Here is a 288358-nt window from a genome sequence, read left to right on the forward strand (position 1 = left end):
GATTTAAATCGTTAAGATTATTGTTTCTGCATTTAAGCAGGGAAATTTCTGCACCTGTATCTATTAAAAGAGTTACCCATGAATTGGTACTCATATTCTTCAATCGTATAAAAATGCTTAAATTGAGATTAATTTTGTATAATTTTATTGTAGATTGTCGCTCAAGGGGGTATGTTCGTTTTCCGATTGTATGTTTCGGACATTGTGGGCATGACTTGTTTTATAGTTATGGTTTTGGTTACCTCTTGAGTAACCTCCACCTCTATTATAATTTTGGTTACCACCTCGTCCTCTGTTTCCACCATGGTAACCACCTCTGCCTCTATAGTTGTTATTGTAGGAGTTATAATTTCCTCGGCCATTACCTCTGTTTTGGTAATTTCCTCGGTAATTATTACCTCGATAGTGTCCTCTATTATTATAGAATAATACACTATTTGAATTGCCGGTCATTTCTGTACTGCAGTGTATGTATTTTTCAATCACGCTATTCATCGTGTTGAAATTTCCAGCTTCCAATATGGTTTTGAGCTTATCGTGCCCACAGTTCTTGGTCATTGCAGATATGGCTTCCTTTGTAGCGAATTTGTCTGCATTGTTGGAATCTAAACCATCATCTATATAGGCTGCTTCGAGCAACCCACGTAGGTTTTCTATCTCCGTGGTATATTGCGCTGCAGTTTTGCCGCGCTGTTGTGTACTAAGCATTTTTGCTTTGATGACATCGGGCGATTCGCCTTTAACTGATGCTTTTAATAGATTTATTATACCGATAATGGTCTTTTCATTTTCAACTTTGTGTGATAATGGACCAAGTATCTTTGTCTTGATTACCTCAACCGCTAGCATCTCCTGATCTCCTTTTGTCAGATCTATTAGCCGGAGAGCCGTGAGGAATCTATTCAAGTTTAACTTTTTGCCGTCAAACTCAGGTATTGTGGACGAAATTTGTCGCACATATTCCCTTGCTGTTGCGGCGGAGTCTGTCATTTTGTCCGTTTCCTGTATTCTTATTCCTGTATTTGAATCTGAAAGTTCTTCTTCAAGTAATTCGGGTAATGTTATTACCGCTGGAATTGCAAGATCGTGGAGATCCTCTTCTTTTATTTCTATTTCTGATTCTCCTACACTTTCGATATCCTCACCGATCTCAGCCACTATAGGTGTGCTTAAAATCGTTGGGATTGTAATATTTAAGTTGTGTCTGTACTTGACGTTTAACAAGTTCTCACGGAACCTGTTTAGAAATTTTACTGCTTGTGATAAATGATTTTTTGTTAATCTTTTCCTTTCTCTGTAAATTAATTGGCGTGCTCCATTAAAGCATCTTACCAATATCTGCGCATGCTTGTTGAGAGTGTCTTGTTGCACTTCTCTATTTGGTGTCATGCATTTATAAGACTTGTCAAAAGTTGTTTTAATTTCTTTAAGCTCGTTTTGTATTTCTTGCCAGTCCATTTAAAGAATACTATGGATTTATCTATGCAATCGAACTTTATAAATTTTGGCCTCTCTCAAATAGGTTTCTTCAATAATCTTTTTTTTTTTTTTTTCATTCTAGTTTTCTGATATTAAAAATAAAAATTTTAGATCATCTTAATTCAAAATACATTTTGGATGTTTTTTTTTTTTTTTTTTTTTTTTTTTAAATTTTATCCAAACTATTCTCTGCTTTGCCTATATAACGCCTCTTTATTATCTTGTTATGCTTAACATATAGCGTTAATATAAACTGAGCGACTGTTACGATCGTCATGATCAAAAGGAGTAACCACAGTGACTGAATGTCATCTGTATGGTCGACTATTTTTAAGTTATTGACCACATTGGCCGTATTATCTTTTGTCTGACTATCGTCAGATCCAAACCAACCCATTTTTGTATATTTTTATTATTTTTTTTTTTTGTTTTATTTTTGGGTTTTGGTTTATTTTACTTTAAAAATATGTTGTTTTGATTTTTTTTTTTTTTTTTTTTGTTCAATATAGTTACATTTTCCTACCTAGTTGGTGTATGGCTTTACGGGCCATTCTTCTCATCGGGCAGAAAAAGTTCCGCTCAATGTTACAATATTTTGTGTAATATTAATATGCAGCGCAGTGCATCGAGGGTGGTGTGCCACGCAGGGCAACAAAAAAAAAAAAATATTTTATTTTTCAGCTCCTATTTGCTTCACTCTGACCCCCCTTGCGTCAGCTGGACGTCGCCGGGGTTGGCACGCTGACACTCCCTCGCTGACGTAATGAGCGGGCTGCTCACCACGTTGATGATGATTTCCTCATTTAGGGGTTATGTGGTGGAGCTGCAATGTCTGCACGTATGTTCACAATGCGGTGTGAACAGTGGTCCCTCGCAGTCGTTCGGGCATCTTTTCTTGAAAACAGGCAGGCTTTTCGGATTGGGAGTTGGAGTTTTGTTAATTGTTAACGATTTTATTTGATTTTCTGAGTGAGCGCGTGTGGTGGGGATTTTTTTCTTGAGATATTCGACACAGTGGTCTAGCTCAGCTTGTAGTTTTTGAGCTTTCGACCATTGGGGTGGTGGAGTGTTCGTATATAATAGCCACTTTATGTGCGCTATTCTCTTTTTTATATTATGTCGAACTCCGCCCCTGTTTTTTCCCATCACACTGACACTCTACTCACTCAGATCGCTTTTTTCTTCATCATTGCCGCCGTCTTGGTGGATGAGCATCGAAGTTGAAAATTATCACAAGCGGTTTCCTTTAGCTTCTGCTACAACTTATAACGATCCTTTGTCACGGTCGCCATGTAGTTAATTAGAATTCCAGTACTTCTGATGTAGTTAATAAAGTCTCAAAACGCAGTTGGTCATTTTATCTTTATTTGGTTTTTATTAAGCGAGTGTACATTCCAGATCTCTTCCTGATTATAACTGATCTTAGTGTGGTCTACAGGCAGATCTCTTGTGACAGCCAAGTGCTGACACTAGCAAATTCTGCAATATGTATGTATGAAGTTCATACTCGATAACCAATGGGAGTCGAGTGCGACCCCTAAAGGCGTACATGCTGAATTCGCATATTTAGTATTAGGGTGTATCTAAAGATCTACTAGGGTGACCCTAAGGAATTAGGGTGGTCCTAAGTTTACTTATTAGTTGACTTATTATTATGATTCATATTATAATTATTATTAATATTATTATTATTATTGTTATTATTATTGTTATTATGTTCGTATATACTACATTATAACAATGCAATTCACTCAACCACAAAATTAACTCCTCATGAAGTTTTTACTGGACCCCACATTTTTGAACAATCTTACAAAGCAAATAGTCAACAAGACTACTTAAGGGAGTTAGACGATTTCAGAAGCAAACTGTATACAGAAGTAAAGGAGGAATTGGAGAGAAGAAAAATATGCAAGATTAAGAAGTTGAATGAAAACAGAACCCAACCGATAGCGGTACAAGAGGGAGATACAGTGTTCAGAAAAGAAAACAGAAGAAACAAGCTGACACCCAGATTCACTAAGCACAAATTAACAAATGATAACGGGGTATTTTTCAGAACCAATAAGCGACAAAAAATACACAAATCTAAAATTAAGTAGGCCACTAGACGAAAAGTAACTAAAAGATTTCTTTGATAATGTCATTACAGATTTTATAAGATAGCAGCTCAACTGCTTCATGTTCAACATGTTAAGGAAAATACCACCATAGCAGAAATTGACTTAGGAGAAGCTAGGACCATTGAGACGTATAGTTCAGTGGCCCAAGTTGTAGAACTGACGAAATTAACAACTAACCTAGACGAAATAGAATCGAGTCCACGAGACTTACAAGATGAAGACTCGACGACCTAATTATACCCATAAGGAGAAAAGTGGAACAGGCAAGAGAAAGGATCCACTCTTTGACATCAAACCTAAGAAATTAAAGGGGGTTAATAGACGGCCTAGGTACCGTCATTAAGAAGGTCACCGGAAAGATGCAACTATGGTCGAATCCAAATTGAGGCAAATAGTTAAAAATGAAAAGAAGATTAACGAAAATCTTTGAAATTGAAGAATATATTAATAACTTCAAAAACAGTATTTCTAAGAAATTAGTAGTAGAAGATAAGAGAATTAAAATTCTACAAATATCAAATATAATAAACTATAACATAGATATTCTACAAAACCACATATTCAATATAGCTGAGATCATATTCAATGTGGTTCCAAGTTTCATTTTCCAATAGAAGATCTGAGGCAGATTGCACAGGTGTTCGAATACGAAAATTTTTCAATTAGTTCAGAGGAGCACATTTTTACAGACTACTGAACGTGGAAATAGAATCCGAACAAACACAAATCATTTTTCACATAAAAATACCAATATTCAATAAGTACACTTACAAATTCTCACACTTAATTAAATTACCAATCAATGGCACAAACTTTCTCACTCTACCCAAATACATACTATACGATGATATGCTAAATAATATATTAAGCTTTCAAGAAAAATGCCCGAAAATTCATGGCATTTACATCTTTGACCACAGAAGCGCAGAAAACAACATGGAGAACAAGGAATGCGTTCAACAAATTAAACAAGGAATGAACCCCTTTTGCGAGGCCAAAATTATCGACACAGACGGGACTATAGTTGAACCGGAACAGCAGTGGATTATCATCATCAGTAGAAACCAGAGACAGCTGAGTCGAGTTCCTACGAACCATTCATCATTGAAGGAACAACAATATTTAACTGCACAATAATTATAGATGGAACAAAATATGACGACGCAGAATTGTTCTTTAAGGAAAAGATCAAATTATCATTACCCAAAATACAGAATATATCAATAAATACAATACAACGATGGGAGATCTGAGTCTGAGCAAAATGGTACAACACCTTCAGGAAAATAAGGCCAAAATTCTCCGAGTCAAGGAATCCACGAAAAATCTCCAATTCCTGACCTACACATCGTACGTCATCCTGGCAATCGTCATTCTGTACGCCCTATTCGTAAAACGAAATACTACATACCTACCCAACCCTGCTACCCTGATCAGCTACGTTCCGTCCATCCCTCAAACCTCCCCTCAAACCTCCACGGTTGAGCTGTTCGTTCGTCGCCCTCTCATGATGCAAAATAGTGCAACATTGTGGGCGGAAACAGCTCAGCAAAATGTAAACAAAGACAGTCGCCAAATCTGCCAGATTCACAGAAAATAAAACACTTCTCACTGTGTTAGTTTTTTAGATCTAAGCGAACTGACAAACTGTACAGACAGATTTTTAATCAAATAAAGAGCATTCTCGAAATAAACCCTTGTTAATTAATTCATTGAGGATATTGGAGGTAAAAATTGACAAGGAGTCATCCGAATCACCTAAGGCCGAATCTAAGAAAATCTCCAACTTATAACCCAGGCGGTATAATCGCATCTACATATCTATTGCGCAGGGGCCCGTTTACACGCAGGCAGCACCGTCGCAACTAGCACTGCTGGAAAACTACGAAAATGCCTAGAATACTCGCAGACGGGAATATTACAGCTACACTGGTGGCTAAATTAACGCGCACGGGCCCAGTTGCACTCCCCGTTTCCAGTGTTCTCCTTGCTCTTCTTTGTCTTTATGACCACGTAAACTCCAGTTTTGTTGTCAAGTTTCGATGCTGCTTGTCTTCGCACTTATCGATCACCTTCTTATTCACCTGCGTTTGCTCGCTTGCTCTTCGGCTTTTCAGAAATCCCTTTATTCTAGTTTTGTAGCTATTTTCTTGCAGTCTGAGCCTTGGGTGCTCTTTTTCAATAAATTCTAGGTAGCCACTTAGGGCTGGTTAATTTGAATATATGAATATGAATACTTAGGGTTAACTTTAATCTATTGTATTTACTTAAATTACTACCAAACATATATGTACCAGGGTTCTCCATGAATAACAAGAAAAAATGAATGTAATATTATAGAATAATAACAAAAGAGAATGTTATAGTCGAGTTTCCTGACTATCAGATACCCTTTACTCAGCTAGTGTGAATGCGAACGTGAAATTTTATAATCTCCTGGGTTATTTTTAAATATTGGGGAATAAAATGAGAAAAAATTTAAAAATTGTGCAAAAGTGTGGGAGTAACCGGTTTGGCCACTTTAGGGCGTTTAAAAGGGCGTGGCAAAACATTTTCATAAAAATTGATAATAATTTAAGGGACTATAAAAATTATAAAAAAATCTCCAAAACTTTTTCAAAAATGTGGGCGTCGCAGTTTTGGGCGGATTTAGAGTGGGGGTGGCAAAAAGTTTTTATTGCAAATTGAAAGAAATTTACAAGACTTAAAACTGTGAAAAAATATTAACACGTTTTTTAAATGTGGACGTTAGAGTGGGTGTGGAAATTTGGGTCAACAAGCTTGCGCTGCGCCTTGCCTTAGAATCTGTATACTGAATCTTAACCTTCTAACTTTTATAGTTCCTGAGATCTCTATGTTCATATGGACATGTCTAGATCGACTCGGGTATTCATCCTGATCAAGAATATATATACTGTATATAGTGGGAAACGCTTTTTTCCGCCTGTTACATACTTTTCAACGAATCTAGTATACCCTTTTACTCTACAGGGACTGCTTGCAGTCTGCAATCAATACCGGCAGTTATTTTACGACGAAAATCTTAATTTCTCGAATGCTGTTAAGCATTCTATCCCAACGACAGACAATATACCAGTCCATGCGAAAACCTTAAGATACCCGTACATCCATAAAGAGGTCTTCTTGGCCTTCTTCACCACTGAAGAAATTTTTGAAATAATACAAGAAGCTTATTCCAAATATTTCGCGGGAACGAATCTTTTCAAAATACTCAGGTGCGTGTCATTCTTTAAAGAACCCTCAAGTAACTGCGAATTAGAATCGCTCATTTAGACAAAACACAAAAGTAATAATCACCGAGGGCTAGACGAGATGTATGCCCACTTAAAAAGGGAAGTCTACGTGCCCCATTACACAGGTCAAAAAAAAACCCACCTTACAAACTACCCGAAATCCGAAATAAGACATCTTGCTCACGGATATCTACACGGTCAATATAAATTACAACCTGGCAATCACAGACCAATTCCCCAGATTCGCGCAGGCATATTCACTGCCTAATAGAAATTCAGTAAATGTAACTAAAGAATTTGAAAAATGCTTTTAAAATTTTGGGTAACCAAAAAGATAATCCTCCACCAAGGAGTCGATTTCACCGTTTTCACGGACTTCCTAGAGAAAAATCCTTTCAACAGTCAAGTATTGTAGTAATTGGACAGTTGAAAGGCTTCACTCGACAATAACGGAAATCTACCGAATAGTCCTCACAAAGAGAAATGAGATGAAACTAAACCTTGATCACGAATAACTTCAGTCGGAAACAATGATAATGTATAATAACGAGATACACTCGAGGGGACCTCCCGAATCAATAAAAAAAATTGAGTTTATTAAACAAAGGTTAGCCTCACTGCTACCCAACACAAGCAGCAGTAGAGCTAAGAGAGGATTCATTAATGGAACTGATTTTCTATGTCTGCTCGCTACGGATTGCAACGGCTAGCTCAGAGAGTTTGTGCGTTCGTCCCACCAAAATTATGATTTGTGTGATTGCCCGACCAAGAAAAAAGATCTTTTTATAGTCGTTTTATTCTACAATCTTATGGATGACTCCTCCGGCGATCTCGCTGTTCCTGCGGCGTTTCTCCTGCAACGCCTTGCCTCCGTTGTCCTGTTTGCTCCTTGACAGCGGACGACGAGTCCGCCCGGCCGGGATTAGGATGCTGACCACTGACTCCACTGACCCTTTCGAACACGCCAGGACCTTGTCTTCCCTTCCGACGGTCCTTCTGCTGGCTAGAACGGGTTCATGATGTTATGGTGCAGGGTGTAATGTCCACGGACGAGGCAACACTCGGTCTGGGACCACCTTTGCTGACCCTTTCAGACGCGCCAGGTCCTTCTCCTCCACTCCCAGGATCACTCTTCACTTTTCGTGATTGTCCTTCCGTGTCGATCTGTGCTGGCGCCGACCCTTTATAGGCCGTAGAGATCCCGTTATTTCCCTTTTTGCGCACGACCCGCTCGGGTAGAAGGTCCACCTATTGTACCGTTAATTCACGGTGCGTCCTCTTTGTGCACGCACCGTTACCGTTCGACCTCTTCGCCCTTGGCCAGCTGTACAGTTAGTTCACGATGCGTCTTCTTTGTTCATGCACCCATACCGTTCGACCTCTTCGCCTTTGGCCAGCTGGAGTCCGAGGCCCAGTGCGGTACCGTTAATTCGCGGTCTCTCCGCTTTGCCCTAGCCCCCCTGTATCGAGGCTGTTTCTACAGCTCCCCTACTGCCTACTCCCCTACTCCCCTACACGAGATTTGTGGGGAGTTTAAAGACTCCTCACAGTACAATAGCAAAGGCAGTCCGTGGCAATATGGACACCACTGACGAAGACAGGATAAATTCACAAATACACAACTAAATAGCAATACAGAAAGAATAAATACATTTTGGAACGAGACTATAGTCAGCAAACATAAATAGAGACCAGGAGTTAATAAATTCATTAACTCAAACCAAAATAGAACTTTTAATGAATTAAACACAGGGCACAAAGACATAGAACTGGGTCGCATTATACACATAATAGATATTAAAGACGTAGGTTGCACAAGTCGCAAATCTACAGCTCGCTGAAAGAAATTTTACTCATCAACAACGCAGTAAGTCCGAACTGCAAGGTAAGACAACTGTTCTATCCTGTCAAACGGAACGAGATATGCCGACACTACGACGACAATAATCGACAAGCTACAAATGAGCATAATCAAAGCCGAGGAGGTAAATATCCGTAGAAGAACCACGATAACCATTATAACCTACGGAGATTACACCTAAATACACTTTAAAACCGAATGGGACGTCGCAATGAAACACAACGACGCCACCACACCTGACAATTATCTATATCCTGCCGGCAACCTCGCATTGGCATTCGCCCGGGTGCTGAAGAGAAATAAAGTACCTACCGTAACTCCAGTCATACCGTCCTTATGGCCTTTATTCCTCTTTAAGGGGGAGGGGAAGTTATCGGTGACGACACAAGTATGCCTTCACACAAAATTCGTGGTCCTATTCGAGGTGTTGTTACTTCGGCTAAACTTCTCAGTTCCAAGTAGATTACGTACAGCTAATTTTAAATCACTTTATTATGTATTATGAGTTACATGAACTCAATAGAGTATTATGCTCTGGCTGTAATAGACATTATTATATTATCTTAAATTCGGACTATGCCGCTCTTAAAGCGATTATTTCTTTTTTTAACACAAATTAGAACATACTTATTATAGCCGTTACTCGTAGAGTAAAAGGTTCGTTGAAAAGTATGTCCAGAAAGAAATCGTTTCGACCATACAAAGTATATATACTTACGTATTTTACTTTTCGAGTCGAACAAATGATCCGTCGTTTGACTAAGATCAACGCCTTTAAAGAAGTTTCGGATTTGAAAGAATCAACACGAGGTATTTTTACTTTAGATCTTTATTTCTTCGTTGTCGGCTTAAGACTAAACGTACAGAGGTTTTTGATCGGCTCTTATTGAGTCGCGAGAAACGGAAATGTTTTTGTCAGCATTTTTTATTTTATTTGTTTTTAAGTGCATACAAAAAGAATGAAGAAGTTATACAATGATCATGTGTTTTACTTTGTTGCAGGTTTCAAGTTTCGTTACGTTATGTTCTGTGCATGCAAGATAGTATACTTAGCGACTAATGCAATGTAAGCATAATATGAGAAGCATATTATGTTATGTAAGTGCGAGACTGTATGTTTGGCAATTAGTGTAAGTATGTAAACGTAATATGAGAAGCATATTATGTTACTTCCCTCCCTTTAAAAGGGAAGCTTATGCTTCCACTCCTTCTATTGGTGTTGATGCCCGCAATCTTGGTGATGCAGTTGGATTTGCATCTTGTGATTCAATGATTATTTTGTTTTTTAGTTTTAAGTAAATACAAGCAATACAAGATGTGAGGCTTATGATTGATACTATTATACAAACTGTGATATTATTATTTGATATTAATTGTACAATGTCCTTATGTTCTATTGGTTTTATTTTTATTAGGCTTAAGGGTGTGTACAATGGGGTAAGGTTTATCTCGGGGTTTAGCTTGTTTTCGTTAAGTATTATGTTTCCTATTTTGATTTTACATTGTTTTATTGTTATTATTTTGTTGCCGTTAACCGTTACATTTTTATTTATTTCTTGGCAATTTTGTTCTATGATAGTGTTGTTTAGATTCCAAGTGATGATACTATTTGGTTCTACATACTTAATTATTTGTTCGACTGTTATAGGGACAAAGTTACATATTGGATTTGTTCTTTTAATAATATTTTTGATACATTCGTTGTTAATTTCTTGATAGTTCTGGTTATAAATTTTATCTTGTTCTTCGAAATAAGTGTCTTTGTCTATATGATCAAGTTGATAGCCATTATTATCTGGATAGGGTATTATGTTAATAGTATGAATGGTTTTTTGTTTAGTAGGGATATGAGCTATGATAAGTAGTTGGTTAGTGTTGATCCAGGTTGAGGTTTTAGTCTGTAGTATGTTGCTACTGTCAACGTTTTCTAATTTGTCATAGTTAAGTAATTTTGGGTTAAACAGTCCTAGTCGTGAGAGTTGCATTCCCATTGCGATGTCTTCAATGTATTCGGTAAATTGTATTAGTTCGTATAGCATTTGTTCTCTGTTATTATGTTCGTCTTCAAATTCTTTGATCTTTTGCATGTTACTATTGATAAGTTGAATTATGTCGCTCATTTCGTGTATGTTAATTGAGTTTTTTGTCGCGGACTCTAATTGGTTATGAATTTGTATCCGGTCGTTATTGTCTAGTGTCCCGAAAAGGTATTTAAATGCAGATCCCATTATGTTGATTAGTCCGCGTTTCTGTCTATTTGTCTGGTGTAACGTTATAGCGTTAAGTTCCCTTAACATTTTATTGTGTAGAAGTTTAATTTGGGGGATATGTGTATAGTTGGTTACTTTAGTGTTAAAATAGTGAGTTAGGTTGTCTATATCCAAGAGGTTTATGCGGAGACAGTGGTGTTCGTATTCTGAAGGGATTTGAATAGGTTTGTCAGAGAATAGGAGATATCCGTGGTCGGTGTCGATGTTGTTTATTTGGAGTTGCTGGGCTTGGCATAGTTTTGTAAGAGTAAGAAAAAGTATTATGGTGAACAAGGGGCCTGTAAAATGGGAAGTTGATTAGTTTTCTTCTGTTTTTTAAATTGGGTCTTATAGTAATGTGTCTCTCTGTTTCTGTTAGTAATTTTGTAATGGTCTTCGTCGGTTTGTTCGACGTTCTTTGTTAATTTGAAAGGGGCTTCTAATTTTCCTTTTTGTAATGGTCCTTTTCTGTATCTGGAGTCGACATTATATTCAGTTCTATTCTTATTTATTTCGTTAATTTTCTTTTCTTTATTGTTTTGTGTATCTAAGTTAGGTTGTCCGGCGTAAATGAATATGTGAGCAGGGGTTTGTCCGGTAGTATCGTGTTTGGTCTTGTGGTTGTAAATGTAAAGGATTGTTTCTATTTTACTTAATTTGGTCTCGTTGTCGTCAGAGTTTTTTATGATGCGGATTTTTTCGTTTATAGTTTTGTGGAGTCTCTCTATGTCAGCGACACCTGTTTTTGTAGTATTAAGTTGTAACTCTACTTCTTCGGTTTCGAGCCAACGTTTGAGGGCTAGGCTGGAGAATGCACCATCTCGATCTGCTTTGAGAAGTTTAGGTTTCCCTAATTGATTAAATATGCACATTAAGGCATTTTTGCATTCTACCCAGTCTTTTGTCTTAATCTGTTCAAGGGTGGCGAATTTAGAGTAAATATCGATACAGCTCAGATAATGGTTTCCTTCGGAAGAATAGATGTCTATTACGAACTTATCACGACAATGTTCGGGTTTAGGGGTAATTTTCATTGGCATTTCCGTGTTACGGTGTTCTGTTTTGGCTAGGTTGCAGACTTGACATTCGTTGATTATATTCTGGATAAGGAGTTGGCTATTGGGGAAGTAATAATTCTCACTAAAGAGTTTTACAGTTTTTTGAATTCCGGGGTGTTCCTTAAAACTTGCATAAGTAGGGATGTTTTTTAATAAAACGAGGCTTCGGAAAATTTTTGTACATTTCGGATTCATTGTTGTTGTATATGCATTTTGGATCATTTCGAAGTCTGCATCGCTTTCGATGTAAAGAGCGCTATTCTTTGAGCAAAAGTGATTGAGTAGATATTGTTTGGCTGCTTCTAGGGTCATTTCTTTGTAGGAAATGTGTATGATTTGTTTTTTGAAATAAGTTTCGTGTTCTATACTACTATTGGGACCTTTTGAGAAAATAATTTGTCTTTTATGGTAATTAATGGCTTTTTCGGACAACCCTATTAAGTCGCTATTATCTTCTTCTGCGCTATGTTGCGTAGATTCTCCGAAAAATGCTTGTTCTATTTTGATTCTAGACAGTGCGTCTGCGACATGGTTTTCCTTTCCTTTGATATATTTTATATCGAAGTCGTACTCGGATAATCTAATCTTCCACCTAGTCAGCTTTGAGTTAGGTTCTTTTAATTTGTGTAGCCAACACAATGGTTGATGGTCAGAAGCTATTTCGAAATGTCGTCCTAACAGGTAGTGTCTAAAGGTCTTTGTGGCCCAAACTATTGCTAGTAGTTCTTTTTCTATAGCACTGTAATTAACTTCATGTTCGTTTAGGGTCCTGCTAATGTAGCTAATGGGATGTCCATCTTGAGATAGAACAGCACCTAATGCTACATTGCTTGCGTCAGTTGTTAATACAAATTTTCTTTCAAAATTAGGTATTTTTAATATGGGGTCTTCGGAAATAAGTAATTTTAATTTTTGAAATGCTTCTATATATTCTTTATGTTTTGTATCTATTTTTACTCCCTTTTTGAGACATTTAGTCAGTGGTTTCGCTATGTCAGAGAAGTTGGGTATGAATTTCCTGTAGTATCCTGTGATTCCAAGGAATGCTTTAATTTCTTTAGGTTTAGATGGAAGTGGGTAATCTTGTATAGCTTTGATTTTTTGGGATTTGGTTTAATTCCGTCTTTAGTGATAACGTGTCCTAGAAAGGTAGTTTCTTGTCTTAGGAATTCACATTTATCTAGCTGTAGTTTAAGGTTGGCTTGAGATAATTTCTCGAAGACTGCTTCAAGGGATTGAAGGTGTTCCTCTAGAGAGGTAGAAAAGACAATGATATCGTCTAGATATACTAAACAATTTTTATTTAAAAGTGGACGAAGTAGGTTATTCATGCAGCGTTGGAAGGTAGCTGGGGCGTTTTTAAGCCCAAATGGCATTCTAGTATATTCGTAATGTCCGTATTTAGTAGAGAAAGCCGTTTTGGCTATTGATTCTGAATCCATCTCTATTTGATGGAAGCCTTTTGCCAGGTCTATGGTGGTAAAGTAATTAGACCTCCCTAACTTTCCTAATATTTCGTCTATATTTGGCATAGGGTATCGGTCATTTATTGTTATTTCATTCAACTTCCTGTAGTCTATGACTATTCGAAGTTTCTGCTGTCCGGAAGCATCTAATTTTTTTGGTACTACCCAGATGGGGCTGCAGTACGGTGAGTTGCTTTCTCGAATGATGCCTTGTTCTAACATTTCTTGAATTTGTCTTTCTACTTCTTGTTCGTATGATTGTTGGAAGCTATACATTTTAGAGTAAACTGGAATATTATGTGTGGTATTAATTGTATGTTTTTCTTGGTTTGTGAAGCTAAGTTTGTCGCCCTCGTGAAACTGAATGTCTTTGAATCTTGTCAGTAAGTTTGTTAATTTGTATTTTTCTTCTGCATTTAAATGGTTTAGTCGGAACAGATTCTCCTGAAGTGTGGAGGTTTCTAAAAAGGTAGGGTCTTGTGGGAACGAAGAGTCTACTTGAGCATGATTTTGGTCTGTAAGTTTTTCAGTGTCTTTTATTTTATAGACTTTGTTGAAGAGGGTGGCAGTTTTCTTTTGATAATCTATTATGGCTTTAGCTTTAGACAACAATTTGCGTCCAATCAGCATATCATAATGATCTGAGAATTTGTGAATTAGAAACTCCTGAGCAATAGGAAAGTAGTTATTGGGTGGTATAGTGGTGGTCTCGTTAATAGTTAACAAGCCATTACTTGTATGAATTAGGTGGTTGGTTTGTTGTATAGGTGTTTCGAAAATGTTCCAAGTAAGCATGTTTATGGTGGATCCAGTGTCAATTAGGCACTTTAAGTCTATGTCATTATGTTTAATAATTACATATTGGTTTGATCCGGGGCAACTAGCCGAAAATTTTCTGCTTCTTTGGTATTGTCTGATTCGTCATCGTTTGGTGCTGTCTGTTCTTGTTGTGTTTTGTCCGAAGTGTCATGATCTTGTTCGAGAGGGATTTAAGTTGGGTCTGGGATATAACCCATTTGATAAGGATATGGTTGTGGTTGGAAGTTATCTGGGTAGTATGGATAGTAATAATGGTAAGGGTATTCGGGTTGGTTTGATACCATTTCTTGGTATCTTAGTTCTTCTATGCTCATTTTAGTCTGTCCGCTGTCTGATGGTCGTTGTCTTTTTACCGGGTTGTTGGTTTGTGTGTTCCCAGTTGGAGGGAAGTTATTCGGTGTGTAAGTTTGATTAGGTCCGAAACGATTTTGGTCGAAGATATTCTGTCGATTAAAGACAGGATTCGGTCTGGGTATGTTAGGTTGTGGGTAGGTTGGTCTTGGTTGATATTGGGGAAAAGGGGTTTGATTGGACCTGGGTGTATGGATTGGTGCGTATGGGTATGGTGGATAATAGGGTTGAAAGACGTTGTTATGGTACGGTTGAAAAGGTGTTATAGGTTTATTTTGGCCATTAACTTGTCTATTTGGTAAGTTACTTGGCGTCCTATTAGAATTAGGAGCTGGCTTAAAGTTATCTTTGTTTAATGTTTGAGGTTCATATAGACCCTTTTCTTGTAAGATATTAATAAGGGATCTTAAATCGGGAATTTGGCAGTTAACTATTCTTAGATGAATATGGTTAGGGAGTTTTAGGATCAAGTTTTCTATGCTATCTTGAATAAGTCTGGTAAATAAGGCGGTTTCAGCTGAGTTATTTTCTAGTTCTAACTTACTCATTAAAACTTGTCGTCTTTTCTCGGCTTCCTCCAGAAACTGCCTGATGTTGCCTTTGTATTGAATGTTCCGAAAATCCTCCAAAAGTTGATGACTCGGTGCCTGGGGTTTGTAATATAGGATCAATCTGGTCCTTAGTTCAATCCAGCTGGTGAAGTTGTTGGTCCCGAGAGTACGGATGACGTCGCCGCTGATATTGCGTTCAATGTGTCCATAAATTATCAACTTCTGCCTTTCGTCAGTAGTTTGGTATAAGGCCAGAATGAAGTCGATGCGAGTTATAAAGGTATGTAGAGTATTCGGGTCTCCATTGAAGATTTCGACAGCATTTATCTGTCTCTCGACCTGACTCATATTTGAGTCGGATAGTATTATAGGGCTTGCTGTTGCCATTGTTGTTGTTGTATTTATTGTTATTTAATGTTTTAGGTAAGGTTCACGTTCTGGGTAAGGCTTGCAGTTTCGGATAGGTTTCGTTTTTCGATAAGGTTCAAGTTTTTACTGTAGGTTTTTGTCTCTGGTCGAACTTTAGGTTTATGTTTTGGATAGGGTTTTGGTTTTCACTATGGGTTCTTGATTTCCACTATTGGTTTGTATTCCAGGTCTGAGCTTTGTGTTTGTGTTTGTTGTTTGTTCACTTATTAATTTAATTCACTTATAATGTTTGTTATTCACTTAGTTATAGTTCTTTAGCTTAGGTTTTGTTGAATTTTCGCACTTATTTGTTCGTAATATTTCTGTTATTCACTTATTTGTAAGTTTTTAATTTAAGTTTGTTGTGTTGCGCTCTTAGCTGTTTCGCTTTGGTTTGAGTAACCTTTTGTGGATTTACTACTCAGCGAATTCAAAGGCGTCTTCTTAAAATTTTTTTGTAATTTTAAGTTATTTCACTTCGTGGTCACTTTATGGGATTGAGTACCATTGGTTAACACTTTTCCGCGGTGAACAGGTTAACTGACACGATCCGCGTTTGTTATAAGGTTAGTTATACCGTTGGTTAGCACTTTCCACTTAGCACGACGCGACTGCGTTAGTTCTTTTGTGGATAATAATTGAAGAATTGAATAGGGTTACTATCGCATCAACAATGTATTATCCTACCGACTGCGCCACTTACGTATTTTACTTTTCGAGTCGAACAAATGATCTGTCGTTTGACTAAGATCAACGCCTTTAAAGAAGTTTCGGATTTGAAAGAATCAACACGAGGTATTTTTACTTTAGATCTTTATTTCTTCGTTGTCGGCTTAAGACTAAACGTACAGAGGTTTTTGATCGGCTCTTATTGAGTCGCGAGAAACGGAAATGTTTTTGTCAGCATTTTTTATTTTATTTGTTTTTAAGTGCATACAAAAAGAATGAAGAAGTTATACAATGATCATGTGTTTTACTTTGTTGCAGGTTTCAAGTTTCGTTACGTTATGTTCTGTGCATGCAAGATAGTATACTTAGCGACTAATGCAATGTAAGCATAATATGAGAAGCATATTATGTTATGTAAGTGCGAGACTGTATGTTTGGCAATTAGTGTAAGTATGTAAACGTAATATGAGAAGCATATTATGTTACTATATATTCTTGATCAGAGAACAGAGAAATATAAGGTAACAAATAAATCCGAGGGCGAACAAACACTTTGTCACACGACTGTGACCAGATCTATAGCCTGACACAAGGAACCGATCGCCCTAGAGAACATGAACGACCAACCGACCACATCCAGATGAAACAGTTAAACTCAGTAGAAAACAAGAGAGAATGCTATAGTCAAGATCCCCACTATCAGATACCCGTTACTGAGCTAGTATGAATGCAAAACCGAAATTTCATAATTTTTCTGGGATATCAATAGATAATGGGGAAATAAAATGAGAAAAAAATTAAAAATTGTTTTTCACGCATGTGGGCGTGGCAGTTTTGAGCGTTTTCGAAGCGTTAAAGTGGGCGTGATAAAAATCGATAAGATATCACCATTCAACACATTTTTCTAAAGTGTGGGCGTGGCAGTTTTGGGAGGTCTGTGGGCGTTAGAGTGGGCGTTAGAGTGGGCGTGGCAGCATGGGTCCACAACCTTGTGCTGCGTCTATGTCTATGTCTGACGTTCATACGGACGTGGCCAGACGACTAAGTTTTTGATCCTGTTCAAGAATATGGTCGAAAACGATTCCTTCTGCATGTTACATACTTTTACTTTAGTACCGGGTATAAAAAACGAGATTTAGTTAATCCGATCGACTCCTAAGCAAAGAAACCAGTATTTAGTGATAGTGAAAAGAAATAAGCAAAATATATCGAATTCGAACTGATTGAATAAGTGAACGCTGTCACTTGTCAATTCAAATGTGAGCAGAACAAGAAACTTGTAAGATACAATGCAAAGTGCAATCTTAAATCTCCTGATCAACAGCCTCAGTGATCAATGCCATTACGTTCGTACTGGTTACTAAACCAAAGCTGCGGTGTGTTACCGATTTTTTTGGTTATACCCCAATACCATTGCTAGAATATCAGTGATGATTTTTGTGGCGAATTCCGGACGATGCTCTGGATTCCTAACGACTCAACCTAGGGTAATACCTGATCACTATACCGAAAGATTTAACGCTGGTGCAGGAAAAAGAGGTTCATGAAGAAGTTATTGTTTTTTTTTGTCTAATCTTACCTTATCTTAGCCTGGAAACCAGCTTTCTAAAATGGGTTAGTACGTATGATCACGTCAGTGTGTCATCAGCAAAACCAACATTGAACATTAATCTAATAATAAAGTAATTTATTAAACGTTTCAATTGGTTTAATTATACACTTTAATTATTATTATAAAAGTCTGCGGGCCAATTTTTTTTTGTATTTAAGAAAAACCATATAAGCTCGAAGTTTGATCTTCAAGGAGTTCCACATTTATTTTTATAAGATGTACCTCTACATTTTACATATTATAAATCTTTAAGCTTATAAACTGAAAATAATTAAATATTAATTAGACCCGTTAGAAGTTTTCGTTGAGCAGTTCCCACCAAAAATATACATAGATTTGTTGACATCCCTTTCACTGCCATATATTTTTCCAGCTTTTTTAGCCATTGACCCCAAGAGGTCTTGAGAAATTTTGTGTGCCGATCTTAGGGAAGATGACCATTCTTTTAATCCTATTTCATCCTGAAATAAAAAATTGTTTCTGTTTAAATGGTAAGAACGAAAATAAGTTATTTAGCTTACTGAGTTTGTCAAAATGATTCTGCCATCACGGGTTCCATCATTAATGCGAATTTGAATGCAATTCTCGTTTTTGTGCAGAATGAAATCCGATGATATATCTTCTACTTGGTCCATAAAAATTAGTTCTGGTTTATTATTTCCACTTTCCGAATGTAGCTCCAGCCTAAATAAAAAATAATTTACTTAAAAAGGGTTTATAAAATAAGGTGTTTTATGTCAAATAATGCACTAAACTAGTTTTATAATGACTGTCAAAGTTACAAATTTTAGAGATTTGATGTATTAACGCTTTACCATATACCTCAGAAAAATATTTATGTAACTGTTTACGTATCAATTACCAACAGTAACAGACAACGTTAAGTATGCACAAAATATTTAATTATTCTATTATATATATCGGGAACCGAATCTCTGAAATAAGGACCTAACAAAGAATGTTCAGTCAAAGACACTAGAATAACAAGATGCGTAACGCAATACGATTTTTTGGCACACGATTTTTTCGCCGTGGCTCTAGATATGGCTCCAGGCTCTCTCGAATTTTGTTCGAGAGCGAAACAGCGCATACACTGATTGCAGACAACTGTATGTGTGCAAACGTATGCTCATGCATTGTAAATTTGACAAAATATGCCCTTCACCTTAGAAGTTCTTAGACTTTAAATCTATTTCATTTTTGATCAATTGGCACCATGCATTGCCTTAACGTTATTATTATTTAAATAACGCTTAGAAATGGTAATAGCCGAATCATAATATCACAAAATAAATTTCAAAAATGACTTCATATTAGAATATTTGTCATTAGAGTATTCAGCTTGTGACGTTTAATTAATAAGGCAATGATTGTTGAGTGCTTGTGTCCGCACTTCGTGTCTCAAGATATGAGAAAAATATTTGTCATTAGAGTATTCAGCTTGCGACGTGTGAAAAATTAATAAGGCAATGATTGTTAATTGCTTCTGTCCGCACTATGACTTTTGCAATAAACTGCTTTCATATTTTTATTTATTTTATAAATTTTTCTTTTCTACTACATATTATTTTTATGAAATACATATTGATGTATGTAAATGATCCATTTTTATTATTTAAAATGCACATTAGATTCAGTTGTTCAGTTTAATATATATATTTTTTTTGTTATATTCCAATTTGATATTTTTAAATAGCGCGCAATTTCATCATATTGCTACGAAATTGGCCAAAACTCCCCAAATATGTAAATTCGTTTCTCCGATCAGAATTGATTTCGGCCCGAAAATCGTCTTCTAGCACAACACGCACACATCTTGTTTTTACTTAAAAGAGAAAGAGAGCAATTTTGGCCGTCACCAAAAAAGTGGCTGCATAGTGCCAAGCCAATGCATGGCCATTATGTTGTTATTCTAGTGTCTTTGGTCCAGTGGAGGTACATACCTAGCTTGGCCAATCCATTTTTGTGCTTCTTTAAACCATCCACTTTTATGCAGTCATCTGCAACTTTACCAACTTAACCTCAAATCAAGGACATTTATGCGGACAGTTATCGACAGTTGTTCTTTGATAATTAACAAAATCCGCTTGGAATACTGTATTGTAAAGTCTATAGATTTACCTCGTGAACAGCTGCTTCCACAAAAACACACACAAATGTGCGGGAAAGCGCGAATCAGAGGTAAGGGTCTTAGTCTTATTATTCGGTCGTCTTTATTAATTGGCACCATGTAAAAGTTGTTACTTTGCAGTGCCTTAACGTTATAATTACTTGAATATAGCATAGAAATAGTAATAGCCGAATCAAGTGTACATAATATCACATATTCCATTTCAAAATATACTTTGTATTAAAACAGTTGTCATTAGAGGATTCAGCTTGCGACCTGTGAAAAATTAGAGAAGACAACGATTCTTAGGTGCGTCATACGTACGTCTTGCCTCAAGACACCAATTTGACAATAACGGCTCGCATATTTTTATTTATTTTATAAATATTTACTTTGAACTATACATGTTTAAATTATATTTATTAAATATATTTTTTACAATGAATTTCCTATTTGTGAAAAATGTATGTTTTAAAATACAAAAGTAATAATAGCAATTCCAATTGGCGATAAGCCGATCCGATCGATAGGATCGGCCAAAATACAGGAACTATCGGCACAATATTAGGGGTCACACTTCAAAAATACTAAATTCATCGAGTGGCAACGCCGCACTTACGTAACATACCGTAAGGTGCGAACTATTAATCGAAAGAAGTTTATGTGACCAGACGAAGTAAGAATAGAAACGAAGAAGAAAAGAAGAGGAAAATGAAAGCGAGTGAAATTTGAACCAAAAAAGGGGTTAACAAAAGCCTTCTTAAACTGCCTGTAGCCAGTTACGGTAGTGCAAAGCGGGAGCTTGGAGTAAGAAAGTTTGTGGAGACAGAGTCTGTAGAAAGAGAGTATGGAAGAACAGAGCGTGAAGAAAGGTAGTGTAAAGAGCGAGAGTAAGACAGCATGAATTAAAGCAGTAGAACCGAGTGTGTCGGCGTGTCGATTTAAAGAAAGCAGCGGTACCTAGGCTAACGGTAAAAACGTTAAAAGACATCAAGGAATAATGGTTAGGGGTGACCCAAATAATCAGGCTGAGCGCTGGGAAGAAGAACGCAGTCCAGGCGAAAGTGAATACGATTGATCAACTCGAAGGCAACGAGTACCTAGATTTCTACGTAGAGATTTTAATACACAGGTAGCCAATAAGACAAATTGAGTTCTGGAATGTCATTTGAAATGTCTTTTATGTATGCCCGTTGGGCTATTACTTTATTTACCATTGTGTCGAGTTTTATTTCCTGAATGGTAGTGCTTGAATCTGAATCTGTTAATTCTTGATCTGGTGATATATCTTGAATTGAAACAGCGGGTATGGTTATTTAAATCCTTTTCCTCTATTAAGGAATTTTCAGTATCAGTTTTCAATACCACATCAAATTATGTGGTATTTAGAACAGTCGGGACTGTTAAATCTAAATTGTATTTATATCCGTTACTCGTAGGGTAAAAGGGTATACTAGATTCGTTGAAAAATGTGTCACAGGGAGAAAGAAGCGTTTCCGACTATATAAATATAGAGGACAGGATCAATATCCGAGTGAATCTAGCCATGTTCGTAAGAACGTCGAGATCTTTGGAACTATGAAAGCTAGAAGGTTGAGATTCACCATACAGGTTCTAGAGTTATAGACGCAGCGCAAGTTTGATCCATGTTGCCACGTCCCCTCTAACGCCCACAAACCGCACAAAACTGTCACGCCCACTTTTGAAAAATGTTTTGATTTTTTTTTCATATTTTTATGATTTGCCAAACAACTTTCTACATTAAACGAAACTTGGTGGCGTTGGCAGCGCAATGTGGTTCAGTTTCAATGGTTCCTGAACTGTCGGAAAGGACTGAACTGTCTAAAAGGAATCGGCTCAACGGAAGCTGCAATGCAGGACGCTGGAAAATATGGAGTTAGCGTTGGCAAGCTATGCAGGATTTAAAGACGCGAAAGTCTCACTCTTCGCATTAATTGCCGTAAGACTAGTAACAACGAAAGGAGTGCAACTCCGTCTATTTCCGCACATGCGGATCTGAGTACCACACTCTTCTTGATCTAGGAAATGTGTACTCGCCGTCATAATAAGAACGATTACAGCTTAGAGAAACGATTGCCTCTGACTCACATTATGCCGTAAGTAAAGGTGTTGTGCTTTTAGCCACCGCAACGGTACTAGTATAAAATCGTTCAGGAACCTTTGGTCCTTGCCGAAGCCTTCTCGACTCGAGTTCTCAACACCTTAGCTTAAATTTAAGAAGAGGAAATCATAAGCTTGTAAACTAATACTGTAGCAGTGCTGGTAAACCACTGTGATTAATCGTTCATTGGCTTCTATCGATAACATGGATAAATCTGGACGCACACGTACAACGGAGCAAGAAGCACAAGATGTAGCAGAGCAAATTGGTGGTTATTATAAGTATAAATATATACTTAAAGATCTACAAATAAAGCCTACAAATTACAATTTAGCAGTTCAGAAGTGGGAACGCTTGAAGTTCAAATAATATGAGAGAAGAGACGGGCTATGTGACAACGAATTTCACGTGGCGGACGAATTCTTAACGGACAGATCATCGGGGAGCAAGTTGTGGTGAAAATTGCAAGCACACGGGCACATTCTAAGTTCTGCAATGACTGCTAGAACTTCAAATTCGTATCAATGATATTTTTATATCCATAGTGGGTGTGCGAACGAGAAATCCATAAACTTTTGGCAAGACAAATAATATAAAGAAAAAAATATTAGTGAGTGTGTTAGTGTGAGTATGGTTGTTTTGTGCGGTTTGTGGTAATTAAAGTGAGCATGGCAAAATCTTTTTAACATATTGTCAAGACGGTCAATAAAAATACATCCACATTTGTTGAGTTATATTTCAAAACGGATTTTATTTTCCTAAGTTCTAGCTTACGTAGCTAACAAGAGAATTTTAATACTACCGCTCTATCGCATATGGCCAACGCAGGGTAGTATCTGCTCGTCTGTGTGAAGATATCTCTAAGTGAGGTAAGTGAAATTATTCCACAAGTGGAATCAGGATTGACAGGATCAATACCGAGCCGATAGTCGATCTATCCATGTCCGTATGTCCGTATGCACGTCGAGATCTAATGAACTATAAAAGCTAGAAGGTTGAGATGAAGCATACAGATTTGGTGACCCATATCGCCACGCCCACAAACCGCACAAAACTGCCACGCACTTTTAATAAATGTGTTTGCAATGCAAGTTTGTTGACCCATGTTTCTACACCCAATCTAACGCCCACAAACCGCATAAAACTGCCACTCCCACATTTTTGAACCATTTTTCAATATATTTTCATAATTTTATGAGTCTTGTAAGTTTCTACCGATTCGCCAAAAAAACGAACACCCTAAAAACATACAAAACTGCCACGTCCACACTTTTTTTGACATTCTTTCACAGTTTTATTATTATTGTAAACCTTTTCTCATTTTATTCCCAAATATCAATTGATATTCCATAAAAATGATTAAATTTCGCGTTCGCATTCGCACTCTTTCCTCTGTCCATATGAACGTCCAAATCTCAGGAACTATTAAATCTAGAAGGTTGAGATTCAGCATACAGATTTGTTGACCCACCTTGCCACGCCCACTCATACGCCCAAAAACAAAACAAAACTACCACGCCCACACTTTTGATAAATGCGAGTGAATATATTTTGATTTGTGCATAAGCTTGAACAAATTAACTAAATCTTTTCGTTTTTGTCTATGTGCGTTGCCTAATGAGAGAATGCAATAGTAGAGATCCCCGTCTATCAGATACACGTTACTCAGCTAGTGTGAATGCGAACGCGAAATTTTATAATTTTTTTGGGATATCGATAGATATTCGGGAAAAAATTTAAAAATTGTTTTAAAGTTCACGGATAGACGGACGTGACAAGGTCGACTCGGCTATTGATCCTGTTCAAGAATATATATGACCTAGCTAAGGGACAAAATTTTAAATACTGTTGTGATGCTTGCCTAATGTTTCCGACCGAAATGAAATCGTTTATGAGCTTAACTTAAGGTTGCTTAAAAGGACTGATCAGTAGTTTTGGCGTAACTGGAGATAGTTTTCGACGATCTGATGATCTCCTTTCCGCGCTTTATTCACAGTTTAATAGCCTTAAGCTATAAGCTATGTAATAAGCAGGACTCAACAGCTGATCAGCTATTAATCGCAGCAAAGCAATGAAAATACGAGGTTGGTATAGCGATTTCGAACGATATATGTTGTCAAACGAGCGAAGTTCTCCATCGATTTGATATGTATAATTTACGAAAGCGTAAATTGCAGAGCGAACAACAGAACGCTAAGCCAAAGGTGCGAGAGAAATACAGAGATCGAGAGAGACGGGAGCTTAGACAAAGCAGATATTGCTGGATAGCTGAGGGACTGCAGAGTTTAACTGTCTCCAAAATGGGCATATTTAAAAAGTATAAATTCCGATTTGCCTGCATTGGTTTCTCAACCAGTGATTCCACCTGTCCCGATTAGCTTACCACCACAAGTGATAATTGATTCCGGACTACCGCCACAAGTTGGCTATACTTTATACAAAATTTAAAAATACCGGTTCTCAGTATGTCGGGTCACTCAGCCGCCAGCAATTTATAAGTTTATCATCAGCGGTAACGTTTCCACAATTAGTTAAAGTTAAAGCTTTAAACAGCTTTGCAAGATTTGCACTATATATTGTTTAAGCTAATAAGCTTTTTTATTAGCTATTTTAAAGCAATGAAAAGACGAAGTTTATATAGCTATTTTAAAGGGTAGCAGACGCAGCTCGCTTTGTCGTTCCATCTGCTGTATGATCCTTTGGTACAATGATTGTTTTCCATCGAAGACATCTTCAGCTGATCACATACTCGACAAAGACCATCTTGGTCTTTGAGGGTGAAAGCGAGGCACGTGAGCTGGATTGCTGTACGAATCCTTTAGTGAGATTTGTAGGTGGCCAAGCAGATATGAAGTCCTAGATAAAGGCAGTGATATCGGCTGATAAGTTAGACGTTCGAGATCCCATTGACTTATTTTCTGTGCCATGGAAGATGCTGATGACGACAGCATCAGCAGTTACAACCGCAGCCGACGTTATAAAGAGATTAAGTCGCATTGCTGTGCTGAGAACACCAACGGCGTCTGCTTCCCCTTAGCAACGGGGGGAGTATTTCGGGTCCCGTAGCCGCCAACAAGTCCTAAATTCATTTGTAAACATGCCAACTTTGAAAATTCGCACAGCCTTCGAGAATAGAAAATATTGCAGCGCAAAATTCCTCTTCCTGGTTGTATATCAAAGGTTTCATGCATAAGCTTAAACAAGAGAGAATGCTATAGTCGAGTTCCACGACTTCTTATTCGTGGTGATGTTGACAGTCCCGAATTGGTAGTCAGCTAAACTCCTCTGTTCTTAAAACAATTAATTCTAATTTTTTAACTCATAAAAGATCTTTCTAATATTTATATTTATTATATTTTTTCCATCGTTTCTGTTCTCTTTTCTATATCGCGTCTATCCTCTTGCGAATCCGAGTCGTACGGCAGCGCCCCTCGGTCGTTTGGGTGGGAGATGTTACCGTAGGACTTGTCTGCACGTCATTATGAACGCCGGGATAGATCACGCCGGGATCTGTGCTTGACAGTCTACTTTACGTATTTTATATATTAGGAAACCTCAAGGTTTCCAAATTTCAGTGATTTTATTGCTTATAGTCTAAAGCTCCCTTACCAACGTTATCTTTATCTCCAAACAAATTAAACAAACATAAAAAACATAAAACATAGCCAAACAACACCTTTTACCAAATTGATGACTGGGGCGACCACCGAACACCAAAAACATCCACCCATTAAATGCTAAGCTTTACAACAAACCATAAATACAAGTGGAACTCACACATAGCCTAAATAAATACCGCTCTCTCAAAGACGCTAGGTAAGGAGTGCATCTCCTCGCATAAGTATACCCGTTACTCGTAGAAGGAAGCGTTTTCGATATATAAAGCATGTATCACACAAGTGGAAAATGTGTTAATATTTTTTCACATTTTTATTAATCTTGTAAATTTTTATCGATTTGCTAAAAATGTATATAAATAGTGCGATGTATAAGTAAAATTGTGATGAGTGCTTTGAGGCACCGTTGGGATTTCATGCTAATCTTTACTAGATGCGCTTTTTCACAACTGCAAGCAAATGGAAAGGTAAGCGCAATGGTAACGTATGAGAGGGAAATTGTGACTAAGGAGTTCTCTCTATACTTGAACTTACTTGAGCGACGTAATCGTTACCTAAATTATTTTTTAGCGCTGTTAGATCTCGAATGGATGTTAGATGGACGGACAGTCATCAATAGCTAGATCGCCTGAGTGCTTCGATAAAGAATATTCCAGCATTTTTAGTCAAATATCACTGATAGTCAAGCAGCCATAAATAATTATTCGATCGCCGACGTGTGAAGACGTTTTTATCGTGCTCCGCACAAAATCGGTTGTTTTGAGTGAAGTGAACGCCAAATAAAATAAACTAAATAAAAAATCTGAAAGCGAAAGAGACGCTCTATGCGATGCAAGATCGCTTAAATACATAGTGAATTGTTATCTTAAATAATAAAACTATGAGTCAGAATGACACTCGCGCCCAGCGTCAGCGCGAGCATGACGAACGCCGACTCTCAATTCAGCGCAACAACGCGTACTTCTCCTACGTCTCACCGACAATCCCAAACGCAGACATCGAGCGGTCAATAACCCATAGCCCAGGAAACCTTCTTCTACCAACAAATCAAGAAAGAGCGCGCTCCTGCTCTCCCGCTCTATTGGCTCCGACAGAAGCCCCGCTACCTCCAACAACAACAGCTGGAGAGGGACCGGCAGCCCGCTCTGCCTCGTCATCGGCTGCACCCGCTCACGGTCTGACTAAGTCAGCGAAAGCAAAACCGCTAGCAATAAACGGTACTGCTGCACTGCCAGCAAAACAAAACGAAAACGTAAACAAAAAAGCTGGGTCGACCTGGCAGACTGGAATGGACCGCTACATTACAATAAAGCGAAAGCTCAGCCCGGAAAATTCAGATTTGGGAAACAAGCCGAAAAATACACGCGATAACTCTACCTTGATCAAAAATGTAGCCCCTGCAAATACCAACAGATTTGCCTTGCTGGTAGATACCGCTGAGGACGTGCCGCTGGGATCCGTTGATATCGAACCGAAGAAAACAAAGCCTCCGCCAATATACATCCGCGAGAAGAGCACAAGCCGTCTTGTAAATACTTTGATTGGCCTTATTGGGAAAGATAGCTTTCATATAACTCCCCTCGTAAGAGGTACTATCAACGAAATCAAACTTCAGACGAAAACGGAGGACGACTACAGAAAAGTCACAAACTATTTTACCGCACAAAAAATAGGCTTCTACACCTACCAGCTTAAAAGCAGCAAGGGCCTGCAAGTAGTCCTGAAGGGCATTGAGTCTGATGTTACGCCCGAAGAGATAACTGAGGCGCTAAAGGAAAAGGGATTTTACGCCAAAAACGTGTTCAATATCAAAAACAGAAACAGGCAGCCCCAACCACTCTTCAAGATTGAGCTTGAACCAGAAAACAAGCCTCCTAGAAAAAACGAGGTTCACCCAATTTACAAACTCCAGCTCCTTTTGCACCGTAGGATCACGGTAGAAGAGCCGCACAAACGCAACGCTCCTGTACAATGTACAAACTGCCAAGAGTATGGCCACACGAGGTCATATTGTACACTTCGCCCGGTGTGCGTAGTCTGTGGAGATCTCCACGACTCCAAACAGTGTCAAATTAACAAAGAAAATGCATGCGAGAAAAAATGTAATAACTGCGGGGGCAATCACACAGCAAACTACAGAGGCTGTCCAATCTACAAAGAGCTGAAAATCCGTCTTCACAAAAGAATGAACACGGCGCGGGCACACCAAGGATCAGCTACCCTGATACCATCAGAGACAAATCCTGAAGTAATTTTCTCGAAAGCAGCTAGTTTCGCTCCCTGGCCTACATTCAACACTAACAAGACAACATTTGCTAACGTTTTAAAATCAGGTATGACGCCTCCAACCCAAAACTCCCGAACTCCACATGAAGTGCACACAAAATTAGACACACAACAAAACTATCACCCAGCTGCGCAGCAGGAAACAAAAACTGAAGCTATGATGCAAGCCTTACAACAGAGCATGATGGAATTTATGACATTTATGAAGACCACCATTCAAGACATGATGCGTAATCAAAACCTTTTGATACAAATGCTTGTAGCCCAACAATCAAATAAATAATGGCTACCTTACGCATAGCTACGTGGAACGCCAATGGCGTCTCACAGCGCAAACTTGAGCTAGCTCAATTCCTACATGAGAAGCATATCGACGTAATGCTTCTTTCGGAAACTCATCTCACAAGCAAATACAATTTTCAAATAAGAGACTACCATTTCTACGGTACAAATCATCCCGACGGAAAAGCACACGGTGGCACCGCCATACTCATAAGGAACCGTATGAAGCACCACTTTTACAAAGAATTTGCGGAAAATCATCTTCAGGCCACATCTATCAACATTCAGCTGGATGACAACACTCTCCTTACACTAGCGGCCGTATACTGCCCCCCCCGTTTCACAGTATTAGAAGCTCAATTCCTGGATTTCTTCCAAGCACTAGGGCCACACTTCATTGCAGCAGGCGACTACAACGCTAAACATACTCACTGGGGATCGCGACTTGTGAACCCAAAAGGAAAACAGCTTTATAAGACGATAATAAAAGCCACTAATAAACTTGACCATGTTTCCCCCGGGAGTCCTACATACTGGCCATCAGACCTCAATAAGCTGCCAGACCTGATCGACTTCGCAGTTACGAAAAATATTTCCCGCAGTTTGGTTAAAGCTGAATGTCTGCCGGATCTCTCATCTGATCACTCGCCTGTACTAATTCACCTCCGCCGATACGCAGAAAACGTGAAACCACCAACCAGATTGACCTCTAGCAAAACAAACTGGCTCAGGTATAAAAAATATATAAGTTCACATATTGAGCTAAGCCCAAAACTCAATACTGAATCTGATATAGAGAGCTGCACGTGTGCATTGCAATCCATCCTTACTGCAGCAGCTCTTACTGCAACACCCAAAATAACAAATAATACAATTAATTCAAAAAAGACCAACGTACAAATCGAGCAACTCGTCCACGTAAAACGTCGCTTACGCAGAGAATGGCAATCTTCCAGATCCCCAACTGCAAAACAAAAGCTAAAAGTAGCCACACGGAAACTGGCCAACGCTCTGAAACAAGAAGAGGACGACGATCAGCGCCGATACATAGAGCAACTCACACCAACAGGCACAAAACAAAAGTCACTGTGGCGAGCCCACTCAACTCTTCGCCCACCGACTGAAACCGTTTTGCCGATAAGGAATTCATCAGGTGGCTGGGCCCGTAGTGATGAAGACAGAGCCAACACATTTGCCGCTCACCTACAAAATGTGTTCACGCCAAACCAGGCTACTAGCACATTCGCGCTACCGTCCTATCCCGTAAACCGCCATCAGCAACACACCCCAATTGTGTTTCGTCCTAAAGAAATAACTAAAATAATCAAAGACAATCTCAGCCCGAAAAAATCCCCCGGCTACGACCTTATAACACCGGAAATGATCATCCAGCTGCCACATTCTGCAGTTCGCTACATAACCAAGCTCTTTAATGCCATCACCAAACTTGGTTACTTTCCACAACGATGGAAGATGATGAAGATCATAATGATTCCAAAGCCTGGTAAGAACCACACAGTCGCTTCATCTTACAGACCAATAAGTCTACTCTCATGCATTTCGAAACTATTCGAAAAATGCCTGCTGATCCGACTTAATCAACATCTGATATGCCACAATATAATCCCAGCCCACCAATTTGGATTTCGCGAAAGCCACGGAACCATTGAACAGGTGAATCGTATTACAACGGAAATAAGAACTGCATTTGAATATCGCGAATACTGTACAGCAGTATTTTTAGACGTATCCCAAGCATTCGACAAAGTCTGGCTCGACGGCCTAATGTTTAAAATTAAAACATCCCTACCCGAAAGCACACACAAACTTCTAAAGTCTTACCTCTATGACAGAAAGTTTGCAGTGCGGTGCAACACTGCCACTTCCACTGTTCATACAATTGAGGCTGGAGTCCCCCAAGGCAGCGTTCTTGGGCCAACCTTATACCTCATCTATACAGCCGACATCCCTACAAATAGTCGCTTAACGGTATCCACATTTGCCGACGATACAGCTATCCTTAGCCGTTCAAGGTCCCCTATCCAAGCTACAGCACAGTTGGCACTGTACCTCATCGACATTGAGAAGTGGCTCTCTGACTGGCGAATAAAAGTAAACGAGCAAAAATGCAAGCACGTGACGTTTACGCTAAACAGACAAGACTGTCCTCCGCTCTTGTTGAACAGCATACCACTCCCGAAAGCAGACGAGGTAACGTACCTAGGAGTACACCTAGACAGAAGACTCACATGGCGCAGGCACATTGAAGCCAAAAAAACCCAACTTAAACTCAAAGCCAACAACTTACACTGGCTCATCAACTCTGGTTCTCCGCTCAGCCTAGATCACAAGGTCTTGCTCTACAATTCTATATTGAAACCAATCTGGACCTATGGCTCACAGTTATGGGGCAATGCCAGCAACAGCAATATTGACATCATTCAGCGAGCACAATCAAAGATTCTGAGAACCATCACTGGGGCACCGTGGTACGTTCGGAGTGAAAACATCCAAAGAGACTTAAATATCCCATCAGTTACCAACGCAATCACGGAACTTAAGGAAAAATACCATAGCAAGCTTCACACGCACCCCAACCACCTAGCGCGAGGTCTAATCCAGCTCAGCAGCCGTTCCCGTCTCCGGCGAAAGGACCTACCAACCCAGCGAATAAATTATTAGGGCCGTTTAAACATAGAACAGTTGGAAAAATAATACAACTGTTCAAAAAATACTTGTTATAGTTAAGATTTTTAAACTTATTGTTAGTTCTTATACAAGAAGATTCAATAAATAAAAGCAAAGTAAAATAAAAAAAAAAAAAATAAAGGCGCTCAGCAAAGCTTAGATAACATCTAAGTAAATGAAGTGAGGACAGCCCTAGACAAACTAGGAGCTGTCCACAAGCTCACAATAAGGTGGGTCCTGGGACACAAAAACATCCCGGGAAATGAGCTAGCGGACAACCTAGCCAGGAAAGGGGCAGAGTACCCTCTAATTGGGCCCGAACAATTCTGTGGTGTTGGTCTCCACAGAGTACGGGGCTTACTAAAGTCACTAGAGGAAAAAAAACGTCTGTCCTTCTGGGAACACCTACCAGGACTTAGGCAGTCTAAGATTCTCCTCCGTGAATGTAACCATAATAGGTTCAAGACCATTATGACATACGGGAAAAACACCGTGCGCATTTTGACTGGCCTTCTTACGGGGCATTGCCGGCTTCACAGCCATTTGCACCAAATTGGCATTGCAGACAGTGAACTCTGTCGCTTCTGCTGCATGAAGAAGGAGAGCTCTGCACATATTATATGTGACTGCATGGCGCTTTCCATCAGGAGGAACAGACTCCTAGGCATGTATGTAGTCCCACGGGAAACAATTGCAGCCCTGAACCCAATAAAATTTTGGCATTTATACAGTGCATTAAACTTCAGGGGGATCCTTGAGTCATGAAGGGGTAGTACAATAGATCCGACTGGGTCGCAGTACACATACAAACACACTTAATAATAATAATAACAAGAATCTGCACGCTAAATACTAAAGTTTGTTTTGGTATTTGCAGAGATTTTGACGCATAACTTAAGAATAAGAGCTATATGGTTGGTTCTGGTTAAGATACAATTTTATCAATGTATGTGTATATGTATTCTGTATTTTGCTTTACGCTTTTGACTACGGTATTTTTCTTGAATTCATACATACCTATTTGGATATAGCTTGGCATATTTTGTTTGCCATAAAGATGCAAAAGAGCCCCCAAGCTTTTTTATGTAGCCATGTAATATACAATCGGATTCCTTTTCATCTGCATCGAAGTGCTGCTTTTGCTTCAATTTTCTTTTTTGTTCTAGTTTATCTGTCTCAGTGTTGACTGTATCAAATACTGTTTCAGAAACTTCCTGTTGCCACCTACAAACAAATAAAGAGAACCAGAAATAAAATCAATCCTTTTGGAAATTTTTGTACTAAGGGTAATAATTTATGGATAAAATATTATTAAATTGTGATTTAAGGTAAAAATATCAATCAATGTATAAAATAAGATGTAATTAGTTAATAACTGCATCTATGCATTTATATCTTAAATAAGCACTATGTTTGTGGGAAAAGCCAAGTGAGGCACGTGAGATGCAATAGATGGCTTTACGACTCCTTTAGTTCGGTTTTTAGTAAGATTTTCCCAGAAAGGTTCTTCGACGAAATTTCAGTACTGGCTTCTCCGTTAATGTTGAAGGTGGCCAATAAATTATGGAGTGTGTGTAATGGGAGCGACTGCAGCATGATGATGCCAGATGTTGATATCACTGTGGGAAGCCCCATGCATCTAACTTTAAAGGTTGCATTAAATACCTTAAAGAAGCTTCTACTCGTAAGCATCATTTGAAGACCAATGAACCCACTGCTGCTGGTCTTATTAACCGTCTTTTACGTCCGTTGTCAGGCAATCAACCTGCTTTTTAGCCAATTTATTCGCCTGCCGCTACTGCTACTAATGTAACTACCAACTTGGACTCCAAACTGGAACAGCTTTTTTCTAGGCTTGACAGAATGATGTCGTTAGTGGAAACGTTGATGGAACTACTTCTCCAGACCTTCGCCCTCTGCATTTAAAAATGGGTCCTCTTAAGATAGCAGCATGAAATTCAAATAAGGCCTCCTCGAAGACCAATGAGATCCTCGCTTTTATTGAGCTTCACGACATAGACATCCTCCTGTTGTCAGAAACCCACTTCTTCTCCCGGTCCAACTTCGACTCTATGCCTTTACCCTGCATACTACCAACCATCCGGATGACAGACAACACGGTGGAGCGGCGATCCTTGTTAGATCAAATATCTCTTATCAACCATTCGCCACTGCATCGTAAAATCATATTCAGGCAGTAACTATTCAGCTAATTGCAAGCAGAGGAAACTAGCTCTTTAAGCTAGATGAGGACGCCCAATTATTTAGAAGTGTTACAAAAATGCACATTCGGATATTCAAAGAACACATCGAGGCTACTGTAAAACTCAACATTCCCATTGACACTTGCAGTAGGCTGGAAGCATACGTCGACTATTTCACATCTGCAATCATTGAAGCTGCAAGCTACACCACCGCCTCACCAAGTTGGTCTCACGGCCATAAGGAGGTCTCCCATTTTAAGCATAGAGGCTAAGGACTTGCTCAGGCACAAAAGATGCCTCAGAAGACAATACATCGCGACAGGAGATCCTAGCATTTATCAGCAATATTCAAGTGCTACTAATAGACTGCGCCGTCTGCTAGCCAATAACCGTAAAGCAAACCTGGATACCTTATTGGAGAGTACTGGTCCAGATAGTAATAGTGTATTCTCAATATGGAAACTCACGAGAGGCATGAGAAGCAAGAGACAGCTTTCAATCACCAATTCAGGATCGACGTGGCATCTGGCTTAAGACGGATTATGAGAAAGCAAGTGTTTTTGCTTCGCACCTGTCCTCCACCTTCATGCCCTTCAATTTAACGGACGACACCAATCGTGAAACCATCGCAAATTGTTTGGAAACTCCGACTGCTCAGACACGTCCTATAAGACATACCTCACCGCAGGAAGTTATGATGAAACTGAAGGAAGGCTTTGCAACCTAAAAACACCCCTGGTTACGATGGCATAGATAACCGAACTGCGAAATTTCTACCACGCAAGGAAGTGCTTGCTCTTGGGAAAATATTTAATGCCATGCTTAGTTTAGGTATTTCCCCAGGCAACGGAAGCGTGCGCGGATTGTAATGATCCCCAAAGCTGGAAAGTCACCAACACAGATCGACTCATACCGCCCGATAAGCCTGCTACCAACTTTCTCCAAAGTTTTTGAGAGAATTTTGCTTACCCGCTTGATGGAACTGCCGGAGGCAACAGAACACATCCCATAACACCAATTCGGTTTCAGGAAGTCTCATGGTTGCCCCCAACAAATCCATCGCCTTGTAAAGCACATCACGTATGGCTTTGAGCACAAGGTTTACACAGTCGGCGTATTTTTGGACGTGAAACAAGCGTTTGATAAGGTGTGGCATGAAGGTCTGCTATATAAAATGAAAGATCTCCTCCCAGCAGCCCATTATGCCATCCTCAGCTCCTTCATCGCTGATCGGACCTTCGATGTTGCAATACGAGACTCTCGGTCAAGCATGGAACACATTCATGCAGGGGTTCCACAGGGAAGTGTGCTTGGACCCTTCCTGTATACCCTGTATACTGCTGACATGCTAACAACCGTCAAAAACACCGATGAAGCGCCCCCCTACGCTGCCTAGGTCTTCTCTTCGACGGAAATACCATTGACTACGTCTCATTCAACTGCTACCTCGGCGTTCACCTTGATCGGACGCTGCGTTGGAAAGCCCATATCACGGCAGTTAGAGCCAAATGCTCTTGGAAACTGAAAAAGCTGGACTGGCTTTTCCACTCAAGCAAACTCCATATAGCAACTAAGGCTCTTTTAATAAAAGCCATATTAGGTCCAACACTGACCTACGCCCTCCAAGTGTGGGGAACAGCCTCTAAGACACAGCTCAATAGGTTTAGAGAAATACAATCGCGAGCAGCACGAAGTCCATATGGGCTACCCTGGTATGTGAGCAACAGAGTTATTGAAAGGGATTTAAAAGTTGTCCCATTGGGAGACCAAATAAACTTCCACAGCAGCCGATGAACCATGAACTCCTTACACGTAAATAGTATAATCTCTCCACGGAACATATGTGGACACTATAATTTAGGAACAGAATCCATAATATCTGTTAAGCTACATTTTAGGTTAAGTTCAGAAGGAATAATAATAAATGATTTAAACTCTAAAAAAAAAAGCTTAATTAAGTGAAGTTTCATTCGAGCTCTCAAGGGAGGAGAGCTTAGATGCTCCCGCAGCTGATCTGCACAGATACTGGCATTTTTTGATGCTGCTAGCGGCTTCGAGACCCGACATACCCCCTGTCGGAAGCGTGGTTCTTAACAGCACCCTTAAGGTGTGCTTATTCACTGCTCGATTCGTCAGTACTATGAAGCAACTCGGACGACTTAATCGCTTTCAATTAGCTCCTCAACGACAATCAGTAAAGGCCACTTAATGGTATTTATATAAAAATATTTGTCATTAGAGTATTCAGCTTGCGACGTGTGAAAAATTAATAAGGCAATGATTGTTAATTGCTTCTGTCCGCACTATGACTTTTGCAATAAACTGCTTTCATATTTTTATTTATTTTATAAATTTTTATTTTCTACAACGTAATATTTTTATGAAATATTTTTTTCTCAATATAATGAATTCTTTTTGGAAAATTTTTGTTTAAAATTACAGTAGTTATAATAATTTCCTTTGTATTTTGTCGTTTTGTTGCAATAGTAAAGTACGGCGCAAATAGTAAATGCCATAAGTAGTGAAAAATAAACTAGAAGGTGATATAATAAATATAGGACCTCATTACAATTGTAATGGCCTCATCGTAACGCGAAGCTAAAGCGCTGGAAGGGGATCACGGCGCTAAATTGTTCCACAAGCCAGGAAAAGAAAATCTTGTTTCGGACGCATTGTCTTGCCAGAACATAAATATTCTAGAAGACGAACAAGAATCGGATGTAGCAACCATACACAGCGAACAGTCACTAACATACACCATTGACACAACAGACAACCCGGTAAACTGTTTAAGGAATCAAATAATAATTGAAGTAGGAAACAGTTTCTCGGTGGACATATTCATCTTGTTTAAAAGCAAGGTGAAACACATTACACATTATAAAAATTCCTGACCGTGAAAATCTGCTTAGTGCTTTACAAGATGTAGTCAATGCCGAGGTAGTTAACGCAATACATTGCTCCCTACCGATCTTAGCGTTTATCCAACACTGACTAGTCGAATTATTTCCGAGCACATCTTTCAAACATTCGAAAAGCTTCATACAGGACATTACAGATGCAACTGAACAAAGGAATATTGTTATAACAGAGTACAACAGGGCTCACCGGGCTGCACAAGAAAACGTAAAACAAATCTTGAAGCACTATTTTTTCCCCAAAAATGCTCCGGTTAGCAACAGAGGCAACTTTAAATTGTAAGACCTGTGCAATGGCTAAATATAAACGATATAAAGCAAGCAGTAGCGGAAACACCGATACCTTCCTTTGTGGGGGAAATCCTCCACATTGACATTTTTTTTTTTTTTTTCAACGGATGGAACCCTTTTTCTGACGTGCATTGACAAATTCTCGAAGTTTGCCACGGTGCAGGTTATCGCATCGAGGGCTATCGTGGACATAAAATCTCCTTTATTACACATAGTAAATTTTTTTCCAAAAATAAAAACAATTTATTGCGATAACGAAAGATCATTTAATTCCGAAACCATTAAGAAAATTTTGCTAAATCACTTCAATATTACCATTTCCAACGCCCCGCCTTTACACAGTACCTCAAACGGTCAAGTAGAGAGGTGTCATAGTACTCTGACAGAAATAGCCAGATGCTTGAAACTAGAAACCAATTTAAACGACACTACCGAATTAATTCTTTTAGCAACTAACAAGTACAACAACTCAATCCACTCAGTAACGAATGAAAAACCAATAGAAATCGTCCACTTAATACACTCGGAATTTGAAAGAGGAATTAGCAGAAAAATTAAACAGGCCCAAGAGAAAACCCTTGATACCGTAAACAAAAATAGGACCTATAAAGACTACCAAGTTGGCGAAAAAGTTTTCTTAAAAACCAACAAACGACTAGGAAACAAGCTTTCCCCATTATGCTCAGAAGAAACCATCGAAGCAGACCTGGGGACCACGGTTCTAATAAAAGGGAGGGTGGTCCACAAGGACAACCTACGCTAACCATCTTGCGAGATTCCTGACCCCTTTCAATCTTTTTATATTATTTTAGGTTACGAAATTACATCTAAGTTTTTATACGTATGACTGTTAGGACGGACGCGACAGTGAAACTTAACGACTACACGAACGCAGACTACATCCCAATAGAAGATAACGAAATTGTCATCTGAAACAATGACAAAAACATTTACGGACGATCACAGGACACCATGTTTAATGACGGACCTTACGCATATTCGCAAATTGGTAGCCACCTTAAAGTTTCACAATAGGGCTGCTAGGAGTATTAACTTAATTCGGACAGCACTAAAGGTTATTACCGGTGTGGCGACCGGCGTTGCCAACAACCAAGCATCGGGAGAGCAGCGACGGGAGAGACGCTACCGATCGCCTAGTGTGTGAGTGAGAGAATGTATTACTCCGGAGCGTACTGCCAAGCAGCGTGGATGTGCGAATACCATAGATCTGAATAAACGAACTGAATATATATATATCTATAAATCATAACGCGTATTACTCTTAGTAAGCGGGTCATTACAACCGGTACTCCCGACTTCAACGATTGGGAGCAAATAAAATTCAATCAAGAACAGTTGGTAAGAACAGAAGAAGGACAAACAGAATTAAATATTAAATTTCAGAAACGCTTAAACGAACTCGAAAACACAATAAATCAAATCCAAAATTCCGAAACAAACAAAGAAACACACCTTTTAGAAATTATTTTGGCAAAAAATAGAATTGTAATTACAGAGCTAGAAAACGTTTTAATGGGCTCAACCCTAGCAATATTAAATATTGTAAGTCCAGCGATTTTGGACAACTCCGATATTGGCGAATTCAGGGACAGACAGCCTATTGACGTTAGTTTGATAGAATTATTAGAAGTATCTAGCATAAGCGTTTTTCAAAATTCTGTAATCCTACATATTCTAATTTATTTCCCTAGTCCTAAGGTTGTATGTAAGAAGATAACGGTCTACCCAGTCAAGCACCAGAACAAGATCCTGAACTTTGAGGACGGAAATCTAGTGGCCGACTGTCAAACGCGAAACCTCAACTGCAAGACGACAGTCGGCGCCAGCTTCTGTAAAGAGCTCCAAAATGGCACCTGCGCTCAGGAAATAGTTTCTGGGGCTACCGCGCACTGTTCCACACTTCCAGGTCATCAGGATCCAGTGGATCCATCGTGGATCATGGCACCCTCATCGTAAATGACGCCAACGTGACCATCACTGACGAAAGTATCCGGGACCTACCTGCTAACTTACTCTGGCAAGGTAGCCCTCAACGGAACTTGGTTCGTTAATCAGTTAGGAAGATCCATTGGGAAACCTGCTGTCTTGGCCACCGCCACCATCAACATCACGGCCCATCAGGACCGACTGAGCCTACCACTCCTTCATAAGCTGACTCTGAGGATCCTCCACCACATTGGGACCCTTAGAGAAAAGCTTACCTTAAGGTTCCTCCTCAACAACTCATTCATCATACTTGCTGCCTTCCTGCTGTGCTGTACCATTTGGCTCGGCTGCCATTACCTAAAGGCCAGAAGTGACGCCAAACTTGGAAGTACCACCAATATGGAGCAAGTGCGTCCGTTAAAGGAGAGGGGAGTTAACCCAAGCAGTTCTCACTGAGTAAAAGTGAAGAATTGCAAGCCATATCCCGTGGCCTGCACGCGCGGTCAGGAAAATGCTGGTTGTGCACTCCAGGGGCAACGGCCAGGAGCAGCAGCGGAGCGAGTGATCGGACCGGACGAAGAACTGCTGACCTGGCTCTTTGGCGGCAGCACTACAGTGGGCCGGAGCCCTCAAGCTGCAGCTAGATCATACTTTAGTTTAGTAATGATTTGTACTCCAGAGCGTAAGCTCTGAAATAACATATTCCAGAAATTACCCTCACCCTAACGGGTGTGCGGAAATAAAGGATCAATAATAAATTACCCTCCAACCAACTGACTTTTATAACTTGTACTAGGTGATCATTAACGACTTGTCTGGCTAAAAAACATACAAGAACTTAATATGAAACAAGAGAGAATGCTATAGTCGAATTTCCCAACTATCAGATAGGCGTTACTCTGCTAGTGTGAATGCGAACGCGAAATTTCATAATTTTTCTGGGATATACATATTTATTGGGGAATAAAATGAGAAAAAAATTAAAAATTGTTCCAAAGAGTGTGCGTGACTGGTTTGGCGTCTTTAGGGCGTTAGAGTGGGCGTGGAAAAAATTGTTTGGCAAATCGATAGATTTTTTGCGTGGCAACAAGACTGAAAAAAATACGCTGCGTCTTTGTCTTTAGAATTTGTATGCTGAATACCAACCTTCTAGCTTGTATAGTTCCTGAGATCTCGACGATCATACGGACAAACAGGCATGGCCAGATCGACTCTGCTGTTGATCCTGATCAAAAATATATGTAATTTATATAATCAGAAAAGCTTCCTTCTGCCTTTTACATACTTTTCAATCTAGTTTTTTTTTTTAGTTTTTTGCAAATCGATAGAAATTTACAAGACTAATATAAATGTGAAAAAATACCAACACATTTTTAAAAAGTGTGTGAGAGACAGTCTTGTGCGGTTTGTGGGTTTTAGATTGGGCGTGGCAACATGGGTCAACGCTGTGTCTTTGTCTTTAGAATCTGGAATCTCAACCTTGAAGATTTCATAGTTCTTGAGATCTCGACGTTCATACGAGCAGACGGACATGATCAAGAATATATAAACTTATATGGTCGGAAACTTTTAAACCAATATATAATACCCTATTACTCTAGGAGTAACGGGTATAAAAATGTTTAGAAACGTCAAAACCATTTATCTGGGCCCTAAGAAGACCCTCCTAGTCGGAGAAAGAAAAATTACAAAAATTGCTAGATGAATATGTAAAATAGGGAATTATTCAACCTAGCGAACCAGAATATGCTTCACCAAGCGTTTTAGTCAAAATATATAAATATAGCGCTTAATAAAAAAATTTCAAACTGCAATCTAATCAGCCTTTCACTTTTCCAACCCTTTCAATTATCCATGGAGTAAATATAGCACTCTGCCCCAGTTGATAAACAAATTTCAAACTTTAATCTCAGCAGCATTTCCTTTGCCCTTGTTTTTGTCGCCAACACTTAGCCACCCGATAAACAACCAAACTTAAAGTAAACACAACTTCCATTTGGAGATCAAGCCATGATCAACTTATTGCGCTTTAATCAAACTGCATCAGTCAGAAATGTAGCATATTGTAGAAATCTACTCTACCAATACAATAAATGATTGGGTATAACTTAGCGTCAATACATAGTGACACTTTGTCATAATAAATATAAATATACAAATACCCAAAAGACCGCCAACAAATACATAAGCATTCCAGCGTCCAAGTAATACGATCTGACATAAGCCGATCGCGGAGCGTGGGAATGCTGAGCATGCACTGTGCAGCTCAAGTGGTCAAGCTACACAAAACATATGCATGCCCTCTGCATGCATCAGAATACATAGATATAAGCAATATATGTGCGGCTTAGTTGAACCCAACATCAGCACACATTGGGCATTCAACTAAAGAACCTCAAACAGAGCAGAAGCGTTTCTCTCCTTTTTATTAACAAATAAATACTTTAATCTACCACATTACATGGCAACCGTGACAATGTCCACAAAGTTCAAAGGGTTGTGCCAATAATTACAGTCGACTGAACTTAGTTCGACTATAAACTAATAAATACATAAATATGACAATATAAAACATAATAATTGATGGCAGAAGAACAACAATTCTTGACGGCTGTGCCCACCAAACAGAGGGACTTGCCGACGCTGGAAGAGGCCTTAAAAAAATTCAGCAGATGGACCCCGCCCACTCACAATAGCTGAGTAACGGGCAAGACAGGAGAAAAACGCACCCAAAAAGCAGAAAAGGAGTGGACAACGGATAAAACTACTACAGCAACGACGGCTGTTCAAGAAGATGACAGAAAGCCTGGCACGTTAGTCAATTGGTGAGATTCGATCCGGACCAGTTCAAAGGACTAGACGAATCTATTCAATCATGCGACGCGACAGACAGTGGCAGAATTTATCAAGCTAGCCACATCTCTGATACCAGAGTTTGATGGTAGGCACGAAAATTTGCAAAGTTTTTTAGATCGTCTAGGTCTATTAGACACCCTAAAATGCACGCATGAGACGACAGCGATAAGCCCTATAAAAACTAAACTTAAAGGCCATGCAAGGAATCTTATAAGTAATGAGCAGACAATTGCTGCACTCATTACCCAACTGTCAAATGCAGTAAAAGGGGAATCGGGATAAGTTATATCTGCCAAGCTTCTTAATCTACAACAAACAAATAAAACGGCTAACCAATACACCCAAGAGGTGGAGAAACTGACAAAGGCCCTTGAAAGCGCCTATATCAGTGAAGGTCTCAGCCAGTCCTTAGCAAATAAATACAGCACTACAACAGCTGTAAAAGCAATGACACAGAATTGCTCCATTGATAAGGTAAAACTTATCATGCAAGCAGGCACTTTCACAAATATGAATGATGCCATTTCGAAATTTGTAAACAGTTGCAGACGAGGTAACTCCAACCAGGGCAACAATAACAACTATGTGAGAATGGCGTCGAAGAAATACGTCGGAAAACTCACAGATCCCCTTAGGAAACAATCAATAAATGCAAAAGTTTATTCCATCAATTATAGTCTTAATATATTTGTAACATTCTATAATCATTCAACTGAAAATAAATTAACATTCCTCATAGATATTGGTGCAGATATCTCACTTTTAAAATTAATTCCGATGACTTTAAAACTCAGGATGAAAAAATAATAAACATCCAAGGCATAGGCCAAGGTGTAATCAAGTCTCAAGGAACAACCTCAATAGAACTTTAATCAACAAAATATATTATTCCACATGAATTTCATTTGGTAGACTCAAATTTTTCAATATCATGTGATGGAATGAATAATAGGCATTGATTTCATAAAAAAAATTCAATTGTCAACTAGATATCACACCAAGTGAAGACTGGTTCATAATTAGACCCCAAAATTTGAATTATCCAATGTATGTTCCGATAACATATAGCGCTGGCAACAATACAGTTCTTCTGCCAGCCAGATAACAAGTTATTCGGAAAATAGACGTTAATACCGTAAATGATGACATATTTGTTCCTAATCAGGAAATACATAATGCAATTTATGTTGCAAATACAATAGCAGAAATCCAGAAAATGGAAGCGAACAAGTACTTTTAAAACTAAAGAAACATTTTTCAGAGCAATTTGAAAGTCAATTAACTGAATGATGCACAAAGTATAGGGATGTGTTCGGACTGGAAACCGAACCAATATCAACCCACAAATTTTATAAACAAACATTAAGACTTAAAGATGATGAACCCATTTATATAAAAAACTATAGAAGCCCTCATAGCCATATTGAAGAAATTTAAAAATAAGTACGGAAATTAACGACAAAATCGTAGAACCGTCTGTATCTGAGTACAACAGCCCAGTCTTGTTAGTTCCGAAAAAATCATTACCGAATTCAAAACAAAAGAAATGGATATTAGTAATTGACTATCGTCAAATCAATAAAAAACTACATTCTGATAAATTTCCACTCCCAAGAATTGATGACATTTTGGATCAACTTGGTCGAGCTAAATTCTTTTCATGCATTGACTTGATGTCAGGTTTCCATCCAATAGAACTTGAAGAAAACTCAAGAAATATAACATCTTTTTAAACGAGCAATGGCTCATATCGCTTCACGCGATTGCCATTTGGTCTTAAAATAGCACCACTTCGATAATGGACACCGTTGGTTCACTACCGAAATCAGAATATGGCAATGAATACATCGTCTCACTAATATGTGATTTAACAAAATATCTAGTAGCCATACCAGTCGCAAACAAGAGCGCAAATACTGTCGCGAAAGCTATATTCGAAAATTGTATACCAAAGTACGGTCCAATGAAAACGTTCATTTCGGACTTGGGTACCGAGTATAAAAACAAGGTAATTTTAGATATGTGTAAATATATGAAGACTGAAAATCTTACATCCACCGCATATCACCACCAGACTTTAGGGACAATAGAACGAAGGCATAAAACATTCAATGAGTACATCCGTTCGTACATTTTTGTAGACAAGGCTGATTGGGACGTTTGGATACAAAATTTTACCTATTTTTTCAACACAATACCATCATGCATGAATACTGTCCATCTCAACTAGTCTTTGATAGATTACCAAGACAGTGCGTAGATTTTAACAAAATAAATAGAGTAGAAGCACTATATAATGTAGAAGATTACTATGAGGAAATAAAATTTGGATTAGAAATAGCATATAACAGAGCCAGACTAATGTCCTATAGGAAACAAAATTACGATAAGAAAACTTCAGATATCAAATTAAAAATAGGCTATAAAGTTACACTAAGAAATGAAGCGGGTCTTAAGTTAAATTCAGAATATTTAGGTCCTTATACGGTAGAAACCATAGAAGACAGAGATAACATTATAATTAGAGATAAAAAGCAGCTTTCACTATTAGCTTTCAAAGCGAACGGATGTGTTTTTTTTTGCGCTCCGATTTTTATTTTATGTTTGTCAAACCAGCCGTGGTTTTGAATTATCTTCTTCAATTATCTTATATTGTAAACATAATTATTAAATAGTGATTCTTTGTGATTTGTGTTTTTTTCGTTTCATTTTTCGTCTTTTTGTTTTGTTCACTCTCCCTTTTGAGCGTTGTTCGCAATGCTGTTTGGTGCTGTTTTAGGCATGCACATCAGCTACACTTTTAGCTCTAACTCTTTCGCTCTCCCACATAAAATCTTAATTTCTCAGCGTGCAGACTGCTCTCGTGCGGTTCTTTTAACAGCTCGCTTGAAAGTTTTGATCTAGATGAATCTCCAAAAAAGCAAAAAAGCCGCTGGTGGTAGGCTGCCCAAGGCCCCGCAACCACGAGCAAATGATAAACAGGACTCCATAACTGATCAGCTGTCAATCGCAGCAAATCCGCATATGTTGCTAAGATCGGCAGCTAAATAAGATTCGGAGCAATCCGATCAATCCGCTGTGGAGGGACCCCACCCTGTGATTGCTCAAGATTCCGAATTGTCTGCACTGGTTTCTGTGTGGAAGCCTTGTGCACCCGTCTACTGAAACTGTTTACCTTATCTCTGGAATCTTCACAATTCCCTCATATATGGAAGGAGTCCTTTGTGATTCCTCTTCATAAAAAAGGTAGCAAACTGGATGCAAGCAATTACAGAGTAATCTCAAAATTGTCGGCTATCCCAAAACTTTTTGAAAATTTTATCACTCCTCATTTGCAGCACCTTTGTAGATCAATCATATCACCGTGTCTACACGGTTTATGAAACGCAGATCAACAACCACTAACCTCTTGGAGCTAACTTCTTTCTTAATACAGGGTTTCAAAAATAATCTTCAAACAGATGTCATCTACACTGACTTTAGTAAAGCATTTGACTCTGTTAATCATTACCTTGTAGTAAGGCTTCCGTGTTGATCTTCTTAATTGGATTTCAAGCTATCTGAATCGCAGGACGCAACAAGTCCTCTTTAAAAATTGTTTATCTTCTATTCTCCGAGTCACATCCGGTGTCCCACAAGGGAGCCATCTTGGTCCGCTTCTTTTTACCTTATTCATTACCGACCACCCCTTAGTAATAAAACATTTGCGTGTACTTATGTACGCAGACGATGTTAAATTATGCCTCCATCACAAGGACATTTCCCGTCATTTGGACTTACAATCCGATCTATCCTTCCCTAGCTAACTGTAGAACTATGCTTGGAACAGTCTTTATTTGTAAGCTTATTTGCAGTTAAGAGTCCTGACTTGGTTAGTCGGCTTAACTTCTCTGTTCCAAGTAGATTCACTAGAAACTATATACCCCTTAACTTAAATCATTGTAGATCTAACTATGAGTTGCATGACCTTTACAGAGTATTGTGTACTGACTATTATAAACTTTATCCTATTATCTGTAATCTTGACTCTCTGCCGCTTTTAAAGCAATCAATTTTAACTTTGTTAGTACATAATTAGATCCTACTAACACTGATATTTAAAAGTGTTATTTTACATTATATTCATTTCCTCGTTTCTGTTCTCTTTTCTATATCGCGTCTATCTTTTCGCGAATTGAGCCTTGCGGTACACGGTAGCGCCCCTCGGTCGGTTGGGCGGGAGGTGTGGACGTGGGACCCGTGCGAAAAAAAAAAAATAACAAGGTGTTGGTTCTGTACATTTAATTTCTTACATTTCAAAATGACGAGTCTAATATCCTGGTATTGAGTTTGACCTGACAATAGCCATATATAGTGAATTATATTTCCACAATAATGCATGTTCAACTTAAATGTAACAATTTTACATGCAAGCTAGACTCCCTCCTCAACGGATTGATCAAATTGCTTCGAATCTTTTGTAGCTGGCGATCTAAGCAACATTTGAGGAATTGCTCCGATTAACAGTTGACGGCATTTATTTTGAAAGCAAACAATATTAGTACCCATATTTTTTGGATTCAAACAACTGTACAAAAACACTAAAATAAAAACTTGCAAGCGAGCTGTCAAATGTACAAGTAAGTGTGCAGTCTACGCGCTGAGGACTTTAGATTTTGTGTGGTCGAGCGAGAGGGCGGGTGCAGAGTGCAGTTTATGTGTATACACGAATCAGCACTGCAGACAACGCTCAAAAGAGAGAGTACACCAAACAGAAAGACAAATACATAAGAGGAGAATTATTAAAGAATGTATTAAAAACCGTCGCTGGTTTTGACAAACGCAAAAATAAATTGGAACACACTTCGCTTTAAAGTCTAAAAGAAAAGAAATATATTTGATATGCATTTGACTATTTTTCCTTGAACTCTATACGTGTTTATCAATCAAGTCAATCCGATCACTGAAATTGGGTAATCGATTAAAAATCTTACCTTTCAGATATTGTCAACGAAAACATTTTATATAGATCTTGATCGGCGTCGTTTAGTTTTATGCCCTTGGTATCTTCCTCATCAAATGATCCAATATCGAAGGCATCTGCGGCATTTACTTCCCCTCTAGGGGGTACTAAAGGTGGAGTATATTTTTGTATGTAAACCTGGTGCCAATCAATTCCACAGAAAAAATTGTGCATTTTTACTTCATCCGCGCTGAAAACAAAAAATTAGCGGTGACAAAAAGAATATATATTAGTGCTCTGCGTTGGAAAATGGAACTTTACAATACGCATATTACGAAAACGGTCACAAAAATGTTCCTTATGTAAAAACTCGGAACAAAAGGACTTCAAAATTTAAAGAATTTTGTTTTGCAAAACAATGAGCGAGCATATGCAGTACTAATTGAATCATTTTTTGAACATTTTTGTCTGATTTCTAGTACTAATTGCTTGAACAACAGTTTACGTGCCTTTATTCGTAATTTGCGCATCGTTATCAACCATGCTTTGGTTTTCATCAATGTAATTTACCAATAATCTTGGTACACACTTTATTCTTACCCATTTCCCATGCACCCAAGCCTTTTAGAGACGTCCCTTTGAAGTAACATTTCCAACAAATTCTTTAGTTCCAAAGAAAACGATTCTGGAAGTTCTACGTTCTGCAACAAATGAGGAATTTTGTATTAGGATTTACGTAATATCAGAACAACTTTTTAATAAAGTTAATTTAAAACAACAGAGAATACTATAGTTGGGAAACTCGACTATAACGGGTATCGACATACCCGTTACTCAGCTAGTGTGAATGCGAACGCGATGACTCCTGACCCCTAAAGGGGCCGGCCAAGAAAAGCGACAAATAATGTTATTTGCAAGGCATCAGGGAGGCAAGAGGCAAAGTGAGGACGGAGTGTATAAAACCCCACTTTGTTTATAAGCTAATATTCGATAAGCATCGCGTAAGACATGTTGTAGATCGTCCCTTTAAAGTTAGATCGCCCTGTTAACGCGATCTCTCCCACATCCCACATTAGCGGGATCGCTTATTTCGAAATTATCATGTAGCTTGCTCTACATCTCGCTCTTTCTCTTTCTACTTTCTTCTCTTTCTTTATTGAAAAATTAATCAATCAACTTAATGGCTATAATATGTTGAGTAAAAGAATATCATCGGGCCTCGTTGTGTCCGCCCGAGTTACTATTGATCTGTTCTCTGACAGAGGAAATGTGGTTATATGCTTGGGCGTCGATTAAAATGATGCTCATCGCCTGGTTCTTAACTTTTTGCACTTTTATGACATTCGAGTCTAAAGTCGGCCCCCATATTTCAATGCAGTAGGTTATTAAGACCAAAATCGAAATGTATTTGTTGCGTTAGAACAGCCGGCTAATATCATTGGTTACAGATTTCCATAAATTAAAAAATGTGTACACTTGAAAACAGCTTATTTTAGATATAAGTGCTATTCATAAAACTCGCACGCGGGGGTCACCAAAGTTTTCTCTCTTTATGACAATCGATAGAAATTAACAAATTAATAAATGAAAAAAATTATGAAATTATGTGGGCGTGGGTATTTTGTGCGGTTTCTGGGCGTGGCAACATGTATCAACAAACTAGTAAAGTAAATGATAGTGCCCAATACAAAATGGACACAGGTTACGAATATTTTATTCAACCAGCCTCGGAATCCGAAAGCAAGTCAGAGGAGGTGGGAACCCCTTCTTAAAAATCACAATAAATAATATTACCCTAGACACTGGTTTAATTTCCCAGTCAAACCATCTAAAATAAAAGGCCACACTATAAATGGCACTATAACATTAAACCAGCGCGTTTCATTTCATCCAAGCAAACTTAGTCCCATTAAACAAACATTCTATATTCACAACATTTCAGAGAAGTGTGACTTACTATTATGTAGATACTATCTAGAACCAACCGATTCTCAAATTAACTATTTAACACAGTCACTATAAATGGCTATACATTGAAAATTTGGTACGACCACATCTAAACAGATGAGTCCAAGGCTACCAATGAGTGCCCCAGGTCATCTAGCCCAGAGGAAACCCCTATACATATACAGAAAAAGGAGAAAAACCTCCAGAAAATTAAGTGGAACCCTCAGTTAAAATCAGATGAATCAAAGGTTACTGATGAGTGCCCAAAATCATCTAAGTCAGAGAAAAACCCTCTTATCACCTTATACATAGAAGAAGCCCTTCTAGTGACATACTCTAACTACGCCTTAGATGACGAGTTCAGAGAATCTAACGTATTTAGATTATAACATCTAAATACAGAAGAAAGGGAGCAACTTTCTAACGTTTAGCTTGCATACCGTGATATTCAGTACAAAGAAGGTGAAACTTTGACCTTCACAAGTACAATTAAACACTCTATTCATACAAAACACGAATACCCTGTCTACAAAAAACAATATAAATACAACCAAGCGTTTGATCAAGAAGTTAACAAGAAATTAACGAAATGATAGAACAAAAAATAATTAGGAAATCTAAATCCCCCTATTGTTCTCCGATTTGGATTGTACCAAAGAAAATTGATGCTTCTGGTAAACCAAAATTTCGATTTGTCATTGACTATCGTAGTCTCAATGAAATAACCATTGACGACAAATTCCCTATTCCAGTAATGGACGAAATATTAGGCAAGCTTGGACGCTGTCGATACTTCACAACCATTGATCTAGCTGAAGGTTTTCATAAAACCTTCTGGTCCATTTAAATGGACCAGAAATCAATACCCAAAACAGCATTTTCAACAAAACATGGACATTACGAATATACTCGTATACCTTTTGGTCTGAAAAATGCACGAGCAACATTTCTACGCTGCATGAACAATCTTCTAGAAGACTTAATTTATAAAGATTGTTTAGTTTATTTAGATGATATTATCATTTATTCCACTTCATTGGAAGAACACATAATGTCACTAAAAAGGTATTTGATAAGCTACGATCAGCTAATCTGAAATTGCAACTTGATAAATGCGAATTTCTGAAGAAAGAAATTTCGGAATTTTTCGGTCACATTATCACGACAGACGGTATAAAACCAAACCCTAACAAAATAAATGCAATTATTAAATTTCATATACCTAAAACCACAAAAGGAATAAAATCATTCCGTGGACTCTGCGGATTCTACCGTAAGTTCATTCCCAATTTTGCAAAAATAGCAAACACAAAGAATTATTACACCCTGGTATAGAAAAACTCACCTTTCAGTTTAAAGAACTTTACTATTACCCTGATTATCAAAAACTCATCCAAAACATCATAAACAAATGTAAAATCTGTATCATCGCTAAAACTGAACATAGAAACACAAAATTAACCCTTGAAACAACCCCAGAAACCTTTAGTCCCAGAGACAAGTATGTCATGGATTTTTACTTAATAAACAATAAACAATTCCTATCATGTATTGACATTTATTCTAAATACGCCTCCCTGATAGAAGCAAACAGTAGAGATTGGCTTGAAACTAAAAGAGCTATTTTACGCATATTCAACGCCTTTTGTGCATTGCACTTAAACTTTGGTTAGAATCAGAAGGAGTAACTCTAAATATGACAACAAGTAAAAATGAAATTTCTGACATTGAGCGATTTCAAAAAAACCGTTAATGAAAAATTAAGAATACTAACAAGCGAAAATGAACCTGAAAACCAATTCACAAAATTTGAAAAAATACTTTACGTTTACAATCAAAAAACAAAACACAACACAACTGGTCGAACCCCAGCAGACATCTTCATTTTTGCGGGAACCCCTGCCTATAACACTCAACAAAATAAAGTAAACAAAATTGACAAACTTAATGAAAATATACACGACTTGACACAAACAAAGAATCCCCTCTAGTTAGATCAAAAACGAATAACCCATTCAAAAAGATAGGAAATTTAAGACAAATAGATTATAAACACTTCGAAGAAACCAATAGAGGTAGAAAGATAATACACCATAAAAGAAAAAGAAAATTAATAAAAGTAAATATAAAAACGATAATTCCAGGCCTACTCCCGAGCATGATACTCATGTTATGTCTCGTATCTACAATTAACACACAATACCTAGAAGTAACCCCTATCCAGGCCAAAAACGGCTACCTAATCTTTCACGATTATCAATAAACCACGAATATCATTATAAAAAAAACAGAAAATACTTCTGAAGAACTTATTAAAAGCAAACTCAATATTTTAATAACTCACCACATATACAGTACCTAGTAGAAAAATTAATTAATTAACGGCATACGAATTGTAAAACGTAGTAAACGCGGTCTTGTTAATTTTATGGGAACAATTTACAAATACTTATACGGTACTTTAAATCAAGAAGATAAAGATGAATTACAACAACAAATAGCTGACATCTCTAAAAATAATGTATAACCAGGGACTCGAATTGACTAATCATTTAAATAATAACTTTGAAGGAGAACAGATGATAAATTTAATAATTTTCAACTTACAACAATTTACTGAATACATTGAAGACATAGAGCTTGGTTTGCAACTGACACGCTTAGGCATCTTTAATCCAAAACTTTTAAAACACGATTTATTAATCCACGTCAATTCTGAAAAACTTCTTTATGTTAAAACTTCAGCTTGGCTTAAATCTGATACCAACGAAATTCTGATAATATCCCACATTCCAAGAAAAATAAAATAATACGCAATCCAGACGGAAAAAGTAACATACTAACCAAAACCATACATGACAAATATTTTTCACACAATAATCAAATTTAAACGGCAATTTATTAAAGCTCGATTGTAAATAAATGTTTACCTGGTATACTAAACCAGGTCCCAACACAATGTAGATACAGTAAAACACATTCTGATTTTGAAATAAAATATTTAGAACCAAATATAATCACAACTTGGAACCTTCCTAAGATTATCCTAAACCAAAACTGTATCAATAGAGAAACTATAATAGAAGTCAATAACATGATAAAATCATTCAATTATTCTGTCCAATTAGAAGAAGTATTAAAAACCAATACAATGTTAGACTATACTCAAACTATCTATGTAAACAATAATGTAACAAAACTTGAACCACTCGAATACATTCAGGCAAAAGAAATAATCAAACAACACAATCAGACGAATAATATCTTTCAAATAACAATACTTACAACACTAATAATAATAATTATTATTGTAATATTGTACTTTATCTATAAATTAAAAAAATAAAATTTAAAAATCAAACCCTAAAAAATGAAAATATTATAAGTCCTGAAACAGACAATACCGGACCCCCCAATCCCACTGTACTGTACCCTAAACTAAACGCCTGAGGACAGGCTTTATTCTTAAGGAAGTAACATATCCATTCTACACCCACAACTCCCCAACCACACACACTGTTGTAAACAATCACACACACACATTAACGTCTAAGTACGAAATGTAATCATAGATCGAGAGCCCTTCGATTAAGCTTAGCTGTCATTTAGGCACAAGCAAAGTGCAAAAATCCTAATTCCAAAGTCTAGACTCTGTGGCAAAACAACGTCCACGTCCACTAAATATTCGATCACTTGGCGAGACAACGTCCACGTCCCCTAAATATCCAATCACTTGGCGAGCCAACTGAAATAACAGAAACTTCCGCCCACACAATCGTCTCAGGATTCTCCAATCACTCCTATTTTTCGGGAGCTCCTCTCTTAACGGGAGAACAGACACCTCTCTTTTCGGGAGAATAGACGTTGATAACTTTATTCTCTTAAGCTTCGCTCTTAAGCAATCCCAATCTGCTTATATAAACCCAAACATGTCCCCATACACTAGTTCAGTTCAGTTCTGAGTACGTTATCAATCGCGATAACCCTGCTAAGCCCACTTCAACTTCGAAATCCATTATGTTCTTTTTTTATAAAACTTTCGGTCCGAATTCGTCAATATATACTTTATGGAGTTTGAAACGCTTCCTTCTGCCTGTTGTATAATTTTCAACGAATCTAGTATCCCATTTTACTATACGAGTAACGGGTATAAAAACAAAACCAAAGAAATTAAATTACTATATAATTTAATAGATTTCTCAAAACAACGTTTTAGTTCTCTGGGATCTTTACAAAAGGAAGAAAATAAATCTTTTAAAAAATTGGTAAATGCCACTGTTAAGGAAGGCTGTCTAGTTTGTAAAATGGCTGGGCACGCCATTTGGCCCTAGGTCTTGGCATCTGGGCAGGTGAATCGTTACTTTGGAGGCGCGTGTGATTATTCACTTTTATAAGTAGACAATTGATTTGAATGCGCTGCATATTTAGCCTTCTGCTGAACAATTTCAGTTCTTACAACTGGAATCCGTAGGTCCTGGTGGATGTTCGCGTTACGGATATACCAAGGCGCACCAATTATTGTTCGCACGATTTTTGATTGTGCTCGTTATATTATTTCAATGTTGCTGTTGCATTCAATGCCCCACAGTTCACATCCATATCTCTATATTGGTTTTAGAACTGTGTTGAATAACAGCACCTTGTAGTCCAAGTGGAGAGCGTGTGTTGATAAGCCAGTGAAACTACTTTCAGCTTGAAATGCGTTTTCTTGGCTTTAATGTAAGCCAAGTTAATCTTCTGTCTACATGAACTCCGAAGTAAATGGCTAAATCATTTCGTAGAATTTGGACGTTATTTAGAGTTAATGGGGGACAGCTGCGCCTATTAAATGTGACTGTTTGCATTTCTGCTCGTTGATTACAATACGCCAGTTAGCCAGCCAATTCTCCGCAACAGTTAGGTGACCAGCCATGTGCGCTGATGCTTACAGAGGGCATTTCGATCGGCAGAGAATTGCGGTGTCATCAGCAAAAGTTTATAGTGTTGTTCGATCACTTGTACGAATTTTAGCTGTGTATAGGAGATACAGTGTCGGACCTAGAACGTTACCCTGATGAGCTCCTGCTTCGATGACATGGTCCTCGGAGGTATTCGCATTGCACCTTACAGCTAATTTTCTTTTGAAAAGATAAGATTCAAGAAGCTTGTGTGTATTTGGAGGATGGAGTTGTTTTTATTTTATACATAAGGCCCTCCAACTACACTCGATCGAATGCTTGGGCGACGTCGAGGAATACGGCTGTGCAATATTCCATCTGCTCAAAAGAAATTCTGATTTCTGTTGTTATTCTGTTCACTTGTTCCATGATTTTGACGGAATCCAAATTGATGCGATGGAACTGTATTACGAGTTTGCAGGTGTGCTTTTGTTTTGTATTCGAATAATGAGTAATTTTTCAAAGAGCTTAGAGTTGCATGAAAGAAGACTTATTGTAGGATGATGGCTGCGTTCTATCTGTTCCTTGCTTTGGAATTATAATTATGGTGGATTTTTTCCATTGGTTGGAAAAATAATTGTTTTGCGCTATGGCATTGAACAATGTACTGATATATCGTACAGCACAATTTTTGGTAGCTTCATAATCATTTTTGGAGATATTAGGTCATGCTTTTTTGGATTCAATTGTTCTTTGATAACTTTTTTCGTTTTTCTAGCACTAAGTTCTCGATTGCCTGCTATTTTGCGCATATTCTACGATATGGGTAAACCCATAGAAATAAAAGCCGACAAAGATTCCGCCTTCATGTACAATGCACTTAAACTTTTATTAGAATCAGGAGGAGTAACTCTAAATATAACAACAAGTGAAAATGGAGTTTCTGACGTTGAGGGATTTCATAAAAGCGTTTAAGAAAAATTAAGAATAATAACAAGCGAACATGAACCTGAAAACCAATTCACAAAACAAAACACAACACACTGGTCGAACCCCAGCAGAAATCTTCATTTTTGCTGGAACCCCTGCCTATGACACTCAACAAAAGTAAGTAAAGGAAATTGACAAACTAAATGAAACGACACGACTTTAACTTCAAAGAATCCCCTCTAGTTAGATCAAAAACGACTACCCCATTCAAAAAGACAGGAGATTTAAGACAAATAGATGATAAACATTTTGAAGAAACAAATAGTGGTAGAAAAATAATACACTATAAGTCTAAGTTTAAAAAGAAAAAAAAATTAATAAAAGTAAATATAATAACGATAGTTCCACTCCAGAGCATGATACTCATGTTATGCCTCCTATCGACACACAATACCTAGAAGGAACCCCTGTCTAGGCCAAAAACGGCTACCTAATCTTTCAAACAGGATCAATAGATTTACCGATAAACCACGAATATCATTATTTATCTATTAACTTAACTAAAACAGAAAATACTTCTGAAGAACTTATTAAAAGCAAACTCAATATTTTAATAACTCACCACATATACAGTACCTAGTAGAAAAATTAATTAATTAACGGCATACGAATTGTAAAACGTAGTAAACGCGGTCTTGTTAATTTTATGGGAACAATTTACAAATACTTATACGGTACTTTAAATCAAGAAGATAAAGATGAATTACAACAACAAATAGCTGACATCTCTAAAAATAATGTATAACCAGGGACTCGAATTGACTAATCATTTAAATAATAACTTTGAAGGAGAACAGATGATAAATTTAATAATTTTCAACTTACAACAATTTACTGAATACATTGAAGACATAGAGCTTGGTTTGCAACTGACACGCTTAGGCATCTTTAATCCAAAACTTTTAAAACACGATTTATTAATCCACGTCAATTCTGAAAAACTTCTTTATGTTAAAACTTCAGCTTGGCTTAAATCTGATACCAACGAAATTCTGATAATATCCCACATTCCAAGAAAAATAAAATAATACGCAATCCAGACGGAAAAAGTAACATACTAACCAAAACCATACATGACAAATATTTTTCACACAATAATCAAATTTAAACGGCAATTTATTAAAGCTCGATTGTAAATAAATGTTTACCTGGTATACTAAACCAGGTCCCAACACAATGTAGATACAGTAAAACACATTCTGATTTTGAAATAAAATATTTAGAACCAAATATAATCACAACTTGGAACCTTCCTAAGATTATCCTAAACCAAAACTGTATCAATAGAGAAACTATAATAGAAGTCAATAACATGATAAAATCATTCAATTATTCTGTCCAATTAGAAGAAGTATTAAAAACCAATACAATGTTAGACTATACTCAAACTATCTATGTAAACAATAATGTAACAAAACTTGAACCACTCGAATACATTCAGGCAAAAGAAATAATCAAACAACACAATCAGACGAATAATATCTTTCAAATAACAATACTTACAACACTAATAATAATAATTATTATTGTAATATTGTACTTTATCTATAAATTAAAAAAATAAAATTTAAAAATCAAACCCTAAAAAATGAAAATATTATAAGTCCTGAAACAGACAATACCGGACCCCCCAATCCCACTGTACTGTACCCTAAACTAAACGCCTGAGGACAGGCTTTATTCTTAAGGAAGTAACATATCCATTCTACACCCACAACTCCCCAACCACACACACTGTTGTAAACAATCACACACACACATTAACGTCTAAGTACGAAATGTAATCATAGATCGAGAGCCCTTCGATTAAGCTTAGCTGTCATTTAGGCACAAGCAAAGTGCAAAAATCCTAATTCCAAAGTCTAGACTCTGTGGCAAAACAACGTCCACGTCCACTAAATATTCGATCACTTGGCGAGACAACGTCCACGTCCCCTAAATATCCAATCACTTGGCGAGCCAACTGAAATAACAGAAACTTCCGCCCACACAATCGTCTCAGGATTCTCCAATCACTCCTATTTTTCGGGAGCTCCTCTCTTAACGGGAGAACAGACACCTCTCTTTTCGGGAGAATAGACGTTGATAACTTTATTCTCTTAAGCTTCGCTCTTAAGCAATCCCAATCTGCTTATATAAACCCAAACATGTCCCCATACACTAGTTCAGTTCAGTTCTGAGTACGTTATCAATCGCGATAACCCTGCTAAGCCCACTTCAACTTCGAAATCCATTATGTTCTTTTTTTATAAAACTTTCGGTCCGAATTCGTCAATATATACTTTATGGAGTTTGAAACGCTTCCTTCTGCCTGTTGTATAATTTTCAACGAATCTAGTATCCCATTTTACTATACGAGTAACGGGTATAAAAACAAAACCAAAGAAATTAAATTACTATATAATTTAATAGATTTCTCAAAACAACGTTTTAGTTCTCTGGGATCTTTACAAAAGGAAGAAAATAAATCTTTTAAAAAATTGGTAAATGCCACTGTTAAGGAAGGCTGTCTAGTTTGTAAAATGGCTGGGCACGCCATTTGGCCCTAGGTCTTGGCATCTGGGCAGGTGAATCGTTACTTTGGAGGCGCGTGTGATTATTCACTTTTATAAGTAGACAATTGATTTGAATGCGCTGCATATTTAGCCTTCTGCTGAACAATTTCAGTTCTTACAACTGGAATCCGTAGGTCCTGGTGGATGTTCGCGTTACGGATATACCAAGGCGCACCAATTATTGTTCGCACGATTTTTGATTGTGCTCGTTATATTATTTCAATGTTGCTGTTGCATTCAATGCCCCACAGTTCACATCCATATCTCTATATTGGTTTTAGAACTGTGTTGAATAACAGCACCTTGTAGTCCAAGTGGAGAGCGTGTGTTGATAAGCCAGTGAAACTACTTTCAGCTTGAAATGCGTTTTCTTGGCTTTAATGTAAGCCAAGTTAATCTTCTGTCTACATGAACTCCGAAGTAAATGGCTAAATCATTTCGTAGAATTTGGACGTTATTTAGAGTTAATGGGGGACAGCTGCGCCTATTAAATGTGACTGGACGTTATTTAGAGTTAATGTGGGACAGCTACACCTATTAAAAGTGACTGGACGTTATTTAGCGTTAATGGGGGACAGCTACGCCTATTAAATGTGACTGTTTGCATTTCTGCTCGTTGATTACAATACGCCAGTTAGCCAGCCAATTCTCCGCAACAGTTAGGTGACCAGCCATGTGCGCTGATGCTTACAGAGGGCATTTCGATCGGCAGAGAATTGCGGTGTCATCAGCAAAAGTTTATAGTGTTGTTCGATCACTTGTACGAATTTTAGCTGTGTATAGGACCTAGAACGTTACCCTGATGAGCTCCTGCTTCGATGACATGGTCCTCGGAGGTATTCGCATTGCACCTTACAGCTAATTTTCTTTTGAAAAGATAAGATTCAAGAAGCTTGTGTGTATTTGGAGGATGGAGTTGTTTTTATTTTATACATAAGGCCCTCCAACTACACTCGATCGAATGCTTGGGCGACGTCGAGGAATACGGCTGTGCAATATTCCATCTGCTCAAAAGAAATTCTGATTTCTGTTGTTATTCTGTTCACTTGTTCCATGATTTTGACGGAATCCAAATTGATGCGATGGAACTGTATTACGAGTTTGCAGGTGTGCTTTTGTTTTGTATTCGAATAATGAGTAATTTTTCAAAGAGCTTAGAGTTGCATGAAAGAAGACTTATTGTAGGATGATGGCTGCGTTCTATCTGTTCCTGGCTTTGGAATTATAATTATGGTGGATTTTTTCCTTTGGTTGGAAAAATAATTGTTTTGCGCTATGGCATTGAACAATGTACTGATATATCGTACAGCACAATTTGGTAGCTTCATAATCATTTTTGGAGATATTAGGTCATGGCCAGGTAATTTTTTTTTGGATTAAGTTGTTCTTTGATAACTTTTTCAATTTCGTTCGGAGGAAAATTCAGTGGATCAGTCTATCGGGACGCGACTTCTTAAATGACATCCATATGCAAAAAGGGCATTCTCAGAATTGGAGGCAGAATAGGAAACTCGCAGGCAACTCAGATGTCAAACATCCTATCTTCCTGCCAAAGTCACATCGCACCACAAAAATTATTCTAGAGCGAACACTGGGCAAACCTACATCCACGAGTATCTGCACTGTTTGTCATTGTACTGCACAAATCTTTTGGCGCCCGCAGTGTAATAATAAATGCAATCGGCAACGCGTACATACAGCACATCAATTCATGGCTGATCACAGAGGCATTGCTACCCTCAGAATGTGATTACACTGACCATTTATGCTAAAGCAACGAACAGAACTTAACACTCGAAGATCAAAGGGATGTCTGACTGGTCAAATCAGCCATACATCTGAATCTCAGCACAGAAACATTCTTAAGATGTGATGTCTTTGTCGTTTTATGGCACTTCGAGGGAAATGCTCTTCAGCGACAATAGCACACACATTTTTTGGGTGCACAAGCGCGTTTCATATGAAATGCATTATCTTTACGCGTCGTAGCAATATAAACATATTCATCCCCATATTCAACACATTGGGGAAGAAAATGAAAGTTACTATACACTCAGTCAAACTGCATCCTCGTCGTGTCGTAAAAAAGACGACCTTAACCTTTGAACATATGCACACTCCTTTGGCTCAGATAGGCGCAGTGGTTAATTCTCGACCGTTACCATACCTGTCTCCAGTGTTCCAGAAGGAGATCAAAGCACGCGTAGTTGAAACTTAGACTGGACCCAGATGGACTCGTAAGCGTTCATAAGGCTAAAGACAGCAACTGGAGAGATAACTCGTTCGATAACGAAATAAATTGATGGAGGGCAAGGGATCCTTTTTCGCTAAAGACATTAATGAATAAGATCAAGAATTGAGCGTGCTTGCGACAAAAGAATATAGGAGCTAGTATACAAAATCGTAGGAAGCAAATTAATATATTCGGAAGAAGACAGTTCTAGAAGCGAAGCAGCATTTGAATCAGGATATACTAGATTCGTTCGTTGTAACAGGTTAAACAATCGTTTATAAGTCGCATCGCTGCACTAGCTGCAAGGTTATATGCATATTTTATATGCTGCCTTTGACTATCTAAGTGCAAACCCAATATGAGAATCAAAACAATGTAAAAAATTGTTAGAAGGGTTATGCTGTTGACCGTTAAATGGGCTTTTTCAGCGTGTAAAGGTAGGAGTATTGTTCTGATCTCGGTTGTTATTCTGTTCACTTGTTCAATTGTTTCATGATTTTGACGGAATCCAAATTTATGCGATGGAAATATGTTACGAGTTTCCAGGTGTGCTTGTATTCGAATGATGAGTAATTTTTCAAAGAGCTTAGGGATGCATGATAGAAGACTTATTGGTCTGTACGATAATGGCTGCGTTCTATCCTTTCCTGGCTTGGGAATCATAATTATGGTGGATTTTTTCCATTGGTTGGGAAAATAATTGTTTTGCGCTATGGCATTGAACAATGTACTGATATATCGTACAGCACAATTTTTGGTAGCTTCATAATCATTTTTGGAGATATTAGGTCATGCTTTTTTGGATTCAATTGTTCTTTGATAACTTTTTTCGTTTTTCTAGCACTAAGTTCTCGATTGCCTGCCTGTTTGCCTGTTCGTAGTCCCATATCTTAAGTGTTGCTTATAAGTCATTTGAGGTGGTGCAGCACTAGCACTGGATGAAGACATGCTGGCATACCAGATCGAGGGCATGGAGTCCATAATTGGACACGCGGAGACCATGGTGACAGCGCTCATGGATAGGCTCAGAGCAATGTGTGATGCGGTGATGCCGAGAAAAAGGAACACGAAACGAAAGCCCACTGTCTACTGGTGGAGTGACTCATTGCACCAGCTTCGGACGGAATGCATCAAGGCGAGGAGGCAAGCGCAGCGATGTAGAGGGCAACCGCACCACTCCCAGTGCATTGAGGTATGTAAAGCGAAGCGAACTGAGCTTAAGAACGGCATATCAGCAGCAAAGGCAAATGCATTTAAGGACCTGATTGATAGCGTAGACGACGACCCCTGGGTTCTCGCCTACAAAGTCGTAAGGAAAAAACTCAATTCCGCTGGTGCAGGATCTCAGGACCCAGCCGCCATGGCCAACATCGTGTCGGAACTATTTCCAAGCCAACACTCGTTATGGCAACCCGCTGTTGACCCCCCGCCTCTGACTTCCCGTGCATCCCGTCATGCGAAGTCGTCGAAGCAGCAAAGAGGATCAGACCGAACAAAGCTCCCGGCATTGATGGTATCCTGGGCGTGATCGTCAAAGCAGCCGCCACCGCAAGACCGGAGGTCTTTAGGGATACATTCTAACAGTGTCTGCTGGACGGAGTCTTCCCCAAGCGCTGGAAAAAGATCAAGCTGGTCCTTCTGCCGAAAGGCAAGGGGCCCGCAAATGCTCCACGCAGTTACCTACCGTTGTGTCTGTTGGACATTGTTGGCAAGCTCTTTGGGCGCATACTGTACGCGCGCATTGAGCTAATCACTGAAAGTCCTACAGGCCTTCAGGGCCAACAGTATGGCTTCCGAAAGGGGAAAAGTACGCTCGACGCTCTCAAAGCCGTAACAGACGCTGCCAGGAAAGCACTCGACGGTAACCGATGGTTAGGCGGCAGTAAGAAGTACTGTGCCATCATCACCCTAGACGTCAAGAACGCATTCAATACAGCGAGATGGCCCAATATCCTCGGCGCAATGCGCAACTTGGGCATTCCCGACTACATACGTGGCGTAATTGGCAACTACTTCAGGGACCGTGTGTTATGGTACGTAACAGAAGATGGTCCAAGAAGCCACCAAGTCTCTGCAGGTGTTCCCCAAGGGTCGGTACTAGGACCGATCTTGTGGAACATTATGTATGATGGAATACTGAGCATAAGCAAGCCCAGAGGTGTGGAGCTGCACTGCTTCGCCGACGACGTTGCGGTAACAGCGGTCGCCAAGACAATACCTGAGCTCCAGGACAAAAGTAACGTGGAAATCACGGCGGTCATAGAATGGCTCGAGAAAGTCGGACTTAAAATAGCTGCGCATAAGACCGAAGTAGTCCTGCTGAGCAGCAGAAAGTCCGTTGAGTGCATGCGTGTGGAAGTCAAAGGAGTTGAAATCGCCTCAGCAGAAACGTTGAAATACCTTGGTGTTCTAATAGACCGAAGGCTCTCGTTCAAGGCTCACGCAAGGTATGCCTGCAAAAAAGCGGAAATGACAGCAGCAGCCTTGGCGAGAATCATGCCCAACGTGGGAGGACCCAGACTGCCGGCTAGGAGACTGTTAGTGGCGGTTTCAAAGGCAACGCTGCTTTACGCTGCGCCTATCTGGAGCTGCGTTTCCACCAAAAAACCTATCTAGATAGTGCTCGCGCAATATCACGGACAATGGCTCTCAGGCTAATCAGAGGCTTTAGAACCATATCGGACGACGCAGCGCACGCTCTGTCAGGCATTACACCCATTGACCTGGACATAAGGGCACAAAACGGTGGACTACCACATGACCCAGTTCCTCACGGACCATGGCTGTTTTCGAGGGTACCTATTTAGGTTCCGCCACGTGGTAACAGCCCAGTGCCTTTATTGCACAGACGCAGTGGAAACCGCAGCGCACATTTTACTGCACTGCTCCAGGTTCGCCGAGGAGAGGGCGCAACTCGTGGCGCTCGCTGCCCGAGAGGCTTGGTTGCTGCTATGATGGCGGACAAAATCGTTTGGGATGGGGCTCACGTGATCATCGTCACCATGATGAAGCGTGTCCGTAAGGACGAGATGGCCAATCGGAACTATAGATAAGGAGTACTCCCGTATGTTGGCGGGGCAAGAACTCTACGACTGTACGCTCAGTTGGTCGTAAAAAGGCGCTGCTGTGCACCGCAAAAGAAGATGGAGTGCAACTTGGCATCACATCCTGCTCACCGATGAAATACCTTGACTGGCAGTCCCGGTGAGCTGGTGAGCTTGGCAAGGACAGGAGAGAGAGCGGAGGTTTTTGTTTAGTACGTAGGCATAATCCCTCAGCTGAGGGTTATGAATCGTGCATGCCATCCAAGGATGTTAGATGGTATCTTTGGAAGATTTCATTTTCCTGCCGTATATAATACAAAAAAAAAAAAAAAAAAGCACTAGCAGCTTTTGTTATAATCGACTCAAAAGCTTTTACAGAACTTTCAATATCTGAATTTGTGTCCAGCATAGGATTGAGTTCGAGTGTGTGCTGACGTATTTTGTTATACTTCGACTAGTTTGTAGCTGATGCTGTAAGATGACGCGGCTTTCTTTAATTTCTGGCTGCCGAAAAGTGTTGAGGAGTTTGGCTGAGTGGTCAGATGAGAGATCTTCAAGTGTTACAGTGTTAAGCAGCACTAAAGGACTTTTTCTTACGATCGCAAAATCAATCAGATCTGGTAGTTTTCGGGGGTCTGTAGGCCAGTATGTGCGTTTCCCAGTTCAACCCATTTGTTGGATTGATAGTTTCAGTATATAGCTGTGTACCTTTGGGATTTACTAAACGAAATCCCCAGTGTGTATGTTTGGCGTTGTAGTCGCCCGCAGCAAAAAAATTATCCCCAAGGTGCAAAAGAATTCCATAAATTGATTCTAATTCTAGTAATTGAGAAACGGTGCGGACAGTAGATGGCGGCCAGAGTTATATTACCGCTACTAAAATAGACCACCACAGATGTAGCTTGTAGGTAGTTTTCTCAAAACGATCAAGGAAGTTATGTTGAATGCTACTACTGACTACCGGTTCCTTCATATGCTTTTCCATCGGGGTGATTAGGGGCGTAGAACACGTAGCCATTTATTTGAAAATTGTATTTGCTGGTTAGATGAATCTCTGAGAGCAACATAATATCAACTTCTTTATCTTTCAAGAACCTAGCGAGATCAAGTTTGTGGCGGGAGACGCCATTCGCATTTCATAAACATATACGAAGGGAGGACATTTTTTTTATTTTGAATGTTGAGATGCAAGATGTACTAAGGCACGCGTGAGATCCTGCATTGTTCCTCTCATAAACGACATAAATTCCGTCATCCTTGCTTGGAATGATAACATAATTTTTTCGATGGCACTTGTGGGTTGTTGCAGGTTGTCTGGCTCGGCTCGAGGTTGCAGCGCTTTTAAGAACTCTGTTGTGGACGCAGGACCTTCCGTTCCCGATTTCAGGGCACTAGCAAATGAAACATCCGGTATGGTGCTTACTGGAGGAAGGGATGACATTTTGGCGTTGAAGAAGAAAATGTCAGGAAACGATTGGTAGGGTACCATACATTTTTGGGTATTATAAGTACTACGAACCGAAGCAATTCGTTTGTTCATGCGACTTTTAAGATCTTTGTAGACAGGGCATCCCCGGTAATTAGCTGTGTTGTTTTCATCACATTTTTTTGAATTCGGATCAAGTTTATTAGCCGGGCAAGTGCCAGATTCGTGCAGATCCCCGCAAGCGACGCAAACGGAAGGAAGGGTACAATATGTCTTGGTGTGGCCATATTCTTGGCAGTTGGAGCATTGTACTGGATCATTAAGCTTATGTGGTTATTTTACAGTAGTTTTACGGTGTAATGAGAATTGGAGATTGTAAATTGGGTACACTTCATTTCTCCTTAGTGTTTGGCTAGATGGGTCTAGTTCGACCTTGAAGAGCGGTTGGGGCTTCTTATCTTTATAATAATAACTGACTTAACGTTAAAGACATTTTCGTGAATGCATTCGCAACTTCATTGGTTGTGACATCAGGATCAATGCCTTTTAATACCACTTGCAGCCGTTTACTGCTTTTGAGTTGGTACGTGTGATATTTTTTGCCGTTTACGTTTAAAAACTTCGAAACCGCATGAAACTGGTCTTCAGTTTTAACATAAAGCTTAGTTTCTTGGATTGCTCTTTGATCCACGTAAATCGGTAATTGTAGCTTGCAATGCAAAAGCCGGTCGTTGACTAAATCGTTTGAGTTGAAGAGACTGCTGCGGTTGTTGTTGTTGCCGATGCGATTGCAGTTGTGAGATGTGAGTACAATGGTTAACGGAGTTTGTGTGTAATTTGTTGTTGGTGCGGCATTGGGGAAACGCACTCTTCGCTCCAAGATTTTGGAACTGTGCTTGGCAACGAGGACTTTAGCGTTTCCGTAGAAACGAACGAGAAGTACGCGTTGTTTTTGATTGAAGAGAGCTGATGCAGGTCTTGTTCACGTTGACGTTGCTCACGAATTTCGTTTTGCATTTTAATTTCACTGATTTTGTGATTTATTTATTAATTGACTATACATGAAACACGTCTGCACTCGCCGAATGCCTAATGAATGCACCGAATGCACTCTTCTTTCAAAAAGTGTCAAATGGCGTAAATGGCCATTTGTAGTATCGGCCGACATAGAAAAAATGCACCGGCAATGATACGGATGATCAACAATATTTGCACATTTTGTGGACAGATGCTCCAAATAATAAATTAATAGAATATAAGTTTACAACTGTTACCTACGGTACAGCATCGGCACCCTATCTAACGACAAGAGTGCTTGCTGAAATTTAAAATCAATGAAAAAATTTATCGATAAAAGGATTAATTAAACATGATTTTTATATGGATGATGACTGGTGCTAATTCTAGACAAGAATCCCGAGAACACGTTGAACAAATAACCTTTGAATTAAAAAAGGCGGGTTTCAACCTTCGAGAATGGATTTCCAATGTCTCAGAAATAGTGGAAGAATTGGAAAGTACAGAAGAAAATAAAAATTGGAGATCCGAGAAAATGAATCAATCAAAACTTTGGGGCGATTAAAGATAATTTTAAATTCAATTTTAATTGTAATCCCTGTACAATTGAATAATACAGACAATAATATTCGACAGCGAACTGACGAGATAAGAAAAGTTAAGGAGATCGAGTGGAGACATGTTAAGTCAGAAGAGAACCCTGCAGACATAGCATTTAGGGGTGTAACGCCAGAAGAAAAAATTACTAGAATGTAGAATTTTGTGGAAGAGACCTCTATGGTTAGCCAAGCCGAAAGAATACTGGCCAAAAGAAGTTCATTTATAATATTCAGAATTATTGGATATATCTTAAGATTTATTAAAATAAAATAAAAAAAAACAAATATTTTTCTACATACCTTACAGTAAATGAACTAAAGGTAGCAAGTGCATTAATAACAAGAAAACAGCAGGAAATTTAATTGATACAAAAATATTAGGATTAAACCCATTTTTAGATTAAGACGGGCTGTTTAGCTATTGAGCTTTTTCAATAGCTGTTGCAAATAATAAATAGCCGAATAAAGTTTGTTTAGTTTTACGATACTGTTTATTTCGCGAATTGTTTACACCAGCTAGGGCCGACAAAGAGCTATATCGAATGCACTAGTTTAGTGTCTTCCGACAGACGAGAAGGTGGTAATTGGCGGGACAGACAGTCGAAATGCAGCGCTCAAGCTTAACGTAGGTAGATAACGAAAAAGAACAAGGAATGAGCGCCGTACAGATAAATGCGTGCGAGAACAGCATTTTGCAATGTGGGCATCGCAACTGCTACCACTGACTAATTCGGCTTACAATATTAAAAAGTATGAGATTAGTCTACTGCACAGTTTTGGCGGCTGCATGACCCAACATCCTCCCCCCGTTGGAGGCTTGGCTTCCAACAGAGTCCTCAAGGGGAAGCAGACACAGCTTGTTCACTGCCCGCCTTATTACTTCAGACGCGGTCCTCAATTCTGCAACTTGAGCGACGCCGTCTCTGCTAGGAATCAACTGCATGACTCTCGCCAAAAGCCATCTCATTGGGGGTAGATTCTCGTCCTAAACAAGAACGACGTTGTCCACGGCTACGCCAGGCTTTGGGGTGCGCCACTTGGAGCGCTGCTGGAGCAACGTCAAGTACTCTTCCTTCCATCGCGACTAAAACATTTGTTGAAGAAAGGAGATGCGCTGCCAAGAGTCAAGCCGATTATAGTTTAGGCCCGTTATATCTGGCTCGTCAAACGACGAAGGCGGACCACCATTGATAAAATGCGACGGAGTGAGGACGTCAAGATCGGCAGGGTTCTCTGAAATGGGAACTAAAGGTCTGGAGTTAATAACTGCCGAGATGTGGCACACCAGCGTCCTCAGCTCGTCGAAGGTCAGAACCGCCGTACCCACAGCGCGGTAGAAATGATGTTTGGCCGTTTTCACCGCTGCTTCCCAAAGTCCACCGAAATGGGGCGACCGTGGAGGGATGAACCGCCAGTCAATCGTCTCCGAAAGGCAACAATTTTGAACGGAGCCTTGATGCTCGCTGCTGAGAAATAACCTTCGAAGTTCCAGAAGTTTATTTTTGGCGCCGACAAAGTTGGTGGCGTTGTCTGACCAAATTTGCTTCGTCTTCCGCCGGGTGCATATGAACCTCTTGAGTCCGCACAGAAACGCAACTATCGAGAGATCCTTGATCAGCTCCAGGTGCACTGCCTTGGTTGCAAAGCATATAAATACGCAGACGTAACATTTAACCGCGGGCTTGTTGCGAGTATCCGACTTGTGAAAGAAGGGTCCACAGAAGTCTATACCAGCAACATCAAAAGCGTGAGATCCTTCCAAGCGCTCCTTGGGAAGGTCCGCCATTATGTGCTCTATCAGCCGCGGCTTAATCCGAAAACATCTTATGCACCTGTTCACGGCCTTGGTAACCGTCTTCCTCCCCCCAATAGGCCGATATTGGGATCGAATTGCACCCAGAAGAGCTCGAGGTCCGGCATGAAGATTGCTTTCAAGTCCAAAGTCCAATGACGAATTCCGAAGGCGACCGCCTACTCTAAGAAGTCCAAATTGATCCAGGATCGGCGAGAGCAAGAATATGGGACTAGACGAGGAAACTCTTCCCAGCGTTTTTAGGGACTGCAGGTCCTCCCATAACTGCGCGCGCTGCACCAACCGCAGCATCATATGGGTACCCTCTTGAATGTGTGCGACGGTGAGCCCAGGGTGACGAATTCCATTACAAAATTTGTAAATGTATGCAAACACTCGTTGCAGTGAGGGGTAAGAATTTGCAAATTTGGAGCTAGCAATTACATCCACGTACGGCGACTTTACGATGAACACACTTCGACGAAGCTCAAGCACCGGTTTGTCAGGACAAACAGCTGTTGGCCAATCTCTTTCAGGCTCCGTAAGATAGGCGGGTGAGTGACGATTCGCTAAGCTCAGACGGCAGGGATCCTCTGGATAAGATGTCAGCCGGATTTAACGCTGTTGGAACATAACGCCAAGCCGTGACATCTGTCAGCTCCCGAATGGCAACTGGGTGTGAGCGAAATCGAATTAGGATGTGAAATAGCTTGGGCTGGATAACCGGGCTAGCCATTAACACATCGTTAAGCGAGTAAGCAGTGGAAGTGGCAGCTGATCCGTCAAAGACAACGCGAAGCTTGGTGGTAGTGCTATCCTCCTTCATGACGCAGTGATGTGGTAAAAAAATATCGGGACGAGCTGACCTCGGAGGCAGGCACAGGCGACATATGTTCCGGATCACGATATTCCTTCATGAACGCCGAATATTTAACCCTCAAGCCAGGGTGCTTTATAAGCTTCCTTTCCAGCGACAAGAATCTCCGCAAAGCCTGAGGATAGGAATTTCCTAAAGACTCCAAATGGAGTTTTAGCGGCAACCGTACCGAGTAATCGCCAGCTGGCAGTCGGGTGTAATTTATAACAAAGTGGGCCTCGCAATCTAACTCCTCCTTAGTGGCTTGAACTATTGGGCCGGGACACTTTTCTACCTCCCAAGAGCGCTGCAGAAGTTAATCAAGTTCAACATCAATGCTGTTTTCCTTGGCTGAAGAAGGAACGCGTGAAGCTATTAAGGCGCTACCGCAAGGGCGCGCGCAGCCTCCAGACACAACCCAGCCCAGACGAGTTTTTTGAAGCAGGGGCAGTCCGGGCAACAACCTTATCTGACCTACGCACAGCAGTTCATAAAACAAGCTAGCTCCTATTAACAGGTCAACACGCTGAGCTATATGAAATTCCGGGTCGGCGAGCTGCAGGTTTTCTGGAATCTTCCAGTCCCCAATGTCCACATTAAAACTTGTCTGGCGATCCGTGATATTGGGAGCGATAACTGCTGTTATGCTCGTTGAGAAATCCGAAGTGACCGACCGAAACAGTCGCGAAATTGGAATCCCCGATTCCAGTGACGGAGCCGGACGACCTTGACCTCTTAAGTTGCAGTTGATTTGCAAACCGAGAGGTGACCAAGTGCAGTTGAGAGCCAGAATCTAACAAGGCCCTGCAGGGAACGAACAGTCCCGACCGATTCTGCACTAGAACGGTTGCAATGGCTAGCAGCACAAGGTCACTACCGAGATCCTGGGCAATTAGAGTAGAAGAAGTCGAAAGAGGGGCAGAAGGCTCAGTGTGGGAGCTTGAAGACACCGGAACATGTGGCTGCGAGGAAGGCGGACCACCTAGATGGAGCAGCGTATGATGCCTGATTCCACAGGTGCGTTAGCGGCTCGAGCTGCATTGCCGTAGCTGATGACCTGCCTTTAGGCAATTTAGGCAAAGTGATAGTCTGTTTGCCTCGCGCAGACGATCTACTGGCGCTAAGTCTGTAAATTGCGGGCAATAATATATGTCATGCTCTGCACTATGGCAAAGCATGCAACCAAGAGAATTTTGGGTGGTAGCAACTAGCGTCGAACGATTTCTGCCCACCTGAACGCCTGGCGCATAGGTTGCCATGGCGCAATCCGCGGCCTCCATAGTCCTACATCGCTGCTCCAGGAATGCAGCCATCGATTTCCACGACGGAAAAAGGTTGGCAAAGATCGGATCCTCCAAGCTCTCCTCCCACTTAGCTTGGCTCGCCGCACCCAGCTTTTGCAGCAGCACTTGCACTAAGATGCAGCCAGCGATTTGCTCAGTGGTGCCCAAACCCTTCAACGCACGAATGTGAGCGTTAAACTTGTCCGACAATTCCCGAAGCGATGCCACTGAACCATTCCGTACTACCTTTAAACCCAGAATCTCGGTGATGTGCGCCTGAAAAACGAGACGCCGATTATCAAACCTTTTTTGAAACAACTCTAAAGCCGCTTCGTAATTGCTGTTTGAAATATCCAATGATCGGATAGTTTCCAGCGCTGAATCCCTCAAACATGACCGCAGATGTTAAAATTTCTCAATGTTGGAGAGGTCCGGATGGCTGTCGATTATGCTCGTGAACACGGAGTAAAAATCCGCCCAGTTTGGGTAGCCTCCGCCAAACTTTGCACTTTTGCAAAGTGCTCCAGCCTCACCCTAAGAGTGGGTTCATCGTATCCGCTTAGCGTCTCATTAGACAGCGACGTTTGTAGCCTCTGCAACCTGCTGAACAGCGCATTGGCTTTGCGCTTTAAAAAGGTCACCCTGTTTTTTTTTCACCTTCAGCGGGCATGGCAACAAATCGCCTTTAATTCGGTTCAGCGAGAAGATGAGCATAAAATAAATGCCGAAAATGCAAGCGGAGTTAATGCACGTAACGATATATGTAGCAATGTATGTATATATATATATATATATATATAATGCTAGCTCGCTTAAAAACAGCCACTATAACCAAAATCACCACTCACTTGTCCAACCGATTGCGATTTATATTTATTTATAAAAGGGATAAGTGCATTAATTAATGCATGCAAATTAACACGATCACGTCAGGGTCACCAATGTTTAGCTATTGAGCTTTTTCAATAGCTGTTGCGAATAATAAATAGCCGAAGAAAGTTTGTTTAGTTTTACGATACTGTTTATTTCGCGAATTGTTTACACCAGCTAGGGCCGACAAAGAGCTATATCGAATGCACTAGTTTAGTGTCTTCCGACAGACGAGAAGGTGGTAATTGGCGGGACAGACAGTCGAAATGCAGCGCTCAAGCTTAACGTAGGTAGATAACGAAAAAGAACAAGGAATGAGCGCCGTACAGATAAATGCGTGCGAGAACAGCATTTTGCAATGTGGGCATCGCAACTGCTACCACTGACTAATTCGGCTTACAATATTAAAAAGTATGAGATTAGTCTACTGCACAGTTTTGGCGGCTGCATGACTCAACACGGGCATTAATTCTAGATAAGTGTAATTTAACTTCGTTAATAATCAAAAGTGCACATGGGGAAACATAAATTTGGATATTCAGATTAAGGAATAGCTTAAAGTAGTACCTAAAAGAGACAGACAAATTACGGCAGAACAAAATATGGGAAATTTATCAAGGCTTACATAGATTACTTTGAAGCATACTGGAGTCTAGTCCAGTATGTGCTCAAAAAATCGTGGTCAGAAATCGTATAAAGATTATATTGCAGTATTTGTATGTGTTGGTTCACGCAGCCGCCAGCAATTCCTAATATTGCTATTTATTTATTTGATGCCGACGACTTTGGAGACACAATTAAGCATCACCTCAACTGCATCACCTCTTTCCTTATTTAAGCTCCCCTCTCTCGCGAGCTCTTTCTCTTGTACTATCGCACCTACAATTGGTTCTGCTAATCGCCCTGCTGATTCGCTTTCGTATCATTGTACATCAATTCTCGTTCGCTAAACTCAATAAAACATATCATTCAAAATCGCAAAATAAACCTCTTTCTTTAATTGCTAAAAACAGATAGTTAAAAAGCTTATAAGCTCAACAGTATGCATGGCCACAAAGGCTATCCATTTAGAAGTTGTAAGTGATTTGACTTCTGATACCTTTTTAGCTAGCTGCACAGAGGAGATTCTTTTCCAGAATGAAATGAAACAAATTTTGTGGGCGCCGCCAAGAAATTGTATGAGAATTAAAAAAAAAAACTCAAAGAAAACAATAAAATTATTCCTATTTTAGCATTTGGGAAGCTGGAGTAAAATCTGTAAAATATTAGTTTTAACAACAGGTCACTTTCTGATAGGCAGGCCTACTATACCGACGAGAGATGGAAACTAATTTAGAAAATGAAATGGGAGTTTTGGATTTAATGGTCGAATGATTATTTAAACACTCTTTTACGAAGAAAAAATTGAGAATAGGTATGCAAAAATTGTATTGTACATAAAGATAGATCACTTTAAAGGTCTACAAAGGTTTGCCCCTTAACTGGAATTGAGACTGAAGATAGCAAATTACGTATTTCTTTTAAAAAGGCAAGAGTTACTCGAAATAGCCCTGGAATTCATAGGCGTAGAGTAATGGCTAATATGTTATTCCTAATGCTGATTTGCCAAAGCATCGAATGCAACTTTACCTACACAAGGAAAACATGTCTAATAGTGTATTATAAAATGGATCCATATTTCGACATGATTAGAAAGGGAAGGCTTCTAAATTAAAAGATGAGATCGGTGCGCGATAAACTTCATGGTTTTGAAAATGAATGTAATACTGTTCTTGACAACACTTAACGACAAATTGCACATCCGAAAGAATATAATAAACTTGTTATGACTAAAGATAGGGAAAAATTTAAGCGTTTATAGGGGTTGCTCATCTTGGCTGATTGCAGTGTTGGATCCTTTGAAGTTTGTGATGCGATGAGTTGAGCATTGAGAATATACGTTGCTGCTAATTTAAGGCCGGATTCCTAATGCGTCTATTTTAAAACCCAAGAACTCAAAAGATAGTTTACCAACTATAGTTTTGCGAAACGTAATAAAACTTCCTTTTATGCCGCATGAGTGGCAAACAGACTCAAAATGAGTGCACTGTTTCCTCAAATTTTGACCGCCACAAACGGCGCACGCATGTCGGTTAATACCGCGGCGGTATTTTTGGGAACGGTTTGTTGATATTTCATGTAAGCAATCCAATTCGTCTGATTTCCTCATCGCCGCAGCACTTGTCTCACTGCCGATGGTTTGATCCAAGACCCTCTGTAGGCGGCGCGTCGGCTAGCGTTAGGATCCCATCCTCGTCGCTAATATTAAATACGCCAAGCTTTAATATTAACTGGTGGTTTATTATACGAACTAGTTACAAGATGATAAAAAAATATTTTAGGCTGCTGGATGCGCGGTGGGTTAGTCGCCTGGCGCGCTGAGTACTCGACTGCCAATATTCTATCGTTAATCAAATGTTGATCTAACAATGCCGTGTGTTAACAGCTGTTACTAATTTGGGCGTGCTACTTTGAAGATACACAAGTATTTACAAAAACGACAAATTCTTAAAGTTCTGGTGGTCGCAGATGTTATGATCATGCGCCCCACCCTACCTAGGATGCCCCAAGGATTTTTTTGCACATCGCCCTTTATCAACAGACGACTTGGACAGCTCTATCAATTATTGATTATTTTTTTTCATTATACCCGTTACTCGTAGAGTAAAAGGGTATACTAGATTCGTTAAGAAGTATGTAACAGGCAGAAAAAAGAGTTTCCGACTATAAAAAGTATATACATATATTCTTGATCAGGATCAATGGCCGAGTCGATCTCAGGAAATATAAAAGCTAAAAGGTTAAGATTCAGCATACAGATTCTAGAGACAAAGGCGCAGCGCAAGTATGTTGACCCATGTTGCCATGACCACTCTGACGACTGCCACAACTGCAACAATCACATCTTCAACCATTTTCAACATTTTTTCATAATTTTCAGATTTTTATCGATTTGCCAAAAAACTTTTTGTACGCCCACTACTCTAACGCCCTAAAACCTCCCAAAACTTTTGGATATGTTTTTCATAATTTTTTTAGTCGTGTAAATTTATATCGGTTTGCCATAAACCTTTAAGCCATGCCCACTTTAACGCCCTAAAACCGCGCAAAACTGCCAATCCCACGTTTTTTTAATGTTTTCTCATTTTATTCTCATTCTCTTTCCCCAATATCTATCGTATCCCAAAAAAAAAAAAAAAAAAAATCGCGTTCGCATTCACACTAGCTGAGTAACGGGTATCTGATAGTCGGGGAACTCGACTATAGAATTCTCTCATGTTTGATATTAATCATTAGCCCATACTCTCTGAGCACCTAAGAACTCTTAAGAACTAGATGTTTCCTACAGTTTCTTCTTTTATTTCTGCAGGGATTATTATGTCGTCAACCAGCACTTCTGTGCTGGTTAGATCCCTGAAGATATCGTGTAGGGGCTTTTAGAAACTGAAATTGTCTATTGGGTGCCTGTCTTCCTCTTTTTCGATGTGAAATATTTCCTTCTCTTCCCGACGATAACACCTTCTTTGAGCCATTGATCGGTTTGTTTGCCTATAATGAAACGTTAGGTGTATCGGCATAACGACGTTCAGAATTATTAACGCGTGCCAAAAAGTTGTATAGTATATCGATAGAAATTGTGAAATATTGAGATGAACCAGACCGATTCCAGACACATAGATGCAGCGCAAGTTCTGGCCAAGTCTACTCTAACGCCCACAAGCCGCCAACAACTGCCGCGCCCACACTCAGTAACGGGTATCTGATAGTCGGGGAACTCGATTATAGCATTCTATTTTGTTATTCCCCAATATCTATCGATATCCTAGAAAAATTATCACATTTTTGTAGCTGAGTAACAGGTATTTGATAGTCGGGAACTGGAATGTCTCTTAGGACAATAATTCTATTTCTTTTGTATACTATTTGACGATTTTTTTTAACAGGGTCAGCGATTTTCATTTCCTCATCCTTCCCTATCGTTGGGATATCTAAACTTTAGCTATATAACATATATAACTGAAAATTAAAATAACGATTTTTTTTGTTTTGTACATATAAGCAACCAATATTCCCCTCCGTCTGTCGGTATAAGCACGGTGATCTTGAGAATATAAGATAGCAAGTTAAGATTAAACATGAAGAGACGTAAATGTATCAAAAATTTCCATTGCCACTCACTCCACGCTGACAAGCCGCCCAAAACTTTAATAAGTTTTTAAAATTTTGGGGTAAATTTGATAAACTTCTGTTTTACGGGTTTTGTGGTTGGTAAAAATATCTCAAAATATAAAATTAATGTATTTAAAGAATTTTTAAACATACCATAGTTAATGTCATTTTGTCAATTTCTAGCTTATCCTTTGTTTTATGCTGTCGAAATGGAGAATGACCTTTAAGCAATTTATATAACATGCATCCGAAGCTAAACCAATCTGCGCACGAATCGTATGATGTTCCTTTAGATAGCACCTCTGGAGCCATGTATCCATGAGTTCCCACTGAAGCATGCGGTTTCTTTTTTGAGAAGTCGCAAGCCAATCCCAAATCAGAAATTCGTATGTGTCCGTTTTCATCGAGCAGTATGTTGGCGGGTTTTAAGTCTCGGTACACAATGCAACGTTTATGCATGTGTTCCAATCCCAAAATCACCTAATATTTAAAAGGGGTTGAGATGGAATATACTATTTATTGGTATTTCTTACCTCCGCTGCATAAAATTTCATTTCATCCTCACTGAAAATACCATGTTGAGATAAATGGTAATGTAGATCACCACCATTCATTAGATCTAATATAAAACATAGCTTATCCGGCGTATGAAAGGCATACGTCATACACACTATGAACGGACAATCAATCTATGAAAATTTTTAAATTACTGAAGCACAATACTATATAGGAACTTAAATAATCTTACTCCAGTACTGACTGCTTGCAGCATATTTCTTTCATTAAGAGCTAGCATTTCTCCTTGTTTCATTTTAATCCGTTTTTTGTCCAAGCATTTCATAGCATACATTTTTCCAGTGTCAGCTTTTCGGCATCCATATACTTCTCCGAAACCCCCCCGTCCAATTATTCTATGAACGCTGAAATCGTTCATAGTTAGCTGAAATATATCAAACGGAAATTGCGAATTAATATCTAAATAAAGGAACACATGTACATTAAATAAAAAAACATAGAGCGTAAAATCTAACAAGAGAGAATGCTATAGTCGAGTTCCTCGACTATCAGATACCCGTTACTTAGCTATTGTGAATGCGATCGAGAAATGTCATAATTTTTCTGGGATGGATATAGATAGATTTTGGGGAATGAAATGATGCACGATATAAAAATTGTTCAAAAGTGTGGGCGTGAACGGCTTGCCGGCTTTAGGCGATTAGAGTGGGCGTGGCAATCAATTTTTTGGCAAATGTATAGTGTAGTATATACGAACATAATAACAATAATAATAACAATAATAATTATAATATGAATCATAATAATAAGTCGACTAATAAGTAAACTTAGGACCACCCTAATTCCTTAGGGTCACCCTAGTAGATCTTTAGATACACCCTAATACTAAATATGCGAATTCAGCATGTACGCCTTTAGGGGTCGCACTCGACTCCCATTGGTTATCGAGTATGAACTTCATACATACATATTGCAGAATTTGCTAGTGTCAGCACTTGGCTGTCACAAGAGATCTGCCTGTAGACCACACTAAGATCAGTTATAATCAGGAAGAGATCTGGAATGTACACTCGCTTAATAAAAACCAAATAAAGATAAAATGACCAACTGCGTTTTGAGACTTTATTAACTACATCAGAAGTACTGGAATTCTAATTAACTACATGGCGACCGTGACAAAGGATCGTTATAAGTTGTAGCAGAAGCTAAAGGAAACCGCTTGTGATAATTTTCAACTTCGATGCTCATCCACCAAGACGGCGGCAATGATGAAGAAAAAAGCGATCTGAGTGAGTAGAGTGTCAGTGTGATGGGAAAAAACAGGGGCGGAGTTCGACATAATATAAAAAAGAGAATAGCGCACATAAAGTGGCTATTATATACGAACACTCCACCACCCCAATGGTCGAAAGCTCAAAAACTACAAGCTGAGCTAGACCACTGTGTCGAATATCTCAAGAAAAAAATCCCCACCACACGCGCTCACTCAGAAAATCAAATAAAATCGTTAACAATTAACAAAACTCCAACTCCCAATCCGAAAAGCCTGCCTGTTTTCAAGAAAAGATGCCCGAACGACTGCGAGGGACCACTGTTCACACCGCATTGTGAACATACGTGCAGACATTGCAGCTCCACCACATAACCCCTAAATGAGGAAATCATCATCAACGTGGTGAGCAGCCCGCTCATTACGTCAGCGAGGGAGTGTCAGCGTGCCAACCCCGGCGACGTCCAGCTGACGCAAGGGGGGTCAGAGTGAAGCAAATAGGAGCTGAAAAATAAAATATTTTTTTTTTTTTTGTTGCCCTGCGTGGCACACCACCCTCGATGCACTGCGCTGCATATTAATATTACACAAAATATTGTAACATTGAGCGGAACTTTTTCTGCCCGATGAGAAGAATGGCCCGTAAAGCCATACACCAACTAGGTAGGAAAATGTAACTATATTGAACAAAAAAAAAAAAAAAAAAAAATCAAAACAACATATTTTTAAAGTAAAATAAACCAAAACCCAAAAATAAAACAAAAAAAAAAAAATAATAAAAATATACAAAAATGGGTTGGTTTGGATCTGACGATAGTCAGACAAAAGATAATACGGCCAATGTGGTCAATAACTTAAAAATAGTCGACCATACAGATGACATTCAGTCACTGTGGTTACTCCTTTTGATCATGACGATCGTAACAGTCGCTCAGTTTATATTAACGCTATATGTTAAGCATAACAAGATAATAAAGAGGCGTTATATAGGCAAAGCAGAGAATAGTTTGGATAAAATTTAAAAAAAAAAAAAAAAAAAAAAAAAAAAACATCCAAAATGTATTTTGAATTAAGATGATCTAAAATTTTTATTTTTAATATCAGAAAACTAGAATGAAAAAAAAAAAAAAGATTATTGAAGAAACCTATTTGAGAGAGGCCAAAATTTATAAAGTTCGATTGCATAGATAAATCCATAGTATTCTTTAAATGGACTGGCAAGAAATACAAAACGAGCTTAAAGAAATTAAAACAACTTTTGACAAGTCTTATAAATGCATGACACCAAATAGAGAAGTGCAACAAGACACTCTCAACAAGCATGCGCAGATATTGGTAAGATGCTTTAATGGAGCACGCCAATTAATTTACAGAGAAAGGAAAAGATTAACAAAAAATCATTTATCACAAGCAGTAAAATTTCTAAACAGGTTCCGTGAGAACTTGTTAAACGTCAAGTACAGACACAACTTAAATATTACAATCCCAACGATTTTAAGCACACCTATAGTGGCTGAGATCGGTGAGGATATCGAAAGTGTAGGAGAATCAGAAATAGAAATAAAAGAAGAGGATCTCCACGATCTTGCAATTCCAGCGGTAATAACATTACCCGAATTACTTGAAGAAGAACTTTCAGATTCAAATACAGGAATAAGAATACAGGAAACGGACAAAATGACAGACTCCGCCGCAACAGCAAGGGAATATGTGCGACAAATTTCGTCCACAATACCTGAGTTTGACGGCAAAAAGTTAAACTTGAATAGATTCCTCACGGCTCTCCGGCTAATAGATCTGACAAAAGGAGATCAGGAGATGCTAGCGGTTGAGGTAATCAAGACAAAGATACTTGGTCCATTATCACACAAAGTTGAAAATGAAAAGACCATTATCGGTATAATAAATCTATTAAAAGCATCAGTTAAAGGCGAATCGCCCGATGTCATCAAAGCAAAAATGCTTAGTACACAACAGCGCGGCAAAACTGCAGCGCAATATACCACGGAGATAGAAAACCTACGTGGGTTGCTCGAAGCAGCCTATATAGATGATGGTTTAGATTCCAACAATGCAGACAAATTCGCTACAAAGGAAGCCATATCTGCAATGACCAAGAACTATGGGCACGATAAGCTCAAAACCATATTGGAAGCTGGAAATTTCAACACGATGAATAGCGTGATTGAAAAATACATACACTGCAGTACAGAAATGACCGGCAATTCAAATAGTGTATTATTCTATAATAATAGAGGACACTATCGAGGTAATAATTACCGAGGAAATTACCAAAACAGAGGTAATGGCCGAGGAAATTATAACTCCTACAATAACAACTATAGAGGCAGAGGTGGTTACCATGGTGGAAACAGAGGACGAGGTGGTAACCAAAATTATAATAGAGGTGGAGGTTACTCAAGAGGTAACCAAAACCATAACTATAAAACAAGTCATGCCCACAATGTCCGAAACATACAATCGGAAAACGAACATACCCCCTTGAGCGACAATCTACAATAAAATTATACAAAATTAATCTCAATTTAAGCATTTTTATACGATTGAAGAATATGAGTACCAATTCATGGGTAACTCTTTTAATAGATACAGGTGCAGAAATTTCCCTGCTTAAATGCAGAAACAATAATCTTAACGATTTAAATCCAAAAAATACAACAAATATATCAGGAATAGGGCAAGGGACAATTCAGTCTCTAGGTACACTACATTTAGAAATGTGTATTGCTAATGCAGCAATACCATATGAATTCCATATCGTACCTAACAATTTTCCTATACCAGGGGATGGTATAATTGGCTTGGATTTCATTAAGAAATACAATTGTATTTTGGAATTCCACGACCAAGAAGATTGGTTCACTTTGAGGCCCAAAAATTTCAGGAACATAAACATTCCTATTATACATTCACTAGATAATGAAATAATTTTGCCAGCTAGATCAGAAGTGATTCGAAAGATTCAACTAACATCTACTGACACACATGTCCTCATCCCCAACCAGGAATTACAACCTGGCATAATAATCGCAAGTGCACTCGTAAACACTCAGAACGTCTTGATTCGAATTATTAATACAACTGAAAAAGACGCTATAGTTAGTAGCGCAAATATAAAAAGCGAATCATTGGATGATTATGATGTATACAACGCAAATATAGAAAATAGTGCACAAAGAACTTCAGAAGTATTAAAACTTCTTAAATTTCCATCGTTATTCAAAAGCGATTTAACAAAATTATGCACCGAATATAGCGATATTTTTGGTCTTGAAACAGAAACCATATCAGCTAATAATTTTTACAAGCAAAAATTGAGATTAAATGACAAAACTCCAGTCTATATCAAAAACTATAGAATGCCAGAAAGTCAAAAACCAGAAATTCAAAGGCAAGTTGACAAATTAATAAAAGATGGCATTGTCGAACCATCTATTTCAGAATATAATAGCCCTCTTCTCTTGGTACCCAAGAAATCACTGCCTAACTCGGAGGAAAAGAGATGGCGATTAGTAGTCGATTATCGCCAAATAAACAAGAAACTGCTAGCAGATAAATTCCCACTTCCAAGAATAGAAGATATTCTTGATCAATTAGGCCGAGCAAAATATTTCTCGTGCCTAGACCTGATGTCAGGATTCCATCAAATAGAATTAGACGAAAGGTCAAGAAATATAACATCATTCTCAACTTCAACGGGAGCATACCGCTACACGCGATTACCATTTGGTTTAAAAATAGCCCCAAATTCTTTCCAAAGAATGATGACCCTTGCATTTTCAGGTTTAACGCCTTCGCAAGCATTTCTGTATATGGATGATTTAGTAGTCATAGGCTGTTCTGAAAAGCACATGCTTAAAAATCTAACCGACGTTTTCAAATTATGTAGGCAACATAATTTAAAATTACATCCAGAAAAATGCACTTTCTTTATGAAAGAGGTTACTTATTTAGGTCACAAGTGTACTGACAAAGGTATATTGCCAGATGACTCTAAATATGAGGTAATAAAGAACTACCCCAAACCAGTAAACGCAGACGAAGCTAGACGCTTCGTGGCATTTTGCAATTATTACAGAAGATTTATTAAGAACTTTTCTGAGAAATCACGCCACTTAACGAGGCTTTGTAAAAAGAATGTTCCATTTGAATGGACAAGCGAATGCAATGATGCATTCGAATATCTCAAAAGGGAATTAATGAAACCAACACTCCTTCAGTACCCAGATTTCAGCAAACAATTTTGCATAACCACAGATGCTAGTAAACAAGCATGTGGAGCGGTACTATCTCAAGACCATAACGGTCAACAGCTACCAGTGGCATACGCTTCAAGAAGCTTTACAAAAGGCGAAAGTAATAAGTCCACTACAGAGCAGGAGCTAGCAGCTATTCACTGGGCAATAAATCACTTCAGACCATACGTATATGGTAGACATTTCTTAGTACAAAGTGACCATAGGCCACTATCATATCTTTTTTCAATGAGAAACCCCAGTTCAAAATTAACCAGAATGAGACTAGACTTGGAGGAGTTTGAATTCACAGTAGAATATCTCAAGGGGAAAGATAATCATGTCGCAGACGCATTGTCCCGAATAACAATCGGAGAACTTAAAGCAATAAATAGACAGATACTAAAGGTAACAACAAGATCAACAACAAGACAGAAAAATACCTGCGCAGGTGAAAAATTGCATGAACCAAATGAGAAAGAAAATATAAAAATGCCCAATATCTATCAGGTAATCAATAACATTGATGCCAAAAAATATGTTATACTCAAAATAGACAAGCATAAGTGTTTGTTGAAAAGAGGAAAACAAATTATAACACGTTTTGATATGACTAATTTTTATTCTAATGAAATAATCGATTTAGATCAATTCTTTCAAAGGCTTAATGAAGAAGCAAGAATAAATAGCATCATTCAAACACAATTGTCACCAAGTGAACAAATCTTCGAATTTGTCACTATAAAGAATTTTAAAGAAAAGGGCAATAAAATACTAAAAAATTTAAAAATAGCGCTATTAAACAAGGTGACTAAGATAGATAAAAATGATAAGGTTCAAATAAAAGCAATACTGTCTAAATATCATGATGATCCATCAGAAGGAGGCCATTCAGGAATTTCTAGAACCCTGAGGAAAATAAAAAACTATTATTATTGGCCACAAATGACAAAGGCAATAAGTAAATATGTTAAAACATGTTTAAAATGTCAACAAGCCAAGACTACAAAACATACTAAAACACCGTTGACAATAACAGAAACGCCAGCAACAGCATTTGATAAAGTTTTGATAGATACCATTGGTCCACTGCCAAGATCAGAAAACGGAAATGAGTATGCTGTTACTATCATTTGCGATTTAACAAAATATTTGGTAACGGTACCAATTCCAAATAAAAGTGCAAAATCAGTTGCTAAGGCTATATTCGAAAATTTTATTCTAAAGTACGGTCCAATGAAAACAATCATAACGGACATGGGAACGGAATATAAAAACCAAATTATAGACGACCTATGCAAATATATGAAGATAAAAAACATTACTTCAACAGCACACCATCACCAGACATTAGGAACAATAGAACGAAGTCACAGAACTTTCAACGAGTATGTTCGCTCATATATATCTGTTGACAAAACCGATTGGGATATATGGATACAATATTTTACTTATTGTTTCAACACAACACCATCGGTAGTTCATGAATATTGTCCATATGAATTAGTATTTGGAAGATTACCAAGACAGTTCATAGATTTTAACAGGATAGACAGAATAGATCCTATTTACAACATGGATGACTATTCAAAAGAAGTTAAGCTACGATTAGAAATAGCATATAGAAGAGCTAAAAATATGTTAGACAAGGCAAAAGCCGATAGAAAGATAAAATATGATAGAAATATTAGTAACTTTGAATTAAAGATAGGAGATAAGATATTACTTAAAAACGAAACGGGTCATAAACTTGACAATAATTATTTAGGACCATATTTAGTTTCAGAAATAGGAGATAATGACAACATTACAATTATAGGAAATAAAAATAAAAAACAGATAGTCCATAAAGATAGGTTAAAAATTTTTAATTCATAATACATTTTGTTTGGTTGGCCAACCACAAATAAAAAAACCACAAATAAAAAAAACCACAAATAAAAAACCACAAATAAAAAACCACAAATAAAAAAAAAAAACCACAAATAAAAAACCACAAATAAAATAAAAACCAATAAAAACATTATAATACAAAACTTTTACTTCGCAAAATATAATGAAAATATATATATTTTTTTAATATCTCTTTAATCATTCATTTCAAATATTAATGTACATTTAAAAAAAAAAAAAAATTATTATATACTTGAAAATAACTTCATGTTATTACGTTATTTTTCAAAAGGAGGGAGATGTAGTATATACGAACATAATAACAATAATAATAACAATAATAATTATAATATGAATCATAATAATAAGTCGACTAATAAGTAAACTTAGGACCACCCTAATTCCTTAGGGTCACCCTAGTAGATCTTTAGATACACCCTAATACTAAATATGCGAATTCAGCATGTACGCCTTTAGGGGTCGCACTCGACTCCCATTGGTTATCGAGTATGAACTTCATACATACATATTGCAGAATTTGCTAGTGTCAGCACTTGGCTGTCACAAGAGATCTGCCTGTAGACCACACTAAGATCAGTTATAATCAGGAAGAGATCTGGAATGTACACTCGCTTAATAAAAACCAAATAAAGATAAAATGACCAACTGCGTTTTGAGACTTTATTAACTACATCAGAAGTACTGGAATTCTAATTAACTACAATAGACATTTACACAACTAATAAGATTATGATAAAATATCAAAGCATTTCTAAAAACGTGGGCGTGGCAGTTTTGGTCGGTTATAGGGCGTTTGAGTGGGCGTGGCCAAAAAGGTTTTTGGGAAATCGATAGAAGTTTACAAGACTAACAAAAATCTGAAAAAACATCAACACATTTTGCAAAAATGTAGGCGTGGCAGTTTTGTGCGGTTTGATGGCGTTAGAGTGGGCGTGGCAACACTGCGTCTATGTATCTATAATCTGTATGCTGAATCTCAACCATCTAGTTTTTATAGTTCCTGAGATCTCGACGTTCATACGGAAAGACGGAAATGGATAGATCGACTCGGCTATTTATCCTGATCAAGAATATATATCTACGACTGTGGTATACCCTTTTACTCTACAAATAACGGGTATAATGATTTATTCCTTGTTTAAATGTATCATCATTTTACCAAGAACTGTGCTCCTCAACTTTTGGATACCCATAGTGGGTGTGCGAACGAGAAATCGATAAACTTTTGGCAAGACAAATAATATAAAGAAAAAAATATTAGTGAGTGTGTTAGTGTGAGTATGGTTGTTTTGTGCGGTTTGTGGTAATTAAAGTGAGCATGGCAAAATCTTTTTAACATATTGTCAAGACGGTCAATAAAAATACATCCACATTTGTTGAGTTATATTTCAAAACGGATTTTATTTTCCTAAGTTCTAGCTTACGTAGCTAACAAGAGAATTTTAATACTACCGCTCTATCGCATATGGCCAACGCAGGGTAGTATCTGCTCGTCTGTGTGAAGATATCTCTAAGTGAGGTAAGTGAAATTATTCCACAAGTGGAATCAGGATTGACAGGATCAATACCGAGCCGATAGTCGATCTATCCATGTCCGTATGTCCGTATGCACGTCGAGATCTAATGAACTATAAAAGCTAGAAGGTTGAGATGAAGCATACAGATTTGGTGACCCATATTGTCACGCCCACTCTTACGCCCACAAACCTCACAAAACTGCCAGCCAACACTTTTGATAAATGTGGTGATATTTTTTCACATTTTTATTAGTTTGTCCGTATGAACATCGAGATCTCAGGAACTATAAAGGCTAGAAAGTTGAGATTCGGCATACAGATTCTAGAGACAAAGATACAGTGCATGTGTTGACATATGTTTCCACACCCATTAACCGTACAATTTGCCAAAAAACTTTTTGCCACTCCCACTCTAAAACGCCCTTCAATTTGCCAAAAAAAGTTTATGCCACGCCCACCCTAAAACGCCCTTAAACCGCACTGGACTGCAACGTCCGCACTTTTTAAATATGGCATGATATTTTTTCACAGTTTTATTATTCTTGTAAATGTCTATCGATTCCCATAAAAACTTTTTGCCACGCCCACTCTTACGCCCTAAAGCCACCCGAAACTGTCACACCCACATTTCTTAAAAATTTGTGGATATTTTTTCAAATTTTATTAGTCTTGAAAATTTGTATCGATTTTCCGAAACCCTTTTTGCAACCCCACTCAAACGCCCTAAAACCGCCAAACCGGTCAATTCCACACTTTTAAACAATTTTTAAACTTTTTCTCATTTTATTCCCCAATATCTATCGATATCACAGAAAAGTGATGAAATTTCGCGTTCGCATTCTCACTAGCTGAGTAACGGTAATCTGATAGTCGGAGGTCGAGCATTCTCTCTGGTTGTACTTAGAGATAAAGATAAGCAAAGATAAGCGTTGGAATGAAACAGTACGACCAATCTAGTAGAGAACCATTACCTAGTAAATAGTACTACAATATAGTCTCCATTAAAGCGCCAAGATAGCCTAAAGAACACTGACGAAAACCATTTTAAGTGTTAGCAAATTCAGAATTGGAAAACCCACGAAAAAACGCTACTAATATAGCAAAAGATTACCAAGCTATTGCCAGATAGAGATACGATGGCAAGCATTCTAATCCAACGGAACCAATCAATAAAGTTTTTATTACTAACAAGGTCCTGCCAAGCGAAAGACTTCTCTTGCTGGTGCCCAAAGAAAGCAATGACATTACGAATAGTATTCATCCGAAATACTATATACTATGCTATAAAACGCTAGTACTAAGAGACCCGGATGCCTAAGACAAAGAAGAGGACTTTAATGATAATCTACGCCAGAAATCATGCGAGGACGCATAGATTTGTCAGAAGAGGTTGAATTTGATTAAGGACTAACGAGGTAGTAAATTTAATATTGTTTTTTCGCGCGAGTCCCACGCCTAACCGACCAAGGGACTCTTCCATGTATCATGCGAATCGATTCTCAAGTATAGATAATATAGTGTAGTGTATACTAGTCAGAACATAATACTCTTTAGGGGTTATATCACTGATAGTTATAAGGCTCATGCAACTCATAGTTAGTTCTACAAAGATTCAAGATAAGATAATGTAATTTCTAGTGAATTTGCTTGGAATAGAGCAACCATGTCGGCTAACCGACTAACCATGTTGGGATTATCAACACGAAACAGCTTAATTTAACAAGGAGGTAATATACGGTTTGCATACCAATCAATACAAGGAAGAGAATTTTAAAAGAGGGCCCGTCTTACAATTCAGATAACTTCAAATGCAATTTAGAAGACAAATAGGAAACCTAAAAAATCAAGTTTAAGTACTAGAAGAGAATGATTAAAGTCAGTGTAGAATGTTATTTTTAAACAGGGCTTCAATAAGTTAGCACCAAAAGGTTAGTGGTTGTTGATCTGAGTTTGAGAAATCGTACTGACAATCTGATATAATTGACCTACAAAGGTGCTGCAAATGAGCAGTGGAAACAGTTTCACACGGGATAGCCGACAATTGATAGATTCCTCTGTAATTGCTTGCATCCAACTGGCTACCTTTTTTTTTATAAAGAGGAATCACAAAGTACTCATTCCATATATGGGGGAACTGTGAAGATTCCAGAGGTAAGGTAAACAGTTTCAGTAGAGGCTTGCACAAGGCTTCCGTACAGAATCTGAGCACACAGCCAGGGATTTCGTCGGAACCTGTGGAATAGACAGGCTTAACACGATGAAGATCGTAAAGCAGTGCGATTTCGTTTAGATTGGGACAAAATATTAGATTCTACTTTGATATCGCGTAAGAGTATGGCTGCTCGGATGAGGTAACGTAGAATACGTTGTTTGAAAAACTTGGCAAATGGATCGGATTTTGCATGATCCGATGTTATCGTAGTATTATCAAAATACGAGGAAGGAAAAGAAATGGTTTCGCGCTTAGTATTAACGAAATTAAAAAACTATTTCGGATCCTGTGCGAACTGGACTGTTCCCTCAAAAAAAGAATAATATGAATCTTGAGGTTAGGTAAGAAGTGCTACTCGGGACACAAACACATTTTCAAGACTTGTTACAAGACATAGATAAAAAAATCGAACAAGATAGTTGCGAATATAATTAACGACAATGATAAATTGAGCAAGCCTGGTCAAACTCCAATCGAGGTAACGCAGCAGCAAATGGTTACTATGCGTCAGAGAGAACTTCCTCTAAAGACTTTTTATAATGAGATTGAGAGAAAGCTAACTCTTGTTATTAGTAAGACTTTGTTGTCTTATGACACAAATACTGCCGCTTTCTTAAATAATAGATCACGGCACGACGCTTTGAACGCTTTTGTGAACGGGTTAAAAAAATCAGTCCGACATGTAGTTCTCTCAGCTGCGCCCAAAGCTTTGCCATCAGCATTGGCCGTGGCTCAACAGGCAGAGTCTTGCAATGAACGAGCCTGGTTCGTTGGAAGCTTTAATAAAAATTTAGAAGAAAAATCGTACAATTCAAAAAACCGTCGCCAGGATAACCGTTTTCATAACACACCACAATGTAATAACCACAACAATAATGAACCGGGCACTAGTAATCAAGCTAATCTCGGTTACTGTTGGATACAGGAGCCTCCAAAAATTACATAAAACCTCTAACAGAATTTAAACACTTCAAACCGGTGGAAACCGGTGGTCATACAAAAATAGAACAAAAATGTCTGATCCATCTATTCTTCTTCTTCTTAAACAACCTGAACAGATATGACGGAACTGTTGGACTGGATTTGCCAAAAAAGGTCAATGCAAAAATTGATCTAATAAAAAACATCATCGAGCATGATCATGGTACGGAGCAAATTTTTTAGTCAAAATGCAGATATGTAAACTTCATCAACATCGATGACGTGGACGAGCCAAAAGCCGTCAACGAAAATTTCAAAAAGATGATTAAAAACAGATCAAAAGCCTTTGCGGACCCAAACGAGTCCATCCCCTTTAATATAAATACGGTCGCCACGATCCGCACTGACGGGGAACCCGTATATTCAAAACTTGACCCATATCCGATGGGTGTAGCCGATTTCGTCAATACGGAATTATTATTCCACTTCTAGCAGACGGAATAATAAGGCCAACCCGGTCGCCTTACAATAACCCAATTTGGGTTGTTGATAAAAAGGGTTTTGACGAAGAAACGTCTCGTTATTGACTTCAGAAAACTGAATCAGAAAACAATTGATGACAAGTATCCTATACCATCCATATCGACCATACTGTCGAACATTGGAAAAGCTCAGTACTTCACGACTTTTGATCTGAAGTCGGGCTTCCATCAAATAGAGCTCGCGGACCGCGATCGAGAAAAGACAGCTTTTTCGGTCAACAACGGGAAGTGTGAATTCTACAGACTTCGCTTTTTAGTTTAAAAAATGCCCCTAGTATTTTCTAAGGGCCATAGATGATGTTCTGAGAGAACACATCGGTAAAACTTGCTATGTCTACGTCGATGACGTAGTTATTATCTCCCAAACAATGGAGAGTCATATCAACGATATAAACACTGTTCTAAAACGGTATAAGAGTGTCTGTAGAAAAATCTAAGTTCTTTAAAGAGAACGTAGAATATTTGGGGTTCATAGTGTCCTGAGGGGGAATACTTCACCTGAAAAGGTTAAGGCTATAAAAGAATTTCAACCTCCATCCACGTTGTTCAGCCTCGGGTCATTTCTGGGATTGGCCAGTAATTATAGAAGCTTCATAAAGGGGTTTGCTAGCATCGGAAAACCTCTGACGAATATTCTAAAAGGTGACAATGAAAAAATTGGTGAAAACCACTCAAATAAAGTCAAACTGGAATTGACCAACGAGCAGCGAAAATCATTCGAAAAACTAAAAAACACCATGGAGTCTGAGGATGTTGGCATACCCAGATTTCACTCAGCCATTTGACTTGACCACTGTATGGTATACAGGTCTCAAATGCCCCCCGTTGCACAGCACACCTAATGGCCAAGTTGAGAGTTGAGATTTCTGTTGACCCTGTTGATCCTATGCCAGTGATTGCGGGGTGTTCCCATTGCCTGACGACAGAGTGCTCGCGAGAAATTTGGAAATTCGTATATAGTTTAAGGCTATTATCATCAGAAGGTCGAAAACAATCTCCAGCTACGCCAAAACTACTGATCAATCCTATTTGGCAATCTTAAGTTTGGCGCATAAACGATTTCATCTCGGTCACAAACATTAGGCAAGCATCACAACAGTATTTAAAATTTTGTCCCTTAGCTAGGTCATATATATTCTTGAACAGGATCAATAGCCGAGTCGACCTTGTCACGTCCGTCTATCCGTGAACTTTAAAACAATTTTTAAATTTTTTCCCGAATATCTATCGATATCCCAAAAAAATTATAAAATTTCGCGTTCGCATTCACACTAGCTGAGTAACGTGTATCTGATAGACGGGGATCTCTACTATTGCATTCTCTCATTAGGCAACGCACATAGACAAAAACGAAAAGATTTAGTTAATTTGTTCAAGCTTATGCACAAATCAAAATATATTCACTCGCATTTATCAAAAGTGTGGGCGTGGTAGTTTTGTTTTGTTTTTGGGCGTATGAGTGGGCGTGGCAAGGTGGGTCAACAAATCTGTATGCTGAATCTCAACCTTCTAGATTTAATAGTTCCTGAGATTTGGACGTTCATATGGACAGAGGAAAGAGTGCGAATGCGAACGCGAAATTTAATCATTTTTATGGAATATCAATTGATATTTGGGAATAAAATGAGAAAAGGTTTACAATAATAATAAAACTGTGAAAGAATGTCAAAAAAAGTGTGGACGTGGCAGTTTTGTATGTTTTTAGGGTGTTCGTTTTTTTGGCGAATCGGTAGAAACTTACAAGACTCATAAAATTATGAAAATATATTGAAAAATGGTTCAAAAATGTGGGAGTGGCAGTTTTATGCGGTTTGTGGGCGTTAGATTGGGTGTAGAAACATGGGTCAACAAACTTGCATTGCAAACACATTTATTAAAAGTGCGTGGCAGTTTTGTGCGGTTTGTGGGCGTGGCGATATGGGTCACCAAATCTGTATGCTTCATCTCAACCTTCTAGCTTTTATAGTTCATTAGATCTCGACGTGCATACGGACATACGGACATGGATAGATCGACTATCGGCTCGGTATTGATCCTGTCAATCCTGATTCCACTTGTGGAATAATTTCACTTACCTCACTTAGAGATATCTTCACACAGACGAGCAGATACTACCCTGCGTTGGCCATATGCGATAGAGCGGTAGTATTAAAATTCTCTTGTTAGCTACGTAAGCTAGAACTTAGGAAAATAAAATCCGTTTTGAAATATAACTCAACAAATGTGGATGTATTTTTATTGACCGTCTTGACAATATGTTAAAAAGATTTTGCCATGCTCACTTTAATTACCACAAACCGCACAAAACAACCATACTCACACTAACACACTCACTAATATTTTTTTCTTTATATTATTTGTCTTGCCAAAAGTTTATGGATTTCTCGTTCGCACACCCACTATGGATATAAAAATATCATTGATACGAATTTGAAGTTCTAGCAGTCATTGCAGAACTTAGAATGTGCCCGTGTGCTTGCAATTTTCACCACAACTTGCTCCCCGATGATCTGTCCGTTAAGAATTCGTCCGCCACGTGAAATTCGTTGTCACATAGACCGTCTCTTCTCTCATATTATTTGAACTTCATGCGTTCCCACTTCTGAACTGCTAAATTGTAATTTGTAGGCTTTATTTGTAGATCTTTAAGTATATATTTATACTTATAATAACCACCAATTTGCTCTGCTACATCTTGTGCTTCTTGCTCCGTTGTACGTGTGCGTCCAGATTTATCCATGTTATCGATAGAAGCCAATGAACGATTAATCACAGTGGTTTACCAGCACTGCTACAGTATTAGTTTACAAGCTTATGATTTCCTCTTCTTAAATTTAAGCTAAGGTGTTGAGAACTCGAGTCGAGAAGGCTTCGGCAAGGACCAAAGGTTCCTGAACGATTTTATACTAGTACCGTTGCGGTGGCTAAAATCACAACACCTTTACTTACGGCATAATGTGAGTCAGAGGCAATCGTTTCTCTAAGCTGTAATCGTTCTTATTATGACGGCGAGTACACATTTCCTAGATCAAGAAGAGTGTGGTACTCAGATCCGCATGTGCGGAAATAGACGGAGTTGCACTCCTTTCGTTGTTACTAGTCTTACGGCAATTAATGCGAAGAGTGAGACTTTCGCGTCTTTAAATCCTGCATAGCTTGCCAACGCTAACTCCATATTTTCCAGCGTCCTGCATTGCAGCTTCCGTTGAGCCGATTCCTTTTAGACAGTTCAGTCCTTTCCGACAGTTCAGGAACCATTAAAACTGAACCACATTGCGCTGCCAACGCCACCAAGTTTTGTTTAATGTAGAAAGTTGTTTGGCAAATCATAAAAATATGAAAAAAAATCAAAACATTTTTCAAAAGTGGGCGTGACAGTTTTGTGCGGTTTGTGGGCGTTAGAGGGGACGTGGCAACATGGATCAAACTTGCGCTGCGTCTATAACTCTAGAACCTGTATGGTGAATCTCAACCTTCTAGCTTTCATAGTTCCAAAGATCTCGACGTTCTTACGAACATGGCTAGATTCACTCGGATATTGATCCTGTCCTCTATATTCTTTATATAGTCGGAAACGCTTCTTTCTTCCTGTGACATATTTTTCAACGAATCTAGTATACCTTTTACCCTCGAGTAACGGATATAAATACAATTTAGATTTAACAGTCCCGACTGTTCTAAATACCACATAAGCATTGGAATCAAGCAAAACTGAATCAGTTGCAACAGAAACAATTTACTCACTAGAGCAAGAAGAAGACACTGACACTGATACTGAAAATTCTTAAATAGAGGAAAAGGATTTAAATAACCATACCATACCCGCTGTTTCAATTCAAGATATATCACCAGATCAAGAATTAACAGATTCAGATTCAAGCACTACCATTCAGGAAATAAAACTCGACACAATGGTAAATAAAGTAATAGCCCAACGGGCATACATAAAAGACATTTCAAATGACATTCCAGAACTCAATTTGTCTTATTGGCTACCTGTGTATTAAAATCTCTACGTAGAAATCTAGGTACTCGTTGCCTTCGAGTTGATCAATCGTATTCACTTTCGCCTGGACTGCGTTCTTCTTCCCAGCGCTCAGCCTGATTATTTGGGTCACCCCTAACCATTATTCCTTGATGTCTTTTAACGTTTTTACCGTTAGCCTAGGTACCGCTGCTTTCTTTAAATCGACACGCCGACACACTCGGTTCTACTGCTTTAATTCATGCTGTCTTACTCTCGCTCTTTACACTACCTTTCTTCACGCTCTGTTCTTCCATACTCTCTAACTATCTTTCTACAGACTCTGTCTCTCCAAACTTTCTTACTCCAAGCTCCCGCTTTGCACTACCGTAACTGGCTACAGGCAGTTTAAGAAGGTTTCAGAAGAAAAGAAGAGGAAAAAGAAAGCGAGTGAAATTTGAACCAAAAAAGGGGTTAATTTTGGTTCAAATTACTCGCTTTCTTTTTCCTCTTCTTTTCTTCTTCGTTTCTATTCTTACTTCGTCTGGTCACATAAACTTCTTTCGATTAATAGTTCGCACCTTACGGTATGTTACGTTAGTGCGGCGTTGCCACTCGATGAACTTAGTATTTTTGAAGTGTGACCCCTAACAATGTGCCGATAGTTCCTGTATTTTGGCCGATTCGATCGATCGGATCGGCTTATCGCCACTTGGAATTGCTATTATTACTTTTGTATTTTAAAACATACATTTTTCACAAATAGGAAATTCATTGTAAAAAATATATTTAATAAATATAATTTAAACATGTATAGTTCAAAGTAAATATTTATAAAATAAATAAAAATATGCGAGCCGTTATTGCCAAATTGGTGTCTTGAGGCAAGACGTACGTATGACGCACCTAATTTTTCTCTTCTCTAATTTTTCACAGGTCGCAAGCTGAATACTCTAATGACAATTGTTTTAATACAAAGTATATTTTGAAATGGAATATGTGATATTATGTACACTTGATTCGGCTATTACTATTTCTATGCTATATTCAAGTAATTATAACGTTAAGGCACTGCAAAGTAACAATTTTTACATGGTGCCAATTGATCAGTTGTTATTTTAGTGTCTATTATAGGTTTGTCTTTCCGGTTTGCTCGGGGCATGTCTCCGTTGTGTCCATTCTCTGGTCCTATTAATTCTACTGCATACTCCCACTTTGTTCTTCCATCGGATCCGCATTTCGTTCTCGCTATTGTCCTCCACCTGATCCTGTTGCTTCGGGGAGCTGATATGTACCGTCCCTTCCGTTCTGTCTAATTTGTCTTTCCGGTGGCGGATTTTACAGGTCACTGGCGAAATCCAGAATCTGATAAGGACCATCAAACCTCGATGGCAGCTTGGCCGCAAATCCCTAATCTTACTATCGAAGGACCTCAGCTATCGCAGCCTTCTGTTGTTGGGGACCACCGCTTTGTACTCGTCGTCGACTTTCGTCTACTGGGGCTCTCCCTTCTATTACCGCTCGAACTTCTTTTTCTGCTCTCCCGTTGTGAGTTACAATACCCTTTATCGTCTTCCTCCTTCCTCTTTATTAAAATCTTCTTCAGCGCTGCGTCTTCAACACTGCGCTTCCCTTATCTGCGAATGCCTGGCAAAGCAGAAGACAGAGTTTAGTATTCGACCACTAGGTAATGGACTCCTACAGTCCTCACCATCTTCTGCGCGGCGTTGCTCCTCTGCCGTCCTTTCTTTGCTGTCCCGCGTTGTCCGGCTGATGATGTTATGGTGGCGGTGTATCGGTGTATGTAACTGATTGGCGTACGTACGGCTCCTAGCGTGTTCAAACTGAATGGGCTTGACCTGCGCTTGCGTCGTCCCTTTATAGATCCTTTTTGCGCTCGGCCCGCTCGGATAAAGGTCCAACCAATGTCCCGTTAGTTCAACGTCCCGAAGTCCACACCGAATAACAAGATGCGTAACGCCATTCGATTTCTTCTAGAGGTGGCTCCAGGCTCTTTCAAATTTTTGTTCAAGAGCGATAGATCTAAACCGCAAACAGCTCTTTTCTGCGCATACAGACTACCGACAACTGTATGTGTGCACACGTATGGTCATGCATTGTAACTTTGACAAAATAAGCCCTTCACCTTAGAATTTCTTAGACTTAAAATGTATATTTTTTTTGATTAGTTGGAACCATGTAAAAAATTCATGTTCTTATTCTTGTATTATTTAAATATAGCTTAGAAATAGTAATAGCCTAATATATGTAAATAATTTCACGAAATAAATTTCATAAATGACCTAATATTAGAATATTTGTTATTAGAGTATTCAGATTGCGACGTGTGCAAAAATTAATAAGGCAATGCTCAAGAATGCCTGTGTCCGCACTTCGTGCCTCAAGATATAACTTTTGCAATAAACAGTGTAACGAACTGATTTTATATTTTCGCTCGCTACGGATTGCAGCAGCTTGGTCAGAGAGTTTGTGAGTTCGTCCCACCAAATTTATGATTTGTGTGATTGCCCGACCAAGGAAAAGCAAAGGGTTCTTATTAAAGTCGTTTTATTCTAGAAACATATGGATAACTCCTCCTGCTCCGCTGCTCCTGCGGCGTTTCTAATGCCTTGCCTCCGTTGTCCTGTTTACTCCTTGACAACGGCCGACGAGTCGACCCGGTCGGGATTAGGATGTTATGGGGCAGGGTGTATCATCCACGGGCGAGGCAACGCTCGGCCTGGGACCCTCGCCATCATATGCGGCCGTAACTGGGACCATTAAAGTTGCGGTCGTACCAGAGGGGTACCCCAAAGTCGTCCTCAGCATTGAGAACATCTCGCAGCTCAAGGACGCACTATTGGAAGAGATAGTCCTCTCTGGTTGGGATTCTCCAATTAAGTTTGGAAGAATCCACTTCTGGGTGGGTCACCTGATAGTGGATTGCCGCAACGCAACCAGCTGCAATCCCCAGCCTGAGTACGACCTCCCTGGAGGTATAGATGGGCGACGACTTGCCATCGTCACACAACATTACCATCTTCTGCCCCAGGACAGGAGACAAAACAACAAAGTGGATCATGCAATTGATCAAGAAACAAATTGACTTGGACACTGAGAACTTGCGTCTCATATCAAGGAAGAATGAGGGTGGTGGCCCGCTCCTCAGCCTTGGCATTGATGACAACTCATGTGCCACGATTATTTCTAGCGAACACAAGCTGAGCTTCAGGTTTGGAGACATCTCAGTTTGTGGTCTAAAGAAGGCCAATGCGATCAAAGCTGGCACAAGACGGGTCGAGACTCCTCAAAATAAACCAGCCTCCGCGGAGAAGGAGAAGCCCAATAAGCTCTTCGAATCCAGCGAAGATCTGGCGTATGATGAGGATCTCGCTGCGACCGTCATCGAGATGGGGGATCAGACCGCGATATCCTCTCAGGAGCTAGGCATGGAACTAGAATTGCTAAGTAAGGAAAAAGCGGTACCGGCGAATGGTGATCTAGGCATCTCCAGATCAGCTAGGCATGGAACTAGAATTGCAAAGTAAGGAAAAAGCGGTACCGGCGAATGGTGATCTAGGCATCTCCAGATTAGTAACGCCGACGATGGAGCCGATCATCTTATGGTCGGGAGTACAGGGATAGCTCAGGTGAACATCCATCGCGCCAAGGCGGCCTCGGCCGTGCTGGCAAGGATGTTCACCAAACAACATCTTGGGCTAGCCCTGGTACAGGAACCCTGGTATAACCAGAGAATAAACGGACTGTACGTGAAGAACGCCAAGGTAATTTGGGATCAACGGGCTTCTAGCCCAAGAGCCTGAGCCTGATCCTCAGCGACTGGCACGTATCTCCTGAGGAGTCAATGTCAGATCACAGAGTTATTCGTTTTAACATAGGGCTAAATCTAGAATGTAGCGAGCGTAAGCGCAATCCCAGGAATACGAACTGGGAAGGGTTCAATGCCTCCTTACTGCGAGATCCATTTACACTTAATAGGGTAACCGGGAAACTCCGTACCACTCTAGAACTGGAGGCCGCCGTAGAAGACATTAACTCGTGTCTTACTAATGCGTTCAGAGAAAACTGCTCCCTTGGCCGAGCCAAGAGGGATAAAGATGCTCCATGGTGGGACGACCAATTGGAGAAGTTGAGGAAAGCGACCAGGCGTCTCTTTAACAAAGCAAAAAGAGAAGGGAACGGGGATGCCTACCGGAATAAACTGACCATGTATAACCATGAGATCAGGAAAGCCAAACGAAGGAATTATAGAACCTTCTGTGAGGCAATAGTAAACACATGTGAAGGCGCTAGCTTTTACAGAGCAATCTCCAAAGGAGTGCCAGAATCAAATCAGGCACTACGAAAGGAGGATAACTCCTATACTATAGGAAGTAAGGAGAAACTTGAGCTACTACTGGCAACTCACTTTCCGGGAAGCACGCTTCAAACGGATGGGAATACCCCGGTAACTGCACAAAGTAGACCGTGTGCTACTGATTGGGCCAAAGCAAAATCACAAGTAACAACAGAGAGATTAGGATAGGCAAATTGTACATTCCAGCCATATAAATCTCCAGGTGCAGATGGCAGTCAGCCGATCCTGCTTCAACGATCGCAGCACCGAACAGGAAAATACTGATCCGCAGCCTAGCTTTAGGACACATACCTACTGCCTGGAGTACAGCAAGAGTGGTCTTCATTCCGAAAGCTGGAAAGAAAGACATCACTGATCCGAAGTCGTTCAGACGCATCAGCTTTTGCTAAAAACGTTGGAAAAGCTAGCTAGCTAGATGTCAGCATTAGAAGCACTCTTCTTGTGGAGCATCAGCTCCAGCGGACGCAGCATGCCTACAGGGCGGGCAGATCAACTGATACCACCCAGAGCACTTTTCACGTGTAGAAACATAGCTGGTAAGTCGTGGGGAAACCTCACCACGCATAATAAGATGGCTGTATCTCATGGTAGTCAGACCCATACTTACCTATGGGGGAAATGGACTGGGGTGATAGAGCACGCCTTAGAACCACTAAGGTGAAACTCCATAAGCTGCAAAGCATAGTCTGCATATGCATGACAGGAGCAATGCGTACCTGGGTACCACTGCAGCCCTAGAAGTACTAATGGAGGTGACGCCGCTTCATATCGTCATTGAAATGAAACGGAAAGCCTAATAAGAATTGAGGGAGCAGGAAATTACTGCAACCTCACATGTAAGGATGCTGAAAGCCTAAAAAGGGATATCCCTTTGCTAATGCAACTAAGGGATGATATGCCAGTTGAGCATAGGTTCGCTCAGAACTTCAGCCCTCATCTTAGTAATAAAAACAGTTGGACATCCCTGGGGAGAGTACACCCTATGAAACCACAAACAATAATGTGGTATACAGACGGATCCCTCACCGATGAGGGAAGTGGGCTGGGGGTTGCAGGCCCCAGGTTGAAATACCAAGAATCAATGGGCAGATACACCAGCATTTTTCAAGCTGAAGTCTGTGTTATTGGACGCTGTGCGGAGTTTATTCTGCAAGGAACTATCATGGCAAGGACATTGCTATATTGAGTAGAGCTCTGCACACATTTTATGTGACTGCATGGCGCTTTCCATCATGAGGAACAGACTCCTGTATGGGCATGTATGTAGTCCCACGGGAAACAATCTCAGGAGAGCTGAGAGAGTCAGGAGGGTCCACGAGTAAGCGAATCTTGATTGTCCTCGCGAAGCAATGTTTCACGGCCATACCGCTGGCTTTGCCCTTCTGGATTTGCCCTTTTTGTTTTTGTTCGTATATACAGAATACTGCGCAATAGTGACTCTGGAACGCCTTCAGCACCGCCAGATGGCCCGTAATCTGCGGAGCCATGAACTGTACGGGGATCCCGGAGTACCTGTGGATAGTCGTTGGCAGCTACTTTTGGGACCGTGCCCTATGGTACGATACGGAAGCAGGCCCAAAATTATACCGAGTTTCGGCAGGTGTTCCTCAAGGATCGGTACCTGGACCATTCCTGTGGAGCATCATTTACGATGGGATCTTGGGCATCAACAGGCCCGTGGGAGTAAAGCTGCACTGTTTTGCAGACGATGTGGCAATTACAGCAGTCGCCAAAACAATTGCAGGGTTGCAAGATAAATGTAACACTACGATCCACTGCCATCCACTGGCTCGAAAATGCCGGGCTAGCTATAGCGGCTCACAAGACCGAGGCATTCCTACTAAGCAGCAGGCAAAAATGTAGAGAATATGCTAGTCTCTGTCAATGGGACACATGTGATCTTCCAAGAGACCCTAAAGTACCTGGGTGTAATGATATACCACAGTCTATCTTTCAAGGACCACGCGAGTTACGCCAGCAAGAAGGCAGCAGTCGCAGCTTCTTCATTGGCTAGACTCATGCCCAACGTCGATGGCCCATAATATCCGGCCAGTAAACTGCTGGTGTAGCAAAGGAAGCGGTAGCAAAGGCTTCGCCACTAGCAGGGGTTCATACCAAAAAGGAGCGGGCTCGGTGATGCGGTCCATGTCCGTCAGGCTCATAAGAGGATTCAGGGCCATATCCGAAAATCCGGCACTAGCTCTGGCAGGCTTTTCAACAATTGATCTGGAGATAAAGGCTCTCAGCCTAATGCGGGGTGGCGCTTCACGGCTAAAGGCCTCTGTGCCTCTCCTTTTGACTTGACCGCGCGTTCTCACTTCCGAACTCCTTCGCTCTGTCTTCTTCCGTGCGCGATCTTGCTGTCTCACTAACTGCCCCGCATCCGTGCTCGCGCCTACCCTTTATAGGCCGCAGGAATCCCGTTATTTCCTTTTTTTGCGCACCCGCCCGGGTACAAGGTCCACATATTGTGCCGTTAATTGACGGTGCGTCCTCTTTGCGCACGCACCGTTACCGTTCGACCTCTTCGCCCTTAGCCAGCTGGAGTCCAAGGTCCAGAGCGGTACCGTTAGTTCACGGTGCGTCTTCTTTCTGCCTGCCCGACGTTTGCACCGTTACCGTTTGACCCCTGTGCCCTTGGCGCTCGAGTCCAAGGCCTAACAGGGTACCGTTAATTCACGGTCTCTCCGCTTTGCCCTGGCCGCCCTACATCGCGGCTGTTGCTAGGCCACTCCCCTACACGAGATTTGAGGGGAGTTTTAAGTCTCCTCACAACAGTTTTCATATTTTTATTTATTTCATAAATTTTTAGTTTCTAATTTTTGTATGAAATTTTTTTTGACTTCTTTTTGTAAAATGAATGTTTTAAATTACAGTAGTTATAATAATTTCCTTTGTATTTTCTTTAATAATTTAGTATAAGTCATTTGACCATTATTATTATTCAAAATTCAAGTTCGATTCAGTGAAAATTAGTGATATTTAAATAATTGACGACTGAAAATAATTGTTGTTTTCTGTTGTTTTCGTATGCACATAAACTGCACTGTGTGGTTCTTTAAACAGCTCGCTTAAAAGTTTGATCTTGTGTTTTTTGCAAAGTTTTCTGATTTTAGACGAACATGGACAACAATAAATGTTGTCTGCTTTTATTAAAATGGTTGCCAGGTTATAAAACCTGAACAGCCAAAAATGATTTGTTCGCTATGTGATACAATGGTGCATACTAAGTGCGCCGGTTTTAATAGCAGAAAAAGTGATGGCCTAGCAAAGGGTAAAAATCTAAATTACTGTTGTGATGCTTGCCTTGTGGTTGCAAACGAGACGAAATTTTTTATGTCCCAAACTACAGGTAGATTGAAAGAACTGATCAACAGTCTTGGCGTAGTTAGAGATAGTTTTCGTCGATCCGATGATGTTTCCGCGCTTAATTCATCTCCAAAGCGCAAAAAAGCCGCTGGTGGTAGGCTGCCTAAGGCCCCATAACCACGGGCAAATTATCAACAGGACTCCACAACTGATCAGCTGTCAATCGCAGGAAATCCGCATATGTTGCTAAGATCGGCAGCTGAAAAAGATTCGTAGCAATCCGATCAATCGGCTGTGTAAGACCCCACCCTGTGATTGCTAAAAATTCCGAATTGTCTGCACTGGTGACTCAACCAGTGTTTCCACCTGTCTCGATTAGTTTACCACCACAAGGGAACATTGAGTCCGGACTACCGGCACAAGTTGGCACTTCAGAAATACAATCGGCACGGCCAAAACCCCTGGGTGGTTCCACTAAAGAAACAAATTTTCGTTTCTCGGCTTTCCCCTGATCAAAATACATCGTATTATGTATTGTCTTATATCCAAGACAAAACAAAAGCTGATAATATAAAAGTGGAAACATTTAACTTCTCTTACGCTAGGGACATATCATCTTTCAAGATAACTGTCCCAAACCATATGACCGTCCCTCCAGACAGGGAGGTGGAGTCTAAATTGCGGTTAGATCTACCCTTGCGTCGGAGGAGTTATTTTTTGACGACTCCCGTAACTCTGAATTCTTATGCGTAAAGCTGTCTTTTTCCGACAGATCAGTTTATAGTACGTGCTCGTATATTCCGCCATCTTCTGAATTCCCAGAATATCTGAACCATCTGTCCGCTATCCAGTCCATCTTAAATAAACTGTCTGACAGGGACCAATTGGTAGTTCTAGGGGATTTTAATACACCTGGCGCAACGTTGTCCCCAGAAGAAAAATCTAATATCCTTCTCCTTTTAGGACAATATGACTTTATTGACGGCTTGCTTGACTTATCGTTGTCGGAAGTTAATTATACTCCCTAATTATAACTCCCTTGGTCGACTGTTGGATCTATGTATTGTAACAAGTCCTAAAAGTGTGTTTCTGTCCAGGGTAGCACCTCTTACTCAACCTGAAGATCCATATCATCCTACTTTCGAGGTGGCAATCGACATAGGTACGGTATTAAAAGTAAATTCAGAGAAGTGCGGAAGCCATGAGCAAGCCTCTACTGAAACTGTTTACCTTATTTTGGAATCTTTACAGTTCCCATATATGGGATATATATATCACAGTTCCATATGTAGAAGGACTCCTTTATGATTATGATATCTTGTATTCTCCGAGTCACATCCAGTGTCCCACAAGGGAGCCACCTTGGTCCGCTTCTTTTTACCTTATTCATTAAAACATTCGCGTGTCCTTATGTACAGAGACGATGTTAAATTATGCCTCCAGCACAAGGACATTTCGCGCCATTTGGACTTACAATCCGATCTAGGCAGATTTCAAATATGGTGCCGTGATAACGTATTAAACTTAAATGGCTCCAATTGTAAAGTTATGACCTTTTGTCGTGTCAACCCAATACGCACGACTTACATTCTAAGTGTGTGCCCTTTGGACAGAATAACACTGGTTGATGGGTTGACTAAAATTTCCTGACCATATTTCGACAATTGTCTATAAGGCCAGGGGTGTGCTTGGTTTTATAAAAAGGTGGTCTAAGGATTTTGATGATCCTTACTTGACTAAAACCTTATTTATTTCGTTAGTCCGTTCGATTCTTGAGTACGGATCACCTGTTTGGAGTCCACAATACGTAGTCCACTCGAACCGAATTGAATCGGTCCAAAAAAACTTCTTACTTTTTGCCTTGCGACGCCTAAATTGGGATGCAAACCATATATTACCTCCTTATTCCAGTAGACTACTTTTAATTAATTTACCATTCCTAGCTAACTGTAGAACGATGCTTGGAACAGTCTTTATTTGTAAGCTTATTCGTGGTGAAGTTGAGAGTCCTGACTTGGTTAGTCGGCCGAACTTCTCTGTTCCAAGTAAATTCACTAGAAACTACCCCTTATCTTAAATCATTTTGTATGAGTTAGATATTAGACCCTTACATAGTATTATGTTCTGACTATAAAAGCCTTTATCCTATTATAATTATTATTTCAAGTCGACTCGAAGGTCATATAAATATAGGACCCCATAACAATTGCAATGTCCCCCCTTGGTGTTCCCTGGGTACCGATTATTACATATAATTAATTATCAACATAAATATAAATATGCAAACGGCAATAGAAAAACCTTTAAAATTATAATAGTCATGGAGCGAATTTTTAATTATTATTTTATTTTATCATATTGCTACGAAGAGTGGAAGGTCCAAGACTTCACTAAAAATATCGATTGGTTTTGTCTTTGAAATTTAGTCGAACAAAGGGAATATCTTCATTAAAAAAAAGCTTTTGGATAATTTGGCTATCGTAAATAGAGTGACTTTCAGTTGATCGTGATTTCCGCCGATGGTCTTGACCCCAGCTTGAGTTTCCGTTTTATTTCTTTTCCAATAAAATAGTCGTGGAGTCTAGTCGTGAAAAGTTCGTGTCGTTGTAAAATTATAATCTGCGGGCGTGGAAATTTTTTTAATGCTGATGGATATTATTAGAGTGAGTTTTCCTCGCCACAAAACGGTGCGCGGACTAAGTTTTGCGTGTTTTCCAGGCAGAAATTTAATCTGGAAAAATCGCTTGGTGCAGCTATCGCGCAGCAGAGCCACCGCCAAGACCCCAAGGGTCGACTATGGCAGTGGAGCGCCATTCACATCGAGTGACCGAAGAGGAGAAGCAACCGCAGCGGGACTGCAGTCCAAATAAATTTAGACCCTGCGATGCTTATTTAAATTAATTGCCAAAAATGTAATAATTACAAGATAACCGCAAAGTAAGGTTAAGGAGGAGAATTAATTTTTTTACTTTTAATTTAATTTAAATAGAATTCTTTTTAGTATTTAATATTTTTTATATTATCTAAGCGTTAAACGTACGTAATCAAATTTTTTTTCAAGTTAAGAACATTTTTGGAGAATGCGCGTTTAAATTTTCGGGTTAAATTTGAGAAAAAAAATTTTGTTTAAAGTCGTTTGATTCGAAATTCGAGTGAGAGTACCTATGTGTTCATACATTTTCATTATATTCGTCGAAAATGCCACGCTTTCATTTCAGCTCATCTGCGCCGGAAGATCGATCTTTCGCCGAGTATTAAAAAGATTTGAGTGAGTTTTATTTATATAAAAAAAATTTAAATTGAAAATGACTTACGAGGTACAGTGAGAGAAATTACGGAGAGATATCAATTTAATAGCGAAGGTGCGTTTAGCACATGTAGTGTGCGAGCGATGGCGATGGGTTGCCAGTAGCCGCTCTATCGTAAAACCAGCAGGCCCCATGCATTGTAGTCAAGATGTCGCCGATTCCTTGTAGGAATCCTTTACGGTGACGGCGTTCAGAACACAATCAACACTGAACCATGTGGAACCGTCCATAAGATACAGGTCACTGGTATGGTTAAGGGTGTCCACAATCCAAAATCTTGGGAGGCAACTGAGATTGAGCTCCACGGTTCAGTAGAGCTACAGGTAGCGGCGTCTCGGTCCTGAATTGGACCGTTAAGTGAGTGTCGCTATATGGCAGGATACTAGTTGGCGCATTGGCGTTCCAGCTCCATTGCAAAGTCCTCTAATGACTCTCGTGGTCCCTGCATTCGATTAAGGTATGCGTGCTGCCATCCAACTTCCTGCACTTTTTTCCTCGGACCACTGGTATTCTTCGGCCATGGCGTTGAAATTCCGGACAGGGACGTGTGCCAGCAAAGGTATGAGGCAATTCTGCATCCGACACTTTCAGAATCCCTGAATGTTTGGAAAGGGCGCTCGAACATCTGCTCAAATGATATCCAAAGCATACATTTTTTGTTCGATTATCGGAACGAGCGTTTAAATGCTCGGTCCACGGCATCTCCCGACTTAGGAGATGACTGATGCTTAAGGCGTTCGGAATTTACGTAGGTCAGGGTTTTTGCAAGCCCCTGGACCCTCCACACCTGTCACTAATGTAACGCTTCGTCGAACTAGGTAGTACCGAACTAGGCCGAACGGAACTTTTTGATAGGTGTGTTGTTGTTAACGGTCCCGTCAAAGCCCTACCCCCTGCTTAAATCGGACACGCGCTTTTTTGAGTAATCTTTCAACTTTATTGCCGGCGATACGTAGCGAAAGAGAAGGAAGTTTACCAAAACATCAGAGAGCCAAGAGGAACCAGGCGTACGTGCAGTGAAACTTATTGATTTTTTGCCGTCACTTATAGGGTTGCCAACGGGTTAGTATGGAAATCCCACTCGAAGGGTGGTTAGTTGTAGAGTAAAGGGGTATAGTAGATTCATTGAAAAGTATGTAACAGGCAGAAGGAAGCGTTTGCGACCATATAAAGTATTTATATTCTTGAGCATGATCAATAACACCGAGTCGATCTGGCCTTATCCGTCAGTCGTATGAACGTCTAGAGCTCAGGAACTAAAAAAGCTAGAAGGTTGACTGTTTGTTTACCGATGTTGCTACGCCCTTTCTAACGCCCACAAACCGACCAAAACTGTCACGCCCAAAATTTTGAAAAATGTGTTTACTTTTATCATATTTTTATTACTCTTTTAAATTTCTATCAAATTGCAAAAAAACTTTTTCCCACACCCACACCAACGGTTACCGGTTTGACGGCATCACCCACACTTTTGAACAATTTTTTTTGCATGCTGTAGAAGCTAAATTATGTAAAATTGGACAGGCCAATAAACAGGTTAGATTTACTCGGGTGTTATTGCAGATAAAGAATATATATATTAAGATGAAAATCTACGATAAGTATACACTCTTCAAGGTTTGTATTAAGAGGGATTAAGCAATGTCTTAAATACTTACTTGTATGTTCAGTTCTAAATTTTTCCACTGGCAAAACCTAGTAAATTTATCGCTAGAAAATAGAATGACAAATATATGAATTATAATTTTATAAATAAGATAATATTATGAGTTATGAATCCTAAAATGCATAAGAAGTTCGTTTAAAAGCGTTTTTGTACATAATGCCCACGGACTTAACCGCTCGCCAGTATCGATAATTAAAAATGACGAATAAGTTACTTTTCCTTTTTGCGGCTAGCTTAGTACATTTAAGGCACGAAGTTCTTATCCACTCTGCTTCTTATTCTCGATAACTATCCTGCTTTTATTTTATAGGTCACGGTTTTAGCGTTCGTTCGGTCTAGAGTTTAGTTTGTACGTTTACATCCTCTCAAGTGCCACGCAGACAATTCGACTAAAACAGTCTCACCCACACGTTTAAAAATGTGTCTCTCATTTTATTTTTTGTCTGGACAATTTCGATCTGAAAAGATGAAGACAGTTAAACTCTGCGACACATCTCAATTGTGCAGCAATATCTCCGTTATATAAGGTCCACTCTCTGGCGCTCTCTCTACTACTCCCGCACCTACACCTTTGCCTTAGCCTTCTGCTATTCGCTCTACAAATAGGTCGCTTATTATTATTCGCTTTCGTTAACTTGTACATATGGTACCAATAAACACATATCACTGTAAATTACTATATAATTCTTGTCTTATCATTGCTTTAAAATTGCTAATAAAAAAACTTATTAGCTTAACAACCATAATGATATCAAAACACAGGAAAGATCATAGGATTCCTTAATGTTCTTTCACAGACCAATAAGTTTATTATCATGCCTTCCCAAACTATTCGAAAAATGTCTTCTATCCCAGCCCATAAATTTGGCTTCAACGAAAAACATGAACCTTGGAAAGCAATTTAACAGATCAACATCAGAAAATCTTACAGCCTTCGGGAATAGTGAATATTGCAGCGCGAAATTCCTCGATGTATTCAAGGATTCGACTGCGTCTGGACTCAAAGGTCTCAATCATAAAATTAAAAAAGACAAAATACTGCAGGGAGTTCCCCGAGTTCGTGGTGACGTTGAAAGTGCCGATTTGACTCGTCGGTTGATATTCTCTATTCCACGCAGATTCACTAGAAACTACATACCCCTAATCTTAAAACATTGTCAGAGTATTATGTTCTATCTATAATAGACTTTGTCCTATTATCTGTAATCTTGACTCACTGCCGCTCTTAAAAAACTCAATTTTAATTTGTTTAACTCATAATTAGATCTTACTGACATTTATATCTATTATATTTATTTTGTCGTTTCTATACTCTTTTCTATATCGCGTCTATCTTCTCGCGATTCGTAGGATACACGGCAACGCCCCGCGGTCGGTTAGGCGGGAGGTGTGCGTGGAATCGCGCGTAAATTGATTTTTGCGTATGCTTTGACTATGACTTTTTATTTCCTCAGAAGCAAATTCAATTGTTCACCTTATAATGTCGATCGCCGTTAAACAAGTGTGCCGGGTCTCGCAGCCGCCAGAGGTTTCAAAATTTTTTATTTGTAAGCATGCCAACTTTGGAGATGCAGTTATCCTGAGATCCTCTTTACTTTGTACTCTCGCTCTTGCACATTTGGCTTAGCATTCTGTTCGAACACGTCGTGATTTGTGCATAAACAATATATAGTCCAAATCATACAAAGCTGTTTCAAGCTTTAACTTTAATTAATTCGCTGTTGCTGCTGAGTGCGTTGTTGAACAACACTTTGTGTCTGCAATATTAAAGGCCGTGAACATAAGACGCATGAGGTCGAGTTCCCAGACTATCAGGTACCCGTAACCCAGCTAGTGTGAATGCGAACGCGCAATTCCATTACTTTTTTGAGATATCGATAAATATTGGAGAACAAATTGGGCGGTTTTAGGGCGTTAGAGTGGGCGTCGCGAAAAGTTTTAGGGCATTCGAGTGGGGGTGGCAAAAATTTGTTTTTTTAATAGATAGAATTATACAAGTCTAATAAAAATGTTAAAAAATATTAACACATTTATTAAAAGTTTGGGCGTGGCAGTTTTGTGCGGCTTGTGGGCGTAAGAATGGGCATGGCGTCTATGTATAATCTATGTCTATCTATAATCTGTATGCTGAATCTCAACATTCTAGCTTTTATAGTTCCTGAGATCTCGACGTTCATACGGACAGACGAACGTGGCTAGATCGACTCGACTATTGATCCTGATCAAGAATATATATACTTTATATAGTCGGAAACGCTTTCTTCTGCCTGTTACATACTTTTCAACGAATCTATAATAGTATACCGTTTTGCTCTACGAGTAACGGGTATAATGACATCTAATATTTTGTTTCTACCTATGTATCTGTGCGAACGTTTCTCATTTTGATTAAAAAAAGTTTTTTAACTTCTTGCATTTTTTGATCCTTAGCTTAGCAGATTACTAAGTTAACTTAATTAAAATCTACTAAGAGCATCAAGATGCATCCTTTTATCGTCTCTATGTATGTATAAAAATAAAAAGAAGTGTCTTCGCTAAGAGGGTCTCCGCCTTGCTCGGCTCCGTCAATTGCAGTGACGACCTGGTACTGTGGTTCCGGGTGCTCACTGACTTGTGGTTACTCCAAAATATGACAGACATTTCCGGTTTCCGAGACTATTTGAATATCTCAGAACCTTCCTCTTCATTTGTGTTTTGAATGGGTACTCGTGCATTCATCATCTGTTAAACACTATCAAGTTCTCTAATATGTTATTTCTTTCTATATGACATAAGTTCTATAATAATTAAAACATGCAAATAATTTGCTTTATATTTGTGGTACAACTTGCCCTATAATTCGGATTATAACATGGGTGATACTTTGCTATATTTTTAAAATATTTTTTTTTTCTATGTTGACAATTTTACTATAGTTTTTTGGTAGCTTTAAGACTGAGAGTAGTTTGCATAGGAACGGAAGACGCTTTATAGGCAAATCAAGAATATATAGTGACCTATTTGGGTGGTCCAAACCGGACACTTCAATTATTTCAAAGAACTATAAACAGAAATGCACTTAAGCGATTTCCATAATGTATCCCATCTGATCAGCATCCGTTATTAATAAATAATTTTTGGCAGCGGCAATTAGACGTTCTTCCAAACATCCTAAAGCCAGAGCTAAGCAGATTTGACTGCTCTCTTTAAATCTAATCTTAAGAATACAAAAGCAATGTTCTCCCGAAATACAAATATTGTTAAAACACTGAGTCTTCTCCTCAATCCAATTTACATTTGATTTTTAGTCCTAAGCTGATATCCGAAAAAAGAAGTGCAATAAAAACCTTTGTTAAATAATTCCTCTCAGACATTTATTTGATTCAATAAAAAATATTTTAACTATTTTATTGGCTTTCCAACATAAATTCGTAAATCTCTTCAACTTGGATTATAATTCCAACTCGGTTATCCAACAAGAAGTGGAAGTGAAATACGAAAACAAAACAAAAACATTAAATTCAAAACAAACAAAAAATCCAAATTTAAAAAATTACAATAAAAATGGCACAACCAATTATTGCCGCACCCCAAATCGTTGCGCTGAGCGACAACAACCTTGCCGAATCCCGACAGCAACTTAAAGACATTATGTTATTCATGGGTGATCCAGAAACCCTTCACATCTTCGTCAGCACAGTGGAGCAAAGACGACGTCAATAATTATTTTCGAAACTACACCAAGCGTATTTTCTTATTTATATTCATGCTATTAAAGACTCTACTAAGATACTGATAAGGAAACTACCAATACAAATTTTTACTATTTTAGCACATCACGATATTACAGACTTAAGATCTTTAATTACAATTGCACAAAATGAGGGAGAACACTTTAATTTTGAATTAAATAAAAACCCAGAATACCATAATAAAAACTCAAATCCTAATCAGAATTCCAAATCACATAAATTTAATACAAATATCCAAACTCAATATCGCCCAAGTTATCCACAATATTCTCAACCCTCTCAACCCAACCTAGACCTAGCTATACACAGCAGATGACTAACAACCAGCTTATGTGCCACGCACCTAATTATTTCAGACCCAAACAATACATGAACACACAACCACTTATTCAAAAAAATCCCTTCCAACAACATCCCAACAAAACCGAAAATCCTCTTACATTTTAGAGGAAATACATACCCACCCTCAACTACAACAACCCTCTACACCTAAAAATACTAACTTCACGATTACCAAACGTCTAAGACCATCGGACAGTGAACAAACCAAAATGTCTATTGACGAAATGAGATTTCAAGACGATCGTAAATTGGAACAATTTCAACATCATTATTATGAACAACAGTATTATGATCACAATCAACACAATCCATACCAAAATTATGTGTCCATTAATGAATAGCAATAACAGATCGATCCAGCCCGCAAAATTTATAATTATAATAAATAATTAATAAAAATAATTACGATAGGGTAATTGGTAGAAACTTGTTGAAAAATGCGCAATCCGTTATAAATTTCAAAAATAGTGTTCACACTAAAAACTTATAGTAAACACACTATAAACTGAGTTCAATTCAGGTGTTTGAATCTAACTGACTCGCTGCTGGGCTTCGCCTTTTATTCATTCTTACATAGCTTCTTATCATCTAATTATATAATGCAGCACTTGTAAGACGCCGCATTCTGCGTTGGTAAATGCAGCTGAGTTTTATTCTTAAATCTATGTTTGAGGCCTATGGCCGCGCTAATCACCTCCCGCGTGGTCATATCTCTTGACACTTCGGCAATAGGCCGCTGCAATCGTACTTATCTGTAGTTGCCACTTATGCTGTCCAGTGCCTACCTATCATGTCTAAACACATATTTAGACATTCTCCGGGGGGAAAAGTGTACGGCCAGTAGTCGTCTCTCATTTATGCGTTGCAGCTCCAGCTGGGTTCGCTTCGCTAACAGGAAGTTGACAGATCTTGTTTAGCGATCTTTTTACTTCCCCATCGTTTGTTTTAACCGTGACTACCCGGACTTTATCATCTTTAGTCGTACTAATGATTCTTCCCATTGGCCATCTTGCAGGGTGAATGTTCTCATGTTTTATAAGAACCTGCTGTGCCTCCTTCAGATTCGGCTTTTCTTGGCGCCATTTGGTTCGCTGTTGCAATGACACCAGATACTCCTCTTTTCAGTTCTTCCAAAAATCACCTCTGATGTGTTGAATAAGCTTCCATCTATCCAAAGAGCTGATTGTCTTACTTTCGTCAAAATGTTAAGGAGGTCCAATTAGAGGTCTTCCTACCAGTAAATGACCCGGCGTTAATATGTCCTGACCATCGTTTTTGCTCCTTACAGTGACTAATGGACGCGAGTTTAGCACTGCTTTGATTTGACAGCAGCGATGCAAATTCTTTATATGTAAAGCTGTTTTCACAAATAACTCGTTTAGCAGCAGCGAATCTGGAACGGTCCGGCGTAGTCGATTCCAGTATTTTGAAACGAGTAATCAGCCGTTACTCAATAAACTGGTAAATTTCCCATCAGTTGGCTGGACATCTCTTGCTTGTATCGTCTGCATACAATACATTCCCTTAAATATTTCCTTAAGGAATTTTGTATGCCAAATATCCAGAACTCCCTCTGAATATAAATTCTCATAATGTTAATTCCGCCATGCAGTTTCTTTATGAGCATCCTTTGCAATTAACCCCTTCAAATGTGACTTATCCAGTATATTTGGATGTTTTACATTATAGGGTATCATTGCGTTTTGTAGTCGTCTACCAACTCGAAGTACGCCATCACTATCCAAAAACGGATTTAGCGCCTGTAACTTACTCTTTGGGTCTAATGGTCTTTTCTTTTTGAGTAGTCTGACTTCGTGTCCAAAACCCAGCTGTTGTATCTTTACCACGGCAATCTTTGCTAGCTTTAATTCCACTGCCGTAAGATGTGACGGCTGTTGCGATTTTCCTCTCAGCTTTGTTATGAAGCGTAATACATACGCCATTACTCTAAGAAGTTTGTTTGTAAGACAAAAAAAATTGTAAGACACAGAAGCAATGCTTTCCCGAAATATAAATATTGTTAAAACACTTAGGCTTCTCCTCAATCCAATTTACATTTGATTTTTAGTCTTGAGCTGATAACCGAAAAAGAAAGTTCAATAAAAAACCTGCGTTAAATAATTAAATAAATAATTAAATTTTCAGCGTTGTCCTGACGGAACATTTGTCAACTGACGGGACATTTATTCGATTCAATAAAGAATTATTATTATTATTATTATTTTATTAAGCATTAGGTACCACTACTGAATCATTGTCCCTTAATGTCATTACTAATAAATAATAAGAAAAAAAGAATTTCAAGACTTTGTGTAAAAGTCATTCTCATCCCTACTCTTACTAGGAGCCACAAGCCCAAAAGATTGACTGTTCTGCGTAGCCTCAGTCCGATAATTCGTTTAAGTGATACAAATATAATGGCAAGCACTGCGAATTACCAATTGTCACCGATGTGGATTGCTCAGATGCGCCCGCTTCAGTGCGGGAGACCTTTCGGAAATTATTAAAGGCCAGAAAAAAGGCCTTTGCAGACCCAAACGAGGCTCTACCGTACAATACTTCGGTGGTTGCCACCATCAGAACGGTGAGCGAAGAGCCCATCTATGCCAAGCTGTACCCATATCCCATGGGCGTAGCTGACTTCGTTAATAAGGAAATCCAGGATCTTCTAAGAAACGATATAATTCAGAAATCGGCATCCCCCTACAACAACCCCATATGGGTGGTAGATAAAAAGGGCACCGATGATGCGGGAAACCGCAAAAAGCGCTTGGTGATAGACTTTCGCAAGCTTAACGAGCACACCATTCCCGATAAATACCCCATGCCAAATATATCAATGATATTAGGCAATTTGGGCAAAGCACGCTATTTTTGGACGCTGGATCTTAAATCAGGATACCATCAAGTCGTACTAGCGGAGCGCGATCGCGAAAAAACTTCTTTCTCGGTAAACGGAGGAAAGTATGAGTTTAAGAGATTGCCATTCGGCCTCAGGAACGCCGCCGGCATCTTCCAAAGAACGATCGATGACATCCTACGGGAACAAATAGGCAAATTTTGCTATGTTTATGTTGACGATGTGATCATCTTCTCGCGAGACGAGGAGGCTCACATCAAACATGTAGAGTGGGTGTTAAAGAGCTTACAAGAAGCTAACATGAGAGTTTCGATCGAGAAATCGCGTTTTTTTAAGAAAAGCGTGACCTTTCTCGGGTTCATTGTCACCAGTAACGGTGAAACAACGGACCCAGAAAAGGTAAAGGCCATAAAAGAATTTCCAGAGCCTAAGACGGTATTCGAAGTCAGATCGTTTCTGGGCCTCGCAAGCTACTATAGGTGTTTCATCAGAGACTTCGCTGCTATAGCAAGGCCCATTTCAAACATATTAAAGGGCGAAAATGGAACAGTTAGTAGGCATAGATCGAGGAACATTCAGGTGCATTTCTCTGAGTCCCAGCGAGAGGCGTTCCAAAAGCTGCGCAATATATTGGCATCAGAAGATGTCATGCTCAGCTACCCGGACTATAAGAAGCCATTTGATCTAACGATAGATGCTTCAGCCCATGGTAAAGGTGCGGTGTTGTCTCAAGAGGGCCGCCCTATAACAATGATTTCAAGAACTCTTAAAGACCGTGAAGCCAACTACGCGACTAACGAGCGTGAGTTATTGGCCATCGTTTGGGCCCTGGCTAAACTGCGGCATTACTTGTATGGAGTGAAAGATATAAATATCTTCACTGACCATCAGCCGTTAACATTTTCTGTGTCGGAATCAAACCCGAACGCAAAAATTAAGAGGTGGAAGGCCCGCATAGACGAGTTAAATGCTCGTCTATTTTACAAGCCCGGTAAAGAGAACCTGGTAGCGGACGCCTTGTCCAGACAACAGCTTAATGTGCTGGAACAAGAAGAGCCCGAATCTTGCGCAGCAGCGATTCACAGTGAGGTGTCTCTCACCCACACAATCGAGTCAACGGACAAGCCATTGAACTGCTTCCAGAACCAGATAATACTGGAAGAAGCACGTTTCCCGTCTAAAAATACCTTTATTTTATTCGGGAATAAAAGGCGCCACACGGTTAACTTCGTCTGCAGGGGGTCTTTATTAGACGAACTGGCAGACATAATCGTCCCAAGGGCCGTAAACGCCTTCCATTGCGATTTGCACACGCTCGCAATGATACAAGATGAGATAGTCAGGAGGTTCCAAGCCACAAAGTTCTGGCATTGCAGGAACCGTGTCGTAGACGTACTCAGAATCGAAGAAAGAAGGGAAATCTTAACTGCTGAACATAATAGGGCGCACAGAGCAGCGCAAGAAAATGTAAAGCAGGTATTGTCGGAATACTATTTCCCCAAAATGGCCAAGCTGGCCAACGAGATCGTGCAGAATTGCAGGACTTGTGCAAGGGCAAAGTATGACAGGCACCCGAGAAAACAAGAACTCGGTGAAACGCCAATACCGTCACACACAGGGGAAATGTTGCACATCGACCTTTTCTCTACCGACAAAAAGTTTTTCCTCACTTGCGTCGACAAGTTTTCTAAATTTGCCGTCGTACAACCAATCGCCTCGAGAACTATTGAAGACCTGAAGCCAGCGCTGCTTCAGCTCATGAACTTTTTCCCAAGGGCAAAGACCATTTATTGCGACAACGAACCGTCGTTGAAGTCGCACACGATCGTGTCCATGCTGTGTAACAACTTTGGTGTAAGCGTTACAAACGCACCACCACTGCACAGCACCTCCAACGGGCAGGTGGAGCGTTTCCATAGCACGTTGCTGGAGCTAGCCAGATGCATAAAGATAGACAAGGGCTTGAGTGATACGGTCGAAATAATAATGTTGGCCACTACCCAGTATAATAAGTCAATTGACATCGTCCTAACACACCCCGAGGAGCCACAGCTAGAGATCCACAATAGGATCCAGAAGGCTCAGACCGCGCTGAGGGCCAGAGAAAACGCCTCGCGGCAGAATAGGACATTCGATGTTGGCGAAAAAGTGTTGGTAAAATCCAACCGAAGACTCGGCAACAAGCTCACGCCGTTGTGCGAAGAAAAAGCTGTAGAAGCGGACATGGGGACAACGGTCCTTATTGAGGGGAGGGTGGTCCACAAGGACAATTTAAAATGACGCGCTCAGCAGCGAGGTCAGTGTTTCGCTTAATTTTAAATTTTTTCTAGCCACTTGGCGTAATTTGTAATATATCTAAGCGTAGCGCCATCCGCGCACATTATATTCTTAAGCATTTTTATTATTATTGGTGTTGGGTTCCCCTTGTCGACAAAATAAAAAAATCAACCATTTAAACTTCCACCCACAGGACCAATCTTATCCTTCTCGTGTCTCTATCATTGGCATCGGCTCACATCACCGATTATTCGCGCGCCAAATTCATTCCCATAGTCGATGGCCAGATCTTGGTGTGGGAGAATTTCGCCTACGTGAGGCACTCCGCGAATCTTTCGGAGTACGCACGGGTAGTAGAGGAGACGGTCGGTCTGCAGTCACACATGAGAAATTTGCTGAATGTAGATTCAGCACACCTCCTGGACTTGCTGGATGCGCTGGGCGCGCACCATCGAGTGGCCAGAAGCTTGGACTTCCTGGGCTCCGTACTAAAGGTTACACCTGATGCCAGCGATTTGCAAAACAGTAGGGTCGTAGAGGCGCGATTGATAGACGCGAACAATAGGCAGATAGAAATCAATACAAAAATCCAGAGTCAAATTAATAAATTAACTGCCACCGTCAACTTAATCCTCAAAACAGCAAAAGCGTCGCAAATTGACTCCGGTCATTTGTATGAAACGTTGCTCGCGAGAAATAGAATGCTCATGATGGAGCTTCAAAATTTAATGTTGGCCGTGACACTTGCAAAAATGAACATTGTTAGCCCAAATATTCTTGCTCACGCAGATGTGAGTTCAGTTTGGCTAGAGGAGCCCACCAACACCCCCATAGGGGACCTCACGTCCGTATCGTCCGAAAAGGTTCTGCAGTCCAATAACGCATTACACTTTATCATCAAATTTCCGATAATTAAGTTCGCCTGTAAGAAAATTACTATTTTCCCCGTCAGTCACGAAGGAGCCATGCTACGTTTAGATGATGGCATTATCGCAGAATGCGACAACGAGATCCACACCGTCAAAGCTTGCACCGCATCAACTAGCGCCACCTTCTGCCAGCTATCATCAGGCAGCTCTTGTGCGAAAGAACTCCATGCAGGCGGAAATACACTGCACTGCGAAATACAACCCAGCAGCCTGGACCCCATCACCTATGTAGATGAGGGGATCGTCATCATCAACGACAGGGCCGCCAAGGTACAAGTGGACAACGGCTCTGAAATCTGGGTGCATGGTACGCATCTTGTTGTTGTAGTTAACCAAAGCTAAAGTTTGAATTCTTGTATTTTATATTCAGTTCTGATTTTGTCTCCGACGCTACAGCTCCGCTTAGCTCGGTATAATAAAAAGTTGAAAGTAACTCCTTGTTCGAGTTACGGGGTTTGGACTGTCACCCGCTCTCCGCTCCCTCTTACGTTCTCCACTCCCTCTTACGCTCTCCCGCTCTTCACCACAGAGTCTCCGAGGAGTCTCCGCTGCGCTTGGGAGAACCCAACGCATTAGAATAAGCTTTAGTGTAAAACTAACCACAATCAATAAAACATACGCCCGCTCGCGCCCGCGCTAATTCTACAAGTCTTCGAGTGTTTTTTCGAGTGGTCTTTTTTTCAGCAAACTAGGAATTTTCCAGGACCAGCAACCCCCATCACCCCAACATTTTGGTCCTTCGAGCCGGATATCCTGGATTTTTCAAGTTTGTCCTTCAGCGACCAACTTATAGGATAAGTACGAAATCTCCATACCTTTTAATTGCCGGTCTGCAGCAAAGGTTCGAACATCCAATTTCGTTCATTTTGCTGTCAGATTTATTGTCAGATCTAACGGATTTCTCCGACAAAAGGCAATTAAAGGAAATTACTATCTATTATCCATTTTCACGGGCGCCGCCATATTACCCACCGTTCTAAAATTCTAAGTCCCATTTTCCGAATATATTTAAATATTCATCCGAACAGTGCAAAATTCCAAATTCTTTTCAATTCATTTGTTTTGCTTTAACTCCGCAGTCCGCTAAATACAATTTGCTCTGCTATACATACAAACAACAAATAACACATACCCGCTGGCCATTCCAAGGAAAATATTAATTAAATATTTTCCCGCCATTTACCCATATACATTGCATGCATTACATCTCCATATACATACATATACATATACATTTCCATATACATACATATACATATACATCTCCATATACATTACATATCGTACCGACATACATTGCGCAGATTATCTGCATTCCCTTTAACCAAAGTTTACCGAAGTTTAAATCGCCTGTGTCTCAAGTGCCGAGGCGGAAAAGGCGTATAACCAAAGTTTACTAATGTTTAGATTGTTTCCCGTCGGCAAATACAAACCACAAATAAAATTTATTCCAAGTGCCGACGCGGAAAAGGCGTTTTATTTTCCATCAATGTTTTTCGGTAAATTTCCAAATTAATTTCCGAACAATAAATAAATTTTAAATTAAATTAAACATTTTCAATATTTATTAAATTATTTTTTTTAATTTGAAAGTTTTCAAAAAAAATAATTATCGATAAATAAATAATACGACCGCCACATACAAGTCGTTCACCCGACAAATATTTCATTTTCATATTGCTTGGATATTAGTTTGTGGGTGTTTTAGAAGTATTTACAACGCGGAGAAAAGACTTCAATTCCAGTCATTCCATGTTCTCCGTTTCCAGTTGTAAATAAAAGAATAAAATTTTCTTCGTTCTAATAAACATTTTATATCACCGTGTTCCACATTCCAAGGGTTTTAACCGTAAATAAGGTGGACCCAATTACCATAGATCACAGGTCATTTATACAATTCGCTGTTCACTCCGAGTCACCTGTCCGATTAGTCTAAACTACGGCGTTTCCACTTCGTAAGTTTTACACCACTTAAATTATTAAGTGCAGTCTGAGGAATCTGTCTACTTTTTCAAAAGTTTGACAGGCTTCCCTTCCATTTCGCATTTCTTCGATTATGCCCATCGGGGACGATAAGAAGAAATTGTCCGCTGACAAGCCCAGGTCTATTTTTTCACCACAAGGGTTTCTGACCGCTTAAGCGAATTTGAGGCTCAGATCAACACTCCGGAATCCGCAGCTCCAACCGTCACGATGCTTGGCGTCCGTCGCGACCAAGTCCGAACCCTATGGGACAAGGTTGAGAAGGAATACGATCTCTGCTCAGAGTGCCTTGTGTCAGAAGGCGAAGCGGCAGCAAGCAACATGCCTATTCTCAGGGCTAAATACAGTTATTGCTATTCAGTCTATGAAAGGTGTGTTGCCCAGCTCGTTGATAAAATCGAGCAGGGCACTTCTCAGTCCATCCCAACCGCGAACGCTGCGCCCCAGGCCTACATTTCCTCTGGCTGTCGGTTGCCTCCATGCGATACAGAAGTTTTCGCAGGCGACTATCTTCGCTGGCCGACTTTCCGGGATCTTTTCACAGCCATTTATATTAATAATCCACGGCTGACTCCGGTTGAAAAGTTATTCCACTTAAATGCCAAAACAAGTGGCGACGCGCATGCCATAGTTTCGATTTCGCCTCTCACCAACGAGGGTTTCCGCTCTGCGTGGGAAAACCTGATAGAGCGTTTCGAAAATAAACGATTGTTGGTAAACAGTCAATTGAAAATACTGTTTAATGTGCAGTCGATACCACAGGAATCTGGGGCGGCCTTGAAGGTACTGCAAAGTACTGTTCAAGGTTGCTTGACTGCCTTAGAACTGTCAGGCATCAACACTGAGAACTGGGACTGCCTGCTGGTATATCTGTGCTCATCCAAGCTCCCGAAGATAACTCTCTCCTTATGGGAGCAGTCGCTACATAAGAAAGCCGACATCCCGACATGGGGAGAGCTGAACACCTTCCTCACAGAACGTCATCGAACCCTAGAAGCAATTGATGATGTGAGACCGTCCGTACCGAGTCAGTCGCATTCCGATAATGCGATAAACTCAAGTGGGCCCTCTAGAAAATTAAATTCCTACGAGGCGAAAGTGGCTCCAAAGTTGAAAAGTTGCGACTTGTGCAACAAGGAGAACAATCCTGTCCGTGTATGTCCGCGGTTTCTCCAAATGTCGGTTGACGACCGGTCAGCCTACATTAAACGGAAGCAGTTATGCTTAAACTGCTTCGCAACGGGACATCAGCTTCGTGAGTGCAAAAGCACTCACAATTGTTTTACTTGCCGTGGCCGGCATCACACGTTGTTGCACCGAAACAACCTCTGTTCCAGCAATTCAAGCCCTTCAAATCCTGCAAGGCCAATTTCCGCTAATCAGGCCAATTTCGTTCCAAATGAGCAAGCCGGTGTTCAAAATTATTTCGCCACGGGCTCAAGATCTATCCTTCTTGGCACTGCCATAATCAATATCTCCCATCTTGGCACTAACTTTAAGGCACGCGCCCTGATCGACTCCGGATCAGAAGCGACATTCATAACCGAGCGACTGTTCAGTCTAATTAGATTGCCATTCCAGGTGGTTCAAGCCCAAGTCTCGGGCTTAAACCAAACAGTAGCTGCTCAGTCCAAGAAGCTCTGCAGTTTCACCATCCGATCTCCGACTAGGAACGCGTTGCAGTTGGAGACGACGGCCTATGTCCTCCCTCAACTAGCCGGAAATCTGCCTTCCTACCCAATTCCGCAAAATTTCCTTCGGGATCTTCCCGATTTTCCACTGGCGGATCCAAAATTCTATGAGAGCGCACAAATAGATGTACTTATCGGAGCCGACATCCTGCCTTCGGTGCTTCTGAGTGGAGCAAAAACCAACATCTGTGGCTCTCTCTTGGAGAATATGTTTACCAACAAAGTTGGTAAAAGAATCCGATTCCATGTGCGAGAAGAATTTCCTTCAAACGACCACGAGAAACGAGTGCGGCAAATATGTCGTTACTTTGCCTTTTCGCGACCCCGAACATATCGGTTCCGGGCTAGGGCATTCTAGGTCTTTCGCGTTGGCTCAGTTCTTAAGAAATGAGCAGCGTCTAAAAAGAGATGAGGCCTTGAAAGCGAGATACGATTCGGTGATCCAGGAATATCTCGACTTAAAGCACATGCGACAAGTTCTTCCTACGCATAATTGCAACGCCTATTATATGCCACATCACGCCGTCTTAAAACCGGAGAGCGTAACTACTAAACTCCGTGTAGTATTCAATGCCTCCAGCCCATCATCGAATGGTACCAGTTTAAATGATATCCTTCATGCTGGCCCTGTCTTACAGTCCGACTTGACCATTCAAATTCTGAAGTGGCGCTATTTCCGATACGTGTTCAACGCCGATATCGAGAAAATGTATCGGCAGATCTGGGTAGATCCGAGACACACTCCATTCCAGCGAATACTTTTCCGTAACAATAGAGGGGAAATCAGAGATTTCGAACTGAAAACAGTAACCTTTGGAGTCAATTGCGCGCCTTTCCTGGCGATCCGAGTACTGCAGCAGCTAGCAGCTGACGTAGAACTCAGCCATCCAAAAGCTAGCAATGTCATTCGAAATTTCATGTATGTGGATGATGTTTTAGCCGGAGCGGACTCCACGGAAGAAGCTCAGCTCATGGTGCAAGAGCTCCGAGACGCTCTGAATTCTGACGGATTTCCATTGAGGAAATGGACCTCCAACCAAAAGGAAGTTTTAGCGGCCATTCAGAGCAACCATCTTTTAAATACTGATTTTCTCGAGATCGATGCAAAAAGTACTGCCAAAACCCTCGGTATTCGCTGGAAAGCAACCTCCGACGAATTCTATTTCGTCCCGCCAGAGTTGGCTATCGAAACGTCCTTTACAAAACGCCAAGTCCTGTCCCAAATTGCCAAATTGTTCGACCCTGCCGGCTGGTTAGCACCGTTTATCGTTCGAGCCAAAATTTTCATGCAGGAGATTTGGCTGCAGGAACTTGGGTGGGACGAAAACATTCCAAATGAGCTTTTTCAGCGATGGATGAATTTTCTTCAAAGTTATTCAGTGTTAGAGCAAGGTCAAGGTCGAGCATCATGGCTTTTGCGATGCGTCGCAAAAGGCTTACGGGGCGGCCATATATGTCCGCGTTGAAGTGGGCAGCACCATTATGGTGCAACTCCTGACCGCGAAAACCCGGGTAGCACCAGTCAAAACGGTTTCGCTCCCAAGATTGGAGCTGTGCGGAGCGTTATTGCTTTCCGAAATGGCTGCAGCTCCTAATTTCGAACACTCAGCGCAGAGAATTCCCTGTGGAATATCACTGCCTAAGTGAAAAACGTCCAGTGGCAAAAGTGGTGCTTTTGCCGACGGAGTCTTCCGAATCTCCACAATAATAGGCGCTCCTCTCGTCCTTAGTTGTAGTTCACTATCACTAATCATCCGTTATTTTTCATTTCGTTTTCGATCTCCTTTCGACATTCGACTACGCGCAGCATGGCTCCTCGTCAACAAAACGCACGCAGTGCTCGTGCCGTGGAGAGCAGACGTACCCGCGGTATTCAAATTCTACCGATGCCGAGTCTGCCGCGGTATCCATCCTCTTCGGAAGTGCGCGAGGTTCCTAAAGCTCAGCGCTGAAAAGCGTTTGCGAGCAGTCCTCATTAACAAATACTGCGCCAATTGCCTTGCTCACGAGCATTCCACGGGAGACTGCGGTGATCGTTGCAAGAAGTGCGACCGATCCCACCACACGCTGCTCCACATGCACGAGCAGGTTAGCTCGTTGTCGCGGTCGCGACCGCGAACCGGTGCCAACCCGGCAAGCAGCTTCGGCCTCGTCCCAACGTTCCCGCCGGCACAATCCGCCAACTCAGCGTAGGAGTTCACCGCCACGACGACCGGAATCGACGACGCCAGGCCCATCGCTCTCGTCGCTGCTGCAACGCCACAGCGTGAACATCCTTCCCACAGCGCTGGTCAAGTTGGAGACCGGGACGAAGACCTTCGAGACCGCAGCACTCATCGATCCGTGCAGACCCATGAGCTGCATCGACGCTTCGTTGGCGTCAGCCTTTAAGCTTTCGATGACCAATGTTGGCGACGAGAAGGTCTGCACGACGACGATTCGCTCCAGGATCGACGCGAACACGAAGCTCGAGGTCGTGCTCAAGATCGAGCCCAGGGTGCGGATCCGTACACCTGTCCGGGCATTGAGCGACACCGTAGTGTCCAAGTACAGGGACATCATGCTGGCGGATGACGGGTTCCATCGGCCTGCTACCGTATCCATGGTCTTAGGAGCAGACATTTATCCTAAGGTTATCCAATCCGGATTCCTGACCTTCGACGAGGGAATGCCGGTCGCTCAAAAAACCGTGTTTGGGTGGATCGTGTCCGGTGCCTGCCGCTTGCCGTAGGATGGCTATGTTGCAACCCCAGTGATTGCAAGGGGGGCGGAATGTTCGAGTTACGGGGTTTGGACTGTCACCCGCTCTCCGCTCCCTCTTACGCTCTCCCGCTCTTCACCACAGAGTCTCCGAGGAGTCTCCGCTGCGCTTGGGAGAACCCAACGCATTAGAATAAGCTTTAGTGTAAAACTAACCACGATCAATAAAACATACGCCCGGTCGCGCCCGCGCTAATTCTACAAGTCTTCGAGTGTTTTTTCGAGTGGTCTTTTTTTCAGCAAACTAGGAATTTTCCAGGACCAGCACCCCCCATCACCCCAACACTCCTAATCTTTTATTGTCACGGCTCCGCCTGACACTTGGTTAGTAAAAGCCGCGCGCGTTAACCGCCGGCCAACCCTTTTTCTAATTTATATGTGAACCGTCCAAGAGCCCTACAAGATTTGAAAACCAATATCCAAGAAGAAATTGCCAACATAACACCTGCTATGCTAACCAGAGTCACGACAAAAGCCAGAAATCGGTTTACGCAATGTATGGAGAATGGGGGACGTCAGATTTCATCTTCTAAAAATATAAATAAAAACTTTAGACATGTACCTACATTATAAAAATAAATAAATATTTTCCGATGCCTACAATAGTTTTCATTGAGTTCTGAAAAAAGGCACCCTTTAGTTGTCTAATCATCTCTCATCAGCGTTCTACAAGCAATACCGACAGAATGCAAAGAGTTATTCTATTTTGTATGCCTATCCTTTGCGTACAGACTGCTACTACCCCTTCACACTCTTACCAGGGTCCTGAATAAGTTCGGCAGTAACTTTGGTTGGCGCGTGCCAAGCAGAAACACAAAATTGCTGGAAATGTAATTATATTGTTTGGTAACTGTTTTCTTTATTGAGTTGCAAACTTCTGACTTAAAACAATTTACCTCTCGAAGGGTGTACAATTAGGTTAATTTAAAAATGAAAATAGGTTGAAGAAAAAAAGATTATACATCTTTTTTGTAATCTACGTATTGAAAAGACGTTTTGTTTGTAGCAACTTCAATTGCTTAAGTTTTACTTGTCTTAGGAAAATTTGGCATCGATGAGCGCATGAATAAGTTGCACAAAAGTTGCACAATGGAGAGCGCGCGCGGAGGTAGAGCTCAGATGGAAATGCAGCTTCTCTGCATGGATAACAAAAGGTGAGATGCCATAGAGTCTAATTGTGTCTCCAATGTTGGCAATAAACGAAAACATAAATGTAGGAACTGCTGGCGTCAGCAAGATGTATGAAAATAATTTTAAATAATTTTAATTATTAAACCAAATCAAAATTTATTTATTCAACTAGTTGACTCGGCAAACGTAGTTTTTCCATATAAATAATTTCCTAGTAATTTCTAGTGCAGACAAAAAATAGTTTACTTATTGTAAGTTAGATGTTAGATGTGAAATAAGTGAAATAAGCATGGAGCGCTGTGTACGATGAGGGAATATAAAAATAACAAAACATTATTTTTAAGTTATTATAAATTATTCCTTAAAATTATATATCTGTAATTAAACAATTCCGACAGTAACAATATTAAACAATGAATAATATTTTTACACAAAGTAATTTTTTTTAGTTGTCCGAGTGAAAAACATGGTGTATTCAAATCTAATCCACAAACAGATTAGATTTAAATAGAAATTAGATTTGATAGAAATTGCAAATGCCAATCTAATCGGAAATAGAAGAAGTTTGAATTGAATTGGCACATCTGTAGGTATAATAGGAATCCGTGGTATGAGTATATTTTCACCTCTGAACTTGCCATTTAAAATACTGGCTTCGATCACGTTTTTCATTAATTTTTGAATGACTAATCGCGTACCGTTGCACAGCCAAGGCGGGTTCAAATAACGAAGCAAGATAATTGGAGATCCAACCTAAAAAAAAATCCTAAAATCCCTCTTTCTGCAAGACACACATGTTTTATGTACTGTGTTTGTACATCGGGAAATACTTGTTTAATGAGAGTATCTCGCGAATCAGCGATTGTGCAGAAATCGGTCGATAATTTTACGTATCCAGTTTCATGCATGCATGCGTGCATCAGTATTTTGTTGCTGTATTTGTTCTTCCTTTCTTTCGTATCTCTTACTTGCAAGATTCGAGCATTACTGCGACTCAATTTTCTTGGCTTTGCTCACTTTCATATTTTCACACAAAATTAAAAAATAAATTTCATTAAAACGTTGTCATACAACCAATATTTCTTTTGTCATACTCTGAAATTCTGAAATGAGCCAGCTGGGATTTTCTTATATAAATTTAAAATGTTGTCTAAAGAATAAAAAAAAATGTAGGATTGGACTACCCCTAACAATTGGGGGGATAAAAAAATATATGTTGACCAAAGACACTAGAATAACAAGATGCGTAACGGCCATACATTGGTTTGGCACTATGCATACACTTTTTTGTGACGGCTAAAATTGCTCTCTTTCCATTCGCTTACGCTGAGAGCGTAAGAAATCTAAAAATAGACGAGAACGCGTATATGTGTGCGTGTTGTGCTAGAAGACGATTTTCGGGCCGAAATTAATTCTGATCGAAGAAACGAATTTACATATTTGGGGAGTTTTGCCCAATTTCGTAGCAATATGATAAATATGCGCGCTTTTTAAAAATATCAAATTGGAATATAACAAACAAAAAAAAAAAAAAATTAAACTGAACAACTGAATCTAATGTGCATTTAAAATAATAAAAATGGATCATTTACATACATCATATGAAGTCAAATGACTAATAAATATACTAAATAATTAACGCAAATACAAAGGAAATTATTATAACTACTGTAATCTAAAACATAAATTTTACCAATTTAATTTTTCACACGCCGCTAGCTGAATACTCTAATTAGAAATATTCTAATATAAAGTCATTTTTTTTATTTTCTATTTCTAATCTATTTTAAAATAATACTAACGTTAAGGCACTGCAAAACAAAAATTTTTCGCATGGTGCCAATTGATCAATAATAATATAGATTTAAAGTCTAAGAACTTCTAAGGTGAAGGGCATATTTTGTCAAATTTACAATGCATGAGCATACGTGTGCACACATAAAGTTGTCTGCTATCACTGTATACGTAGAAAAGAGCTGTTCGCTGTAGCGCTCTCCGATCTCTCGCTCTCGAACAAAAATTCGAGAGAGCTTAGAGCCACCTCTAGAGCCACGGCCAAAAAATTGTGTGCCAAAAAATCGTATTGCGTTACGCATCTTGTTATTCTAGTGTTTTTTGTGTTGACCGATTCTCATAGATACCGAATAAGCACAAAAAATTTCATCAAAATCGGTCAAGCCGTTTCGGAGGAGTATCGTTTCGAAAACTGTGACATGAGAATTTTATATAGGTTTAAAACTCACCTTTCTAAAAATTTTTTAAATGGCTTTCCTTTAAGTTGTGTAAATATTTCTTCCAAGTATGGCTGTAAAAAGGCATATAAACATACATTTTTAGATTTTAAAAAGCATGCTCTTTGCAAACAAGTGAAATAGCTACTCAACTTTTTCCAGTTAAGCAATTTAAAAAAATTTGCAAATAAATTTAAAAAAAAAAAATAGTCGAGCTTCACGACTATCAGATAGATCTGGGATATCGATGGATATTGGGTAATAAAATTAGAAAAAATGGTTTAAAAGTGAGGACGTGACCGCTTTGGCCGTTATGTGGGTGAAAGGAGGGGAGTGTAGTGGGAGAAGGGTACAGTTTTTTTTGGTATACCGATATAAATTGGCAAGACAGACAATAAAACAAAGAAAAATCTAGTATGGCCGTGGCAGTTTTGCTGATATTAGGTCGTTAGAGTGGGTGTGGCACAGAGTTTTTTGGCAGAACGATAAAAATGTATAAGATTTGCAAGATAAAATTATGAAAAAATATTAAACCAATTTAAAAATTGAGGGCGTTGCAGCTCGGTGCGGTTTGTGGGCGTGGTAACATTCTCAAACATGTGCTGCGTTTTTGTCTCTAGAATCTGTATGCTGAATCTCAACCTTCTAGCTTGTATACATAGTTCCTGAGATCTTAACGTTCATACGGTCATGACATGGCTATTGATCCTGATAAAGAATATGTATATGTAGGAGATTGAGTAGATCAAACGTATTATTTGAATTATTATTTGAAATTAACCGAAATTTCATTATTGATCTGTTATGTTAGGAATGAGCAGCGAGTAATGAAATTAACGGAAAGCGTTCCGTTGTTGAGTGGGCATCATTTGTTTGTGTATTGAAATGAACATGGCGCCTGTTGTTGTTGTGGTACAGTTTCGTGGAAACGAAGTAAGGATGAAATAATTGAGTGAAGGAGTAGAAGAAAATCATCGAGAGGCCGACTCTTGAGTAAATTAGTCTAGTGAGAACAATAGAAGGAACACACGCAGGCGACTTGCTGTGTTGGACAATATGGACGCTGAAGGGAAAGAAAAGCGCGCTCGGCATCTCCGACATATACTTAATATGGACATATACTTAATAACGAATCTAGTATACCCTTCGACTCTACGAGTAACGGATATAATAAAAAATTGTAATAAGTTATAACTATATTAGTAAATGAGTCAAAGGCGTTCTCAATGTTTTACTAGTGATAATCGCAGTGTTTGGGTCCAATGTATCCTGAAGGTGATCTTTGAATCGTTCCAAGTTGGTGGTATTTATTAAGCGCTCCATCTTAGGGCATGCTATTGTTAACGCATCCACAGTAATTAAGAGTGGTAGATGGTCGGAGCTCAGATCAGCAATAGCAAAAGCACCTTCCCGCTCCACAAAGCCGGTGCGACGTATTCCAGTCACCCGCGACTATGAATTTAGAATGGTGAATTTCCAGATTGGCATCGAATTCGTCAGAAGTACATATGAATCGCGAGGATAGTAAGCCGCTCCAAAATTAATAGGACCGAGTGTCGTTTCGATAGCTGCTGGTGTAATCGGGATGTGGACATCGGAAGACCTGATCAGAATCACAGCCCCTCCTTTTGCGTTGCCAGCGCTCTGTTCATTGGCGAGTAATTTGGATGCTTCCGTCCCTCTGTAGTGTGACTCGCTGATAAGCAGGACATCTATATCTTGTTGCCGCACAAAACACTCTACTGTGTGCAGCTTCTTGGATACGCTGTCGACGTTCCGCAAGCAGCATCATTATGGGGTTTCCTGCGCTTGGATCACAGTGAACAGATTAAGAATCTGAACCTCTTCTTGTGTCTGCTGTTGCTGCAGTCTCATTATTGTCATTAGTTCCATTTGCTTCTCTTGGAACTGGTGGAGGGATTTGATACTTTCATTAAGGGACTGCAGAATTATTTAAATGTTGTTGCTCGCGATTTTAGAGTGTTGGAGTAAGTCTCTTGATGTCCTTTGCCGGCTTCGACTCCTACCGCTGCAATGTTGTTGTTTTTGGCATTGTTGTTGCGCCTGCTACTGGTGTTGTATTGCATGTCTTATCGGTCTGCCTCCAGTTGGTTCAAATGACATATTATGATCATTGGGCTTGAAGCATTGGAGGTACGCTTGGTGCTTCGTGCAGCTCGAGTAATTGGCAGGGTGCTGTTCACCAGTTTTAACGGGTGCTCAACTCTCTGGTCGGTGCCAGTCGTTGGCAGCGTGCTCTCCAGCGCATTTCACACATTTGTGTGGCTTGCGACAATGTTCGGCCGTGTGGTCAAACTTCTGACATCGATGTCATTGTACTACATCATTTTTCCATTTTTGCGAGCAGTACTTATGGGCCTGCGTGCAGCTGCAGTTCATGAAGCTCCGAATAATAGACAGACTTACAGGATGGTGTTTGGGCAAAATCATTTGGTGTCTAGCATCGTATGAATGTGAAGAACTTTCCACACGGCCGCCAACGCGTAAAGTGTCATTCTCATCCAGAAAGGGCAGTAGCCACGCAATACAGCTCGAGTTTTTGACAATTCCCTTAGAATGCAACTCTTTAATTTTGTCGTTCGTTTTACTTCTGTGTGCAATATCGGAAACCCAAAGCCAATGATAGCGATTCACTCAGTAATCGATATTACGCCTCTAAAGAATTCGGGCGGTGAGCGTGGAAGCGGGTAATGAGGGTCAGGCGGTAGCAGAAGATGGATATGAGACGATGAGGCTGAGATCAGGTGAGACGAGAAGACTGCGATCAGGAAGGTCCAGGACAACGGAGGGAGGCTAGAGAAAGGCGGAAGGATGTGCGAGATGCCAAGTCAAGACGCTAAACGACAGGGTCTACTAGGCTGAGACTGAGAACGAGCGAGGGTCTAGGGTCTACCTTTGTGAAACCACCACACTTAAAAAAAAAACCCACACAAATACATAGGTTAATTGCGAAAGGAACATTGAGGTCCAGTAAGACGCCTGGCTACACAACTAATTGATACCAGACACTGGCGTTAGCCCGGCGAGTCCGTTAATGTATGAACAGGCGTGCCCAATCCTAGCAAAGACCCGTTCCCGTGGCGGGATTGTGGTAAAGATCCGGTCGACGGTTTCAGTGTTTGTGTACCGTAAACCAGACGATTGCCTTTAGCATGCGTAAGAATGAAAGACGCTACTGTTAATCCGCGTATGACGTTAACTAGGCGTCTTGGTACAGGGACTGTGGCGTAAACCGGCGGATTCCACGGAGCATCTGTAAGAACTGAGCAGGGGTCTGGCGGGACCGGTCCGAAACCAGTGATTTCAAGACAACAAACCAAATACTCCACTTACCAAGCTACGACGACATACTCTGGCAAACCTGAACACCCCCAACAAGCTACTACAGACGATGACATGGACACTACCGCAGCAATTTCACAAATACATAACAAAAAGAACATGATTGATTCGGCGCGTAAGCTCAAATCCCATACAAAAGACAAATCAAGCGTACTTAGTAACCCACTTGAATCTTGAAAGACAAAACAGAAAAATCAATTATCCCCATCAGCAATCTCATCAACAAACTACCACAAACAAACCCCGTACAGTACTCGTACTGAGGCTTAATAGAAGGAAACCGAGCGACCTCAATCTTCGATCTCCTTCAAAAAGGGTCAGTAGACACTGTCATTTATACAACTTTTATCTGTTATTGTCCCTTTTTGTTATTGTTGTAATTTATAAATTTCCCATCTGCATATAATCATCATCCATGGCAACCGAACAAGTCAAACTGTTATCGGAATCCCATCTGAAACAAGCCTTAATCCAAATTAGACAAATACCAACATTCAGTGGTAATAGCCAAGAAGTCAGTGCTTTTTTCCGAAGGATCGAGTTCATACTTCAGCTATATCCATCAACCGACACCAGCATGTATTCTTCAGCGCAATTGAGATGCAACTTGCAGGAGATGCTCAACGAGTATCCCAATTATCCAGAGCAACAACCTGGCCAACCCTTATGAATGCGCTCATCAGCGAATATAAAACCCAAACACCATGTGTAGAACTACTCTGTCGTCTCTACAACACACCCTTCAGCGGAAGTATCCTTAAGCTCGTTGAAGAATTAGAAATTAAATCATTCACAATATCGAATAAACTTATGCTAGAAAACGATATCAATAATACTGTACAATAATAATATTGTACACAAGTGCATTAAATAATAAAATCAAAGATGTAATTATGACAAAATTGCCCGATAGGTTATTTATGACTCTTGCTAGATTTGATATTAGGACAGTATCAAATAAATAGTACAACAAGAAGGAGTATACGAAACAAATACGAAGTAAACAGTAGAGATTGGCTTGAAACTAAAAGAGCTATTTTGCGCATATTCTACGATATGGGTAAACCCATAGAAATAAAAGCCGACAAAGATTCCGCCTTCATGTACAATGCACTTAAACTTTTATTAGAATCAGGAGGAGTAACTCTAAATATAACAACAAGTGAAAATGGAGTTTCTGACGTTGAGGGATTTCATAAAAGCGTTTAAGAAAAATTAAGAATAATAACAAGCGAACATGAACCTGAAAACCAATTCACAAAACAAAACACAACACACTGGTCGAACCCCAGCAGAAATCTTCATTTTTGCTGGAACCCCTGCCTATGACACTCAACAAAAGAAATTAAAGGAAATTGACAAACTAAATGAAACGACACGACTTTAACTTCAAAGAATCCCCTCTAGTTAGATCAAAAACGACTAACCCATTCAAAAAGACAGGAGATTTAAGACAAATAGATGATAAACATTTTGAAGAAACAAATAGTGGTAGAAAAATAATACACTATAAGTCTAAGTTTAAAAAGAAAAAAAAAATTAATAAAAGTAAATATAATAACGATAGTTCCACTCCAGAGCATGATACTTATGTTATGCCTCCTATCGACACACAATACCTAGAAGGAACCCCTGTCTAGGCCAAAAACGGCTACCTAATCTTTCAAACAGGATCAATAGATTTACCGATAAACCACTTATATCATAACTTATCTATTAACTTAACTTAAACAGAAAATACTTATTAAGCAAACTCAATATTTTAATAACTTACCACAAATACAGTATCTAGTAGAAAAACTGAACAGAGAAATGAACGGTATACGAATTGTAAACGTAGTAAACGCGGTCTTGTTAACTTTATGGGAACAATTTCGGTACTTTAGATCAAGAAAATAAAGAAGAATTACAACAACAAATAGCCGACATCCCTAAAAATATTGTACAAATAAGCGAACTTAACCACGTAATAAAAGTCATTAACCAAGGAATCGAATTGACTAATTATTTAAAAAATAACTTTGAAGTAGAACAAATGATAAATTTAATAATTTTCAACTTAGAACAATTAGAACAATTCACTGAATACATTGAAGACATAGAGCTTAGTTTGCAACTGACACGCTTAGGTATCTTTAATCCAAAACTTTTAAAACACGATTTATTAACCCACGTCAATTCTGAAAAACTTCAGTTAAAACTTCAGCTTGGCTTAAATCTGATACCAACGAAATTCTGATAATATCCCACATTCCAAGAGAAATAACCAAAACACCAGTTTTTATAATAATACCCTACCCAGACAAAAAAAGTAACATACTACTAATATTTTTCACACCATAATTAAACTTACACGGTAAGTTCTCAAAGCTTGATTGTAAATAAATGTATAACTGGTATACTAAACCAGGTCCCAACACAATGTAGATACAGTAAAACACATTCTGATTTTGAAATAAAATATGAAGAACCAAATATAATCACAACTTGAAACCTTCCCAAGACTATCCTAAACCAAAACTGTATCAATAGATAAACTATAATAGAAGAAAATAACACGATAAAAGCATTTAATTGTTCTGTCCAATTAGAAGAAATATTAATTACCAATACAATGTTAGACTATATCTATGTATCTATATATCTATGTAAAGAATAATGTAACAAAACTTGAACCACTCGAATACATTCAGGCAAAAGGAATAATCGAACAACACAATCAGACGAATAATATCTTTCAAATAATAATACTTACAACATTAATCATAATAATAATTATTATAATATTGTACTTTATCTATAAATATAAGACTATACCCCAAAAGTTAATTGTAAAATTTAAAAATTAAACTCTAAAAGTGAAAATATTATAAGTCCTGAAACAGAATACTGCACCCCAATACCCCTGTATTGTACCCAAATCTAAAAACATGCTTTTTTCTTAAGGATGGGGATGTAACATATCCATTCTACACCCACAACTCCCCAACCACACACACGACTGTAAACAATCACAGACACACATTCATGTCTGAGTACGAAATATAATCAAAGATCGACAGCCCTTAGATTAAGCTTAGCACAGCAAAGTGCAAAAGTCCGTATTCCAAAGTCTAGACTCTGCGGCGAGCCAACGTCCACGTCCCCTAAATATCCGATTACTTGGCAAGCCAATTGAAATAACAAAAACTTCCGCCCACACAATCGTCTCAGGATTCTCAATTACTGCTATTTTTCGGAAGCTCCTCTTTTAACAGGAGAATAGGCACCTCTCTTTTCGGGAGAATAGACGTTGATAACTTTATTCTCTTAAACTTCGCTGTTAAGCTATCCCAATCTGCCTATATAAACCCAGACATGTCCTCATACTCTAGTTCAGTTCAGTTCTGAGTACGTTATCAATCGCGATAACCCTGCTAAGCCCAGTCTATTATCCAACCAAGTGATAATCCAAAAGCTCTAGTTTTTTCTTTATTGGAATTAATAAAAACGTTGAATAATTCATAAAAAACCTACTTTTTTTTATTAAGCTCTCGGTCTGAATTCGTAAATATATATATAGTAGCATATGTGCCATAGTATAACACTTGACTACATATACTTGCACACACACACACACACACATACATTATAGCAACACATAGCAACAGCCATACACCAAATCATAGAATGCCTTAGGATATAAGTCATGAATTCAAGAATTTAACAAGAACCCCAATTCTGGTGACTAACAAATCCAGCCTACCCTAATGTAAACATTAACATCCGCTGCAGCATCCGTTATTCCCACCAAAGGGTCAAAACCGCTTACGCAGCTCAAGTTCTCGGCTGATCTGTACCCATGAGCGATCCACTCAAGAAGGCACCTAATCCAACAGACATAAACATCCGCAGCCGCATTCGCGACTCCCACCAGGGGGTCAAAAATGCTTACACAGCTTTAAGGATCAAAACTTTCCACGTAGCTCAAACTCGGCTGATCTGTATCCATGCGCAATCCACTCAAGAGAGCGCCTAATTAACGTAAACATAAATGAGAGCCTATGTACGCTCAATATGAAGAAGTAAATAAGCTCAGCCAAGGGTTTGCTAAGCTTTCGCTTTGCAAATTAGATTTAGATTTATTCATACTTCAATTGTGTAAGACGTGAATTTGTCTCCGACATTCGCTTAAGTTTTTGATTAATACAAATATTTTTTATAAACCAACAAACCGCGAAGTTGTAATTGGCGCAGTCGGTGGGATCCGCGTGTGAACATAATCTCTTAGAGCTAACAGATTAGTTTAAGATCTAAGATCTTAAGATCTGTCTATAAATTTTCCAAAAAGAAGACATTACATTGAGAAATAAATATTTCATAAAAATAATACGAAGTAGAAAATAAAAATTTGTAAAATAAATAAAAATATGAAAACTGTTTATTGCAAAAATCACATCAAAGACTCTAGAATAATTTGTTTTGGTCATATCTTGAGGCACGAAGTGCGGACACAAGCACTCAACAATCATTGCCTTATTAATTTTTCACACGCCGCAAGATGAAAACTCTAATGACAAATATTCTTATATAAAGTCATTTTTGAAATTTATTTTTGTGATAATATGTACATAGTTTTGGCTATTTCTAATCTATTTTCAAATAATAATAACGTTAAGGCAATGTAAAACAAGAATTTTTCGCATGGTGCCAATTGATCAAAAATAATATAGATTTAAAGTCAAAGAACTTCTAAGGTGAAGGGCATATTTTGTCAAATTTACAATGCATGAGCATACGTGTGCATACATACAGTTGTCTGCTATCAATTTGTGCGTTGAAAAGAGCTGTTCGCTGTAGCGCTCTCCGCTCTCTCGCTCTCTAACAAAAATTCGAAAGAGCCTGGAGCCACCTCTAGAGCCACCGCGAAAAAATCGTGTCCCAAAAAATCGTATGGCGTTACGAAACTTGTTATTCTAGGGTCTTTGCCCAAACCATCAGTGACATTTTTTTCAAATTTTATCGTTGGAATGATATTTTGTTTTTCTAGCGCACTCAACGGTTTGCGCCATACTCTGCTTGGCCCATCGTTATAAAAGAGCATAATTTTAGTTTCGTCACAAAATATGACGTTATCCCAGTACTCTTCCGGATGATCCACCTTGTTCACAGCGAATGAATGACTCTTTTCCATATTGGCATCTGATAGCAAAGGGTTTTTCCTTGCATCTCTTAAAGAGTACCTATGGCGTAGGATGACTTGGCGCACAGTTTCGTGTGACACAGTTAGGTGACATTCTTGCCTGATATCCAGGTCAAGTGATCTGACCGAGATTCGGGGGTTCGCAATCACTATTCGCATAATAAAGCGGTCTACACGCTGTTTAATTTTAATTTTCCGCCCACTTTTTCCGAGCGATTTAAAACATTGTAGACGGTCTTACGGGATACAGGAAACATTTATACTAATTCTGGAATAGATTTTCCCAACTGGTGGTTATAGTTTATTAATTGGGTAACTTTAAAAGTTAATCTCTTTCCAGGCATTTTATTAAATTTAATAATTCGCTTTAAGCACATTTGATCAGCAAAATTTCACAAGCAAAGTCAACAAATTTCAATAGAAGCGTTGTAAAAAGCAATGCAAAGCCAAAAATAACGGAAAAATCGAGTTCGTTCTAAGAAAAAGAACAAAACAAAGTAGGAAAACAAAATGTGTAAAGAGTTTCTTGACAGTCTCAAAAGTGTGTAAACTTGGATTTTGTTGTTTCTTTTCTTGTATATTTAATATTTTTAATTTATTTTTTGATTTATAAGTAAAATAAATATTGTTTAAATATATTTTATAAAAAAATTGCGTTTAATTAAGCAAAAAACCCTTTATTTTTAGCTTTAAAGTCAAAAATTCAACTTATTTCACAGTGTGTAAACAGTTTCTTGACAAACTGTATATTGATAAGAAGTGGGATCTAGTTAAAGATTATATATATTTTTTTTTTTGAAAAATTTTATGTACTTCATTTAGATCCAACTAATTTAAAAGGAGTGTGTTAGTTACATACATTTTTGGCCATTGAATGGAATATTTGATGTTTACAATTTCTTTTTCTTATTAAATTATTGATTCTACTTTGCAGTTTTTTATTTGTTATTACTTGATCGTTATTATTATTATTACTCTGGTTTTATGTTACTCTTGTGAGCGACTCTTCCTGCTTCTGTGATAACAAATGTTTGTCTGTTTTCTTTTAATGTTTCTTTCTTGTACAGCTTAGAACCTGGCCTTGTGATTTGCTTTATAAAAACTGTTTGTCCTGGCTCATAATCTTTGATCTTATTGCTTTTTTCGTTATGGTTTTTAAGCCTGTTGCCTGTTTTGATTTTAGGTTTTCGATGTTGCCTTATCTGCTTTCGTCATATTTTCCTGGATCAGTGGTTATATTTCTGCCAAAAATATTTTTAAGGGCGTTATTTTGTTTTGTATTTTTGATACAGGGTGAATTGTGTAGTTATATTCCTAGACAGCTGAATTTAACTGTTCTTCAAATGTTCGGTGTACCTGTTTAGTTTTTAAACATCTTTTAATTTCAGCGAGGATAGAATGAAACCGTTCTATTTGTCCGTTTACAGAACTTTTATAAGGGGATGCTTTGAAAATTTGTATGCCCAGCTGGTCTTTCATCATAAAGGCTGTTGTTGCGGAATTAAAGGATTTTTCTATATCCATTACAACGTATTTTGGTACTCCAAAATAAAATAAGATGTCATGTAAAGGTTTTCTTATGTCTTCTATTGATTTTGAATTTTTTTTATTTTTGCTTTCGCAAGTTTCGAAAATTTGTGAATTGCCGTAAGTACCCGTTTTTGTCTGTAGAAATTATATCTATATGAATAGTGTGTCCCGGAAACTTAGGAATTGGAGTTTCCGTTGTTTGTGGGTTTGTGGGTAGCCCTTCATATTTTCCTTCCTTACACACCTGACAATGTTTCACTTGAGTTACTATTTTAGATTTCATTTTGGGAAAATAGCATTTTCTGGATAACTGAATTTTATTCTCCTCAGCATTTCTATGTGCCTATTATTAGTTTTAGGGATAAGCTCGGCTTGTTCTGTTTCGTTAACTTTAGGAGATCCAAAATGTTCTGGATAAATGCGATGTATTTAAAATATTATATATATAGTGACATATCCCTAAGACTTGAGACTTTTTTTCTCGGTCTGAATTTGTAAATCGGTAAGATAAATAGAAAAAATTGTGCGAGGTATTAAAAAATATCAATCTAGTGACAAAAGATCCTTGTACGACCAAACGTATCTTTTAAGATTGAACCACGTGAATCGGCGCTAAAGTGAACATAAATTCGTAATACAATTCTCTTTTTATTTGCAAAAGAACTACGTTTAATCGGTGGTTGATACGCAATAATCAAACCTACTGCACACGGTCAAAAAGTGTAAAAACAAATATAAAAATACAATCATCAACCATGGCAACCGAAGAAGTCAAACTGTTATCGGAATCCCAGCTGAATCAAGCCTTAAGCCAAATTAGGCAAATACCAACATTCAGTGGTAATAGCCAATAACTCAGTGCCTTCATTCGAAGGAGTTCATACTTCAGCGATATCCATCAACCGACACCAGACAAAAACATGTATTCTTCAGCGCAATTGAGATGCAACTTACAGGAGATGCTCAACGAGTATCCCAGTTATCCGGAGCAACAACCTGGCCAACCCTAATGAATGCGCTCATCAGTGAATATAAAACCCAAACACCATGTGAAGAACTACTCCGTCGTCTCTACAACACACCCTTCAGCGGAAGTATCCGTAAGTTCGTCGAAGAATTAGATATTAAATCATTCACAATATCGAATAAGTTTATGCTAGAAAATAATATCAATAACACTGTATTGTACACAAATTCATTAAATAATACAATCAAAGATGTAATCATGAGAAAATTGCCCGATATGTTGTTTATGACTCTTGCTAGATTTGATATTAGGACAGTATCAAACATATAGTACAACAAGAAGGAGTATATGAAACCATATACAATGACCGAACTAAACCTCAAATTAATTTCAATTCCAACACAACCCAACCACAAACTTCCAAGAATAAGGGATATCAAAATTTCGTGCATAACACAATGAATCAAATCAAATCCAAGCACTACTCCAAGACCCTGTGAACCAAATCCAAAGTTAGCAAGCGTGCTCTCACAGAAACTAAATATAGGTAGAGCCCAAAATCATTTAAATTTCCAACAAAGAATTAATAGGGCACCAAACCTTCCTGTCAAACGACAGAGAGAAAGTTCTAGTGCCCAATACAAAATGGACACAAGTTACGAATATTTTCTTCAACCAGCCTAGGAATCCGAAAGCGATTCAGAGGAGGTGGAAACCCCTTCCTAAAAATCACAATAAATAATATTACCCTCAAATGCCTGGTAGACACTAATTCGTCAATTAATAAAATTTCTTCAATTTCCCAGTCAAACCTTCTAAAATAAAAGTCCGCACTATAAATGGCATTATAATATTAAACCAAACAAACTTTGTCCCATTAAGAAAACATTCTATATTCATATACATTTAAAACCAGATGAATCATCTAATTCAGAGGAAACCCCTCTAAATATACGGAAAATATAAAAAAAAAATCTGAAGAAAATTAAGTGGAAACCCCATTTAAAACCAGATGAATCAAAGGTTACTAATAAGTACCCGAAATCATCTAATTCAGAGGAATGCCCTCTAAATAAACAGAAAAAGGGGAAAAATCTCCAGTAAATTAAATGGAAAGCCCATTTAAGATCAGATGAATCAAAGGTTACAAATGAGTACCCCGAATCATCTAACTCAGAGGAAACCCCTCTTATCACCCTATACATAGAAGAAGCCCTTCTAGTGACATACTCTAACTACGCCTTAGATGACGAGTTCAGAGAATCTAACGTATTTAGATTATAACATCTAAATACAGAAGAAAGGGAGCAACTTTCTAACGTTTAGCTTGCATACCGTGATATTCAGTACAAAGAAGGTGAAACTTTGACCTTCACAAGTACAATTAAACACTCTATTCATACAAAACACGAATACCCTGTCTACAAAAAACCATATAAATACAACCAAGCGTTTGATCAAGAAGTTAACAAGAAATTAACGAAATGATAGAACAAAAAATAATTAGGAAATCTAAATCCCCCTATTGTTCTCCGATTTGGATTGTACCAAAAAAAATTGATGCTTCTGGTAAACCAAAATTTCGATTAGTCATTGACTATCGTAGTCTCAATGAAATAACCATTGACGACAAATTCCCTATTCCAGTAATGGACGAAATATTAGGCAAGCTTGGACGCTGTCAATACTTCACAACCATTGATCTAGCTGAAGGTTTTCATAAAACCTTCTGGTCCATTTAAATGGACCAGAAATCAATACCCAAAACAGCATTTTCAACAAAACATGGACATTACGAATATACTCGTATACCTTTTGGTCTGAAAAATGCACGAGCAACATTTCTACGCTGCATGAACAATCTTCTAGAAGACTTAATTTATAAAGATTGTTTAGTTTATTTAGATGATATTATCATTTATTCCACTTCATTGGAAGAACACATAATGTCACTAAAAAGGTATTTGATAAGCTACGATCAGCTAATCTGAAATTGCAACTTGATAAATGCGAATTTCTGAAGAAAGAAATTTCGGAATTTTTCGGTCACATTATCACGACAGACGGTATAAAACCAAACCCTAACAAAATAAATGCAATTATTAAATTTCATATACCTAAAACCACAAAAGGAATAAAATCATTCCGTGGACTCTACGGATTCTACCGTAAGTTCATTCCCAATTTTGCAAAAATAGCAAACACATAAAGAATTATTACACCCTGGTATAGAAAAACTCACCCTTCAGTTCAAAGAACTTTACTATTACCCTGATTATCAAAAACTCATCCAAAACATCATAAACAAATGTGAAATCTGTATCATCGCTAAAACTGAACATAGAAACACAAAATTAACCCTTGAAACAACCCCAGAAACCTTTAGTCCCAGAGACAAGTATGTCATGGATTTTTACTTAATAAACAATAAACAATTCCTATCATGTATTGACATTTATTCTAAATACGCCTCCCTGATAGAAGCAAACAGTAGAGATTGGCTTGAAACTAAAAGAGCTATTTTACGCATATTCAACGCCTTTTGTGCATTGCACTTAAACTTTGGTTAGAATCAGAAGGAGTAACTCTAAATATGACAACAAGTAAAAATGAAATTTCTGACATTGAGCGATTTCAAAAAAACCGTTAATGAAAAATTAAGAATACTAACAAGCGAAAATGAACCTGAAAACCAATTCACAAAATTTGAAAAAATACTTTACGTTTACAATCAAAAAACAAAACACAACACAACTGGTCGAACCCCAGCAGACATCTTCATTTTTGCGGGAACCCCTGCCTATAACACTCAACAAAATAAAGTAAACAAAATTGACAAATTTAATGAAAATATACACGACTTGACACAAACAAAGAATCCCCTCTAGTTAGATCAAAAACGAATAACCCATTCAAAAAGATAGGAAATTTAAGACAAATAGATTATAAACACTTCGAAGAAACCAATAGAGGTAGAAAGATAATACACCATAAAAGAAAAAGAAAATTAATAAAAGTAAATATAAAAACGATAATTCCAGGCCTACTCCCGAGCATGATACTCATGTTATGTCTCGTATCTACAATTAACACACAATACCTAGAAGTAACCCCTATCCAGGCCAAAAACGGCTACCTAATCTTTCACGATTATCAATAAACCACGAATATCATTATAAAAAAAACAGAAAATACTTCTGAAGAACTTATTAAAAGCAAACTCAATATTTTAATAACTCACCACATATACAGTACCTAGTAGAAAAATTAATTAATTAACGGCATACGAATTGTAAAACGTAGTAAACGCGGTCTTGTTAATTTTATGGGAACAATTTACAAATACTTATACGGTACTTTAAATCAAGAAGATAAAGATGAATTACAACAACAAATAGCTGACATCTCTAAAAATAATGTATAACCAGGGACTCGAATTGACTAATCATTTAAATAATAACTTTGAAGGAGAACAGATGATAAATTTAATAATTTTCAACTTACAACAATTTACTGAATACATTGAAGACATAGAGCTTGGTTTGCAACTGACACGCTTAGGCATCTTTAATCCAAAACTTTTAAAACACGATTTATTAATCCACGTCAATTCTGATAAACTTCTTTATGTTAAAACTTCAGCTTGGCTTAAATCTGATACCAACGAAATTCTGATAATATCCCACATTCCAAGAAAAATAAAATAATACGCAATCCAGACGGAAAAAGTAACATACTAACCAAAACCATACATGACAAATATTTTTCACACAATAATCAAATTTAAACGGCAATTTATTAAAGCTCGATTGTAAATAAATGTTTACCTGGTATACTAAACCAGGTCCCAACACAATGTAGATACAGTAAAACACATTCTGATTTTGAAATAAAATATTTAGAACCAAATATAATCACAACTTGGAACCTTCCTAAGATTATCCTAAACCAAAACTGTATCAATAGAGAAACTATAATAGAAGTCAATAACATGATAAAATCATTCAATTATTCTGTCCAATTAGAAGAAGTATTAAAAACCAATACAATGTTAGACTATACTCAAACTATCTATGTAAACAATAATGTAACAAAACTTGAACCACTCGAATACATTCAGGCAAAAGAAATAATCAAACAACACAATCAGACGAATAATATCTTTCAAATAACAATACTTACAACACTAATAATAATAATTATTATTGTAATATTGTACTTTATCTATAAATTAAAAAAATAAAATTTAAAAATCAAACCCTAAAAAATGAAAATATTATAAGTCCTGAAACAGACAATACCGGACCCCCCAATCCCACTGTACTGTACCCTAAACTAAACGCCTGAGGACAGGCTTTATTCTTAAGGAAGTAACATATCCATTCTACACCCACAACTCCCCAACCACACACACTATTGTAAACAATCACACACACACATTAACGTCTAAGTACGAAATGTAATCATAGATCGAGAGCCCTTCGATTAAGCTTAGCTGTCATTTAGGCACAAGCAAAGTGCAAAAATCCTAATTCCAAAGTCTAGACTCTGTGGCAAAACAACGTCCACGTCCACTAAATATTCGATCACTTGGCGAGACAACGTCCACGTCCCCTAAATATCCAATCACTTGGCGAGCCAACTGAAATAACAGAAACTTCCGCCCACACAATCGTCTCAGGATTCTCCAATCACTCCTATTTTTCGGGAGCTCCTCTCTTAACGGGAGAACAGACACCTCTCTTTTCGGGAGAATAGACGTTGATAACTTTATTCTCTTAAGCTTCGCTCTTAAGCAATCCCAATCTGCTTATATAAACCCAAACATGTCCCCATACACTAGTTCAGTTCAGTTCTGAGTACGTTATCAATCGCGATAACCCTGCTAAGCCCACTTCAACTTCGAAATCCATTATGTTCTTTTTTTATAAAACTTTCGGTCCGAATTCGTCAATATATACTTTATGGAGTTTGAAACGCTTCCTTCTGCCTGTTGTATAATTTTCAACGAATCTAGTATCCCATTTTACTATACGAGTAACGGGTATAAAAACAAAACCAAAGAAATTAAATTACTATATAATTTAATAGATTTCTCAAAACAACGTTTTAGTTCTCTGGGATCTTTACAAAAGGAAGAAAATAAATCTTTTAAAAAATTGGTAAATGCCACTGTTAAGGAAGGCTGTCTAGTTTGTAAAATGGCTGGGCACGCCATTTGGCCCTAGGTCTTGGCATCTGGGCAGGTGAATCGTTACTTTGGAGGCGCGTGTGATTATTCACTTTTATAAGTAGACAATTGATTTGAATGCGCTGCATATTTAGCCTTCTGCTGAACAATTTCAGTTCTTACAACTGGAATCCGTAGGTCCTGGTGGATGTTCGCGTTACGGATATACCAAGGCGCACCAATTATTGTTCGCACGATTTTTGATTGTGCTCGTTATATTATTTCAATGTTGCTGTTGCATTCAATGCCCCACAGTTCACATCCATATCTCTATATTGGTTTTAGAACTGTGTTGAATAACAGCACCTTGTAGTCCAAGTGGAGAGCGTGTGTTGATAAGCCAGTGAAACTACTTTCAGCTTGAAATGCGTTTTCTTGGCTTTAATGTAAGCCAAGTTAATCTTCTGTCTACATGAACTCCGAAGTAAATGGCTAAATCATTTCGTAGAATTTGGACGTTATTTAGAGTTAATGGGGGACAGCTGCGCCTATTAAATGTGACTGTTTGCATTTCTGCTCGTTGATTACAATACGCCAGTTAGCCAGCCAATTCTCCGCAACAGTTAGGTGACCAGCCATGTGCGCTGATGCTTACAGAGGGCATTTCGATCGGCAGAGAATTGCGGTGTCATCAGCAAAAGTTTATAGTGTTGTTCGATCACTTGTACGAATTTTAGCTGTGTATAGGAGATACAGTGTCGGACCTAGAACGTTACCCTGATGAGCTCCTGCTTCGATGACATGGTCCTCGGAGGTATTCGCATTGCACCTTACAGCTAATTTTCTTTTGAAAAGATAAGATTCAAGAAGCTTGTGTGTATTTGGAGGATGGAGTTGTTTTTATTTTATACATAAGGCCCTCCAACTACACTCGATCGAATGCTTGGGCGACGTCGAGGAATACGGCTGTGCAATATTCCATCTGCTCAAAAGAAATTCTGATTTCTGTTGTTATTCTGTTCACTTGTTCCATGATTTTGACGGAATCCAAATTGATGCGATGGAACTGTATTACGAGTTTGCAGGTGTGCTTTTGTTTTGTATTCGAATAATGAGTAATTTTTCAAAGAGCTTAGAGTTGCATGAAAGAAGACTTATTGTAGGATGATGGCTGCGTTCTATCTGTTCCTTGCTTTGGAATTATAATTATGGTGGATTTTTTCCATTGGTTGGAAAAATAATTGTTTTGCGCTATGGCATTGAACAATGTACTGATATATCGTACAGCACAATTTTTGGTAGCTTCATAATCATTTTTGGAGATATTAGGTCATGCTTTTTTGGATTCAATTGTTCTTTGATAACTTTTTTCGTTTTTCTAGCACTAAGTTCTCGATTGCCTGCTATTTTGCGCATATTCTACGATATGGGTAAACCCATAGAAATAAAAGCCGACAAAGATTCCGCCTTCATGTACAATGCACTTAAACTTTTATTAGAATCAGGAGGAGTAACTCTAAATATAACAACAAGTGAAAATGGAGTTTCTGACGTTGAGGGATTTCATAAAAGCGTTTAAGAAAAATTAAGAATAATAACAAGCGAACATGAACCTGAAAACCAATTCACAAAACAAAACACAACACACTGGTCGAACCCCAGCAGAAATCTTCATTTTTGCTGGAACCCCTGCCTATGACACTCAACAAAAGTAAGTAAAGGAAATTGACAAACTAAATGAAACGACACGACTTTAACTTCAAAGAATCCCCTCTAGTTAGATCAAAAACGACTACCCCATTCAAAAAGACAGGAGATTTAAGACAAATAGATGATAAACATTTTGAAGAAACAAATAGTGGTAGAAAAATAATACACTATAAGTCTAAGTTTAAAAAGAAAAAAAAATTAATAAAAGTAAATATAATAACGATAGTTCCACTCCAGAGCATGATACTCATGTTATGCCTCCTATCGACACACAATACCTAGAAGGAACCCCTGTCTAGGCCAAAAACGGCTACCTAATCTTTCAAACAGGATCAATAGATTTACCGATAAACCACTTATATCATAACTTATCTATTAACTTAACTTAAACAGAAAATACTTATTAAGCAAACTCAATATTTTAATAACTTACCACAAATACAGTATCTAGTAGAAAAACTGAACAGAGAAATGAACGGTATACGAATTGTAAACGTAGTAAACGCGGTCTTGTTAACTTTATGGGAACAATTTCGGTACTTTAGATCAAGAAAATAAAGAAGAATTACAACAACAAATAGCCGACATCCCTAAAAATATTGTACAAATAAGCGAACTTAACCACGTAATAAAAGTCATTAACCAAGGAATCGAATTGACTAATTATTTAAAAAATAACTTTGAAGTAGAACAAATGATAAATTTAATAATTTTCAACTTAGAACAATTAGAACAATTCACTGAATACATTGAAGACATAGAGCTTAGTTTGCAACTGACACGCTTAGGTATCTTTAATCCAAAACTTTTAAAACACGATTTATTAACCCACGTCAATTCTGAAAAACTTCTTTATGTTAAAACTTCAGCTTGGCTTAAATCTGATACCAACGAAATTCTGATAATATCCCACATTCCAAGAGAAATAACCAAAACACCAGTTTTTATAATAATACCCTACCCAGACAAAAAAAGTAACATACTACTAATATTTTTCACACCTTAATTAAACTTACACGGTAAGTTCTCAAAGCTTGATTGTAAATAAATGTATAACTGGTATACTAAACCAGGTCCCAACACAATGTAGATACAGTAAAACACATTCTGATTTTGAAATAAAATATGAAGAACCAAATATAATCACAACTTGAAACCTTCCCAAGACTATCCTAAACCAAAACTGTATCAATAGATAAACTATAATAGAAGAAAATAACACGATAAAAGCATTTAATTGTTCTGTCCAATTAGAAGAAATATTAATTACCAATACAATGTTAGACTATATCTATGTATCTATATATCTATGTAAAGAATAATGTAACAAAACTTGAACCACTCGAATACATTCAGGCAAAAGGAATAATCGAACAACACAATCAGACGAAATATCTTTCAAATAATAATACTTACAACATTAATCATAATAATAATTATTATAATATTGTACTTTATCTATAAATATAAGACTATACCCCAAAAGTTAATTGTAAAATTTAAAAATTAAACTCTAAAAGTGAAAATATTATAAGTCCTGAAACAGAATACTGCACCCCAATACCCCTGTATTGTACCCAAATCTAAAAACATGCTTTTTTCTTAAGGATGGGGATGTAACATATCCATTCTACACCCACAACTCCCCAACCACACACACGACTGTAAACAATCACAGACACACATTCATGTCTGAGTACGAAATATAATCAAAGATCGACAGCCCTTAGATTAAGCTTAGCACAGCAAAGTGCAAAAGTCCGTATTCCAAAGTCTAGACTCTGCGGCGAGCCAACGTCCACGTCCCCTAAATATCCGATTACTTGGCAAGCCAATTGAAATAACAAAAACTTCCGCCCACACAATCGTCTCGCGATTCTCAATTACTGCTATTTTTCGGAAGCTCCTCTTTTAACAGGAGAATTGACGTTGATAACGTTATTCTCTTAAACTTCGCTATTAAGCTATCCCAATCTACATATAAAAACCCAGACATGTCCCCGTACGTTAGTTCAGTTTTGAGTACGTTATCAATCGCGATAATCTTGCTAAGCACAGTTTAACTTCGAAGTCAATTATCCAACCTAGTGATAATCCAAAGGCTGTAGTTCTTCCATTATTGGAAACGCTTAATAATACATAAAAATCCTCCTTGTGTTCTTTTTTTTATTAAACTATCTGAATTCGTAAATATATATATATAGTAACGTAATTATGCCTTCCTCATAATTCATTTATACAAAAGTGTATAAAAAAATAAACAAACATTTCTCGATATTTCGCATCCACTTAAGCCGTGATCAGAACCCAGCCACTAGGCAGTCACATAGCCACGTAGCACATAAGAATTCTTTTTCATATGTATGCACATAAGCATAAGTAAGAGGCGCTCTCGCGCAGATCAAGTATACAATCCACTAACCCAGTACATCTAAGATTTTCTCACACCAATTGTTTCAGTCTTAAGCTGATATTCAATCAATAAAAACGCAAAGCGGATTCATTCGGAGTTTTTATTTATTTCGGCGTTGATCTTAGTTCAAATACGGATCATTTATTCGACTCAAAAGAAAAAACTATTTTACTATATATATATGACATATATATATATAGATATATATTCTTAATATATATTCTTGATTCTTCGTCAATAGCCGAGTCGATCTGTCCATGTCCGTACGTATAAACGTCGAGATCGCAGGAACAATAACAGCTAGAAGGTTGAGATTCAGCATACAGATTCTAAAGACAAAGACGCAGCGCAAGCTAGTTAACCATTGCTGCCACGCCCACTCTAGCTCTAGAAAAAACTTTTTGCAACGCCCACTCTAACTCCCTTATTTTGATATTTTTTCATAATTTTATTAGTCTTGTAAATTTCTATCGATTTTCCAAAAACTTTTTTCCCGCCCAAAACTGCCTCTCCGACATTTTTGAAAAATGTTTCGTTTTTCTTCGATTTATTGTTTGTCTTGCCAATTTTTATGGGTATACCAAAAAAACACAGCGGCCCTCCCCTCTGTGGGCCAACACTTTCACCTAAAAATCGCCAAAAATGGTCACGTCCACACTTTAAAACAATTTTTAGATTTTTTCTTCCAGAAAAATGATGAAATCTCGCATTCTGGATGTCTTGAAACTCGACTTTAGCATTCTCTCTTGTTCCATTTTATTATTTGTCTTTCAAATTTCTATCGGGATACCATACATTTTTTGCCACTCTAACTCCTACTCACGGGCGGTGATATGGGCGATTATGGGCGATAACCCCCACGACCACACTTTTGATTTTTTTCATATTTTTCAACATTATTTTTTTTGTGCTAATTTCTATCGAAATGCCAACAAGAATAGTGTTAGTTGCGTAACAGGTAATTGATAGTCGAGAAACTCGACTATAGCGTTCTCTGTGGTTTTTCTTTTTAATTCTAAATCAGTTCTAAATCATTCCTATAACGGTTAACATAAAAATTTCACCCAAAAAAGCATCCATAGAATTATTGTATTGTAAATAAATAAATAAAATCGCTTACTTCAAATAAGTCAACAAGGACCTCATTTTTTAATAAAAAAATTTTACACTCGCAACAGCATGTTTGGAATATTGCTATAAATATAAGTAGAGAAATTAAATTTGTGCAATTTTTTATTATTCAAGGAGGGTCAGTAGACACTGTCATTTATACAACTTCTATCTGTTATAGTCCCTCCCTTTTTGTTATTGTTGTAATTTAAGAATTTAGATACAACTAACTTAAGTTAGCCTGCGCGCCGAAATGGGCTGAATTAATAGCTGCCGAGGTCACAGGGAGAATTTCCCCTATGCCTATCGAAAAAATAATATTAAAACACCTTTTCATCAAAAAACAATCGTTGCGTCAACAAATTACATTTTTCCGTCGTACGTAAGTTCGAAGATATTAATTCGACCATGCGCACAGATTTACTTACTCCCGAAAAGTGGCAAAGCACAGACTTCATATGTAAATTTTCGATATTGTACCGCAAGCTTAGAACCTTAACCTGAGAAGAAGCACTTGTAAGAAACTGACAAGCGGCGCTTATCTCTTTGATGAACGAATTGCCTTGGAATTCCATCATTTCGCATGAATGTGCCTTGCTTGGTTTCAATGGTGATAGTTTGCAAGAGTTGTCGAATCCTCTTGTCTGCATCGGTTAATTTCCATTTCAGACATTAGGTGATATGCGTTTATGTCTGTATTGAACGCAAGAAATTAAGAATTCAATTTCGGAATAAGCTTTGTTCCGTTTGTCCTCAGTGATATTGGGATTACTTGAAAGAGATCCCTTTCCTGATTGTTGTATATCGGCAATTTTGCTTCAATGAATAGGACATTATCCTTCAACATAGCTTGTGCCTTCATCAGTTTATAGATCATTGGTAATTGTCGTCCTAATCTTTGCTTAACTTTTTCGAGCTCCTCCAACATTTTGTTAGGCGCAATTAGTGTAGGATGAATTCTTCCTTCACTAATGTCCGTTATCATTGAGATCGCTGTTGCTTGTAGGCTTTCTGCCTCTTCAATCCAGTTTCGCACTTGATTTGATAACATAAGGAATTTAATTGACTCCTTATATATAATAAAGTGCTCCTTCATGGTTTCTGCAATAATATTGACTTTTTGGGTCAGTTTTCCCAAATTCCGGTTTGCTTCCATCGTAGTTGCTCTTACTAATTCTTCCGTGGCATTGATGACCGAGGTCTGATTGTAAACATATTCCAATAGATGTTTTTCGTTTTTTATGATCGTTTGCATATTTTCCTGTATTCTATTTGCATTTTCGATATCAAAAAACAGTATAAACCTTTTCTTTCGGTTGGTACGGTGCCGTAGTGTTTTGTCTTTTTCTTTGAAGTTGTCAATTTTTGTCCGTATTGTCGTGCCGAGGAAATAGCTATAGTCCTTGAAGTCTCCCATTTTTTCGCAAACTAAGCGGGATTTTTCCATGAAGTCCTCTGATAGTTTTATGACATTAAAATTGGCTTGCACGTCATAATAAAACAATAATTGCCAACTGGCTGTAGCGACTTCAAATTTACCAATTTTGTTCACCATAACTGCAGCTTTTGCGTCGATGTCTTAAATATTCCCAAGTTCTTCGGCCTGTTTTCGAGGTTCCGAATTTTCTGTCGCAGTTGTAGCTTGCAATATCGATACACAGCATAGCACAGTAGCTATGCTTCCAGTGCCATTCCTTTTGTCTTTTGGAACTCGCTGCCTAAACTTCTTGTCATTGCGTAGCTGCATTGACTCCGTTATAGATGGCGTTGCAGCTCCAGCTGGTTTTGCTTCGCTAACAGGAAGTTGACAGATCTTGTTTAGCGATCTTTTTACTTCCCCATCGTTTGTTTTAACCGTGACTACCCTGACATTATGAGTGACATTTGCATGGTGAGTGTTCTCATGTTTTATAAGAACCAGCTGTCCTTCCTTCAGATTCGGCTTTTCTTGGCGCCATTTGGTTCGCTGTTGCAATGACACCAGATTACTCCTATTTCCATTTCTTTCAAAAATCACCTCTGATGCGTTGAATAAACTTCCATCTATCCAAAGAGCTGATTGTCTTACTTTCGTCAAAATGTTCAGGAGCTCCAATTAGAGGTCTTCCCACCAGAAAATGACCCGGCGTTAATATGTCCTCACCATCGTTTTCGCTCCTTACAGTGACTAATGGACGCGAGTTTAGCACTGCTTCGATTTGACAGCAGCGATGCAAATTCTTCATATGTAAAGCTGTTTTCACCAATAACTCGTTTAAGATGATGCTTCACTGATTTTACACCGGCTTCCCATAAACCTCCAATGTGGGGGCTTCGCGGGGGAATAAAGTGCCACTTCATGCTTTCTTTTTCTAGTGTAGGTGCTAACTCATTGTTTTTAATGACAGCTACAAATTCTTTGTCCAATACTCTTGAAGCTCCCACGAAGTTTGTTCCATTATCTTAGTATAGGTTCTCACTCTTGCCTCGTCTTGCAAAGAACCGTCGAAGAGCCTCCAGGAATTTGTCTGACGAAAGGTCGCTAACAGCTTCCAGATGTATTGCTTTTGTTGCCATACAAACAAATACACAAATGTATCCTTTATACGTTTTTTGACCTCTTCCCTTTGAGCAGCGAATCTGGAACGGTCAGGCGTAGTCGATTCGAGTATTTTAAAACGAGTAATCAGCCGTTACTCGATAAACTGGTAAATTTCCCATCAGTTGACTGGACATCTCTTTCTTGTACGGTATGCCTACAATACATTCCCTTAAATATTTCTTTAAGGAATTTTGTATGCCAAAAATCCAGAAGTACCCCATCACTATCCAAAAACGGATTTAGCGCCTGTAACTTACTCTTTGGGTAGTAGTAGTTTGACTTCGTGTCCAAAATCCAGCTGTTGTTGTATCTTTACCACGACAATCTTTGTTAGCTTCAGCTTTAATTCGTCAGCCGTAAGATGTGACGGCTGTTACGATTTTCCTCTCAGCTTTTTTATGAAGCGTAATACATACGCCATTACTCTAAGAAGATTGTCGATTGATGAATACTTTGATAAAAGTTGATTTTGCAGATATTCGGATTTTTATCAATGTGGATACCACAACAATTTCCGATTCCATTTGAGTGCGCCAGTGTTGTGCATCTATAGCTAGCCAATTCGGCCCTCTCCACCAAATTTCACAGATTTTAAGAGCTGGCGGTGATATCCCTCTTGAAGCCACGTCTGCTGGATTGCCTACCGACTTAACGTAATTCCATTTGACATTGGGAATTAGTTTATTAATTTCTTCCACTCTAGTTCTGACGAATTTATCTTTGCTGCGCTTGTTCTGTATCCAAGCAATAGTAATTTGCGAATCACTTCATGCATGCGAAGTGATCTTGTTGCTCCATATAGCCTGCACCATCGCTAATAACTTTGCTAATAAATGCGCAGCACATAATTCCAACTTTGAAATTGTTTTCCTGCTTTTTTATAGGATATACTTTGCTTTTTGCTGCTAGCAAAGTAACTCTGCCGCCTACTTTTGTATAAACAGCCGCTGCATATGCTTTCTCTGATGCATCGCAGAATCCATGTAGCTCCATACCTTTGGAGCATCCAGTCCAGCGTGAAATGCTAATTTCTTCTAAATATGATAGACCTTTAGCATCCACCATCTACCAGTTAGCTAAGTTGGATTCCAATTCAACGTCCCAAGTCATCGGTAACTTCCACAGTTCCTGAATGAAACATTTGCCTTGAATTGTTACAGGTGCCAACCATCCTAGTGGGTCGAAAATTCTGGACAACTGTGATAACACTAACCGCTTTGTTATGCGTGTTAGCATTGGGTTTTCTGCCGAATACGTTTTATTCGATTCATTCTCCTCAATGCTGATTTTTCTCCTTCTCCATCACATGTCTCAATTTCCATTGAAGTTCATAGCACTCGTTGACTGTGTCTCCACCAGCTATGAGGTCATCCATATAAAAGTCGTCTCTAATTGTTTCTGCTAAGACGCTATCCTCTTGGCAAAAGCGATCTGCCAACTCTCGTAGACATCGGACTGCTTAGAAAGGTGCTGCCGATGTGTCATAAGTTTCGGTTGTTAACTTAAACTGACTGATCGGCAATTTTGGATCATCTCTCCATTGGATATATTGGTATTCTTGGTATTTCTCAGCAACCTTAATTTGGCGATACATTTTTCAATGTCAGCTACCATAACATATTGCCACTTGCGCCATTTAATTAGAATATCGAATATATCCTTTTGAATCTTAGGACCAGCTATAATAACGTCATTTAGGCTTAGTCCATTTGTCGTCTTTGCGGATGCGTCAAAAACTACTCGTAGCTTCGTAGTTAAGCTTCCAGGCCTGATGATTGCTTGATGGGGTAAATAGTATTTACCTTGACCCGTAGTCTTTACAGATTCCATATGTCCCATCTTAAGGTATTCTTTCATGAATTCGTTGTATGCAGCCCGGTTCTTCTTTTCCATTTGCATAAGCCTTGCCATTGCTCCCAGCTTTGCAACCACAAATCTGCCTTCCTCGTTGGTGACAGTTGTTTCTTGGAATATTCTTTCGCGTTCTGCATTGTCTTTAATCGTCTCATCGGCTTCATCTTCCAATTCCCAAAAGCGTTCCAGGTCCTTTAGATTTATTGTTGTAGTGGCACTTATAATTTTTTGCTTTGCTGCTCGAGTTATATTTCCGGACACAATCCATCCAAATATGGTTTTTTGTCCCAATATTCCATTCCCGGATTTTATTTTCTCCATTATAATCAGGGGAAATAGATCCACACCTATCACCATGTCAATTCCGCTTGGCTCGTTGAATCGTGGATCTGCTAGCCTGTAGCCCTTCCACTCTTTGTTGATATCAATATCAAACTTGTTGCTGGGAAGGGCTCTATGGAGTGTTGGTAAACCCAATGCTTCCGTTGATGTTTTGAAGCTGCTTGGAATTTTTGGTTTGATCGTCAGGTGGAACCTATTTTTTGATAATTGAGTAGTCTGGGAGATACCTTCGACCTCTATAGTACTCCTTATTCTGGGAATCCTTAATATTTGTGCTGCTTCCTCTGATCAGCGTCTTCTGGGATCCACCGTCAATAAGCGTCCTCAACTCGTTGTAACCTCCAGCTTTGTTCTTCACTAAAACAACAGCTGTAGCCAATAGTGTGTCTTGGCCTTGCTTGAGGTCATTGCTGTTGATACTGCGTTTTGTGTCTTCATGAAGAAGGCTGTTGTATCCTTTGGAGCATCGATTGCATGTAATTTCCTTTCTGCAGTCGATAGCATTATGCTTTCCAAAGCATCTTAAGCACATACTGTTCTTTTGAACGAATTCTTTTCTTTTTTCGATTGATTGTGCTTTGAATTTGAGACACTTTATCATATCGTGGCCATCCCTAGAGCAAATGGCTCACGATCTAACTTGCACTTTTCTTGTAGCAAGCTGAGCGGTATTTTTGGTAATGGCATTTACTGAGTTGTATTGTTGCTCAATAAACTCCAGTACGTCTTGGACTGTATAGCTCTTGCCTTTTTTACATGCTGTACATACAGCTGTAAGGCTTCTGGCGAAAAATACTGCTAAAATTACGTCAGCAGAGCTTTCTATTTTTCCTTTTTTCTTTATGATGAATATGCTCTCAGTCGCAGTATCCAAAAACTTCCTTAAATTTTTCTCATCATGGGGCAGCAAGCACTCCAGTTCCATTAATTTGTTAAGGTGTTGGGAGAATATTTTTCTGCTATTCTCATAGCGTTTGCAGATAAGCTCCCACGCTGCTGTATAGCTAGCCGATGATCCCGTTAACCACCATTTGAGCTTTTCCTTTTAAGCAGGCTCTTAAATATCCCAGCTTCCTTGTGTTGCTGAGATCCTTCCTGTTCTCTATTAGCTCAGAGAACCGCTCGTTAAATGTTGGCCATTCCTTGGCATTTCCATTGAACGTTGGAAGGTCCACTTTTGGGAGTTCTGGCACGTCGTAGTTGGAACTTTTGAACTGTTCCAACTTCATTTGAAGTACCATCTCTAGTGCGGCAACTTCAGATTGCAGAATGTCTGCCTCATCTTGATCAAAGTCAGTTCTGTCATACTTGTTTTCAAGCAGTTTCAGTGTGTCCGTCACGTTGGACCAATGACTTTTCATCATTGCCAGCTGATTGACTAGTTCAATCTCACTTGTACTATCTAGGGTTTCGTAGATTAAGCTCATCTGTTGCCTTACCCTGTCCGCTCTTCTATCCACCAGTTGAACCAGATTATCAACTGGACTGGAGCTCCGAGCTAAAGCGGTATCAGATAATTTTGATCCGCTTGGTATATTTATTTCTTCAAGTGTTTCTACCTTTCATAGTAGTATCCATAGTTTTAATAAATATTTTATCATTAAAATATTTATGATCGCCAACTCCCAATTTTACCAGCGCATTGTTGTTAGTAGTAAATCGGACTACCAATACTTCTATTGCTGGTGTAGATGACTGTTCCTTGATGGCTTGCAGTTTTTTGCTCTGCAGCTCTTCTTGGTCTTGCATCAATTTCACAGATCTTTTCGACAACATCTTGGGAAAACAATCACTGTGACTTTTTTGTGCTTTCTGCTTGTATTCTTCGGCGTGATCCGTTGGAGGATTTTTTGATTGGTCGCCCAGTTGACCTAGCTGTGCCTCGACTCACAGCTGATTGATCAGCGAAGGAAAAGCAAGAACACAATGTTTCACCCTATAGTCCTAGTACTTTAAGGCGTGGTCTTTTATTCTGTGTTTTTTACCACTGGTGGGGGAAACAACAGAATCGCTCGAATAACCTTGCTCTTTTTACTTTGAAGCGCTGTTTTTTTCTTCTGTGTTTCTTACCATTGGCGGGGGAAACAACAGAATCACTCTTATAACCTTGCTCTTTTTACTTTGAAGCGCTAGTTTTTTCTTCTGTGTTTATTACCACTGGTGGGGGAAAACAACAGAATTTCTCGAAGTACCAAAATGTTCACACTATAAACTTGTGCGTACACTTAATGAGTTCAATTCGGGTGTTTGAATCTAACTGACTCGCTACTGCGAGGGCTTCGCCTTTTATTCATTCTAACATAGGTTCTTATCATCTAATTATATAATGCAGCGCTTGTAAGACGCAGCAGTCTGCGTTCGTAAATGCATGTCTAAACAAATATTTAGACACAGACTGACTTCCAATGAATAACGATTTCAGGGATTTTACCATTTGACGATCATTGGAGATCCACTGGAAATCCGTGTTTATTTTGGGACCGAAGTTACTCGCACTAGCCGTGACCCATCACCAAATTATAAATTCGATATTCTCTAAAATAGACGACAAAAGAACTAACAGATCGCATAAAAACTATGCAAAACTTGGAAATAAGAGCAGCTCCAGAGCTTTCAGAACAACACCAACTAACAAAGCTAAAAATTGAATCGCAAATAACCCATATGAAAAGCAGGAGACAATTCATGACACAAACTTTCCAGCAAAATCCTACTCTCCTACGACGCTTACCTTAAACACTATAGACCGAATAAACATGCCATTAGGTCAATGACCACTTTTCACCGACAAAAGCCATCCCAAGTAAAAAATTCAACTCCGGAATCATACATAAAGCTACCAACACATCCCTATCAAAATACAACAAATCCTGCGCACCCTCCAAAACTTTCAAACTACTTCCAATCCCTAAAAACTTCTATTCCCAACCTCGAATTTTTTGCACAGATGGCTCGAGGGCCAATGGAATAGTAAGCTTTAGTGTAACAACAGTAATCAGAAAAATTAAATTTCATTTTCTCCGACCCTTCTCATCAGTCCTCCTTTCAAGAGAAATAATAGCCATAAACGAAGCAGTTAAGATTGCAATAAAAACCCAGGTAAACATGCTATCTGCTCCGATTCCCTGTCCATCATAAAATCCCTCACCAATACCAACAACAACTCATACTATCCATCAACCATAAGAAACCGTGTCTTTAACCACCACTTCGCAAAAATTAAACTTGTATAGATCCCCCAGTCACATTGCCATAATACGCCTTACCAATGCCCACTACATGAACAGATCTCTTCCCAGTTTGACGTTTGTGAACGCTGTCTTGATCAATCTTCCTTTATTCGACCTTTCCGTTCAAGTACACGCTACCGAACGTATGTGTGAGTGAGCTGGATACACATTCTTATTGCTTAATGCTAGCTTATGAGAAAGAGCCAGATTGCAATAGAAAAAATTATGAAATCTCGCATTCCCACTAGTAATGGGTATCTAGATGTCGGGAAACTCGACTATAGCATTCTCCCTTGTTTAATTTTATTATTTTTATTTCAAATTTCTATCGTGGTACCATACATTTTTTGCCACTCGAACTCCTACTCACCGCCCATAAACCCCGCGACCACACTTTTGATTTCTTTTTCATATTTTTCAACATTATTTTTTTGTGCTAATTTCTATCGAAATGCCAACAAGAATAGTGTTAGTTGCGTAACAGGTAATTGATAGTCGAGAAACTCGACTATAGCGTTCTCTGTGGTTTTTCTTTTTAATTCTAAATCAGTTCTAAATCATTCCTATAACGGTTAACATAAAAATTTCACCCAAAAAAGCATCCATAGAATTATTGTATTGTATATTGCTTTAATAAAATCGCTTACTTCAAATAAGTCAACCGGGACCTCATTTTTTAATAAATATTTTTGTACACTCGCAACAGCATGTTTGGAGTATTCCTATAAATATAAGTTGAGAAATTAAACTTGCGCAATTTTGATTATTGGTTACTTGCATAGGTGTGGGACAACATTTCCTCCATTATAAAATTGTCATAAATATCCCTTGCCATTTTTTTCCGCTCATCATAACATTCTGTTTTTTCAAAGAGTTTTATCTAAATAAAACAAAAGTTAACACAAGTTTAAATATGAAAAAGATACCGTACCTGTTCAAAAAACTTAAGTTGCTGTATAGGTTCTTCTGAGTCGTTTTCACAAAAGTCTTTAAACAACAAATAGCCTGAGAATAATTTAATATAGTTAGAAATATTTTGAAATACATATGTACATGCATACTTACCCAAAACTTCGTTAAATATTTTATGAAAATTCAATTCGCCTTCTTTTTCCAAATATTTATACATAACACTTCTAACACTGAAATAAAAAATATGATGATTAACACTCAAATTAGGAAAGATAAAATCCTCGTTTGCCTACAAAAATGTTGTATGTTTTTTTAATAAGCGGTAGCAATTTAAAAAAAAATTCGAATATTCAAAGGTTTTCTACTTCCTGCCTCCCTATAATTTCGAAATCGCAAAGCTTTCGACAACGAAATTGCCACGTCGGTTATATCAGTGCGCCCGCCAGACTGAAGAGACCCATTACAATAGGATAAACCAACAATTTTCGAACCAAAATATATAATAATTTCCCGAACAGAAAATCAAAGTATCCCCCTTTATTATTAAAAAAAAAAAAGACAACGATTTCTAATGCACTGGTAAAGTGAAAAAAACCAAGAGATGGAAAATTATTAGTGAAAACAAAAGGCCTAGCCGAAGCTCAAAGGCTGCTAAAACTCTCACAATTTCACGACTCCCTTTTCAACACATCAGAACACATAGCACATTAGTGTTTTCAAAGGACTAAAATATTCTAACGACCTACGTAATATCGAAAATGATGAAATATTAAAGGAAAGTATCCGATATTAAAAAAATCATGCAATTTAGAAACAATATCCTCCAATAATCCGGACTGATTATCGCTTATTAAAATATCAAACCTCCCAAGATTTTCAATGATACGAACGCGATAATTTATGGCCCCACATCACCCGACCACTTAAATACAGAAATTGCCAAAAATTCGGACACCTAACTAAATTCTGCAAAGGCCCGAAAATATGCACGATTGCACGACTGTTGCAACAATCGAAATTTTACTCAAATGACACTTCTGGGCAGTCACCTCATCTTAATGCAAAAGTTATTTGCGCAGATTTCAGGGCGTTGACTTTAATTTTTCAAAGAAGAAACCACCTTTCAATAAGGCGTAGCTCTGCTAGCAGGAGTTGTGAAGCTTCCTCTTTAAATGAGCTGTTAGCTATTGTAATATAGCTGTATCATCCGCGTATGTTGCCACAGTGCAAGCATTTGCTACCGGCATATAGGCGGTGTACAGGGTGTATAAGACAGGTCCTAAGACGCTTCCTTGTGGGACTCCAGCTTTTATAAAATGCAAAGGCGAGTATTCATTTTTTTGTTGGCGTGTGGACTCCACAATTAGCAACTAAACACAAAAATGTTGGAAGTATGAAACGGAAAATTTAAAAGTAAGGATTGAAGTTATTATTTCGAGAGCGGGCGCCACTTTTTCTTTTTTATTATTATGCTGAACTAAGCTGTAAAGAAATAAATTAATGGAAGGCAAGGGAACCTGTACTTGCTGGTGCATGTATATACAGCTGTGTTCATAAAAACAGCAGTGCTTGGGACCTGCGAGTTTAAGATAAAAAAAATCCTATGATTTAAAGTTTTAATGGGATATATTTTTTTGTAACATCATTAGGTATTTAATTTGAAACAATTCAACAAATGTTTCACTTTTATTTCTTCAATAGTTTCGAAAATATTCTTGGTTGGATAGCCTTTTTTACCCAGCACAACCTTACACCCACGCGGCATGGAGTCCACCAAGTCCTGGCAACGTTTGAGAGGAATTTTAGAACATGCATCTGCACAACTTGCCAAAGCTGAGCCTTAGATGTCCTGGAGTTCTTTGTCACATTATTGTTTTATGTCCCCCACAGGTTTTCAATCGGGTTTAAATTGAAAGATGGTGCTGGCCACGGCATTATTTTATTTTGGGTGAACCAATTCTTAGCCGATTTGCTTGTGTGTTTCGGATCATTATCCTGTTGGATTGTCCATTTGAATGGCATATTCTATTCACTAAGTATACTTACATGTGCGTTTTGGTCTATAATACCATAAAACATATGTTTTAGACTCCTACAATTGTAAAAAAAAAACAGGCCCATACCAGGATTTTAGGTCCACCATGATTGAATTACGATTTTAGGTCCACCAAAAGTCTTGAGTGTGTGTTTTGGATGGTACTCTGTGTTTGGAGGTCGACGGACATACTGTCGTGAACCAATTCGACCAAATAGCACTATTTTTGACCCATCAGTCCAAAGGATATTCCGCAATTGGGAGTCTGGCCAGTTTAGGTAGGTTTTAGCGAAGCTTAACCTTGCCTTAATATAGGGGAACCTTTCGTGGTCGTTTCCAAATTGTATTGTCGCCAATTCCCAAGTTCAGCTCAGACTTTATGTCCTTAAAGGATTCAAAACGATTGACTTTGCTGTAACGAACTATGCGTCCATCCTCCATATCTGTGGTTTTACGTATGGTACCACGGTTTTCGGGCTTCCATTGGATACCATTTTGGCAGAACATTCAAGGGTTTTTGGAATGTGCTAATATGTTTTTTCTTTCTTTCTTAGCTTAAAATTGACATTTTTCTCCTGGGAGCAGTGCTGTCCTCTAGCCACTAAAATATTTTTTTTAATGTATTGTCTTTTAAGTATACAAAATAACTTAACCACAATTTTTACACACTTTTTAGAAAATATTAATAATTTCGGGAGTATACGTTGGACAAAACCAGACACTGCTTTTCTTATGAACAGCCTAGAGGTTTTGAATTTGCTCAAGAATGTAAATAAAAATAGGATAACATGAAAAACTAACTGGGTTTTCTTGTTTTTTTATCTACACATTCCATTTTACAAAAATAAGTGGAACAAAAATTCGATTCCGAAAAGGAACATGGTATTTTGTATAGTTTAGTTTCCCTCGCACTGCTATTTCATTGAACACAGCTGAATATTCTTTAAATAGTCGGAAATGCTTCTTTCTGTCTGTTACATATGTACTTTTCGACGAATCTTTTATACCCTTTTAATCTATGAGTAACGGGTATAAATCTGTGTTGATATTTAAAAAAAATTTTATTAGTCTTGTAAAGGTATGTAAACTTGCAAGAAAGCTTTTTGCCACTCCAACTCTTACGCCCCAAAAGCAACTTTTTGACTTGCCTCGTCTAACGGTTTAAAGCCACCAACCCGGTTTCCCCACATTTTTTTTTAAATTTTAAATTTTTTTCTTGTTTTATTCCCCATATCCATCGATATCCCAGAAAAATGATAACATTTCGCGTATGCATTTACACAAGCTGAGTAACGGGTACCTGATAGTCGGGAACTCGACTACAGCAATCTCTCTTGTTTTTAATTGCACTTTTATGATAAATAATTTACAACGTAACAGTGCCAGATTTAAAAAAAATTCACAAATAGGACAGCTTGAAATTGAAGCCGTTCTGTTTGCAATGGTTTCGCAAGAGTATTTTTAAATATGTAAATATGTATACTGTTTTTTAATGTATTAACGATTTTGGTATACAAAATTATCCATCATTCCTAAGATTCCTAAGATCTTCCTAAGAATATAGTTTGTCAAAATATAGGTTGTCAAAATTAAGGGTTTTTTTGCTTAATTAAACGCAATTTTTTTTATAAAATATAATTAAAAAATATTTATTTTACTTATAAATCAAAAAACAAATTAAAAATATTAAATATACAAGAAAATAAACAACAAATTCCAAGTTTACACACTTTTGAGACTGTCAAGAAACTCTTTACACATTTTGTTTTCCTACTTTGTTTTGTTCTTTTTCTTAGAACGAACTCGATTTTTCCGTTATTTTTGGCTTTGCATTGCTTTTTACAACGCTTCTATTGAAATTTGTTGACTTTGCTTGTGAAATTTTGCTGATCAAACGTGCTTAAAGCGAATTATTAAATTTAATAAAATGCCTGGAAAGAGATTAACTTTTGAAGTTACCCAATTAATAAACTATAACCACCAGTTGGCAAAATCTTTTCCAGAATTAGTATAAATGTTTTCTGTATCCCGTAAGACCGTCTACAATGTTTTAAAAGGCTCGGAAAAAGAGGGCAGCCTTAAACCTAAGAGTGGTGGTAGGCGGAAAAATAAAATTAAAAAGCGTGTAGACCGCTTTATTATGCGAATAGTGATTGCGAACCCCCGAATCTCGGTCAGATCACTTGACCTGGATATCAGGCAAGAATGTCACCTAACTGTGTCACACGAAACTGTGCGCCAAGTCATCCTACGCCATAGGTACTCTTTAAGAGATGCAAGGAAAAACCCTTTGCTATCAGATGCCAATATGGAAAAGAGTCATTCATTCGCTGTGAACAAGGTGGATCATCCGGAAGAGTACTGGGATAACGTCATATTTTGTGACGAAACTAAAATTATGCTCTTTTATAACGATGGGCCAAGCAGAGTATGGCGCAAACCGTTGAGTGCGCTAGAAAAACAAAATATCATTCCAACGATAAAATTTGAAAAAAATGTCACTGATGGTTTGGGCAAAGACCCTAGAATAACAAGTTTCGTAACGCCATACGATTTTTTGGGACACGATTTTTTCGCGGTGGCTCTAGAGGTGGCTCCAGGCTCTTTCGAATTTTTGTTAGAGAGCGAGAGAGCGGAGAGCGCTACAGCGAACAGCTCTTTTCAACGCACAAATTGATAGCAGACAACTGTATGTATGCACACGTATGCTCATGCATTGTAAATTTGACAAAATATGCCCTTCACCTTAGAAGTTCTTTGACTTTAAATCTATATTATTTTTGATCAATTGGCACCATGCGAAAAATTCTTGTTTTACATTGCCTTAACGTTATTATTATTTGAAAATAGATTAGAAATAGCCAAAACTATGTACATATTATCACAAAAATAAATTTCAAAAATGACTTTATATAAGAATATTTGTCATTAGAGTTTTCATCTTGCGGCGTGTGAAAAATTAATAAGGCAATGATTGTTGAGTGCTTGTGTCCGCACTTCGTGCCTCAAGATATGACCAAAACAAATTATTCTAGAGTCTTTGATGTGATTTTTGCAATAAACAGTTTTCATATTTTTATTTATTTTACAAATTTTTATTTTCTACTTCGTATTATTTTTATGAAATATTTATTTCTCAATGTAATGTCTTCTTTTTGGAAAATTTATAGACAGATCTTAAGATCTTAGATCTTAAACTAATCTGTTAGCTCTAAGAGATTATGTTCACACGCGGATCCCACCGACTGCGCCAATTACAACTTCGCGGTTTGTTGGTTTATAAAAAATATTTGTATTAATCAAAAACTTAAGCGAATGTCGGAGACAAATTCACGTCTTACACAATTGAAGTATGAATAAATCTAAATCTAATTTGCAAAGCGAAAGCTTAGCAAACCCTTGGCTGAGCTTATTTACTTCTTCATATTGAGCGTACATAGGCTCTCATTTATGTTTACGTTAATTAGGCGCTCTCTTGAGTGGATTGCGCATGGATACAGATCAGCCGAGTTTGAGCTACGTGGAAAGTTTTGATCCTTAAAGCTGTGTAAGCATTTTTGACCCCCTGGTGGGAGTCGCGAATGCGGCTGCGGATGTTTATGTCTGTTGGATTAGGTGCCTTCTTGAGTGGATCGCTCATGGGTACAGATCAGCCGAGAACTTGAGCTGCGTAAGCGGTTTTGACCCTTTGGTGGGAATAACGGATGCTGCAGCGGATGTTAATGTTTACATTAGGGTAGGCTGGATTTGTTAGTCACCAGAATTGGGGTTCTTGTTAAATTCTTGAATTCATGACTTATATCCTAAGGCATTCTATGATTTGGTGTATGGCTGTTGCTATGTGTTGCTATAATGTATGTGTGTGTGTGTGTGTGTGTGCAAGTATATGTAGTCAAGTGTTATACTATGGCACATATGCTACTATATATATATTTACGAATTCAGACCGAGAGCTTAATAAAAAAAAGTAGGTTTTTTATGAATTATTCAACGTTTTTATTAATTCCAATAAAGAAAAAACTAGAGCTTTTGGATTATCACTTGGTTGGATAATAGACTGGGCTTAGCAGGGTTATCGCGATTGATAACGTACTCAGAACTGAACTGAACTAGAGTATGAGGACATGTCTGGGTTTATATAGGCAGATTGGGATAGCTTAACAGCGAAGTTTAAGAGAATAAAGTTATCAACGTCTATTCTCCCGAAAAGAGAGGTGCCTATTCTCCTGTTAAAAGAGGAGCTTCCGAAAAATAGCAGTAATTGAGAATCCTGAGACGATTGTGTGGGCGGAAGTTTTTGTTATTTCAATTGGCTTGCCAAGTAATCGGATATTTAGGGGACGTGGACGTTGGCTCGCCGCAGAGTCTAGACTTTGGAATACGGACTTTTGCACTTTGCTGTGCTAAGCTTAATCTAAGGGCTGTCGATCTTTGATTATATTTCGTACTCAGACATGAATGTGTGTCTGTGATTGTTTACAGTCGTGTGTGTGGTTGGGGAGTTGTGGGTGTAGAATGGATATGTTACATCCCCATCCTTAAGAAAAAAGCATGTTTTTAGATTTGGGTACAATACAGGGGTATTGGGGTGCAGTATTCTGTTTCAGGACTTATAATATTTTCACTTTTAGAGTTTAATTTTTAAATTTTACAATTAACTTTTGGGGTATAGTCTTATATTTATAGATAAAGTACAATATTATAATAATTATTATTATGATTAATGTTGTAAGTATTATTATTTGAAAGATATTATTCGTCTGATTGTGTTGTTCGATTATTCCTTTTGCCTGAATGTATTCGAGTGGTTCAAGTTTTGTTACATTATTCTTTACATAGATATATAGATACATAGATATAGTCTAACATTGTATTGGTAATTAATATTTCTTCTAATTGGACAGAACAATTAAATGCTTTTATCGTGTTATTTTCTTCTATTATAGTTTATCTATTGATACAGTTTTGGTTTAGGATAGTCTTGGGAAGGTTTCAAGTTGTGATTATATTTGGTTCTTCATATTTTATTTCAAAATCAGAATGTGTTTTACTGTATCTACATTGTGTTGGGACCTGGTTTAGTATACCAGTTATACATTTATTTACAATCAAGCTTTGAGAACTTACCGTGTAAGTTTAATTAAGGTGTGAAAAATATTAGTAGTATGTTACTTTTTTTGTCTGGGTAGGGTATTATTATAAAAACTGGTGTTTTGGTTATTTCTCTTGGAATGTGGGATATTATCAGAATTTCGTTGGTATCAGATTTAAGCCAAGCTGAAGTTTTAACATAAAGAAGTTTTTCAGAATTGACGTGGGTTAATAAATCGTGTTTTAAAAGTTTTGGATTAAAGATACCTAAGCGTGTCAGTTGCAAACTAAGCTCTATGTCTTCAATGTATTCAGTGAATTGTTCTAATTGTTCTAAGTTGAAAATTATTAAATTTATCATTTGTTCTACTTCAAAGTTATTTTTTAAATAATTAGTCAATTCGATTCCTTGGTTAATGACTTTTATTACGTGGTTAAGTTCGCTTATTTGTACAATATTTTTAGGGATGTCGGCTATTTGTTGTTGTAATTCTTCTTTATTTTCTTGATCTAAAGTACCGAAATTGTTCCCATAAAGTTAACAAGACCGCGTTTACTACGTTTACAATTCGTATACCGTTCATTTCTCTGTTCAGTTTTTCTACTAGATACTGTATTTGTGGTAAGTTATTAAAATATTGAGTTTGCTTAATAAGTATTTTCTGTTTAAGTTAAGTTAATAGATAAGTTATGATATAAGTGGTTTATCGGTAAATCTATTGATCCTGTTTGAAAGATTAGGTAGCCGTTTTTGGCCTAGACAGGGGTTCCTTCTAGGTATTGTGTGTCGATAGGAGGCATAACATGAGTATCATGCTCTGGAGTGGAACTATCGTTATTATATTTACTTTTATTAATTTTTTTTTTCTTTTTAAACTTAGACTTATAGTGTATTATTTTTCTACCACTATTTGTTTCTTCAAAATGTTTATCATCTATTTGTCTTAAATCTCCTGTCTTTTTGAATGGGTTAGTCGTTTTTGATCTAACTAGAGGGGATTCTTTGAAGTTAAAGTCGTGTCGTTTCATTTAGTTTGTCAATTTCCTTTAATTTCTTTTGTTGAGTGTCATAGGCAGGGGTTCCAGCAAAAATGAAGATTTCTGCTGGGGTTCGACCAGTGTGTTGTGTTTTGTTTTGTGAATTGGTTTTCAGGTTCATGTTCGCTTGTTATTATTCTTAATTTTTCTTAAACGCTTTTATGAAATCCCTCAACGTCAGAAACTCCATTTTCACTTGTTGTTATATTTAGAGTTACTCCTCCTGATTCTAATAAAAGTTTAAGTGCATTGTACATGAAGGCGGAATCTTTGTCGGCTTTTATTTCTATGGGTTTACCCATATCGTAGAATATGCGCAAAATAGCTCTTTTAGTTTCAAGCCAATCTCTACTGTTTACTTCGTATTTGTTTCGTATACTCCTTCTTGTTGTACTATTTATTTGATACTGTCCTAATATCAAATCTAGCAAGAGTCATAAATAACCTATCGGGCAATTTTGTCATAATTACATCTTTGATTTTATTATTTAATGCACTTGTGTACAATATTATTATTGTACAGTATTATTGATATCGTTTTCTAGCATAAGTTTATTCGATATTGTGAATGATTTAATTTCTAATTCTTCAACGAGCTTAAGGATACTTCCGCTGAAGGGTGTGTTGTAGAGACGACAGAGTAGTTCTACACATGGTGTTTGGGTTTTATATTCGCTGATGAGCGCATTCATAAGGGTTGGCCAGGTTGTTGCTCCGGATAACTGGGATACTCGTTGAGCATCTCCTGTAAGTTGCATCTCAATTGCGCTGAAGAATACATGTTTTTGTCTGGTGTCGGTTGATGGATATCGCTGAAGTATGAACTCCTTCGAATGAAGGCACTGAGTTATTGGCTATTACCACTGAATGTTGGTATTTGCCTAATTTGGCTTAAGGCTTGATTCAGCTGGGATTCCGATAACAGTTTGACTTCTTCGGTTGCCATGGTTGATGATTGTATTTTTATATTTGTTTTTACACTTTTTGACCGTGTGCAGTAGGTTTGATTATTGCGTATCAACCACCGATTAAACGTAGTTCTTTTGCAAATAAAAAGAGAATTGTATTACGAATTTATGTTCACTTTAGCGCCGATTCACGTGGTTCAATCTTAAAAGATACGTTTGGTCGTACAAGGATCTTTTGTCACTAGATTGATATTTTTTAATACCTCGCACAATTTTTTCTATTTATCTTACCGATTTACAAATTCAGACCGAGAAAAAAAGTCTCAAGTCTTAGGGATATGTCACTATATATATAATATTTTAAATACATCGCATTTATCCAGAACATTTTGGATCTCCTAAAGTTAACGAAACAGAACAAGCCGAGCTTATCCCTAAAACTAATAATAGGCACATAGAAATGCTGAGGAGAATAAAATTCAGTTATCCAGAAAATGCTATTTTCCCAAAATGAAATCTAAAATAGTAACTCAAGTGAAACATTGTCAGGTGTGTAAGGAAGGAAAATATGAAGGGCTACCCACAAACCCACAAACAACGGAAACTCCAATTCCTAAGTTTCCGGGACACACTATTCATATAGATATAATTTCTACAGACAAAAACGGGTACTTACGGCAATTCACAAATTTTCGAAACTTGCGAAAGCAAAAATAAAAAAAATTCAAAATCAATAGAAGACATAAGAAAACCTTTACATGACATCTTATTTTATTTTGGAGTACCAAAATACGTTGTAATGGATATAGAAAAATCCTTTAATTCCGCAACAACAGCCTTTATGATGAAAGACCAGCTGGGCATACAAATTTTCAAAGCATCCCCTTATAAAAGTTCTGTAAACGGACAAATAGAACGGTTTCATTCTATCCTCGCTGAAATTAAAAGATGTTTAAAAACTAAACAGGTACACCGAACATTTGAAGAACAGTTAAATTCAGCTGTCTAGGAATATAACTACACAATTCACCCTGTATCAAAAATACAAAACAAAATAACGCCCTTAAAAATATTTTTGGCAGAAATATAACCACTGATCCAGGAAAATATGACGAAAGCAGATAAGGCAACATCGAAAACCTAAAATCAAAACAGGCAACAGGCTTAAAAACCATAACGAAAAAAGCAATAAGATCAAAGATTATGAGCCAGGACAAACAGTTTTTATAAAGCAAATCACAAGGCCAGGTTCTAAGCTGTACAAGAAAGAAACATTAAAAGAAAACAGACAAACATTTGTTATCACAGAAGCAGGAAGAGTCGCTCACAAGAGTAACATAAAACCAGAGTAATAATAATAATAACGATCAAGTAATAACAAATAAAAAACTGCAAAGTAGAATCAATAATTTAATAAGAAAAAGAAATTGTAAACATCAAATATTCCATTCAATGGCCAAAAATGTATGTAACTAACACACTCCTTTTAAATTAGTTGGATCTAAATGAAGTACATAAAATTTTTCAAAAAAAAAAATATATATAATCTTTAACTAGATCCCACTTCTTATCAATATACAGTTTGTCAAGAAACTGTTTACACACTGTGAAATAAGTTGAATTTTTGACTTTAAAGCTAAAAATAAAGGGTTTTTTGCTTAATTAAACGCAATTTTTTTATAAAATATATTTAAACAATATTTATTTTACTTATAAATCAAAAAATAAATTAAAAATATTAAATATACAAGAAAAGAAACAACAAAATCCAAGTTTACACACTTTTGAGACTGTCAAGAAACTCTTTACACATTTTGTTTTCCTACTTTGTTTTGTTCTTTTTCTTAGAACGAACTCGATTTTTCCGTTATTTTTGGCTTTGCATTGCTTTTTACAACGCTTCTATTGAAATTTGTTGACTTTGCTTGTGAAATTTTGCTGATCAAATGTGCTTAAAGCGAATTATTAAATTTAATAAAATGCCTGGAAAGAGATTAACTTTTAAAGTTACCCAATTAATAAACTATAACCACCAGTTGGGAAAATCTATTCCAGAATTAGTATAAATGTTTCCTGTATCCCGTAAGACCGTCTACAATGTTTTAAATCGCTCGGAAAAAGTGGGCGGAAAATTAAAATTAAACAGCGTGTAGACCGCTTTATTATGCGAATAGTGATTGCGAACCCCCGAATCTCGGTCAGATCATTTGCTCTGGATATCAGGCAAGAATGTCACCTAACTGTGTCACACGAAACTGTGCGCCAAGTCATCCTACGCCATAGGTACTCTTCAAGAGTTGCAAGGAAAAACCCTTTGCTATCAGATGCCAATATTGAAAAGCGTCATTTATTCGCAGTGAGCATGATGGATCATGCGGAAGAGTACTGGGATGACGTCATATTTGGTGACGAAACAAAAATGATGCTCTTTTATAACGACGGGCCAAGCAGAGTATGGCGCAAACCGTTGAGTGCGCTAGAAAAACAAAATATCATTCCAACGATAAAATTTGGAAAAGTGTCACTGATGGTTTGTGGCTGTATCACCAGCCGTGGAGTGGGAAAACTAGCCTTAAATGCCGTGCAATATCTGGGAATTAAAAAAAAAAAAATTTGAAGGCCAGTGCAGAAAAATTTGGTCTAGTTAGTAGTTAGTTAAATTTTAAGAGGACATAATCAGAAACATAAAGAGTGCCATGTACGCACCTGGCGCCCTTATAACTGTGGTAAAGTGATCGATACGCCCCCTCAGAGTCCTGATCTGAACCCGATTGAAAATTTGTGGACCTACTTAAAGAAGAAGGTGGCAAAAAGGGACCAAAAACACGACAACAGCTTATGACTCTAATAGTCGAAGAGTGTGAAAAGATCCCGTTTGAATATGACCTGCAAAAACTTGTCCAGTCCATGAAAAAAAGGCTTCAACTTGTAGCTAAAGCCAATGGGGAACATACTACATACCAAAACTTTTAAAATTTTAATAAAATAATTTAAAAATTTAGGATTAAACTTCGATTTTGTGTTTTGTGTAAAGACAGTCTCAAAAGTGTGTAAACTTGGAATTTGTTGTTTATTTTCTTGAATATTTAATATTTTTAATTTGTTTTTTGATTTATAAGTAAAATAAATATTGTTTAATTATATTTTATAAAAAAATTGCGTTTAATTAAGCAAAAAACCCTTAATTTTTAGCTTTAAAGTCAAAAATTATACATATTTTACAGTGTGTAAACAGTTTCTTGACAACTGTAAGCATCATATCTTGTATTTACATCTAAAGTTTATTGTACAACAGAATAGTCTTGAAAAGCTTTTGATCAATTTCGAAAAAATAATATTTCAAAATTGATTAAAAGAATTGGTACATTAATGTCTACGATTATATAAGTAATTGTTAAGAAAATAAATACCTCGGGTCGGGTAAATTTAATTTCTTGCTTGCCCTCGCAGCTGGAGTACATTTAGACTTTTCCATTGCCATTAAATAGCTGACATCAGCCAAGACTGCTTCCAAATCAGCCATTGCCTTCACTTATTTGTTAACTTTCGCTTGTTATATCATATGAAGTTTCTTATACATCGTTTTTCCACATACTGATTTTGAAACAAGACGGTTTTTAATTGATTATGTTAATTGCATTATTGTCAACAAAAATAAATAGTATGTATATTCAAGTACTTTTCGGCCTCATCTAGTGTGACCGTGGATGGCGAAATATATATAACGTACCCATAAACCCATAAACACAGCCAAATTATACCCTCTTCTCACAGATAACCATTTGTCAACCTATCATACAGATGCGAACTATAGATGTCTTACTACTCTAAATACCTACGATTTCTATAAACGAAATTCAGTAATCTGCATTCATAGGAGCAGATTGTGTTCTCCAAACCACTGGAAGCGTTTGAACTAGTTCCCGAGAAGCGACAGCTTCTTAAAAACCCTAAATTCCTAAGCTCTGTTCAAGCTTCCCTCAATAACACTATCGTTTGTTCTTAAGACTATACAATTTATTCTATAGATATATGTGTTACCTATTATTTTATATTTAAACACAATTTACGGTTAGTATTTTATATTTATACACAGTTTATATTCGCCATGACTGGCTTATGATCTACCACGATCTACATTAATAATGCTATGGAATGGTTTAAAACGTTTGTCCAATGTTTCATTCTCGGTTGTTTCAATATGCGTTAGTTGTCGATTGTCAATTATATAACGGTTATTATAAGTACTCTATTTTCAAATACCCCATATTTACTCTGTGTTTGTAAGGGCCGATATATTCAGGTGCGAATTTTTTATTAACTCCAGGTGTATTACGGATATTACGTATCAATATATACTAAAGGGGCTTTATGTTTTTTGCAAAATATTGCTCATTCTTATGTCGTGAGTGCTGAATATTCATATTAGCACCTGAACGGATAGTTACTAGGTATATTTAAATTAAACTTGTCCCAATATATTCTGATAATTCATCAGCTATATGGCATTTTTGACTAAAACTGAAAAATAAAATACTAGGTTTTAATGGAACACTTTACTGCACAAGATATGTTTTAATGATGGACGCGGTAAGGTAGTTGCCCGCGAACTCCTCCGCCAGCACCGTTGTTGCAAGGTGATGTCAACGTGGCACGTTGCTGCTCACGTAGTTGCTGAAGTGTGTTGCGGCGAGTTGCTGTCCACAACACAGTCACCTCGTTGTCACCTCTGTAGCTGTGGTGTGGTACAGAGTGCGGATCAGGTGGTGGCCACGATCGGTGACTATAGCTGAAGTGACCAAGTGGAATAAGCCGGTAGCAGGGTCGTAGCTCCGACTTGATATTCACGGCAGTTGTTTTACGATAACGTAACTTTATTTCGGCTGTCAGTTCAGAACTAAATAATACAAAGAGAGAGAGCTTAAGATTACCCTATCTCGCACAGATCACGGCCGCCGACCAGCATCCGAAGTATAGCTTCGTGTGTCGTTCGTCGTCACACGCAGCTTTTCCTGATGTTACTCACATTAAAAATGGGCGTCCTCGTCCATGTCTATGTTATCAAGGATTTGCGTTGTCGACATCGAGGCTCCACTTTGCCGCTTGTAAATCATGATATTTAACATTACGTAGAATGCAAAGCGGATTGATGTTGGTGAAGGTGGCATTTGATTGTAAGCATTTGTAACCAGTTATATGCTGCAGAATTTCTTGGTTTGACTAGTGAAGAAAGGGCAGGATTAAGGCTGCAGGTACAAGTTGACGAAGGGTAGTTGGCCGACCCTTGATATGCGTGCTAGGTCGATGAGATGAGCCGACTAACAGGCTGCAAGCGGTTAATTGTACCCCATTCCATGAGCTGATAGCAACGCTTCTAGTTCGACCTTGCATTCATTTGTTTTCATCGAGGTGTGATATCCGGTCGGTGTGCGCTTTTCAAATTATCTACCATACAAACTAAAATTAATTGTACAAGATTCAGTAATGAACATAGTATTTCCTAGTATTTTAGGTTAACAGTTGTGAAACCTTTTTTATTATCGCCTTTGGGTCAACAGTGCAACTTCAAAGAATGCAAAATATTTATTTTGGCAAGAGTGAGGGCAATTAAAATATTTTCCATATATGTATTTCTTAATTTAAATAAATTTGAATTTACAAAGTAAAATAGATTTAATGTTTTACTGCGATGGTTGCGTGAGCATTTATTCGAGCCTGAATTTTTGTAAGTGGCCTCACCGAATATTGTCCTTGTGGACCACCCTCCCTTGAATTAGGACCGTTGTCCCTATATCAGCATCGATCCTATTCTTGACATACAGGGGCGTAAGTTTATCCCCCAGTCTCTTGTTGGTTTTAACTAACACCTTATCACCCCTCTCAAATACTCTAATCTGCCTAGTCGGATTATTCCGATCTAACTGCTACTGCTGTGCCTTCTTTAGGCTCATGATTATATCAGGGGCAATGTCGGCATTAGCATGGATGATCTCGACAGGTTTTCTATTCGTGACAGAGTGAAATGACCTGTTATACTCTATAGTCGCCTGAAGGAATAATTGAGTAAAATCTTCTATTTTCCTTTCCAATTTAAGACACCTGGCTATCTCTATAAGAGTACTGTGGAACCTTTCCACCTGACCATTGGACGTACTGTGTAGAGGTAGGGCATTTGCTAATTCAATATCGTATTGATTTTTTAGCATGGATCGTATTGTTTCGGAGTTAAGCGATGCCTCGTTATCGCAATATATCGATTTAACATTAGGAAAATGGTTGACCAGCTAAAGGATTGGGGTCTTTACATCCAATATTGAACGCGATGCAATTGGCTGAACCACCGCAAACTTGCTAAATTTATCAACAGCGGTGAGGAAGTACTTTCGCCCTGTTGCGAAGATGTCTATATGTAACATCTCCCCAACCTGCGTTGGTATTGGGGTTATACCTAATTCCTGTTTTACTGGAATGCCTGTTGTATTTTGCCTTTTGGCAAACCCTGCAGTTTAAAACGATCTCGGCTGCAATTTTACCCATTTTTGGAAAATAGTAGTCAAGTAGCACTTGCTTCACGTTCTCTTGAGCAGCCCTATGAGCTCTGTTATGTTCAATAACTAAAATTTCTTTTTGATCATCAGGCTTGATAACGTCCGCCACCCAAGACTTACAAAACCAAAACTTGGTCGCAGGAAAGAGACGAACCAGACCATCTTGAATACGGGCCAGGACTGGAAGCTCACACTGTATGGCATTCACTACGTTGGGTGTTACTACGTCTTTTACTAAGTCCAGTAATGTCTCCCAATCAGAAAAATCAATTTGAAGGCGTGTCTTACTACCAAATACTATAAATAGTCGTAGTTCCAGATTCTGGAAACAGTTTAATGGCTTTTCCGTGGCCTCAATGACAAATGTTGAGGATTCTTCACTGTGAATAGTGGCTCGATCTGACTCTGATGAGCTCTGCAAAGCATTAATATTTTGTCGCGACAGAGCGTCCGCAACGCAATTTTCTTTTCCCGATTTATACATGACCTTTGCACCGCTTTTTTCGATTCGGACTTTCCAACGCATAATTTTTGAATTTGGGTTCTTGTCAGAGACCGCAAATATAAGGGGCTGATGGTCCGTAAATATGTTTATGTCGTTTTTGCCATAGAGGTAGTGTCGGAGACAGTCCAAGGCCCAAATGATTGCCAATAACTCCCTTTCATTTGTCGCATAATTTAATTCCCTTTCTTTTAGCGTTCGGGATATCATTGTTATTGGCCTGTTTCCCTGAGACAGTACTGCACCCATGCCAAAGGATGACGCATCGGTCGTCAAATCAAATGGTCGCGTAAAATCAGGATAATGAAGAATAAAGTCCTCTGATGCAAGGATACTTCTAAGTTTGTCAAATGCTCTAAGCTGAGACTTATCAAAACTTACCGGAATGCCTTTTGGACGGTATTTGCTGACCCTGCCACTTTCACCTTTCAGAATATTCGCCAAAGGTCTAGCTATTGATGCGAAATCCTTTATAAAGCATCTATAATAACTTGCCAAACCCAAGAACGATCTCAGCTCGAACAAATTGCTGGGCTGCTTAAAATCCTTGATGGCCTGGAACTTGTCCTGGCTTTTCTTAATACCCTCCTTTGTGACAACAAAACCAAGGAAGTCAACACTTTCTTTAAAAAATTTTAACTTTTGTCTAGACACTAGCATATTGGCCTTATGGAGGCTCTGTAAAATCTGTCCGATATGAACAATGTCTTCAGTTTCTGAAAAAACAATAACGTCATCCACATAAACGTAACAGATTTTTCCTATCTTATCCCGTAGTACATCATCTATGGCCCTCTGAAAGATGCTTTTGGCATTCCTCAGCCCGAAAGGTAGGCGGCAGAACTCATATATGCCTCCGTTGACGGAAAATGATGTATTTTCTCGGTCCAATTCTGCAGGTTTAATCTGGTGGTATCCGGACTTAAGGTCGAGAGTGGTGAAAAATTTTGCCCTCCCGAGATTCGACAGTATCATATTTATGCTCGGCATCGGGTATCTATCGGCAATAGTTTTTAAATTTAACTTCCTGAAATCGACTACTAAGCGTTTATTGGGAGATCCCGCAGCGTCAGTGTTTTTTTTTTTTACCTACAACCCATATGGGGTTATTGTAGGGAGACCTGGATGGCCGAATAATGCCATTTCTGAGTAGATCTTTAATCTCCCGATTCACGAAATCGGAAGCACCCATAGGAAACGGGTACAATTTCGAATAAACTGGCTCATTGTCCTCTGTTCGAATGGTCGCTACGACATTTGTGTTGAATGGTAACTTCTCATTGGGATCATCAAAGGCTCTCGAGTTTTTACACATCATCTGCTGAAAATCTTCCTGAACTTTTGGGGGCACGACAATATCCTCAATCTTCGTAAAGTTAACTTGATCGCATTTTTGAAAGTGTAGATCTTCACGTCCTCCATTAAACTGGACAGAATTGCCCTTGAGGTCAATTGTCGCACCTACCTGAGCTAAAAGGTCAAGGCCAACTATTCCGTCAAACGTTTTAAGTCCGGGTAATAGGAAGAAATGGCTCTTTACACCAAACAGATCAAGCTCACATTTGCGTTCTATTTTTTCAAAGCCATGAAGTGACTTAACAATAAAGGGTGAGTCGACGGGAACTGAAGTCGGCAATCCTATCTCTTTCTTGATGTAGCTTTTAGAGGCTCCCGTATCCACTAGAAATTTTCGTTGCTCCCCCGCTACTGTTCGCTGGACGAACGGAAGCAGGGATGAACCCCTAAAAAATGTACGGAATCGCTTTCGTAGTCTGTTTCCTTTTCACCGTCTATGTCATCGTTAGCAATCTGATTATAATGATCCTCCTTTTGATCATTCCGATCTTCTTCAAACAGATGGTTAACCCTTTGACGCGTGAAATCAGACATTCTCTGAGAGCTAGTCGGTCTATTTTGTGCACTGTGCTGTTGTGCGTCAAGCGCCGGTGGCATGGAAAAACCCTGAGGGCGCTGAAAGTTTGTCAGCTGACGAAACCTCGACAATGTTGGATCTACGTCCATCTTCTCTAACGGTCTATTGTCAACAACGGGTCGTCCACCATTGTCTCTTGTAAAAAATTGATTTTTTAACCACTTTTTAAACGTCGGTTCATGGTTGGATTCTGTTGTCCTTTGTAATTGTCGATTTTGAGCCTGCCTGAGATGTTTTTCTTCTATGGACCTGGCATATTGTGTCGCAAAGGCATGCCTCTCGTGGTTTGCCTCTATTTCCTGAGCCATTGCTAGGGCTGAAGGCAGGTTGAGCAGCAAATAGAACATCAGTTAAGTTTCTCTTTAGCCCAGAAATAAAGACACGCAGGGCATCAGACCTATGCTTATCATTCATATATCGGGCATGGTCCGTCTCATATGTCATAGTTGTCTTGTTTGTAAGGAGTGAGAGTTTCTTCTCAACCTCCTCATAAAACTGAGTAATAGACATCTGCCCCTGCTTGAGTGTTGTAAGCTCTTGATCGAGCAAGTGTAATGGGCGTTTATCGGAATAGGTAAAGTCAAGGCGGCTAATAATGGCGTCAAAATTAAGGACTGTATTGAATGAAGAAAGAACAGAGTTAGCAGATCCCCTAATTTTGTTGCGGATTATGAGAACAGCCTGGTAATGCCTAGAACTACCGCTATACTTTCTGAATAATTCATATGCAGCTGCTGCTGCTTGTCGCCAAGAAACATATTTTCCCTGAGACCCTCAAACTCTGGCAATGATTTTACCGCATCGAGGCCTTCATCACAACTCACATTGCCGGTTACAGCAATAGGCACGTACACTGCAATCGCAGGAGCAGATATTGTTGAAGCGGTAAACTTATTTTTTGACTTCCTCCAACTTCTTTTCAAAATCTTCTCCGTGCACATTTAATGCAGCCGATACCGCTACATTTATGACTGCCTGTAGTTGTTGTGGATCCATATTGTATGTTTTCCTTCTTATACGTTCGGCCTCGTCGGTTAAAGTGAGTTTACTCAGTTGATCAACCAACTCTTCAGACTCTGTCTCGCTCATACAACAGCCATCAAGGTATTTGGCAGTCCCGCACAGATAATGCAAACAAGTGCAGAATACAAGAGAAAGGTAAGAAAAAATTGATCGCTCGCCAAGCTAGGAGCTAAGCTAAGCACTTATCTATTCAACGTATTCTTGCACGTGTCTCACATTTTACTATTAGAAAAAAAAAACACCGGGACCGAGAGATAAGCATACAACTAGTCGTCCGCTGAAAACTGTACCTTCTATGCAAGTTAAAACTACTCAATTTTTAATTACTTTAAATTAGTGCCAACACTCTTTCCAAAATAAATCTCTTAACTGTGATTTAACATTTAATTGCATTATTTTGTTACATTTCCTTTTAATTTCTTTTGGCAATTCATAAAAAGGGGTTTCACTCACATGAATCTATGATAGTTTTCCTTCTTCCTTTTGGGGTTTTGTTGTTTCGTTTGTCGCCTTCATCTCTGCCCAGGACAGTTCGTCCTAAATTGCCAACTCAAATGGGTTTTATTTAGCTCGTGCCTTCCAGATTATGTGATCTTGTCGGGGTCGTCGACTTGGTTGGGCGCCAGATATGTTTTAATGATGGACGCGGCAAGGTAGTTGCCCGCGAACTCCTCCGCCAGCACCGTTGTTGCAAAGGGATGTCAACGTGGCACGTTGCTGCTCACGTAGTTGCTGAAGTGTGTTGCGGCGAGTTGCTGTCCACAACACAGTCACCTCGTTGTCACCTCTGTAGCTGTGGTGTGGTACAGAGTGCGGATCAGGACCAGGTGGTGGCCACGATCGGTGACTATAGCTGAAGTGACCAAGTGGAATAAGCCGGTAGCAGGGTCGTAGCTCCGACTTGATATTCACGGCAGTTGTTTTACGATAACGTAACTTTATTTCGGCTGTCAGTTCAGAACTAAATAATACAAAGAGAGAGAGCTTAAGATTACCCTATCTCGCACAGATCACGGCCGCCGACCAGCATCCGAAGTATAGCTTCGTGTGTCGTTCGTCGTCACACGCAGCTTTTCCTGATGTTACTTGTTAACTTATATAATAACTTATACTCCTCTATTGGCTCCGATAATTTACCTAACATAGACCTTACGATTATATTCACTCTCTCTACTTCCCCTTTAGTTTAAGGTACGCCTGTAGCCACCCTTATATGCTCTATGAAACGTTCTAGAATGAAGGTCGAAACCGTTAGAGAGGTAAAACAAGATCCTCGGTCAGAAATAATTCGTTTTGATCTATGTGAATCGTATGAAAAGGTTATCACGGTTTTGGATTACAATGGAGTGTGCGATCTTGAATGGTTTTCGGTACTGAGTGTTATATACACGGTAAAGAATTTCCTACTTTTATTTTCATAGCTGGAAACCAATAGAATCTTTTTCCAGATACTGTATTCAGTACAGATGAGCTGTGTTCAATTACTTTTCTATCCATATTCTTTAAAATTTGTTTCATAACAGCATTAAATTTTAATTAAGAATTAAAATATGTTGATCAATAATTTTCAATTCAATTTCATATAACCTGTTTTTCTTAGTCGTCTACCGGTACAGGGCAAATCCGGTGTATAATCCGCTTGTAGTCTCCAGTTTTGTTTTTGATTGTGACGACGCGAACTGCGCCATCAGAATAGGGGTGGAATTCCCGGGACCCCGGTGCTGTGCTGTCCTCCGCTATGTTGCAGGCGGATGCCCACTTGCTGCGCTGCTGTATTAAAGTTAAGTATTCGGAGATCCATAGATCTCAGAAAAGATTATGACGACCCACTTAAAAAAAAAACCTCAGTGTGCTCTTTAGTCCTTGCTTGCTCACCGGGACTGCCAAGGTATGACTTCGGTGAGCAGGATGTGAGGCCAAGTCGCACTCCCTTCCTTGAGTGTAGTATATGAGGGCTCCGCCTTCCACCCTTTAGTCGCCATTTAAGATAAGTTAAGAACGATGAGGTAGTATTCTTCGCCCGCTAACTATAAAGGAGGTAAAGACGTGTTCCGCACTGGATCTTCCTTGGACTTTGCAGTTAATAGTTTAACCGTTATAACTTCTGAGTTATCTACCACTCTTGCGTAGATGGCGGCCCCAAAGGCACGACAAGAAGCATCGGAGAAACCACACAGTTGCAAGTCATGAATTTCACTATCTATCGACACTACGGCAGGGTAAATTGAAGTTTTCACGGTATAGTTCCCACTGTTGGGCATAGCTGTGCATTTGCATTTGCCAGCCGATTCCTGTGATAACTTAGCCTTTCATGTTAACGACGTAAGTTCTGGTTTATTTCGTCAAATACCGTGGGCAGTTTCAAATCCTTGTGCAGGGTGGTGTTTCACACATACCACTTGCAATTTTTTCCGAGTCACAAGCCAAGCCCCAGATTTGGCACCCAGAGCAGAGGGCCGAGGACACTTCACTGAGGGACTCCTACAGCGACTTCATGCTCAGTGAAAGAGCCGGGTTATACCTAACTGCGAATCGCCTTCCTTCAAGATATAATCCAAGCAATCCAAAATATGGAGTCTGTTTGATAATGACCAGGATTCCAGTGTGCCACATTCGATCAAAAGCTTCTCAAATTTCCATAAAGAGGGCGTTTCAATATTTCATATTGTCGTATGAAGTTGCTCAAGGTACTGTGGTCATCACGGAATCCGAACTGGTGCTCAGGAGTAATCCCTTGGGATTCCATGATCCTGACTATCTGACTACCTGACAGCAATTAGTCTCTCAAACACCTTTGAGATCGAAGGTAGAAGGAGGATCGGCCTGTAGAAAGCGGGTTTCGGCTTTCCAGGCTTGTGGATCATGGAAATTATCCCGAGCTTCTACTAAGAAGGGAAGTATTACAGCCTGACAATACCAACGTTATGAAGATGATCGCACGACCTGGTAGTGCCTTTAAAGTGGCATTGCAAATGACGTCGCTCCCTTATGCTCTGTTGCAGTTCTAGAGTGCCATGACATCAGCTCACTCTCTGGGCTCAAACGGCGTGGTTGGAAGGTCCATCTGAATTGCTTGTGTCAGATGCTTATGAGTCTCTTCTACTTGCTGCTGACTGGCAAGCTTACATGGCTGAAGTCGCTCAGCGAGGGGAGCAGCGAATACATCCGCTTTCCTCAAGTCAGTCCGGCACCAAGCAATGTTGCTATCCATCAGTTGCGCCTTCCTCGTGCAACGCCTTTTGATTTCCGAGTTATCGGTGACGGCACGAGCACGCCAGATATAGAACACTCAATCCGGACAGAAAGCTACAAACTAGCAAGGTCAACAACCAGCAGAAAATCAGGATTCAGAAGAACTGAACGCAGGGGTATCGCAGCAGCAACGAATTGTACACTAGACTAAGTGACTGAAAGAAAGACTGAAATAAAATTCACTCTGATTCTGACCACTGATACATTCAGTCCAACCAGAAATTCCTCCTCTACTCAGATACCTTTTATGCGAAATTAATCACTTTTCTGGGATATCATTAGCTGTTGGGAAATAAAACACAACACTTTTTTACAAATGTGGTAGCAGTTTTGTGCGGTTAGTGTGCCGTTAGAATGGGTGTGCCAAAAAGATTTATCAATTTTACAAGATTTTACAATTTACAAGACTAATAATATTATGAAAAAAAAGTGGGCGTGGTGGTTTTGGGCCACGAGTAACGGATATACAAACCGGGATAAATTTAAAAAAAAATGTAAAATGAAAAACAAGAGACAACATTGCGGTTGAGCCTCACGACAACCACGACTTTACTAGTCTAGTCGGGTTGTTATGAAGAAATTTCCAATTTCGTTTTCATATCAATAACACTAATGGACGTTAATACAGACAGACAGGGGAAATGCCTTCTGAACATCCGAGAAAAGCACCATGTTCGATAACAAATAAAGTTGGTGGAGCTGCGTTGGTGGAGTTGTGTGTGCCCGAATTACATAAACATTGAATTCATGAAAAAATATCTCTAACTTCTAGCGGCTCTAAATAAAGATTTGACTAACTATCGAAAGCACTTGACCATTTCACGACATCCCCACCGACGCTCGACGAGCTACTCTCTTCCGGTGAACACCTCTTCTACGCCTTGTTTCCACTCTCTTTTTGGTATGGCCGGATCACATATGAACACCAGTTCTCCTCGACGATTGGCTAGACGCAATTAAAGATCCATTCGACTTCTTGGACATGCACTGTCCTCGTCGAAGTATGGTGACAACCCATACAGTCGGCTGCCCTTGACGGCCTTTCCTTGGCTGTCCTGAGCAAACGCTCCTCTCTGCGATTGCCTTATAAGTGGGCGCTCTGCCTCAGTGCACTCCCTCGTCGTCAGTCCGTGGTCCCCTTTATCGGAACGTAGTCCACGACATCGTCGAATAAATCTGTGCACCCATGCGGTGCTCCTCACCAACCGGTTATAGCTCGAAAATCTATGCAACGATATAAAGTTCGCCGGGACCAGGACAAACTCACATTTCATCTCCTCTTAATCTGACGTCGGGGGATTGCAGTCTTTGCGCGATAAATTTGTGGGGACGCGTTCATCTGTCATCTGTTGCTGGCTGCCACTACATTCATAGTACCTTCAAGTGGGTTCAACTATCTAAGCACACTTGCCGAACAGGAAGTAAATCGGCAGAAATCAAGCCCAGCGTCTGCATGTATATATCTCATCCGTTAAGAAACGGCGATAGCTTCTTCTTTACTGGAGAAACTGTCGACGTAGTCTTCCATGTAGTGATACTCGTTGATCCGTGCTGCTTAACTACAAAGCACTCTCCGTCTTCACATAATCGTCGAGCAAGGTGATCAGGCCGCTCCGAAAGTCATCATCTGCATCTCGTATATGTCGGGCTCCAGACGATCGTCTCCTGTCCTCCATAAGAACCCCTGGGAACCTCCCCTCTGGCTGCATCAATACTTGTTAAAACAGATTATGTGATCTAGTCGGGGTCGTCGACTTGGTTGGGCGCCAGATATGTTTTAATGATGAACGCGGCAAGGTAGTTGCCCGCGAACTCCTCCTCCAGCACCGTTGTTGCAAGGGGATGTCAACGTGGCACGTTGCTGCTCACGTAGTTGCTGAAGTGTGTTGCGGCGAGTTGCTATCCACAACACAGTCACCTCGTTGTCGCCTCTGTAGCTGTGGTGTGGTACAGAGTGCGGATCAGGACCAGGTGGTGGCCACGATCGGTGACTATAGCTGAAGTGACCAAGTGGAATAAGCCGGTAGCAGGGTCGTAGCTCCGACTTGATATTCACGGCAGTTGTTTTACGATAACGTCACTTTATTTCGGCTGTCAGTTCAGAACTAAATAATACAAAGAGAGAGAGCTTAAGATTACCCTATCTCGCACAGATCAAGGCCGCCGACCAGCATCCGAAGTATAGCTTCGTGTGTCGTTCGTCGTCACACGCAGCTTTTCCTGATGTTACTTGTTAACTTATATAATAACTTATACTTATTGGCTCCGATAATTTACCTAACATAGATCTTACGATTCTATTCACTCTCTCTACTTGCCCTTTAGTTTAAGGTACGCCTGTAGCCACCTTTATATACTCTATGAAACGTTCTAGAATGAAGGTCGAAACCGTTAGAGAGGTAAAACAAGATCCTCGGTCAGAAATAATTCGTTTTGATCTATGTGAATCGTAGGAAAAGGTTATCACGGTTTTGGATTACAATGGAGTGTGCGATCTTGAATGGTTTTCGGTACACGGTAAAGAATTTCCTACTTTAATTTTCATAGCTGGAAACCAATAGAATCTTTTTCCAGGTACAGTATTCAGTACAGATGAGCTCTGTTAAATTACTTTTCTATCCATATTCTTTAAAATTTGTTTCATAACAGCATTACATTTTAATTAAGAATTACAATATGTTGATTCCACAGTCTTCGGGTGGAGACGTGTTTCTTTCAAGCTACGAATAGCAAGTTCTAAAAACTACAACAGTATAGTGAAAGTTAAACACAAAGTGTAAAGTGCAGTTTGCACAACTAACAATTATTGACTATAGTAATTATTTACTAAAATAAATAATTATTCCATATTGTTCTGGTAATTGTTATATGTGGACTTAGAACAATGAATCAAAACGACATACGTTCTCAGCGACAATGTGAACAAGACGAGCGCCGGCTCTCTTTACAACGCAACAATGCATACTTTTCTTTCGTCTCACCGCAAATCGGTGATCGAGCACCCTCACCTTCAACTAACTCGAAACTTTTGCCCTCAGCGAACGACAGACCGCGTTCTTGCTCTCCCTCTCTGCCTGCTTCGGCTCACAAGTCGTGGAGCGAAGAGACCGCCTCTCCTACCCCGCTCCTCTCGCAGCGCCAAACGACCGTCCCGGGTAACTGTAACACTGCAATAACGAGTGCAGTGACCTCACTGGCAACTGCCACAACATCAACTTCGTCAGCGGCCCAACTAATTATCGCTGTGCCAGCTGTAAATAATTCAGCAGCACTGACCGTTTGCAACAACAATAATGCACGTAAAGAAGAATCAAAACAAAAGCAGAAGTCGATTTCGACTGTGCAGACTGGCATGGATCGCTACATCCAAATCAAGAGAAAGCTCAGCCCTCAAAACAATAAGGCAGGTAATCAACCCAAAATCAATCGAACCAACAACGGCAATGAAAACTCTGCAGTAAATAATTCAAACCGATATGCTATCTTGGCTGATTCTGCGACCGAACAACCCAACGAAAAAACGGTAGGGGAACCAAAAAAGACCAGGCCTCCACCAATTTTCATACGAGAACAAAGTACAAATGCACTTGTAAATAAACTCGTTGCTTTGATTGGTGACAGCAAGTTCCACATTATCCCACTTAAAAAAGGAAATATTCATGAAATAAAACTACAGATCCAAACAGAAGCAGACCACCGTATAGTGACTAAATACCTAAATGATGCTGGTAAAAACTACTACACATACCAATTAAAAAGTTGCAAAGGGCTACAGGTAGTACTTAAGGGCATTGAAGCAACAGTGACACCAGCTGAGATAATTGAGGCTCTGAAGGCCAAAAACTTTTCTGCAAAGACAGCTATTAATATTTTAAACAAAGACAAAGTTCCGCAGCCACTATTCAAAATAGAACTCGAACCAGAGCTCCAGGCACTAAAGAAAAACGAAGTGCACCCAATATACAATTTACAGTACTTGCTACATCGGAGGATCACCGTGGAGGAGCCGCACAAACGTATCAATCCAGTTCAATGTACTAATTGCCAAGAATACGGCCACACCAAGGCATACTGCACCCTTAAGTCCGTATGTGTTGTCTGTAGCGAACCTCATACTACCGCAAACTGCCCCAAAAACAAGGACGATAAGTCTGTGAAGAAATGCAGTAACTGCGGGGAAAAACATACTGCAAACTACAGAGGCTGTGTGGTGTACAAAGAATTGAAGAGCCGCCTAAACAAACGTATTGCCACAGCACATACATACAACAAAGTCAATTTCTACTCTCCGCAACCGATTTTTCAACCACCCCTAACTGTCCCAAGCACTACTCCAACAATTTCTTTCGCTAGCGCCCTAAAATCCGGACTAGAAGTGCCCGCCCCACCGACAAGAACTGCTCATTCCGAACATACACCGACAAACATCCAACAAACACAACAAAGTGGCATCGAAGCTATGATGCTATCCCTACAGCAAAGCATGAAAGACTTTATGACGTTCATGCAAAATACTTTGCAAGAGCTCATGAAAAACCAAAATATCCTGATTCAACTTCTTGTATCTTCAAAATCCCCATAATGGCTTCCCTACGGATATCTCTGTGGAACGCAAATGGCGTTTCACGGCATACACAAGAGCTCACACAGTTCATTTACGAAAAAAACATCGACGTAATGCTACTATCAGAAACGCACCTCACAAATAAAAACAATTTTCATATACCAGGATACTTGTTCTATGGTACAAATCATCCAGATGGTAAAGCTCATGGAGGCACTGGAATACTCATCAGAAATCGCATAAAACACCACCACTTAAACAATTTTGACAAAAACTACTTACAATCTACGTCCATAGCCTTACAACTCAACAATGGTTCAACGACTCTAGCCGCAGTCTACTGCCCACCGCGCTTTCCAATCTCTGAGGATCAATTCATGGAATTCTTTAACACACTAGGTGACAGGTTCATCGCAGCGGGTGACTATAACGCCAAGCACACCCATTGGGGATCTCGACTTGTGTCGCCAAAGGGTAAGCAATTGTACAATGCGCTTACGAAGCCAGAAAACAAGCTAGACTATGTATCCCCGGGTAAGCCTACATACTGGCCAGCAGACCCAAGAAAAATCCCAGACCTGATCGATTTTGCAATTACTAAACATGTCCCCCGCAACATGGTCACCGCCGAAGCACTAGCAGATTTATCATCAGATCACTCACCTGTTTTTCTAAATATGCTAACTCGCCCCCACATCGTCGACCCACCGTATAGACTCACAAATTTTAGAACAAACTGGCCAAGGTATCAAAAGTATGTCTGTTCACACATAGAACTAACGACGGCATTATCTACAAAGGAGGATATAGACAAGTCAACGGAAACTCTTGAAAACATTTTAGTTTCGGCTGCAAAGGCTTCAACCCCGCCAGTGACGTATGCAAAACCAAACTACATCAAAACTAATCGCGAAATCGAGCGGCTGGTATTAGATAAACGACGCCTACGAAGGGATTGGCAGTCTAATAGATCACCAATTACTAAGCACATGCTTAAGATAGCCACACGCAGGCTTACCAATGCTCTCAAACAAGAGGAAAAAAACAGCCAACGTTCATATATCGAGCAACTCTCTCCCACCAGCACTAAGTACCCTCTTTGGAGAGCTCACAGAAACCTAAAGACTCCAATAGCGCCAATTATGCCACTACGAAGTCCCTCTGGCACCTGGTTTCGAAGTGATGAAGAAAGAGCCAATGCTTTCGCTGACCATTTACAAAATGTATTCCGACCAAACCCCTCTACCAACACATTTATTCTCCCTCCTTTAATAGCAGCCAATCTAGATCCTCAAGAACCCTTTGAATTCCGACCATGTGAACTAGCAAAGGTTATCAAAGAGCAACTGAACCCAAGAAAATCGCCTGGCTACGACCTAATAACTCCAAGAATGCTCATTGAACTCCCAAAGTGTGCTATTCTTCACATCTGCCTGTTGTTCAACGCAATCGCCAAGCTTGGATACTTCCCTCAAAAATGGAAAAAGTCGACCATAGTAATGATTCCAAAGCCAGGAAAAGATAAAACGCAGCCATCATCATATAGACCGATAAGCTTACTAACATGTCTTTCAAAGCTGTTTGAAAAAATGCTACTCCTTCGGATTAGCCCTCATCTTAGAATAAACAACACACTTCCAACACATCAATTTGGCTTTAGAGAAAAACATGGAACCATCGAACAGGTCAACCGAATCACGTCAGAAATTCGTACTGCTTTTGAACATCGAGAATACTGCACAGCCATTTTTCTAGACGTCGCGCAGGCATTTGACAGAGTGTGGCTCGATGGACTTTTGTTTAAAATAATCAAGCTGTTGCCCCAAAACACACATAAGCTACTGAAGTCATACCTATATAACAGAGTGTTTGCAATAAGATGCGATACAAGCACTTCACGCGACTGCGCAATCGAAGCTGGAGTGCCGCAAGGCAGTGTACTGGGTCCAATCTTATACACCCTGTATACGGCGGATTTCCCCATAGACTACAATCTAACAACCTCCACGTTCGCTGATGATACCGCGATACTCAGTCGCTCGAAATGCCCAATAAAAGCCACGGCACTCCTATCCCGACACTTAACATCTGTAGAACGATGGCTTGCCGACTGGAGAATTTCAATAAATGTTCAAAAATGCAAGCAGGTTACCTTTACCTTAAACAAACAAACATGCCCACCACTGGTCTTGAATAACATATGCATTCCACAAGCCGACGAGGTAACATATCTGGGAGTTCATCTGGACAGGCGGCTCACTTGGCGCAAACATATAGAAGCCAAATCGAAACATCTTAAACTTAAAGCAAGGAACCTCCACTGGCTCATAAATGCTCGCTCTCCACTTAGTCTGGAGTTCAAAGCTCTTCTATACAACTCCGTCTTAAAACCTATCTGGACTTATGGCTCCGAGCTGTGGGGCAACGCATCCAGAAGTAACATAGACATTATTCAGCGAGCACAGTCAAGAATTCTGAGAATTATCACTGGAGCGCCGTGGTACCTTCGGAACGAAAACATACACAGAGACCTAAAAATCAAATTAGTAATCGAAGTAATAGCTGAGAAAAAAACGAAGTATAACGAAAAGCTGACCACCCATACAAATCCCCTCGCAAGAAAACTAATCCGAGTATGCAGTCAAAGCCGGCTGCACCGCAACGACCTCCCAGCCCAGCAATAAACTTATTAGGGCATTAATGAAAAAAAAAAACTATCACTAAGTGAAAGTTAATTAAGTTAGATTAAGATTTGAACACTTATTGTTAGTCTCTTAACACAAAGGGAAGATTCAATAAATAATAAAAAAAATTAAAAAAAAAAAAAAAAAAAACAATATGTTGATCAATAATTTTCAATTCAATTTCATATAACCTGTTTTTCTTAGTCGTCTACCGGTACAGGGCAAATCCGGTGTATAATCCGCTTGTAGTCTCCAGTTTTGTTTTTGATTGTGACGACGCGAACTGCGCCATCAGAATAGGGGTGGAACTCCCGGGGCCCCGGTGCTGTGCTGTCCTCCGCTATGTTGCAGGCGGATGCCCACTTGCTGCGCTGCTGTATTAAAGTTAAGTATTCGGAGATCCATCGATCTCAGAAAAGATTATGACGACCCATTTTTTTTTATTGTTTTTTTTTAATTATTCGACTAACGATATGAAAATTAAAATCTTCTAAAGATACCACATACCGTCCGTAGGTGGATTGCACGATTCATAAACTCTATTGGGATTATGCCTACGTACTTAAACAAAAACCTCAGTTTACTCTTCAGTCCTTGCTTGCTCACCGGGACTGCCAGTCAAGGTATGACTTCGGTGAGCAGGATGTGAGGCCAAGTCGCACTCCCTTCCTTCAGTGTAGTATATGAGGGCTCCGCCTTCCACCCTTTAGTCGCCATTTAAGATAAGTGTGGAACGCTGAGGTAGTATTCTTCGCCCGCTAACTCTAAAGGAGGTAAAGACATGTTCCGCACTCGATCTTTGCAGTTAATAGTTTAACCGTTATAACTTCTGAGTTATCTACCACTCTTGCGTAAATGGCGGCCCCAAAGGCACGACAAGAGGCATCGGAGAAACCACACAGTTGCAAGTCATGAATTTCACTATCTATCGACACTACGGCAGGGTAAATTGAAGTTTTCACGGTATAGTTCCCACTGTTGGGCATAGCTGTGCATTTGCATTTGCCAGCCGATTTCTGTGATAACTTAGCCTTTCATGTTAGCGACTTAAGTTCTGGTTTATTTCGTCAAATACCGTGGGCAGTTTCAAATCCTTGTGCAGGGTGGTGTTTCACACATACCACTCGCAACCAGTGACCAATCTCGTAGCCCTATTCTGGATAACCTAGATCCTATTGACTTGGCTGTCACAAGCCAAGCCCCAGATTTCGCACCCAGAGCAGAGGGCCGAGGACACTTCACTGAGGGACTCCTACAGCGACTTCATGCTCAGTGAAAGAGCCGGGTTATACCTAACTGCGAATCGCCTTCCTTCAAGATATAATCCAAGCAATCCAAAATATGGAGTCTGTTTGATTATGACCAGGATTCCAGTATGCCACATTCGATCAAAAGCTTCTCAAATTTCCAGAAAGAGGGCGTTGCAATATTTCATAATGTCGTATGCAGTTGCTCAAGCTACTGTGGTCATCACGGAACCCGAACTGGTGCTCAGGAGTAATCCCTTGGGATTCCATGATCCTGACTATCTGACTACCTGACAGCAATTAGTCTCTCAAACACCTTTCGCTTTCGGCTTTCCAGGCTTGTGGATCATGGAAATTATCCCGAGCTTCCACTAAGAAGGGAAGTATTACAGCCTGACAATACCAACGTTATGAAGATGATCGCACGACCTGGTAGTGCCTTTAAAGTGGCAATGCTCTGTTGCAGTTCTAGAGTGCCATGACATCAGCTCACTCTCTGGGCTCAAACGGCGTGGTTGGAAGGTCCATCTGAATCGCTTGTGTCAGATGCTTATGAGTCTCTTCTACTTGCTGCTGACTGGCAAGCTTACATGGCTGAAGTCGCTCAGCGAGGGGAGCAGCGAATACATCCGCTTTCCTCAAGTCAGTCCGGCACCAAGCAATGTTGCTATCCATCAGTTGCGCCTTCCTCGTGCAACGCCTTTTGATTTCCGAGTTATCGGTGACGGCACGAGCACGCCAGATATAGAACACTCAATCCGGACAGAAAGCTACAAACTAGCAAGGTCAACAACCAGCAGAAAATCAGGATTCAGAAGAACTGAACGCAGGGGTATCGCAGCAGCAACGAATTGTACACTAGACTAAGTGACTGAAAGAAAGACTGAAATAAAATTCACTCTGATTCTGACCACTGATACATTCAGTCCAACCAGAAATTCCTCCTCTACTTTATTCAAAAGAAAGTGGTAGTAAGCCTATCATCGAACCATGCAGATTTGTGCTCAACTAATGCGCTCCGCAATCTACATAGTGCTCTAATCTATTCAGAATTGTCCAACAGGTCGCGAGGCCTCATCCACCTTGTGCGTAAGCGGGGGTCGGCAGCGGGCTGCCGTGATGGGCTGCGAGTAGCCAGTCTTGCGACCGACTTAACTATATTAGTAAATAGGTCAATGGCATCCTCAATGTCTTGACTAGTGTTACTACAGTCAATCTCCTCGACTATCAGATACCCTTTACTTTTCTGGGATATCATTAGCTGTTGGGAAATAAAATACAACATTTTTTTACAAATGTGGGCGTAGCAGTTTTGTGCGGTTAGCGTGCCGTTAGAATGGGTGTGCCGAAAAGATCAATTTTACAAGATTTTACTATTTACAAGACTAATAATATTATGAAAAAAAAGTGGGCGTGGTGGTTTTGGGCCACGAGTAACGGATATACAAACCGGGATAAATTAAAAAAAAATGTAAAATGAAAAACAATAGACAACATTGCGGTTGAGCCTCCCGACAACCACGACTTTACTAGTCTAGTCGGGTTGTTATGAAGAAATTTCTAATTTCGTTTTCATATCAACAACACTAATGGACATTAATACAGACAGACAGGGGAAATGCCTTCTGAACATCCGAGAAAAGCACCATGTTCGATAACAAATAAAGTTGGTGTGTGTGCCCGAATTACATAAACATTGAATTCATGAAAAAATATCTCTAACTTCTAGCGGCTCTAAATTGAGATTTGACTAACTATCGAAAGCACTTGACCATTTCACGACATCCCCACCGACGCTCGACGAGCTACTCCATTTCTTCCGTTGAACACCTCTTCTACGCCTTGTTTCCACTCTCTTTTTGGTATGGCCGGATCACATATGAACACCAGTTCTCCTCGACGATTGGCTAGACGCAATTAAAGATCCATTCGACTTCTTGGACATGCACTGTCCTCGTCGAAGTATGGTGACAACCCATACAGTCGGCTGCCCTTGACGGCCTTTCCTTGGCTGTCCTGAGCAAACGCTCCTCTCTGCGATTGCCTTATAAGTGGGCGCTCTGCCTCAGTGCACTCCCTCGTCGTCAGTCCGTGGTCCCCTTTATCGGAACGTAGTCCACGACATCGTCGAATAAATCTGTGCACCCATGCGGTGCTCCTCACCAACCGGTTATAGCTCGAAAATCTATGCAACGATATAAAGTTCGCCGGGACCAGGACAAACTCACATTTCATCTCCTCTTAATCTGGCGTCGGGGGATTGCAGTCTTTGCGCGATCAGTTTGTGGGGACGCGGTCATCTGTCATCTGTTGCTGGCTGCCACTACATTCATAGTACCTTCAAGTGGGTTCAACTATCTAAGCACACTTGCCGAACTGGAAGTAAATCGACAGAAATCAAGCCCAGCGTCTGCTTGTATATATCTCATCCGTTAAGAAACGGCGATAGCTTCTTCTTTACTGGAGAAACTGTCGACGTGGTCTTCCATGTAGTGATACTCGTTGATCCGTGCTGCTTAACTACAAAGCACTCTCCGTCTTCACATAATCGTCGAGCAAGGTGATCAGGCCGCTCCGAAAGTCATCACCTGCATCTCGTATATGTCGGGCTCCAGACGATCGTCTCCTGTCCTCCATAAGAACCCCTGGGAACCTCCCCTCTGGCTGCATCAATACTTGTTAAAACAGATTATGTGATCTAGTCGGGGTCGTCGACTTGGGCGCCAGATATGTTTTAATGATGAACGCGGCAAGGTAGTTGCAAGGGGATGTCAACGTGGCACGTTGCTGCTCACGTAGTTGCTGAAGTGTGTTGCGGCGAGTTGCTGTCCACAACACAGTCACCTCGTTGTCGCCTCTGTAGCTGTGGTGTGGTACAGAGTGCGGATCAGGACCAGGTGGTGGCTACGATCAGCGACTATAGCTGAAGTGACCAAGTGGAATAAGCCGGTAGCAGGGTCGTAGCTCCGACTTGATATTCACGGCAGTTGTTTTACGATAACGTCACTTTATTTCGGCTGTCAGTTCAGAACTAAATAATACAAAGAGAGAGAGCTTAAGATTACCCTATCTCGCACAGATCACGGCCGCCGACCAGCATCCGAAGTATAGCTTCGTGTGTCGTTCGTCGTCACACGCAGCTTTTCCTGATGTTACTTGTTAAATTATATAATAACTTATACTTATTGGCTCCGATAATTTACCTAACATAGATCTTACGATTCTATTCACTCTCTCTACTTGCCCTTTAGTTTAAGGTACGCCTGTAGCCACCTTTATGTACTCTATGAAACGTTCTAGAATGAAGGTCGAAACCTTTAGAGAGGTAAAACAAGATCCTCGGTCAGAAATAATTCGTTTTGATCTATGTGAATCGTATGAAAAGGTTATCACGGTTTTGGATTACAATGGAGTGTGCGATCTTGAATGGTTTTCGGTACACGGTAAAGAATTTCCTACTTTAATTTTCATAGCTGGAAACCAATAGAATCTTTTTTCAGGTACAGTATTCAGTACAGATGAGCTCTGTTAAATTACTTTTCTATCCATATTCTTTAAAATTTGTTTCATAACAGCATTAAATTTTAATTAAGAATTAAAATATGTTGATCAATAATTTTCAATTCAATTTCATATAACCTGTTTTTCTTAGTCGTCTACCGGTACAGGGCAAATCCGGTGTATAATCCGCTTGTAGTCTCCAGTTTTGTTTTTGATTGTGACGACGCGAACTGCGCCATCAGAATAGGGGTGGAACTCCCGGGGCCCCGGTGCTGTGCTGTCCTCCGCTATGTTGCAGGCGGATGCCCACTTGCTGCGCTGCTGTATTAAAATTAAGTATTCGGAGATCCATCGATCTCAGAAAAGATTATGACGACCCATTTTTTTTTATTGTTTTTTTTTAATTATTCGACTAACGATATGAAAATTAAAATCTTCTAAAGATACCACATACCGTCCGTAGGTGGATTGCACGATTCATAAACTCTATTGGGATTATGCCTACGTACTTAAACAAAAACCTCAGTTTACTCTTCAGTCCTTGCTTGCTCACCGGGACTGCCAGTCAAGGTATGACTTCGGTGAGCAGGATGTGAGGCCAAGTCGCACTCCCTTCCTTCAGTGTAGTATATGAGGGCTCCGCCTTCCACCCTTTAGTCGCCATTTAAGATAAGTTGGGAACGCTGAGGTAGTATTCTTCGCCCGCTAACTCTAAAGGAGGTAAAGACATGTTCCGCACTCGATCTTTGCAGTTAATAGTTTAACCGTTATAACTTCTGAGTTATCTACCACTCTTGCGTAAATGGCGGCCCCAAAGGCACGACAAGAGGCATCGGAGAAACCACACAGTTGCAAGTCATGAATTTCACTATCTATCGACACTACGGCAGGGTAAATTGAAGTTTTCACGGTATAGTTCCCACTGTTGGGCATAGCTGTGCATTTGCATTTGCCAGCCGATTCCTGTGATAACTTAGCCTTTCATGTTAGCGACTTAAGTTCTGCTTTATTTCGTCAAATACCGTGGGCAGTTTCAAATCCTTGTGCAGGGTGGTGTTTCACACATACCACTCGCAACCAGTGACCAATCTCGTAGCCCTATTCTGGATAACCTAGATCCTATTGACTTGGCTGTCACAAGCCAAGCCCCAGATTTCGCACCCAGAGCAGAGGGCCGAGGACACTTCACTGAGGGACTCCTACAGCGACTTCATGCTCAGTGAAAGAGCCGGGTTATACCTAACTGCGAATCGCCTTCCTTCAAGATATAATCCAAGCAATCCAAAATATGGAGTCTGTTTGATTATGACCAGGATTCCAGTATGCCACATTCGATCAAAAGCTTCTCAAATTTCCAGAAAGAGGGCGTTGCAATATTTCATAATGTTGCAGTTGCTCAAGCTACTGTGGTCATCACGGAACCCGAACTGGTGCTCAGGAGTAATCCCTTGGGATTCCATGATCCTGACTATCTGACTACCTGACAGCAATTAGTCTCTCAAACACCTTTCGCTTTCGGCTTTCCAGGCTTGTGGATCATGGAAATTATCCCGAGCTTCCACTAAGAAGGGAAGTATTACAGCCTGACAATACCAACGTTATGAAGATGATCGCACGACCTGGTAGTGCCTTTAAAGTGGCAATGCTCTGTTGCAGTTCTAGAGTGCCATGACATCAGCTCACTCTCTGGGCTCAAACGGCGTGGTTGGAAGGTCCATCTGAATCGCTTGTGTCAGATGCTTATGAGTCTCTTCTACTTGCTGCTGACTGGCAAGCTTACATGGCTGAAGTCGCTCAGCGAGGGGAGCAGCGAATACATCCGCTTTCCTCAAGTCAGTCCGGCACCAAGCAATGTTGCTATCCATCAGTTGCGCCTTCCTCGTGCAACGCCTTTTGATTTCCGAGTTATCGGTGACGGCACGAGCACGCCAGATATAGAACACTCAATCCGGACAGAAAGCTACAAACTAGCAAGGTCAACAACCAGCAGAAAATCAGGATTCAGAAGAACTGAACGCAGGGGTATCGCAGCAGCAACGAATTGTACACTAGACTAAGTGACTGAAAGAAAGACTGAAATAAAATTCACTCTGATTCTGACCACTGATACATTCAGTCCAACCAGAAATTCCTCCTCTACTTTATTCAAAAGAAAGTGGTAGTAAGCCTATCATCGAACCATGCAGATTTGTGCTCAACTAATGCGCTCCGCAATCTACATAGTGCTCTAATCTATTCAGAATTGTCCAACAGGTCGCGAGGCCTCATCCACCTTGTGCGTAAGCGGGGGTCGGCAGCGGGCTGCCGTGATGGGCTGCGAGTAGCCAGTCTTGCGACCGACTTAACTATATTAGTAAATAGGTCAATGGCATCCTCAATGTCTTGACTAGTGTTACTACAGTCAATCTCCTCGACTATCAGATACCCTTTACTTTTCTGGGATATCATTAGCTGTTGGGAAATAAAATACAACATTTTTTTACAAATGTGGGCGTAGCAGTTTTGTGCGGTTAGCGTGCCGTTAGAATGGGTGTGCCGAAAAGATCAATTTTACAAGATTTTACTATTTACAAGACTAATAATATTATGAAAAAAAAGTGGGCGTGGTGGTTTTGGGCCACGAGTAACGGATATACAAACCGGGATAAATTAAAAAAAAATGTAAAATGAAAAACAATAGACAACATTGCGGTTGAGCCTCCCGACAACCACGACTTTACTAGTCTAGTCGGGTTGTTATGAAGAAATTTCTAATTTCGTTTTCATATCAACAACACTAATGGACATTAATACAGACAGACAGGGGAAATGCCTTCTGAACATCCGAGAAAAGCACCATGTTCGATAACAAATAAAGTTGGTGTGTGTGCCCGAATTACATAAACATTGAATTCATGAAAAAATATCTCTAACTTCTAGCGGCTCTAAATTGAGATTTGACTAACTATCGAAAGCACTTGACCATTTCACGACATCCCCACCGACGCTCGACGAGCTACTCCATTTCTTCCGTTGAACACCTCTTCTACGCCTTGTTTCCACTCTCTTTTTGGTATGGCCGGATCACATATGAACACCAGTTCTCCTCGACGATTGGCTAGACGCAATTAAAGATCCATTCGACTTCTTGGACATGCACTGTCCTCGTCGAAGTATGGTGACAACCCATACAGTCGGCTGCCCTTGACGGCCTTTCCTTGGCTGTCCTGAGCAAACGCTCCTCTCTGCGATTGCCTTATAAGTGGGCGCTCTGCCTCAGTGCACTCCCTCGTCGTCAGTCCGTGGTCTCCTTTATCGGAACGTAGTCCACGACATCGTCGAATAAATCTGTGCACCCATGCGGTGCTCCTCACCAACCGGTTATAGCTCGAAAATCTATGCAACTATATAAAGTTCGCCGGGACCAGGACAAACTCACATTTCATCTCCTCTTAATCTGGCGTCGGGGGATTGCAGTCTTTGCGCGATCAGTTTGTGGGGACGCGGTCATCTGTCATCTGTTGCTGGCTGCCACTACATTCATAGTACCTTCAAGTGGGTTCAACTATCTAAGCACACTTGCCGAACTGGAAGTAAATCGACAGAAATCAAGCCCAGCGTCTGCTTGTATATATCTCATCCGTTAAGAAACGGCGATAGCTTCTTCTTTACTGGAGAAACTGTCGACGTGGTCTTCCATGTAGTGATACTCGTTGATCCGTGCTGCTTAACTACAAAGCACTCTCCGTCTTCACATAATCGTCGAGCAAGGTGATCAGGCCGCTCCGAAAGTCATCACCTGCATCTCGTATATGTCGGGCTCCAGACGATCGTCTCCTGTCCTCCATAAGAACCCCTGGGAACCTCCCCTCTGGCTGCATCAATACTTGTTAAAACAGATTATGTGATCTAGTCGGGGTCGTCGACTTGGGCGCCAGATATGTTTTAATGATGAACGCGGCAAGGTAGTTGCAAGGGGATGTCAACGTGGCACGTTGCTGCTCACGTAGTTGCTGAAGTGTGTTGCGGCGAGTTGCTGTCCACAACACAGTCACCTCGTTGTCGCCTCTGTAGCTGTGGTGTGGTACAGAGTGCGGATCAGGACCAGGTGGTGGCTACGATCAGCGACTATAGCTGAAGTGACCAAGTGGAATAAGCCGGTAGCAGGGTCGTAGCTCCGACTTGATATTCACGGCAGTTGTTTTACGATAACGTCACTTTATTTCGGCTGTCAGTTCAGAACTAAATAATACAAAGAGAGAGAGCTTAAGATTACCCTATCTCGCACAGATCACGGCCGCCGACCAGCATCCGAAGTATAGCTTCGTGTGTCGTTCGTCGTCACACGCAGCTTTTCCTGATGTTACTTGTTAAATTATATAATAACTTATACTTATTGGCTCCGATAATTTACCTAACATAGATCTTACGATTCTATTCACTCTCTCTACTTGCCCTTTAGTTTAAGGTACGCCTGTAGCCACCTTTATATACTCTATGAAACGTTCTAGAATGAAGGTCGAAACCGTTAGAGAGGTAAAACAAGATCCTCGGTCAGAAATAATTCGTTTTGATCTATGTGAATCGTATGAAAAGGTTATCACGGTTTTGGATTACAATGGAGTGTGCGATCTTGAATGGTTTTCGGTACACGGTAAAGAATTTCCTACTTTAATTTTCATAGCTGGAAACCAATAGAATCTTTTTCCAGGTACAGTATTCAGTACAGATGAGCTCTGTTAAATTACTTTTCTATCCATATTCTTTAAAATTTGTTTCATAACAGCATTAAATTTTAATTAAGAATTAAAATATGTTGATCAATAATTTTCAATTCAATTTCATATAACCTGTTTTTCTTAGTCGTCTACCGGTACAGGGCAAATCCGGTGTATAATCCGCTTGTAGTCTCCAGTTTTGTTTTTGATTGTGACGACGCGAACTGCGCCATCAGAATAGGGGTGGAACTCCCGGGGCCCCGGTGCTGTGCTGTCCTCCGCTATGTTGCAGGCGGATGCCCACTTGCTGCGCTGCTGTATTAAAGTTAAGTATTCGGAGATCCATCGATCTCAGAAAAGATTATGACGACCCATTTTTTTTTATTGTTTTTTTTTAATTATTCGACTAACGATATGAAAATTAAAATCTTCTAAAGATACCACATACCGTCCGTAGGTGGATTGCACGATTCATAAACTCTATTGGGATTATGCCTACGTACTTAAACAAAAACCTCAGTTTACTCTTCAGTCCTTGCTTGCTCACCGGGACTGCCAGTCAAGGTATGACTTCGGTGAGCAGGATGTGAGGCCAAGTCGCACTCCCTTCCTTCAGTGTAGTATATGAGGGCTCCGCCTTCCACCCTTTAGTCGCCATTTAAGATAAGTGTGGAACGCTGAGGTAGTATTCTTCGCCCGCTAACTCTAAAGGAGGTAAAGACATGTTCCGCACTCGATCTTTGCAGTTAATAGTTTAACCGTTATAACTTCTGAGTTATCTACCACTCTTGCGTAAATGGCGGCCCCAAAGGCACGACAAGAGGCATCGGAGAAACCACACAGTTGCAAGTCATGAATTTCACTATCTATCGACACTACGGCAGGGTAAATTGAAGTTTTCACGGTATAGTTCCCACTGTTGGGCATAGCTGTGCATTTGCATTTACCAGCCGATTCCTGTGATAACTTAGCCTTTCATGTTAGCGACTTAAGTTCTGGTTTATTTCGTCAAATACCGTGGGCAGTTTCAAATCCTTGTGCAGGGTGGTGTTTCACACATACCACTCGCAACCAGTGACCAATCTCGTAGCCCTATTCTGGATAACCTAGATCCTATTGACTTGGCTGTCACAAGCCAAGCCCCAGATTTCGCACCCAGAGCAGAGGGCCGAGGACACTTCACTGAGGGACTCCTACAGCGACTTCATGCTCAGTGAAAGAGCCGGGTTATACCTAACTGCGAATCGCCTTCCTTCAAGATATAATCCAAGCAATCCAAAATATGGAGTCTGTTTGATTATGACCAGGATTCCAGTATGCCACATTCGATCAAAAGCTTCTCAAATTTCCAGAAAGAGGGCGTTGCAATATTTCATAATGTTGCAGTTGCTCAAGCTACTGTGGTCATCACGGAACCCGAACTGGTGCTCAGGAGTAATCCCTTGGGATTCCATGATCCTGACTATCTGACTACCTGACAGCAATTAGTCTCTCAAACACCTTTCGCTTTCGGCTTTCCAGGCTTGTGGATCATGGAAATTATCCCGAGCTTCCACTAAGAAGGGAAGTATTACAGCCTGACAATACCAACGTTATGAAGATGATCGCACGACCTGGTAGTGCCTTTAAAGTGGCAATGCTCTGTTGCAGTTCTAGAGTGCCATGACATCAGCTCACTCTCTGGGCTCAAACGGCGTGGTTGGAAGGTCCATCTGAATCGCTTGTGTCAGATGCTTATGAGTCTCTTCTACTTGCTGCTGACTGGCAAGCTTACATGGCTGAAGTCGCTCAGCGAGGGGAGCAGCGAATACATCCGCTTTCCTCAAGTCAGTCCGGCACCAAGCAATGTTGCTATCCATCAGTTGCGCCTTCCTCGTGCAACGCCTTTTGATTTCCGAGTTATCGGTGACGGCACGAGCACGCCAGATATAGAACACTCAATCCGGACAGAAAGCTACAAACTAGCAAGGTCAACAACCAGCAGAAAATCAGGATTCAGAAGAACTGAACGCAGGGGTATCGCAGCAGCAACGAATTGTACACTAGACTAAGTGACTGAAAGAAAGACTGAAATAAAATTCACTCTGATTCTGACCACTGATACATTCAGTCCAACCAGAAATTCCTCCTCTACTTTATTCAAAAGAAAGTGGTAGTAAGCCTATCATCGAACCATGCAGATTTGTGCTCAACTAATGCGCTCCGCAATCTACATAGTGCTCTAATCTATTCAGAATTGTCCAACAGGTCGCGAGGCCTCATCCACCTTGTGCGTAAGCGGGGGTCGGCAGCGGGCTGCCGTGATGGGCTGCGAGTAGCCAGTCTTGCGACCGACTTAACTATATTAGTAAATAGGTCAATGGCATCCTCAATGTCTTGACTAGTGTTACTACAGTCAATCTCCTCGACTATCAGATACCCTTTACTTTTCTGGGATATCATTAGCTGTTGGGAAATAAAATACAACATTTTTTTACAAATGTGGGCGTAGCAGTTTTGTGCGGTTAGCGTGCCGTTAGAATGGGTGTGCCGAAAAGATCAATTTTACAAGATTTTACTATTTACAAGACTAATAATATTATGAAAAAAAAGTGGGCGTGGTGGTTTTGGGCCACGAGTAACGGATATACAAACCGGGATAAATTAAAAAAAAATGTAAAATGAAAAACAATAGACAACATTGCGGTTGAGCCTCCCGACAACCACGACTTTACTAGTCTAGTCGGGTTGTTATGAAGAAATTTCTAATTTCGTTTTCATATCAACAACACTAATGGACATTAATACAGACAGACAGGGGAAATGCCTTCTGAACATCCGAGAAAAGCACCATGTTCGATAACAAATAAAGTTGGTGTGTGTGCCCGAATTACATAAACATTGAATTCATGAAAAAATATCTCTAACTTCTAGCGGCTCTAAATTGAGATTTGACTAACTATCGAAAGCACTTGACCATTTCACGACATCCCCACCGACGCTCGACGAGCTACTCTCTTCCGGTGAACACCTCTTCTAAGCCTTGTTTCCACTCTCTTTTTGGTATGGCCGGATCACATATGAACACCAGTTCTCCTCCACGATTGGCTGGACGCAATTAAAGATCCATTCGACTTCTTGGACATGCACTGTCCTCGTCGAAGTATGGTGACAACCCATACAGTCGGCTGCCCTTGACGGCCTTTCCTTGGCTGTCCTGAGCAAACGCTCCTCTCTGCGATTGTCTTATAAGTGGGCGCTCTGCCTCAGTGCACTCCCTCGTCGTCAGTCCGTGGTCCCCTTTATCGGAACGTAGTCCACGACATCGTCGAATAAATCTGTGCACCCATGCGGTGCTCCTCACCAACCGGTTATAGCTCGAAAATCTATGCAACTACATAAAGTTCGCGGGGACCAGGACAAACTCACATTTCATCTCCTCTTAATCTGGCGTCGGGGGATTGCAGTCTTTGCGCGATCAATTTGTGGGGACGCGTTCATCTGTCATCTGTTGCTGGCTGCCACTACATTCCTAGTACCTTCAAGTGGGTTCAACTATCTAAGCACACTTGCCGAACTGGAAGTAAATCGACAGAAATCAAGCCCAGCGTCTGCATGTATATATCTCATCCGTTAAGAAACGGCGATAGCTTCTTCTTTACTGGAGAAACGGTCGACGTAGTCTTCCACGTAGTGATACTCGTTGATCCGTGCTGCTTAACTGCAAAGCATTCTCCGTCTTCACATAATCGTCGAGCAAGGTGATCAGGCCGCTCCGAAAGTCATCACCTGCATCTCGTATATGTCGGGCTCCAGACGATCGTCTCCGGTCCTTCATAAGAACCCCCTCACCTCTGGCTGCATCAATACCTGTTAAAATATCTCCTTGATGTTTGCACAAACCCGACTACGCCTTCCCGGAAATGGAAGAGCACCACTAGGAGGGGCTTCATGCGCCGTGGGTCTTTCACCAGCACTGAATTCAGGCACATTCCGTTCAACATGGCTGGCGCGTTGAAGACCTTTGAAGATTTAACCAGGCTTCTTCGGGTTCCCTATCCCGAAATGTGGCAGGTACCTTCCTAAAACCTATGGACTGCTTGGGGCTCCAGCCGTCGTGCGTAACTCTTCTTGACGTAATCATCCATATCCCAATATAGGCCCGCGGGAAGTCCACACCGCGCCTTAATGTTTCGTTCAATGTTGACAAGTCTCTTAAGTGACATACAGTAACCTCGCTACACTGATCCTTGTGTGTTCTTTGGCCGATTTGTCAACTCTCAAGGTTCAAGCTGCGGCTGAGTTCGTTGCCGATGAGCGTGCCAGACGATCCTTCTTGATCCCGCCTCCGGGCTCTATCTGCGATTGGCGACCGTTTGGGATGTCCAGTTGGGTCATGGAGTAGGTAGTGGTGCCTCATCCGGCATCCATTGACGTTGCATTCCCTGCCCTTCTTGCATAACCGGGCCATATGTCCATACTCCAGACATGAAAAAATAACCTCATTCGCCGGGCAATTAAAGCTCCATTCGACTTCTTTGGACGACAGATCAACCAGCACGTGGTCCGTTGTCAACAACACACAGGACAAAGAAGGCAAAGCTTCGCAGGTGCAACGGCGCGCTACAATAAAGCGATTTCAATCTAAAATTCTGTCTTCTCCTCCACACAAATCATAAATTTCGTGGGACGAACACACAATCTCTCTGAGCTTGCCACTGCAACTCGTAGCGAGCAGAACTAAGAAAAACTGTTCGATACACCTGGCGCCAAACCGTCATTATCCTGGCCAAAGAAACAGAGAGTAAGATGGGGAAGTAGTGGCTGTACAGCTTAAAGAAGGATGACTTTCCCGTTATAGTCAGCGCACTTTTAATCCAGCTTGACCAGGTTTGGTCGAGGAAATGCAGAAGACGCTGTTCAAGTTCAGCGAACAGACCACAGACGAGCCCAAATCAGTCGCAATTCTGAAAGTATTAGAAAAGGAGACCGGAAGGAGACCGGCTGTAGAGGTTAAAGTCACCGGCGTTCCCTGTGGGGTCAGTAGGCCCGTAGGCGGGTTCTCCAGTTGAGTGAACTCTGCAACCCATATCCCTAATACATCTGAGAAGCATGTTTCCTTTGGGATTAACAGTTCTTGAACCCCACCATGATTTTTAAATACGATCAAGTGGTGAAATGGGTCTTTGAAACCAGCTTATGCTGCTCGGCACACGCAGCCCTGGCGACGTCAGCGAAGTTAAACAAAGAATGTGTTGCGTTATTACCAGTGCATTTTGTGGTTGGTGTATTTGCCAAGGTGGGATAATGGCTTCACTTCTAGCTTTTCACCAGCCCTCTTTTTGGCTTCAATGTAAGCTCGTCAACACAGTATGAAGCTGTGTGCGACTCTCTACAGTTCTCACAAGTAGCAGGAAGGTCTTGGCTTTTCTACACTCTGCAGAGGCATGCTCTTGACCCCACTTGACACAAGTGTACTGCAGTCTGCAATACCTCTTGGTATACCCGAAGGCCTGTCATTGGTAGAACGGAACCAGGACATCAATCTTCCTAAGCTACAGTGACCACACCTTCTTGTTATTGGAGGCTGGTTCCAGGTTACCAAATGTTCTTTAAGTCTCGGTCAGAGACACACTGAACTTTTAATTCCTCCGTTATGAACTCAGCAGCGGTTTAGATGCGCAGTCGCTTAATTACAACGCGGAAGGCCCGATTTCCTTGTCCATGTGATCCATGAGAAGCTGTCAACTGCGACTACTTGACGGACATCATCAAGCATCAGACCATCGGTGCTCCTCATCAATCGGTTGTAGTTCGAAAATCTCTGTAACGATAAAAAGGTCGCCGTGACCCGGGCAAACTCACATTTCATCTCCTCTTAATATGGCGTCGGGGGATTCCAGTCTTTGCGCGATCTTGGCCAGCTCTCTTCTGATCCTCATGGGAATGGAGGTCCACTTAGCCACCGCGAACCAATACTCTGGTCCACGCTCTAGTGCGGCCTCGTCGCGTCATCTCCCACGTTTTCGGAAAACGGAATCCATCTCCATTGTGAGCCTTTGTGGATTCTAAGATCTCCGACACCTGGCTTCAGACAGCTCAAAAATCCAATCGGGTCGAACGGACAACATAACCAGTCTCAGGAACTCCCTCTTTGTGGGATCGCGTTCACATGTTATCACGCTCTTTGGAACTCATCTGTTGCTGGCTGCCCCTACATTCCTAGTACCTTTAAGTGGGTTCAACTATCTAAGCACACTTGCAGAACTGGAGGTAAATCGACACGGCGACGCATTTGCGCCACCCAAACCGGCCAATTCATTATTTCGAAGAACTATAAACTATAAACTGTCGGGACAATTTTTTGATCCATTAAAAAATATATTAACTATTTTACAAATAAAAGGAACCGCAATTAATTACGCAACACAATTTGTGACTCTTCCTTAACTTCAATTTGGATTATAAATCCAATTTGGTTGTCCAACAAAAAGTGAAAACAAAAGAAGAAAATTAAACAATCCAATAAATCCAATACCATTAAATCGATACAAAAGTTTGTGAAATAAAAACTAAAAAAAAAAAACTTAAAACAAGTTAAAATAAAATAAAACTACAACAAAATACTTGCTCAGTTCTTAGCCGACAGAAACATTGATGTTATGCTACTCTCAGAGACTCACCTTACCGAAAAGTACACCTTCCAAATACCAGGATATAAATTTTACTTTACGAATCACCCGGATGGCAAGGAGACACTGGGATACTAATACGATTGCGAATTAAGCACCACTTTCTTGGTATTTGGCAAGAAGACTGCTTACAATGTACCTTTATAAACCTCCAATGCCATAATGATGCTCTCACTATGAGTAAAAATTCACAATACTTTTTGACTCGTTTGGTGAAAGGTTTGTTGCAGCTGGCGATTGGAATGCCAAGCACATGTACTGGGGATCTCGGATAGCGAACCCTAAAGGAAAACAGCTGTACAACGCTATCATCAAACCGCAACACAAACTTAACTATGTCTCCCCGGGAGCGCCTAAATACTGGCCAGCAGATCTCATGAAGCTTCCAGATTTGATTGACTATGCCATCACAAAAGGTACCCCAATCAATGATTACAGCTGACGCACTTCCAGAACTCTCATCTGGTCACTGTCCGGTGCTCCTTCATCTTTTGTCCAGCTACAACACATCGAGCGACCGTGTAGGCTTACAAGCAATAGGACCAACTGGGCGAGGTACAAAAAATATGTTTGTTCCCATACCGACTTTTCTAGCCCCCTGAACACCGAGCAAGACATTAATGGTGACATAGAATCAATACTTGTCGCAGCAGCAAAAGCGTCAACTCCACAAGACAACCATGTATGCAGTATACAATTTAACAAGACAAGTAGACATATTGAACTGCTTGTGCTTGAAAAACGACGACATCGAAGGGAGTGGCAGGAGCACAGATCACCTAACGCAAAGAGTAAATTAAAAGCAGCTTCTCGCAGACTTACCAAAGCGCTTAAGAAAGAAGAAGCGGACGCACAACTAAGGTACATCGAGAATCTCACCTCCACAGGCACAAAGAACTCGTTGTGGAAAGACCACAGGAACGTACAAGGACCAACAGAAACGGTTGTACCTCTCCGTAACTCTACCGAAAACTGGTCTCGCCGTGACACGGACAGAGCAAGAGTCTTCGCTGATCATCTTATTTCAACCAAATCCAGCCACTAACTTATTTACTCTCCCGCCTTTAACTGCATCTGACTTAGCACCACAAGATCCTGTAGATCCTGTAGCCAAGCGAGATAACGAAAGTCATTAAAGAGCAATTGAAAACCTGGCTACGACTCAATAAATCAATACGAATCGATGATCATCGAGCTCCCAATGTGTGCAGTTCTGCGAATCTGCTTGCTCTTCAACGTAATTACTAAAATTAGATACTTCCCTCAAAAGTGGAAGAAATCAATTATAATCATGATCCCTAAGCCTGGGAAAGACAAAACACAGCCATCATACAGGCTAATAAGCTTACTTACTTGTCTATCCAAGTTATTTGAAAAAGTGCTGCTGCTACGCCTCAGCCCTAACCTCAAAACACATATCACACTCCATCGCACCAATTTGGGTTTTGGGCAAAACATGGAGCCATTGAACAGGTTAACCGCATCACAACAGAAATTCGTACTGCCTTTGAACACCGTGAACGTCTTCTTAGACGTTGCACAAGCATTCGATAGAGTATGGCTGGATGGACTTATGTTTGAAATAATCAAACTGCTGCCTCAAAACATACATAAGCTTCTTAAGTCTTACCTATATAAAAGAGTGTTCGCGGTCAGATGCAGTTCAAGCACTTCAAGCGATTGTACTATAGAAGCAGGAGTGCCTCAAGGAAGTGTTCTAGGCCCAATTCTATACACGGCGGACATTCCAACAAACTACCAGCTAACGATATCCACATTCGCTGATGACACTGCAATACTAAGTCGATCCAGATGCCCAGTAAAAGCTACGATGCAACTAGCACGCCATCTAACTTGTGTAGAACTATGGCTTGCAAATTGGCGCATACGAGTAAACGGAGGAAAGTGCAAACAGGTAACATTTACCCTAAACAAACAAACCTGCCCACCCTTGGTGGGCACATACGCGCATCCCACAAGCCGATAACGTAACATACTTAGGTATTCATGTGGACAAGCGGCTCACCTGGCGGAAACACCTAGAGGCCAAGACGACGCACCTCAGACTAAAAGCAAGGGATCTACACTGGCTTATAAACGTTCACTCTCCCGTAAGCTTGGAGTACAAAGTCCTCTTATATAACTCCGTTTTAAAACCCATATGGACTTGAAAACTTATTGTTAGTCTCTTAAGTAAAAGGGAAGATTCAATAAATAAGCAAAACATGAAAAAAAAACAACAAAATACAATTTACAAAATTTTAAATATTTGTTCTAAAATTCTAAGAGATTATACCCTGAAAACTCTAAAAACTTTAATAAATAAAAACGAAAAAAAAAAAAAATAATACGTAAATTATAAATTACAATGGCACAACCAATTATTGCCGCACCCAAAATCGTTGCATCATACATCATACCATTCAAGGATGATCCAGAAACGCTCCACGCCTTCGTCAGCAGAGTAAATACGTAATTTCACTCTACCAAACCAATGTTGTAAGACAACAGAAAATTCTACTTGGAGCCATCGGAGGGAACTTGGACCTACAAGTAACACGGTCTTTGGGACTTCCGAACATCGAAGATTGGCTATTGTCAGAATTTAAGTTCCAAACACTGAACTACAAACTACTGGAGCACTTCAGGGAGAGACCTACAAAGGAAATCTAAGAGCATTCTGCGAAGAAGCAGAGAGACGAAGTCAATTGTTGATTTCGAAATTACAACTTAATTTATATTCAGGCTATTAAAGATTCTAATAAAATACTAATTAGAAAAGTGCCAATACAATTATTCACTATTTTAGCTCATCATGATATTACACACTTAAGATCTTTAATTACTATTGCACAAAATGGGGGAATTTATGAAGAACATATTCATTTTGAATTAAATAAAAATCCAGAAAACCGTATTAACTTAACTTACATCTTAGTGAACAAACCAAAATGATTATAGAAATCTCAAGGAAATCACTATTCTCGACATTTGGCATTCCAATGCCAAACATGGACGAAATCCTTGGTAAATTAAGAATATGTTAATATTTTACAACTATTGATCTGGCAAAATTTTAATGAAATATTAAATATAAATGAACTTAGAATCAAACTGCACTTTTCACCAACAACGGTCATTACAAATACCTTCGAATGTCATTTGGCCTTAGGAATGCACCCGCTACCCTGCAGAGGTGCATAAATAATATCCTTCGACCGTTGCCAAACAAACAATGTTTAGTCTATCTGGATGATATTATAGATTTTTCAACATCCCTCACAGAACATTTAAATTCAATACAATTAGTTTTTTCAAAGCTTGCAGAATCAAATTTAAAATGCAGTTAGATAAATATGAGTTCTTAAAAAAGAAGCTAGTTTTCTTGCTCACATCGTAACCCCTAACCAAACCCTATTAAAGTTTAAGCCATAGATTCGTATCCAATTCCAAATAAAGTAAAAGAGTTCAGAGCTTTTCTTAGATAAAGTGGTTATTATCGTAAATTGACCGCCAAAATTGCCCTCTGTCGTCTCGCTTACGCTGAGAGCGTAAGAAATCTAAAAATAGAATTTGCTTGCTTGTGTTAGTAAAATCACTGAGCGCGAACGTGTATATGTGTGCGTACTCGTGCTAGAAGAAGATTTTCGAGCTGAAATCAATTATAATCCAATAATTTACATATTTTGAGTTTTGGCCAATTTCGTAGCAATATGATAAATAAATACTTTACTATTGCAAAACGACTTTTATTGAATATAAAATCGAGGAGCTCTGCGTATAGTCAGCTTTAAGCAAACGGATTAAGAGAAGTTAAAAGGAAAAACAAAAAAGTAGGCGTGCATTTCTTTTCACCCAAAATTGCGCATTTTTTAAAAATATCCAATTTTAATATAACAAAATAATAATAATAATTTAACTGAATGTAATTTGAATTTTAAATAATAAAAAAAGATTATTTAATATTGTATACTAGATTTAATTTTGTTAAATAAATAAAATAAATAAAAAAGAAAATAAATAAATGTTCTGGTGGACGTAGATTCTGGGGACGTTGCGGGCCCACCCAACCGACCTGGAGGCTTTTTAGCAGCATCATCCCTTATTGGTAAGTCGGAGCCGCTCCAAGCGACTATAATAACTGATGTCAGCTTCATTATATAAAAGTGCATGAAGGTCACTTATTAATTCTAACATCATATTTATTTCTATCAATCTCTTTATCAGCCTTTGAAATCACTCTTGTTCGTCGACTCTTTGTAGGAAAGGTCAAACCGGTAAGAGTGCTAAAAACACCGCAGAAGAAGTGCCCTGCAAGGGACGGAACTTACACTAAAGCTGACGCACAGATCTCGTAATGCTGAAAAGATCGAAGGGTTCAGACGAGACGTGCAAAATCGTAAGGATACGCTCTACTTTCCCTAAACGACTTAAAAAACATTTGATGTTGACAAAGAACAGTAGGCCAGGTTAATTGATCTATAAATTTCAACGCCAAGATTGTAATAGATGGTGACGGTTGTTTGTAGCAACTGCGGCCATCGATGCTCAGAAACTTGTGGACGTAGTCCTCCGCGCAGGGATACAGTTGCTCACCAGTATTGGATCGGCCTCGGCGAAGATAATAGTTTAGGCAAAGACACTACGATAACGAGATGCGTACCGGCCATAAATTGGTTTGGCACTACGAAGCTACTTTTTTAGTGACGGCCAAAATTGCTCTCTTTCCGCTCGCTCCCGCTGAGAGCATAGGAAATCTAAAAATAGAATTTGCTTGCTCGGTGAGTAAAAACAAGAGACGAGAACGCGTATATGTGTGCGTGTTGTGCTAGAAAACGATTTTCGGGCCGAAATCAATTCTGATCGAGGAAACGAATTTACATATTTGGTGAGTTTTGGCCAATTTCGTAGCAAAAAAACTGAAAAACTGAAACTAAAAAACAACTGAATTCAATGTGTATTTTAAATAATAAAAATTGATCAAATGACTTAATAAATATACTAAATAATTAAAGCAAATACAAAGGAACTTATTATAACTACTGTAATTTAAAACATAAATTTTCAAAAAAAAAGTCATTACATTAAGAAAAAAATATATCATAAAACTTTAAAAAATAAATAAAATTATGAAAATTGTTTATTGCAAAAGTCATATCTTGAGGCACGAAGTGCGGACACAAGCACTCAACAATCATTGCCTTTTTAATTTTTCACACGTCGCAAGCTAAATACTCTAATGACAATTATTCTAATATAAAGGCATTTCTGAAATTTATTTTGTGATATTATGATTCGGCTATTACTATTTCTAAGCTTTATTTAAATAATAATTAAGTTTGGGCAATACAAAACAAGAATTTTTACATGGTGCCAATTGGTCAAAAATAATATAGATTTAAAGTCCAAGAACTTCTCAGGTGAAACACATATTTTGTCAAATTTACAATGCATAAGCATAAGTGCGCGTAGAAAAGAGCTGTTCGCTGCACTGTGGTTTTTTATGTGTGCTTTTGGCAGAAATTCGAAAAGATGACCTACCTTCACCAAATTTGGTTTGTGTTACTCTTTACTTCCCCCAAGATGATTCACAAAATTTCAAGTGATTTGGTCAACTTTCATATAGCTGCCATAACAATATTTATATATATTGATTATAATATATATATATAATATAATATTATATTATAATATTTATTTTAAATTTTTACCGTCTATTAGTGTCATTTGACCGACATATTTTACAAATATTTTAATGTTGTTTATTTTGTGCAAATATATGTGCAGATTACTAGTCTGGGTATCCAAGTTTTCTTTTTCTGCTAATATAAGCACTTGAGTTTCCTTAATAAATTCAATTTTTAAAGGACGACAAAACCGTATAGATTGTGCGATCTGTTGATCCAAAATTATTTTTTGTTCATTGTCTACTAATTTTAATGGCACAATTGTAGTAACAAACAGCGATCCATCATATACAGCACCGATTTCCTCATAACGTTGCTTATAAATACTCTGACCAGTTGATCCATTATATCCATAGCAAAATATTAATTGGCCACCTATCAAATTGGTATGTGCTCTGAAAGTTTCATACTGCAATTCAAGAGTTGTTGTAACTCAACTTGCGCCTTATTCTCAAAATACTCGATGCCATTTGGTCTAAGCTTTAGCTTAGCATTAAGAACATCAGGGTAAATATCAAAGCCGTGTACTTTTGTATTCAGTTTTATATTGATGTATTGGCTTTTTGTAAATCCCTTTTCAAATAAAAAGGCTAATGCATTGTCGACGGACATTTGTGTGGGCTCAGAAGAGAACATTTTTCTTTTTATATTATTGATATTATCGCTGTTACTAGCTGCTTTTAATACAACTGCCATGTCCATGTGAAGCAGCATGCAAGAGTAATGGTACAGAATTATTATTTTCATCCGCAAGGTCCGAAGCTAATTTTCGTTTAAGTCGGTCATTAGCCTTTTCATAAACTAGTTTTGGAGTTTTGCAAATCAGCGATTATACTAATACTAGATGCCAGCCATTTGAAGTGTTTTTTCTTCAACCTGTTCAACGATCTATTGCAACCTGGCAAATGTTTCCTTAAGTAATCAAAGAAGGACTTAACTTTTTTATTAAACAATGAAATACAACATTCATTTAAATTATTCTGACCAATTTTTTTAAATATATGCTGCCTAACTGCATCCTCAGAGCGACTATTGTTGCTCCAAATGTCTAGCAGCTCTGCGTGCCCAAACAAGTATTCATCTACAAAAACGTAATTTTTTCAAAAAGGAACAAAAAGAAGCATACGAAACAAGTTCTATAATATTATACACATGTTAGTTAATAACTTGCCGTTAAAATTCTTTTGAAGTGGTTTCCAAGTTATATTCCACGAAACACAGCTACATTTGTTAAGTTGACTGTAAAAAAGGCACATAAACAAAACACGATACAACTACACAAAAACATAACATACACAAAAATGTTAGTGAACTACAAATCTACATACCTGTGCTACTGTTTTCCATGACACCACTTTAAACTTTTTTAATTCTCTGAGGAAATATAAACCACAAATGTTGCAAAATGATTTACCATAAATTTTTTTCTTCCGTTAAAATTAATTTTTTTTTTTTACTTTCTGCCAAAAAAAAACACATAAAAAACCAGTGTGCGCTGTAGCGCTCTCCGCTCTCTCGAACAAAAATTCGTGAGTGCCTGGAGCCACCTCTAGAGCTACGGCGAAAAAATCGAGTGCCAAAAAATCGTATGGCGTTATTCTAGTGTCTTTGGTTATAGGGACTTCCGTTCAGCCTTCATTTCGACTGCTTATTGTTTCAATTATGAAATATCAAACAAATTTATTGTAAGGATGTTTTTTATGAGCAAACACTATGGATGAAAAGCATACTCACGTTTTCTAATTTGTGTAGACGGTCTTTTGGGCTTTTTCTTTGCCACTGTAGCTGGTGCTGGCGTTTTAACCACAAATGTCGCTCTTGCTGCTGATATACCCTCTACTGCTACTGCCTCCGGTTTTTTTTGGAGGAGCAGGAGGGAACCTTGAAGTTCACTTCATTTCTTTTTGAATGGCAAGGGGAACTCTTATGCTCCCGTTCTAGTTGTTTTTTTTTCTGTTGAATTATTTCTACTTAAAAGCTTGGGATAACATGTTTATATTTTTTGGTTGCGTTGTTGCACTTAATGTACTGCACTATATTGCACAAGACATTTTATTTTTTTTCGCAGATTTTTTGCACGGTATCGCGTGAGTCGATTATTTGGATTGGATTATATGTGGATTGTGAGTTAACTATAATATGTCTTCATTTGCACACACCCATTTGAGCGAGGGTTATTTCAAAAGGTTATATGACTAATCTAAATGTCTGCTCCGACCACAGCCAAAGGTATCCATTCCATGAAACAACCCGCCATGAAGCAAACAATGCCGGAACGGCAATTGTTGAAAGTAGTTAAGAAAGGCTTGAGGGACGGGCGCTATTTGTACACGCGATGGATTTGTTCACTGTAGATGAGCTTCGGGAAGAGTGCGTTAATGTAGTTTCGGAGTTTCGGTCCTTTAGCAATTATTTTCTAATAGAAATATGATCATATGACGAAAACCAAAAACAAAATTGACCGAAAGCTTCACTAAATCGTTTTATGAGCTTTTAAAGGTGAAGTGTTAAACAACTGATTGAGAGAATGCAATTCCCGCCAAATTATTTGCTTACTTTTGCACATGTTACGATCGTTAATACGCTGTCATAAATTATAGTAAATTATGGAAAATAAAGGCCAAGGTATGTCGTTTTTAACGTATGTAGTTAATATATGTTTAGTTGTACTGTTTTTCTGTTGTGTAACATCCAATTAATGTGTATTTTAACAGAAAGTTCTAACGTGTCCCTGTGTTTCGTGGAGTATAACTAATTTTCTGACCAAAGTTAAAAAGTCCGTTTTTATCTTTAACTATTGCCTTTGACGGTAAAGTAATATCTTTTGCCCATTTTTGCTCGTTTTCCTAAAATTTGATTTTATATAGGCAAGTTCAAGTTCAGACATAGCGACCTCCAGGACATTTAGAGGCGTAACAATCGGCAAGTAAGTTATGTTTTAGATTATATTTCTTCTGCAATTAACAACAATAATCTGGAATCGAAAAAGACAGAAGAGATTGACAAAAAAATAGTAAATTTTGAATTATTCATTAAAAGAAAACTGACCGAGTGTAACAGACAACTTGACCGATTTATTTCCAAACATAGTGAATGGCGTCTAAGATAGCAATTCTTGTTAGTGATTTTGAAAACTCCAAGACACCACAGCAAATGGGACGCCGAAACTTATCTTACCAAAATGCAGGAGAAAGATTAAAAAGGAAACTGGCATCCAATCTGGCAAGTGAAAGTGATCACGACACAAGTCTTTTGATTCATGCAGCAACTGTTTCTGCTAGAAAAGAATGGAAGAGGAAGAAACTTTAAAAACACCAGAATTTCCAAGCGAATCAAGGATGCAAATTCAATGGCAAAAACCAACTCCTCTTTCACCAGATGAAGCTCTAGCTTATCAATAACAGCAATATATAAGCACCAGGCTTTTAAATGAAAGCCATAACAGCGACATATATCCGCCCTATAATGAACTGATCGAAGCAAAATTACAGTGCCGACCAGAGGGTATAGAAGTAATGGAAAACACTGCTCAAGTGATATTACAAAATCTCTTGGATCATACATCGCAAAGATTAATTAATTGCAATCTGATGTTTTCAAGCAATTTCCAGATATATTTAAAATCAAATTGATTTGCAACTACGGATTTGATGGGACAACTGGTCATAGTGCACCCCAATTTCTGATCAATCATTATTTGTAACTTCTGTCATACCCATACAAATTATAGATTCATTTAATCGGCATATCTGGATAAACAGAGCACCGCAGTCCATTCGATTTTGCAGGCCTCTAAAAATTGAGTTGATAAAGGAAACTGCTGTCCACATAATGATGGAAAAAAATCAATAAGATAATCAAATTAATAATCTTACGCCATAAACTTATAAGTGTGATGAAACTCGTGAAATAGAAGTTACCTATGAAGTGCACATGACACTTATAGATGGAAAAGTCCTAAACGTCTACTCAATGTTATCCGATCTGTGGAGTCAGCCCAACACAAATGTTGAAAATTACAAATTTTAGTTCAGAAACCTGTGCACCAAAAGTAAAAGCTTTACAATTCGGGGTAAGTCCATTACATGCTTGGATCCGGTTTTTGAATTTGTTTTTAACGTATCTTACCGAGATAAACGTATCAAGCCGAGATAAAAAAGTGGCATACTAAAGGAGAGGACAAGGTTAAAATAAGTATTTGAAAAAAATATATCCAAGAGGAAATGTGGAGAGAAATGGGCCTTCGAGTAAGCATGCCGAAGCAGAATGACAGCGGCAATAGCAATGATGGTAATACGGCAAGAGATTTCGCATGTACCAAATTTTCGTCGACAACCAGCTTGAATGAAAATCTTTTGGAAAAGTTTCACATTATTTTAATAGCAATATCGTCCAACTATCTTATAAATTCTGACAAATTTCGTTCTTTTTGCGATATAACTTTTCCATTATATATCCGAACATATCAATGGTATCCCTATGTCATCAAGCCTGGAATAAACTGTACAAAAGGGACCGACTAGCACATGCAAAGAAAAATAGTGGGATCAATACGATGAGTGATATTTTCCACAGAGCGATTGATTCCTAGAGAGAGAAAAAATAGGAAAAAACCACTTCCGAAGGCAGTAAAAAGTCTGTGGAAAATACAGTCTAATTTTAAACCTGATCCATCAGACAAAATATTGGATTCACATTCCGGTTTTGATTCGAGTTCAGATTCGGAAATTTATAATGTAGAACTAGAAAAAGAAGAGGGCGATTATTTTTAAAACAACAATATACACATATATAAAAACACATATATTATACATATAATATACACATATTATACACATATATTAAAAAAAAAAAAACAATCAAATTTCGTTGACTCCTGAGTCATACCAGTAGGTAATATGGGAGGCAAGAGAGGGCGTGGTCGAAAACCACGTGTGCAAACTATTTGTGATTTAACAACAAAATGTACAACGTTTCAAGTCCTTAGCTCAATTTTTAGACTTTAGTCCAAAAAATCGAATTCTGGACCACAGTATATTGTTAAATTTATATTTGGCCGTCTGTTTTTTGGTTGTTCACGATAATAGTGTCATTTAACTCCTTAACGTCCATTGACACATTAAAGCTGCTTAATCTCTTTTATTATCTGATTTTATTGTATTTTTTAACAAGCATTCTAACGCGTTTTATCTTAGTCTGATTTGATAATACAGCGCTTTTATTTATCAAATTTTATTCTTATATCTTTTATTTCTGAGGACAGTCGGGACTATACCAATTGATAATGTCGTCCAATGCTCTAATAGCAAATTCTATTATCGTATTGTGCTTCCAAATTATTTATAAACTACCAAAAGTTAAAAGATTTACCGTGTCTTGAAGTTCTTTTCATTATACTTTGCAATTTGGGATGGTTTTAAATATGTATGTATGATTTTGCTGTTAAGTTATAATCTAACATTGACGAGAATTAAATATTGTCGTTTTCCATACACTTGTATTCAAAATCATAAATGGTTATCTATCATGCGTGATTTTAATATTTAATATATCCGTCTGTCCTGTCCGTGTGAACGCCTCGATATCAGGAACTATAAAAGCTAGAATGTTGAGATTAAGCATAGACATAGACGCTCACTCTAACGCCCACAAACACCCAAAACTGCCACCCCAACACTTCTGAAATCTGTTTTCATATTTTTATTTTCCTAAATTTCAGAATGACAGAAAATATAAAAGGTTAAATGAATGAACTGCACGATATAAGCTGCGGCACGGAAAAGGTTTCATTTGGTTTTTGTTCAAAATTGTTTCGCTTTTAAATAAGCTGCGAGCCACTGAAAGTGTTGAAATGCATTACTAGCTCTCCCATTAACTGAGCGCGGGTATCAGTCCTGGAACTCAACCAGAGATTTTTCGGTATCAATCACTTTCCAATATAAGCTACAGATTATAGATATGAAACTACAAATTAAAACCGAGATATGAGATTATAAAAAACGAAAGATTTTTCATTTATGTTTCGGGTACTGCTATGACAGCTCAATAATACAGTAGTCTAATCCCAGTGCTCCTATAAAATTGAAAATTTTGTTTGCATTAAAACTGAGATGCTCAGACGTGGAACTGATTGATACTGTGCGAACTCGATTTTCCGTACGCGTTAAAGGTGCCACTTGCTGACCCAAAGCTATCCAAATTCTTTATAAACAATAGGCAAAACCATATGCGTCTTAAAATCAAGGTTACATATATAGAGTGAACGTGATTGTTTATATATACATTTTTCCTGTATGTAAATTTTAGTTTTAATATAATCAAGACTAAATTTATGTTAGGTGCAATTAATTCATTTTATTATTCAGAAACAAATTTATCGCGAACCAAAATGTATTCCTTAGCAGTAGAAATATTGAGGCACTGCCATCATTTAGTAGTTTATTTCACCTCCTTTACTTGTAGTCCAGGCGGTAAAGACTGCTTAATTTTGTCAGCCTTTTCTTTATCCTGTACGACAAGGGTGTAAAGGAACCTCGAACAACGGATCTTAAATTTGGTGTTAGTGGGATTTTTCTTGATTTTTACAGCACGCGCATCAGAACGGCGTGCCTTATTAAGAAAATCTTTAACTTCTTTAATTTCCCGTGGCATCTGTTTAAAAATGTATATAAACAGTGAAAAAATACATTATTTTAATAGAAATACTTACATTAATCCAATTTCAGATATATTAATCCACAGAACCTATATTTTGATCGTTGTTGTTCAAGTAGATAGAAGGAAAGGAAAACGACTTTACTTCCGGTTAACGATTTGTATATAAAGGGTTGCATTTTGCTAAATCGAAATCGTTTGAGATATGTTGTAACTACTGTACTAAAGTTCCGCTGAGGTCACGTTTACACTAGACAACTTCTTGCTTTTCGAGGGCTGTCTTTGTATGACTTGACTGGTGAAGTGAGCATATGGAGTTCTAGGATTCTACACATTAGTTATTGGTATCCATAATGATACGTTTTATATTTCATAACCATCCTAGCCATTACCCACCATATTGAGCTTATAAAAAATAGGGAATAGGAAAAAAATAGTTTACTAAGTGGTTCATTAATATTTATTTCCAATCATCACAAGATCATTCTGCCACTTAGGTATTTTCTAAAAAATTTATTTCTGACCCCACCTTGGATTTGACAAGAAAGATTTTGCGGTCGGCAATAAAATGTTCGATTTAGCAAGGGTTGGATAAGTTCGTCGACAAAAGTTACCGCGAAGGTTGCCATACTGTTAGTAAGGCGAAACAAAGGTTTCCGCTCTAATTACTAGAAAACAGCTTAACAGCTGTTTGCTCATTACAAAACATTCCGACAGCATAATGATAGCAAAAATTTGAGAAAACCATCACAGGATGTGAACGGGTATACCCTACCACATTAATTCATGGTGCGTATATGAGAAAAATTTTCCTAGTGGGGTCTGTGGTCTATCAAATCAACTAATTCATAAAAAGATAGACGATTCAGAAATGACCATTACAATGTTCATTACATTATGTGAACGGGTATTCGGTAACCCATTTATGCATGGTGCCTATATAAGATACGTTTTTAAAACGACAAGCTCTAAACTAAAGCGCTGGCATTCTTTAACTTTATATATTCGTCTATCTCACGGTTTGATTGCTCTTTATTCTATGAATTATTTATTTTGCAACAGCATGTGTAAACGGGCTCTAAAATTCGCTGTATCGAGTATTGTTGGAAAGATGTGTATGACTATTTAAAAATCTGCAATTGTCTTGTACATTTGTATTCTTATCCTGAAAGTCAGAAAACGGACGGACTAAATAAACTAAACAATAAGTCCACATGTTTATCCTTTAGGCGGATAAAGGGATTTAATCTATTAAGGTTTCAATCAATGCATGTTTTTGAAAAAATATTGTATGCCATCTATGTTCTTCACATTATAATTTTTCAATCTTTTATTCTGTCCGATCTGACTTAAAAATTGTTGGGGCACCAATGTATGGATTATTTATAATTTGTATATGTGGATAACCCTTTAAAAAACGTCATATAGTATATATAATGTTATATCTTACATATATAATTTAGCTTATTGTACTTAAAAGCTTAAAAATAAATGTAAAAGTATACAATGATAAGTTTCATAATACCTATAAACCTACACGTGTGATGTTACTCAACGTACGACGAAATTCAAAACCAAAAATCAGGCACCACCGCTTAATTTTGTGTTCATTGGATTACATATTTCCGTGTGTATAAGTCTTTATTCTCGCTACTTTCTGACACGTTTGGAAAAAATTTTCACACATATCTTGCACTTGGGACACGAACTCGTTTATATTACATGATTTTATTTTTAAACCATATACAAGCGCTTTGTTGATCGTTTTATGTAAACCATTTAAATTCAAAAGTCCAAGCCGATTATGGCCCTCAATCATTTCAGGCTATTTTGCATTCATTGCGAACACTCCTTTTATTTAAAAAAAATAGTATCTTAAAAGTATCTATTTCTTTTGCTTCATTTTTTATTGAAAATAGCCTTTAATCCTTTTTTTGTCGCGTTTTGCACCGAAATAAAGTTACATTGCAGATTTTAACGTACAACATATGAATCAGTTTGATTGTATTTTTATACCCGTTACTCGTAGAGTAAAATGGTATAGATTCGTTGAAAAGTATGTAACAGTTAGAAGAAAGCGTTTCCGACTATATAAAGTATATATATTCTAGATCAGGGTCAATAGTATATATATTCTTGATCAGCATCAATAGCCGAGTCGATCTAGCCATGTCCGTCTGTCCGTATGAACGTCGAGATCTCAGGAACTATAAATGCTAGTAAGCCACTCCCACTCTAACGCCCTAAAACCGCCCAAAACTGCCCAAACGCCCATATTTTTAACCATTTTCGATATTTTTGCATAATTTTATTAGTCTTAATAATTAATATTAATAAGTACCGGCGCTGATATTACTGCGAGTCCCAAAAATCCTCTAGTCTGTTTTAAAGATCTCGGAGCTGGCGAATTCAGAATCGATTCGATCTTTTTCGGATCTGTGGATATTCCACCTAAGCCTATTACAAAGCATATTTGCCTATTTGCAAACTGACCTTTCTTTCTATTCAATGCCAAATCCGCCTCTTGCAATCGCTAAGCCAATTTCTTAAGAACTTTGATGTGCAACAAAAAATCTTCAGAAACCATACCATTCCACCCAGCAACCATATTTTATGAACCAAAACTGTAAACGCTGTAACTGCTTCTGCCTTCTCTTACTGATGTTTTCTAAAATCTCGAAATCCTTTTGGTAATCTAATAATCCCGCGTCCCTCTTTTTGGGTTTTCAATAGGTATCGCTTCATACCGATGTTTACCTAAGTTCTCTTCCTAGAGACCGCTTCTTGTTTTATATTAAAAAACTCTTGTTTTATAGTTTTTTTTTTTATATCAGAGGCTTCTGAGAGTCTTGAAAAGCTTTACTTCTTCCCTATTCCTCCATTTCGAATATAAACAAAAATCTGCTGATTAACCAACTATTTATTTCTCTTACTTATCTCCTTGCACCGAACTTGCGAGCAACCTTCATAAGTATAGTTTATTTATATAATTTTTCTTTTGCAATAATTCAAAACACAATAACAAAATGAGGTATACAAAATTAAATGATTATTCAATTCTACTGATGGTGTTAAATTGCGGCGAGTCTTCGTATTAACAAAGATCTGTCTTCCTGTCAATTGTCACACTGTTTACCCTTGGCTTAAATTCTTTTTCGAGCTTATTCGGTTTTATTCGGTTCTATGTCGTTCCTGCCAACTAGTAGAAATTCCTGAATAAATATGCTACCTGAACGTTGATCGTATTATTCGTCGTGTATCGATGTATGCATGGTTCCTTATCAACGCAAAGACGAATTCCGGACTTGCCAACAATTCGTACATCAAGTCTGTGATGTTCCACACATTTTCTTGCTTCTAATGAGAAAGAACTTAACATCCTTATCGGAGCTATTCCCCGATAATCCGACCTCAGTGATGAATTTCCTTCAAAAATCAGCTAGCCAAAGCACAGCCTGTGGCCGGGTTCGTTGAAAATGTCCGTTAGATCTCGTTATTGAGTTATGGGTGGCTGAACGTGGTCGAATTCCGACGTCTGGTTAACGTTTTTTAAATGATCCTTTCGCTAAATTAAAAGCGATGTGTTAAGCACCCGGGTTTCGAACACTTACGTTAGCTGCCAAAATTCAAGACGTACACACTACCTCGCAACGTGGTAAAGATTTAGGTCGCTCGAACTTCGCTGTCATACCATTAAGTGTAACGAACTCTTTTCTTCTGCTCGCTATGAGTTGCACCGGCTTGCTCAGAGAGTTGGTGTGTTCGTCCCACGTGATTTATGATTTGTATGATTGCCCGACCAAGGAGAAGTTTCAGATTAGAGACGCTTCATTGTGGTATTTTACATCTGACTCCTCTAGTGATCGCGGTCTTTGTCCTGTGTCTCCATGACAACGGACCACGTGCCGGCTCGAATGGGATTAGGAAGTTATGGGGCTGGGTGTATCGTCCGCGGGTTAAGGCAACGCTCGGCCTGGGACCACCTTTGCTGATCACTGACTCCACTGACCCTTTCAACTACGCCAGGTACTTGTTTCTCCACTCCAAGGATCAATCTCCACTTCCAGAGTTTGCTCTTCACTCTCTTCTCTGCTTGTTTTAACTCACTGTCTCCTTATCTGCATGTTCTAATTCACTATCTGTCTTCAGCCTTCGTTCCAACTGTCCAACTGCGCGGCCGCGTCCTGACATTCCTTAATTATCCTCACGTACGACTCCTCGCATGTTGTGACTGACTGCCTCGAGCTGCACTTGCGCCGTCCCTTTATGGGCCACGGGGATTCCGTTATTTCCCCTTTTGCGCACGGCCCGATCGGATACAAGATCAGGATAATATGCCGTTTGTGCTATGCAGCCTCTTTATTGAAAAATTTAACTCTTGAGGCTATTTCTTTGCTATATTCAAATAATTAACATACGTATTAAGGCAATGCAAAACTACAGTTTTTTACATGGTGGCAATTGATCAAAATTATTATAGATTTGAAGAATAAGAACTTTGAAACTTCAGAGCATATTTCGTCAAATTTACAATGCAAGAACATACTTGTGAACACATAAAGTGGAAGTACGAACACCCGAAATCTTCTGAGCTAGCCTAACGTATCGCGTAGCGAGCAGAACTCAAAAATCAGTTCGTATAAGTTCGGCAGTATTAAAAAAAAAGTAGTATTGGTAGGTGTTGGACCTACCGCATCAAAACGGAGGAATTCGCACATGTCCCTCATAGGCTGCGCATAGAGCTGTCTGGAAGAACAGAATTTTTGAAATGTTTTCGAGTTTCATTTTTTTATAGAGAATATCAAAGTTATTGAATTTTTATAGAATGAATGCTCTGATTGAATTCTTTTGCGGCTCTAATAATTATTTTTGAATAGTCAATAATATTAAATTCTTTCTTTATGCAACGAGCTAGTTCTCTTAATGTTGAATGTACCCTTTAACTTTTCCGTTTGCGGTACTGTGTCTGGGGTCTGCGGAATGTAAAGATAAACCACATCTTTGTGGTTAAATTGAGCATAGGTGAAGCTTGGTTCATTATCAGTCATAATTACTTTGGCGTGAGAAAATTGTTGAAGTAATTCCATTACTCTTTTCTCGATGTTTAGTTTATTTTGAATTTATTTTACAACCAGGAATTTTGAATACGCGTCAATACAAGTTAAGAAAAACTTAGCGCGTAATAAATATCGATGAGTAAATTTTCTTCTTTAGTTGGTATAGAAAAATTGTATTCTTTTAATTTGATAAATAAATTTGGCCAATAATATAATCTATTGATTTGTTTGAAATTTCTACTCTAGTCCTCTATGAGCTCGACTATGTGTTTCTTTTATTATGATAGCTTTATCTTCACTATTCTCTAGGTCTTGCAGAAATATTTTAGTAAAAAGAAATTTGTTAGTAAAATTATTTTTTATAGGTAATCAAATGTGATGAAGATCTTCTAAAGTGTAATGAATTCCCACATAATTTATCAAAAAATATGATACTCACACCAGCAAGCAAATTCTATTTTTAGATTTCTTACGCTCTCATTGTAAGCGAGCGGAAAGAGAGTAATTTTGGCCGTCACCAAAAAAGTGGCTGCATAGTGTCTTTGGTCGAACCTTAGCACTCTCGTAGCCACTTTTCAGGGTCGCTGGTAAGATAGTAATGTCAAAAGTAAACTTTATAAGACATGTTTCGGTTAGTGTGTTGTCGGAGAACCTAAGAATCTTCTCTACTTTGATCATTTTCATTCCGTTGTGCAATCTGTTATGGAATGTCTATAAATTCAATAGTCTTGTTGCTTGGTGCAACCCTTTGGTTCTAACTAGTTCCCGGTCTAGTTTTTTGTCAATTAACCTCTTCGCTTCCGCATGTGAAGTCTATGACTTTTTTTCCAATTCTTCTGAAGATTTGTTTTGACTCTTGTTTGTTTTGTAAGATTTGTTTTAAAGATCACTTGGTTTGCGATGCGATATGCAGTCTAATCTCCGCGAAGTCTTAACGTCGACAACAATTATTGAAACATTGAAGGATATGGAAATTTTCTATTCTTTCAAATAAGAATTCGTCAATGCACCTCGTCACGGCACACGCACAAATTAAATCAAATAAATTAAATAAACTAAACAAAATACTGTTAAAATAAATAAATCCACTGTATCAAATAATTTAAAAAAATATTTTATAAGTAAATATATATATATATTTTTTTTTTGCACGGGTCCCACGGCCACACCTCCCGCCCAACCGACCGAGGGGCGCTGCCGTGTATCGTACGGCTCGATTCGCGAGAAGATAGACGCGATATAGAAAAGAGAACAGAAACGAGGAAATGAATATAATGTAATAATTAATTATAATGAAATAACTATAGTAAACATTAGTGTTAGTAGGATCTAATTATGTACTAAAAAAGTTAAAATTGATTGCTTTTACCGCAGGGTAAAAAGTAAGAAGTTTTTTTTGGACCGGTTCAATGCGGTTCGAGTGGACTGCGTATTATGGACTCCAAACAGGTGATCCGTACTCGAGAATCGGACGGACTAACGAAATAAATAAGGTTTTAGTTAAGTAAGGATCATCAAATTCCTTAGATCACTTTTTTATAAAACCAAGCACACCCCTGGCCTTATTGACAATAGACGAAATACGGTCAGAAAATTTTAGTTAAGGGTCCAGAAGAACGCCAAGATCATCAACCCGTGTTATTCTGTCCAAAGAGCACCCACTAGAGTGTAAGTCGTGCGCATTGGGTTAACACGACAAAAGGTCATAACACGACAAAAGGTCATACATAATCACAGCACCATATTTGAAATCGGTCTAGATCGGATTGTAAGTCCAAATGGCACGAAGTGGCCTTGTGCTGGAGACATAATTTAACATCGTCTGCGTACATAAGTACACGCGTATGTTTTATTATTAAGGGGAGGTCGGTTATGAATAAGGTATTATTATTAAGGGGAGGTCGGTTATGAATAAGGTATTATTATTAAGGGGAGGTCGGTTATGAATAAGGTAAAAAGAAGGGGACCAAGATGGCTCCCTTGTGGGTACCGGATGTGACTCGGAGAATACAAGATAAACTATTTTTAAAGAGGACTTGTTGTGTCCTGCCGTTCAGATAGCTTGAAATCCAATTTAGAAGATCAACGGGGAAACCTAAAAGATCAAGTTTTCTTATTAGAAGGTAATGATTAAGAGAGTCAAATGCTTTACTAAAATCAGTGTAGATGACATCTATTTGAAGATTATTTTTGAAACCCTGTATTACGAAAGAAGTTAGCTCCAAGAGGTTAGTGGTTGTTGATTTGCGTTTCATAAAAAAAAATTTTTTTTTTCGCTTAGTGTTAACGAAATTATAAAACTGTTTCGGATCCTGTGCAAACTGGAACTTACAACGGTTTAAATAATTTTTGTAGCACTGAGCATTACGCACGGTAAAGTTTAACGGAGCGCTTAAATATTTACAAAGGATGGACTGAGAACCGGTATTTTTAAATTTTATATAGAGTCTGGACTTTACATTTCATAGGTGTGACAACTCTTTATTAAACCAAGGAGGTTTAGAGATTGACGGATAATACATCAGAACAGAAGAGTCAAAAAATGATTTAATTGCGGTATAAAACATATTAATCGCATCCGCCATTATGTTATAGGAGTAATAATCGGACCAACTAAAGCCAGCTATAAAATTGTTTAGCCTCCGACAATTTGCCTTGCGAAAACAGGGAATTCGCTTTGTTGACTTCTCTGAATTTACTTTTAATACCGTACCTATGTCGATTGCCACCTCGAAAGTAGGATGATATGGAAATTCAGGTTGAATAAGAGGTGCTACCCTGGACAGAAGCACACTCTCAGGACTTGTTACAAAACATAGATCCAACAGTCGACCAAGAGAGTTTGGAATATAATTAACTTGCGACAACGATAAGTCGAGCAAGCCGTTAATAAAGTCATGTTGTGCTAAAGGGAGAAGGATATTCGATTGTTCTTCTGGGGACCACATTAGGCCAGGTCTATTAAAATCACCTAGAACTCCCAATTGGTCCCTGTCAGACAGTTTATTTAAGATCGACTGGATAGCGGACAGATGATCTGTTGGAAAAAGATAGCTTTACGCATAAGAATTCAGAGTTACGGGACTCGTCAAAAAGTTTCGAACTTTTTTACCACCATACTATCCGGCCAAAAATCACCCGAACATATGGTCGAAAAAAGCTCGTTTGGGACAGTTATCTTGAAATATGATATGTCCCTAGCGTAAGAGAAGTTAAATTTTTCCACTTTTATATTATCGGCTTTTGTTTGATCTTGTATATAAGACAATACATCAGACGATGTTTGATCAGGGAAAAGCCGGGAAACGAAAATTTGTTTCTTTAGTGGAACCACCGCGAGGGGTTTTGGCCATGCAGATTGTATTTCTGAAGTGTCAACTTGTGGTAAACTAATCGAGACAGGTGGAATCACTGGTTGAGTCACCAGTGCAGACAATTCGGAATTTTTAGCAATCACAGGGTGGGGTCTTACACAGCCGATTGATCGGATTGCTCCGAATCTTTTTTAGCTGCCGATCTTAGCAACATATGCGGATTTGCTGCGATTGACAGCTGATTAATTGTGGAGTCCTGTTGATCATTTGCCCGTGGTTGCGGGGCCTTAGGCAGCCTACCACCAGCGGCTTTTTTGCGCTTTGGAGATTCATCTAATAGCTTAAGGCCATTAAACGGTGAATTAAGCGCGGAAAGATCATCGGATCGACGAAAACTATCTCTATCTACGCCAAAAATTTTGATCAGGTCTTTGAAGCCACCTTTAGTTTGGCGCATAAACGATTTCATCTCGTTCGTAACCACAAGGCAAGCATCAGAACAGTAATTTAGATTTTTACCCTTTGCTAGGTCATCAATTGTCATTACAACTAGCGCACTTAGTATGCATCATTCTATCACATAGCCAACAAGTCATTTTTGGCTGCTCAGGTTTTATAACCTGTCAACAATTTTTATAAAAGCAGCCAACATTTACGGTTTCCATGTTTATCTAAAATCAGACCACTGTACACGAAAACACAAGATCAAAACATTCAAGCGAGCTGTTAAAAGAACCGCACGACAGAAGTCTGCACGCTGAGAAGATTAGATTTTTTTTGTGGGAGAGCGAAAAGTTTATGTGCATGCAAAAATCAACACCAAACAGCACCGCGAACAAGCACAAAAGGGAGAGTAAACTAAACACAAGGACGAAAAATTCAAAAGACTTTGTATCTTTGTTTAAACTACTGCACAGATCATAAAGAATCAATCGTAAAGCGAACGAATCTTTAATAATTATGTTTAAAATATATGATAATTAAAGAAGATTATTAAAAACACGACCGTTCGCTTTAAAAGCTAATACTCAAAAGCTTATGAAAAAACTCATTGGCTAAACAGATGATTTATCAATTTTTTTCCGATTATTCCCCCCACAAGTGTCATTGGTGATGCTCGCACTAGGTCTGGTACTGGCTGTGCTCCGATTACCATATTCAACTGGCCCTTCCTGTTGGCGATTTGTAGTTCTGGCGTACATCTGTCTATTCTTCCTTAAGGGCTTTTAATATTGTATAGTCATGTGATCCGTCACTACCGCAAAATAGTACCCTTCTAGGTATTGTTTCAGTTCGAACAATTGCCAAGCAATCCTTCGGCAAAAAGGTCTTTGGCAAATCGATAATAATGTACAAGACGAATAAAATTTGAAAAAATATCGAAAAATGGTTTAAATATGTGGGGGTGGCCGTTTTGGGCTGTATTAGGGTGTTATAGTGAGCGTGGAAACAATATTTTTTTGCAAATCGATAGAAATTTACATTACTAATCAAAATGTGAAAAATATCAACACATATTTTAAAAGTGTGTTCGTGGCTGTTTTGGGCGTATTGTGGGCGTGGCAAAAAGTTTTTCCAAATCGATACAAATTTACAAGACTAATAAATATATTTTATTATTAATATTATGAAGTTGGTTTGTATGTGTACCCTTCATGACTCAAAGATCCCCCTGAAGTCCAATGCACTGTACAAATGCCAGAATTTTATTGGGGTTCAGGGCTGCAATTGTTTCCCGTGGGACTACATACGTGCCCAGGAGTCTGTTCCTCCTGATGGAAAGCGCCATGCAGTCACATATATATATAAGTGCAGAGTTCTCCATCTCCATGCAGCAGAAGCGACAGAGTTCACTGTCTGCAATGCCAATTTGGTGCAAATGGCTGTGAAGCCGGCAATGCCCCGTAAGAAGGCCAGTCAAAATGCGCACGGTGTTTTTCCCGTATGTCATTATGGTCTTGAACCTATTATGGTTACATTCTCGGAGGAGAATCTTAGACTACCTAAGTCCTGGTAGCTGTTCCCAAAAGGACAGACGTTTTTCTTTCTCTAGTGACTTTAGGAAGCCCCGTACCCTGTGCCAGCAATGTTTCTACACGTGATAAGTGCTGTGGTGCACTTATCAATTGTGTTTTCGACATGAGTTTTGAAGCTAAGTTTGCTTCATTGCTGGCCTCTATGCGACATTCTGTTTGTGCCTTTGTGCCTAGTTTGTACCTATTTGTGAAAGGAACAATAACAGTTTTGCTAGGACTTAGGCTCAGGCCTACTTCCTGCACCATTCGCTGGTCATATAGAGACCCAGTTGAATGATATCGCAGAGTGTTTCCTCATACTTACCGCTAGCTATAATTACAATATCGTCAGCATAGCCTTGGCAAAGTATACCCCTGCGGGTCAGTCTTTCCAGCAACTCGTCTACCAGCAAGCTCCACAGGAGAGGTGAGATTATACCCCCTTGGGGGCAACGCCTTGTTGTAGATACTGTGGACGACTGTCCTCTTATAGTGGCAATGGCTCGCCTAGATGCCAGTAGTGACTTGATCCATCTGCTGGTTTTCGCATCTAGTCCTCTTCTTGCCAGGGATGCGTTGACAGCCTCATGGGAGGTATTGTCGAAAGCACCCTGTATGTCTAAGAAGGCACATAACGCCACTTCCTTATGAGCCTCAATAAGGCTTTTCAGGTGCTGCGTCCGTTGAAGCGGATGTTCGACAAAAAGAGTGCTTCTAATGCTGGCATCCACTAGCTTTTCCAACGTTTTAAGCAAAAACGATGTCAAGCTGATGGGTCTGAGCGACTTCGGATCAGAGAAGTCTTTTTTTCCAGCTTTCGGAATGAAGACCACTTTTGCTATACTCCAGGCAGTAGGTATTTGTCCTAAAGCTAAGCTGGTGATCAGTATTTTCCTGATCGGTGCTGCGAGCTGAATGCTATCTGGACCTGGAGATTTGTAGGGCTGGAATTTACCCTATTGGAATTATGCCTACGTACTAAAACAACAACCTCCGCGTGCTCTTCAGTCCTTGCTCGCTCACCGGGACTGCCAATTAAGGTATGACTTCGGTGAGCAGGATGTGAGGCCAGGTCGCACTCCCTCCCTTCAGTGTAGTCCATGGGGGCTCCTTCTTCCACCCTTTAGACGCCTTTTACGACGAGCCGGGAACGCTGAGGAAGAATTCTTCACCCGCCGTCACCCAGGACACCAGTTTGGGCTTAGACATCCACTCTGTTGGCCATCTCGTCTGATCGGACACGCTTCATCATATTAATGATTATTCTGTGTCCCCGCTCCCAAGCCCCGCTGTTCGCCAGTATAGCCGCGAACAAGCCACTAGGGCTGAACGGGGTACCTGACAGCGTCTTTAGCTGCTCTCTCTCCGCCGTGAACCTGGAGCAGTGCATTAGCACATGTTCTGCTGTTTCTTCAGCGTCGACGCAGAACAAGCATTGGGCTGACTCTACGTGACGGAACCGGAGTAGATAGGCCCGGAAGCAGCCATGGTCCGTGAGGAACTGGGTTAGGTGGTAGTCCAAGCATTTGTGTTGGCACTCTGTCCAAACCGTCATCTCTGGGATGAGCTGATAGGTCCACCTCCCCCGTCGCGACGTTTGCCATCTGCTTTGCCATTCACCTAATAGATACTCGTGTGCCTCTTGCCTGGAAGCGCCACTCCGCATTAGGCTGAGAGCCTTGATCTCCAGATCAATAGGCGGCAGGCCTGCCAGCGCTAGCGCCGCGTCTTCGGATATGGTCCTGAATCCTCTAATGAGCCTGAGGGCCATTGACCGTAGCACCGAACGAGCTCATTTCAGGTATGAGACCCTGCAAGTGGCATTGCTCCAGACTGGTGCAGCGTATAGCAGCGAAGCCTTTGCTACTGACACCAGCAGTTTCCTGGCCGGGTGTCTTGGGCCTCCGACGTTGGGCATAAGCCTCGCCAACGAAGAGGCTGTGACTGCTGCCTTCTTGCTGACGTAGCTCGCGTTTTCCTTGAACGATAGTCTGCGATCTATCATTACCCCCAGGTACTTTAGGGACTTAGTAGGACTGCTTCGGTCTTGTGAGCCGCTATTGCTAGCCCGGCTTTCTCGAGCCAGAGGATGGCAGCACCGATCGTAGAGTTGCATTTGTCTTCCAACCCTGCGATTGTTTTCGAGACAGCTGTGATTGCCACATCGTCAGCAAAACAGTGCAGCTCTACTCCTACGGGCCTGTTGCTGCCCAAGATCCTATCGTACATAATGTTCCATAGGATTGGTCCAAGTACCGATCCTTGGGGAACACCTGCCGAAACTCGGTATCTTTTTGGGCCATCTTCCGTATTGTACGATAGGACCTGGTCCCTAAAGTAGCTGCAAACGACTATCCTTAGGTACTCCGGGATATACGGTTCATGGCTGCGAGGATTACGGGCCATCTGGCGGTGTTGAAAGCGTTCCTTACGTCCAGAGTCACTATTGCGCAGTATTCCTTCCTGCCCCCTAACCATCTATCTCCAGAAAGAGCGGTCTTGGCGATGTTACAAACGGCCGAAAGAGCGTTCAGAGTGCTCTTTCCTTTCCGGAAGCCAGATTGATGGCTTCCCAGGCCGTTGATGCTCTCGGTGATTGCCTCTATTCTGGTATACAGGATACGTTCGAACAGTTTTCCTACTATATCCAGTAGGCATAGAGGGCGGTAGCTGTTTGCAGCATGTGCTGGTACCTTGCCTTTCGGCAACAGGACTAGCTTCTGGCTTTTCCACCTTGTTGGAAGATTCCGTCCAGAAGGCATTGCTGGAAGGTGGCCCTGAAGATGTCAGGTCTACCCAGCGCCACCATCTAGTCCAGGGGCTTTGTTGGGTTTGATGCGCTTGGCTGCCTCGACGACTTCAAGTTCTGTGACGCACGGGAAATCTGGGGCAGGGGCTGCCTCTGTTGGAAATAGCTCCCCTACAATGTTAGCCAGGACCCCCGGGTCAGATATGCTTACCGCTCTCCTCCTTAGCTTGTTGGTAACAAGCTTGGAGGCGAGGCCCCAGATATCGCTGTCTACGCCATCCTGCAGCTCCTTAAACGACCGCGCTTTGGCAGCCGCGATGCCGTGCTTGAACTCTAGGCGTTTCCTTCTGAAAGCCTCCAAGAGTTCCGCGTGGTGGGTACTGCCTAGGTACTCTCCTAGCCCTAAGGCAATCAGCCCGTAGTTGGCTTAGGGAGGCAATCCACCAGTAAACGGGTGGTTTGCGCTGTGCCTTATTTTTCCTTGGCAAGATTGCGTCGCAGATTCTTCCCAGCATATTCATGAGGCCTGCCGCCATACTCTCTGGGTCCCCATTTGGGATTTCCAGGGAATTGATCTGATAGGCCAGCATGGCCTTATCGATCTTCCTGGTGTCCCATGCTTTCCCGGCTGTTCTACTCTGCCGTCTCCTGGGCATGCCCTCCGGGGAGAGACTGAAGGAGATCAGGGCGTGGTCGCTCAGCGTCATGACCATCCAGTTCATGTTGTCTACTAGCCCTCTGCTGACAAATGTAACGTCAATAAAGGACGTACCCCTATCGTTGTTAAACGTCGGCTTCCGTCCGTCGTTCAGCAGTATAAGGTCCAGCATTCCCATGGCGTCAATCACAGCTCGGCCTCTGGTGCTGTCCTGCTGCCCCATTCCACTGCCCAGGCATTAAAGTCCTTTGGGCTTCGCCCTCTCGCATGGTCCACGAGCGCCTCCAGAAACTCCTCGAACTGATCGGGGGTGTCGCTCGGCGGAGCGTAGCAGCTGTACATGTGCACGTGTTTTAACTTCGCATAAGCGATACCCCGCATAGGTAAAGCAGCCAGTTCCTGGACGTGGAGAGAGCTGCAGCATTTGATAGCTGCTTTACCTGTCTCGTCAAGAATCATAGACGATTGCATGATGTCTACATTGCGCTCCACCGCAGTCTGGGCCTGGAGGCTCTGACCTGCTGCGCAATGATTGACATTGAGCTGTACTACGCTAATATGAGCGTGCATTAAGGTGGCTCTTGGCTTCTTTTAGGGTCGCTCTGTAGGTCGGGCACGCAAAGCTACCCGTCGGGTGGTTTCTGTCCACCTCGCTGCTGCAGATCAGGCATTTTGGTGCTGCAGCGCACCCCTTTGCCTTGTGCCCACGCTCACCGCATCTAAGACAGCAGTCTGCCCTGTCAGTGTTCTTGCAGGTTGCTGATCGATGCCCATAGCCGAGACACCTGTAGCATCTCGTGGGTCGGACGTCCTGGGTGATACGACATCTTGACCATCCAACGATTATGGTGCCCTGTTTAAGGACTGGTATCGCAACGTTCGCGTTCAGCAGCACTGAGGCTATTTGCGTGCCATCCCGCATTCTGCGAAGGCCCCTGATATCTTCAGGATTTATCTGCAGGCCCTGGAATTGGGCGACCAAGCAGCTGTGGAGCTCCTCTGCTGTCGTAGCCTCGTCCAATCCGCTGCAAGATAGAGCTATTCTTTGCGCTCCTGTGCGCACAGAGACCAAGTCATTGAGCGCTGCTTCCAGGTCGCTCTTAAACTTGGAAACGCTTTCCGAAGCTTTCCCCTCTACCTCAAGCAACAGCTCACCTTTAACCGTTCTCCGGATTTTTCGCACGTGACTGCCCAGTTCGCTAAGGCTCGGGTCCGATCTTAGCTTCCGAAGCATCTCTGCGTACGAAGCCTCTCCTGTCTTTTTTACGATGAGTGCCTCCGGTTTTTTACGCAGGCGCGTAGGCTTCACCTTGGTCCACTCTGCACCCGTGCTAGCATTCTTGGCGACAGATGCGTAGCTGCCTGGCTTGGACTCGTTAGGTATGGATGTCGCCTCTTCTTCACCGTTGCCTCCCAACGTAGGGTTGCTCGGCTTGGGCGCCTGTACTTTTGGCACTTGCACCTTGGGTCCCTGCGCATTTTGAGGAGCCTTTTTGGTAGGCTTTTGTACCTCCGTCTGGGTAGCACTGCTCTTTAAGCGGTGCTCGCTATTAGTACCTTCGTACAGCTCTATCGCCCTGTTGTTAAGGGCTGAGAGTTCGGAAGCTATTCCCTTTGTCTCTCGTGTCACGTGCCGTTGGGTCTCGAATGCGGATAGCAGGGTGCTGATCTTGCCATTCATCCTGGTAAGTATACCCCTCAGGTCCACGAATTTTCCCCTGGTTTTTACGGACGGAGGTTTATACCGCCTCGACTCGGACACCATAGCCTCTGCTTAGGCCCCAGCACGGTGAGAGGATTATATTTGGTCTGTCCGCGACCTTTGTGCCTTTTCCCCTTTCTTAAAGACTTGTGCGCTCCCAGTAACCAGAATCAAAATTAAATTAAATTAAATTTCAACGGTTTAACTTTAAATTTAATTTTGAATTTCGCGCCCTACTGTCGCAAAACAACTCTGATCACACGGTTGCCAGGATACAGGCTCTAGGGCTAGAAACCCGTTGATCCCAAATTACCTTGGAGCTCTTCACGTACAGTCCTTTTATTCCCTGGTTATACCAGGGTTCCTGTACCAGGGTTAGCCCAAGATGTTGTTTGGTGAACATCCTTGCCAGCACGGCCGAGACCGCCTTGGCGCGATGGATGTTCACCTGAGCTATCCCTGTACTCCCGACTATTAGATGATCGGCTCCATCATCGGCGTTACTGATCTGGAGATGCCCAGATCACCATCCGCTGGTACTGCTTCTTCCTCACTCAACAGGTCTAGTTCCATGCCTAGCTCCTGAGAGGATATCGGGGTCTGATCAATGCCAAGGCTAAGGAGCGAGCCACCACCCTCATTCTTCCTTTATATAAGACGCCAGTTCTCAGTTTTGTTTTTTGATCAATTCCATGATCCACTTTGTTGTTTTGTCTCCTGTCCTGGGGCAGAAAATGGTGATGTTGCGTGACGATGGCAGGTCGTCGCCCATCTTTACCTCCAGGGAGACACCGCTCCACTTACTGAGGTTGGGGACTGCTAAGTGCAGCCACTCAGCAGTGGTTGCGTTCCGGCAATCTACTATCAGGTGACCCATCCTGAAGTGGATTCCTCCAAACTTAATTGGAGAATCCCAACCAGAGAGGACTGTCTCTTCCAGTAGTACGTCCTCGAGCTCTGAGAGGTTCTCACTGCTGAGGACGGCTTTGGGGTAATCCTCTGGTACGACCGCAACTTTAATGGCCCCAGTTACGGCCGCATATGATGGCTTGAGTACTTCAGTTGCCTTTGCAGCCCTTGAGGTACTGGGGCCATCGAAGGGAGCAGTCAGTGGCCTGCTCTTCTCCACCTTCTGCCTCTTAGGTTTTCCGTCGGAGGTGTCAGGGTGGAGTTTGCCCGCTTCGGTGTCTTGGCCAGAGACAAAGCTTCTGCGGGTGACTTGCCCTGCTGAAGGTAACGAAGATACCACTTGTTCTGGCCCCGCTCAGCCCCTTAAGGTTAGGGTCAGGCCCCAGGCTGACCAAGTTGCGGTAATGGGGCTTTAGCCCGTACCGCTTGCCCGGCTTGGACCACATTCGAGTGATTGCCCGATTCTTCCCTCCCGCAACTGGGCGTGCTTGTGCCGTTGGCACACTCCGATTAGGAGCATTTTTTGGTGTTAACATCGAAGTAGGCCGCTCTCCGTCAAGGAGACGGTACTCAAATTGTCTTGCGACATTTCCCAAGGCCTGCGGTATTTTAATATTTTTAGGTCTATTGTTCACAGTTCCCACGAGTTGCAGAGAAATAAACGGTCCACTCGGGCAGAGATCCGTAGTACCCGGGTAAGGCTAACCAGACCGGGCGGACGCCACTTGCCCGGACTCTCCGTTAGCGACTGGGTTAATTGTTTCCCGGGCCCCCAGCCTGGCAGACTCTCGGCATGGGTCGAATGACACCTTAGTCCGTCCCGGAGACTTGAAAATTTTTGAGAGTTACCAGCTGCAGCCCAACTACGATTAGCCAGCACTCTTAGCAGAGACATGACCTAATTAAGAGCCTGTTTCCAGCTGCCCTCTCGTGGAGAGTGTAGTTGCACTTCCAGTAATGTGTCACAATTACGGCGCTTACCACCGTTGGTGGCGCGTTTGCCCCCTTGTGATACCTACAGCCGTGGCGGACTTTTCATAAATATATGAAAAAATATCAAACATTTTTCGAAAGTGGCAGTTTTTGCCGGTAAGAGTGGGCGTGGAAACATGGGTCAGCTAACTTGCACTGCTTCTATTTTTTTAGAATCTGTAAGCCTACATTTCAACCTTCTAGCTTTTATAATTACTGAGAGCGAGATGTTCATTCTTGATCCTGATCAAGAATATATAAACTTGATATATTCGGAAACGCTTCTTTTTCCATGTTACATATTTTTCAACAAATCTAGTAGACCCTGTTACTCAACAAGTAACGGCTATAGAAATATAATAAAAATGAGACAGCGGAGCATGACCCTGCTACAGTATTATGGTGAGAACGAGAAAAAACTCACCTGACTCACAAACAAATGTCACACAAGCCGTCAACGGCACAAGTATTCCGAGATGACACTTTGCTTATATTCATTTCTGGGCTTTAACGCACCATGTCTGAAGTGCTTTTCGCCGAATGACAAGCTGTCAACTCTGGCCTTAGAACAAGAAGTGGAATCTAACCACGAGAGGTACATTTTTGCTGTCAGTTTTGCAATAAGTCAAGAAGACAAAGACTGCAAGCCTAGTGCAAGAGCGCAGGATCGTCAACTTGTAAGGTACGACCACAAGAACTACCCACAACCGAGTAATGCAAAAAACACTTACTTTAACAGACAGCATAAGGCACATGCTCAACACAAAAACATCGACACACCAAAGCCTATGGAGCTTGACCTTCATTATCTAAGGTACTGCTGTTTACCCAGGCACCGGCATACCGAAACCGAAGGGACTTCTGAGCGCACAGGCGTTGTGAAGAAAAAAAATATATTTTGTTAGGCAGAATGCGAAAGAAAAGATAGTAGCATATGCCGCCGCCTCCAAAGCGTACTCAAAAATAAACGACGACACCATTTGTAAATATGATACATTTTTTTAGGGATAGAATTCGTGCTACCCGTCATTTGACGAAGAGTAGAGGGGGTACAAATAAATTTCCTTTTAGACACCTGTGCAAGGAACTAAAGGGTATCCGCCCGGTGGACTCACCTTTCAAAATTCTCTGAATTCATTGAGCTAACCCAGTTACAAAAAATGTTTCCTCTTGATCTTTAATTTTACCAGGCCTTACACAATTTAATGAAATAGTCGGGGCCTATCTGTTAACACACGGCGGAGTATCACTTTGCCTTGCTTGGGGTAAGAAGTTTAGAAGATTTCATTCCATAAATGCGCTAACGTCAACTTTACTAACGTGGTAAAAGTTGAAAATGGTGCCAAGCCACCATTGGCAAAGAAGGCCTTTCTGGGAATTAAAAAAGACCGAATAAAAGCCTTGTTTAGCCTGGTACTTACAACAACCCAATATGGGTGAATGACAAAAAAGGAACTGACGACGCCGGGAAATGTACGGCGATTGGATCCCGGAAAAGTACCCGATGGCAGATGTTTCCATGATTTTAGGCAACTTGACCTCATGTTTGGTGTTCACCAAATCGTTTGAGAGGAGCAGTGATAAGCCCTTCTTCTCCGTGAACGGAGGGAAGTATGATTTCAAGAGGCTTCCCTTTCCCGGCATCTTTCAGAGAGCATTGATTACATTCTCAGAGAGCAAATCGGCTATGTTAACGTCGATGACGTAATAATCTTCTCAGAATATGAGAATTCACATAACAAGCTCGTGGATTGCGTTCTACAAACCGTAAGCCCTTCCATAAGCCCCTTCCAGAAGCAAATAATTCTGGAAAAGCCCGCCTTCCGTTAAATCGCTATTTCGTTATCTTTAAAAATAAGAAACGACACGCAATTAACATCACCGGCAAAGGATCATTACTCAACGACCCTACTGTCATGTGATAGTTCCCAAGAGCGAGATAGTAATGGTACAAGACAACTTAGTCCGGAGATTCCCGGCTACAAAATTCTGGAAAAACGCATTACAGTTATTTTTGGAGTCGAGGGAAAAAGGGGTCTCATATTAGCAAAACACACTAGGGTCCACCGATCGGACATCGAAAATGTGAAGCAAGTTCTCACAGAAAAGTGGGCGTGGCAAAGAGTTTTTTGGCAAATCGATACAAGCCCAATAAATTATGAAACAATTTCCAAATTTTTTAAAAAAGCGTGGGCGTGGAAGTTTTGTTCGGTTTGTGGGCGTTGGAGTGGGCGTGGCTACATGGGTCAACAAACTTGCGCTGCGTCTATGTCTATGTATGCATAATCTCAACCTCTACTTTTCATATTTCCTGAGATACCGACGTTCTTACTGACGGACGGATGGACAGGGCCAAATCGACTTGGGTATTGATCGGGATAAGGAATATATATACTTTATATGGTCGGACACGCTTCCTTCTGGATGTTACATTCGTTCCAACGAATCTAGTATACCCTCTTCCACTACGGAGCTTTACATGTTTTTTTATCGATAACTTAAGATTTATATCATTTATTGGTCTGTGTCTTTCCTGTAAGTCTTTCGAAGAGTGAAGATTTTTGAATGATCGCTTTCTGGGTAGACTGAACTTTTGAGTCCGGATAACATTCTACCTCCAAGAAACGTTGCAAAAGAACATCGAGCAATACATTGTCCTCAGGGTCTGGGATGAAACTCAAGGAGGTATTAAGGAAGTGTTACTTGACCGTACACAACCTCCAGACACAACCCATCCCAAACGAGTTTTCTGCATCAGCGGCAACACTGACATTAAACGTATTTGTCCAATGCACAGGAGATCATAGAAAAGATAACAGATCCACGCGCTGAGCTTTGTTACAGTGCTGGCTGTATGACTGGCTGATATCAATGTTGAGGCTTGGATGGCGAGCAGTAATATTTGGAGCAGTTGTTGCAGTTATGTTTGTAGAGTAGTCCGAATACAGGATAATGTCGACCAAAAATCCATCAGTAACGAAATTGAAATCGACTATTGATGGTGTTTTCAGATGGTGTTTTCAAAATGCAGCAAAGTGTGGTGCTTAGACCCATGATGCTTGATTCCCTCATTCAAGGCAATTCATACGCAAAGCAAGCCTTTTTACCTTATTAAGACCATCCGATGGCGTTAACTCCCGGAACAGGGAACAATGGTAAATAGCATGACAAAGCAAGCAGTCAATAGTAGTTTGGCAATAGCTATATATGAAGACCTATTATCGTCTCTATTTTTTCCAAGTGGACGCCTGACGTGTAGGTTGGCACGGCTTGTTCTGCAGCGCTGCTTCAGAAAATTTGCCATCGAATCCATTGACGGAATCGAATTAATGAATGCCTCTTTACGTTCTTCCCATTTGGCTTGACTAGTAGAATCCAGTTTTTGCAGAAGGATTTTGCTATCTGATCAGGCGAGCCCAAGCCTTTGAGAGCGCGAATATCGCAATAGATTTATCTGATAGGTCCCGAAGTTTAGAAACTGATCCATTGATCCATTCCTTCAAGCCGAAAATTTCCGTAATGTGTGCCAAATGGAGATAATCAAATCGTTTTTGCAATAAATCTAACGCAGTGGCAAAGTTGCCTTTCATGATTTCCAAGGATCAGATGGTATCCAACGCAGAATCTTTTAAACAAGACTTTAGGTACTGGAACTTCTCTCACCAACATGGTAAGGATGGCTGTCTATAATACTGATAAACATCGAGTAAAAGTCTGTCCAGTTTGCGGCAAGAGCGGCAATGCAGGCGACGTATGTCGCGGCTTATGCTGTGGATAACTGCAATTGTTCGGACAGACACCTTCGCAAACGAGGAAAACGGATCAAAATATGCATTACGATCGGCTATTACTTGAATTGCACGATTAATTCGTCGAAGTTGTCTCTTAACTCTCTGCCAATTTCGCCAAGCTCCAGTTCCTCTAGCTCGGTGTGAAGCGTCTTAAAAACTTCTCAAACCGATTTGTATCAGCGGCAGTATATATATATGTTGAGTTTATTACAGTTTGTTTGAAAAGAGTTTAATAATAATAATAATATTGAATATTATTGTTTCATATTAAAGAATAAATCGCTCTCCTCGGCTTTCTGCCTTCACCGTCCCGTTTCGAACTGCCACCGTTTGTCTCTGCCTCTCAATCTAGGGCTGCCTTCCTCTCTCCAGCCAGGGCTGGCAACTCTTTTAATATCTTGCATCTTACATTCGGCCCTCCTGACTCTCTGCATCCGACTCAGATGATAGTTGGTCCTCATTATCCGCGACAAACCACAAACCATAACTTCATATTATCGCAGCTTGTTGATGTAGTATTTGGCCCTTCTATGCTCACTGCTTTTCGGACGATATGACGTCCTTTCGCTTATCTTGTACGATATCATATGGGCCCAGAAAACCGCTTGCCAGCTTACGGCCAGCCACAAATTGGTCACTTATCAACAGTGAAGACCATGCACATTATCCAACGGCAGTTTTGGATCCCGCATCAAGGTATTAAAGCTAATAGCGAATTGTATAAAATGTATTATGTTCAGCATTAAGCAAGGAAAGCAGGAAAGGTTATGCGTTATTTCTCGTTCCATCCTCTTTGGCACCACTACCAAGTCATTGCCGTTCTTCATCTTGTATAGAAGATCGCCATTTACTGCCGCTTTCTTAGAATTTTCCAGACAGCTTTTATGTAATCAATTAAAACAATGATATCTATTCCGTTTTTCGATCGCACGTTTAGGATGTTTTTCTGGCTTTCTATCATCAATATTCAGTCGCGCATAAATTTCAAACTCTTCTCTCACTATTGGTGAGCTGTAGACGGCTTCTAGACGGCTCGATACATCCTTTTTGTAATAGATCGTCGACTTTGGCGTCTTAAGGTTCTTCGGGTGCACTGACACTTTTGATGTCCGACCTTAGGAATTCGTCAACATCTTTTGCCGAGAAATTCGCAGCCCTTTTCACGATTGCTACTGACAGTTACTCGCGTGGCCTTCTTTGCCCCGCTGAGCCTACAGGTATCGTCGGTCGGCTCAGTCGGTCGCATTCCATCCATATTCCCACTCTCGTTTGGAAATCCCAACCCATTACTAGAGCGTCGATTATATTGTGTAGAATCAGCAATTGCATCCGAACAGTCCTCTCCCCGAGCCCTAGCTAATAAAACTAGCCGGTGTCTAGCTCCGGTGTCCTTTAGGGCTCTGTGCCCTTAATCTCCACCCCGTCTATGAGCACAGCGGACAGTTACCTTTCTCCCGCCTTCAGATTGCCTATTAATTTTGAGGGGCTGCACCTTGGGAACCCTGGTTGCCCCTCTGAGGTCGCGTGGAGTTTCCCGTTCATAGTTCTTGGACCGATTCTCCCGCAGATTCAGCGAATATTGATCGGCCGGTTCCGGCATTCATGAGACCAGTGGCCCTGGCCACCGCACCGCGTTTTGTTCTGCCCTTGGGAAATCTCGTTGGTGGCGGGCCCTGTGACTCCGTTCCGCTCTGTTCCAATCCGCTTTGTCCAGCGGGTGGCGAGACCTCATCCATCTTTTGCGTAAACGCCTCTTCTCAGCTATGAGGAGCAGAATCTCTCTGGTGATCGGGATTTTAGCTGCTGTGGGCCTCTGCACCGGGCTAGGAGCTGCCAGTAGCGCCACACAAAACATTCCACTTCGGGCAGCTTCGTGGACACGCCATCGGCGATTCACACTAAGAGGCGCAGTGGCATCACTATGGCGTTTGACGCGCTTGGAGAGCAGTGAGCAGATTGATGATCTGCACCTGCTGCTGTGCCTGTTGTTGCTGTTGTTTCATCATCATTATCATTACTTCCATCAGCTTCTCTTGAATAGAGCGCAAAGATTTAATATTTTCATTTAGCGTCTACAGGATGGCTTCAATGCTTCTGCTAGCATCCATCGAGCGCTGAAGTGTACCCCTAGACGACCTTAACCGGCTGCGGCTTCTTTGATGACTGAGGCATCTATTATTGGGCTGTTGCTGTTGCTTCCGTTGTTGGTGCGTCAAACTCAGTGGTTGCTTATGGTGAACGGACCCTTTGGCCACATCTGCATACGATATACCTCCTCTAAAAGAGAGGGGATCTCCTTACCTCCAGCTAAGCCCCGTGTAGTTGGTCGCTCGCTTACCGCGGTTCTTCCAACCACTCATCATCTGGGTCTGGATCGCGGCATGAACGCTTGTAGTTTGCTGCAACCTTTTTAGTTTGCTGGATGCTGTCCACCACAGTTGTAGCAAGTGCACAGCTCGATGCGTGGCCTAGTACAGTCCTTGGCTGGGTGTTCGCCGGAACATTTCACACAAATGTGGGCCTTACTGCAGTATTTGGCTGTGTGGCCAAACTGCTGACAGCGTCACGCTTGCGGAGAGGCTCGATAACTACTCTCATATGGCATAGTGCCTTTACTGCCAGGATCTCCTTATTGTTTGCCGCAGCAGCAATGTTCAGGAAGAACATGTTGACTGGCCCCGCTTTTGAGGTACCTGGTTCGTTTCGCCTTAGCGGTGTATGTATGTCGAGCACTTTGTGCCCGATCTTTTCCAGCTCTCCCTTGATTTCGTAATGTAGCGTACTGTGGCGCAGGCCTTTCACGCATACCCTGTAAGGCCTGCCTGCACTATGATGCGAAATGTATTAGCGTCAGCCGCGTAAAGCCTTAGGACACCGCCCATTGACGCCCTAGTATAAAATGTTAATTTTTAATATGAATAAAAGAGCTTCTGCGCTGTTCGAGGTTTTTTATTTGAATAATCAAAGTGTGCTGATGTTGGGTTCAGCTAACTTGCACATTGCAGTACATTGCTTATATCTATGTATTCTTACTTACATTTATACATATACATATGTATGCAGAAGGCATTGACCACTTGAGCTGCAAAGTGCATGCTCAGCATTCCCACGCTCCGCGACCGGCCTATGTATAAGCGTTAGATCGTATTACTGGGGCGCTGGAGTGCTTACTAAGTTCTTGGTGGTCTTTTTGGGTATTTGTATATTTATATATTTATATATATATTATATGACAAAGTTTCACAATGTATTGACGCTAAGTTGTACCCAATCATTTATTGTATATTTATTGTATATGCTACACTAGCCCTAACCTTTTCTATGTCCACTATATTTTCGATGCTCTGCATCATCAGGCATACGTCGTCTACTCCCTCCATTACTATATGAGGTACCAGAGGAGGCTGCATCCCGCTTAGCGGCAGCAATAGCAGCTTGGTGACTGGTACTGGGATGGTCATACAGATCGCCAATATCATTGCCTACATGTTTGTCGTTCAAACGAAACAGGCAGAAACGGCCTTTGTATTAAAAAAAGCATAAGCAGTGAAAACATACATGAGATAAAAAAGAAAATTGAGACAAATCATCCTATTAAAATAAGTGCTGATAATGCTTTAGCTCTCTTAATTGAAAATGGATTTACAAAGCAGCAATATAATAAAAACGCTTAATAAGCAGCAAGGATGCGATATTTTCCCTCCTTATTCAAAAGTAGCAGAACCAAAATTGAAATGCATAATCGAAGTAAGTTTGGAAAAAAGAAACTCCTCCCAAAAGAAGTAATCGATATTCTTCAAAATCCGGATGTAAACTTTATAAATTAAGTTATCATTCTAATAATAAAGAAAAAGAAGTGGAAGTGGAAGACGAATTTAATTGCCTTTATAATAAGAGGAGGCAGTTGAAGAATGACAATCAACTTAATTAAATATAAAACAATTTATTGACTTTTATCTCATAATAATGGTTTTTGCACCTTGTGTCCTCACTTCGCTCCCACGCCACTCCCCCAGGGAAGACACATCCGGATCCATCGGTTGAACAACAGTCAAATTAACACCCACACCTCCTTCGCCATCCATCCATCTCCCTTTAAAACCGCTTTCATTTGTATATAAATACATTTTTCACTTTATTTTCAAGGATTGTTTTTGTGGGCGGAGAAGAAGGCGTTGTCAGATCAAAAAATAAACAAAATCCAAAATTCTATTTAAATCCTAATTATAAATATAAAAAAAATTAAGTCGCTATCATTAAAATTGTAATGAATACCAAAATTTCCGGCTTTTTACCCATAGTGCACTGCTGGGATCTCTGCCTGGGACTCCAGGGCCCTCCTCAGCTCCCCTTTAGTAGTAAGATCGCCTAGGTCGCGAATAAAATTTCTTTTGATTGTGTTACTGCGCGAAGGCTGGCGCGGTTTCCGAGCAACGCTCCCATGTCCACCTTGAGCTTCTGCGTTAAGTGTTGAGCTGAGGCACGTAGCTCGAGGAGCAGTTCGCGACGTTTTCTCCGATGGCCTTGAGCCTGGCGTACAGCACTTCGCCGTACGGTAAGCCAGCTGATGGGGTGATAACCAGTGCATCAGGCCTCTCCCTCGGCGGTCTCTTCCTGCGCGGTTCGGGCGGTCGCTGCTGCAGTCTGGCTTACTTCCCACTGCAGTGACGTGGGGTTGAGCCCTAAGTAGGCGCTGGGGTCCCGCTGCCTTCTGGTGGTCGGCTCGCTGAACTTTCGCAGCTGACAGCGTAGTGCGATCCTTTGGTTTGGGACCACCCTTGCTCTTACTCTGTTCTTCGTAGCTGAAGAGGCGCTTCTGGGTGGTCTGTTGGCTAGCATCGGTTCTTGCGGTGCGTTCGACATGCGAATTCTCCGCCTCCGGCAGCCTTGTGCGCAGCTTTAGTTAGAGCTCCTTTTATCTATCAAATTATCAAGTTGTGGTTGACCTTCGTCAGAATTTCGTCCAGGATTGCTCCCATCTCCTCGATTTCTAGCTGGGGGGTCTTTACCCGCTTTGCTGGTTGGGCTCTAATAGGGGGGATATCGCTTCTAATTGCCCCTATTGGGGGTGCATCCTTTTCCCGAAACCCGAGCTTTCATCGTCCGTTGTCCACCTGGAGTAATAATGTTATTCTCAGACATTCCAGTTAGCTGTTGCATTTTATACCTCCTGCCAGGTTTGCGGCTTCATACCTTTCCCCAGGTTTTGGATATTCTGCCGGCCGATGCGGCACAGACCATTCCGCCGGCCAACTTGGTTCAGACGCTACATGGGTTTTTTTTTGATGCTGCCCGGGTGTTAAGAGAACAGGCGCAGGCCACGTAGCCGCCTACTTTGGATCAGACGCGCCGTGGACGTAGGGGTGGGTGAGCTGATGAAAGTTGCGACGGTGGGAGATAACCGCTCCAGCTCTGTCGCCAGAGCCCCAGATTTAAAGTGCGCCGCCAAAGCGGGGAGGGTTAGCTAGTGGTCTGCTCCTTGACTTTTTACACTCTTGTTCTCTTCTCCTGCTCGATTATGGATTTGTCTACGGGTTTCCATGTGGTGTTGCCAAGAATACCCGTCAGCCGCCCAAATACGTTTGCTACGACCGCTGAACGGATCGTGGCTGTTGCTATGTAATAATATATATCCGTTTACAAGAGCGGCCCAGTTTGGGTGGCGCGAATATTCAATTAACTGAGCGTGATGAGTTGGCGTGAATACGTTACTATATATATATATGTGTGTGTGTTGTTATAGATATGTAGTCAAGAGCTATACTATGGTACATATGCTATTATATATATAGTAGCATATGTGCCATAGTATAAGACCACATATACTTACGCACACACACACATACATAACCACATAGGAACAGCCATACACAAAATCATAGAATGCCTTAGGATATAAGTCATCAAATCATGTATCCAATAAGAACCCAAATTCTGGTGACAATAACAAATCCAGCCTACCCTAATGTAAACATTAACATCCGCTGCCGAATCAGTTATTCCCACCAAAGGGTCAAAACCGCTTACGCAGCTTAAGTTCTCGGCTGATCAGTACCCATGAGTGATCCACTCAAGAAGGCACCCAATCCAACAGACATAAACATCCGCAGCCGCATTCGCGACTCCCACCAGAGGGTCAAAACTGCTAACACAGCTTTAAGGGTCAAAACTTTCCACGTAGCTCAAACTCGGCTGATCTATATCCATGCGCAATCCACTCAAGAGAGCGCCTAATTAACGTAAACATAAATGAGAGCCTATGTACGCTCAATATGAAGAAGTAAATAAGCTCAGCCAAGGGTTTGCTAAGCGTTCGCTTTGCAAATTAGATTTAGATTTTATTCATACTTCAATTGTGTAAGACGTGAATTTGTCTCCGACATTCGCTTAAGTTTTTGATCAATAAAAATACTTTTTTTTATAAACCAACAAACCGCGAAGTTGTAATTATATTTATATATAGTCGATCTGGCCCTGTCCGTCTGTCTATCCGTATGAACGACTTCAAATTTTCCTTATTCATACAAAAAACAATTAACAACATTATATAAATTCAGCCAACACCAAACTATAGGAAATTTACCCACTATTTTTGGACAAAAACCATTTTCAGGAAGACGTTCGATTATTATAACATTAAGTGTATGCATTTAAAAGTAACCAATGTTTATTTCTGCCACAGTGGAGGTCGGATTTCCACTCTTAGTTTTACCCTCAATAATGGAAGTCGTGCTTTTAGGCATGAACACGCCACAGAGTGTCCGCCACTCTGCAATATGGTTGCGAGTCTCTGTATCTAGACCCCATTCTTCTAGCCCATACCAGGAACGATTCAGTTATATCTCCTCTCTATACATAAGCCCCGTCCGCGAAGATAACTCAATGTCGAGAGGAATTAGCCACACCCAACCAACCGAAGTGTTCACCCGACGCTGGAGGAGCACTGGCAGTTATCAAAGAGACTGATAAACCGGAAGGCCTAAAACCATAAATTCGAGGGATTTCAGAGGGACAGGAGTGTCGCATGTTACCGAGCATTCAATCACAATGCGGGATGATAAGCCAATTAAACAGAGGTATTTTCCCAAGAATCCAGCGATGCAGCGGATTATTGATGACCATATCCACAAGCTGTTACGCAACAATCGCATAGATGCTTCGCGTAGCACCCACAATGCGCCAATCGTTTTCGTGGGCAAGAAACCTGGAGATATGAGACTATGATTTTCGGCAACTAAATGATTTTTCTATTACAGAGCGTATCCACTGCCACGGGTAACACACAATTTGAAGCGGCTAAGACACGCGAAGTACATCACTACACAGGATTTTAAAAACGAATATTGGTAGATCCCTATGGCCAAGACCAGTCTCGAGTGCACTGCGTTTACAGTGCCCGGGAGAGGACTGTACCATTAGAAAGTTATGTTGATTGCCCTTCAGTCGGCCATTTTCCCACATGCAGCCCAACGCATTTGCATACGCACTCTAGAGGCAAGCCTCGATGCAGCGTCACCTTAGAGTACGGTCAAAACGACTGTATTAAAAGTTTATGTAAGAGCTCACCCTAATATGCAACGGTGCCTGAAATTAATGGTTGAAAGGAAAAAATAAAATAATTCGCTGAAAAAAATATGAATAAGAAATGGGTTAAATAAAATATAATAAATGAGTTAAAACTGAGAGAGGAAATGTCGAAAACATACACTGAAAATTAACAAGCAAGAGATTTTGACTGCTAGTTGCAGATTTCCGCCATAAATTAACATAAATAGGACTAAGTAGAGATGGAACAAAATATGAATTGCAAAACAGACTGTTTGCTCACTATGGCTTGAGTTAGGATAATGAAGAAATCAAACTAAATGATGATCAGGAGTTAGATGAGTCATTTGCATACGTAACACATAATAATGTGCAGTCAGGTCGAAGTGGTGAGCATAAGCGGAATCCATTCGAAAGTGGGCAAGATCGACAGGTTGAAATTCTTAATTCGGGATGGTCATGGTTTACATTGAAGGATGTTGAAGGAAGTGTGTGACAGTTTTCTGGAACTAGTTTACCAGAAATTAATCAGTGGATCGAAGAACATAAGGAATGTGCACTTACGGTGGAATGGAGTCGGTTGCAGGTATTCGTATAAGGGAAACAATTGCTCAGTGAAGCGGCAAAGCTTAACATCAGCGTGATGTTATTGATTGTAAAGCCTTATTGCAAACCTTAAACCTTAAGCATTCCTTGAGGACTTTGGTGTGGGGGTATCATCATTATATGTTCATCATAGAGTCGGAAGACGACAACAGAAGAAGACCGAATCCTTACACGCGAATTTGTATCCGTTAATGGAATTGGCCAAGCCAAGCAATACCTTGTTGAAGGTATTCCAGACTCCAAGACTATGAGGCAGTTAAAAATTCAGATGGAAGTAATGAAACGAGATCATCGGTAAAGCAAATCTAGTATGATTCTTACTTCATCAAAGGGAGAGGGTAAGAACATGTTTTAACTGTGGGGACGAGTCACACATAAAAAGAGATTGTCCAAAATGAGACAACAAATGTTTCACATGCAACCAACCAGGACATAGCGCGGCTCAATAAAAGGTCGGAATGATAGGTGAGCAGGAAAGAAACACAATTGTAATACAGGTTGAAGGCAAGATTAAGCCAACAGGCGTCTTCACGTCTTCAGGCTTTATCCAAATCTAGAGTGGAGAATTAAAAACGCGAAACTACTTTAACTTTTGCTCTTTAAAGTTTTTTAAACATTATTTGATATCTAATCACCTTTAACAAATTTCACTCTTTAAAATAAGCTAAGCGGCAGAAAAAGAAATCCAGAGATAAAAGCGAAATAAATAAACAAACATCAAAGAAAATCTTCAGAATCTGAAACAAGTGATGTTGTATACAATTAGAAAACACAGCAAGTTTGGAAAGTTTTAAGTTAAATACCAACAACCAACACAGCAAGTTTGGAAAGTTTTAAGTTAAATACCAACAACCAACAACATTTATTTTGTAAAAGTTTTAGTAGGACAAAATCCCTTATAACATATAATAAAAATAATTTACTTTAATTAAAGGTTGGTAGAACACATTTAAACATCATATAAACTATTCTAGTTGAATATACCTTGTGGAATTGTGGTATAAGCTGGTGGCTCATGCTCTTTATGAATAGGATATAAACGATGTGCGCTAATAAAGGAATTAAATTGTGTTTGTTAGTCACGGTCAAATAACTTAAACTTTATTTATGATGTGCAGTAACAATATATCTGACTACAAACTGCTAGAAATACTTAAAAATGGCATGATTGGAACGGTTTACAAAGCAGAAGATATAAACAACAAATGCTTGGCTGTTAAAAAAGTTTCTATGGATCAGCCAATGGAAAAGCTTACACTATTGTTTAACGAAGTTTTAACTGTTCGTCGGCTTCAACATAGAAATATAAACACTATCGTCAGTTGTTTTTTGTACAAGCAGTATGTTTATTTGACTTACAAGTTTATGTGTTTTGGAAATTGTGAAGTGCTGCTAAAAAACGTGTATACTTCTGGTAAATTGTAGATTAAATACAACTGTTGTGAGGGCAGAAACTTCGCTCTCTTTTTAAAAATTATTTGAAATTATGAGGTTGTTAGATTTTATTTAGTTAATAATAGTATTTCAACCTACATAATTTATATTTTTGAAGTGCCAGCGCCCACGCCCTTCATAATGTTACTATTCCATTAAATGTATTCCCAAACAAGTTCATAAAACTAACGCAATAGTGTTTATTATTATTGATCCGATTTGATAAATTGTAAAAGGAAATTTTATATCGTTAATGTTACTAGAAAGCAACGAAGATTTCTATTAATTGTGTAGTAATTTTTCGAGTGTTTCATTGTCAGATGTTTCATATGCATCCGGATTTATTTGCACAAAAATTGGAACTAAATCTGAATTACAAGTTTTGGTGTCTATTAAGTCTATTAAGTGGTCTATTAAGAATAACCTGGTTATTGTTAGTTAAATCTGAGTTTATTTTTTCTTGAATTATTTCAAAATTTCAAAATCTCTTCTATTTGGGGATTCAGCCAACTATTTTCAAGCACTACCTGTTAGATCTATGTCTTTTTTTATGTCTTTTACTTATAGTCCTGAAATTAAAGCTATTGATTAGGTTTTTAAAAATCCTGATTTCCTGTGTTATGGAGGGTAGAATTGGGTCGTAAGTTTTTAATATTATTAAGGCTGGGTGGTTAATTTTATCAATGGTATTTTCATATTCTTCTATGTCAATAATATGGATTTACATACATGTATCTAAAGATCCCTGTTTAAACCGTGCACTATGGGTAAAAAGCCGGAAATTTTGGTATTCATTACAATTTTAATGATACCGACTTAATTTTTTTTTATATTTATAATTAGGATTTAAATAGAATTTTGGATTTTGTTTATTTTTTGATCTGACAACGCCTTCTCCGCCCACAAAAACAATCCTTGAAAATAAAGTGAAAAATGTATTTATATACAAATGAAAGCGGTTTTAAAGGGAGATGGATGGATGGCGAAGGAGGTGTGGGTGTTAATTTGACTGTTGTTCAACCGATGGATCCGGATGTGTCTTCCCTGGTGGAGTGGCGTGGGAGCGAAGTGAGGACACAAGGTGCAAAAACCATTATTATGAGATAAAAGTCAATAAATTGTTTTATATTTAATTAAGTTGATTGTCATTCTTCAACTGCCTCCTCTTATTATAAAGGCAATTAAATTCGTCTTCCACTTCCACTTCTTTTTCTTTATTAGAATGATAACTTGATTTATTAAGTTCTACATCCGGATTTTGAAGAATATCGATTACTTCTTTTGGGAGGAGTTTCTTTTTTCCAAGCTCTCTTAAACAAAGACTTGAAAGCAATGGATCAGATGAATCCACTGCTCTATTAAAAACATCTGTAATGTTTGCTAGTCGGCTACATTTCCTGGCGTAAAATTTTCTATCGCTCTTATAAAGTTTGTTGCGCGCTTCTGACGCGTTTTTTCCAAGGACACTAACAGAAACAATAAATTGGCTTATTATTTTATATCCATGTGCCATTTCATTTTGCTTCTGGTACATTTGAAAAAGGAGGGAAAATATCGCATCCTTGCTGATTATTGAGCGCTTTTCCATTATTATATTGCTGCTTTGTAAATCCATTTTCAATTAAGAGAGCTAAAGCATTATCAGCACTTATTTTAATAGGATGACTTGTCTCAATTTTTTTTTTATATCATGTATTTCACTGCTTATCCTTTTTTTTTTTAATACAAAGGCCGTTTCTGCATGCTTCGTTTTTTTTTGCGGAAATTGAAGCACCATGTAGGAGAAGTGGTTTTAAATGCATTGTTCTGCAGCCAGCTTATTTGCTAATTTTTTTTTTAAGTTTATGCCCTGCATCTTCATATGTTAACTGCTTTCGTCTAGGTTTGCATTGTGTCATTAATGTCTTATCAATAACGACAACAATTTTAGACGCATGCCACAATAAATGATTTCGTTTGAATCGGTCCAACATTCGATTGCATTTCCTTAAGTGCTTATTTACATAAGTAATAAATTGGTTCACTTTCTTTGAAATTGTAATCTTTTGCTCCCTTCTATATTTTCCAAAATATAAGTGTTAACAGCGTCTGCATCGCGTTTGTAGTTGCTTCAAACATCCAGCAGAACTGCATGACTAAACTTATACACACCTACAACATAAAATGTTTCGCAAAAAAGGGCAAAAAGGGGCAAAAAACATTAATACCATTTGATTCCACATATATTTGTTAGAAACATACAACTTTAACCTTGGTGCTTCTTGGTGCCATACAAAAGTAATATTCCACAGAGCACTAGAACGTTTGTTCGTAAACAATTGAAAATACTCACAAGCAATACATTGGACAATTCAATTGCGCTGCAATTTGTTCAACTTTTTCCGCCAATTTTCACAATTCAAAGCACATCTCAATCAGCTGACTTTGAAAGCGGGCCAAAAATAAACGATAACTAGTAAAAATGTTTTCAAATTATTTTTATGCTATCTTGTTACCTAGGAATCAAAAAATGAAAGGAGCATTAAAATATCAATCACAAAAAAAATTACATTAATACCAAAATTTCCGGCTTTTTACCCATAGTGCCTTGGTTAGTCCTGTATTAAGTGTCACAATGTTCGAATTAGTGTAGCCCGTTACAGAGAACTGCAAGGGTGGCATTTTTTGCCACTCGACTCACACTCAACAATTTTGAGTGCGGGTGCCACTCACCACTCACATCGCCTGTACTACATCCTACATGTGCAGGCAAACAATCAGAAAAAGACATTTGCCTAAAAAGGGACGATAGGCAAAACACTAACTGGTTTCCCGTTAAGCACATGGGTGTTTCCAAAAACACTTGGGTGTTTCTAAAAATACTTGGGTGTCTCGTAGACAGTCGAGTCAAAGACAAGATGCGTAACGTGAGTGCTTGTGTCTTTGGTCGATTGCCTCGTCGGTTAATTACGTCTTCTTTGTTTTTCCTTCTTATACATTTTATATTATTAGTTCTTAATATTTGCTTCATTTTTTTTAATAAATGTATAATTAATTAATTAAAAAAATATTTAAAAAAAAAAACAATTAAATAATTAAGTATAAGTATTATTTAATAATATATAAGATTCTTATTTGTTAAGACATTAGATGCAAAGGTTGCAAAATTCTTAAAATGTGAGAAAAATCAAGTTCCTCTTTAATGTGTTTTAAAATATTTAATATATACTTTTAAGCCCACTATGTTAAAAAATCAGCAAATGCCGTCTTTAATTTTAAATACTTTTTGTGTTCGAAATCTGTGGCACCCATTGAGTACATCAAAAAGCAACATGTGCACGACCTTTTTTTTGGGTGTTCCCTTTCACCCTTCATTTCTTAGAACGTCACGACCGCCACCCATACAAATTTTATGAGTAGAAAAAAATGACCTGCGGACGATCTTGCTTGTGCGTCACCCACCCAAAACCACCTTGCCCAAGCATACAAGCAGGTTTTTGTAGACGAGCATTCAGCCAACCTACACACGATCATCACACACATGGGGGCATTTAAGGTCAACAGGCTACAATTGCATCGGCAACAGGAATTTTTCTAAGCTGCATTGAAAACATCCTTCTGGGGATACCTGGTGTATTGTCATATTTAGATGATATCATGATTATGGGAAAATCTGAACAGGAGCTTAGTAAAAGGCTAAAGGAAATTTTACATTACATTATACACATTAGGAATCCGGCCTTCCGCAGAAAAATTAAAAGCAATTCAACAAGCTCCCACACCAAAAGATAAAAAAAAATTACAAGCTTTCCTCGGATTGTTAAATTTTTACCATTCTTTCTTGACACTCAAGTCAAAACTGGCTGAGCCTTTACATCGGTTACTGGATTAAAATATTAATTGGACCTGGAATCGCCAATATGAAGACGCTTTCTCTGCGCTAATGGAACTGTAAAATTCCAAATGAGAAGATCTTACTCGTTGAGTTTTTGTAAGAAAACTGATTTTATTTGGAAATATCTTCGGTTTAAATAGGTGACATGAGAATCGCATCTTAAAGTAAATGGCCTACGCAGGGGCCTAAGTAAATAGTCCCCGCCTTATCGAGGTCCCACGCTCCGGCACATCTGCCTATCTTGAGCGGCGAGGACCTTATCTGTGGTCTCCCACTAAGGGACTATTTTAGGAGGCGGGGAACGATCTCAAGTGACTGACTCATGTAGTGTGCACTTAGATTACATGTTTTTGAGCACTGCACCCATGTCGCCTTAGATAACAAAATCCTAAATATAAATTATCCCTCTCGATTCATTTACATAAGATATGAACGGAGCCCAAAATTGTAAGTCTTTAAATATATTCGTGTTCATGTGTGAACAGGAACTATTTACTTCCGAAAACTTAATAGTTCACTATGATTGCAAGTTGCTGTTAATACTAGCATGTGACGTATCGCCATATGGGCTGGGAGCAGTTCTTAGCCACAGATTCCCAGACTGATCCGAAAAACCAATTGCCTTTTATTCACGAACTCTGTCAAAAGCAGAGCGAAAGCAGTTGCTCTAATTGATGGTGTCAAAAAATTGCATAATTGCTAAATTCCAAATTGTTTAGCATTTAACAATTTACGCATTTAACAATGCTACGTCGCTCTATATTCCTTAACGCATATAACTTCGATATATTGTAGTTTACCGCAAGGGATCCAAACTTGGGAATGCTGAGTTTCTTAGCCGCTGCCCAATAGACCTCCAAGAGCGACGTCATCCATTTTAGAAGATTTACATTCAGCTCACCAGAGATTGGTAAAAATGAAGGCCCTAGCACCCAGCTAAGTTTGGTGACCCAACATCGATGCTACAATGAGTCAATTGTAAAAAACTGGAAATAGCATGCCAGGAAATCATGAATCATGAATCAAACGCCATTTTGACCAACTTCGAAATATTTAATAACCGATAGAATATCGGCACCCATCAACCAGCTGATAATATTACTTAATCATCTTGTAACAAACCATCAAATAAATCACCGATTAATATTAAGGCTTGACGTATTTAATATATGATATTTAATGTAATATATTTAATATGTCTGCCTGCCCGTATGAACGTCGAGATCTCTTGAACTATTAAAGCTAGAAGGTTGAGATTCTAGAGACATAGATGGCATCGCAAGTTTGTTGACCCATGTTGGCACGCACACTTTAACGTCCACAAACCGCACAGAACTGTCACGCCAACACTTTTGAAAAATGTGAGCGGTTTGGCAGTATTAGGGCGTTAGAGTAGGTGTGCAAACATTTTATTGTGAAAATCGATAGAAATTAAATTATTTTATTACTATTAAAAGTTTTTCAAAAATGTGGGCGTGGCAGTTGTGGGCGGTTGTAGGGCGTTAGAGTGGTCGTGGCATATTTTTGTTTTCGGTAGAAAACTACGAGACTAATAAAATTTTAAAAAATTATCAACACATTTATCATTAAATTAAATTGTCTTCTAGCCACGTTCGCACACATACACACTTTTTCGCTTATTGTGCTAACGCTCGGTCGCTGACGTGTGAAGACGTGTTTTCATCGAGCTCCGTATAAAATCGGTTGTTTTTAAGGAAGTGAATGATTATTAATATATTACAAACAAATAAATCGAAAGCGAAAGAGACGCTCTGTGCGATGCATCATCGCTCGAATACATATTCTGTGTTTGAAATAGTATAAGCAAGTATTTTTCAAAAGAAAAAGAACAAAAAAAAAAAAAAAAGGAAAAAGAAAAAAGAAAAAAAAGACACTATGAGCCGGAACGATACTCGCGTTCAGCGACAACGCGAGCAAGACGATCGCCGGCTCTCATTGCAACAAAACAACGCGTACTTTTCGTACGTCTCCGCGACTTCTGCAGACATCGAGCGTCAATCACCCATAACCCGGCAAGTTTATCATTGCCAACAACTCAAGAAAGAGCGCGTTCTTGCTCTCCCTCACTACTGTCACAAAACCCCCAATCTCCAAACACTTGCGAAATTTCTTTACGCTTACCTACGGTGACTAGTACTGTGACAACAACAAGCACTGCAACTGCAATCACAACAACAACTGGAACGGTATCGTCAGCTCGCTCAATTTCGTCGACGCAAGCATTTGCTCCTACTGAGCCAGCGATCAAAACAAAAACACAATTTAACGGTTCTGCTGCGCTATCAGCAAGCCAAAACGTAAACAAGAACGCCGGGTCCACCATACAGGCTGGAATGGATCGCTACATAACAATAAAAAGAAAACTTAGCCCTCAAAATTACAAAAGCCAACAAACAAAACAAATCAAAAATTACACGCGACAATGCTAACATGCTCACTAACAAAACGCCAGAAAACACCAACAGATTTGAGCTGCTGGCAAATTCTACTGATGAAAGTATACAACCGGCAAAGTCACCTAAGAAGGTCAAGCCTCCTCCAATATACATTCGCGAAAAAAGCTCAAGTGCATTAGTGAACAAAATAGCCACACTTATAGGAGAAAGCTCATTTTACGTAATACCCTTAAGAAAAGGGAACATAAATGAAACAAAGGTTCAAACTGAAACCGAGGATAGCCATCGTATACTAACCAAATTCTTGGATGAAGCAGGAAAAAACTTTTATACATACCAACTAAAAAGCGCAAGGGGCCTACAGGTTGTTCTCAAAGGGATTGAGGCAACTGTTTCGACCACTGAAATCGTAGAAGCGCTCAAGGAAAACAACTTTAGTGCAAAAATGGTCATGAACATATTAAACAAAAATAAGGAACCACAACCAATGTTCAAAATCGAGTTGGAGCCAGAGCGCCAGACACTGAAAAAAAATGAAGTTCATCCAATCCACAAGTTACAGCTCCTACTGCATCGGCGTATAACAGTGGAAGAGCCACACAAGCGCAATCGCCCAGTGCAGTGCACTAACTGCCAAGAATATGGCCACACTAAGGCGTACTGTACGCTGAGATCTATTTGCGTAGTCTGTAGTGAAGCTCATAGCACAGCGAACTGCAATAAGAACAAGGAAGACATCTCTGTTAAAATGTGCAGCAACTGCGGTGAAAGTCACATAGCGAACTGGCGTGGATGTGTAGTATACAAGGAACTAAAGAACCGCCTTAACAATTGCGGAGAATCAATACGCGCTCAGACCACCCACATCGCTCACACTCCGCCACAATCGGGCCCGTCCTACACTGCACCCCACCCTACTCATCGTACCAGTCCTAGCGTTTCCTTCGCTAGTTCCTTAAAATCGAGAATTAAATCTGTGAATTCTCTAACACAAAAGTCGACTTCTACTCGGGAAGAACAGAAAATAACTACCTTGAACGAACAAACGCAGCATATATCAACTGGCATTGAAACGATGATGATCTCACTCCAGGAAACCCTAAAAGAGTTTATGACATTCATGCAAACTACAATGCAAGAGCTTATGCGAAACCAAAATATGCTGATACAGCTTCTTCTGTCATCCAAATCAACATAATGTCTCCACTTCAAATATCTATGTGGAACGCGAATGGTGTTTCACGGCATAAAAACGAACTTGCCCAGTTCTTATTCGAAAAAAATATTGACGTCATGCTCCTCTCCGAGACACATCTAACAGACAAGCACAACTTATTCTACGCCACAAACCATCCGGACGGCAAAGCCCATGGGGGCACTGGTATACTTATCAGAAGTCGCATCAAACACCACCTTTATAACAGAACTGAAATGGACTACCTGCAATCCACTTCCATAAGCATGCAATCCAGCTGCGGCCCCGTCACTCTGGCCGCAGTCTACTGCCCACCTCGTTTTGTAGTTTCTGAGGACCAATTCTTGGAATTTTTCAACTCACTCGGTGAGCGATTCATAGCGGCCGGTGACTACAATGCCAAGCATACGCACTGGGGATCACGTCTTTTGACCCCAAAGGGCAAACAACTTTACAACGCGCTCATTAAGCCGCGAAACAAGCTCGATCATGTGACTCCGGGTAGGCCTACATACTGGCCAGCAGATCCAAATAAGCTACCGGATCTCATTGACTTCGCAATAATAAGAAAGATTCCAAGAAATAATATTACGGCCGAGTCACTTGCAGAACTATCATCTGATCACTCTCCAGTTCTACTTACTCTCTGGCACCGACCACATATAACTGAGCGGCCCTACAGGCTGACAGGCAACAGGACCAACTGGACAAGGTACGCGAAATATGTTTGTACTCACATGGAACCAACCCAAACAGTATTCACCGACGAGGATGTTGATCGCCTGGTCAACTCGATAGAGGAAACACTTGTTGCTGCAGCCAAGGCCTCTACACCTCCAGACACTCACAAAATGACAAATCATAGCAAGACAAATCGTGAAATCGAACTGCTAGTACTTGAAAGACGAAGACTAAGAAGAGAATGGCAGAATCATAGATCCCCATCGGCTAAAGAACATCTAAAAATAGCAACACGTAAACTAACCAGGGCACTTAAGCTTAAGGAAGCCAACGCCCAGCTTCTATATATCAAACAACTATCGCCCACCAGCAAAAGGAACCCTTTGTGGAAAGCACACAAAAGCATACACCCACCGACAGAAACAGTCGTTCCACTGCGAGGTCCCTCTGGAAGCTGGATACGCAGCGACGAAGATAGAGCTAATGCGTTCGCCGATCACCTTCAGAAAGTATTCCTACCAAATCCTGCTAGCAACTCATTTGTCCTCCGTGTAGTAACTAAAAGCTTGCCCCCTATAAATCCAGTAACATTCAGCCAAAGTGAGATAGCATCTATTATAAAAGATCTTAAGCCCAAAAAATCACCTGGACATGACTTGGTGACACCAAAAATGATCATAGAACTCCCACCGTGTGCGGTTCTGACCTTATGCCATCTCTTCAACGCTATTACGAAACTTGGATACTATCCCCAAAGGTGGAAAAAATCTGTTATAGTAATGATTCCCAAGCCAGGCAAAGACAAAACGCAACCCTCATCCTACAGACCAATCAGTCTCCTAACGTGTCTCTCGAAACTGTTTGAAAAAGGCGAAATACAATACCATCGCATCAGTTTGGCTTTCGCAAAAATCACGGAACGATCGAACAGGTCAATCGCATCACAAACGAAATTCGTACCGCTTTTGAGCACCGGGAATACTGTTCAGCTATATTCTTAGATGTTGCACAAGCATTTGACCGAGTCTGGCTGGAAGGACTAATGTACAAAATAACAAAACTGCTTCTTCAGAACACGCACAAATTGTTCGAATCTTATCTCTTCAAAAGAGTGTTCTCAACCAGGTGTAACAGTTCGACTTCACACGACTGCGTTATCAATGCTGGAGTCCCCCAAGGTAGTGTACTGGGCCCCGTTCTTTACGCCCTATTCACTGCAGACATGCCTACAAACTATCAGCTCACAACCTCTACGTTTGCTGACGATACCGCAATGCTTAGCCGATCTAGATGCCCAGCAAAGGCAACAGAGCAACTTGCCTGCCATCTTAAAATAGTGGAAAGATGGTTTGCGGACTGGCGCATTAAGATTAACGAGACCAAAAGCAGACATGTAACCTTCACACTGAACAGACAAACCTGCCCACCCTGTACCCTGAACAATACATTTATCCCACAAGCAGACGTAGTAACATATCTCGGCGTTCACCTAGATAGACGCCTCACCTGGCGGCGACATATAGAATATAAGAGGACTCATATGAAGCTTAAAGCAGCCAATCTTCGCTGGTTTATTAATTACAACTCTCCCCTTAGTCTGGAATACAAAGTACTCCTCTACAATACCGTGCTGAAACCCCTCTGGACATACGGCTGTGAACTATGGGGAAACGCTTCAAAAACCAACATTGAAATCATACAGCGAGCTCAGTCCACGATTCTGCGAACTATCACTGGGGCACCATGGTTCCTACGCAGCGAAAGCATCCATAGAGACCTCCACATAAATCTTGTCAATGAGGAAATTCAGATGAAAAAAAGTAAACATCAAGCAAAGCTCGCCGCACACGAAAATCCTCTCGCGAAGTCGCTTACGCGAGTCTACAGTCAGAGCCGACTGAAGCGCAAAGATTCTCCAGCCCAGCAAAGAAATCCTAGGGCCGTCTCTAACTAATACAATTACTTCATATTGTAATTAATATAAGTTATATAATAAGATTTGAATAATTATTGTTAGTCTCACAAAAAGAGAAGATCCAATAAATAACGCAATAAGTTTAACAAAAAAAAAAAAAAATTGTGCTAATAGTTTTACACTCTCAATATTACGCGAGCGGAATGTATGCCCGTAACCCATCTTGTTATTCTGGTCTTTGGTTATACGCTGTGTCAGCACTTTACACGGTGTCATACAAAACAGTAGCACGTAAATTTTGGTGCGTATCATTTTTTTATTCAATGGTGATATTACCGAGGGACATTTTTACCGTGACAAAAATAATACAGATATCGTACATTCTTGAAATCTTGTAATGGTAAATCGAATACCGAATATCGAATAATTGCAAAATACATAAAAATCGGGAAATAATTAACCGTAAATACGGCTGCAAATTTTGTGTTCTCAGTTGCTCGAAAGTACTGCTCAAACTGTATACATCTTTAATAAACCCAAATCGAATGTTTCGATTTGATGATCCAGCTCTGATTGTGAGGCTGAAACAAATTGAAGACCTTTGAGAAGCTTTGCAGTAGCAGCACCTAAAATGTTGTTTTGAGAGATTCTGCGTTGGATACCATCCGACCCTTGGAATCTTGAAAGGCAACAATGCTTCTGCGTTAGATATATTGTTTATTGATTTTATTGAAACGCAATCTTTTTTTTCCGAGCAGTCGCCACTAAAAGACGTAATGTTCATTGTACATTCCCGGTCGGGCATTGCACGATTCCGGCTCAAAATTGCATCTAAGTACATCCCGTTTTGCCAACCAGATTCACCTTAAAAAACCAAGGTCCTATGGCACAGTTTCGGGAATAGGCGATTTCAATTTCGTTACTGATGTATTTTTTGTCGATATTATCCTGCATTCCAATTGCTCCAAATATTCAGCTTCAACATGGATATCGTACACTGGAAAATACTACAAAACATACAGCGAGCAGGCCCTCACTTTAACAAAGTTCAGCGCGTGGATCTGTAATTAAGAATGTGTTTGGGATTGGTTGTGTCTGGAGGTTGTGTACCGCCAAGTGGCACTTCCTTAATAGCTTCTCGCGTTCCATCCCAGACCCCTGAGGACAATGTTAATGAAAGGCTTGATGTCCTTTTGCAAAGATTCCGGGAGGTAGAAAGTTGTCCGGTCATAAAACGGATTTTGCACGAGGACAGCTGCTTCCATGGCATTTTTAGATTGACTACCTTCAAAATGATTATAGCTCGTACTTGGAAGTACGGTTGGCAAATCTGGGGCTTGGCGTGTGACAGCTAAATCAATAGGCTTCAGGTTATCCAGAATAGTTCTATGAGATTTGTCACTGGTTACGAGTTGTATGTGGAAACACCACCCTGCATAAGGATGAAACTGCCCACGGTATTTTATAAACTAGCACTAAAGTCGCTATCACGAAAGTCCAAGGCACCACAGGAATCGGCTGGCAGATTTCCTGTACAGTACTCGCCCACCAATGAGGCTTAAGGAAATCGAGGGATCATCATCATCAATCATTCTTCGTCTTTTTCAAGGAGTTTCAGTATACACTTACATTTATACAACTTTTATTGTCCGTTTTTGTTAATTATAAATTTAGATACAGCTAATTTTAGTTAGCCGGCGCTCCCAAATGGGCTGAATTAATTGCTGCCAAAGTCACAAAGTTGGAGGTGGAATTCCCCGTATGCCTTTCGTAAATAAAGATTTAAAAAATCTTTTGCATTTGCACGTTCCTATCTTTTCGCTCATCTTTGTACAGAACGTTCGGAGAGATAGGTTTGATCTCATTCGCCTACATACATACGCCGCCTGTATACAAACGCTGGTTTGACCCTTTCGCTGTCAAATAAACTAAAATAAACAAAGAATATTATTTTTTTTTATTCAATTGCCATTGAAAAAGCTCGTTGGCTAAACAACTATCAACATAAAATGATAAAAAAAAGGTTAGTCATTGTCGAGTCACGCAGCCGCCAGGAATTTCTAAATTTGTACTGAATAAATATGCCAACTTTGGAGACAGTTAAACTCTGCGACACCTCAGATGTGCACCAAGATCTCCGTTATCTAAGCTCCACTCTCTCTCGCTCGCTCTAGTACTCTCGTACTTACACCTTTGTTTATCGTTCTGCTGTTCGCTCTGCATTTAAGTCGCACATTATCATTCGCTTTCGCAACTTATACATATCATCTAATCGATCCAAATTCTTGTTTGCTAAAACCAATAAAACATAAACGTTCCAAACACTACCTCGTCTTTTCATTGCTCAACAATTGCTAATAAAATAGCTTTTTAGCTCAATAGTCATAATAAAGAATACAGCACCAATATAAGTCTATTTATTATTAAATATTTCGCAAACCAACAATATTTTAATAATATGTATAAGTTATACGAGTATTTTATAGTTTTAATACCCGTTAATCGTAGGGTAAAAGGGTATTCTAGATTCTTTGAAAAGTATGGATATCGAAGGATTCTTTTCCGACCCTTAACATATATACTCTTGATCCGGATCAATAGCCTAGTCGATCAGGGCAGTTGCGTCTGTCCGTATAAACAGCGGGATCTCAGAAACTATAAAATCTAGCAGGTTGAGATGCGGCATACAGATTCCGCACAAAACTGCCACGTCCAGACTTTTGAAAAACTTTTAGATTCTTATTTGTTATATTGTTTATCTTGCCAATTTATATCGGTATACTAAAAACACTGTGGACAGGACCCTCATTTCACTTACGTACCCACTTTTAAAGAATTTTATTTATATATTTAATTGTTTCTCATTTTATTCCCCAATATCTATCGACATCGCCGAAAAATGATGAAATTTCGAGTTCACATTCACACTAGTGGTGTCAAATCTACTTCTACTTAGATCACTTTCACTTTTAAAAAATTGCTATTGGTTTCTATTTTGCGCTTGCTTACTCTTATCATTTTGTTTCCTTCTATTTCTATTTTATTAAATTGATTTTGGGAATTTTGCTTAAAAATTATTTGAGTGAACTCCAGGTTACGATTGTGTTTGGTTTTATGTATTTTATTATAGCATTCTCTCTTATTTATTATTGATTTATCGATACGTTCACAAATTTGCTTGTAATGTACCTAAATATTTTTCAGGGTTTCCGGAAGTTGCAATAGCACTCATTTTAAAGGATGTATTATCAGCACTTACTTATATTCACTCCGAGCATTATGTTCATGGATCAGTAAGGGCTAAGCACATACTCTTAAGTCCCAGAAAAGCAGTTCTATCAAATTTTAGTTACTGTCAAAGTTTTATTAGTCAAGGAGAAAAAAAAACGTTTATATTTGGATCAACGGTTGGAATAGAAAAAGAGTTGTATTGGACAGCACCAGAAGTTTTATATCAAAACCTTTCTGGTTACACTGAAAAAATAGATATTTATTCCATCGGAATTACTTGTTGCGAAATGGCAAACGGGTTTCAACCCTTTAAAGACACAGAATTAACATACATGTATATTGAAAAAGTGCGTGGAAGTCTGCAGGTGCTACTGGATAAAAACAGCCTTTTGGAAAATCAAGGTAATTTTTATCATGTTAGAAAATATTTTTGACAAATCGATAGAGGCAAAACAAATATTAAAATTATAAAACTCTTCCATTTTTCAAAAACGTGGACGTAACAAATTTATCGTTTTGTGGGCGCAACATCTTTTAAACAACCTTGGGCTGCGCTTTCGTCTTCAGAATCGGATTTTTACAAAAATATAATGAATCTGCGAAAATGGCCTTTTATCTGTCCGCTCTGCTGGCGCAGTCGCTACGCGGCGGTGGCGTTTTTCTGCTGAAGCGGTAAACACTATAATATAGTCTGAATGGTGCCTTCTTGTGGCAGAATTAATAACATAAAAACGGAGAGAGATGTTTATTTTCTGTTTATTGTATTGGATTACATCTTATATGATACCAAAAATTGTGTGCACCTCCCCTTATATTAAATTAACTAATTTTGTACAGGGATTTCTCTAATTTCGTCTGCTTTTTCTAGTCCAAGCAAAAACGACTGATTCCGTGGTAGTAATTGCATATTAAATTATTTTACAAATAATAACCAACAATTCAGCAACAGCCTTTTCTATCTTTCTTTTAGCTGAGCGATTGTTTTGCTTGCAAACAAGCGCTTGTGCGCACGGCACTCTTAAAACTAAAGTCTAATCTTATTATACTAACATAACGGCGTAATTTGTATTTTGTATTAAGGATTTTTGAAAAATGTCTTTTTGGCTACAAAAAGGTACCATTCAGTCTATAGTGCACTTCGAGAATCGGCATTTTCGGATTGTCCTGATGCCTCTAAACGGACGTGTGTTTATGTTTTGAACATTGGGCGAGCGGCGAATGCGTCACCATGTTTTAATGGAGCGCCTTTGGGAAAAGTTCTGGCAACGACTTGGGAAATACGAAAAAGTCGTGAGTACCGGTAAATAATGTTATCCAAAGTTGTTGTTTTCCACGCTAATTGTAAGGCTAGATGCGCGGTGCACTGGAAATGAGATTTGTCAGCAATCAGTTTTAAGTCAGAATAGTTATTCTACGCCGCTGGGTGCTGGGTGCGAGAAGGAAAATGATGAAAGGAAAATACCACGTCGGAATCTAAGTTGTGTCCATTCAGGCGTGACTCTGTAAGCAGGCGAACGATGGCAGAGTACGATGCCACCCTTTTATCGTTCCTTGTTTTGGGGTGTTATAACCCGTTAATCGTAGAGTAAGAGCTAGATTCGCTAAAAAGAATGTAAAAGGCAGAATGAAGCGTTTCCGACTATATAAAATATATATAGGATCAATGGCCGAGTCGATCTCTCCATATGCGTCTGTCCGTATGAACGTCGAGATCTCAGAACTATAAAAGCTAGAAGGTTGAGGCTAAGCATACAGATTCTAGAGACAAGCCGCAGAAGCGCCCACATTTTTCAACCACTATTCAAAATTTATTTCACAATTTGGATAGTTTTGTAAATTTCTATTGATTTGGAAAACAATTTTTTTTGATACGCCCACTCTAACGACGTAAAACTGCCACCCCCACAATTTTAAAAAATTTTTCATATATTTTCAGAAATTTTTCATATTTTTATTAGTCTTGTAAATTCTATCGATTTGCAAAAAAACTTTTTGCCCAAACGCGCACACCTTAGAACAATTTTAAATTTTTTTCTCATTTTGAGTAACGTGTATCTGATAATCTGGGCAAAGACGCTAGAATAACAAGATGCGTAACGGCCATACATTGGTTTGCAGCCACTTTTTTTGTTACGGCCAAAATTGTTTAAAACTTCTAAGGTGAAGGGGGGCATATTTTGTCAAATTTACAATGCATAAGCATACGTGTGCACACATACAGTTGTCTGCTATCCCTGTTTGCGCTCTCTCGCTCTCGAACATAAATTCGAGAGAACCTGGAGCCACCTCTAGAGCCACGGCGAAAAAATCGTGTGCCAAAAAATCGTATGGCGTTACGCATCGTGTTATTCTAGTGTCTTTGGTCTGGGAACTCTCTTGTTTTTATTTTATTGTTTTTCTTGTCCATTTGTACATAGTCAATTAGTTCTGCACAACTAAAGCTTCTCTTTATTTTAGGTTCCCTATCCCTGGAGCACACAAATAAACGAATTGCTCGTGATGTAATTGTAAACAAATCATTTTCGGAAAACTTCCATCAATTTGTTGAACTATGCTTGAATAAAAATCCATTGTCTCGATGGGCAGCATCAAAATTAATGACACACTCGTTTCTTAAGCAATGTCGGAATACCAGTCTTTTGGACCAATTGAAAGACTTAGGCCAAAAAATGTCAAAGTTCAAAAGAAATGAACGTAAGTATGCTTGCACTGATAATATATAAATTAGTTTAATTTGGGATTAAGCTTTTGGGGAAATTATATACTTGTTATAGGGCTTTCTTCGACAACGAAATATTTTCTGACAGTAAGCATCAGCAAAGTTTAATTTGAAAGCGTTACGTATTTTAAGCTTATAAAACTTTTTTTTTTATATTTTTAAAAAATATAAAAAACTCTCAGCTTCACCACGAATAAGCTTAGAAATAAAGACTGTTCCAAGAGCATAGTTCAACGGTTAGCTAGGGAAGGTAAATTAATTAAAAGTCTACTGGAATAAGGAGGTAATAGAATAGAATAGAATATAGAATAGAACAGAATCGACTTGCATATAAAGAATGACCTCGGAACGATATATTGAATAAGAATGATTTTAATAAAGTTCTCTATCAATAATTATCTAATCTATAATTATTATCAAACCCAACATACACGTGAACTACTCGTTTATATTTTTTTAATTCACTAATCAAAGAAACTGAATAGAATATAATTTATGTAAGAGGAGTAATTCAATCACGGAAGAAAAGCAGGGTCCTAGAACGCGAAATTTCATCATTGATCTGGGATATCGATATTGGGGAATAAAATGAGGAAAAATGTAAAACATGTTCCAAATTGTGGGCGTCAGCGGTTTGGCGGCTTTAGGGCGTTAGAGAGGGCGTGGCAAAATGTGTTTTGACAAATCGATAGAAATGTACACTACTAATAAAACTATGAAAAATATCCAACAATTTTTCAAGAGTTTTTGGCGGTTTTAGTGCGTTACAGTGGGTGTGCCAAAAGTTTTTTAGCAAATCGATAGATAAAATATAAACCAATAATATAATATAATAAAATAAAATATAGAAATATAAATGTGTTCAAATTTTTATAAGTCTTGTAAATTTATATTTGCCAAAAAACTTTTTGCCACGCCCGTTCTAACGCTCTAAAACTTCCACGTCCACATTTTTGAAAAGTTTTAAATTTTTTTAAAGTTTTATTAGTCTTGTAAATTTCTATGGATCTGAAATTATCAAATTTCCCGTTCGCATTCACACTAGCTGAGAAACGGGTTTTGGATAGTCGGGAAACTCGACTATAGCATTCTCTCCTATTTTATAATATTATTAGTCGTGTAAATTGTTATCGATTTGCCTAAAAAAAATTTGCCGATAAAAAATCACAAGGCTAATAAAAATGTGAGAAAACATCGACACGTTTTTCGAAAGTGTGGGCGTGGCAGTTTTCTGCGGCTTGTGGGCGTTAGAGATTAGATTTAGTAAGCACAATACAACATGGCAACATCCTTCTATAAATAATATAAATTTTCCCTCTCGTTGCAGATGAAATATTCTCTGATGCTCGGGGCAGCCACAACCCTCAACCAAATGATACAATATGGAAATTTTAAGAACTGTTTTATTGTTTTTCTGATCACTTCGGTGCCTTTAGTACAGAATCTACATAATTAATTATTCTTGCTTTCTATTTATTTAGGGGTTTAGAACAGCTGACTGTGCAAAAATTAAATTTATGTATACTATATTTTATTTAGATGAGCAAAATTTAGATGGAAAATTCATTCTTAAACTAGCCAAAAAACCGAAAAAAAGTGAAGTCATTTAATTAGAACATCCTGAAAGTGCGCTAATAATAGATAAATAGATAAGTTATGATACGTTTATGCTTAGCTCTGGGTGCCTTATTAAGGATCATATTAAATGCGGCTATGCGACTATAATTTCCGCTTTTGGTCTAGGTGAGCTTCCTATCCGGTTCTTTCCTAATCATGCCGTCTTGGCATCAAGTCATAATTCTTTTTGTCTCCGAGCAAACAATTTTTTCGTAAAAATTTAAAACTTGCTCCGCGTGAAAAAATAAAAGTAGTGAAATATATAAATCAAGTGACTTTTCATTTTCGTTTACTCTTTATCCTCGTATTTGTCGCCAACATTTAGCCACCCGATAAAGTAAACACAACCCTTAATGCGCTTCAAACTGCATCAGTCAGCAAATTTCAATTTCACGATGCTGGTAAATAACTTCAGAATAAAGCTTTTATCCTAAACATAACTAAAAGTTCAAATCAAAAGCTTCTGGCCCATCAGGATTGGATCAGGATAAAGAATTAGAAGATCAGGCTGAAAGGGGACGAGATCGAGAACAGCTTCAAACAAAAGATAAGCTAGTGATAAATAAATAAATATTAAATAATAAAAAATAAAAACTATTTTTTAAAATAACTAAATAGTAACAATTTTAATTCGTATGTTTTAACAGGCGGGAATTTATTCTGGGAAAATCAATGATTGGCGCAGCCACTGTTGCCACGCCCACAAACCGCACAAAACAGCCACGCCCACGCTCTTGAAAAATGTGTTTATATTTTTCACATTTTTATTAGTCTTCTAAATTTCTATTTGCCAAAAAACTTTTTCCCACGTCCGCTCTAAAACTGCCATATTTGCCAATATTGAAAATTTTTTATTTTATTTAAAAGTTTTATTTGTCTTGTAAATTTCTATATATTTACCCACTAAAAACAAAAATATATAATAAAAATGTGAGAAAATAGCAACGTTAGAGATTAGATATAGTAAGCACATTACAATATCCGGTTGCTAACCATATCATAATAATGTTTTTTAATAGTGTTTCAAGACTGATTTTTTGTGGTCACTTTTTTTGCAATACGGTTAACGGTCACTGAAGGGTTAATAAGATAAAATAAATATATAATCCGAAAGCGAAAGAGTCGCTCTATGCGATGCAAGATCGCTCAAATAAGCATTGTAAATCTTAAAAAAAAAATACTAAAATAATTAAATAATAAAAATATGAGCCAGAACGACACTCGCGCTCAGCGTCAGCGCGAGCAAGACGAATTACGGCTCTCAATTCAACGAGACAACGAGCGGCCAATAACCAACAAATCAAAAAAGAGCGCAATTCTAGCTCCGACACATGCCCCGCTATCTGCAACAACAACAACTGGAGCGAGCAATACCGTCAGCCCGCTCTACTTCGCCGTTGCGAAAAAAAAAACGCAAGAGCCAAACGGTACTGCTGCACATCTAGCAAAACGAAACACAAACAAAAAAGTTGGGTCAGCCTCGCAGACTGGAATGGACCGCTACATTACAATAAAGCGGAAGCTTAGCCATAAAAATTGCGATACAGAAAACAAGCCGAAAAATATACGCGATAATAATACCAACAATAAAGCACCCGCAAATAACAACAGATTCGCTTTGCTGGCAGATACCAAAGAGGACCTCGATAACGAATCAAAGAAAATAAAGCCTCCCCCAATTTACATCCGCGAGAAGAGCACAAACGGCTTAGTAAATTCGTTGATTAAAATAAATCTTCAATAGTACACGTAGCACAAACGGTTTAGTAAATTCGTTGATTAAAATAATCTTCAAACGTAAACGGAGGAAAGCTACAGAAAAGTTACAAACGATCTTACTGCAAACAAAACATGCTTTTACACCTACCACCTTAAAAGTAGCAAGGGTCTACAAGTAGTACTGAAGGGCATTGAGCCTGATGTAAAGCCCGAAGAGATAGCTGAAGCGCTAAAGGAAAAGGCATTTTGCGCCAAAAGCGTTCACAATATCAAAAACAGAAACAGGCAGCCGCAACCACTCATTAAGATTGAGCTTGAATCAGAAAACAAGCATCTAAAAAAAACTGCCAAGACTACGGATATACAAGATCGTATTGCACTCTTCGCCCAGTGTAGTCTGTGGAGATCTCCACGTCTCCACACACTGCCAAGCGTTCATGCACTAGGACCACACTTCATTGCAGCAGGCGACTACAATGCAAAACATACTCTGGGATCGCGCCTTGTGAATCCAAAAGGAAAACAGCTTCACAAGACTTTAATTGAAGCCACTAATAAACTTGATCATGTTTCCCCTGGGAGTCCCACATACTGGCCATCAGGCCTCAATAAACTGCCTGACTTGATTGACTTCGCAGTCACGAAAAATATTTCTCGCAGTTTGGCTAGAGCTGAATGTCTGCAAGATCTGTCATCTGATCACTCGCCTGAACTAACTTTTCTCAGCCGGTACGAAGAAAACGTAAAACCACCTTACAGACCGACTTCCCACAGAACAAACTGGCTCAGTTATAAAATATATATAAGTTCACACATTGAGTTAAGTCCAAACCCAATACTGAATCTGATATAAAGAGCTGCACAGGTACACTGGAATTCATTCTTACGAAAGCAGCTCGTAATGCAAAACCTAAAATCACAAACATTACATTTAATTCGAATAAGACTAACGCACAAATCGAGCAACTCGTCCTCGCAAAATGACGCTTTCGTAGAGAATGGCAATCTTCCAGATCACCATCTGCAAAACAAAAGCTAGAAATAGCCACACTGATGCTGACCAACGCTCTGCAACAAGAGGAAGATTACGCTCAGAACCGATATATAGAGCAACTTTCACCAACTGGTACTAAACAAAAGTCACTGTGGACAGCCCACCCAACTCTTTGGCCACCGACTGAAACCGTTTTGCCCATAAGGAATTCCTTAAGCGGTAGACAGAGCCACCACATTTGCTGCTCACCTACAAAATGTATTTACGCCAAACGAGGCTACTAGCGCATTTGCGCTACCGCCTTCAATTGTGTTTCGTCCAAAATAAATATGTAACATAATTAAAGAAAATCTCAGCCCGAAAAAGTCCCATGGAATCTCGGTTTCGCCGTTGGCTAGCGACTGCAGTGCTGCTGTAGAGGTGGAGAACTTGGCTCCTACAGCATCTACGACCGCGACAAGTCAGAAAACGAAGGACCACATTGCCGTGCCATCGCAAAAGTCGGGAGCGAAGTCCCCTGCTGGATCACCACATCTGACTTCGGACCTGAACACGGCTCTCCAGAATGAGGACCTTAAGGGATTACTCACCACGATGGAGGGCAAAATTAACACCCTGCCATACGCATTCGAGACCCAACGGCACGTCACAAGAGAGACAAAGGGCGTAGCTCCTTAACTCTCAGCCGTTATTTTACATGGTGCCAATTGATCAGAAATAATATAGAATTAAAGTCTAAGAACTTCTAAGGTGAAGGGCATATTTTGTCAAATTTACTATGCATGAGCATACGTGTGCATACATACAGTTGTCTGCTATCAATGTATGCGTAGAAAAGAGCTGTTCGCAGTAGCGCTCTCGAACGAAAATTCGAGAGTGCCTGGAGCCACCTCTAGAGCCACGACGAAAAAATCATGTGCCAAAAAATCGCATCTTGTTATTCTAGTGTCTTTGGTTAAGCCCAGAGGATGTCAGGGGCCTTCGCAGAATGCGACACAGGACGCTAATAGCCTCAGTGCTGTTTAACGCTACCGATGCAAGAGCAGTACCAAAGCAGGGCATCTTAACCGTTGGTTGGTCAAGGTGTCGCATTACCTAGGACGACCGTACCGTCCATACCGTCTATTAACTTTAAAAGCGAACGGTCGTGTTTTTTTGCGCCCCGATTTTTATTTTGTGTTTGTCAAACCAGCCGTGGTTTTTAATAATCTTCTTTAATTATCATATATTTTAAACATAATTATTAAAGATTCCGTTCGCTTCGCGAGTGATTCTTTTGTGATTTGTGCAGTAGTTTAAACAAATATACAAAGTATTTTGCATTTTTCGTCTTTGTGTTTTGTTTACTCTCCCTTTTGTGCTTGTTCGCAGTGCTGTTTGGTGTTGTTTTTTGCATGCACATAAACTTTTCGCTCTCACTCTATCGCTCTTTCGCTCTCCCACACAAAATCTAAACTTCTCTCGTGCGGTTCTTTTAACAGCTCGCTTGAAAGTTTTGATCTTGTGTTTTCGTGTACAGTGGTCTGATTTTAGATAAACATGGAAACCGTAAATGTTGCCAGCTTTTATAAAAATTATTGACAGGTTATAAAACCTGAGCAGCCAAAATGACTTGTTGGCTATGTGATAGAATGGTGCATACTAAGTGCGCTGGTTTTAATGACAAGTGATGACCTAGCAAAGGGTAAAAATCTAAATTACTGTTGTTATGCTTGCCTTGTGGTTGCGAACGAGATGAAATCGTTTATGCGACAAACTAAAGGTGTCTTGAAAGAACTGATCAACAGTTTTGGCGTAGCTAGAGGTAGTTTTCGTCGATCCGATGATCTTTCCGCGCTTAATTCACCGTTTAATGGCCTTAAGCTATTAGATGAATCTCCAAAGCGCAAAAAAGCCGCTGGTGGTAGGCTGCCTAAGGCCCCGCAACCACGGGCAAATGATCAACAGGACTCCACAACTGATCAGCTGTCAATCGCAGCTCCGCATGTTACTAAGAACGGCAGTTTAAAAAGATTCGGAGCAATCCGATCAATCGGATGTGTAAGACCCCACCCTGTGATTGCTAAAAATTCCGAATTGTCTGCACTGGTGACTCAACCAGTGATTCCACCTGTCTCGATTAGTTTACCACAAGTTGACACTTCAGAAATACAATCTGCATGGCCAAAACCCCTCGCGGTGGTTCCACTAAAGAAACAAATTTTCGTTTCCCGGCTTTTCCCTGATCAAACATCGTCTGATGTATTGTCTTATATACAAGATCAAACAAAAGCCGATTATATAAAAGTGAAAAAATTTAACTTCTCTTACGCTAGGGACATATCATATTTCAAGATAACTGTCCCAAACGAGCTTTTTCCGACCATATGTTCGGGTGATTTTTGGCCGGATAGTATGGTGGTAAAAGAGTTCGATGCTAAGATCAAAAATAAGAAAAAGGGGCCCGTGGTAATTAAACTTCCCTCACGTGACCAGACCACCAGCATCCGCATCTTCATCTTCTTCCTCTTCAAAAAACTAACAACGAATCGTACTATCTCCTTATTACAATTATACAAATTGTATTGTGATACTCTTTCATTTGCATCCCACATAATAGTGCTCACAGAGACTTGGTTAAAGCCGGAGATACTTAACTCCGAAGTCTTCCCAGGTATGTACACTATATATAGGTTTGACCGTCCCTCCAGACGGGGAGGTGGAGTCTTAGTTGCGGTTAGGTCTACCCTCGCGTCGGAGGAAGTAACTCCTGGACGATTCCCGTAAAGCTGTCATTTTCCGACAGATCAGTTTATATTACGTGCTCGTATATTCCGCCATCTTCTGAATTCTCAGAATATCAGAATCATCTGTCCGCTATCCAGTCCATCTTAAATAAACTGTCTGACAGGGACCAATTGGTAGTTCTAGGTGATTTTAATATACCTGGCAAAATATGGTCCCAGAAGAACAATCGAATATCCTTCTCCCTTTAGCACAACATGGCTTTATTAACGGCTTGCTCGACTTATCGTTGTCGCAAGTTAATTATATTCGAAACTCTCTTGGTCGACTGTTGGATCTATGTTTTGTAACAAGTCCTGAGAGTGTGCTTCTGTCCAGGGTAGCACCTCTTATTCAACCTGGAGATCCATATCATTCTACATAAGAGGTGGCAATCGACATTAAAAGTAAATTCAGAGAAGTCAACAAACCGAATTCCCTGTTTTCGCAAGACAAATTTTCGGAGGCTAAACAATTTTATAGCTGGCTTTAATTGGTCCGATCTTTACTACTGCAACATAATGACGGATGCAATTAATATGTTTTCTACCGCAATTAAATCAATTTCGACTCTTGTGTTCCGATGTACCATCCGTCAATCTCTAAATCTCCTTGGTTTAATAAAGAGTTGACACACCTAAGAAATGTAAACTCCAGTCTCCAGACAAAATTTATAAATACCGTTTCTCAGTCCATCCTTTATAAATATTTAAGCGCTCGGCTAAACTTTACTGTGCTTAATGCTCAGTGTACAGGAATAATTTAATGTCTATGTTGGGGCTCGCGTTCCCCCAAAGGTGGGAGCCATACATCCATAACCACCCATAAGATAAAGAAATGGTGAGATAACAGTATCATCATGATAATAGTTTTTTTTCATTCATTTGAGTAGTAGCCGAGCCTTACGGTTCCATTGAAGAGGTTGCAGATGACCTCAATAGCACAGTAAAGGAAGTTCTATTATAATTTTTGTAGTTATTAGGTCACCACCTGGAGCCTTTTTTGGTTTTAGCTCCCTGATTACTTTTGTGATGTAGGTTCAGTTTCAGAGTGAATTTTCGAAAGCTCATAGGCATTTGTAGCAGAGTTTGGCTGGAAGACTTCGGCTGTGTCTTTGTCGCTGCGGGCCCAGCAACCTGAAGAATTCCTTATCAGGGTGACGGGTGATTTGAGTGAGACCTCCACAAGGGATGCTTTGTACCAGTAGGCGAGAGTTTTTCGGCAGCATCTTTTTTCAGACCAGTTTGGGCATACCGATCTGCTGGTTTGTCTCTTTTCCAGAACCAGCTGGTCAATTTGCAGGTTGGTTTCGAACTTCTTAAATTCCACATCCTTCAGTTTTAGTTTTAAAGTCCTGGCTGCTGTGACGAGCACCTCTTCCAGGCCGGCGAAAGAGCAGTCGATGTCCGCTTCGATATTAAGCAGGGGAGTTTACTTTATGTCAAATGACTTAATAAATATACTAAATAAGTAAATACAAAGGAAATTATTATAACTATTGTAAATTAAAACTTGATCTGGAGTCAACCTAGCCATTTCGGTCTCTCCGTATGAACGTCGTGATCTCTGGATCTATAAAAGCTAAGAGGTTGAAATTCACCCGTTGTGCAAGTTTGTTGACCCATTCTAACGCCCACGGAAGACCAAGCAGTGCTACCCAGACGGAGGTACAAAAGCCTACCAAAAAGGCTCCACAAAATGCGCAGGTACACAAGGTGCAAGTGCCAAAAGTCCAGGCGCCCAAGCCGAGCAACCCTACGTTGGGAGGCAACGGTGAAGAAGAGGCGACATCCATACCTAACGAGTCCAAGCCAGGCAGCTACGCATCTGTCGCCAAGAATGCTAGCACGGGTGCAGAGTGGACCAAGGTGAAGCCTACGCGCCTGCGTAAAAAACCGGAGGCACTCATCGTAAAAAAGACAGGAGAGGCTTCGTACGCAGAGATGCTTCGGAAGCTAAGATCGGACCCGAGCCTTAGCGAACTGGGCAGTCACGTGCGAAAAATCCGGAGAACGCAGAAAGGTGAGCTGTTGCTTGAGGTAGAGGGGAAATCTTCGGAAAGCGTTCCCAAGCTTAAGAGCGACCTGGAAGCGGCGCTCAATGACTTGGCCTCTGTGCGCACAGGAGCGCAAAGAATAGCTCTATCTTGCAGCGGATTGGACGAGGCTACGACAGCAGAGGAGCTCCACAGCTGCTTGGTCGCCCAATTCTAGGGCCTGCAGATAAATCCTGAAGATATCAGGGGCCTTCGCAGAATGCGGGATGGCACGCAAATAGCCTCAGTGCTGCTGAACGCGAACTTTGCGATACCAGTCCTTAAACAGGGCACCATAATCGTTGGATGGTCACGATGTCGTATCACCCAGGACGTCCGACCCACGAAATGCTACAGGTGTCTCGGCTAGGGGCATCGATCAGCAACCTGCAAGAACACTGACAGGGCAGACTGCTGTCTTAGATGCGGTGAGCGTGGGCACAAGGCAAAGGGGTGCGTTGCAGCACCAAAATGCCTGATCTGCAGCAGCGAGGTGGACAGAAACCACCCGACGGGTAGCTTTGCGTGCCCGACCTACAGAACGACCCTAAAAGAAGCCAAGAGCCACCGCTCATATTAGCGTAGTACAGCTCAATGTCAATCATTGCGCAGCAGGTCAGAGCCTCCAGGCCCAGACTGCGGTGGAGCGCAATGTAGACATCATGCAATCGTCTATGATTCTTGACGAGACAGGTAAAGCAGCTATCAAATGCTGCAGCTCTCTCCACGTCCAGGAACTGGCTGCTTTACCTATGCGGGGTATCGCTTATGCGAAGTTAAAACACGTGCACATGTACAGCTGCTACGCTCCGCCGAGCGACACCCCCGATCAGTTCGAGGAGTTTCTGGAGGCGCTCGTGGACCATGCGAGAGGGCGAAGCCCAAAGGACTTTAATGCCTGGGCAGTGGAATGGGGCAGCAGGACAGCACCAGAGGCCGAGCTGTGATTGACGCCATGGGAATGCTGGACCATATACTGCTGAACGACGGACGGAAGCCGACGTTTAACAACGATAGGGGTACGTCCTTTATTGACGTTACATTTGTCAGCAGAGGGCTAGTAGACAACAACAACTGGATGGTCATGACGCTGAGCGACCACGCCCTGATCTCCTTCAGTCTCTCCCCGGAGGGCATGCCCAGGAGACGGCAGAGTAGAACAGCCGGGAAAGCATGGGACACCAGGAAGATCGATAAGGCCATGCTGGCCTATCAGATCAATATCCCAAATGGGGACCCAGAGAGTATGGCGGCAGGCCTCATGAATATGCTGGGAAGAATCTGCGACGCAATCTTGCCAAGGAAAAATAAGGCACAGCGCAAACCACCCGTTTACTGGTGGATTGCCTCCCTAAGCCAACTACGGGCTGATTGCCTTAGGGCTAGGAGAGTACCTAGGCAGTACCCACCACGCGGAACTCTTGGAGGCTTTCAGAAGGAAACGCCTAGAGTTCAAGCACGGCATCGCGGCTGCCAAAGCGCGGTCGTTTAAGGAGCTGCAGGATGGCGTAGACAGCGATATCTGGGGCCTCGCCTCCAAGCTTGTTACCAACAAGCTAAGGAGGAGAGCGGTAAGCATATCTGACCCGGGGGTCCTGGCTAACATTGTAGGGGAGCTATTTCCAACAGAGGCAGCCCCTGCCCCAGATTTCCCGTGCGTCACAGAACTTGAAGTCGTCGAGGCAGCCAAGCGCATCAAACCCAACAAAGCCCCTGGACTAGATGGTGGCGCTGGGTAGACCTGACATCTTCAGGGCCACCTTCCAGCAATGCCTTCTGGACGGAATCTTCCAACAAGGTGGAAAAGCCAGAAGCTAGTCCTGTTGTCGAAAGGCAAGGTACCAGCACATGCTGCAAACAGCTACCGCCCTCTATGCCTACTGGATATAGTAGGAAAACTGTTCGAACGTATCCTGTATACCAGAATAGAGGCAATCACCGAGAGCATCAACGGCCTGGGAAGCCATCAATCTGGCTTCCGGAAAGGAAAGAGCACTCTGAACGCTCTTTCGGCCGTTTGTAACATCGCCAAGACCGCTCTTTCTGGAGATTGATGGTTAGGGGGCAGGAAGGAATACTGCGCAATAGTGACTCTGGACGTAAGGAACGCTTTCAACACCGCCAGACGGAGTACCTAAGGATAGTCGTTGGCAGCTACTTTAGGGACCGGGTCCTATCGTACAATACGGAAGATGGCCCAAAAAGATACCGAGTTTCGGCAGGTGTTCCCCAAGGATCGGTACTTGGACCAATCCTATGGAACATTATGTACGATGGGATCTTGGGCAGCAACAGGCCCGTAGGAGTAGAGCTGCACTGTTTTGCTGACGATGTGGCAATCACAGCTGTCTCGAAAACAATCGCAGGGTTGGAAGACAAATGCAACTCTACGATCGGTGCTGCCATCCTCTGGCTCGAGAAAGCCGGGCTAGCAATAGCGGCTCACAAGACCGAAGCAGTCCTACTAAGTCCCTAAAGTACCTGGGGGTAATGATAGATCGCAGACTATCGTTCAAGGAAAACGCGAGCTACGCCAGCAAGAAGGCAGCAGTCACAGCCTCTTCGTTGGCGAGGCTTATGCCCAACGTCGGAGGCCCAAGACACCCGGCCAGGAAACTGCTGGTGTCAGTAGCAAAGGCTTCGCTGCTATACGCTGCACCAGTCTGGAGCAATGCCACTTGCAGGGTCTCATACCTGAAATGAGCTCGTTCGGTGCTACGGTCAATGGCCCTCAGGCTCATTAGAGGATTCAGGACCATATCCGAAGACGCGGCGCTAGCGCTGGCAGGCCTGCCGCCTATTGATCTGGAGATCAAGGCTCTCAGCCTAATGCGGAGTGGCGCTTCCAGGCAAGAGGCACACGAGTATCTATTAGGTGAATGGCAAAGCAGATGGCAAACGTCGCGACGGGGGAGGTGGACCTATCAGCTCATCCCAGAGATGACGGTTTGGACAGAGTGCCAACACAAATGCTTGGACTACCACCTAACCCAGTTCCTCACGGACCATGGCTGCTTCCGGGCCTATCTACTCCGGTTCCGTCACGTAGAGTCAGCCCAATGCTTGTTCTGCGTCGACGCTGAAGAAACAGCAGAACATGTGCTAATGCACTGCTCCAGGTTCACGGCGGAGAGAGAGCAGCTAAAGACGCTGTCAGGTACCCCGTTCAGCCCTAGTGGCTTGTTCGCGGCTATACTGGCGAACAGCGGGGCTTGGGAGCGGGGACACAGAATAATCATTAATATGATGAAGCGTGTCCGATCAGACGAGATGGCCAACAGAGTGGATGTCTAAGCCCAAACTGGTGTCCTGGGTGACGGCGGGTGAAGAATTCTTCCTCAGCGTTCCCGGCTCGTCGTAAAAGGCGTCTAAAGGGTGGAAGGAGGAGCCCCCATGGACTACACTGAAGGGAGGGAGTGCAACCTGGCCTCACATCCTACTCACCGAAGTCATACCTTAATTGGCAGTCCCGGTGAGCGAGCAAGGACTGAAGAGCACGCGGAGGTTGTTGTTTTAGTACGTAGGCATAATTCCAACCGTAAGTCGAATAATAAAAAAAAAAATATAAAAAAAACTCTAACGCCCACAACCCGCACAAGACTTCCACGCCCACATTTTTGAACCATTTTTCGCTATTTTTTTCATAATATTATTAGTCTTGTAAATTTCTATCAATTTTCTTAAAAACTTTTTGCCACGCCTACTCTAACACGAACAACTCGCCCAAAACTGCCACGTCCACCCTTTTGAATAATATTTAAATGTTTTCTAATTTTATTCCCCAATATCTGTCGAAAATAATAAAATTTCGCGTTTGCATTCACACTAGCTGAATAACGGGTTGCAATTCAATTAAAATATAAGTTAGTGCTCCTCTACATTTTGATTTTGTGGTATAATCGGGGGAATGTCGGGGGAATTTATTGAATAATTTGGGACGCCTGTTACATTGTTGACTTAAGCATATCGTCTAACGGATCCTCCTGCTCCCACGGACCCTCCGCTCTTGTCCAGCAGGTCATCGTCCATGAGTGTCACTGAGGATCAGTCGTCCAAGAAAGCGTAGTTGTCGACGGTAATATGGTCGTTTCGAACCCTAATGGCCACGATCTAAAAATATTGTTCACCGTATGCGGGCTTCACTTGGTGAGAAGTTACTATGTTGCATGCTATTTTGTTTATCTTTGTAAGGTAAAGGATGATCTCTCGATTCACATCCACCAACCACACACGGCTTAGTTGAAAGATATCTTCTTCCATGTGTTTTTAGGCACTTAAAGCAAAAGCCATTATCGCGAAGGATTAGTTGCTTTCTTTCATGGGTAAGATTTTTGAACTTTTCACACTGTGAGACCTGATGCTGGGTAATTTGGCAGACAAGGCAAGACGTGTTTGGTGACTGTTCGAATTGGTTTGATTTCATGTGCTGAAGATGTCCATTATTGTACCTGGTGTGAGTGTGTATGTTATTTGGCTTTGCATATGAAGTTGAAACTACGGTGGGGGCTGCTTCGGCGATAGTAGCTTTTTGGATCATATGATCGAAAAATTGTTTTGGGCGGCCAAAAAATATCTTAAGTGTGCTAATGACCGTTCCCGAGGTATTGGCAGTAAGAGTTTGTCTATAACTAGTTTGTACACTTTTCCTTTCAGGCATTGTTGAAGTCGCATATATAGACATATTTTATACATTGGAGAAGCAGCGGCGAATGTACTATTCTCAAAGACGCTTATAATGGTGGTCCACTCATCTGGGTTCCCGTTAAATATTGGCAAATCACTGTTGTGCTAATATATTGTACTTCAGCTCTATATATTTCTGTTACATATGAACATGACTGGAGTTGCTATTATTTGTTTAATTGGAGTACGTCAAACTCGTTTTGTCAAGCACGATGTGGGTCGACATTTTAACTTGCAGGCTTTGTGCATCTGAACCCTGCGTTGAGTTGTCTACCTGAACCATATGGTTAGAGTATGCTCGCAAGAAGGGCAATCCCAAACTTTTACGTTTTTATCGCCGTCCACAAGTATATAAGATATGATTTAAAGATGGACGCGGCAAGGTAGTTGCCCGCGAACTCCTCCGCATGCACCGTTGTTGCAAGGGGATGTCAACGTGGCACGTTGCTGCTCACGTGGTAGCTGAAGTGTGTTGCGGCGAGTTGCTGCCCACAACACAGTCACCTCGTTGTCGCCTCTGTAGCTGTGGTGTGGTACAGAGTGTGGATCAGGACCAGGTGGTGGCCACGATCGGAGACTATAGCTGAAGTGACCAAGTGGTTGCTGAATGTGTGTTGCGGCACGTTGCTGCTCACAACACAGTCACCTCGTTGTCGCCTGTGCAGCGGCGGTGTGGTGCAGAGTGTGGATCGGGATCAGGTGGTGTCCACGATCGGTGACTATAGCTGAAGTGACGAACTGGAATAAGCCGGTAGCAGGGTCGTAGCTCCGACTTGATATTCACGGCAGGTATCTTACGATAACATCACTTTATTTCGGCTGTCCGTTTAGAACTAAGTAATACAAAGAAAGAAAGCTTAAGATTACCCTATCTCGCACAGATCACGGCCGCCGACCAGCATCCGAAGTATAGCTTCGTGTGTCGTTCGTCGTCCCACGCAGCTTTTCCTGATGTTACTTGTTAACTTATATCCAATGTGGTACCCGGATTTACATGTATCATTGTACCCAAATAATGTCTGTACCGTTGTGATCTCTTATGCAAACTGTGCACATCGAGTTATTGTAGCTTTTTAGGAGAAAACGCGTTCGCTTATACTTTGATGAGTTTTCAGAATAACTGTTTCATTCTTCGTGTGTATTGGTGAGTTAATGTGACAAACAACAGGTATTGAATTTGTGAGTTGGGGAACTTAGTTGTTCAAGACTCATTTTTTTCTTTATTTCCAAAAGTAATTGTACATCTAGTTTTAGTTTAAGCATGCGGAACTTTATTGTTCTAGACGTTAAATAACAAGCTTTTAAAAGCACTTTTTAATTCCTAGTCTTTTTTCAATGAGTTATTTAAATTAACAAACAAAAATTTCAAGACCTTTAAATAATATTATTTTTTCCGTTAAGATCGCACTACAACTCTTTCCGATATCTAGTGGTGGCCTTCCATTGGCGTCGTCACGAGTCCTTCACGCCGATGTGTGATCGATATAAACATCAAATTAATACAAAATAGAAATGGCTAAACCAGGTTGGTAACGTTTGCAACCACGTAAACAGCTACAGCGGCCTACTTAAATTTCTTCAATACTTCCAATACAGCTATTTTTTTACAGTTTTTATGGTAGCACATCGTACCTGACCATCTTTAGCTGTACAGACTTCCAAGATTCTTCCTTTGGCCCAAAGTTTCCTTGGGAGATTATCGTCTACTGAAAATAAAATAAAAATACTCTCCGACGCATAGTTGTGGTCGCTTTGAAAACCTCCTTGACCCACCTCTTAAAAACTGGAAGAGAAAAACTACACCAACATTGTCTTGCATTCGACCCACTTGTAACCAATGGCTTGTAGCCATCTGCAGATCCAAGTGGTAGTTGATTGGCCGTCAGCGCGTCATCGTCCTCTGCCTCAAGGGATACAAAGGTTAAGGGGTGCGAGTTTATTATGTACACTGCACTCATCAAAGCATTCCTAAGTGTCTCGTCTCGTTCTTACTTCATCTGGTTGTCCAATTCCTTTTTATTTCTTACTTGCACTTTGCATATAACTTACATAAATAAATTCGTGCAGATCAGAGTCACAATCCTACTCTTCTTGAGATCTTGCCCTAGTTTCGCCAATCAAACCTAAAGCTCATTAAGCAACCCAAACCTACAACAATTCTCAATATCTAGCCTTACAACCAGCGCCAGTGAATTGAGACAAACGAGAAATAACTTACGAGACATATAAGCAGCAACACCAAGATGGCAGACACGCCCTTTCCAGGCCCACAAAAATAACCCCTTCGCTCTGGATTTTCCCGGACCAAAATACATGATTATATCCAGATCCGACCAAGTTCTCGACCTTGCTAAGATTTTTTCATTTCTAATCAAAAAACATATTGATTTCTGCTGCGGAAAAGAAGTCGAAGAATGCAAAAAAGTTAAGAAGCAGTACTCTCCTAATGAAATCCCAAAAACAACCTTCAAGTAAAAAAATTATGTAGCTAAATGCTTTTGCTCTCAACATCAATGTTGATCCTAAGTCTCCACAACTCTTTTAACTCAACAAAATGGGTAATGTACTCATATGATCTGCGAGGAAAAGCCGAAAGTGTAATTCTAGGAAAACTTGCGCATCAACAAGTAACCGCTTTAAAAAATATTTTGAAAAAAGAATACGGTAATCTCAAGGAAACCGTCCTTGTTATATTGACATGCAACTCCAACGTACTCGCTAAATATGTAATAATTGGCTATCAAAGAACTCTAGTCCGGTAGTATATTCCATTACCAACTAGATGCAATGACTGCTTCGGAATTGACCATTTGTACAAAACTTGTAAAAAAAAACACCTGCTACAACTGCGGCGACGACTACCACCTCAACCCAAACACTTCCGAAAAGGGTATAAGACCCTCAAAAAGCACAAAGTGTAGAGAAGATAAAACCACATACCCTCAAAACTCCATGAACAGAAGTTGCCCAGTCTTCAGGACACAACAAGAATTGATAGCAATCAAAATCACAAACAAATGCGACAACAAACTGCCTCAAAATCTTTAGTATACGTAACACTAAAACCACCCCACTCCATATCGTATCAGTTACAAAAAACGGACCACAAATCAGCAACAACACTAACCTAAACCAAAACGCAGAGCCTCACCAACTCAACGAGGTCAAAGATCAACAAGAATAAACTCCCTCCAAGACTCCAACATCATACGAGTTCATCTAAGAATAGTAATCTATATCCCATACCCTTACCTTTAACTAACCATAAACAACCCCCAAGCCCTGTGTAAGTCCTCCCCATCAAAACTCCTAAACGCATGATCGCATCGCTCAAAGCAGCCAATAAAAATCGCAATAAGAAATATAAAACAAACAAACGAGTCTAGCGACTCTTGCTAAACTAAACTAATTTTACCAACCCCGAAAACTATTTTATCGCTATCCCCATAAACTTTAAAATTTACAGCTTCTGTTCGAATGCATTCGGTGACACTGCCATCCTAGCGCACAAATCCATCTCCCGCACACAACACGCACTAAGCTAACACCTGGAAAAGATCGGATCGATCAATTCAAAAACGAACTATACCATTATTTCTTCCTACATCTCACCCTAACAACCTCCAAAACATCCTTTCCCGAAATTGGTTGCCCACCCGTGCCCTTGAAGACTTTGACATTTGGCTCCCTTACTGTGGTTCCCCCAGAGCCAACTCTAAAAGCAACACCATCGCCAAATTTATAGATCTTTCTGATTACTTTCACCTAAACGACAAATCCCATACCCACTACTCAACTCACAACACGTTTACACATATAGACCCTTCGCTTGTCTCTGCCGAACTAGGCCGATGACTTTAATGGCAGCGGCCACTTTCCAATTCTTATTTCGATTTTCCCTAGCTCTCCCTTTCCAACCTTCATTGCCAAGCCCTCTTTCAACTTTAAAAAAGCAAACTGGAAACTCTTTAGCAAAATAAATCTTACACTTCAACTCAAAAACCCAACTCTTCAACAGTAAAGTCAGAAAAGAAGATACACTCATTAAAAAATGTTTAATACAAGGCGCACACACTCCTATTCCACAAAACAATAAATGGAAAATCCTTTAAAGAAATATAAAAACATAAAACATATTAGAATTTCAGAAGGCCAACGCGAAGAAGCTAAGAAAACAACCCCCATACCCAAACAACTACCACATTCCCTTTAGAACAGACACATTGCTCTTAAACACTTCATCGAACTACACGCCATGCCAGGCAGCCTGCTAAATAGTAGATGACATTTCTCTCTAGAACTGTTATTACCCTCAAGTCACTCAAAGGTTCCATCCCTGGTATGGACCGTATATCATACTCGGTGATCCAGATTACCCCCGCCAACGTTAAGCTCAGAACTTTTCAACGATATGCCAAATTTCCACATTTATCAAGCCCACAAAGTTAACCTAGGCATTCCTATATTAAACCCATCAGAACCGCTACTAGAAGCCACATCCTGCAGACCCATTTCCCTGAACCAATGCCTGGCGAAAGTCCTAGATAAAGATATAAAAGTTTACCCAATCTCAGTCATTCTATTTCTAAATGCCTACAATTCTTTTTTTAATATTTTCTCCCCTCCAAAACAAATTAAGATCGACGATTTCCATTTAATAATTGGGCACAAAATACAAAAAACCCCTCAACTAGACTTTCACCTCTCTTTAACAATAAAAATAAATGGTGCACTTACTCAGGGGCCTTCCTTTGAATAGACAAAGCCAAGCCCTTCATATATGTCGTAAACACAGTGCACACCAAATATAAAAACCGGCACTATAAATATTCTAGCAACCAATAGCACAAAAATTTTAGGGCTAACAATAAGCAATAGATACAACTGGTTAACCCACATGGGCAATCGAAGGGGCAACTTCTGTAAACCCCTTCCTCCAAACAATAGGACACCAACACCAACAAATTAATTAATTCATTAATTCATTAATTAATTAATCCCAACAATTAATTCGATATTAATATCTAATTATTATTATTATTGCCCATTTACGGTAATGGAGTATTCAGGAGAATTCCTGACAGGTATTCCAGATAGGTCCTACCCTCCAACGACACACCCCTTAAAAATATCGTTAAAATACCCTTTAAGAAATTTAATGTCCCACGGAGTATTAAGGTTTGACTTAATAGACTTTATCATATTATCTGTAATCTCTGTCGCTCTTAAAGCAATCAATTTTTTATTAATCTTATTAATATTTATACTACGCTATACATGGCAGACGGCAACACGGAATATTGTTTTCTTAGCATCGAGAATAGGACTGTTCTCTTTATTCGAAGCTGAGATTAATGACATTTGATTCGGGAATAAGGCAAAAGACAGACGGCCCAAGAAATCGTTGAGATTCTTGTTTGGTATAGAGAGGCAATCCAAGAGGAAGACAGACATAACTCATTATAGTGCTGGCCAGGAACTCAAAACGGAAGTGTTCAAATATGGTGGTGATGAAGTCACATATTTGTATCATTCGGAGAGCACAGCTCTACGTATACAGTGAGATCCGAAAACTGTATGTGTGCACACGTATGCTCATGCATTGTAAATTTGACAAAATAGAAGTTCTTAGACTTTAAATCTATATTTTATATAGATATATATTTTTGCAAAATTTATGTTTTAAATTACAGTAGTCATAATAATTTCCTTTATATTTTGTCGTTTTGTTGCAATAGTAAAGTACGGATATGGATCAGAATTGACTTTGGCCCGAAAGTCGTCTTCTAGCACAACACGCATACATATACGCGTTCTCGTTTATGGTTTGTACTCATACAAGCAAGCAAATTCTATTTTTAGATTTCTTACGCTCTCAGCGTAAGCGAGCGGACAGAGGGCAATTTTGGCCGTCACCGAAAAGTGGCTGCATAGTGCAAAACCAATTTATGGCCGTTACGCATCTTGCTATTCTAGTGTCTTTGTTATACCCAAGAATTCTTACAGAATAAAACGAGCCTACGAATAAGTCTGCCCCTTACTTTCGGCATCCAGGGTGGAATGGCCGTGTATACCGCCGTTGAGAAATGTCAGCGCCGTAATAAAACATCTACGCTTTAGGTTCGGCCGACCGAAGCAGCTTATACGCAGCCAGCTTAACAGCGTGCGAGTGGTGCACCCGATCTCGGAGCACAATTTGGCGAAGGTCATTCGCTTCGCGATTCGAGTGAGCAACCTCGCGGACTTCTTGCAGTCAGTGAAGGCGAAGCAGCACCGTCTTGGATGTCGAGGGAAAGGAGCCGAGGCTTCGAGTTCTGCATGAGAGCGTCGACCATTACGAAGGCGAACAGGTCAAGACAACACGCAATCACGAATTGCCGAGAATTCGTTGGCTACTAGATCTTGCTCTATGCAATCTGAGTGCCAAACCAATGGATGCCGGAGGATCCATAATCGTCTGCTACATGTCGCGGACGGGGAGCAACGAGATGGTCACAGGGACCAAGAATGAAACAAGCAGCGAGCAGTATCCAGAACTTTGTACAGCGGTGACATTAAGGAGATGTTCCACCAAGTACTGATCCGGCCCGAGGATAGATGTTCCCAACGATTCCTCTAGAGAGATAGCAACGACGAGAGAAATCCGGATGTCTACGAGATGGAGGTAATGACATTTGGAGCATCATGTTCGCCGAGCTCTGCACATAACGTGAAGACTCTGAATACCCTAAAGTTTTGGGATTCGGATTCAAGGGCTGTCAAGTTCATCACCGACTACCATTATGTAGATGACTACGTGGACAGTTTCGTTACAGAGAGATCCAGCTCGCCCACTGTGGAAACGGTTTTAGGACCTGGGTGAATCAAGAGCGTTGGATGGGATGAGGCTGAGCAGAAGATCCTCGGAATGCGTTGGCAAATAAAAAGGTAGACTTCAGGTTCAAGCAGCTTCCTGAGTACCTGGAAGAGGAAATACTTGTGCCTGGTGATGTCGACGTTTGATCCCCTTGGATTCCTGTTCTGCCGCATGGTTACGACGAAGCTGCTTTTGCGAGAGAGCAATCGACCTTAGTCAGGATTCAAGGCTTAGAGGACCTCATTTTTGAGGCAGCCAGCAGCTACCTGGCCGGGGCCCGAGTAAGGAATTGAACAAGTCCCAGATGTTCCTAATAAAAAAGAGATGCCAAGAGAGTTTGCGTTAGTTGCGGCAAACGACTTTGTTATCCCTTTTCATAGATTCTCGAGATTTAGTCGCCTGGTGAGGATCACAGCCTGGTCCTACGGTTTGCGCGCGGGTGCCTCAAACAAAGAAGCGAATAGGAATAGAATATTCTCTAGGAATACGGCCTTACTGCAGCAGAATGTAAGACCGCGGAGAACCTGTTTGTCAGACAGGCACAACTGAAATAGTTCCTCGAGGAGATAAGGTCGACGGAAGCTGGAAAGGACGTCTTTAGCTCGAGCGACATTTGAGGTTGTTGCCTTCGTTGTCCTGTGACAACGGACGACGTGCCGGCCCGTTATGGGGCAGGCGTATCGTAGACGGGTTGAGGCAACGCTCGGCCTGGGACCACCTATCCCGACCACTGACTCCACTATCCCTTTCGACCACGCCATGTCCTTGTCGTCTCCTCCGACGACCTGCGGCTGGAATGGGTTTATAATGTTATGGGGCAGGGTGTATCGTCCACGGGTTAGGGCGGCGCTCGGCCTGGGACCACCTTTGCTGACCACAGACTCCACTGACCCTTTCAACCACGCCAGGTCCCCGTTCCACCAGTGCAAGAATCGTTCTTGCTTTTTTAATATCTTTGGTAGAACCCTCTGTATTGACAGGAGAGTGTTATGCGCTGGCGCAGCATCTTAGTAAACATGTTGTGCCAATGCCACCGTTCTAGTAAAAAGTCGTTCATAAACCTTTGTGGCTTGGCGCGCCCTTCTTGACTCTGGATCTCAACTGCACCCTATAACATCACGATTCGCAAATCAGCATCAACTTAAGAAGATGAAACAAATGGTTCGTCACTTAATATTTCAATACGATCTCTAACTCGACCAAAACCACTGCTGATATTGTCTGCAATATTATCGAAAGTCAGCCCTGCGTGAACTTTGTGATTTACAGTTGGAACATACCCCAAGATCTCAAGCTTGCGAACACAGATTTTCATCGTTCCATATCATCCTCATCATTCCATAGATATATTGGTTGCCGACAGTCTTTTCTTCGAACTGCTGTGCGTCGCTCAAGTCAAGCTTCTGCCGGGATTATCAACCTACGGCATTAACGCAGATGCCAGATGACTGGAACTTCGTGGAAGAGTATTGCTTGGAAAGTCTTCGTACACTAGAGCATTAAACCAGCAATCTACCTCACCTGCCTCGCTTTAACTCTTTGTTGTGTATATGGTCAGCTGAAGAAGTCTTCGTTGGATTTTGTGACCGAAACGCGATCATCGTGAATGAGCTGCGTCTGCTGCACCTTAGAAATGCTGTTGAAAGCCACGCTTCCAACGGGAGAAGTATGTCGGGATTCGTAGTCACCAACATTGGAGACACAATTTAGTTCTACGGCACCTCAGCTGTTCCTTTATATTCTGTTATCTGAGCCCGTCTCTCTCTCTATCTTGCACTCTCGCGCTTGAACCATTGGCTTAACGTTCTCCTTTCGCTTTCGTAAGCTATGCATGCGCGCATCGCCGTCACATCGTCTTCGAACCAACTGTTCACTTGAATACTTTATTAGAACTAAAGTAGAAGGTTACAATATGACTGCAGGCTGTCATTCTTTGTTAATACATCTGATATCAAGTTCTCTGATGGCACATACTTTATTTCAATTATCTTTTCCTTATATAATTCTCTTACATAATGATACTTAATATCAATATACTTACTACGTGAATGGTAAGTGTCATTTTTTACTAACATTGTGCACTTTGATTATCGCCATAAATCTGCACTTGGAGATTTCCAAAGCCCATCTCATTTATCAGCTTTCGCACATAGGCAGCCTCCCTCGTCGCAGTCGAGAGGGCCACATACTCCGCTTCTGTGCTACTTTGAGCAACCATCTTTTCGATTCTTTTTTTGAAGCCCATGTAAAAACAGCTCCAGCAGTAATCAATACCCAACCAGAATCACCAGCCCAGTCCGCGTCAACAAAGCAGTGTATTGGTACACCAGTAGGCTCGTAGTGCAGCTTCAAATCAGTTGCCGATTTCAATTTCCAAGAAATGCTTCGATTCACCGCCGTCCACACTATAAATTCTTTTGCAATTAGACGCTTTATTTGCCCAAGTTCATCCTTGCTCGAACTGGCTATAATAAGGTCATCTACATATACAACAATTATATTTCCCCTCTTTCCAATTTTGAGCAGTTCTGCATTTAACCGCTCATTCCATTCTCGATCGCTCTGCTTCAACCCGTATAAAGATTTGTGTAGCTCCAGCACTCGCTTCGGGTATTGGTCATCGATAAATCCTTCTGGTTGGCGCATGTAAACAGTATCATGTAGATCACTGTTCAAGTAGGCAGACGATAATTCCATTTGGTGCATGTACAAACCACTCTTAACTGCCACAGCAATGACGAGCTTGATAGACGAATAACGTGCCACAGGAGAGAACGTCTCCGTAAAATTATCGCTATACCGCTGAGCGCATCCCTTTACAATTAGTCGAGATTTCAGCCGCTCCACATGGCCTGTCTTGCCACGCTTCACTGCAAACACCCATTTCGATCCAATACCTTTCTGACCCTCTGGGAGATCCAACAGAGGTGGAACGGAGTCTGAAGGCAGAGGAGTAGGAGGCAGTCAGTTGGACAGCAAGTGGAAGGTGGAAGGAGATAGTGCGTCGGAGCGGTGCCAGAAGGAGTTCGGGAGTGAGCACGCGCGGTCAAGTCGGAAATAGCAAGCAGTGGAAGCGTAGGGCGGCAAGAAGCCCGAAGAACACGGAAGGAAGATCACTACAAGCGAGTAGAGATCCTGGGAGTGGATGTGAAGGATCTGGCGTGTCGTAAGGTTCAGTGGAGTCAGCCAAGGTGGTCCCAGGCCGAGCGTTGCCTCGCCCGTGGACGATACACCCTGCACTATAACATCCTAAACTCGTTCCGGCCGGCAGAGGGTCCTTCAGGAGGAAAGGCAAGAACGTGGCGTGTTAGTAAGGGTCAGTGGAGTCAGTGGACGGTACAGGTGGTCCCAGGCCGAGCGTTGCCTCGCCCGTGGACGATAAACCTTGCCTCATAACATCCTAATCCCGGACGGTCCGAAAACACAATACGTAGTTCACTAAGGCCACATATGCCGATTACACCGCCTTCCTAGCCTCCGCCTCAGACCCCCAAGTGGCATCAGCCATCATTTAAAGCCAGCTGGATGACCTCGACCCATGGTTGAAACGATGGAACATTGCCGTGAACGCAGACAAATCCTCCCAAACCACTTTCTCCCTGCGCAGAGGAGACTGCCCCCCAGTCACGCTCAACGGGGAAACTATTCCAAACTCAAGCTCCCCGAAATACCTTGGATTGACTCTAGACCGGAGGCTCACTTGGCGCCCCCACCTAATCACCAAACGACAGCAGGCTGACCTGCGCCTCAACTCCACTGGCTCATCGGGAAAAGGTCCAAACTTAGGGAAAACCTAAAACTCCTCCTGTACAAGGCCATCCTGAAGCCAATTTGGACTTATGGGATTCAGCTGTGGGGCACTGCCAGCGTCTCAAACCGCAACCGCATACAGCGCTTCCAGAACAAGTGCCTGAGGCTAATCGCTGACACTCACCCATACCATTAAAACTCCGTTATCCACAAGGAGCTTGGAATGCCATGGGTAGCAGAGGAGATCTCCCGCTTCAGCGAGAGATACGTTAAACGACTGGACAACCACCCTAACCATCTGGCTAATAACCTCCTGGATAACAGTGAAACCATCAGACGCCCCCAGAGGAAACACCCGCTTGATCTCCCCCACCTATAACCCACAACAATGAACCCCCGACCAATCTACAACTTTGTAATCCCTTAAGTTAATGCCCCCCACCCAAACATTTAATTATTGTCCACATGGACAGATTTTAAATTAATAAATAGATCGTTACAAAAAAAAAAAAAAAAAAAAAAAAAAAAAAAAAAACTAAGACCTCATTGAATTGGGATGCCAACCTTATATTACCTCCTTATTCCAGTAGACTTCTTTTAATTAATTTACCTTCCTTAGCTAACGGTATAACGATGCTTGGAACCATTTTTATTTGTAAGTTTATTCGTGGTAAAGTTTATAGTCCCGAAATGGATATTCGGCTAAGCTTCACTGTTCTAAGTAGATTCACTAGAAACCCCTAACATTAAAAAACATGCAGAAATAACTATTGGTTGCATGACCCTTACTGACTATAATAGAACTTTTCCTTTTATCTGCAATCTTGACTGTCTGCAGCTCTTAAAGCAATCAATTCTAATAGAAATTTAGATTTCTAATTTTTATATTTTTTATATTATATTTATTTACTCGATTCTCGCTATTACAGCAGTACGATAAAGGGCAGCGCCAATAGTTCGGACATGGGACTCGCACTACAAAAAAAAAGAAAAAAACTGGCAAATGGAGACTGTGAGTGGAATTCTGGATGGATTTATACCCAATACCACGGATAAATTATATCATCGACCCTTTAAGGGACGCGCGCTTTCTAAGCGGTCCAGTCTTCAGGGAGTGGCAAATACTTTTGGAAGAAGCAAATCGAGGGTTCACGGCAATCACGGGTTCAGGAAAATGCCTATTTCAGTGGCGAGTGATGCCGTTCCACTGTTCCAGGGGACTAGACCTGATGTGGACCACATGTCTTACTTACCAAGATGATATCATCGTAATTGGGCGCACCCTAGTTGAACAGAAAAGAAACTTCAGATAAGTCACTCGATGTTCTTATGTGTCATGTCATGTATATCCTGTACTTTTGGCGCCAGTCCGCGTCGGAAATCAAAGCCCATCGTTGGAGCTCCGACGCCGACGTCCCCCGGAACCATGACGGACGGGCCGATCCAATCGTCGTTGAGGAGTCGCTGGAGTCCTGGCTTCTGGGCGCCGATAGGTGCAGACGTGCTTTCGACTATCAGATACCCTTTACTCTGCTAGTGTGAATGCATACGCGACATTTTATAAATTATCTGGGATATCGATAGATATTGGGGAATAAAATGGGAAAAAATGTATAGTTCAAAAGTGTTGGCGTGAATAATTTGGCGGCTTTAGGGCGTTAGAGTGGGCGTGGCAAAAAGTTTTTTTGCAAATCAATAAAAATTTACAATACTAATAAAACTGTGAAAAAAACCAGTGGCACAGCAGCTGGGAGAGTCTTTACTTAGCTGTTACCTGCTACTTACTGAAAAACGAATAGATTATGACCGAAATCTGTATATAGACTCCTTTTTGGACTCTTTTTACAAAAATTTAAAAAACACAAAATAGACATTTTCTTGTTATACTTGTATTATTAGTTAATATTATTTGTTTCCAAAATGTAAATTCATAAATGTATAATTTTTCTTTTTAAAATAATAAATAACAGAAATTGAATTAAGTATAAACATTTTTTGTTTTTTTTTTACTAATTCTAACTATTTAATAAAAATAAATAAATAAAATAAATAAAAAAATAAAATTCAATATTTAGTCGGTGATTGACTTTTTCACTTATACTATTACAAGACACTTTATTACAAGCTTATCTTTGATTTGAATCTGTTCACGATCTCGTCCCGATTCAGGCGGATCTTCTAAATCATAATCCTAATCTACTCAACCTTGGCCAGAAGCGTTTCTTCAGGATTTTCTTGAGCTTTCAAATATGTTTGGGATAAAAGCTTTACACTGAAATTATTTCACAGCATTGTGAAATTCAAATTTGCTGACTGATGCAGTTTGATTGAAGCGCAATAAGTCGCTCACTGTAAGCGTTATTGCGCAGCAGGCACCCGGGTGATATTTTGCAAGTAACAAAAAACACCCGGTTGGTAAAACACTTGGGTGTTTGTTATTGCCGCAAATAGAGTGTCAAAGAGCGGGTGCACTTAGAGTGCCTGTGGCTTGCTGCAGCTCTTTGATATATACTTTATATAGTCGGAAACGCGTTCTTCTGCCTGTTGAATACTTTTCAACGAATCTAGAATACCCTTTTACTCTACGAGTAACGGGTATAATAATTGTCATATTGTAAATATTTTCTTTTAACTAGTATAGTTAAATTCAAAATACAATTTACAAAACTTTTCGACTTTATTCCAAAAAAAAAGGGAATCTGGCCCAGTGTGCACTGTCCGGTGCTTTTCACCTTTTGTACCAACTACAAGACATCGAGCGACCGTGAAGGCTTACAAGCAATAGGACCAACTGGGCGAGGTCTAAAACATGTGTTTGTTCCCATACCGGCTTTTCTAGCCCCGTGGAAACCTAGCAAGACATTGATCAGTTTGCTGGTGATATAGAATCAATACTTGTCGCAGCAGCAAAAGCGTCAACACCACAAGACAACCATGTATGCAGTATAAAGTTTAACAAGACAAGTAGAGATATTGAACTGCTTGTGCTTGAAAAACGACGACATCGAAGGGAGTGGCAGGAGCACAGATCACCTAACGCAAAGAGTAAATTAGTAAATTAAAAGCAGCTTCTCGCTTACCAAAGCGCTTAAGAAAGAAGAAGCGGACGCACAACTAAGGTACATCGAGAATCTCACCCCCACAGGCACAAAGAACTCGTTGTGGAAAGACCACAGGAACGTACAAGGACCAACAGAAACGGTTGTACCTCTCCGTAACTCTACCGGAAACTGGTCTCGCAGTGACACGGACAGAGCAAGAGTCTTCGCTGATCATCTTAAAAAATGATTTCAACCAAATCCAGCCACTAACTCATTTACTCTCCCGCCTTTAACTGCATCTGACTTAGCACCACAAGATCCTGTAGAATTTCGGCCAAGCGAGATAACAAAAGTCAGACTGGAAAATCGCCTGGCTACGACATAATAACCCCGAAAATGATCATTGAGCTCCCAATGTGTGCAGTTGAATCTGCTTACTAAAATTGGATACTTCCCTTAAAAGTGGAAGAAATCAATTATAATCATGATCCCTAAGCCTGGGAGAGACAAAACACAGCCATCATCGTACAGGCTTACTTACTTGTCTATTCAAGATATTTGAAAAAGTGCTGCTGATACACATCAGCCCCCACCTCAAAACACACAACACACTCCCATCGCACCAATTTGGGTTTCGGGCAAAACATGGAGCCATTGAACAGGTTAACTGCATCACAAATTCGCAATGCCTTTGAACACCATGAATACTGCACAGCTCTATTCTTATACTTTGCACAAGCCAAGACGATGCACCTCAGACTAAAAGCAAGGGATATACACAGGCTTATAAACGTTCGCTCTCCCCTAAGTCTGAAGTACAAAGTAACTCCGCTTTAAAACCCATATGGACCTATGGCTCCGAGCTATGGGGCAACGCATCGAGAAGCAACATCGACATAGTACAGCAAGCACAGTCTAGGATTCTGAGAATCATTACTGGAGCTCCATGGTATCTTCGGAACGAGAATATACATAGAGACTTACAAATAAAACTTGTCATTGAGACAATAGCAGAGAAGAAAGTAAAATACAATGAAAAACTAGCCTCACATCCAAATCCTCTTGCAAGAAAACTTATTCGAGTATGCACTGGAACGACCAACCAGCCCAGCGTTAAATTTGTTATGCCACACAGCTCGAATCATTTCATAAAATGATATTTCGTTAGTTTAGAATATGACTTGAAAACTTATTGTTAGTCTTTTAAGTAAAAGGGAAGATTCAATAAATAGGCCAAGCATGAATAATACCCTAGCTTTTTCGAGTTGTACGAACTTGTATTTAAGTCAAACGTGTTTATGTACTGTGTAGTGTTGTGTCGTTCGTGAACGAAAGAACTAAATTGAACTATTAACCAAACTGAACGAACGAACTAGGTCTGTCTTTATAGTTCAATCAAAGACACTAGAAAAACAAGATGCGTAACGGCCATACAATGGTTTGGCACTATGCAGCCAATTTTTTAGTAACGGCCAAAATTGCTCTCTTTCCGCTCGCTCCCGCTAAGAGCATAAGAAATCTAAAAATATAATTTGCTTGCTTGTAAAGCTTGTAAAAACAAGAGACGAGAACGCGTATATGTTTGCGTGTTGTGCTAGAAGACGATTTTTGGGCCGAAATCAATTCTGATCGAAGAAACGAATTTACATTGTACATATTAGGATAGTTTTTTTGCCAATTTCGTAGCAATATGATATAATAAAATAATTTTTAAAAATTCGCGCCCTGACTATTATAATTTTAAAGCTTTTTAAATTTGTTTGTTAAAATCGTTATAAAAACATTTATATTTATGTTTAATTCTAATTTGTCTCTCATCTGACAATTTTTTAAAAGCGAAATATTTTTTTTGAAACATCATATTAAGTCAATTGACTTAATAAATATACTAAATAATTAAATATGATTACTGTTTATTGCAAAGGTCATATCAAAGACACTAGAATTATTCTTGTGTGTTTGCTTTGTTCATATCTTGAGGCACGAAGTGCGGACACAAGCACTCAACAATCATTGCCTTATTAATTTTTCACACGCCGCAAGTTGAATACTCTAATGACAAATATTCTTATATAAAGTCATTTTTAAAATTTATTTTTGTGATAATATGTACATAGTTTTGGCTATTTCTAATCTATTTTCAAATAA

The 288358-nt window shown here is 39.8% G+C and overlaps 3 protein-coding genes and 1 long non-coding RNA gene across 8 annotated transcripts, besides 82 other annotated features; 2 read left to right on the plus strand and 2 right to left on the minus strand.

Annotated features, from left to right (window-relative positions):
- Positions 1–9429: 9429 nt before the first annotated feature.
- Positions 9430–16775: a mobile genetic element.
- A 1165-nt stretch (positions 16776–17940) lies between these two features.
- On the minus strand, positions 17941–166706 carry Gprk1 (G protein-coupled receptor kinase 1). 3 transcript variants are annotated; one of them, NM_001169580.2, is made up of 16 exons: positions 166685–166706; positions 166416–166599; positions 154087–154163; positions 153953–154026; positions 153800–153901; positions 153669–153743; positions 123582–123643; positions 103627–103678; positions 74610–74801; positions 74395–74550; positions 74015–74341; positions 46764–46864; positions 46195–46413; positions 32023–32229; positions 18422–18584; positions 18083–18361 (listed from the first exon to the last, which is right to left on the minus strand). In NM_001169580.2, the coding sequence occupies exons 2-16, from the start codon at positions 166526–166528 to the stop codon at positions 18179–18181; spliced, it is 2103 nt and encodes a 700-aa protein (NP_001163051.1). In that variant the 5' UTR covers positions 166529–166599; positions 166685–166706; the 3' UTR covers positions 18083–18178. The 3 variants fall into 3 exon arrangements, with proteins under 3 accessions (NP_001286135.1, NP_001163051.1, NP_001036438.1); NM_001299206.1 differs by having other exon boundaries at positions 17941–18361; positions 166416–166706; NM_001042973.3 differs by having other exon boundaries at positions 166416–166706.
- Positions 65263–70111: a mobile genetic element.
- Positions 75119–82519: a mobile genetic element.
- A 17810-nt stretch (positions 166707–184516) lies between the features above and the next one.
- Positions 184517–185962: a mobile genetic element.
- Positions 185963–186037: 75 nt separating this feature from the next.
- Positions 186038–186080: a mobile genetic element.
- A 2561-nt stretch (positions 186081–188641) lies between these two features.
- Positions 188642–188965: a mobile genetic element.
- A 2627-nt stretch (positions 188966–191592) lies between these two features.
- Positions 191593–191956: a mobile genetic element.
- Positions 191957–193332: 1376 nt separating this feature from the next.
- Positions 193333–193656: a mobile genetic element.
- A 246-nt stretch (positions 193657–193902) lies between these two features.
- Positions 193903–195344: a mobile genetic element.
- Positions 195345–195419: 75 nt separating this feature from the next.
- Positions 195420–195462: a mobile genetic element.
- A 1193-nt stretch (positions 195463–196655) lies between these two features.
- Positions 196656–197014: a mobile genetic element.
- A 1710-nt stretch (positions 197015–198724) lies between these two features.
- Positions 198725–199023: a mobile genetic element.
- Positions 199024–199560: 537 nt separating this feature from the next.
- Positions 199561–201862: a mobile genetic element.
- Positions 201863–201926: 64 nt separating this feature from the next.
- Positions 201927–203135: a mobile genetic element.
- Positions 203136–203352: a mobile genetic element.
- Positions 203353–203640: 288 nt separating this feature from the next.
- lncRNA:CR44100 (long non-coding RNA:CR44100) lies at positions 203641–204091 on the plus strand. The gene is made up of 2 exons (NR_073824.1): positions 203641–203735; positions 203855–204091. It is a non-coding gene; the product is annotated as a long non-coding RNA:CR44100 (long non-coding RNA).
- Positions 204092–204261: 170 nt separating this feature from the next.
- Positions 204262–206925: a mobile genetic element.
- Positions 205117–206803: a mobile genetic element.
- A 786-nt stretch (positions 206926–207711) lies between the features above and the next one.
- Positions 207712–210348: a mobile genetic element.
- A 514-nt stretch (positions 210349–210862) lies between these two features.
- Positions 210863–211019: a mobile genetic element.
- Positions 211020–211033: 14 nt separating this feature from the next.
- RpL38 (Ribosomal protein L38) lies at positions 211034–212104 on the minus strand. 2 transcript variants are annotated; one of them, NM_001273771.1, is made up of 2 exons: positions 212024–212104; positions 211034–211965 (listed from the first exon to the last, which is right to left on the minus strand). In NM_001273771.1, exon 2 carries the CDS (start codon positions 211963–211965, stop codon positions 211753–211755), a length of 213 nt encoding a protein of 70 aa, NP_001260700.1. In that variant the 5' UTR covers positions 212024–212104; the 3' UTR covers positions 211034–211752. The 2 variants fall into 2 exon arrangements, with proteins under 2 accessions (NP_001260700.1, NP_001036440.1); NM_001042975.2 differs by having other exon boundaries at positions 211646–211965.
- A 1905-nt stretch (positions 212105–214009) lies between these two features.
- Positions 214010–214307: a mobile genetic element.
- A 1862-nt stretch (positions 214308–216169) lies between these two features.
- Positions 216170–216307: a mobile genetic element.
- Positions 216308–216350: 43 nt separating this feature from the next.
- Positions 216351–216531: a mobile genetic element.
- Positions 216532–217457: 926 nt separating this feature from the next.
- Positions 217458–217566: a mobile genetic element.
- Positions 217567–218164: 598 nt separating this feature from the next.
- Positions 218165–221340: a mobile genetic element.
- Positions 221341–221670: 330 nt separating this feature from the next.
- Positions 221671–229581: a mobile genetic element.
- Positions 221963–229402: a mobile genetic element.
- Positions 223309–227728: a mobile genetic element.
- Positions 229582–229712: 131 nt separating the features above from the next.
- Positions 229713–230530: a mobile genetic element.
- Positions 230531–230668: a mobile genetic element.
- Positions 230669–230760: 92 nt separating this feature from the next.
- Positions 230761–231104: a mobile genetic element.
- Positions 231105–231123: 19 nt separating this feature from the next.
- Positions 231124–231440: a mobile genetic element.
- A 14-nt stretch (positions 231441–231454) lies between these two features.
- Positions 231455–231797: a mobile genetic element.
- A 133-nt stretch (positions 231798–231930) lies between these two features.
- Positions 231931–233072: a mobile genetic element.
- Positions 233073–233536: 464 nt separating this feature from the next.
- Positions 233537–233769: a mobile genetic element.
- Positions 233770–233896: a mobile genetic element.
- Positions 233897–234243: 347 nt separating this feature from the next.
- Positions 234244–234764: a mobile genetic element.
- A 59-nt stretch (positions 234765–234823) lies between these two features.
- Positions 234824–236630: a mobile genetic element.
- Positions 236059–236439: a mobile genetic element.
- Positions 236631–236634: 4 nt separating the features above from the next.
- Positions 236635–237438: a mobile genetic element.
- A 2-nt stretch (positions 237439–237440) lies between these two features.
- Positions 237441–238742: a mobile genetic element.
- Positions 238743–238766: 24 nt separating this feature from the next.
- Positions 238767–238848: a mobile genetic element.
- Positions 238849–238917: a mobile genetic element.
- Positions 238918–238925: 8 nt separating this feature from the next.
- Positions 238926–239584: a mobile genetic element.
- A 2752-nt stretch (positions 239585–242336) lies between these two features.
- Stlk (Ste20-like kinase) lies at positions 242337–260927 on the plus strand. 2 transcript variants are annotated; one of them, NM_001042977.3, is made up of 4 exons: positions 242337–242700; positions 256007–256435; positions 258491–258727; positions 260080–260927. In NM_001042977.3, the coding sequence occupies exons 1-4, from the start codon at positions 242394–242396 to the stop codon at positions 260145–260147; spliced, it is 1041 nt and encodes a 346-aa protein (NP_001036442.1). In that variant the 5' UTR covers positions 242337–242393; the 3' UTR covers positions 260148–260927. The 2 variants fall into 2 exon arrangements, with proteins under 2 accessions (NP_001036442.1, NP_001246138.1); NM_001259209.2 differs by having other exon boundaries at positions 260080–260633.
- Positions 243480–245305: a mobile genetic element.
- Positions 245360–246164: a mobile genetic element.
- Positions 246650–247078: a mobile genetic element.
- Positions 247790–247937: a mobile genetic element.
- Positions 247938–248125: a mobile genetic element.
- Positions 248242–252960: a mobile genetic element.
- Positions 253005–253043: a mobile genetic element.
- Positions 253880–254027: a mobile genetic element.
- Positions 254113–254592: a mobile genetic element.
- Positions 255289–255730: a mobile genetic element.
- Positions 255731–255930: a mobile genetic element.
- Positions 257626–258037: a mobile genetic element.
- Positions 258102–258395: a mobile genetic element.
- Positions 258927–259041: a mobile genetic element.
- Positions 259292–259365: a mobile genetic element.
- Positions 259607–259847: a mobile genetic element.
- Positions 259907–260005: a mobile genetic element.
- Positions 260928–261065: 138 nt separating the features above from the next.
- Positions 261066–261196: a mobile genetic element.
- A 256-nt stretch (positions 261197–261452) lies between these two features.
- Positions 261453–263452: a mobile genetic element.
- A 15-nt stretch (positions 263453–263467) lies between these two features.
- Positions 263468–264185: a mobile genetic element.
- Positions 263774–264036: a mobile genetic element.
- Positions 264186–264207: 22 nt separating the features above from the next.
- Positions 264208–266611: a mobile genetic element.
- Positions 266612–266694: 83 nt separating this feature from the next.
- Positions 266695–266851: a mobile genetic element.
- A 98-nt stretch (positions 266852–266949) lies between these two features.
- Positions 266950–267000: a mobile genetic element.
- A 365-nt stretch (positions 267001–267365) lies between these two features.
- Positions 267366–271722: a mobile genetic element.
- Positions 267492–271416: a mobile genetic element.
- A 5999-nt stretch (positions 271723–277721) lies between the features above and the next one.
- Positions 277722–277805: a mobile genetic element.
- A 300-nt stretch (positions 277806–278105) lies between these two features.
- Positions 278106–278547: a mobile genetic element.
- An 11-nt stretch (positions 278548–278558) lies between these two features.
- Positions 278559–280048: a mobile genetic element.
- Positions 280049–280416: 368 nt separating this feature from the next.
- Positions 280417–281115: a mobile genetic element.
- Positions 281116–281347: 232 nt separating this feature from the next.
- Positions 281348–288358: part of a mobile genetic element that runs on past the window's edge.
- Positions 282377–282552: a mobile genetic element.
- Positions 282862–283686: a mobile genetic element.
- Positions 283719–284087: a mobile genetic element.
- Positions 284678–284899: a mobile genetic element.
- Positions 284900–285651: a mobile genetic element.
- Positions 285806–285881: a mobile genetic element.
- Positions 285882–287454: a mobile genetic element.
- Positions 287607–288358: part of a mobile genetic element that runs on past the window's edge.

This window comes from Drosophila melanogaster, chromosome 2R (genome assembly GCF_000001215.4).
Source record: "Drosophila melanogaster chromosome 2R".
Classification (NCBI taxonomy): Eukaryota; Metazoa; Arthropoda; class Insecta; order Diptera; family Drosophilidae; genus Drosophila; species Drosophila melanogaster.

Coding starts and splice junctions, on each gene's coding strand:
- Stlk (NM_001042977.3), top strand. CDS start 242,394: ATGATGTGCAGTAACAATATATCTGACTACAAACTGCTAGAAATACTT. Junction 256,436..258,490: donor CAGCCTTTTGGAAAATCAAG/GTAATTTTTATC, acceptor TCTTTATTTTAG/GTTCCCTATCCCTGGAGCAC. Junction 258,728..260,079: donor AAAGTTCAAAAGAAATGAAC/GTAAGTATGCTT, acceptor CTCTCGTTGCAG/ATGAAATATTCTCTGATGCT.
- Gprk1 (NM_001299206.1), bottom strand. CDS start 166,528: ATGGCTGATTTGGAAGCAGTCTTGGCTGATGTCAGCTATTTAATGGCA. Junction 74,342..74,394: donor TGAAATTTTATGCAGCGGAG/GTAAGAAATACC, acceptor TTTAAATATTAG/GTGATTTTGGGATTGGAACA. Junction 18,362..18,421: donor GAATCATTTTGACAAACTCA/GTAAGCTAAATA, acceptor TTTTTATTTCAG/GATGAAATAGGATTAAAAGA.
- RpL38 (NM_001273771.1), bottom strand. CDS start 211,965: ATGCCACGGGAAATTAAAGAAGTTAAAGATTTTCTTAATAAGGCACGC.